Source organism: Symphalangus syndactylus, chromosome 20, assembly GCF_028878055.3.
Source record: "Symphalangus syndactylus isolate Jambi chromosome 20, NHGRI_mSymSyn1-v2.1_pri, whole genome shotgun sequence".
NCBI classification, from domain to species: Eukaryota; Metazoa; Chordata; class Mammalia; order Primates; family Hylobatidae; genus Symphalangus; species Symphalangus syndactylus.
The window spans coordinates 48,027,906-48,272,940 of NC_072442.2; the positions used below are offsets into that span (position 1 = coordinate 48,027,906).

The 245,035-nt window shown below is 46.0% G+C and overlaps 2 protein-coding genes and 1 non-coding gene across 28 annotated transcripts; all 3 read left to right on the plus strand.

Moving 5' to 3' along the window:
* Window positions 1–3,993: 3,993 nt before the first annotated feature.
* TLK2 (tousled like kinase 2) lies at window positions 3,994–160,313 on the plus strand. 24 transcript variants are annotated; one of them, XM_063629309.1, is made up of 23 exons: window positions 18,467–18,505; window positions 21,554–21,639; window positions 67,159–67,230; window positions 68,594–68,663; window positions 69,518–69,561; window positions 70,600–70,695; window positions 82,284–82,451; window positions 98,388–98,483; window positions 99,779–99,871; window positions 106,456–106,566; window positions 111,427–111,563; window positions 119,681–119,833; window positions 120,811–120,876; window positions 123,117–123,183; window positions 124,897–124,994; window positions 126,531–126,612; window positions 132,548–132,639; window positions 143,106–143,195; window positions 147,187–147,356; window positions 148,566–148,704; window positions 152,628–152,739; window positions 154,551–154,658; window positions 159,039–160,313. In XM_063629309.1, the coding sequence occupies exons 2-23, from the start codon at window positions 21,559–21,561 to the stop codon at window positions 159,210–159,212; spliced, it is 2,319 nt and encodes a 772-aa protein (XP_063485379.1). In that variant the 5' UTR covers window positions 18,467–18,505; window positions 21,554–21,558; the 3' UTR covers window positions 159,213–160,313. The 24 variants fall into 24 exon arrangements, with proteins under 24 accessions (XP_063485381.1, XP_063485377.1, XP_063485383.1 ...); XM_063629310.1 differs by having other exon boundaries at window positions 18,486–18,505; window positions 21,557–21,639; XM_055258394.2 differs by lacking the exon at window positions 18,467–18,505 and adding an exon at window positions 19,262–19,721.
* A 13,527-nt stretch (window positions 160,314–173,840) lies between these two features.
* Window positions 173,841–239,152, plus strand: MRC2 (mannose receptor C-type 2). 3 transcript variants are annotated; one of them, XM_055258384.2, is made up of 30 exons: window positions 173,841–174,275; window positions 210,147–210,548; window positions 211,688–211,861; window positions 212,048–212,212; window positions 212,350–212,463; window positions 212,983–213,126; window positions 217,193–217,381; window positions 217,542–217,696; window positions 219,621–219,728; window positions 221,339–221,454; window positions 221,933–222,081; window positions 222,819–223,036; window positions 224,063–224,205; window positions 225,351–225,453; window positions 225,721–225,859; window positions 225,969–226,004; window positions 226,360–226,520; window positions 226,622–226,689; window positions 227,374–227,474; window positions 227,778–227,920; window positions 233,848–233,962; window positions 234,060–234,223; window positions 234,414–234,522; window positions 235,084–235,322; window positions 235,457–235,625; window positions 235,719–235,868; window positions 236,216–236,335; window positions 236,523–236,702; window positions 237,665–237,691; window positions 237,784–239,152. In XM_055258384.2, the coding sequence occupies exons 1-30, from the start codon at window positions 174,158–174,160 to the stop codon at window positions 238,002–238,004; spliced, it is 4,440 nt and encodes a 1,479-aa protein (XP_055114359.2). In that variant the 5' UTR covers window positions 173,841–174,157; the 3' UTR covers window positions 238,005–239,152. The 3 variants fall into 3 exon arrangements, with proteins under 3 accessions (XP_055114359.2, XP_055114360.2, XP_063485376.1); XM_055258385.2 differs by lacking the exon at window positions 235,084–235,322 and having other exon boundaries at window positions 234,328–234,522; XM_063629306.1 differs by lacking the exon at window positions 211,688–211,861.
* On the plus strand, window positions 229,429–229,534 carry LOC129470796 (U6 spliceosomal RNA). Its single transcript, XR_008653325.1, has one exon. It is a non-coding gene; the product is annotated as a U6 spliceosomal RNA (small nuclear RNA).
* Window positions 239,153–245,035: the final 5,883 nt, after the last annotated feature.

Below are 245,035 nucleotides of genomic sequence, written 5' to 3' on the forward strand. Positions count from 1 at the left end.
TGGAGTGCGGTGGCAGAATCTTGGCTCACTGCAACCTCTGCCTCCTGGGTTCAAGTGGTTCTCCTGCCTCAGTCTCCCGAATAGCTGGGATTACAGATGCCCGCCACCATGCCTGGCTAATTTTTGTATTTTTAGTAGAGATGGGGTTTCACCATGTTGGTCAGGCTGGTCTCGAACTCCTAATCTCATGATCCACCTGCCTTGGCCTCCCAAAGTGCTGAGATTACAGGCGTGAGCCACCACGCCCAGCCTAATTTTTGTATTTTTAGTAGAGATGGGGTTTCACCATGTTGGCCAGGCTGGTCTTGAACTCCTGATCTCAAGTGATTCCACCCACCTCAGCCACCCAAAGTGCTGGAATTACAGGTGTGAGCCACCACACCCAGCCCAGAATTATTAATAATTATTTTTAACGAGGGACCCAGCATTTTCATTTTTCATTGGGTCTCGCAAAGAACCCAGCCAGTCCTGCTGCTGCCTCTTTCTTGCTCCTTCTTCCTCCTTTTTCCTCTCCTTCACAAAGAGCTGTCTGCTCTTGCCTTTTTTTTCTTCCTTCCTTCCTTCCTTCCTTCTTTCTTTTCTTTTCTTTCTTTCTTTCGACAGAGTCTGGCTCTGTTACCCAGACTGGAGGTGCAGTGGCACAGTCATAGGTCACTGCAATTTTAATTTTGAACTTCTGGTCTTAAGCAATCCTCCCCGCCTGAGCCTCCCAAGTAACTGGAATTACAGGTGTGTGCCACTACGCCTGTCTAATTTTTTTAAGAGACAAGAAACTGCAGTGTCACCATGTTGCTTAGGCTGGTCTCAAAGTCCTGGGCTCTAGCGATCCTCCCACCTCGGCCTCTCAAAGTGCTGGGATTATAGGCGTGAGCTGTGAGCCACTGTGCTCAGCTCTCTTGACTTTTTTTTTTTTTCTTAGACGGAGATCACTGCACAATCTTGGTTCACTGCAACCTCCTCCTCCTGGGTTCAAGCGATTCTCCTACCTAAGCCTCCCGAGTAGCTGGGATTACAGGCACCCACCACCACGTTTGGCTAATGTTTGCATTTTTAGTATGCCGGGGGGACATTCCCCTCCCTTCTGATCCTCCTCCCTTTCTAAGCCCCTCTCCTCGACCCCTGGGCACCTTCAAGCAGGCCTTCTAGACATGCCAATCCTATACCCTCAGGCCTTGCCCGTCTAACAGTCCTTCCCTGACCTCCCACGACCCCTCGGTCCCACGCCGTCCCAGGGTTTGTTTTTCTTTCTTGTCTCTCTCCCTCTCTCTTTCTTTTTTTCTCTTTCTCCTCTCTCTTTTCCTTCCTTCCTTCCTCTTTTCCCTTCCTTCCCCCTCTCCCTCCCTCCTTCCCTTCCTTCCTTCCTTTCTTCCTTAAGACGGAGTTTCACTTTTGTTGCCCAGGCTGGAGTGCAATGGCACAATCTCGACTCACTGCAACCGCCTCCCAGTTTCAAGATTCTCCTGCCTCAGCCTCTCAAGTAGCCGGGATCACAGGCGCCTGCCACCACGCCCGACTAATTTTTGTATTTTTAGCAGAGATGGGGTTTCACCATGTTGGTCAGGCTGGTCTTGAACTCCTGACCTCAGGTGATCCACCCGCCTCAGCCTCCGAAAGTGCTGGGATTACAGGCGTGAGCCACTGTGCCTGGCTTTGCATTTCTTATGACTCCTTAGCAGCATCCTTGTTCCTGCTCACTTCTGCCTCCTGCCTCTAGACTATGGGCTTGCCCCTTGGGTCCGGGGACCTGGTCAATTTTGCTCACAGTTGTATCCTCAGTACCTAGATTTGCCTGGCACATGAAGGTGCTCGGTAAATATTTATTGGGTGGGCAAGTGCTTAGAATGTCACCTACAAGCCATGTCCCTGAGAGTGTCAGGCACCAAAGGGAGGAAAGACAAGTTTTGCCACCCGATCCAGCAGGAAACAGCAGGGCTGGAGATGGACCTCAAAACCTGCAGAAAGGAGGGTCTCCCTAAGTGTTCCTTCCAAGCCACGCATTCCTGGGAAAGAGCAGGACAAAAGAGCCAGCCGGGGAGCAAGCCTGTCATGGGGAGGAGGTGGCATCGGGATGGTTTAGATGTGCGGGAACAATTCTAGGCCCCACAAGATGGCAAGAGTGAATGAGCTGATCCACTTTGAATCTCTAAGTGCTACCAATACAAGAATAATTCCCAAATCTATGTCATGAGCTAAGGATCTCTCCTGAACCTTGAACTAGTTTATCTAAATAACTCCTAGACATATCTCTCCCCTAGCAGGGCCCCAGGCACCTCAAACCCAATATCTCCAAAGCAACCCCTAAGAGCAGGGGCTGGGGTTGAAACCTTGGACTCACCATTTGTTCTCTTTGCCATCTTGGCCAAGTTAAAGTTCTCTCATGCTGTTTTCCTCGACTGAAAATTGAGTATAAACAATAGAATAGGGCCAGGCACAGTGGCTCACGCCTGTAATCCCAGCACTTTGGGAGGCTGAGGTGGGTAGATCACTTGAGGTCAAGGGTTCGAGACCAGCCTGGCCAACATGGTGAAACCCCGTCTCTACCAAAAATACAAAAAATTAACTGGGCATGGTGGTACACGTCTGTAATCCCGGATACTTGGGAGGCTGAGGCAGGAGAATTGCTTGAACCCAGGAGGCGGAGGTTGCAGTGAGCCGAGATTGCACGCTCTGTCTGGCAACAGAGCAAGACTCCCTCTCAAAAACAAACAAAACAAACAATAGAATAGACCAGGCGCAGTGGCTCACACCTGTAATCCCAGCACTTTTGGAGGCCGAGGCGAGCAGATCATCTGAGGTTAGGAGTTCGAGACCACCCTGGCCAACATACAGTGAAACCCCGTCTCTACTAAAAAATTACAAAAATTGGCCGGGCGCGGTGGCTCATGTCTGTAATCCCAGCACTTTGGGAGGCTAGGGCGGGTGGATCACGAGGTCAGGAGATTGGGACCATCCTGGCTAACATGGTGAAACCCCATCTCTACTAAAAATACAAAAAATTAGCCAGGCATGGTGTCAGGCGCCTGTAGTCCCAGCTACTTGGGAGGCTGAGGCAGGAGAATGGCGTGAACCCGGGAGGCGGAGCTTGCAGTGAGCCGAGATTATGCCACTGCTCTCCAGCCTAGGCGACAGAGTGAGACTCCATCTCAAAAAAAAAAAATTACAAAAATTATCTGGGTGTGGTGGTGCACGCCTGCGGTCCCAGCTACTTGGGAAGCTGAGGCAGGAGAATTGCTTGAACTCGGGGGGTAGAGGTCACAGTGAACCGAGATCACGTGCCACTGCACTCCAGCCTGGGCGACAGAGCAAGACTCCATCTCTCAAAAACAAAAACAAAAAAAAACACAAAAATTAGCTGGGTGTGGTGGTGAGCGCCTACAGTCTCAGCTATTCGGGATGCTGAAGCTGGGGAATCGCTTGAACCTGGGAGGTTGCAGTGAGCTGAGATAGAGCCACTGCACTCCAGCCTGGGCAACAAAGTGAGACTCCGTCTGAAAAAAAAAACAACAAAAAACAATAGAATACACATAATTAATACAGCAGTCCTAGTGGCCCCCATAGTGAAATTCTAATGCCTTGCAGAGAACAGAATCAAATTGTCAACCTCTGTAGGCTATTCTGTATTCACAGATTCATTTGTAGAAGATGCATTTCATTATACATTGTGTTTTTAGCAGTTACAGTGATGGCATGTTCCTTGGCAACTTTAGCCTGGAGAGATGAGATTTGTAGCAGAAAGCACTCATCTGCATTTCTTCTCTTCCATCTCAAAGAGCAGTGAAAAGGCTGTAAGGCCGTCTGGTTTCTGATGAACTTCAGCTTTACCCTCAGGCAGGTTCCGCTGCTCCATCAGGCCTATGACACTCTTAGGGGCCCTGGAAATTGTTTTAATTAATTTTAAAATCAGAAGAAAATATGCATATAATAATAATGAATATTATGAGAATGAATCTAGACCAAATGATGATCCCTTACCCCCGCCCTTGTCCAGGTGAATGGAGAAGATCACGCATGTACCCTGAGCTGAGCCAGTCAGAGCCCCTGCCCCGGACGGCAGATGGAGAGGACAGCCCGCTCCAGGCAGCAGGATCTGGACAGTGAGCGCTGGGGAGCTCTGGGAGGCCAGGAAGGCGGAGGGGAGGCAGCCACGGGAGATTCCAGGGTGACAGCATGGCAGGCCAGGGTGAAAGCAAGTATAAAAGCCCCCAGGCGGGAAAAGATCCCCATTCAAGCAGCTAAAGGCAGGCCCCGGAGGGTCCCTGGCAAGAATGGTGGAGGAGGCTGGAGATGAGATAGAGGCAGGGTTGGACCACCTGGGCCTTATAAGCCAGAGGGAGCTGAGATTTTTTTTTCACTCCAATGAGCAGCTATTAAAGGGTTTTAAGGGAGGGAGTGACCAGATCTGATTTCCATTTTAAAGAGATTAGCACTGTGGAAAGTGTACTGTGGGAGTGGGGCAAGAGCTGAGAGCCGCCTGGAGGGCCCTGGATACTTCCGGACTCTGAATGGGGGGCCAGGCTTCAGCGATGCAGGTGAGGATGGAGACAGGGGGGTCCAAGAGGACCTGTGGGTAGAGGGGCTGGAGGGGAAAGGAAAGGCTGTTATCAAGGATAAATGATGGTGATGGTCGTGCTGTTGTGCTCCTGAGCTAGGAAAGACATGAAGACTTCTGTTCAGACCCATTGAGGTACCCATGGCACACCCACATGGAAGTGTGGAGAAGGCAGTGAAACATGTCAGTCTGGAGTGGGGGAGACAGGTCAGGGCTGGATGCCCCTGGATGCTGGAAGTGTGGGTGGCATCAGTGCACAACTGGTGTTTGAAGCCACAGTCTCTGAGTTAGGGAGGAAATGGGAATGTGTTGTGACCCAGAAACTCAGAGGAAACTGCCCTTGTTGAGTCCCTGCTGAAGACAGAGAATGAAGACAAGACAGAGAAGGATCCTTTTTTTTTCTTTTTGAGACGGAGTTTCGCTCTTGTTGGCCAGGCTGGAGTGCAATGGTGCCATCTCAGCCCACTGCAACCTCCACCTCCCAGATTCAAGCGATTCTCCTACCTCAGCCTCCTGAATAGCTGGGATTACAGGCGCCCACCATGCCCAGTTAATTTTTGCATTTTTAGTAGAGATGGGGTTTCACGATGTTGGCCAGGCTGGTCGCTAACTCCTACCTCAGGTGATCCGCCCTCCCAAAATGCTGGCATTACAGGCATGAGCCACCGCGCTCAGCAAGAAAGATCCTTTTGATCTGGTAATGCAAGTGGCTCCTGACCTTGACCAGAGCCATCTGGGTGGAGGGAGGAGTCTGGAAGTCAAATTGGGATGGGAAGGAAGAGTAAAACAGCACAATCACCAGTGCCTGGCCTCATCCCTGCCTGGGCTCTGGATTAAAAAACAGCTATGAGCCGGGTATAGTCCCAGCTACTCAGAGGCCGAGGCAGGAGGATGGCTTGAGCCCAGGACGTTGAGGCTGTGGGTGAGCTACAGTTGCATCACTGCATTCCAGCCTGGGTGACAGAGCAAGACCCCATCTCTGAAATAAAAAATATTTATACTTAAAAAAAAAAGCTATATAGGACATTTTGGGGGCAAATGGGGAAACTGGAAAATGGACTCCATATTAGATAATACTTTGTTTGTTTGTTTGTTTGTTTGTTTTGAGATAAGTTCTCACTCTGGCATGCAGGATGGAGTGCAGGGAGCTCACTGCAGCCTCAACTTCCTGGGCTCAAGTGATTCTCCAGCCTCGGCCTCCTAAAGTGCTGAGATTACAAGCATGAGCCGCCATGCCTGGCCTGTATTAGATAATACAGCAGCTCTGAATTTGTTGTGTGTGATAACGGTGTGTGGTAAGAGAGAAACTCTGTAGGAGACACACATTATAGTATTTAGGGCAGAAAGAGTAGATACTTAAAACTTTCCAGTGCTCCAACAATAACAAAAAACTAAACACATACCCCATACACAGAGAAAGCACAGATGGCAAAATGCTAATTGGAAAAATCTAGGTGAAGAATATTTTAATATTTTTTCAACTCCTCTTTCAGCTAAATTATTTCCTTACAAAGTTGGGTGCAGCCGGGTGCAGTGGCTCACTCCTGTAATCCCAGCACTTTGGGAGGCCGAGGCAGGTGGATCACCTGAGGTCAAGAGTTCAAGACCAGCCTGGCTGACATGGTGAAACCCCGTCTCTACTAAAAATACAAAAAATTAGCCGGGTGTGGTGGTGCATGCCTGTAATCCCAGCTACTTGGGAGGCTGAGGCAGGAGAATCACTTGAACCCAGGAGGCGGAGGTTGCAGTGAGCTGAGATTGCGCCATTGCACGCCAGCCTGGGCAACAAGAGCAAAACTCCGTCTCAAAAAATTTAAAAAAATAAAATAAATAAATTAGCCGGACGCGGTGGGGGGCACCTGCCTGTAATCCCAGCTACTCCGGAGGCTGAGGCAGGAGAGTAGCTCAAACACAGGAGGCGGAGGTTGCAGCGAGCTAGATCTTGCCATTGCACTCCAGCCTAGATGACAGAGAACCTGTCTCCAAAAAAAACTAAGTTGGGTGCAGTGGCTCATGCCTGTCATCCCAGCACTTTGGAAGGTCGAGGCTGGCAGATCACTTGAGGTCAAGAGTTCAAGACCAGCCTGGCCAGCATGGTGAAACCCTGTCTCTAATAAAAATACAAAAAATAGCTAGGCATGCTGGCAGGTGCCTGTAATCCCAGCTACTTGGGAGGCTGAGGCAGGAGAATAGCTTGAACCCGGGAGGTGGAGGTTGCAGTGAGCCAGGATTGCATCACTGCACTCCAGCGCTGGCAACACAGCGAGAATCTGTCTCAAAAAAAAAAAAAAAAGAGGCCAGGTGTGGTGGCTCACGCCTGTAATCCCTGCACTTTGAGAGGCCAAGGCAGGCAGATCATGAGGTCAGGAGATTGAGACCATCCTAACACAGTGAAACCCTGTCTCTACTAAAAATACAAAAAATTAGCTGGGCATGGTGGCGGGTGCCTGTAGTCCAAGCTACTCGGGAGGCTGAGGCAGGAGAATGGCGTGAACCCGGGAGGCAGAGCGTGTAGTGAGCCAAGATCGCGCCACTGCACTCTAGCCTGGGCGACAGTGAGACTCCGCCTCAAAAAAAATTTTTTTTTATTTTAATTACAAAAAGGAAGGGTGACTAGCAGGGTCAAGAGAAAGTTTCATACAATTGATAAATTTTTTGAAGAATAGGAGCATGAGTGTGTGTTGAAAGCAATGCTCATGGAAGGGAGGAGGAGAAGGTGATGATGTCAGCCAGGGGTGAGAGGTGCAGGGCAGAGTCCTGGAGGAGCAGGTGGATGGCCCAGAGTGAGGGCCTGGAGGGTGGCCTTTGCCCAGTGTGGGTGGCCACACGTCAGACGGGCAGCTTGGTGGGGAGCGTTCCTGTCTCATGACTTTCCCTCTCTCCTCTACGTAGGATATGAGGCTCTCTGCTAAGAAGGGCCAGGAGAGCAATGGGGAAGTTCCCGCAGGGAAAAACTGGCAGGATTTGTGGGTTTGTGTTGATGATCTGGGTGAAGATTGTTTATTGGTTTAGGGAGGGAGGCAAGAGGAGAAATTAAGTCCCTACACCTCCGAGACTCAGTTTCTCCATCTGTAACATGAGGAGATTGAACTAGGAGATCTCAAAGGACTCTGAACTCCTGTACGCTCATGGTCCCTTTAGGAAGTCATGGGAAGCATATACTGAATAGCACGAGCCTGGGTTATGTAAGAATTAAGGATAGCCGCTGCTCTGCCTATGGAGTAGCTGTTCCTTTTTTTGGGGCGGGGGGGGCCACGGAATTTTGCTCTTGTCACCCAGGCTGGAGTGCGATAGCACGATCTCGGCTCACTGCAACCTCCGCCTCCCAGCTTCAAGCGATTCTCTGCCTCAGCCTCCCATGTAGCTGGGATTACACTCATGCGCCGCCACCATGTCTGGCTAATTTTTGTATTTTTAGTAGAGACGAGGTTTCACCATCTTGGCCAGGCTGGTCTTGAACTCCTGACCTTGTGATCCACCCGCCTCAGCCTCCCAAAGTGCTGGGATTACCGGCATGAGCCACTGCACCCGGCGGAGTAGCCATTCTTTTATCCCTTTACTTACTTAATAAACTTGATTTCAGTTAAAAAAGAAAAAAAAAGAATTAAGGATAGCTAGTAAAAACTAGACAATTGCCTAAGAGGTTTCTAATTGAGGATTAAAACCAATAAATACAACGCCAGACATGGTGGCTCACGCCTGTAATCCCAGCACTTGGGGAGGTTGAGGTGGGCAGATCACCTGAGGTCAGGAGTTAGAGACCAGCATGACCAATATGGCAAAACCCTGTATCTAATAAAAGTACAAAAATTAGCCGGGTGTGGTGGCGTGTGCCTGTAGTCCCAGCTACTAAGGAGGCCGAGGCAGGAGAATTGCTTGAACCTGGGAGGCAGAGACTGCAGTGAGCCAAGATCGTGCCACTGCACTCCAGCATCCTGAGCGACAGAGCGAGACTCTGTCTCAAAACAAAAAAACAAAACAAAAAAAGCCCAATAAATACAAAGAGGCACGTGAAAGGCAGACTCCTGGCCAGACATGGTGGCTCACGCCTATAATCCCAGCACTTTGGGAGGCTGAGGCAGGCACATCATGAGGTTAGGAGAGTGAGACCATCCTGGCTAACACGGTGAAACTCCGTCTTTACTAAAAATACAAAAAATTAGGTGGGCGTGGTGGTGGGCACCTGTAGTCTCAGCTACTCAGAGGGCTGAGGCAGGAGAATCACTTGAACCCGGGAGGTGGAGGTTGCAGTGAGCCCAGATCTCCCCACTGCATTCCAGTCTGGGCGACAGAGCGAGAATCCTTCTCAGAAAAAAAAAAAAAGAAAAAGAAAAAGAAAAAAGAGAGGCTGGGTGTGGTGGCTCACACCTGTAATCCTAGCACTTTGGGAGGCTGAGGCAGGTGGATCACCTGAGGCCAGGAGTTGGAGACCAGCCTGACCAACATGGAGAAACCCCATCTCTACTAAGAATACAAAATTAGCCGGGCGTGTTGGCTCATGCTTGTAATCCCAGCTACTCGGGAGGCTGAGGCAGGAGAATCGCTTGAACCCGGGAGGCAGAGGTTGCAGTGAGCCAAGATCGCACCACTGCACTCCAGCCTGGGCAACAAGAGCAAGACTCTGTTAAAAAAAAAAAAAAAAAAAAGAAAAGAAAAAGAAAAAGCAGACTGATTAAGGCTTCAGAGCACCCCTGGGGGAGTGAGGAGGTGGCCCAGATGCCAAGGGCTCTGAGATGCATGACAAGGTGCTGTTTGGGTGAACACGGTGCGGGGTCCTTTTCAGAGTATATACTGCTTTCTCCTTGCTCTGGCTGAAGTTCACATCACATAGCGTGAAGTGAAACAGCACATCAATGTGATGAACACGGTTAACACTGAAGAAACCTGTATGTGTGAGCAAATATAGCGTGAAAGGGTTCAGGGATATCTTTTTTTTTTTTTTTTTTTTTTGAGACTGAGCCTCACTCTGTTGCCCAGGCTGGAGTGCAGTGGCACGATCTCCACTCACTGCAACCTCTCACCTCCCAGGTTCAAGCGATTTTTCTGCCTCAGCCTCCCAAGTAGCTGGGACAATTGGCACGTGCCATGATGCCCGGCTAATTTTTGTATTTTTAGTAGAGTCGGGGTTTCTCCATATTGGCCAGGCTGGTCTCAAACTCCTGACCTCATGATCTGCCCACCTCAGCCTCCCAAAGTGCTGGGATTACAGGCATGAGCCACTGTGCCCGTCTGTCCTGTTTTTTGGTGTGTGTGCGTGCGCACGTGTGTGTTTGAGAGGGAGTCTCCCGCTGTCGTCCATGCTGGAGTGCAGCAGTGCAGTCTCAGCTTACTGCAACCTCTGCCTCCCAGGTTCAAGAAATTCTCCTGCCTCAGCCTCCTGAGTAGCTGGGATTACAGGCATGTGCCACCATGCCTGGCTAATTTTTTGTATTATTAGTAGAGACAGGGTTTCACCCTGTTGGCCAGGCTGGTCTTGAATTCCAGGCCTCAAGTGATCCACCTGCCTCAGCCTCCCAAAGTCCTGGTATTACAGGCGTGAGCCACCGTGCCTGGCCAATAGTTTATTTTTATTTTTATTTTTAAAGGGACAGGGTCTCTCTCTTTCACCCAGGCCGTAACCCTGAACTGCTAGGCTCAAACGATCCTTCTGCCTTAGCCTCCCAACTCCCAAGTAGCTAGGACTACAGGTGCACACCACCATGCCCGGCTAATTTTTAAATTTTCGGTAGAGATGGGATCTTGGTATGTTGCCCAGGCTGGTCTCAAACTTCTGGCCTCAAGTGATCCTTTTGCCTCAGCCTCCCAAAGTGCTGGGATTACAAGCGTTGCGCCACAGTGCTCGGCCGACAATAGATTTATAATATCACTGAGGGCAGGAATTGTGAGTCATCATCAGCTCCCCAGTGACTGGCAGCATGCCAGGAACGGGGGAGGGGAGAGAGGGAAGGAAGGGAGGTTTCTTGGCCTGACAGTTCAGCCAAGTGCAGGCACTGTCATGTTTATGGCCACCAGGCACCTGCCAAGCACCAGGCTCTGTGCTGCCTACTTTACACAGATGGTCTCACTTGGCCTTGATGACAACCTGTGGAGGTTGGTATTATTTACTCCAAGAGGAAACTAAAGGCAGAGTTTAAATAACTTGCCAAAAGTCACATGGCAGAATCAGGATTTGAGCTCAGATGTGTTAAACTGAAGCTTGTGCTCTTGACTGCCTGGCTGTGCAGTCTTCCAGAAGAGCACAGCATGGACTTCCGGAATTCTTGCAGCCACTCGACTCAAAAGCAGTTAGCATAGTGCTCAGCACAGGTAATGGGGCATTTGACAAATGCCAGTGACTGTTGACCGAATGACTGACTGACTGAATGAATGAGTGAAGTGACTTCCTGTCTTGTGAGGTCTTTCTCTTCAAATGGAAGATTTCCCCCATAGCCTTGGAATGCTCAATCTAATTAAGGCAAAAAGGCATCAGAGAATTGCAGGGCCTTTCCGTTATTAACTGTCAAGTCCAATCTGGAGGCTGTTTATGTGCCAAGGTCAGAGATCAGTCTTTAGCTGCTCTCCTCTCATTCATCTGGCCAAGCTCAGAACATAAAGTTTATTGATGCAAAACTGATTGGCAGGCTGGGCTAACGAGCTGGCGGGAACAGGGAGTATCAGAAAGAGTTCTAAGCCAGCGTCGGCTCAGCTCGGCTCCTTTGCTGTCCTAACTTCCCTGTGCTCTAGGTTGCAGGGTCGCACCTTTCAGAAGTGAACCCCAGAAGAGTAGCAAATGCTGCCTGGCCTTTTGGCAGTTCTTATGGAGCCCAATCAAGAGCAAGAGAAGGAGCAGTCCTTTTTCCTGGTTTTGTCTATTAATGTGGAAAGAGCGAGGCATGGAAGATTAGGTAGTATAGTCTTTTTTTTTTTTTTTTTTTTTTTTAGACAGTCTTGCTTTGTTACCCAGGCTGGAGTGCAGTGGCGTGATTTCGGCTCACTGCAAGTTCTGCCTCCCGGGTTCGTGCCATTCTCCTGCTTCAGCCTCCCAAGTAGCTGGGACTACAGGTGCCCCCCGACCATGCCCGGCTAATTTTTTGTATTTTTAGTAGAGACGGGGTTTCACCGTGTTAGCCAGGATGGTCTTGATCTCCTGACCTCGTGATCCGCCTGCCTCAGCCTCCTAAAGTGCTGGGATTACAGGCGTGAGTCACCTCGCCCAGCAGCATAGTCTTAAGACTTCACAAATCAAAGAAATTCCTGTGTAAGCCTTGTCAGGTCAGGCCTGGGGGTCGTGAAGAGGAAGGTAACTGTTATGCCTACAGTTTGCAGCCAACCCATTAGTAAGCAGCGCCTGTCTGTGGGGAGCTCCTGGCAGTGCCTCCTCCTCCATGCCCAGCAGGAAAGAGAGGCTGGGAAGGATGCATGGGCCACATGCTTGGCTCTACTTGCAGTGCCCCCAGGACAAAAGCCAGGAGGCCGGCGGGGCACGGTGGCTCACACCTGTAATCCCAGCACTTTGGGAGGCTGAGGCAGGCGGATCACGAGGTCAGGAGATCGAGAGCATCCTGGCTAACACTGTGAAACCCCGTCTCTACTAAAAATATAAAAAAATTAGCTGGGCGAGGTGGCGCACGTCTGTAATCCCAGCTCCTTGCTAGGCTGAAGCAGGAGAATCTCTTGAACCCAGGTGGCCCAGGTTGCAGTGAGCTGAGATCGCACCACTGCATTCCAGCCTAGGTGACGGAGCAAGACCTCGTCTCAAAAAAAAAAAAAAAAAAAAGCCAGGAGGTGGGCAGTCAGGAAAGGCAGGTGGACCCGGGAGCTGTGGCTTCTTCTACTCAAGACAGGGAAAGTACAACTCCCCTGGTTATTATCAGGACCAATTGATTTTGCCTGATCTGAGAGAAAACATCCTGACCACAGGTGACTTGAAATGCCCTGTAATTCAGAAAGTGGCTGTCCACAGCAGACAGCTATCTGGATTTAAGACCCCAAATTCACACACCACACCACAAATTGTCCACTTACAAGCAAAAATTAACAAACTTAGCCAAGCCCCCAACCCACTCTCATTTTATTCCCTTGGTTCCAGGTCTCCTCTGAGCAGGTCATGTCTCCTGGTGTGTTTGCGTACAGGCTGTGGGGCTGGGGGGAAGGAGTCCTTTTTCCTCTTACCCCAGGCAGGGCTGGCTCCAGGTTGCACAGAGCTCCAGAGAGAAAACTGCTCACTGCAGAGAAGGGCAGGGTCCAGCCCAAGCTCTACTCTGATGAGCTCTGAGATTGGGGGTGGTGACTTCATCTTCTATCTATGGCTTGGAACAATGATGATGACCATGACCCTCTGGTTTCAGTTCAGTCAATGAATGGGGAGCAAATTGCTATTGTCAGGCCCTAGGCTAGGGAGGTGATTCAGAAAGGCTCCCAGAGACCCACACACCAATCACTAAACTAACATGCTAAATGCTACATCTACAGTAGGGATAAAGTGTTTTAGGTACACAAAGAAGGGAGTTGAGAAAAGCTTCAGAGGTTTTCAAAGTGGTTTCTAGACCATCATCAGCCAGCCTCACCTGGAAAGTTGTTAGAAATACAAATATCAGCCCCACCCCAGACCTGCTGAATCAAAAATTCTTGGGGTGGGGCCCAGCAATCTGTGTTTGAACAAGCCCTCCAGGTGATTATGATGCAACCTAAAGTCTGAGAATCACGTAGAGGTTGGAAAACTACCTTGCAACCAGCAACCTGTTTTTGCAAATAAAGTTTTATTGGAACACAGCCATAATCCATCATTCAGATATTGTTTGTGGCTACTTCCCTTTTAACTAGCAGAGTTGGTAGTTATGACAGAGACAATATGGCCTGCAAAGCCTGATTCTGCCAAATGACTAGACTAGATTTCCCATAGTAGGGAGCATAGCCTAGATTTTTTTTTTTTTTTTTTTTGAGGCGGAGTCTCACTCTGTCGCTCAGACTGGAGTGCGGTGGCGCGATCTCGGCTCACTGCAAGCCCCATCTCCCCGGTTCACGCCATTCTTCTGCCTCAGCCTCCCCAGTAGCTGGGACTACAGGCACCTGCCACCGCGCCCGGCTAATTTTTTGTATTTTTAGTAGAGATGGGGTTTCACCGTGTTAGCCAGGATGGTCTCGATCTCCTGACCTCATGATCCGTCTGCCTCGGACTCCCAAAATGCTGGGATTACAGGCATGAGCCACTGCGCCCGGCCCTAGATTTTTTTTTTTTTTCTTTTTTTTCTTTTTTTTAGAATCTCACTGACAGGCAGGCTGGAGTACAATGGTGGGTTCTCAGCTCACTGCAACCTCCACCTTCTGGGCTCAAGCGATCTCCCAACCTCAGCCTGCTGAGTAGCTGGGACCACGAGCATATGGCAACATGCGCAACTAACTTTTGTATATTTTTTTTAATTATTATTTTTTGAGACCAAGTCTTGCTCTGTCGCCCAGGCTGGAGCGCAGTGGCGGGATCTTGGCTCACTGCAAGCTCTGCCTCCTGGGTTCATGCCATTCTCCTGCCTCAGCCTCCCCAGCAGCTGGGACTACAGACGCAAGCTGCCACGCCCGGCTAATTTTTTGTATTTTTAGTAGAGACGGGGTTTCACCGTGTTAGCCAGGATGCTCTCGATCTCCTGACCTCGTGATGCACCCGCCTCGGCCTCCCAAAGTGCTGGGATTACAGGCGTGAGCCACCATGCCCGGCCCTGTATTTTATTTTTATTTTTTATTTTTTGAGACGGAGTCTTGCTCTGTCGCCCAGGCTGGAGTGCAGTGGCGCAATCTCGGCTCACTGCAAACTCCGCCTCCCGGGTTCACGCCATTCTCCTGCCTCAGCCTCTCCGAGTAGCTGGAACTACAGGCGCCCGCCACCACGCCCGGCTAATTTTTTTGTATTTTTAGTAGAGACGGGGTTTCACCTTGGTCTCGATCTCCTGACCTCATGATCCGCCCGCCTCGGCCTACCAAAGTGCTGGGATTACAAGCGTGAGCCACTGCGCCCGGCCTGTATTTTTTTTTTAAAGACGTAATTTTTTGTTGTTGTTGTTGTTGAGAGGGCGTCTAGCTCTGTTGCCTGGGCTGGAGTGCAGTGGTGCAATCTCGGCTTACTGCAAGCTCCACCTCCTGGGTTCATGCCATTCTCCTGCCTCAGCCTCCCAAGTAGCTGGGACTACAGGCGCCAGCCACCACACCCGGCTCATTTTTTTTTATTTTTAGTAGAGACTGGGTTTCACCGTAGCCAGATGGTCTCGATCTCCTGACCTCGTGATCTGCCCACCTCGGCCTACCAAAGTGCTGTTATTACAGGTGTGAGCCACCGCGCCCGGCCTAAAAGATGGAAGTTTGCATGTTGCCCAGCCTGGTCTCGAACTCCTGGGGTCAAGTGATCTGTCGCCTCGGCCTCCCAATGTGCTGGGATTACAGGCGTGAGCCAGTACACTTGGCCTCTTTTTTTTTTTTTTTTTTTTTTTTTTTGAGACGGAGTCTCGCTCTGTCGCCCAGGCTGGAGTGCAGTGGCGCGATCTCGGCTCACTGCAAGCTCCGCCTCCCGGGTTCACGCCATTCTCCTGCCTCAGCCTCTCCGAGTAGCTGGGACTACAGGCGCCCGCCACCACGCCCAGCTAATTTTTTTGTATTTTTATTAGAGACGAGGTTTCAACAGGTCTCGATCTCCTGACCTCGTGATCCGCCCGCCTCAGCCTCCCAAAGTGCTGGGATTACAAGCGTGAGCCACCGCGCCCGGCCCGAGACAAGGTTTCAATATATTGCCCAAGCTAGACTCAAACTCCTGGCCTCAAGCAATCCTCCTGCCTCAGCCTCCTAAGAGGCTGGAACTACAGACAGGTGCACACCACTACACTTGGCTCCTGTCTATGGCAGAGGTTGCAGTGAGCCAAGATTGTGCCATTGCACTCCATCCTGAGCGACAGAGCCAAACTTTGCCTCAAACAACAACAAAATCCCCTTAGTGCTCTTTCCTATTAACCAAACGTTTTTCCGTTTTGTTAGGAATGGGAAGAAGAGAGGAAATAACTGGCTAAGTAACTACTCTATATCAAGCATGGTTACAAGGCATTTTCCAACATTATTTCAATTTTAATGAAAGCTGCTCATGAAATTAGGTTTACTGGGTCACAGTTTTCAGATGAGGAACCTGGGACAGGTGAAGGGACAGAATTGGAACCCAGTTCTGTCATACCACAGATGCCCCACCTGTTCTACACTGGCCTGTCAAAAATAACAATAATAATTATTATTATTTTAGAGACAGAGTCTTGCTCTGTCGGCCAGGCTGGATTGCAGTGGCATGACCTCAGCTCACTGCAACCTTCGACTCCCAGGTTCAAGCAATTCTCCTGCCTCAGTCTCCCGAGTAGCTGAGATTACAGGTGCCCGCCACCATGCCCAGCTAATTTAAAAAAATATTTTTAGTAGAGATGGGGTTTCACCATGTTGGCCAGACTGGATCTCAATCTCCTGACCTCGTGATCCACCCGCCTTGGCCTCCCAAAGTGCTAGGATTACAGGTGTGAGCCACCACGCCAGGCCCAATAATTATTTTACATAATAATAATTATTATTTTTTTTGAGATGGAGTCTCGCTCTGTCACCCAGGCTGGAGTGCAGTGGCATGACCTCGGCTCACTGCAACCTCCGCCTCCTGGGTTCAAGCGATTCTCCTGCCTCAGCCTCCCGAGTAGCTGGGACTACAGGCACCCGCCACCATGCCTGGCTAATTTTTTTGTGTTTTTAGTAGAGATGGGGTTTCACCGTGTTAGACAGGATCGTCTCGATCTCCTGACCTCATGATCCACCCGCCTCGGCCTCCCAAAGTGCTGTGATTACAGGCGTGAGCCACCACTCCCAGCCTTAAATAATTACTTTCATTTTGTTATTATTTTTGAGACAGGGTCTCAGTCACCCAGAATGGAGTGCAGTGGTGCCATCTTGGCTCACTGCAATCTCCGCCTCCCGGGTTCAAGCGAATTCTCCTGCCTCAACCTCCCAAGTAGCTGAAAGTACAGGTACGCACCGCTATGCCGAGCTAATTTTTGTATTTTTAGTAGACACAGGGTTTCACCATGTTGGCCAGGCTGGTCTCGAACTCCTGGCCTCAAGTGATCCACCCGCCTTGGCCTCCCAGAGTACTGGGACTACAGGCGTGAGCTACCGCACCCAGCCTAATTACTTTAAAAAATGGGATCTTAGGCCAGGCGCGGTGGCTCATGCCTGTAATCACTGCACTTTGGGAGGCCAAGGTGGGCGGATCACGAGGTCAGGAGTTCGAGACCAGTCTGGCCAACATGGCGAAACCCCGTCTCTACTAAAAATACAAAAAATAAGCTGGGTGTGGTGGTGTGCGCCTGTAATCCCAGCTAGTTGGGAGGCTGAGGCAGGAGAATCACGTGAACCCAGGAGAAAGAGGTTGCAGTGAGCTGAGATTGCGCCACTGCACTTCAGCCTGGGCAACAGTGCGAGACTCCGTCACCAAAAAAAAAAAAAAAAAAAAAATCCTCTAGCCCAAATCCCTCCATCACAGAAGCAGTTGGAGAAGCTTGAAAAGGTTAGATGATAGGCCCATGTGGCTTGTCTGTGGAAAGAGCTAGGCTGCAAGACACCTCTGACTCCGTTGAGTGCTTTCTCTTACTCTCCTTTCTCGATTTAAGACATTAAATCATTTAAGACAGTGTCATTTGGTCGGGCGTGGTGGCTCACGCTTGAAATCCCAGCGCTTTGGGAGGCTGAGGTGGGTGGATCACCTGAGGTCAGGAATTCGAGACGAACCTGGCCAACATGGCAAAACTTCGACTCTACCAAAAAAAAAAAAAAATTAGCCGGGCCTGGTAGCGCGTGCCTTTAATCCCAGCTACTCAGGAGGCTGAGGCAGGGAGAACTGCTTGAACCTGGGTGGCAGAGGTTGCAGTGAGCCAAGATCGCACCACTGCACTCCAGCCTGGGCGACAGAGCGAGACTCTGTCTCAGAAAAAAATAAATTTTTAAAGACAGTGTCATTTGATGGAGTTGCTTTCTTGATCGTTGGCTGCAATTAAAGACCTAGCCTCACTGTCTTTTGTGTTGCCTTGGATCGGCTCTTAGGTTCTACCGCCCTAACAGGCAGTGGAGGCTGGCCTCGAGTGGTAGTCCTCCATTTTGCCCTCTTTTCCTACCCTCTACCCCAACCCCTGAGCTGCTCTCCTGTCTCCTTCCACCACTGTTCTCTTTGGGAATATGCATGTCCAACTTCCCAAGCAGTCTGGGATCTGGAGTAAGATGACTCTTGGTTTAATGGAGTTTTTCCACAGTGCTTGCATGTGCCCCAAGGGTTTGGAAGGTTGGAGAACTAACAAAAAGCAAAGCGCCATCCTGTGTCGTTTCGGCAGGTCTGTGTTCTGTTAAAATATGAAAGAATTAACACGAGAAAGAAGAAATAAGGGCAGAAACTCCACTGGGGAGTACTTGTCTAACCCTGAAAAAGTTCAAGGCTGTTGTTCAAGGTCTGAATTTTTCCCTTGAGATTTGCTTGTAGTCCTTAAAGGCATCTTCAGACATCTGATCAAGGCAGCATCCGCGGAAAATTATAAGGTGGGTGGCTGCACTGGAGCCTGTCCTGGCTCAGGGGAGCCGGCGAAGAGTGATTTTTTTTCCCTTGGCGTTGGGGGATCAGAGGGGGTGCCCTCTGCTATGCAGGAAGCCCTCCTTGCCCACTAGATAGTTCTCATTCCTCAGGAGATAATCTGTGAGGGGCCGGCGTGTTTTCTCCATCTTGGCACTTACCCTCAGACCCTCCTAAGTACCCAGGAGGGCCGTGTTTTTCATCGGAGATTGAAATGGAACCTCCCCTCCGGGTGCCCGGGAAGAGTACCTCGGGGGCAGCGCCCCTCCTTCCGGAGGGCAGCATCCCGGCGGGGGGCGGGGGCTCGGCTTTGATCCCAGGGCACCTTTTGTCCCTGGAGACGCTCTGCCAGCCAGGTACGTGGAGGGAGTGCTGCCCGCCCTCCAGGAGGCCGCGCGGGGGTGGGGCGGACCGGCGGCTCCGGGGAGTGGCGGCCGGGAGACCGCGAACACGGGTGGGCGCCGTCGCCTCACTAACCGGGCGCCTCCGGGAAGTCCGGGCGGGGTCCGCCGCTCGCACATAGGATTAGCGTCCTCTAAACTCCATCCCTGGGAAAAGCCGCCACACTTCTCACCCAAACTCGCGGAGCCGAGGGTTTGGGCAGGGTTGGGCGGCAGCGGGGGCCGGCGAGGCGGATCCGGGAACGGGTGGGTCCGGGCGGCCAAGCCCCTTCAGCGCCGACCCAACCGCCCCGGCCCGGGCCAGTCCAGCGGGGCGGGGGCCGGTGACACAAAGGCGACGGCGGGTCTTCCGGACCTCCGGCCTCGGGCAGTCGCAGGGCGCCCCGGGCCCCCGGACCTCCCCTCGCGTCGCGGCCAGTCAGCCGGTGCCGCCCGGCGTCCGCCCTCAGCCGTCCGGCGAAGCGCGGCCTCCTCCGCCGGCGCGGGGTCCCCTGCTTAACCCCTGCCCGGCAGCGCGGCCGCTGATTGGAGGAGGCGGGGCGCCGGGGCAGCGGGGACCCCCCCCCACCACCTTCCTCGTCCCCTCCCCCTCCTCCCCCACTGTCGGCGCTTCCCCCACCCCCCCAGGACCCCCCCTGCCTCCCAGCCGTGCAAATCTCGCGAGGAAACACGCGGTTTCACTAGTGTGTTTACACCGATCACTACTAATCCGGACCGAACCGATCCGGATTAAGGGGCCGGAGGCGGGTCCTGGGCACCAGCGGTTCCGACCCCCCCCCGCCCTCCGCGCCGCACCCGAGTGGCCCCCAGCCGAGCGGGCCCCCACCTCCTGGCCCTGCCTGGGCCCTCCTGCGCCTCCCTTGGCCTTTGTCCGGCGCCAGGAGGCCGGTCCCGCGCCCCCCGCGGCCGCCCGGGCCCGGGCCCGCGTCAGGCGCCTGGCTCTGTACGCGAGCCTGGGGATCTGCGGCCTTCGTGCCCCCCTTCCCCCGCCCGCCCTCTCGTGGAGCCCGGCGCCGGCGGCGGCTGCCCGGGCGGGGGGTTGCGGCGCTCAGGAGAGGCCCCGGCTCCGCCCCGGGCCTGCCCAGGGGGAGAGCGGAGCGGCCCGCAGCCGGGTCGGGTCGGGGCCCCTCCCGGGAGGAGCGTGGAGCGGCGGCGGCGGCGGCGGCGGCAGGTGAGAGGCTGAGCCCCGGGTGGGGGAGGGCGCCAGGCCTGGGGCATTAACCGTCCCGGGGACCCCTTTGGCCTGAGGAGCCTGCGTCTTGGGCCCAGCTCGGGGCCGGCTCCGGACCGCAGCTCCTGGGCGCTGAGGCGGGAGGGGCTCCCTGAGGGCTGCGGGTCGCTGAGGGGCCGGGCAGAAGATGGGGGAGGCCCAGGCGGCCCCGGCCTGGGATTGGGGCCGGCGGCCGGAGGAGAGACGGGGGCCCCCTGGCAGCTGGAGGCCTCAGCAGCCTCCCGGGCGCCCCCGAGAGCCAGCCCTCCCTTCCTCCGTGACAGGTGGGCCTGGAGTTGGGGAAAGTTTGGAGCCGGCGAGGGGCGCCGGGACCAGGCCCCATCGCTCCTGCTTCCCGGCTGTGGGCTGCAGGGAGGATCCCAGTCCAAGGCCCCGCTGGAATTAGACAGAGTGGCTATTTCTTTAACATGAGTTGACGTTAAACGGAATAACCGCCGGGGCGTCATTTTCCGGGCCGGGCCTGGGGATGGAGGTTTGGGAAGTGTTGGGAGAGACCTTGGGGTTTGGGAGAGACTGCAACCTCTGCCTTTCCGACCTCGATTAGGGCAGGGCAGGACGCGAGGAAGGCCACGGGGGAAACTCATTCTCCCAGTCTCTTTTTTTTCTTCTTTTTCTTTTTATAAAGATGCATTTCAACCTTTCTGAGAATTTCCTAATTCTCTAACCTGCACTTGCATGTGTGGGTGAAACTTTGTCACCTTTTCATTCCCCTTTGCCCCAGGCTCTCAATCCAGGAAGGGAAATGAAACTGAAGGACTTGTAAGGGGGTTGTTACTGGAGATTGTAGAGTTGTTGGATTGCAGAGGAGAATGTTCGATTCATCTTTTCAGTAACTTTAAAATCACACCAACTATTCCAACTTCTTAATAATGTGTTCGAAAGGGGTTCTATGTAATGATATATGTTTCTTTTCCACTGTTAATATTAAAGAGAGGTTTTCAATGGGTCGTGTAGGAGTTGGTCTCTTGCAAAGGATGGACATATTTGCTGAAAGTAGCCTGTGCATTAATTGGTTATGGAAGTTTAAAAATGGTGTCCTCCTGCCCCTCCCTGCTTGGAAGAAGGGCTAAAAGCAGATGTCCAGAATCAAGAGAAAACTACTGCAGGGAGTGGTCAGAAAAATATTTTTTAAAGGGATTGTTATGGAGCTATATTAATTTACTGAGTGAATGGAGGTGGATGGTTTTACCATGGGCTCCCTATTAAATTTAAAATAATTAATTCCTTTTTTCATGAGCTACTGTGAGCTCTTCAGAGAAAGGAGCTGTATAATAGTGTTTTTGCAGTTATTTGTAGCTTCTGATTCATCCTATATTCTTTTGAAATTATTGTCAATGATTCATATTTTTAGTTTAAGGACTACTTCCTGAGTGGGAAATAAATATCTGAAGATACTTAGCTAGATTCGAAGGCTGATAGAAGGAAATTTCTTTTTGCAGGCTAGTTCTTCTTTTGTTCTTTCCCCTGTGCTCAACTTTTACAGAGATTATATGAAGGGTTTGAGGGGTTTATTTTTGCTGTTAAAATCAAATCAGAACTAGGGAAGAAAAAGTGGCTGTCATAGAAGAGGACTTCTGAGCTGCTTTAAAACTTTTAAATGTATTACTGTTTGATGCAGCACATAGTAGTCTACCACTTGTATGCTATATTTACTTGAGATTTACCTGCATTTGATCTTTCGGTGAAATAATTACTGTGAGTTTTGTTCTACAAAAAATTACCTCCTCACATTTTAGTGTTTATGGTTTCACAGCCTTCTTTTTCCTTTTCAGTAGAAATGATGGAAGAATTGCATAGCCTGGACCCACGACGGCAGGAATTACTGGAGGCCAGGTTTACTGGAGTAGGTGTTAGTAAGGTGAGTAAAATGATAATAATGAACACTATTCATATTCTAATTTAAACACATTTTTTAAATGATTAAGAGCAATTTGGGTAGGCCCTTCTGATAGTTTGCAGGAGAGAAGATTTGGGTCTTAATTTCAGTGAACTTTTGGATCCTGCTAGTCATTCCAGTAGTCATTTAACATAGTAGGTTTGAAAATGTTCTATATGGAAATATATGTTTCTTCCTCCTTTCTGGTATAGGAGAGGTTTCTCGTGGTTCTTGTTACAAGGAAACTAGGAGGATGTGTGTATAGATTCTATGCCATATTTTGTTAAAACTTGTCAGTCATTCAGAAAGAAAATTACAAGGCATTGCATAGCTTTGTTACATTGGACTTTGGAGGTAGTTACATGGTAGAGTATTGAAAAATTGGCCTCTGTGAAGTCTGCAGACTCTTTACTGGTTGCACCCCCAGACTGGTTTGTTGCTCTTCTCATTCTTCCTTCTTAGTTTTTATTTTTGTTGCAGGAGCATAATATTAGATTAGGCCCCCATTAACGGGCACGTATGAAGTTAAGCAATTTATAGTTTCCTATGCATGTTTATGTACCCACTGGTCCACCCCTCTGCTCTCATAGGATGATTTTACAATGTGTAAAATGTTTGATTTTAATACAGTACTCAAAGTATATTTGCGATATTTTATTTAAAAGCTTCATTGGTCCAAGATCACATTACTTGGGCTTGAGATGTGTGAATGTATGAGCTACTGAATTTTTTTTTTTTGAGACAGAGTTTTCCTCTTGTCGCCCAGGCTGGAGTGCAAGGGCGTGATCTCGTCTCACTGCAGCCTCCGCCTCCTGGGTTCAAGTGATGATTCTCCTGCCTCAGCCTCCTGAGTCGCTGGGATTACAGGCGCCCACCACCACGCCCAGCTGATTTTTGTATTTTTAGTAGAGACGGGGTTTCACCATGTTGGCTAGGCTGGTCTCGAACTCCTGACCTCAGGTGATCCACCCGCCTCGGCCTCCCAAAGTCTGGGATCACAGGCAGGAGCCACTGTGCCTGGCCGAGCTTTTGATCTTTAACCAATGTGATACAACATTTCTTTCTGTGCTTTTCAAGAAATCCTGTCTCATGGTAACCTGGATGTTGATCTCGTGCTTTAGTTAGTAGCTTCTCCAAGGAGAAGGTGTGTTGAGGTTTAGTTGGAAAAATGGGCTTCTTTGATGGGTCTCACAGTTTTGGTGAGCTGGGATAGCTTGACAGGGTTTTGTTTTGTTTTTTTTTTGAGACAGAGCCTTGCTCTGTCGCCCAGGCTGGAGTGCAGTGGCATGATCTCGGCTCACTGCAACCTCTGCCTCCTGGGTTCAAGTGATTCTCTTGCCTCAGCCTCCCTAGTAGCTGGGATTACAGGCTCCCGCCACCACACTTGGCTAATTTTTTTGTATTTTTAGTAGAGACAGGGTTTGGCCATGCTGGTCTCAAACCCCTGGCCTCAAATGATCCTCCTGCCTTCGCCTTCCAGAGTGCTAGGATTACAGGCATGAGCCACCACGCCCAACCAGCTTGATAGTTTTTGTTTATTCAACAAATATTGAGCACTTGCTGTATGCTAGGCATTGTGCAAGGTGTTAGGGCTGATGCTTGAGCACAGTACCTCCACATCTGCAGTATGGGGAGAGAGAGATGATACCATGATGAGATCTGTATTAGAGCTGTGACAAGGTGCTGTGGGAACACAGGATTTGTTACATATTCTTAATTTCTTTGGCCACTTAAGCAGTTTACTTTTGTGGCACTTAGAGTGGCTGTGCTCCTGGACGTTGTATATTGAAGTTACATTTACAAATGTAAACTCTCTGATCTAGGTGAAGTAGCTTCAAGTAGAAGTGAGCAATATGTTTGAATACTAAATTGATCTCTAAATGACCTCTGATGTGTCTTTTTAACTTGAAGATTGAGCATAATGCTGATATCCAGATCTGTCTGTTTAAATGGTCCCCCCACCCCTGCCTCCTGTAAGTCAGTAAGTTTGTATTCAAATTTTACATAGTTTAAGCTCATTGATCTTTGGATTAGGGTTGTTGTTCTGTTTTTAGGTTCGTGATGGCTGTATCCAAGTGTACTTTTGATGGAGTAGGGCATAAGTGATAAGAATGAGTGACATTCAACATGTTGCTGTCTAGACCCAACTTAAAGTCATGTAACTAAGGTATCAGAAAACTTTAATACAGTAACCTATTGTTTAATAGGAAATTCTACCTTTAACATAGAAAGTTCTCTGTACAGAAAAAGAAATTTACCTATTTCCAGTTTTTTTGTTTGTTTTTGAGAGGGTCTCACTCTCTAACCTAGGCTGGAGTGCAGTCGCACGATCTCGGCTCACCTCAACCTCCACCTCCTAGTCTCAAGTGATTCTCCTGCCTCAGCCTATAGATAGCTGGGGTTACAGGTGTGCGCCACTACCACACTGTTAATTTTTGTATTTTTAGCAGAGATGGGGTTTTACCATCTTGGCCAGGCTGGTCTTGAACTCCTGACCTCAAATGATCCACCTGCCTCTGCCTCCCAGAGTGTTGGGATTACAGGCATGAGCCACTGCACCCAGCTTTATTTCCAGTTGTTTTTATTCCATTAGTTGTTGTTTTTTTTTTTTCTTTTTTTTTGAGACAGAGTTTTGCTGTGTCGACCAGGCTGGAGTGCAGTACCATAATCTCGGCCCACTGCAATCTCTGCCTCCTGGGTTCAAGCAATTCTCCTGCCTCAGCCTCCTGAGTAGCTGGGACTACAGGCACCTGCCACCACGCCCAGCTAATTTTTGTATTTTTAGTAGATGGGGTTTCACCATATTGGCCAGGCTGATCTCGAACTCCCGACCTTGTGATGTGCCTGCCTCAGCCTCCCAAAGTGCTGGGATTATAGGCGTGAGCCACCGTGCCCGGCTTAAGTAGTCGTATGTTATTTTGATATTTCCAGTCATGGTAAGTATATTGATTACAATGAATTTGTTATTTGAGGACTAGCAGGAGAGTATTTTTCCTATAACAAAGAAACTTGAAAAAAAATTAATTCTGTAGTTTGCAGAGCTGGGAAAAGAAAATCTCCATTTTGTATGACTTCTTTTTTTTTTTTTTTTTTTTTTTTTTTGAGACAGAGTTTCACTCTTGTTGCCCAGGCTGGAGTGCAATGGCGCGATTTCAGCTCACTGCAACCTCCGCCTCCTGGGTTCAAGCAATTCTCGTGCCTCAGCCTCCCGAGTAGCTGGGATTACAGGCACGTGCCACCACGCCCGGCTAATTTTTTGTATTTTTAGTAGAGATGGAGTTTCACCACGTTGGCCAGGCTGGTCTCGAAATCCTGACCTCAGGTGATCCACCCGCCTCGGGCTCCCAAAGTGCTGGGATTATAGGTGTGAGCCATCGCGCCCAGCCTTTGTATTACTTCTTTTACCAGTAAGACGTCGTACCTCTCAGACTATTGATTTGAAATGGGGGTGTGGAGGGGATGATGATACTGGGAGAAAAGGGTGCTTTTGGAAAAACTCCTCTCCCTGGCTTTGAATTCTCATTTCGGATCATTTCCCAATGAGAATATCACCGTGTTAGGGCCAGGCACGGTGGCTCACGCCTGTAATCCCAGCACTTTGGGAGGCTAAGGCAGGCAGATCACGAGGTCAGGAGATCGAGACCATCCTGGCTAACACAGTGAAACCCCATCTGTACTAAAAAATACAAAAAATTAGCCAGGCATGGTGGCGGGTGCCTGTAGTCCCAGCTACCTGGGAGGCTGAGGCAGGAGAATGGTGTGAACCCAGGAGGCGGGGCTTGCAGTGACCTGAGATCGCACCACTGCACTCCAGCCTGGGCGACAGAGCAAGGCTCCATCTCAAAAACAAAACAAAACAAAAAAAGAATATCACTGTGTTGATGACAGCTTTGTTTTTCGAAGATCAAAAAAGATTTCAGCCTCTGCAGCTCCAAATAAGAGAGCAGAGTGACTTCCCTGTGATGGTGCCATCTAGTGGGACTGGTTCAGCCTCTTGGGCTGTCTCTTGAATTTCTCCTAACTATTCATAACATTTTTCAGTACTTTTTGATGTCCATAGAAGGAAGAAAGTCAGTGCCACTGTGGATTCTTTCCTAGTGGACAAGAGTGTTGCAAGTAGCTACAGTCTTTGAACTTTCTGGTTGTTGTAAATCTTCTGTTGTATAACTTTCAAGTTTTTTCCACCTGCAAATTAGATATACACTCCATTACTTAGACTAAAACAGAATGGCCAAATCTCCACATCTATTACTTATATTTAAGTTGCTCATTACCTATATTTAGGTTTTTAATTTTTTATTTCTAATTTTCTTGCATAGTGCAAATTTTTAATTTTCTTGCATAGTGTGTTTATAGGTACTCAGTTTCTCAAGCATATTTACTTCATAATACTGGTAAAACAAAAGTCATTTATTTTGGACTTTGGGATGCACTATTTGGTTTTTTTTTAAAGATTGACGTTTTCTGTCATGAATTGATGAGGGGAAAGTAGTGTAATGTGCACCCAAAAGTCTATAGCAGGCTCCCTAGTCTAGCTGCCCCTTTTTAGGAGGACCTGGAGCCATCGTCTTAGCAGTTTTGAGGTGGTAAGGCTAAACTGGGTTGTGAACCTACTAATTTTCTGTTTTTTTTTTTGTTTTTTGTTTTTTTTTTTTTTGAGATGGAATCTCACTGTCGCCCAGGCTGGAGTGCAGTGGCGCAATCTCTACTCACTGCAAGCTCTGCCTCCCGGGTTCACGCCTTTCTCCTGCCTCAGCCTCCCGAGTAGCTGGGACTACAGGTGCCCGCCACCATGCCTGGCTAATTTTTTGTATTTTTAGTAGAGACAGGGTTTCACCGTGTTAGCCAGAATGGTCTCGATCTCCTGACCTGGTGATCTGCCCGCCTTGGCCTCCCAAAGTGCTGGGATTACAGGCATGAGCCACTGCACCCGGCTGCTAGTTCTTTATGTCTTGTTGACCTGACATGTGAGCTGTCCTACCTCTTTTTTTTTTTGAGACGGGGTCTCTCTCTGTCACCCGGGCTGGAGTGTAGTGGCATGATCTTGGCTCACTGCAGCCTCTGCCTCCCGGGTTCAAGCGATTCTCTTGCCTCAGCCTCCCTGAGTAGCTAGGACTACAGGCGTGTGCCACTATTCTCAGCTCATTTTTAAATTTTTAGTAGAGACGGGGTTTCGCCATGTTAGTTGGCCAGGATGGTCTCTCTTTCTTGACCTCGTGATCCTCCCGCCTTGGCCTCCCAAATTGTGTGATGACAAGTGTGAGCCACCGCGCCTGGCCTGTCATACCTCTTTTTTAAGACCTCTTCCTGTAAGCACTGGATAATCTACTTCTAGTAATGTGAAACTGACTATATCTTGGATTCATATGTTTTCAATCAACCTGTTGCAGTTTATATTCTACACCCTGCTCCCTTTTGACAGTTTAAGTACAGGTAGTCTCAGCGGTTCTGGAGACCATGTAAAGTAGACAGAATTTCACCCTTGCATGCATTGTTACTTGCACCTAGTTGAATATCAATGTTAATATAGTAGCAAATACTTATAATACTGTGTGCCAGGTACTATTCCAATAGTACAACAAAAGCAATAAGAAGTGAATTTAGATATTTTATAACAGGGATAATGGTTAACAAATCTGTACGTAATCAACTCACTGGATTAATAGGCATTCTCCATTCTCTGTTTATAAGCCATGCTGACTGATGCTTATCACATTGCTCCCACTAGTTGAATTATAGCCATGTCAATGGTCATTTTACAATAACTTAGACTTGTGTTGTAATTATTCAATTTAATACACAATTGCATAAACCAATGAAATATGATTGCAGGCCGGGCGCAGTGGCTTACGCCCGTAATCCCAGCACTTTGGGAGGCCGAGGCGGGCAGATCACGAGATCAGGAGATCGAGACCGTCCTGGCCAACATGACAAAACCCATCTCTACTAAAAATACAAAAAATAAGCCGAGCGTGGTGGCATGTGCCTGTAATCCCAGCTACTCAGGAGGCTAAGGCAGGAGAATCACTTGAACCGGGGAGTTGGAGGTTGCAGTTAGCCGAGATCGTGCCACTGCACTCCAGCCTGGGCGACAGAGCGAGACTCTGTCTCAAAAAAAAAAAAGAAATATGATTGCAAAATGAAAGAATTGTTTCCAAGAGAACTAAGTTAACTGCCCTAGAAAGACTAGGTAAGTCAGCACGTGCCTGTAGTCCCAGCTGCTCAGGAGGCTGAGGCAGGAGAATTGCTTGAACCTGGGAGGCGGAGGTTGCAGTGAGCCAAGATTGCGCCACTGCACTCCAGCATGGGCAACAGAGTGAGACTCTGTCTCAAAAAAAAAAAAGTAAGTCAGCAAGGAGATATCTGTAAAAATTTATGATATTCTTTTAATCTGCAGGAATTGTTTACTTAAATCCTTGGCAAGTATCTGTTTTTGTTTTTTTGTTTTTGAGACGGAGTTTCACTCTTGTTGCCCAGGCTAGAGTGCAATGGTGTGATCTCGGCTCACCACAACCTCTGCCTCCCGGGTTCAAGTGATTCTCCTGCCTTAGCCTCCCAGGTAGCTGGGATTACAGGCATGCGCCAACACACGCAGCTAATTTTGTATTTTTATTAGAGACGGGGTTTCTACATGTTGGTCAGGCTGTTCTTGAACTTCCGACCTCAAGTGATCCACCTACCTTGGCCTCCCAAAGTGCTGGGATTACAGGCGTGAGCCACTGCGCCCGGCGGCAAGTATCTTTTAAGTTCTCACTTTTTTTGTTGTTGTTGTTGGAGACGGAGTTTCACTCTTGTCTCCCAGGCTGGAGTGCAGTGGCATGATCTCAGCTCACAGCAATCTCCACCTCCCAGGTTCAAGCGATTCTCTTGCCTCAGCCTCCTGAGTAGCTGGGAGGTGCCCGCCACCATGCCCAGCTAATTTTTGTATTTTTAATAGAGATAAGGTTTTACCATGTTGGCCAGGCTGGTCTCGAACTCCTGACCTCAGGTGATCCACCTGCCTTGGCCTCCCAAAGTGCTAGGATTACAGGCGTCAGCCACCGTGCCCGGGCCAAGGAACTCTTTTTCTATCTTTTATAAATTTTTAAGTCTGATACATCACATTATATAATCAAATTTGACTTCTGAAAAGGTATTTAACCAACTGATACCTTTCTTTTCATGTAGTTCATTGCAGCAATTAGAAGCTTTCAGTTATGAATATCTAGTGTCAGCTTTTTCACATACCAAAGTCACTTTCATTTTGTAAAAATGTTTGTATGTCTTACATTTAATTACATGCCTGACAATGCTCAATAAGTATGAATGCTGAGAAATGGCCTATACTTATACTGATGCATTTTAAGTAACTGTGGATTAATTTACTTTAGTATTTATTTGATTCCCTCCTTATTTCACATGTCGTCAAGTACCAACACGTGCCTCTTTCTCTGAAATTTCTGAAGTGTTTTTCTGCCCCCATTGCTACTGCCTTAATCCAGACTGTTTTTATTCATAACTCGAAATTCTAGTTTGGAAGTCGTGCACCCTTTCTGTTCTTTTATTGGTTACCACAGAAATGACAACACATATTTTTAACTTATCAAAGCTTAATGTTAATACCTTTGTCTTCCTCTTCGTCAGTACAAGGGCCTTGAAGATTTTTTTTTTTTTTGAGATGGGGTGTCACTCTGTCACCCAGGCTGGAGTGAAGTGGCATGATCATGGCTCACTGCAGCCTTGACCTCCTGGGCTCAGGTGCTCCTCCCGCCTCAGCCTCCTGAGTAGCTGGGGCTACAGGCACACACCACCACACTCGAATAATTTTTGTAATTTTTCTTTTTATAAATTAAAAAAAAAAGCCTCCCATCAACATCTTGCAAATTTTTGTATTTTTTGTAGAAACTTGGTTTTGCCATGTTGCCCAGACAGGTGACCTTGAAGATTTAACTCCATTTATTCCCCTCACAATTCACATGCTATTGCTGTTCTGGATTTAATTGTGTGTGTGTGTGTGTGTATGTAAAAAATTTTTTTTTTAGACATGGTCTCACTGTGTCACTCAGGCTTGAGTGCAGTGGTGCGATCTCGGCTCACTGAAACCTCTGCCTTCTGGGCTCAAGTGATTCTCCTGCCTCAACCTCCTGAGTATCTGGGACTAAAGGCACATGCCACCATGCCCGGCTAAGTTTTCTTTTTTTGTGTTTTTAGTAGAGATGGGGTTTCACCATGTTGGCCAGGCTGATCTTGAACTCCTAACCTCAGGCGATCCGCCAGCCTTGGCTTCCCAAAGTGCTGGGATTACAGGTGTGAGCTACTGTGCCCAGTCTGTATATTTTCTAGAGCACTTTTAGGTTTATAGAAAACTGAGCAGCTAATACAGAGTTCCCATATACTTCCTTACCCTACTTTCTCATTATTCACATTTTGCATTATTAGTGTCTTTGTTACAATTGATGATACGTTATTAACTAAAGTCCATTGTTCACAGTTGTCTACTGGCTTCCATTAGGCTCTTTGTTTTTATTTTTATTTTTTTGAGATGGAGTCAACTTGCCCAGGCTGGAGTGTGGTGGCGTGATCTCATCTCACTGCAACCTCCGCCTTCTAGGTTCAAGCAATTCTCCCTGTGTCAGCCTCCTGAGTAGCTGGAATTACAGGCACCCACCACCACGCCCAGCTAATTTTTGTATTTTTAGTAGAGATGGGTTTCACCATGTTGGCCAGGCTGGTCTTGAACTCCTGACCTCAAGTGATCCACCTGCCTTGGCCTCCAAAAGTGTTAGGATTACAGGCGTGGGCCATCACACTGGCCAGTTATAGAATATTCTCAGCCGTTATCTTGTCATGTATTGTTTCTGTCTTATTCTGTCTTCTCTGGCATGCTAAACATATACTAGACCTTCTCATTGTGTGTTCTCTGCCTCTTACCCTGTCTCTTGTATTGCTTGTCTTTTTGTTTTCTTATCTAAATACTTGGTAGTTTCTTGTGACCTATCTTCCACTTGATTAATTTTCTCTTTAGATTTGCTTAATCTACATAAACCTATACGTTGAAATTTTATAAGAGCTGAGTCACTCTTATCCTGAGGGTGTAGCCCATGGGTCTTCTAATGTATGGGGTGGCTTTCCCACACTCTCCTCATTGGGCAGGGCCCGGGCTTTGACTTTCTTCTCTCCCTATACTCCCAGGCCTCTTAAATTATAGCTAGATTTTTCTTTTTCTTTTTCTTTTCTTTTTTTTTTTTGAGATGGAGTCTTGCTCTGCCGCCAGGCTGGAGTGCAGTGGCATGATCTCGGCTCACTGCAACTTCCGCCTCCCGGATTCAAAGGATTCTCCTGCCTCAGCCTCCCAAGTAGCTAGGACTATAGGCACGCACCACCGCACCCAGCTAATTTTTGTATTTTTAGTATAGACAGGATTTCACCATGTTGGCCAGGCTGGTCTTGAACTCCTGACCTCAGGTGATCCACCTGCCTTGGCCTCCCAAAATGCTGGGATTACAGGTAAGAGACACCACACCTGGCCTAATTTCAAAAATTTTTCTTTAGAATTTAATCTGCAAATGACTTCAAATTGAAATCATTTTTTATTTTTAAATTTTAACTTTTAGAGACAGGACTTCATCCCCAGGCTGGCCTCGAACTCCTGGGCTCAAGTGATTCTCCCACCTCAGCCTCCTAAGTAGCTGAGACAACAAGGCATGTGCCATTGCACCCAGCAGAAGTGATTTTTTTGAGTTCTGGTCTTGTGTCTCTGGATTCTTGACTTTTTACGGAAGTAATTCTTTATTTCATTGCTTTGCAGTCAATAATATAAAACTAACACTTAGTGTGTGTGAACTCTTGTGTCACTGTAAAGTTTACCTCCTTGTGACTTTCACTTCTCATCTGCTTCCTTCTTCCTTCCTGCCTATAAGTGGTTGGCATTGGCGTTGTCATCACTCTTGGCCTTTAAAGTCATTTATTTCCTGTTCTCTGTTTACTTTTAGTTAAATTCAGATTAAATGGAAAGATTTCTTAAAATTTTATTTTTAAGAAAGGCCATGAGAGGGAAAACAAATAAGGTATATTATCAGTGGTTGCTTATTTCATACCTGGGTCTAGGGATAATTTGGCTTAGTTCTATTCTTCCTCTCTACCTTGTCTGGGTCTTAAATTGTTAGGTTCCTCCTGGTGATACGTTTCACTTGATCCTGGCCACTACTAGATGTGATGGAATTAGTTTGGAATCTGCTTCCTAGTATGTTGGCCATGGTTAGCTAAGTACTTTATTTATTTATTTATTTTTTTTTTTGAGGTGGAGTCTTGCTCTGTCCCCAGGCTCGAGTGCAGTAGCGTGATCTCGGTTCACTGCAAGCTCCGCTTCCTGGGTTCAAGCAGTTCTGCCTCAGCCTCCCTAGTAGCTGGGACTATAGGTGGGTGCCACCATGCCCTGCTAATTTTTGTATTTTTAGTAGAGATGGGGTTTCACTGTGTTGGCCAGGATGGTCTCGATCTCCTGACCTCATGATCCGCCCGTCTTGGCCTCCCAAAGCGCTGGGATTACAGGCGTGAGCCCCCACACCCGGCCCCCATATCTTAGTCTTAACATATCCTTTTTCCAAAAAGCTGCATATATTGCAAAGTATTGGAGTAGGAATAATATAGCTTTGATACTAGAATCTGCTAAGAAGTTAGCGAGCTCTAGTTAACTTAGGAGTCATTTCAATTCTCTGGGCACTTCCAATTTAAGAATTTTATGTTCGATGAACTACACAAAAAGAGGAAGCCAGATTTGAGATACAGGATAATAAATTCCAAATATTCCAGTTAAGTATTAATAGTATGAAAGAATGAGTGGTGGTATTAAAATGTAAACCTTCAGGAACAAAGGTTCTATAGGATAAAATCTGCCAAAATTCTTTCCTTCATTTTGTATATATATAGCCTTTTGGGAACATGGGTTACATACAATAAAATAACGATGTTAGAAAAATACCATAGGAGCAAGAAAAGTACCTTGTTTTGCCCATTAAGTATACTCTGAAGACAGCAGTGAGGAAAATAAAGGTAAGACATTTTTCTAAAAATAGTCTCAGAATAAGGATGGTGTCTGTTTTCTCGTCCTAACTAGATGAGGGAGATAGAGATTTATTATTAAACTTTTTTTTTGTTTTTTGAGACTCAGTCTTACTCTGTCGCCCAGGCTGGAATGCAGTGGCGCGATCTTGGCTCACTGCAATTTCCGCCTCCCAGGTTCAAGCAATTCTCCTGCCTCAGCTTCCCGAGTAGCTGGGGTTGCAGGTGCCTGCCACCTCGCCCAGCTAATTTTTGTACTTTTAGTAGAGATGGGGTTTCACCATGTTGGCCAGGCTGATCTTGAACTCCTGACCTCTCAGGTGATCCGCCCACCTAGGCCTCCCAAAATGCTGGGATTACAGGCGTGAGCCACTGCACCTGGCCCAGAACTTTTTCATCTTCCCAAATCGTAACTCCATGCCCATTAAATAATAACTCCCAGGCCAGGCACAGTGGTTCAAGCCCGTAATTTCACTATTTTGGGAGGCCGAGGTGGGCAGATCACGAAATCAGGAGTTGGAGACCAATCTGGCCAACATAGTGAAACCCCATGTCTACTAAAAATACAAAAAAATTAGCCGAGTGTGTTGGTGTGCACCTGTAATCCCAGCTACTTAGGAGGCTGATGCAAGAGAATCACTTGAACCGGGAGGCGGAGGTTGCAGTGAGCCGAGATCATGCCACTGCACTCCAGTCTAGTCGACAGAGCGAGACTCCATCTCAAAAAACAGAACAACGACAACAAAAAAACCTCCCAATAACTCCCCATTCTCCACCTTTCTCCCCAGCCCCTGGCAACTATCATTCTGTTTTTCCATCTCTGTGAATTTGACTATTCTAGGTACTAATATGAATGAAATCATAGCAGTATTTGTCCTTTTAACTGGCTTGTTTCACTTAGCATAGTATCTTCAAGGTTTATCTGTGTTGTAGTATATGTCAAAATTTCATTTTCTTCCTTTTTAAGGCTGAGTAATATTTCATTATGTGCATATACCACATCTTGTTTATTCATTCATCTGTTGATGGACCCTTGGGTTACTTTTACCATTTGGCTATTGTGCATAGTGCTATGAACAAACAAATGCTGCTGCTATGAAAATGGCTGTAGTCTTGCAGTCCCTGCTTTAAATTCTTATGGCTGCAGACCCAGAAGTTGGATCATATTAAACTGTACTCTTTTGTTGACCTCCTCTCAGGCCTTATTAATAAGGGACAGCTAGAAAATAGTGGTTCTTTTAATTCACATTCTACAAAAGCTTTAGAAGTCTTAGAAATTCTGTTAACATATGCAGATGAACTAGTAATGGTAGTCAAATTGCAACTATTGCAAATAGTATTATTGGCCCAGTAAGTAAGAAGTAAGCTACTATGTAACTTGGCAAGTTACATAGGATAGCCTTTTTTTTTTTTTTTTTTTGAGATGGAGTCTTGCTCTGTCACCCAGGCTGGAGTGCAGTGGCACAACCTCGGCTCACTGCAACCTCTGCCTCCTGGGTTCAAGCGATTCTCTGCCTCAGCCTTCCAAGTAGCTGGGATTACAGGTGCCCACCACCATTCCCGGCTAATTTTTGTATTTTTTGTAGAGATGGGGTTTCACCATGGTGAGCCACTGCGCCCAGCCATAGGATAGACTTTCATGTTAGTCAAACCGTAGGTTACTTTTAGAATATCACACATTTGCTAATTTGCTATCCAGATTTGCTGTACTAGAATTTTACTGTATTTTGTTTTGTTTTTGAGACAGGGTCTCACACTGTTGCCTAGGCTGGAGTACAGTGGTGTGATCTCAGCTCACTGTAACCTCCGTCTCCTGGGTTCAAGCGATTTTCCTATCTCAGCCTCTCAAGTAGCTGGGACTACAGGCGTGTTGCCGTCACGCCTGGCTAATTTTTGTATTTTTAGTAGATATGGGGTTTCACCATGCTGGCCAGACTGGTCTTGAACTCTTGACCTCAAGTGATCCACCTGCCTCGGCCTCCCAAAGTGCTGAGATTACAACATGAGCCACCATGCCCAGCCAGAATTTTATTTTAAAATTGAGTATTGAATTTTATTTAATTTAAGAAAATTTTTTCTACAAAGGGAATTCTATTGATGGCCCTAGTTTATTCCCTCCCAAAAGACCAACTGCAACCAGATTAAGTGAACACAACCTCAAGATTTTATTGTCTTCTTAATAAAAGATGATGCTTATTACTGGATCGCTTCAGCCCATGGAATGGAGGGAGCAGTGAGTCGAGATGGCCATTGCACTCCAGCCTAGGTGACTGAACGAGACTATCTCAAAAAAAACAAAAATGAGTATGGCCTCAAATAGTATTATAATCAGTCCTTTGAAGACTGGTAATGTTGCCTACATAAAGATAACAAGGTGCTGGTAACCATTGTAATGGATGTGAGCTGTATGACTGATAACTTTGCTTCTACAAAAGGTATATATGTGACTTTTATTACATAAACTGCTGCCAGAGTTGTTGATCACTTAGTTCCTGTTCTACCTGACTCTAGAAGACTACTAAGGATTAATTGTGGAATTAAAATGTAATCTGAAGGTACAGCTGATCTCAGGATCCTCCAGTTCAGGATGTCTTCTGTTACTACCTTCAGCAACCACATTTAATGTTCAAATTTAGCAGTAGTTACTAGCATCAAACTAACTTATCCAGTCTCCATTATATTAACAATTGACCAGCTAGAACAAAACACAAAATACTCAGTTAATTTCTTTTGAAAAGCCATTTGACCTACTTGTGTCTGGATAAGATGAAGGAAAAGAGACATAATAGCTCTATCGATTTTTTTTTTTTTTTTTGAGATAGAGTCTCGCTCTTTCGCCCAGGCTGGAGTCTAATGGCTTGATTTCAGGTCATTGCAACCTCCACCTCCCGGGTTCAAGCAATTCACATGCCTCAGCCTCCCGAGTAGCTGGGACTACAGGTGCTCGCCACCACGCCCAGCTATTTTTTGTATTTTAGTAGAGACAGGGTTTTGCCATATTGTCTGGGTTGGTCTCCAACTTCTGACTGCAAGTGATCTGCCTGCCTTGGCCTCCCAAAGTGTTGACATTACAGACGTAAGCCACCGTGCCTGGCTTACTTTTTGAATTTTTAGTAGAAACAAGGTTTCACCATGTTGGCCAGGCTGGTCTTGAACTCCTGACCTCAGGTGATCTGCCCGCCTCGGCTTCCCAAAGCACTGGAATTACAGGCATGAGCCACTGTGCCTGGCCTGTGTCAAAAGCTTAGTGTCCAAATTTTGCAGCAGTTGAGTTCAGCCAACTTTGATCACATCTATACTGTATTTAGGTTGTTAGGGGAATTTAACAAAATCAACCAGATGTACCGTATACTTTTTTTTTTTTTGCGACAAGGTCTTTGTTGCCTAGGCTGGAGTGCAGTGGCACGATCATGGCTCACTGCAGTCTCGACTTCCCAGGCTCAAGTGATCCTCCCACTTCAGCCTCCTGGTACATGGGACTACAGGGACACAGCACCACCACCCCAAGCTAATTTTTTTGTTTGTTTGAGACAGAGTCTTGCTCTGTTGTCCAGGCTGGAGTGCAGTGGCATGATCTTGACACGCTGCAACCACCACCTCCCAGGTTCAAGTGATTCTTGTGTCTCAGTCTTCTGAGTAGCTGGGGCTACAGGCGTGCGTCACTGTACCTGGCTGATTTTTGTATTTTCAGTAGAGATGGGGTTTCACCTTGTTGGCCAGGCTGATCTCGAACTCCTGACCTCAAGGGATCTGCCTGCCTTGACCTTTCAAAGTGTTGGGATTACAGGCATGAGCCACTGCGCCTGGCCAATATTTTTGATAGAGATGGGGTTTCACCATGTTGCCCACGCTGGTCTTGAACTCCTGACCTCAGGTGATCCACCCGTCTCAAGTGATTCACCTGCCTCTGCCTCCCAAAGTGCTGGGATTACAGGCGTGAGCCACCGTGCCTGGCCCAGATACATTGTATAGTCCTGAGGCATTTATAATCAGACAAACAGGGACTCAGATGCCTATGGCACATAGCTGAGGATGGATATGCTGATGGGAAGGTATTATAGCCCAGAATAAGGGAGTATAATTAACTTGTTCATTGTGTATTACTCAGAAAGCAGAATTAAGATTACTGTAGATTGGCTGGGTGTGGTGGCTCATGCCTATCATTTTAGCACTTTGGGAGACCGAGGCAGGTGAATCACTGGAGGTGAGGAGTTTAAGACCAGCCTGGCCAACATGGTGAAACCCTGTCTTTACTAAAAAATACAAAAATTAGCTGGGCATGGTGGTGGGCACTTGTAATCTCAACTACTTGGGAGGCTGAGGCAGGAGGATCACTTGAACCCGGGAGGCGGAGGTTGCTGTGAGCCAAGATTGCACCACTGCGCTCCAGCCTGGGTGACAGAGCAAGACCCTGTCTCCAAAAAAAAGGGAAAAGATTACTGTAGATAAACAACCTTATGGCCAGGCATGAGGTGGTGGTGAGCCAAGATCACATCATTGCAGTCTAGCCCGGGCAACAAGAGGGAAACTCCATTTCAAAAAACAAAAAACTCAGAACAATTTTGATACAATATTATTAGGAATAAATTAAAGAATGATTAGTACAGGATAGCTTGGTTTTGAAGCTTAGCAAAAGAGTTTAGAGTCTAGGGCAGAGGCCTTTTTTATTTTTTATTTTTATTTTTAGATAGGGTCTCACTCCGTCACCCAGGCTGGAGTGCAGTGGTGCAGTCTTGGTTCACTGCAACCTCTGACTCCCAGGCTCAAGTGATCCTCCCGCCTCAGCTTCCCAAAGTGATGGGATTACATGCGTGAGCCACCGCGCCTGGCCGAGGCATGTTTTTAAAGAATTAATCTTGATTAGTTTCCTTGAAGTCTAGGTATGCGGTAAAAAAATTTAAAAATTATATATATATATTTTGGAGACGGAGTCTTACTCTGTCACCCAGGCTGGAGTGCAATGGCGTGATCTCCGCTCACTACAACCTCTGCCTCCCAGGTTCAAGCGATTCTCCTGTCTCAGCCTCCTGAGTAGCTGGGATTATGGGCGCACGCTGCCATGCCCAGTGAATTTTTTTTTTTGTTTTTTAGTAGAGACAGGGTTTCACCATGTTGTCCAGGCTTTGGTCTCGAACTCCTGAGCTCAGTCAATCCACCTACCTGTGCCTCTCAAAGTGCTATGATTACAGGCGTGAGCCACCATGCCTGGCCCCAAAATTAAAATTTTTTACTAGTTAATATATAATACACAATTCAGAATCTTTCACAGATACACAGTGAAACATCTCTTCTACATTTCTCCCTTATCCACCTGGTTTCCTTCCTAGAGACAACTGTTATAAAGTTTCTTATATTTGAGAGATATATCTGCAAATACGTATGTATATTCAACCCTTCCATTTTTAAAAAATGCAACTATATTATATAAACTATTGTGCATTTTGCTTCTTGTGCTTAAGATATTTTAGGAATTGTTTTACATTCATACATATACAGCTTCTTTTTTTTTTTTTTTTTTTTTTTTGAGACGGAGTCTTGCTCTGTCGCCCAGGCTGGAGTGCAGTGGTGCAATCTCGGCTCACTGCAAGCTCCGCCTCCCGGGTTCACGCCATTCTCCTGCCTCAGCCTCTCTGAGTAGCTAGGACTACAGGTGCCCGCCACTATGCCTGGCTAATTTTTTTGTATTTTTAGTAGAGACGGGGTTTCACCGTGGTCTTGATCTCCTGACCTCGTGAGCCGCCTGCCTCGGCCTCCCAAAGTGCTGGGATTACAAGCGTGAGCCACCGCGCCCAGCCATATAGAGCTTCTTTGTCCTTTTTTTCCAAGGCTGCTTTGTATTTCATTGTATGGCTGAACCGTTTCCTGTTGATGAACACTTAGATGGACAGCAGTGTTTTGTTGATATAAATAGTGCTATAGTGAATAATCTTGTACATAATGTCGTTTAACACACATTCAGATACATTTACAGGATAAATCCCTAGAAGTGGAATTGCTTTTTTCAAGTATATGTGCATTTGTGATTTTAGTAGATATAGCCACATTCTTCTCCATGGAGAAGAGGAATTTGTCTCCCATAGTCAAGTATGGCAAGGGGTGGACAGGCATCAGGGTCCTTGAACTCTGTAAAATGATAGGTAAATATTTGTGTGTGTGTATATATATGGATGTATATTTTTCTTTAGAAAGAGTCCATGGTTTTATTACGTTCTTAAAAAGTTCTTTGGGGCTGGGCACGGTGGCTCACGCCTGTAATCCCAGCACTTTGGGAGGCCGAGGCAGGTGGATCACGAGGTCAGGAGATTGAGACCATCCTGGCTAACATGGTGAAACCCCGTCTCTACTAAAAGTACAAAAAAAAATTAGCTGGGCATGGTGGGGGGCGCCTGTAGTCCCAGCTACTCGGGAGGCTGAGGCAGGAGAATGGCGTGAACCCGGGAGGCAGAACTTGCACTGAGCCGAGATCGTGCCACTGCACTCCAGCCTGGGTGACAGAGCGAGACTCCATCTCAAAAAAAAAAAAAAAAAGTTCTTTGGCCAGGCACAGTGGCAAGGCCCAGCACTTTGGGTGGCTGAGGCAAGAGGACCATAGAGCCCAGGAGTTTGAGACCAGCCTGGGCAAAGTGCTGAAACCCCATCTCTACAAAAAATACAATTAGCCGGGCATGGTGGCATGTGCCTATAGTCCCATCTGCATCTGTCCGGGAGGCTGAAGTGGGAGGATCACCTGAGCCTTGGAGGTCGAGGTCAAGGCTAGAGTGAGTTGTATTTGCACTTCTACACTTCAGCCTGGGTGACAGAGTGAGACCCTGTCTCAGAAAAAAAAAAAAAAAAATCTGTGACTCAAAATAGGTTAAAGAAACCACTGACTTGTAGTTAGTTGACCCGAATTAAGCACACTGCTTTGTTTTTCTCTACACAGTATTTTTCTCTTACAGGAAGTATTTGAGCAGAAGCTATGTACGTAATTATTAGACATGTTGTGTGGAGAGTCATTGTGGAAGAGACTGGACTAAATCTAATTCCCAACCTTTTACTGTTATTCCTCCCACTCTTGAGACCATGTTTTAAAAGGCTTTTTCCCCCATTATTAGACTGAATTTATTAAGCAGTACTTTATTTCTCCAATTTTATTATTGAGAGCTTTAGATAGTGTGTGGTAAGTTTTACTACAGGGAGTTGAAATCCTTTCATCTATTAGGAGTCGATAAAAGTTGAGCTAAAGTCAAGCCAATCTGATATTTGTATTGTATTGTATTCTTTTGAGACAGAGTTTTGCTCTTGTTGCCCGGGCTGGAGTGCAGTGGCACGATCTAGGCTTACTGCAACCTCCACCTCCCAGGATCAAGTGATTCTCCTACCTCAGCTTCCTGAGTAGCTGAGGTTACAGTCCTGTGCCACCATGCCCAGCTAATATTTTGTATTTTTAGTAGATATGGGGTTTTACCATGTTGGCCAGGCTAGTCTCGAACTCCTGACCTCAGGTGATCCACCCACCTTGGCCTCCCAAAGTGCTGGGATTACAGGTGTGAGCCACCGTGCGCAGCCCAATCTGACATTTTAACTAGACTGTGTTGGTGAAAAATAATTCAGAGACCCTCATTATTACCTCTTGGACTTACTGAAGATATGAAGAACAAACCTTTTTACCTGATGATGTCCATATTTCTTTTGAATTCTGTGTGTGTAAAATAGGTTTAAATGAGGGCTTACATTAAATTCTGCAAGTACTACTGCAAGGAAAATTTCATTCACCATAACAGATTCCTTAGGGCTTTCAGGTTTTGGGATATTGGAATTAATTTGTAATATACATATTATCAAAAGTTATAATTCCTAGTTTTTAGGTCTTGGAGAGAAAACAGTAGCACCATGTAATGAATTAGAAAGTTAAAAGATTTAGTTAACTTAAACATAGTTGATAGTGTCGTATAAAGCCCTGTCTTTTTTTTTTTTTTTTTTTGAGACAAAGTCTTGCTCTGTTGCCCAGGCTGGAGCACAGTGGCACAATCTCGGGTCACTGCAACCTCTGCCTCCTGGGCTCAAGCATTCTCCTTTCTCAGCCTCCCAAGTAGCTGGGATTACAGGTGTGCGCCACCACACCCAGCTAATTTTTTGTATTTTTAGTAGAGGTGGGGTTTTGCCATTTTGGCCAGGCTGGTCTCAAACTCCTGACCTCAGGTTATCCACCCACCTTGGCCTCCCAAAGTGCTGGGATTACAGGCATGAGCACCGGGCCTAGCCAAGCCCTGTCTTTTTTACTGTATTATTATTTGGTAGCTCATTTTGAAAGAGGATTTTTCTAGAGATGATTAGAATATTTTATGTGGGGAAAAGTGAGGTAGACCTGTATGTCTTGCTTGATACTGGAGCAAAAGTTAAAAGGTCTCAGCTCTTGATCAGCTATTTCTTTGGTTTATTTTTTTGTTTGTTTGAGACACAGTCTCTCTCTGTCACCCAGGCTGGAGTGCAGTGGTGCAGTCATGGCTCTCTGCAGCCTCAACCTCCGACGCTCAAGAGACCCTCCCACCTCAGCCTCCCTGAGTATCTGGGACCGCAGGCATGTGCCACTGCCCCCAGCTAACTTTTGTATTTTTCGTAAAGACGAGGTTGGCCAGGCGCGGTGACTCATGCCTGTAATCCCAACACTTTGGGAGGCTGAGGCGGGTGGATCACCTGAGGTCAGGAGTTCAAGACCAGCCTGGCGACCACGGCAAACCCTGTCTCTACTAAAAACATAAAAATTAGCCGGGCTTGTTGGTGCGCGCTTGTAGTCCCAGCTACTCGGGAGGCTGAGACAGGAGAATCGCTTGAACCTAGGAGGTGCAATGAGCCAAGATTGAGCTGCTACATTCCAGCCTGGGCGACAGAGTAAGACTCCGTCTCACAAAAAAAAAAAAAAAAAAAAAAGGACGATGTTTTGCCACGTTGCCCAGCCTGGTCTCAAACTCCTGGGTTCAAGTGATTCGCCCGCCTCAGCCTCCTAGAGTGTTGGGATTACAGGTGTTAGGCACCGTGCCCAGCCTATTTTTTACCTACTAATAGTGCTCAGTAAGGAAAACAAAGAAAATTGTTACGTACTCTGGACCAGAACTCAAGGAACCATTTGTTGTATAGAATTGTTTGTTGGCCAGGCAAGGTGGCTCACGCCTGTAATCCTAGCACTTTGGGAGGCTGAGGTGGGCGGATTGCCTGAGCTCGGGAGTTTGAGACCAGCCTGGGCAACATGGTAAAACCCTGTCTCTACTAAAAATACAAAAAATTAGCTGGGCATGGTGGCGTGTGCCTGTAATCCCAGCTACCCGGGAGGCTGAGGCATGAGAATTGCTTGAACCTGCGAGGCAGAGGTTGCATTGAGCTGAGATCGTGCAGCTGCACTCTAGCCTGGGTGACAGAGCAAGACTCTGTCTAAAAAAAAAAAGAAAGAATTATTTGTTGTGAAAAACTTATTTTAACAAGTTCTCCGAAGTTTTATTTATTTCTAAAATAAAAGATTAGAACAAAATTCTTATTATGGGCCATTCTTACAGAACTTTTTAGAGTGCCATTTGCTATAATGGGATCCTGCTCTTACTAGCAAACCTTTTATTACAATGAATTTCCTAGATCGGGTCTTTGTTATTATTATTTTATTTTTTAAAGAGATGAGGGTCTCCCTGTGTTGCCCAAGCTGGAGTGCAGTGGTATGATCATAGATCACTGCAGCCTTAAAATCCTGGGCTCAAGTGATCCTCCCGCCTCAGCCTGCCAAGTAGGGAAGACTACAAGTGTGTACTACCACACCTGGCTAATTGTGTCTTTATATTTAAAAGAATGGAAAAAGATACTGTATAAACAGTATCACTAAGTATAAAAAAGCTAAGTATAAACACTAAGTATAAAAAAGCTAGAGTGATTTTTATTAGACAAAGGAGACCTCAGAACAAGAAAAATATTGCTAGGAGTAATGAAGCACGATTCATCACGAAAGAAGGATCAATTTTTTGAGAAGACACAGCAGTCCTAAATGTATATGCATCCAGTAACAGTGGAAGCAAAAACTTGACAATTGAAAGGAGAAATAGACAAATCCACAATTACATTTGGAAACTGCAACATTCTTCCTCAATAACTGGTAGAACAAGCAGGCAAAAAATCAGTAAGGTTATAGAAGATTTGGACAATACTCTCAATGGACTATACTTAATTGACATTTATAGAACACTCTGCCCACATTCTTTTCAAGTGCACATGGAACATTTACCAAAATAGACCATATGCTGGGCTACAAAACACATTTCAACAAATTTAAAAGGATTGAAATGTAGTGTCTACTCTGACTACAATGGAATTAAATTAGAAATGAAAAAGATATCTGGAAAATCTCCAAATATTTGAAAGTGAAATAACATACTTCAAAATAACCTTTGGGTCAAAGAATTCACAAAGGAAATTAGAAAATATTCATAACTAAATGAAAATGAAAACAATATATCAAAATTTGTGGGATACTAGAAAATATTTGTGGGCTGGGCGTGGTGGCTCACGCCTGTAATCCCAGCACTTTGGGAGGCCGAGGTGGGCGGATCACGAGGTCAACAGATCAAGATCATCCTGGCTAACACGGTGAAACCCCATCTCTACTAAATATACAAAAAATTAGCCGGGCGTGGTGGCAGATGCCTGTAGTCCCAGCTACTCGGGAGGCTGAGGCAGGAGAATGGTGTGAACCTGGAAGGCGGAGCTTGCAGTGAGCCAAGATCGTGCCACTGCACTCCAGCCTGGGTGACAGAGCAAGACTCTGTCTCAAAAAAAAAAAAAAAAAAAGAAAATATTTGTAACTAAATGAAAATGAAAACACAGTATATCAAAATTTGTGGGATACAGCTAATACAATGCTTTAGAAGGAAACTTCAGCTTTAAAAGAAAGGTCTAAAATCAGTGACGTAACATTCTGCCTTAATAGAAAGAGAAATCTAAATAGAAGAGAAATAATAAAGAGTTAAAGTAAATGAGATAGAAAACAAGGCCGGGTGAGGTGGCTCACTCCTGTAATCCCAGTACTCTGGTTGGCCAAGGTGGGCGGATTGCTTGAGTCTAGGAGTTTGAGACCAGCCTGGGCAATATAGCAAAATACTAAAATACAAAAATACTGGAAGAAAAAACAAATAAAAAAAAAAAAGAAAGAATGAGAATCTGAATAACCCCATATTTATTACAGAAATTGGATTAAAAATCTTACCACAAGGCCAGGCACAGTGACTCATGGCTCTAGTCCCAGCACTTTGGGAGGCTAAGGCAGGAGGATCACTTGAGCCCAGGAGTTTGAGACCAGCCTGGGCAATATAGCGAGACTCATCTCTACAAAAAATATAAATAAATAAAAATTAGGCAGATGTGGTGGTGCACACCTGTGGTCCCAGCTACTTGAGAGACTGAGGTGGGAGGATTGCCTGAACCCAGGAGGTTGAGGCTGGAATGCAGTGGCACAGTCACTGTCACAAACAATCACACAAAGTCTTCCTAAAAAGAAGAATCCAGACCTACATGGCTTTGTTGGTAAATTCAATCAAACATTTAAGGAAAAAATACCATTTTTTTTTTTTTTTTTTTTTTTACAAATTTCACAAGACATTTATGAGGCCAGCATTGCGTTGATACCAAACCAGACCAAGACATTAGGAAAAAAGAAAACTGTAGCTCAGTATCCCTCAATATATATGCAGAAATAATTAACAAAATATTAGAAAATTGAATCTAGCAGTGAATAAAAACATAACCAATTGGATTATCCCAGTTGCAAAGTTGATTTAGCATTAGAATTCATTGTAATTCACCATTATTAATAGAATAAAGGAGGAAATCTAAGTGGCTTTGTAATAGTTACCTAAAAAGCATTTGACAAACTTTTAACACTATTTGTGATAAAAGCTCTCAGCTAACTAGGAATAGAAGGGAACTTCTTTAATCTGATAAAAGGCATTTATGAAAAATATATAAGTAACATCATACTTATGGTAAAAGAGTGAATGCTTTCTATATAATACTCCAAACAAGTCAATGATAATTGTTTTCACAACCTCTATTAAACATGTTCCAAAGGTCCTAGCCAATGAAATAAGGCAAGTAAAAGGAATAATCTTACAGATTACAAAGTAAAAGTAAACTATTCTTTAGATGTCATGATTGTACACATAGCCCTAAGTAAGCTATTAAAAAGCTACTAGAATTTAAGTTTAGCTAGAATATAAATCAATTTGCAAGATCTAGTTATATTTCTCATACTAGCAATGAACAATTGGCAGTTGAAATAAAAGCAAAAAAAAAAAAAGCGAATCATTTATAATAGCATCAAATAATGTGCAATGTTAAAACATTCCCCAAGAACAGAAGAAATTATTTTATATTCTTGTTTCATGGTTGAAGACATTCAGGTGCAAAGGATTAAAGAACATTAATTTGTTCATAAGCATGTCTTTATAAACATCTATGTAGTAGATACTGTGCTAGGGATATAGTAGTGAATAAAAACATTGACCCGTGCCCTTATAGAATTTATAATCTAATGGAAATTGAAGGGAGAAATAAATGTAGGGCCTCAGTTTACGGCTTTGGCTTAACTTTTTTTTTTTTTGAGACGTCTTGCTCTGTCGCCCAGGCTGGAGTGCAGTGGCGCGATCTTGGCTCATGGCAAGCTCCGCCTCCCAGGTTCACGCCATTCTCCTGCCTCAGCCTCCCCAGCAGCTGGGACTACAGGCGCATGCCGCCACGCCTGGCTAATTTTTGTATTTTTAGTAGAGACGGGGTTTCACTGTGTTAGCCAGGATGGTCTCGATCTCCTGACCTTGTGATCCACCCACCTTGGCCTCCCAAAGTGCTGGGATTACAGGTGCGAGCCACCGCGCCCGGCCTGGCTTAACATTTTTTATTTAGATGAGTGGTTCAAAGCTTTTACTTTTTAGTTATGTCTTTTTTTTTTTTTTTTTTTGAGACAGGGTCTCACTCTTGTCTCTTAGGCTGGAGTGCTGTTGCACGATCTCAGCCCACTGCAACCTCTGCCTCCCGGGTTCAGGTGATTCTCATGCCTCAGCCACCTTAGTAGCTGGGATTATGGACGTGTGCCACGATGCCTGGCTAATTTTTGTGTTTTTAGGAGAGATGGGGTTTTGCCATGTTGGCCAGGCTGCTCTTAAACTCCTGGTCTCATGTGATCCACCCGCCCCAGTCTCCCAAAGTGCTGGGATTACAAGCATGAGCCACAGCACCTGGCCTAGTTATAGCTTTTTTTTTTTTTTTTTTTTTTTGAGACAGAGTTTCCCTCTTGTTGCCCAGGCTGGAGTGCAATGGCGTGATCTCAGCTTACTGCAGCCTCCCCCTCCCAGGTTCAAGCGATTCTCCTGCCTCAGCCTCCCGAGTAGCTGGGATTACAGGCATGCGCCACCACCCCAGCTAATTTTTTTTTTGTATTTTTAGTAGAGACAGGGTTTCTCCATGTTGGTCAGGCTGGTCTGGAACTCCCAACCTCAGGTGATCCGCCCACTTTGACCTCCCACAGTGCTGGGATTACAGGCGTGGGCCACCACGCTCGGCCAGTTATATCTTAAATATTGTGACTTGTTGAATAATTTGGCTCCTATGGGTGGCAAGTATTTTGTTGTAATACATGCTTGGTAGTTCATAGGGTGGTTGAAACTGGTTTGTTGGTTAAAATTTCATGTTAAGGATGGTCCATGCAAGACTCCCATATAGGGGAAAAGAAGTAACTAATAATCTTCATTGAGCACCAACTATATTTCAGGCACTGTATTACCCTCATCCCCAACATATAGTACTATTTTATTTAATCCTTGAAACATCCATAAGGTAGATGGTTTTTCCTCTTGAAATCCACAGATTTCAAGAAGAGCTAATAGAACTTCAGTGATTTGCCCAGTTTCATACAGTGGTTCAGAGATTTAGTCCCACAGCTATTTGACTTTAAACTGTCAGGACCAGCTGTTCTCTGTTGATCATACCCTTGGACCATCCTATGTGTTCCTAGTCAGGAGGAAATGCAAGTAAATGAGATTAATTTTTTAGGCAGGGCATAGTGGCTCATGCCTATAATCTCTGCACTTCGGGAGGCCGAGGTGGGTGGATTATTGAGCCCAGGAGTTTGAGACCAGCCAGGGCAACATAGTAGGACCCTACCTCTACCAAAAAATTAAAATAAAAAAAGCCGGACATGGCGGCATGAACCTGTAGTCTCAGCTACTTGGGAGGCTGAGGTGGGAGGATTGCTTGAGCCTGGGATGTTGAGGCTGCCAGTGAGCTATGATGGCACCACTGCACTGAGCCTGGGCGACAGAGCGAGACCTTATCTTTAAAAAAAATATATATAGTGCTAATTTTGAGTCTATTTTATTATTTATTTATTATTTTGAGGCTGAGTCTCACTCTGTCACCCAGGCTGGAGTATAGTGGCGTGATCTTGGCTTACTGCAACCTCCGCCTCGCAAGTTCAAGTGATTTCTCCTTCCTTAGCCACCTGAATAGCTGGGACTATAGGCGTGCGCCACCATGCCTGGCTACTTTTGGAAGTCTTAGTAGAGACAGGGTGTTGCTGTGTTGCCCAGGTCTCGAGCTCCTGACCTCAAGTGATCCACTTGACTCAGCCTCCCAGAGTGTTGGAATTACAGGTGTGAGCCACTCTGCCTGGCCGTGATTTTATATTAAAAGTATGTCACTGACAAGAAAAAATACTATCAAGATTTCTTGTGATGCACTTCACAGCTGATATGTCAAAATACCAGTTTTATTTCTTATTTTAAAATTTTGTTTTAGAGGCAGGATCTTGCTCTCTTGCCCAGACTAAAGTGCAGTGGTGCAATCATAGCTCACTGCTGCCTCAAACTCCTGGACTTTAGTGATCCTCACAACTCAGCCTTCCAAGAAGTGAAGACTACAGTCATGCACTACCATACCCAGATTTTTTTTTTTTTTTTTTTTCAGTAGAGACCGGGTCTCACCACATTGCTCAAGCTGTCTTGAAGTCCTGGCCTCAAGTGGTCCTCCCGCCTTAGCCTCCCAAAGTGTTGGGATTACAGGCATGATCCACCACATGCAGCTCAAGACACCAGTTGTTTTTTTCTTCTTTTTTTCTATTTACTTTGTTTTTATTTTTGAGACACCATTTTAAAAATGCTTTTAATACACTTTGTTTTCAAATTTTTTTGAGACATATTCTTGCTGTGTCACCCAGAATGTTGGGTGGCATGTTGACTTCTGCATCTTATTATTATACCAATTCCAGGCTGGAGTGCAATGGTGCGATCAAGGCTCACTGCAACCTCTATCTCTTGGGCTCAATTGATCTTCCTACCTCAGCCTCCTTAGTAGCTGGGACTATGGGTGCATGCCATCATGCCTGGCTAATTATTTATTTATTTTTGTAGAGATGGGGTTTTGCCATGTTGCTCAGGCTGGTCTCAAACTCCTAGGCTCAAGTGATCCTCCTGCCTCAGCCTCCCAAAGTGCTAGGATTACAGGTGTGAGCCTCCGCACCCAGCCAATACACTTTAATCCAAGTCAGCGTCTATTTAAATTGTAAGTTAGTTTAACTCTGAGCCATGAGCCTGTATCTTGGAAGTATGTACTTTAGAGTCATAAGTAACAGTTATCTAGCTGAGAGTCTATATGTGGGTTATACCAAATGTACTGCCATCATGTGATTATAGGTTAGTAGTGTAATTTTTGGAATTGGCAGGTCACAGATGAGATTGCCATGGCTTGGTGGAAAGCTCTGCCAACTGTCTTCTCCAGACAGATAGGTAGAACCTGGAACCAGTTCTAGGACGTGTGTGTATGTAGGAGGTAGTCACTGGTTATATGAACTTAAAGTTGCTGTCTTAACTTCTGGGCCTTGAAGGAAGGCCATATTAGTGACGTCTGCTTAGTTCTTTATAGTAAACTTGTTAACGCTTGTGCCACAGTCAAGAACCAGAACTGGAATGTTGACTCCTGCATCATCTTACACCAGTTCCAGTAGGAATTTTGTTATACAGTTTCTACTGGAGATGGCAGTGGGATTTTTTTTCTTTTTTTTCCTCATATGTGAAGTAATAGTCTCTTCACAACAGAAAAAGCCACAAAACTAAACTTATTGGGCACTGAATTTTCTTCAAGGTTACATAGCTCTCGGGTATTTTAAATCTAGATTATGTTGATTTTTATATTTTTGTTCTCATTTTTCTATTTCTTTGTTTTCTTTACTGTGAATGTGCTCCAGGATTTTGTACAGAGCTTCTAGTTTCTGTCTGTAGTTTAAATATTGAATTTGTTCTCGATAAAAGAGAACTTTTTAGCATAAGGAGAAAGCTAAAAACATAGATTATAGGCCCCATAATGAAATATATAGTAGTTGCATATGGCTAGTGCTTCTGTGTGTATTGGAATTGTACTGTTTTCTCTTAGGATTTGTTTTTTCTTTAATGATTAATTTTCAGTTATATAAAGAATGTTTGCATACTTTTATAATAATGAGAACTGTAATAGCTCATTTTCCACTCAGCATATGATTTTGGAGATCTACCAGGTAGATGTTGATACATACAGACCTAGTTTGGATCATTGTTCTTTAAATAATCATCCTGTAAACACATTTATTTACAGTGTTTTGTCACTTATTGAAAGTGGGGTTTTTTTTTTGGCGGGGCGCGGTGAGTCACATCTGTAATCCCAGCACTTAGGGAGGCTGAGGCAGGTGAATCGCTTGAACCCGGGAGGCGGAGGTTGTGGTGAGCCGAGATCGTGCCGTTGTACTCCAGCCTGGGTAAAAAGGGCGAAACTCTGTCTCAAAAAAAAAAAAAAAAAAAAAAAAGATAAACTTTTTTTCACTTGACCTAGAACTCTTCTGTTTATACACATCAAGTAAGAATTTAACAGATTTCACATTTGTTTCACTTCTAGGAATGTTGTAAGGTCTCTGGGAGTCAAACTATTTTGATTGCTATTTTGACTCTGGTATGGTGTGAAAAGGTGGTACTACTCATGACTAAAATAAAAAGCATAGAGACCCTTAGTTTTTTTAAATGGCGTTATCTTCTTTACTGGAGTATGGGGTAGTTTGACTTTGTTGGCAGCTATGCTTCTTCATACCTAGGCAGGCTTAACTTTTGTCTTCTGTTCTCAGTCCTTTTTAAGCAGCCAATTTGGTCTAAGGAGGAAATGAAAACTTTAGAAACTCAGTAAATGTTGACGTTTAAACTTTTACAGGAGTGAAAGATTAACCTTTGGCCTCTATTCTACAAGTTTTTCTTAGTTTATATGAGCCTCCTTCGTGGTGCTAAAGGGCTGGTAGTCAACATTTGCATCTTAACCTCAGTGTTCATGGATTTATAATTTATCCACAGAATTTTCTCTAGGCTTGTAACTAAAGTATTTTTTAAGATCCTCCTAGAAAAAAAAGTACATTTTAAGTATATTAGAAACATGTTTTACTTTATTTTTGCAAACTGTACTCTTTTAAAAACAAGAAACTTGACTCTTGTTCATCTTCTAAACTGTCCATTTGATTTTTTTACTTAGAAAATTATTATCAGCAGGAGACAGGGGAGGTAGTTTAAATGTTGTCATAGACAATAGAGCTTTTGTGGAGAGATCTTATCAAAATTAGTTTTGATTTAACAAATCAGACTAGTTAAATTTGTTTAAATTTGTGAAATTAACAAATTTAAACTAGTAAATTAAAAAAAATTTCCTGTTTTTTTTTTTTTTGAGTCTGTGGGTGGCTCTTTTAAAGGATAATTTTCCCTCCCAAGTGATACGGATATTAGTAAGCATTCTCCCAGATAGCTATTATATAGCAAATGACAAGTAACAGACTATTTTACTAAGAAAATAAGATAAAATGCCACATAGTTAAACTTAAATACTGTGGACAAAGAAGCATTTTGTACAAGAGTATGAATTTACCATTCAATTTATGGTTTTAGGAAAACTAGAAAAGAGGAGGAAAAAACAATAAATATGCAAGAAGAAATAAATACATTGCAAAACAGAAGAATGGGAAATAATCAAGAGTTGGAAAATTAGGAAACAAAAGGCAAAATGAAGGAGAGTACATCGGATATAACAAAAGGTACCAAGGACTTACAAAAAGAAAATACTGGAAGTGAATGTTGTTAGTTATATGAAAGTCTCAATGAATAAATAATTTCAAAGATACTAGGAATTAATACTGATGAAATAAGACATAAAAATCAGAATAGGGGCCGGGCGCGGCGGCTCACGCCTGTAATCACAGCACTTTGGGAGGCCGAGGGCAGGCAGATCACCTGAAGTCAGGAGTTTGAGACCAGCCTGGGCAACATGGTAAAACCCTGTCTTTACTAAAAATACAAAAATTAGCCAGGCGTGGTGGTGTGCGCTTATAATCCCAGCTACTCGGGAGGCTAAGGCACAAGAATCGCTTGAACCCGGGAGGTGGAGGTTGTAGTGAGCCGAGATCGCACCACTGCACTCCTGCCTGGGCAATAGAGTGAGACTCCATCTCAACAACAACAACAACAAAACCAGAATAGACTCCTGTAACCAAGAAAAAAATTGAGGCGATTATAAAACTACTTCCTCCTCTCTAGGTGTTGGTGATTTCTCCTAACCTTTTATTTTATTTATTTATTTGTTTTTCGAGACAGGGTCTTGCTCTATCACCCAGAGTGCAATGGTACAAACATAGCTCACTGCAGCCTCGACCTCCTGGGCTCAGGCAGTTCCCCTACCTCAGCCTCCCAAGTAGCTGGGACCACAGGCATGGGCCACCACACCTGGGTAATTTTCTAATTTTTTGTAGAGATGGGATCTTGCTATGCTGCCCAAGCTGATCTGGAACCCTTGGGGTCAAGTAATCTTCCCTCCTCAGCCTCCCAAATTGTTGAAATTATAGGTGTGAGCCACCACTCCTGGTCTCTCCTAACCTTTTAAGAAGCAGATACTTCTCATGTTGAATAATAAGACAGAAGTAAACAACTCCGACAGCAAAATTACAAACATGAAAAAGTAAAAGTATAACCTAATCTCATTTATGAATGTATAGATGTTTAAAATAAAATAAAAATACTAGTAAATGGCCACAGCAGATTATTCCTTTGTTTTGTTTCAAGTAGTTAATGTCAGACAAGTTCAGTGTTTAAAAACTCAGTAATATATCTAGAGTCAGTTGAATGTGTCCCTTCCAAAATTCAGGTGTCGCCAGTGTATTAAGAGGTGATTAGGTAAAGAGAGCTCCTCCCCTCATGAATGGGACTAGGTATCCTTTTAAAGACTTGATGGCGTAACCTAGTCTGTTTTTACACCTTGCCATGTGAGGACAGTGTCTGGGACCTCTTGCCCTTCTGCCTTCTACTTTGTGAGGATGTAGGATTCCTTCCCTCTGGAGGACACAGTGTTGAAGGCACCATCTTGGAAGCAGAGCCTGGACCCTCACCAGACACCTAACCTGCTGGTGCCTTGGTATTGTACTTCCCAGCCTCCAGAACTGTCAGAAATTAAATTTCTGTTTTTCATAAATTACCCAGTCTGCTGGGTACAGTGGCTCATGCCTGTAATCCCAGCACTTTGGGAGGTGGAAGCCAGTGTACTACTTGAGCCGTTCGAGACCAGCCTGGGCAAAGTGGTGAAACTCCATCTCTACAAAAACACAAAAATTAGCCAGACGTGGTGGCACGTGCCTGTAATCCCAGCTACTTGGGAGGCTGAGGCAGAAGGATTGCTTGAGCCCAGAGGTCAAGACTGCAGTGAGCCAGGATTGGAACACTGCACTCCAGCCTGGGTGACAGAGCGAGACCCTGTCTCAAAAAAATTACCTAGTCTCAGGCATTCTGTCATAACAGCACCTACAGACTAAGTATGGCTTAATGGTGAGGAGTACTTTTTTTGAACCAGATAGCCTTGGTTCAGATCTTGGCTTTGCTACCTAATGACTGTGTGACCTTGAATGAGTTTATTGATCTTCTCTTATGCTTTCCTCGTCTATAAGTGAGTAATAAGAGCAGCTACCTCACAAGGTAGGGCAACCATAACAGATACCACAGACTGTGTGGCTTAAACAACAGAAATTTATTTTGTTATAGTTCTGAAGGCTAGAAGTGCAATAGCAAGGTGTCAGCAGGTTTGGTTTCTTCTGAGGCCTTTCTCCTTGGCTTGCAGATGTCTGCCTCCTTCCTGTGGCCTCATATTGTAGTCCCTCTGTGTGCATACATGTCTGTGCGTGCTCACTTGCTCTCTCTCACTCTTTGTCCTGATCTCCTCTCATAAGAATACCAGTTTTATTGGATTTACGCTTCTATCTCCAAATACACTAAAGTACTGGAGATCAGGGCTTCAACATAGGAATTTTGGGAGGACATAGTTCAGCTCATAACAGGTTGTTACGAGGGTTAAATGCCCTGATGTACCTGGCCCTAGCAAATGCTACCTAAGTGTTGATTATCATTATTACTACTTTACAATAACAAGTAATACATAAAACCCCAAAAACTTTAGAAAAATCTTTTTTATTTCAGAGTAATTAGAGATTGGCAGGAAGTTGCACAAAATGTATAGGAAGGTTCTGTTCATGCACGGTGCATCTCTCCTCATGTATAATTCTAGTACATTATTAAAACCAAAAAATTCGGCATAATTTCCTTGAAGTTCCAAGATTTTGCATATATAAATAGGCCATTCCTTTTTATTGCTGTGCAGTGTTCCATGGTATGGATATAGTTGCCTCCATGACGACATTTGGTTTGTTTCCAGTTTTTGGCTATTATGAACAAAGCTACTCTGAACATTCTTATAGAGGTTTTTACACCAAGATGTTTTTCTTTCTCTGGAGTAAATGTTCAAGAGCACAATTGCTGGGTCAAATGATAAGTTTTAAGTGCATTTTTAGTTTTAAAAGAAACCGTCAAAAAAGGCTTTACCTTTTTACATTCTCACCAGCAATACATGTAAGTGATTCAGTTTCTCTACATCCTTGACAGCGTTTAGCGTTGTTGCTATTTTTTATTTTAACCATTCTTATAGGTGTGTAATGAAATCTTATTGTGGTTTAAACTTTTATTTCCCTAAAGGCTAATGTGTTGAACATCTTTTCTTGTGCTCATTAGCCATCTTTACATCACCCCTCCTTTTTTTTTTTTTTTTTTTTTTTGAGATGGAATTTCGCTCTTATTGCCCAGGCTGGAGTACAAATGGCATGGTCTCGGCTTACTGCAACTTCTGCCTCCTAGGTTCAAGCAATTCTCCTGCCTCAGCCTCCCGAGTAGCTGGGATTACAGGCATGCACCACCACGCCCGGCTAATTTTGTATTTTTTAGTAGAGACAGGGTTTCTCCATGTTGGTCAGGCTGGTCTCGACCTCCTGACCTCAGGTAATCCGCCCACCTCAGCCTCCCAAAGTGCTGGTGAGCCACCGCCCCTGGCCTACATCCTTTTTAGTAAAATGTCTGTTTATATTTTTTGCCAATTTTCTAATTGGAATTCTTTAGATAGTCTAATCTCAGGTTCTTTGGTAGATGTGTGACTTGAAAATATTTTCTTCCAGTCAGTAATTTGTTTCCTCATCCTGTTTACAGGGTCTTACTCTGTACTTTTGATGAGCTTCCATTTATCATTGTTTCCTTTTGTGGATTAGAGCTTTTGGTGTCAAGTCTGGGAACTGTTGGCTTAGTTCTAAGTTGTAGAGATTTTTCTCCCCTTTTTTCCTAACAGTTTTATGTTTTACATTTAAGTTCTTGATCTAGTTTGTTTTTTTCTTTTTAAAAAATTTATTTATTATTATTATTTGAGATGAAGTTTCGCCCTCGTTGCCCGGGCTGCAGTGCAATGGTGCGATCTCAGCTCACTGCAACCTCTGCCTCCTAGGTTCAAGTGATTCTCCTGCCTCAGCCTCCCAAGTAGCTGGGATTATAGGCACCCGCCACCATGCCCAGCTAACTTTTTGTATTTTTAGTAGAGACGGGGTTTCACAATGTTGGCCAGGCTGGTCTTGAACACCAGACCTCACCTGCATCAGCTTCCCAAAGTGCTGGGATTACAGGCGTGAGCCACCGCACCCGGCCGAGTTAATATTTTATAAAGTGTAAGCAAGGTGTAAGCAACAGTGTACAAAACAAAGGTGTTTTGTTTGTTTGTTTTGCCTATGCATCTAGTTGTTCCAGTAGCATTTATTTAAAAGTCTCTTTATGTAATTTATTAAATTGCCTTTTTTTTTTTTTAAAGAGACAGGGTTTTACTCTGTTGCCCAGGCTGGAGTGCAGTGGTGTGATCATAATTCACTGTAACCTTGCAGTCGCGCTCCTGAGCTCCCGCCTCAGCCTTCTAAGTAGCTAGGAGCTAGGACTACAGACAGTGCCACCATGGCTGGCTAACTTTTTCATTTTTTTGTACAGATGGGATCTCACTTTGTTGCCCAGACTGGTCTCAAACTCCTGGGCTCAAGTGATCCTCAAGCGATCCTCCCACCTCATGCTCTCAAAGTGTTGGGATCACAGGGGTGAACCCTATTGAATTGCTTTTATACTTTTGTAAAAAATCAGTTGGATATATTTATGTGAGTCTGTTTTTTTTTTTGTTTTGTTTTGTTTTTGGGACGGAGTCTCACTCTGTCACCCAGGCTAGAGTACAGTGGTGCGATCTTGGCTCACTGCAACCTCCGCCTCCCGGGTTCAAGCAGTTCTCTGCCTCAGCCTCCTGAGTAGCTGGGATTACAGGCGCCCGCCACCATGTCCAGCTAATTTTTTGTATTTTTAGTAGAGACAGAGTTTCACCATCTTGGCCAGGCTGGTCTTGAACTCCTGACTTTGTGATCCACCCGCCTCAGTCACCCAAAGTGTTGGGATTACAGGCATGAGCCCACTGCGCCCGGCCAAGGGTCTGTTTTTATAAGCTGTGACGATTAAATATGCTAATATAGAATGTCTTGCCTGTAAAGTGCTACATTATGTGAGCTTTTGAGGATTGTGTTTAAAAAAAGTGCTACGTGTTATTTATTATTATTACTTTACAACACAGCAAATAAAATAAAAAAAATTTTTTTTTTGAGACGGAGTCTCACTCTGTTGCCCAGGCTGGTGTGCAGTGGTGCGATCTCAGCTCATTGCAACCTCCACCTCCTGGGTTCAAGCAATCCTTCTGCCTCAGCCTCCCAAGTAGCTGGGACTACAGGTGTGTGCTACCACGCCTGGCTAATTTTTGTATTTTTAGTAGATATGGGGGTTTCACCATGTTGGCCAGCCAGGCTAGTCTCGAACTCCTGACCTCAAATGATCCACCACCTCAGCCGCCCAAAGTTCTGGGCTTACAGGTGTGAGTCACCATGCCCAGTCAATAATAATTTTAAAAAAAACATTTGGATAAACTCAGTAGTCATTCCTACTTTGTAATTTTAAAAACAATACAGTTTCAAAAACTTTTTAATTGTGGTAAAATACACATAACATAAAATTTACCATCTTAACCTTTTTTTTTTTTGAGATGGAGTTTCGCTTTTGTTGCCCAGGCTGGAGTGCAGTGGTGCGATCTTGGCTCAATGCAACTTCTGCCTCCCGGGTTCAAACCATTCTCCTGCCTCAGCCTCCTGAGTAGCTGGGATTACAAGCGCCCGCCACCACACCCGGCTAATTTTTGTGTTTTTAGTAGAGATGGGGTTTCGCCATGTTGGCCAGGCTTCTCTCAAACTCCTGGCCTCACGTAATCCACCTGCCTTGGCCTCCCAAAGTGCTGGGATTACAGGCGTGAGCCACCGCGCCCAGCCCTGAGCCACCGCGCCTGGCCCGCCATCTTAACTATTTTTAAATGTACAGTTCAGTAGTAAATACATTCATATTGTTTGCATCCAATCTCCAGAACTTTTTTTACCTAGGAAAATGAAAACTGAAATGCCCATTAAACAACTCCTCATATCCACCTTCCTCCCCAACCCCTGGCAGCTACCATTCTACTTTCTGACTCTTAATGATTTGACTATTACAGGTGCCTCATCTAAGTGGAATCACAAAGTATTTGTCTTCTTGTGACTGGCTTATTCACTTAGCATAATGCTCTCAGGGTTTATCCATGTTGTAGAATGTAGAATTTCATGTATACACCACATTTTGTTTATCCATTCATTTGTTGATGGATATTTGAGTTGCTTCCACCTTTTGGCTATTGTGAATAATACTGCTGTGAACATGGTTGCACAGCTATCTCTTTGAGGCCCTGCTTTCAACTCTTTTGGGTATATTCCCAGAAATGGAATTGTTGTATCATATGATAGTTCTGTTTTTGAGGAACTGCCATAGTTTTCCATAGTGGTTACACCATTTTACATTCCCATCAACAGTGTACAAGTATTCAGTTACTCCAGATCTTCACCAATACTTGTTATTTTGTGGGGTTGGTTGGTTTTTTGTTTTCTTGGTAGTGGTCACCTCAATGGACGTGAGGCGGTGTCTTTTTGTGAGTTTCAGTTTCCTAAAATTGGTGATTTTGAGCATCTTTTCATGTGGTCGTTGGCCATTTTTATATCTTTGGAGAAATATCTGTTCAAGTCCTTTGCCCATTTTTTCATTGGGTTGTTTATTTTGTTGTTGAGTTGTAGCAGTTATTCAGATATTTGGGTTATTAATGCCTTACCATATATATAAATTGCAAGTATTTTCTCGCATTCCATGGGTTTCCTTTTTATTCTGTTGATTGTGTCGTTTAATGCACAGAGATTTTAAATTTTGATGTCTATTTTATGTATTTTTACTGTTTTTAATCTCTGCTTTTGGTGTCACATTTGAGAAATCATTGCTAAATTCAACGCTGTAACACTTTCTCCCTGTTTTCTTCTTCTTCTTCTTTTTTTTTTTTTCTTTTTTTTGAGATGGAGTCTCTGTAGCCCAGGCTGGAGTACAGTGGTGCGATTTCAGCTCACTGCAAACTCCTCCTCCCGGGTTCAAGTGATTCTCCTGCCTCAGCCTTCCGAGTAGCTGGAATTACAGGTGCCCGCCACCACGCCCAGCTAATTTTTGTAGTTTTAGTAGAGATGGGGTTTCATCATGTTGGCCAGGCTGGTCTCAAACTCCTGAACTCAGGTGATCCGCTCACCTCAGCCTCCCCAAAGTGCTGGGATTACAGGCGTGAGTCACCGTGCCCGGCTCTCCCTGTTTTCTTCTAAGAGTTGATTATAGTTTTAGTTCTTATGTTTAGGTCTTTGATGTGTTTTGAGTTAATTTTTGCAAGCGGTAATGGTCCAACTTTCATTTCATTTGCATGTACATATCCAGTTTCTCCAGCACTATTTTTTGAGACAGTCTCTCTCTGTCGTCCAGGCTGGAGTGCACTGGCAGTAATCTCAGCTCACTGCAACCTCCACCTTGCAGGTTCAAGTGATTCTCGTGCCTCAGCCACCCGAGTAGCTGGGATTACAGGCGTGTGTCACCATGCCCAGCTAATTTTTGTATTTTTAGTAGAGGTGGGGTTCGCCATGTTGGCCAGACTGGTCTCGAACTCCTGACCTCAAGTGATCCGCCCGCCTCACCCTCCCAAAGTGCTGGGATTACAGGCGTGAGCCACCGCGCCAGCCTCCAGCACCAGGTTTTGACAAAATTGACTTTCACCATTGAATAGCCTTGGCACTTTATCAAAAATCATTTGACCATGTATCTGAGGATTTCCTTCTGGCTGTCCATTCTTTTCCATTGATATATGTCTGTCTTTAATGCCAATACCATGATGTTTTGATTACTATAGCTTTGTAATTTTTTAAAATTAATTATTATTATTATTTTTTTGAGATAGAGTCTCACTTTGTTGCCCAGGCTGGAATGCAGTGGTGCAATCTCGGCTCACTGCAACCTTCACCTCCCAGGTTCAAGCGATTGTCCTGCCTCAGTCTCCCGACTAGCTGGGACTATTGGCATGCACCACCCTGCCCGACTATGTTTGGTAATTTTAGTATAGATGGGGTTTCACCATGTTGGCCAGGCTGGTCTTGAACTCCTGACCTCAGGTGATCCGCCTGTCTCAACCTCCCAAAGTGCTGGGATTACAGGCGTGAGCCATTGTGCCCGGCATGTAGTAAGTTTTGAAATCAGGAAGTGTGGGACCTCCAACTTAGTTCTTTTTCAAGATTGTTTTGTCCGTTTGGGGTCTTAGCCCATTTGTGCTTAGTGTTTCATTATTGGGTTGCTAAACTTGTGGGAGTTATTTATATTCTACTGCTCAAGGTCATCACCGAGGTCTGATTTTTCACAGAAAAAATTTGCAACCTTGGGCATAAACGGGTTAATATAGTTTTTTTTTTTTTAATTATTAATTTTTTTGCATACAAAAACAATAAACATTTTCTAAAAATACATACAAACAAAAAGATGCGTATCAAACATATTAGGAAGGTTGCACATGGGAAGTCGGGGAATAGAAATGGGGGTGGGAGTTAAAATAAATGAGAGAGGGACTTTATATGGATCAGTGATAATAACTCAATCCTCTATTTGACAAAGAAGAGGGAGAAGGAAGAGGAAGAAAAAGAAAGTGGGATAAAGGATCAGAAAGGGAGGAAAATAGAAAAAATTAGAGTATGACTCCAGGGTAGACCTGTTTTGTTGTCATTGAGTTGGTTGGTTGGTTTGTCTGTTGTATTCTTCATGTTTCGCCAAGTTGGCCAGACTGGTCTCGAACTCCTAGCCCGAAGTGATCAACCCGCCTCGCCCCCCAGAGTGCCGGGACCACAGGCGTGAGCCACCACGTCCAGCCCCCACATTGCTTCTGGCCTCCGTGGTAGACCTCCCAGACGGAGCGGCCAGGCAGAGGAGCTCCTCACTTCTACCCAGATACGGGGCGGCCGGGCAGAGGAGCTCCTCACTTCCCAGACGGGGCGGCCAGGCAGAGACGCTCCTAACTTCTTCCCAGACGATAGGTGGCCGGGCAGAGGCGCTCCTCACTTCCCAGACGATAGGTGGTCGGGCAGAGGCGCTCCTCACTTCCCAGACGATGGGTGGCCGGGCAGAGGCGCTCCTCACTTCCCAGACGATGGGTGGCCAGGCAGAGGTGCTCCTCACCTCCCAGACGATGGGTGGCCGGGCAGAGGCGCTCCTCGCCTCCCAGACGATGGGTGGCCGGGCAGAGGCGCTCCTCACCTCCCAGACGGGGCGGCCGGGCAGAGGCGCTCCTCACTTCTTCCCGGACGGGGCGGCCGGGCAGAGGCGCTCCTCACTTCTTCCCGACGGGGCGGCCGGGCAGAGGCGCTCCTCACTTCTTCCCGGACGGGGCGGCCGGGCAGAGGCGCTCCTCACTTCTTCCCGGACGGGGCGGCCGGGCAGAGGCGCTCCTCACTTCTTCCCGGACGGGGCGGCCGGGCAGAGGCGCTCCTCACTTCTTCCCGGACAGGGCGCCCGGGCAGAGGCGCTCCTCACTTCCCAGACGATGGGTGGCCAGGCAGAGGCACTCCTCACTTCCTAGATGGGGCGGCCGGGCAGAGGCGCTCCTCACTTCCCAGACGGGGCGGCCGGGCAGAGGCGCTCCTCACTTCCCAGACGGTGGGTGGCCGGGCAGAGGCGCTCCTCACTTCCCAGACGGTGGGTGGCCGGGCAGAGGCGCTCCTCACTTCCCAGACGATGGGTGGCCGGGCAGAGGCGCTCCTCACTTCTTCCCGGATGGGGCGGCCGGGCAGAGGCGCTCCTCACTTCTTCCCGGATGGGGCGGCCGGGCAGAGGCGCTCCTCACTTCCCAGACGGGGCGGCCGGGCAGAGGCGCTCCTCACTTCTTCCCGGACGGGGCGGCCGGGCAGAGGCGCTCCTCACTTCTTCCCGGACGGGGCGGCCGGGCAGAGGCGCTCCTCACTTCTTCCCGGATGGGGCGGCCGGGCAGAGGCGCTCCTCACTTCTTCCCGGACGGGGCGGCCGGGCAGAGGCGCTCCTCACTTCCCAGACAATGGGTGGCCGGGCAGAGGCACTCCTCACTTCCCAGATGGGGCGGCCGGGCAGAGGCGCTCCTCACTTCCCAGACGGGGCGGCCGGGCAGAGGCGCTCCTCACTTCCCAGACGGTGGGTGGCCGGGCAGAGGCGCTCCTCATTTCTTCCCGGACGGGGCGGCCGGGCAGAGGCGCTCCTCACTTCCCAGACGGGGCGGCCGGGCAGAGGCGCTCCTCACTTCTTCCCGGACGGGGCGGCCGGGCAGAGGCGCTCCTCACTTCTTCCCGGACGGGGCGGCCGGGCAGAGGCGCTCCTCACTTCTTCCCGGATGGGGCGGCCGGGCAGAGGCGCTCCTCACTTCTTCCCGGACGGGGCGGCCGGGCAGAGGCGCTCCTCACTTCCCAGACAATGGGTGGCCGGGCAGAGGCACTCCTCACTTCCCAGATGGGGCGGCCGGGCAGAGGCGCTCCTCACTTCCCAGACGGGGCGGCCGGGCAGAGGCGCTCCTCACTTCCCAGACGGTGGGTGGCCGGGCAGAGGCGCTCCTCATTTCTTCCCGGACGGGGCGGCCGGGCAGAGGCGCTCCTCACTTCCCAGACGGGGCGGCCGGGCAGAGGCGCTCCTCACTTCTTCCCGGACGGGGCGCCCGGGCAGAGGCGCTCCTCACTTCTTCCCGGACGGGGCGCCCGGGCAGAGGCGCTCCTCATTTCTTCCCGGACGGGGCGGCCGGGTAGAGGCGCTCCTCACTTCCCAGACGGGGCGGCCGGGCAGAGGCGCTCCTCACTTCTTCCCGGACGGGGCGGCCGGGCAGAGGCGCTCCTCACTTCTTCCCGGACGGGGCGGCCGGGCAGAGGCGCTCCTCACTTCTTCCCGGACGGGGCGGCCGGGCAGAGGCGCTCCTCACTTCTTCCCGGACGGGGCGGCCGGGCAGAGGCGCTCCTCACTTCTTCCCGGACGGGGCGGCCGGGCAGAGGCGCTCCTCACTTCTTCCCGGACGGGGCGGCCGGGCAGAGGCGCTCCTCACTTCTTCCCGGACGGGGCGGCCGGGCAGAGGCGCTCCTCACTTCTTCCCGGACGGGGCGGCCGGGCAGAGGCGCTCCTCACTTCCCAGACGGTGGGTGGCCCGGCAGAGGCGCTCCTCACTTCCCAGACGGTGGGTGGCCGGGCAGAGGCGCTCCTCACTTCCCAGACGGTGGGTGGCCCGGCAGAGGCGCTCCTCACTTCCCAGACGGTGGGTGGCCGGGCAGAGGCGCTCCTCACTTCCCAGACGGTGGGTGGCCGGGCAGAGGCGCTCCTCACTTCCCAGACGGTGGGTGGCCGGGCAGAGGCGCTCCTCACTTCCCAGACGGTGGGTGGCCGGGCAGAGGCGCTCCTCACTTCCCAGACGGGGCGGCCGGGCAGAGGCGCTCCTCACTTCCCAGACGGTGGGTGGCCGGGCAGAGGCGCTCCTCACTTTCCAGACGGTGGGTGGCCCGGCAGAGGCGCTCCTCACTTCCCAGACGGTGGGTGGCCGGGCAGAGGCGCTCCTCACTTCCCAGACGGTGGGTGGCCGGGCAGAGGCGCTCCTCACTTCCCAGACGGTGGGTGGCCGGGCAGAGGCGCTCCTCACTTCCCAGACGGTGGGTGGCCGGGCAGAGGCACTCCTCACTTCCCAGACGGGGCGGCCGGGCAGAGACGCTCCTCACTTCCCAGACGGGGCGTCCAGGCAGAGGTGCTCCTCACTTCCCGGACAGGGCGGCCGAGTAGAGGCGCTCCCCACCTTCCAGATGGGGCGGCGGCCGGGCAGGGGCTGCAATCCCAGCACCCTGGTAGGCCAAGGCAGGCGGCTGGGGGGTAGAGGCTGCCGCGAGGCCAGACCACGCCACCGCACTCCAGCCCGGGCAACACCGAGCACTGGGTGAGCGAGAGTCCGTCTGTAGTCCCAGTACCTCGGGAGGCTGAGGCGGGCAGAGCACTCGGCGTCAGGAGCTGGCGACCAGCGTGGCCAAGATGGCGAACGCGTGCCTGCATCCAAAGGAGAAGAGGCAGGCAGTGGTCGCGTGTGCCGGCAGTCCCAGGCAGTCCGCGGCGCGGGGGTAGACTGGGCCAGAGAGGGAAAGAAAGAAAGAAAGAAAGAGAGAGAGAGAGAGAGAAAGGAGGGAGGGAGGGAGGGAAAGAGAAGGAAGGAAGGAAGGAAGGAAGGAAGGAAGGAAGGAAGGAAGGAAGGAAGGAAGGAAGGAAATAGTTTTTAATGGTAAAACTTTAGAGGTGTTACCATGAAAATGAAGAATGGAAAAATGTTTTCTATGATTATTATTTCATGTTTTATTCAGTGCAGTAAAATGTAAACAAATAAGAGGTATAAATTATAGAAAGGAAGATAAAACCTTGTTATTTACGAATGCTATGATTTTATACCTAGACAACTAAGTGGAAAGGAACAAATTGGGCCCGGCGCAGTGGCATCTGGCTATAATCCCAGCACTTTGGGAGGCTGAGGTGGGCGGATCACTTGAAGGCAGGAGTTCCAGACCAGCTTGGCCAACATGGTGAAACCCCTTCTCTACTAAAAATACAAAAAAATTAGCCAAGTGTGGTGGTGTGTGCTTGTAATCCCAGCTATGTGGGAGGCTGAGGTGGGAGAATTGCTTGAATCTGGAGGCAGGGGTTGCAGTGAGCTGATATCACACCTTTGCACTTCAGCCTGGGCTACAAAGCGAGACTCCGTCTCCAAAAAAAAAAAAAAAAAAGAAAGAAAGGAAAAGACTGAAAATGATTAAGAAGAACAATTCAGTAAAGTGACTGGCTAAATAAAAACTGTGAAAATTAATAATTTCTGTATATCAGCAGTAACATAAAAATTGGAAAAATTGCTTTTAAAATTAAGTAATAAACATGTTTTTATTTTACTCATAACTGTTTTGTTTTGAGACAAGGTCTTGGCTCTGTCACCCAGGCCGGAGTGCAATGTGCAGTGGCGCAATCTTGGCTCACTGCAACCTCTGCTTCTCGGGCTCAAGCGATCTGCCCACCTCAGCCTCCAAGTAGCTGGGACCACAGGTGCACACCACCATGCCTCACTAATTTTTTGTATTTTTGGTAGAGATGGGGTTTCACCATGTTGACCAGGCTGGTCTCTAACTCCTGAGCTCAAGGGATCCACCCACGTTGGCCTCCCATAGTGCTGGGATTGTAGGAGTGAGCCACTGCTCCTAGCCTGTTTTGAGTTAATTTTTATGTTGATGTGAAGGAAGGGTACAACTTCATTGTTTTGCCTGTGGCTATCTACTCCTGGCACCATTTGCTGAAAAGACTATTCTTTCCCTCGTTGAATTGTGTTGGCACCCTTGTCAAAAATCATTTGACCACAATTATGGATTTATTCCTGGACTCTCAATTCTATTCCATTGATCTAACCTTATGCTAGTACTGTACTGTCTTGATTACTGTGGCTTTGTTTTTAGGTGATGAAGTATGAGCCTTCCTACTTTTTCAGGATTGGTTCCTAGCAATTCCATATGCATGTTAGAATTTGCCTACCAATTTCTACAAAGAAGTCAGCTGGGGCTGGGTGAGGTGGCTCACGTCTTTAATCCCAGCACTTTGGGAGGTGGAGGCAGGTGGATCACCTGAGGTCAGGAGTTCGAGACCAGCCTGGCCAACATGGCGAAACAATAATAAATTATTATTGTTTATAATATAAAATTATTTCTTCCTCTTGATGCTACTGTGTATGGAATTATTTTCTTCATTTTCAGATTGTTCATTGCAAGTATAAAAAAATGGATTTTTGTCTATCAATCTTCTATTCTACAACCTTGCTGAACTAGTCATTAGTTATAAAAGGAAGGCTCCTTGTGGCTGTTTTATGCCCTGGGTCTCTCCTACAAACTAGCCTACGGTCTAGGCTGTATCTTCATCACATCCAGGAACCTCTTTCCACTTGCCTAGTACCACAACCCCTATTGTTTTTGGGAACACCCTTAGACTGAAACTTGTCACACTCTTGCAAGTGAAGTTAGGTCCTTTGAGATACTCTGTGTTCCTGCTTCTTCCCTTAGGCAAAGTATCTGAGCCAGGGTTCTAGTGGTAGACTAGGTGGGGACAATAGCAAACTTTTCTGTGAATGCTACCCCATCTCTAGGGGGGTATGGGGCAGGTCAGCAGCCTGGGGTCCTCTTGGCTTGTCTCTCCTGTTGTGGAACCACTGTCCCATGAGCTGGGAGAAAGGGTCATTGGATTCCCAGTATTCTCAGTGTGTCATGCCTATGAAAGAGCCCCTTTTCCACAAGTAGGGATTGAGCAGAAGAAGGGAGCCCCTGTCTCTGAGAGTACTTGCCTGAGACTTAGCCTCAGCAACAGAAGTCAGGGCAGGATGAGAAACGCTGAAGTCGCATTCTTCCCAGGAATAAAGAGAGCCCTCAGGGATGGGTGCGGTGGCTCACAACTGTAATCCTAGCACTTTGGGAGGCCGAAGTGGGCGGATCACGAGGTCAGGAGATCGAGACCATCCTGGCTAACACAGTGAAAATCCGTCTCTACTAAACAAAATACAAAAAATTAGCCGGGCGTTTTGGCAGGTGCTTGTAGTCCCAGCTACTTGGGAGGCTGAGGCAGGAGAATGGTGTGAACCCTTGTGGCGGAGCTTGCAGTGAGCAGAGATCACAAGACTGCACTCCAGCCTGGGCGACAGAGCGAGACTCTGTCTCAAAAAAAAAAAAAAAAAAAAAAAACTCTACTAAAAATACAAAAATTAGCTGGGTGTGGTGGCATGTGCCTGTAATCCCAGCTACTCGGGAGGTTGAGGCAGGAGAATCGCTTGAACCCAGGAGGCAGAGGTAGCAGTGAGCCAAGATCGCACCACTGCCCTCCAGCCTGGGCAACAGAGCGAGAGCAAAAGCAAGACCCCATCTCAAAAAAAAAAAAAAGAGCCCTCAGGCTTGGATTTTGGGGAAAGGGGACACCTGTGTTCTTGGCTGCAGCACCCAGAGCCTAGCTGACAGGGCCGGGGTGGGATCTTTGTTCAGATTGTACAGACTGTCACTTTTCTGACTGAATTTTCAGAGTTTATTGAATAAATGTTTCTTCTTTTTTTTTTTTTTCTTTTTGAGACAGAGTCTCACTGTCGCCCAGGCTGGAATGCGGTGGCATGATCTCGGCTCACTCCACCCTCTGCCTCCTGGGTTCAAGTGATTCTCATGGCTCACCCTCCCAAGTAGCTGGGATTACAGGCATGTGCCACCATGCCGAGCTAATTTTTTGTTTTTTGTTTTTTTGAGACAGACCCTTGCTCTTGTCACCCAGGCTGGAGTGCAGTGGTGCGATCTTGGCTCACTGCAACCTCTGCCTCCTGGGTTCAAGCAATTCTCCTGCCTCAGGCTCCTGAGTAGCTGGGATTACAAGTGCCCGCCACCAGGGCCTGGCCAATTTTTGTAGTTTTAGTAGAGATGGGGTTTCACCATGTTGGCCAGGCTGGTCTTGAACTGACCTCAGGTGGTCCATCTGCCTCGGCCTCCCAAAGTGCTGAGATTACAGGTGTGAGCCACTGTGCTGGCCAATTTTTATATTTTTAGTAACGACGTGGTTTCACCATGTTGGCCAGCCTGGTCTCGAACTCCTGACCTCAAGTGATCCACCCACTACGGCCTCCCAAAATTCTAGGATTATAGGTGTGAGCCACCATGCTCAGCCTGTTTCTTCATTTCCTGTTTGCCTTTAGGACTCAGAGGCTTTGAGTGCTTGTTGTTTGAGTGGAGATGAAACCCCATCTCCACTCCACTAAGGAGCAGGCAGTGGAGCTTCCTCATGCTGTTATTCTCAGTGTCAATCTCCTGTAAACTTTTTTTGAGCTAGCATTCATGCCTGCATAAGGCTTAGCTTAGAAAAACATTTCCTTCATTATGAACTTTGACTATGCTTCATAAGGAACTCTTAATAAACCCCTTAACATCTCAACTTTCAGGTACTGTTCTTTTGTGTTATAAGAGGCCAAGAGAGTTGATTTCTCATGCTTATTTTCCATAAACAATTCAATACATGTGGAAGTACTATAGGAGGGAAAATTTGCACATGAGTACAGAGTTTGTAAAAGAAATGAAAATAATGGTAGATAATTTTAACATGGAGGGTACAGCACCATAGTTGAGTTCTATTCAGGTTGGCTTGAAGTTGATGTGGTTAACTTTTGCCATCTCTGACCTGAGTTAGACATCAGAATCATCAGGCTTTGGCCTGGCATGGTGGCTCACGCCTGTAATCCCAGCACTTTGGGAGGTTGAGACAGGCGGATCACCTGAGGTCAGGAGATTGAGACCAGCCTGGCCAACATGGTGAAACCCCATCTCTACTAAAAATACAAAAATCAGCCGGGCGTGGTGGTGGGCACCTGTAATCCCATCTACTCGGGAGGCTGAGGTGGGAGAATCACTTGAACCCAGGAGGCAGAGGTTGCAGTGAGCCGAGATCACGCCATTGCATTCCAGTCGGGGTGACAAGAGTGAAACTCTGCCTAAAAAAAAAAAAAAAAAATCATCAGGCTTCTTCTTCAGTTTTGCTATCCTCAAATTAAAATTTATTTATGATTTTTCTTTTCTTTCAGGGACCACTTAATAGTGAGTCTTCCAACCAGAGCTTGTGCAGCGTCGGATCCTTGAGTGATAAAGAAGTTGAGGTAAGAAACTATGTTCATGGCAGGACTTTTCATACTTGTACTTTTGGGCCAGGTTTGGTGACTCAAGGCTGTAATCTCAGCACTTTGGGAGGCTGAGGCGGGCAGATTGCTTGAGGCTGGGAGTTGGAGACCAGCCTGGGCAACATAGTGAGAACTTGTTTCTACAAAAAAACTTAGAAGGGCGTGGTGGTGCACACCTGTGGCCCCAGCTACTTGGAGGTGGGAGGATCGTTTGCACCCGCGAGAATGAGGCTGCAGTGAGCTGTGATGGCACCATTGCACTCCATCCTGGGCGACAGAGTGAAACCCCCATCTCACAGAAAAAATAGCACTGCTTAATTAACTCCCTGGGTGCTGTTAGACTCTGTGTAAATTGCCCCCCTTTGAGTTGTGTGCTCTTTGCATACCTACAGTTATGATGTGGCCCTCACGGGTTTTTATTATAATCATGTGTGGATCTTACATATTTTAAAATTTTTGCATAGTTGCCATCAGTAAAGGATAGAAATTTGCAATATTGTTCCTGTTTAAATGGAAGATAAAATTGATTGACTGATTTTATTTTTACAACTTTTTTCGACACATGGCCTTGCTCTGTCATGCAGGCCGGAGTGCAGTGGTGCAATCATAGCTCATTGTAACCTGACACTCCTGAACTCAAGCAGTCCTCCTGTCTCAGCCTCCTGAGTAGCTAGGTGCCTCCGTGCCTGGCTAATTTTTAAAAATATTTTTAGAGGCGGGGCCTCATTATGTTGCCCAGGCTGGTCTGGAACTCAAGCCATCCTCCCACCTCTGCCTCCAAAGTGCTGGGATTACAGACATGAGCCACAGTACAGTGCCTGGCGAGGATTTTTTGTTCATTTGCTTAACTATTCACAGCCCTCATACATGAGATTTTTTTTTTTATTTGGCATATAACCTAGCTGCCTGTAGATGGGTCTAAGTGTAAGTCTGTAGCCACCTACTTTGTACTTTGCAGATCTCTCCTTTTTAGAAAAAAGATTGGATTTAAAGTAGAAGTACTGTAACAGCAGTTTTCTGAGAACTTAACTTATGGTGGACATTTGTCCTACATTTGTGCTCTATTAAATATCTTATGAAAGTTTTGTAGCACCTCTGATTTACAGATGAATAAACTCAAGCTCTGGTATTTTAAGCAGTTTGCCAAACACTGTGTGGATGGTTTGGTTCTAGACCCTAATACTCTTTGTTATACTCAATTTTAACAGGAGGACAGTGATTCAGGACTTGTCTGGGCCAGTTATATCTGTTTATATATTCAATATTTTGTGTATACTCGCTGTCTTTCCTAACGTGAAAAATTTACCAAAATGCTAATTGTGACTTATATGGTATTTAACAGACTCCCGAGAAAAAGCAGAATGACCAGCGAAATCGGAAAAGAAAAGCTGAACCATATGAAACTAGCCAAGGTAGTAATAATTTCGTATCAACAAAAGTACTCAATTCTAATGTACTTAGATAGAATTTTCCAATTCACGCTAAATAATTAGTTTATACACAAGGATTCCTGAAAGGAGGTTTGTGTATCTTAAGGGAGTATCAGACTGTTTATTACAGACTTGCCATTTGATATACACCTGACAAAACAGTGTTAGTTCTTCGGGGACTCTTTGTTTTCCCTGTTGTAAGCTAACAATCTTCTTAACCACAGGTTTTTCTTTACACCAAGCATATATTGTACAAAAAACAGGTTATGTCAGTTTTAACTCTGTCTTGTGTTAGATCAGTGATTTGTTAATGATAGCCAGCTGAAAGTGCTTCATTTACATTACTGTCCTTTCTGCCTACTGCTCTTCCATGGCAGTTATTTAGTTGAATATTGGAACCCACTGGGATAAATCTGTAAACATGATGGTTATAATGCCAAATATCTTTATATAATCAAAGAAAGAAAAAATGGCTTGGCTTTTTTTTCTCCCATTCTAAGGAATAGAAAGCCCAGTCTTGTTGCATCCTTCTTATCTTTTAAAATCTACAGATAATTCATTTTGTCTTTGGGAGCAAAATTCTCCCAAAGTGACAAGAAAAATTACTGAATCTTAAAGCTGTGAAAAATTCTTCCTTTCACTGCTTGTTCAGTCCTTTATTTTATGGAGGAAATAGTCTGTTCTTAGGCTAAGGTATTTTGGCTCATTTGTTACAAGTAAAGCTGACACTTGGGTTTATAGCAATGTATGTAGTTACTGAATGTATAGTACATTTTAGTGAATGATGGTTTATATGTGTATTGGAAAAACTGTATTTACTTTGGTTTCATTTTCAGGGAAAGGCACTCCTAGGGGACATAAAATTAGTGATTACTTTGAGGTAAGTTACATTTTTTGAAAAAACAAAAAAACAAAACAAAACAAAAAAACTCTATAGTGATTGTGTTCATTTGAGGCATTAGAAAGTAATATTTTGGTCAGGCGAGGTGGCTTATGCTTGTAATCCCAGCACTTTGGGAGGCCGAGATGGGAGGATCGCTTGAACCCAGGAGTTCGAGACCAACCTGGGCAACATGGGGAAACCCTTTCTCTACAAAAAACAGAAAAAATTAGCCAGGTGTGGTGGCACCCACTTACAGTCCTGGCTACTTGGGAGGCTGAGGTGGGAGGATCACTTGAGCCTGAGAAGTCGAGGCTGTAGTGAGCCATGATCTGCTGCACTCCAGCTTGGGTGACAGTGAGACCCTGTCTCCAAAAAAAAAAAAAAAGAAAGAAAGAAAGTAATGTTTTGCCTTTACTGTACTCTTCTTCCCTTTCTCCCCATCTTCATCAGTTAATACTGCCCCATCTCTCAATAAGAGAAAACTGCTGCTGCCTTCCTAAATTTAAATTTATTATGTGTCTTGTCTGTGATGATATAAGAATTCACAAATGAGGTGATTTTTCTCTTGGCCAGACGAGGTTTTGTGTCTTACAAAGATTGAGGTGGAATGACTTGGACTCTTCTTTTGTCCTCCTCCCTTTAGTCCAGTGGAACATGTAGTGAGTTCCCTGACCCATCGTTAGTGGTTACTAAAGACACTAACATCCACTGCACCACTGCATTTCTGCTTCGTGTATTTTGAGACAAGAAGGGAAAACATTCTTCTCTCATGTCCTTTCAGAATCATGTTATACCTTCAGCTTTCTAGCCATGTTTTCTTTATATCTTGGTATATTTCTGCTGGAGCTCCTTCTTAGAAATCTCATTAAAAATTAGCAGAATTTGACTTGTGTGGCATTTTCTCTCTAGAGTAAGATGTATTAACTTAAAGGGGCCATATAATTAAGATCTGTTTGTGTATTAATCTTTTACTCTCCTTATCTGAAGCATAGTACTGTTTTGAATTATTCATATCCGTTTTTCCCTGTTGGCCAGTTTGCTGGGGGAAGCGGGCCAGGAACCAGCCCTGGCAGAAGTGTTCCACCAGTTGCACGATCCTCACCGCAACATTCCTTATCCAATCCCTTACCGGTAAGCATTCACCTGGAGAAATTTGACACCTGTTGTAGGAGACAAGATGCCCAGAAACACTCAAGCAAAGTTTCTCTTTCATTAATTACCCACAGGGAATGAAGCATTAGGGAGAAAAGTTTATAGTTTTACCTATGAGTCCCTTACTTTGATTCAAATCTGTTATCAGTAAATTAGCTTTTTACAGAAGAGCCAATCCTATTATCTCTATATAATAAATTACCTCTAATCCTACAGTTCAGTAGTCTATCGAAGAATTGATTCCAGTCCAAACATTAGGTTTTCTCCCTTGCCAAATTTGTATGTTCCTGTAGGGTTTATTTTTATTTTAAAATTTTACCAGCTTCTGGCATAATTGAGTTATCTCCAGAGCTTACTCAGTAATGTACTAGAAAAACTAATGCTATACAGATTTGTGATAGGTATGTTTCCAGCCTGTAAGAGAGATCTGAAGGTCTTAAAAACATCATACCTAAGTTAATGGTTCTCAGTTGGTGGGAGTTTTGCCCCTCAGGGACATTTGTCAATAACTGGAGTCATTATTGGTTGTCACTGCTCGGAGGTATGGGGATGACACTATAGGCATCTACTGGGCAGAAGTCAGGGATGCTGGTAAACATTCTGTAATGTTAGAACAGCCTCCCTGCAAAAAAGAATTACCTGGTCCAAAATATCAGTGGTGCTGAGGTTGAGAATTCCTGAGTAAGCTAACGTAGGATTATGTTTATTTGCTCCAGTGTCTTTGCATTATTTGTTGATACTGTGTAAGACCTCTTACTCAAGAGTGTGCTCTATCCCCTAATGCCTTAGGTATTGCCTCTGGGATCTTGGGAGACAGGGTCTCTGGGACAGAAGTTTTTATTTTAGATCACTGATTTTTAGGAAAGTTGTTTTTCTTTGCCTTGGTAGAGTTGTGTAATAGTACTCATTTCCTAAGCGATTTAGGCTTCTGTATTGTTAAAGTATTTTAAAATGTACTTTCTCCCCCTCTACTATCTCATAAAAACCTTCATTAGGATTATTGTAATTATTAAAGCACTTATGAAAACATAAAAAACTTATGAAAACAACTAAGAAGTTTTGGCTGTTACTGTGTCATCCTTGCCATATATATATATAATTTTTTTTTTTTTTTTGAGGCAGTCTCGCTCTGCCACTCAGGCTAGAGTGCAGTGGTGCGATCATGACTCACTGCAACCTCTGCCTCCTAGGCTCAAGTGATTCTCCTAAATCAGCCTCCTGAGTAGCTCGTACTACAGGCATGTACCACTACGCCTGGCTAATTTTTGTATTTTTTTGTAGAGGCGTGGTTTCACCATATTGCACAGGCTGGTCTCAAACTCCTGAGATCATGTGGTCTGCCTGCCTCCACCTCCCAAAATGTTGAGATTGCAGGCATTAGCCATTGTGTCAGACCATCCTTGGCCATAGTTTAAAATGTTAGAAATGTTTGATGATAGATCCAATTTGGGCAGGTTGAGGTTTGTTAGTTAACTGTTGAAGAGGCCTGTGTCTCTGTTTTTCTTAAGTTTCAAACCAATTAAAGTCTAAAAGATACTAAATGAGATTGCAGATTATCTATTTGGGACAGATACGTTTTGTAGAATTTCTCAGTGTTGTCCATCATTCTTTTCTTCCTGAAATGCCTTTTTCATTTGGTTTTTAATGGTGTGACCACCCATCTCTCATGTGTCAGTTTAGGTTGAATCTTACCTGAAGACAAAAGAGATGAACTCAATGATCTGTAGACATTTTTGCCAGCTATATGAATGTGGCTGAGCCTTATCATCATGCAAATCTGAATATAGATGAGGTGTTAAAATAGGAACCAAAGCGTAATCCTCCACCTTTTCCTTGCCTGCCTCTAGGCAACTCAGCATGGTTGGAGGAAAACACACACACCAAGGTGACTGACTGATCTGGTCATGAGCACTGGCCTCATGTGTATCTCTCACTGCCTGCCAGTCCTACTGTATTTCTACTTAGTTCCGTTTCCTCCATGAATATGTCCTATTTTTGTCATCTCCTGCAAACCTCCAGCAATTCTTCTGCTAACTGATGGCCTTCCTTTTTTATGTTACTGAGAAAATAGAAACAATCAGAGGAGCATTTCCACAAGCTCCTACTGCAGATTTGCCAAGCTCCTTGCATCAGTACCCACATCCATCTGCCTTTGAGATGAATGAACTTGCTAGCCCTTCACATGGGTCTGGTCTCTCCAATAATTATGTATCCAGCTGTCTACTTGACATTTCCACTTGTACTGCTTGAACATGTCCAAAAAGGAACTCTTGCTTTCCCTTCCCTACCATAACAATAACATTGAACTGCTCTTCCTGTAATCTGCCTTGTCCTGGTAAATGACAGATTACACCATCTGGTTTTTCAGGTCACAGCCTCATGCCCCAAATGTAATCCATCAGAAAATCCTGTTTTTCCTTTAAAATGTATTAGAATATGACCACTTTTCTATTTTTCCAGTTCACTGCATTAGCTTTCAAAGTAGTCTCCTTGTTTTTGCCCTTGTTTCACCTTAATGTAATAGCCCGAGTAATTGTTAAAATGTTCAGATACATCCTGGCACTCCTCTGCTCAACACTTCCTAGACTGAAGTCTTTATGTGACCTAAAAGCTCCTGCGTGATCTGTGCTCCCTGTCGTCCACCTGATTCTGACATCTGCAGCCATTCTCCCTCTCCTTCATGCCACTGCAGCCATACTGGCCTCCTTGAGCTCTGTGAAGAACACTTTTGCTATAGGGTCTTTGTACTTGTTATTCCCTCTTCCAGGAACATTCTTTTCTCAGATATCAGCAATCTCTTCATCAGGTTGTTGCTCAAAAATGACCTCAGCCAAGCGGTCTCCATTAGCCAACTTCTCTAAAATAGCAGTCCCTCATACCTTGTCAATTTGTTCCTAACTGTACTTTATTTTAATTCTAAGTTATTGGCACCTGACACACCCATGTACATACATTTTAATATATATTTAAATTTTTTTGTTGATTCATATTTATACGTACAGAAGAGTACACATTGTAAGTCTACAGTTCACATGAATTTTCACAAACTCTACAAGCACAAGAAATATTACCAGTGCTGCAGAAGTCTCCCTGAGTTCCCTTTCAGTTACTAACCCCCTCCCTGCCGCTGTGGATAGCCACTAGCCTGGCCTCTAACAACATAGATGAATTTTTTTTTTGTATCTTGTGTAAAAGACATTCAGTGTATACTCTTGTGTCTAGCTCCTTTTGTTGCACGTTACTTTTGTGAGGTTTATCCATTTCATTGTGTATTTTGTAGGTCATTTATTTTCATTGGTGTGTTATAAGTTTAATTTTTATTTAATAATTTATGTATTTTAATTTTTAACTATATAGTTAATTGCCCATCTTCCCACTAGATTTTTTTTTTTTTTTTTTTTTTTGAGACGGAGTTTCGCTCTTGTTGCCTAGGCTGGAGTGCAGTGGTGCGATCTTGGCTCACCGCAACCTCCGCCTTCCAGTTTCAAGCGATTCTCCTGCCTCAGCCTCCCGAGTAGCTGGGACTACAGACATGCGCCACCACGCCCAGCTAATTTTTTGTATTTTTAGTAGAGATGGGGTTTCACCATGTTTGCCAGGATGGTCTCAATCTCTTGACCTCGTGATCTGCCCGCCTCGGCCTCCCAAAGTGTTGGGATTACAGGCATGAGTCACTGCGCCCGGCCTAGAATGTTAATCTCATAAGAATGGGGATTTTGCTTTGCTTTGTTTACTGCTGTCTATTGTTACATAAAGGTGTAATTTTTAAACTAATTTCCCCCACTTGACATGTAAGCAATAATGTCTTATTTCATTTTCAGTCTCTAGCATCCAAAACAGTGCTTGGGACACAATAGGTGTTCAAAATTGTGCTGACAGGGAAGAATAGATGGATAACAAATTATTTTCACCTTTTTTCCTGTAAAAGATTATTTTGTATTTGTGTTAAATATAAAAAATAAAGTATGTCAAACATGAAAGTTTTCATGCAGGAGTTGGCAAAAGATCACAGCTGGCAAGCTAGGAATGATTTTTATTTTTTTAAATTTATTTCATTTTAATTTATTTTATTTGTGGAGACAGAGTCTCACTCTATCCCCCAGGCTGGAGTGCAGTGGCGCAATCTTGGCTCACTGCAACCTCAGCCTCCCAGGTGCAAGCAATTCTCCTGCCTCAGCCTCCCAAGTAGCTGGGATTACAGGTGTGCACCACCACGCCTGGCTAATTTTTGTATTTTTAGTAGAGACAAGGTTTCGCCATGTTGGCCAGGCTGGCCTCTAACTCCTGACTTCAAGTAATCCACCCGCCTCAGCCTCCCAAAGTGCTGGAGTTACAGGCGTGAGCCACCGCGCCTGGCAAGCTCAGAATGATTTTTAAATTTTTAAAAGGTTTTAGAAACGAAGGATATATGACCGAGACTGATGTGGCCTGCAAAACCTAAAGTATTTCTATCTGGTCCTTCACAAAAAAGCTCCCAGAAAATCACTATAAAGTTAACTATGTAATTGTTACATAGGGAGGTAAACTATTTCCAGCAGCTGGAAACCTACATGCTGTTCCCTGATCACAACTCCCACTACCCTAGAAGTGATCACTTGGCTACTTTTTGTGGTAATCGTTTTCATGTAGTTTAAACTATCCATGTATGAATCCATAAACAAAATAGTTTAGTTTTGCCAGTAAGTAAACTCAGTGTTTAAATCTTAGATATTTTTATTTTTGGCTGTTCTATCAATTATTAAGAGTGGTGTGTATATTCGTATCTCTCGCTGTGATTGTGGAAGTTGTCTGTTTCTTCTTATATTTATATTAAATTTTGTTTTATATATTATGACTCTCTTCATCTCTTTAAAGCTCTTTGCTTTATTTTTTAATTTTAATTTTTATTTTTGAGACAGGTTCTCTCTCTGTTGCCCAGGTTGGAGTTCAGTGCACGATCTCGGCTCACTACAACCTCTGTCTCCTGGGTTCAAGTAGTTCTTGTGCCTCAGCCTCCCAAATACCTGGGATTACAGGCATGCATCACCATGCCTAGATAATCTTTTTGTATTTTTAGGTGGGTTTTCTCCATGTTGGCCAGGCTGGTCTGGAACTCCTGGCCTCAAGTGATCTGCCTGCCGTGGCCTCCCAAAGTATTGGGATTACAGGTGTGAGCCCCCGAGCCTGGCTGAAGCCCTTTGCTTTAAATATGGTTTATCTGATATTTAATATATCCAAACCATTGTGAGGTATAACTATTTCCATTCTTAATGTTGTCAACTTTTCATTATTATGTTTTCTATCTTTGGCAAATACCATATAATTAGATTTTTTTCTCTTAAGTCTAAAATTTTTTATTATCCTATTTGCATTCAATATAATTACCACTACATTCAGTTTAGATATATCATCGTTTAATGTGTTTTTTATTTATCCTGCCTGTTCTGTGTTCCTTTTTCTTTACTTTCTTGCTTTCGTTTAGATTGAATTTTTTTTTTTTAAGTCATTTTCTATTTTCCTCCTCTGCTAGTAGCTAGGCTGTCTTTGGTGTTTCTCTTAGAAAGTACCACATACGGCCGGGCGTGGTGGCTCACGCCTGTAATCGTAGCACTTTGGGAGACCTGGGGACCCACGTGGGAAGATTACTCAAGCTCAGGAGTTCGAGACCAGCCTAAGCAATATAGTGAGATCCCTGTCTGTACAAGGCAGGCAAGTCATGAGGTCAGGAGTTCGAGACCAGCCTGGCCAACATGGTGAAACCCTGTCTCTACTAAAAATACAAAAACTTAGCTGGGCTTGGTGGCAGGTGCCTGTAATCCCCGCCACTCAGGAGGCTGAGGCAGGAGAATCTCTTGAACCCGGGAGGCAGAGATTGCAGTGAACCGAGATCGCACCACTGCACTCCATCCTGGAGCATAGAGTGAGACCCTGTCTCAAAACCCCCAGAAAAGAAAAAATAAATTACCACATGCCAAAATTTGAAGTCAGTTGTATCTTCATCCTCTACCAAATAAAATCATGTCCCCAGAACACTGTTTACTCTGCTACTGATTTGGTGGTAGTGGTGTATGTTTTTATTTTGCCTTTTTTTGGTCTCATAAAATATTACTGTTCAGTGCTATCAGTGTTCATTTAGGTTTATCTGTATATTTACCTCTTTGTACTTCTTTCCTTTTTGCATCCTACACCTTCCACCTGGGGTCACCTTCCTTCTGCCTAAGTATTCCTTTAGTATTCTTCTAGAATATATCTGCTAGGGATTAACTCTCTAGGTTTTTGTTTACTGAAATAACTTTATTTTGCTCTTATTCCTGAAAGGTATTTTTGGCTGTGTATATTTTTAGGTTCGCTTTTTTTTTTTCTTTTAACACAATTGAGCAGTAATTCATTACCATGTTCTAACCCTCCATTGACTATTAAAAAATCAGCTGTCATTTGCCTGTTGTTTCTTTGAAGGTATCTGCTTTTTTTCCCCGGCTGCTTTAAAAGTCTTTAGCTATGGTGTTCTGTAGTTTTATGATGATGTGTCATTTCATTTCTCTTGCTTGTGATTTCTTGGACTTCTGGAATTTGTGGGTTGGTGTCTTTCATCAGTTCTGAATAATTAGCCATTGTCTCTTTGACTATTATCTCTGACTTGTTCTTTTTTTCCTTCTCTTATGAAATTCTAATTAACCATACATTATACTTTCTAATTTTATTACCATGGCTTTTGACTTCTTTTTTTGTATTTTTGTTCTTCTTGTCTTTATATACTCCATCATGGGTAATTTCTTCTTGCCTTTTAGTTCCCAGATCCTGTTTTATTGTTTCTAATTTGCTATTAGCCCTGTTGAACTGGTTACTGCCTTTTGAGGAAAAAGAATTACATTTCCTGCAGATATTTGCAAGCCTGTCTTTTATTTTTTAAAATATGGTAGACACAATTATTTTATAATCTGTTTGATAATTCTAGCATCTGAAGCTTTTATGAATCAGTTTCTGGTGTCTCTTGTTTTTTTTAGTTGTTGTTCATGGCTTTATTTCTTTTATGCTTTGTGTTTTAACTGTGTACTCCTCATTGTTCTTGAAAAATTTTTGGGGGGGTTTCTTCAAGATCTAGGATGAATGAAGATGTGTTACTCCAGGGAAAATTTTTATTTGCTCCTTCCAAGTACCTAGAGATTTTACCTCTTTTATATACCACTTTAGTGAATTTATGGCTTATATTTTGTTTAGTTTGTTTATTTTGTTTGCTTATTTCAACACTAGGAAATATTGATTTGGATTGTGTCAACATTTCTCAAGAGAACCCCCAACTCTTACACTGCCAAGGCAACTTCCTGGCAGCCATCTGAGGGTGGGGGTAATTTTTCTTCTGGTTTACCCTTTCCTTGAGAATGTAGCTAGCTCTTTGGAGGCCCAGCTTGAAGTGGGAAGGGTTTCCTATTGAACCCTCTCCCTTGGGTGGGCTTTGGTCTGTGATTATCTGCTTGATACCATGTTGCCCTGAAAATGGAAATTCAAGATCTGCAGGTGCCCTTAGGCCATATGTGGCTTTGGTGCTTCTTTTACCTGTCTTATGTTCCTAATTTCTCTTAGATTTTGCCCTGGCAGATCCCTAATACTTTATCAACTCTTCAATGCTTTTAATGTTTTTTGTTGTTGTTATTGTTCGCCCATATTTTATCCTATCTGTATAGTTTCTTCCCCCCGCTCCAGGGAGAGGTTGGTTCAAACAGGAAAGGCTATAGCCTACATAGGATATTTACAGAAATGTTTTTAAATCTTTCAATCCTTGGCAGGTATTTATTGAATATGTGGCAGAAGGTTTAATTTTACTGTTGCAGCTCATTCTCCCATGCAGTGAGAATGTTGTCATCAATGGGTATCACAGGTGTTCTGGAGCCTGGGTTTAAACTGTTACATTTGCTGGGGTAGGACTCTACTCATCGATTCAAAAACTAGTTTCTTTGTCAGGATCATTTTACTTTTATTTTTTTGACATGAAAACGTTAAAGAACTGTTCCTGATTAAGGAAAATTATTTCCTTTATTCATGCGGATTATGAAAGTTCAACAATTCAGAAATGGTGAAATAGAAAGTTCCCTCCAAAAGAACTGTTATTAGACAGTATGGTGGGCAAATATTTCTAGACTTTTTGAGTTATACATGGATGTTTATATAATAGGTTTTCTTATTTCCATTGTATTAGTTTATTTAACCAGTATCTTATAAGCATTTGTATTCTATAAATAGTGCTGTAATGAACATCCTTATACATACTTCTTAACTTATGCATTTTTCCCAGGTAAATCCCCTAATTGTGATTCCCAAGTCAGAATATAATCATTTAAAAATGTCATCACATAAATTTCTAGAAGGTTATTAGCAGTTTGAGAGTACCAATTTTTTCACACCCTGCTAATACTGAATTTTATCATTGTAACCTTTGCATAAAGAAAAATGCCTTGTTTTAACTTGTTATTATTGTTCATTAGTTATATATATTTGTTCATTAGTTATATATATTAAACACATGTTTAATGGCCTTTTGGATTTCTCTTTTAATGCTTGTTCAGGTCCTTTGCATATGTCTCTTTTGAAATACTTGTGTGTTTTGGTTTTTGTTTTACTGATAGGTAAAGCATTATTTATTAAGATTTAATAAATTATTTATATTATTAATTTGTTATATTGTAAATATTTTTGCTTGTTTGTAATCTTGTCTTTTAACTTTATGTTGACTTTTACCATTCAGATGTAAAAAAATTGAAGTAGTTAAATTTATCAGTGTTTTTCCTTTATGACTTATGGGATTTGTCTTATTCTTAGATGTTCCCATATGGTGTATTCCTATATGGGGTGTGTGTGTGTGTGTGTGTGTGTGTGTGTGTGTGTTGTGTGTGTGTATGTGTATGTGTATATATATGTAATTTTTTTTTTTGAGACAGGGTCTTGCTGTGTTGCCCAGGCTGGAGTGCAGTGGTGTGATCTTGGCTCACTGCAGCCTCTGCCTCCTGGATTCAAGTGATTCTGATGCCTCAGCTTCCCAAGTAGCTGGGACTACAGGCATGTGCCACCATGCCCAGCTAATTTTTGTATTTTTAGTAGAGACAGGGTTTTGCCACATTGGCCAGGCTGGTCTTAAACTCCTGACCTCAAGTGATTTGCCCATCGCGGCCTCCCAAAGTGCTGGGATTACAGGCATGAGCCACTGTGCCCCGCCCATGGTTTATATTTTTAATGTCATGTTTAAAAAGTCCTTTACCACTAGAAAATTCTAAAAGCATTTGTTTATTTTTTCTTCTTGTAATTTTTTATATGTGATAAAAGGTAGGAATCTACTTTTCCCTTTTTTTCTAATATCTGCACAAATGTCCTACCATCTTTTTAATAAGTTCCCGCTAATACAAAATGCACATTAATCACAACTTATATATCTATATTATATAGATCTGTTTCTGAATTCTGTATTCTGTGCCACTGGTCAATCTGTCTGCTTCTGTATCTGTATGATACTATTTTAGTTAATGTAACATTGTAGTATGTTTTGATATCTGGTCAAGTTTCCCTGATACTTTTTCTGAAAAATTATGTGGCTGATTATGATTATTTTTTTAAGTGAACCTTAGAATTTATTGTGAAATTCTACAAAAACAACTGCCCAAGAAAGCATGAGAGAGAACTTGGATGACCACTATACCACCATAAGACTATCCCTTGGAAGAGAAAAAGGCGAAACACAAAATTAAAAACATTAAACTTGGGTTTTAGAGAAATTTGATGTTTGTAGAATCTGAACCCAGGAACATGATATTACCATTTAATTTAGATCATCTTTTATATTCATCTGTGAAGCTGTATAGTTTTTCTTCATAGGTGTTCTGCATGTTTCTTAAGTTTGCTTTCAAGTATTTTACAGATTTTTGTTTGCTACTTTGAATCTGCTTTTCCTTCTTTTATATGCTCTGATTAAAATCAGTTGGGGAAGCTGTCGATTTTAGTGTATTTATTTTGTATTTGGCCATCTTACTGAACTCCTTTTAATTGTTATAGTAGTTTTTCCATTGATTTGCTTGGTTTCCTTTGTGAATGGTTATATCATCAAAAAATGACACTAAAAATCTTTAATTTCTAATATTTTTACGTCTTTTTTTCTTTTTTATATTGGCTAAAACTTTCATAATAACGTTTAATATGAGAATATGTTACTTTTGTCTTGTTTTCTAGCTTTAATGAAAGCGTCTCCAGTCTTAGCACCATTAATTATATTTTAATTTTTGAAAAACATACTTTTCATTGCATTAAAAGTGGATAATTCCAGTCTTTTTTTTTTTTTTTTTTTTTTTGAGATAGAGTTGCGCTCTGTTACCCAGGCTGGAGTGCAGTGGCGCAATCTGGGCTCACTGCAACTTCCGCCTCCTGGGTTTAAGCGATTCTTCTGCCTTAGCCTCCCGAGTATCTTGGATTACAGGTGCCCACCACCATGCCTGGCTAATTTTTGTATTTTTAGTAGAGATGGGTTTCACCACATTGGCCAGGCTGGTCTTGAACTCCTGACCTCAAGTGATCCACTTGCCTTGGCCTCCCAAAGTACTGGGATTACAGGCATGAGCCATTGTGCCTTGCCAATTCCAGTCTTTTAAGAGTTGCCTAACAGTGTGCGTATCCTTTTTGGTATCCAACAGGAAGAATCTTAATTTATCCCTCCCTAAAGTTAATGTAATGAATTACATTAGTAGATTTGCTAATGTGGAATCATTTTTAGGTTTCTGGAGTAAGTTATGCGTAATTGTGGTGTATTATCCTTTTAGTATACTGTGGAACTTGTTTTGCTTGCATTTATTTTAGATTTTTGCATCTAAATATAGTACAGTGAGAATAGAATTGAGAGTGAAATAAGCTTCACCTATAAAGTCACGGGACAGGCCATGCACGGTGGCTCATGCCTGTAATCCCAGCACTTTGGGAGGCCGAGGCGGGCAGATCACCTGAGGTCAGGAGTTCGAGACCAGCCTGGCCAACATGGTGAAACCCCGTCTCTACTAAAAATACAAAAAAATTAGCCAGGCATGGTGGCAGGCACCTATAATCCCAGCTACTTGGGAGGCTGAGACAGGAGAATCGCTTGAACCCAGGAGGCAGAGGTTGCATGCAATGAGAGCAGAGACTCCATTGCACTCCAGCCTGGGCAACAAGAATGAAACTCCATCTCAGAAAAAAAAAAAGAAAAAAGAAAAAAAAGTCGTGGGACAGTGTCTTAATTTTCATTTACCTACAGGATAGAAATAATATTTCCTGTGTAGGGTTGAGGGCATTATGAAGTTGATTTGTAGAATTCTACAAAGTAATGTGTGAATTCAGACTCTCATAAATATAGAACCATTAAAATATAATGTCAAAGAATTTGAGTAAGATAGTCACATTGTTAGGTAGGTTATAATACAATGATAATGTTGGTATGCTCTCCATAATTATTTTTAGAGAGGCCTTTTTAAAGAAACAATTCATCTTATATTTGATAACTGTTTTTAACCCGTTGCATGTTTGGGCAGTATCAGATTATCTTTCTCATGTCATTTGTGTGTTTCTTTACTGTTTTCCAGCGACGAGTAGAACAGCCCCTCTATGGTTTAGATGGCAGTGCTGCAAAGGAGGCAACGGAGGAGCAGTCTGCTCTGCCAACCCTCATGTCAGTGATGCTAGCAAAACCTCGTCTTGACACAGAGCAGCTGGCACAAAGGGGAGCTGGCCTCTGCTTCACTTTTGTTTCAGTGAGTACAAAGCCTAAGTTAATTCAGATCCTTTCCATTGCCCTAGCGCTCCTTGATGAAGTTGGATTAATTATTTTGGTAGAGAGATAAGGACATTTCTAATACTTTTTTTTTTTTAAATATGATCTCTCCTTATCATCATTCCCAAACATGTCTAATTCTACATCACTTCTAAATATATTGTGTTTTTCCCAGTCTCCCTTGGTTCAAGCTCCTGAGGGAGACTGCTTTGTCAAAGCCTGAACCCATAATGGGAAGGAAGGAAAGCATAATCTTAGACTGACAAAGAAGAAAATACAGATCAAATTCCATTAGTAACCAAGATATAATTAAAAATAGACTCTCCAAGTTCCAGCCATCATCTATGTAAGTTAATATTCAAGTCAGTACAGTTTTAGTATGTAGGCAGGCATTCTCACAGCAAGGTTACTGGTCATTTACCCCGTGTAGTATTTGGGCGATGTACACACTTGCTTTCTCACCCTTCAGAGTGTTGGTACACTTACCTTTCTCAGGAATATTTGGCTACCTGTTTGCTCCTTTCAGCTTACTTCTTTCTCTATCTTTGAAGAACAAGAATTTGAGTATTATGAAAGTTTGACCTCATTTCATAAGGCGCTATGAGTGCAATTTGAACCAAATGTTACTTTTCCTGGTTTCTGGGCCCTACCGGGTCACCTGTTTTTTGCCAAGGGTGCCAGAGTAACAGAAAGCCCTGTCACCCTATTCCTATTCCACTTTCAGGGGCATCTTTCAGAACTAAGTCACCACTCATCCAAATTTTGTCCCTCTTACTGGTTCATTTTTGTCCAGTTATAATCTAAGTTTCCTGTTTATTTGCCCTATGGTATCTATTAAGTCTTCAATCCACACTCCACCACCTGTGTTCAAAAAGATGCTGAAAATAGTGGGTGTCTTAAGAATAGGAAATAGAAATAATAAAACAGTTAACCAGACAGGAAACTATTGTGCATGATATGGAATGTTTTCTCATAGTTATGATAGCTTTACCTTAAGAAAGAGATACAATGCTCCTTGAATAACGTCATTTCGTTCAACATGGTTTCGTGATAGTGTTAATTAGACACTGTGAGCTGACGCCACTGTCTGTGTGGAGTTTGCATGTTTTCCCCATGTCTGTGTGGGTTTTCTTAGGGCACTCTGGTTTCCTCCCATATCCCAGAGATGTGTGCATTAGGTTCATTGGTGTGTCTACGGAGTCCCAGTCTGAGTGAGTGTGGGTGTGTGTGTGCAACAGAATGGCTTCCTGTCCAGGTCTGGTTTCTGCTTGCACCCTGAGCTGCCTGGGATAGGCTCTGGCTATTCACCACTCTGTACTGGAATAAACAGATAAATCATTATCTTACTTGTTTTTATTAATCTTACTTAAATGTATGTAGAGCCCACTTTTATTCCAGTGTTTAATGTTAGAAGTGTTTTGATCTTTAATCATCAAAGGAATGGGGAAACTTCTTGTGTGAAGACAGTATAGTCCTATCCCCAGGTAACAAAGGAAATATACGTACTTTAAAAATGGGAGAATTGACCTATATAATATTGTGAGAGGGACTGACAGCAGTATGGAATAGTTTCTTTGAGAATGCAGTATGCTATAGTATTGTTCTAAAGAATGTACGTGTGTCATTCACACATTTCAAGATTGTTAATGTTTATCATACACTTACGTTTGTTAAATATTTGTGTTTTTTTTTTGTTTTTTTTTTTTTTTAGACGGAGTCTGGTTCTGTCGCCCAGGCTGGAGTGCAGTGGTGTGATCTCAGCTCACTGCAAGCTCTGCCTCCCGGGTTCACGCCATTCTCCTGCCTCAGCCTCCCGAGTAGCTGGGACTACAGGCACCCACCACCATGCCCGGCTAATTTTTTGTATTTTTATTAGAGATGGGGTTTCACCATGTTAGCCAGGATGGTCTCGATCTCCTGACCTCGTGATCTGCCCACCTCGGCCTCCCAAAGTGCTGGGATTACAGGCGTGAGCCACCGCACCCAGCCTTTGTTAAATCTTTATCTTGGATCTTACTTTTCCAGGAAAAACCTTGGATAATTAGGGAGTTATTTGTCTTTTGGTCATTTTTAAGGCAATTAAATGACCTCTTTTTCACTTGAGAGGAGTTCCCTTTGTTTACTCCACAAATACGTACTGAGTGCCCACCGTGTATTGAGCACATAGTTAAATACACAAGATTTGGTCAGCAAGAACTTGTTCTCCTTTTCATCTTCTGTAAAAAGTATGGTTATGCAGGCTTGTGGTGGATGCACGTGAAGGACTCAGTCCTATCAGCTGACGCAGTCTGCTATCAGAGGAGTAGCAGATGCTGTAGCCACGTTGTTCTCATGTGGAAAGAGGTGGCAGAGACGAGTAACAAAATACTCATGTATGAAGAAGGAACATGGAAACAGTACGAAAACCAAAAGTCTAAATGCTCTGGTACAGTTTGTTTCTCTTTGCTTCTCAGCAGTACCAGCCAGCATATAAGCTTAGTAGTATAAGGAAAGAAAATAGTAAAAGGGTTAGTATTAATATACAACAAGTGTAAATCAGCAAAGGAAAGCAGATTCCTAGAAAAGTAGGCAAAGACTGTTTTTGAAAAGAAAGCAAGTGGCTAATAACATGAAATAACGCTCAATTTTGGCCATAGAGAAGTACAAAATAAAACAAGATAACATTTTTGACCTAGCAAATTGGCAAGGAATAATAAATTTGATAGTTCTGGTGTAGGTGATGGTTTAGAGATACATTCAGTTTTATTCTGTCTATAAATTGTTGAAGTCATGTGGACAACTTGGTAATGTATCTCAATGTTAAGTTTACATATCCTTGGGTCCAGAAATTCCATTCCCATGAAATTACACAAAGATATTTATTGAGGTATTGTTTATCATTGCAAAAAATCTGGAAGCAGTTTCCCTTCCAGTATTTCAGAGGATATGACCTTCGCATCAGAACTCATCTGACGTAATTCATTAGCGACTGTTGATCACTTCTTTCTTCTCTAAGCATACAGTCTTCACTCGTCTTCCATTCGATTTTTCTCACATCCTGTATCTCTGAACATTAGAGTGTTCCAGGGCTCTGTCTTCAGACTCATTTATCTACCTTCATTTTCTTCTTAACCTCCCTCTCTCTTTTTTTTTTTTTTTTTTTTTTTCAATTGAGACAGGGTCTCACTCTGTTGCCCAGGCTGGAATGCAGTGGTGCAATCTCAGCTCACTCCAACCTCCATCTCCTGGGCTCAAGCGATTTCCCCACCTCAGCCTCCCAAGTAGCTGGGAGTACAGGCGTCTGCTACCATGCCTGGATGATTTTTGTTTTTAGTAGAGACAGAGTTTTGCCATGTTGTCCAGGCTGGTCTCAAACTCCTGACCTCAAGTGATCCTCCCGCCTCGGCCTCCCCAAAGTTCTGGGATTACAGACAGGAGCCACCACACCCAGCCTTCTTAATCTCATCTAGTTCCTTTGTTATTAAAACTTAACTCCTATGTGCAGAGGACTTCCAAGTTTATGCGTCTAGCCCAGAGCTCTGCCCTGAATTTCAGGCCTGTGTCAGTTGCCTCCAGTCATTTCCTTTTTATGTCTAACAAACATATCAAATTTAACATGTTCAAAACTGAACTCTTCCTTCTGTTCCCCACCTGAAACTCATTTCTCCTACAGCCACCTTTCTCCTCCTCCTCCTCCTCCTCCTCCTCCTTCTCCTCCTCTTCCTCCTCTTCTACTTTCTTCTTTCTCCTTTCTTCTTTCTTTTTTTTTTTTTTTAAATAGAGACAGGGTATTAGTGTGTTACCTAGGCTGTTCTCGAACACCTGAACTCAAGTAATCCTCCCACTTTGGCCTCCCAAAGTGCTGGGATTTTAGGTGTGGGCCACCATGCCTGACCTCCACAGCCTTCTACATCTCAATAACTGTCAACTTTTCTCCTTCTAATTGTTACAGCTAAAATCCTTGGAGTCATTCTTGTCTTTCTCTTCTTTTTATATTACATGCCAAATCTAAATCTGTCAGTAAAGTTTATTGATTTTACCTTCAAAATATGTTCAGAACTTTTTTTTTTTTTTTTTTTGAGACAGAGCCTTGCTTTGTTACCCAGGCTGGAGTGCAGTGGTGCAATCTGGGCTCACTGCAACTTCCACCTCCCAGGTTCAAGCTGGTTCTCCTGCCTCAGCCTCCCAAGTAACTGAGATTACAGGCGCATACCACCATACCCAGCTGATTTTTGTATTTTTAGTAGAGATGGGGTTTCACCATGTTGGCCAGGCTGATCTTGAACTCCTAACCTCAGGTGATCCACCCACCTTGGCCTCCCAAAGTGCTGAGATTACAGGCATGAGCCACTGCATCCGGCCTATGTTCAGAATTTTACCACTTCTAATTCTCTTCACTACTGCCACTCCAACTTAAACCATTGTCTCCCACTGAGATAAGTGGGCCCATTGCTTTGACCTTTGTTTTCTTTTAATCTGTTCTTAACAAAGCAGAGTGATTGTGTTGAAACATAAGTCCAGTCATGCCACTCCCCTGTTGAAAAGTCCTTAAAGTGGCCCTGCATGGTTTGTTTTCCTCCACCCTGACATGTTTTACTACTATCTCCCTTTCTTATCAGATTCCATGCACACTAGCCACCTTGTTTTCTCAAATACTCTCTCTCAGTGATGCTCTCACCTCATGGCCTTTGTGTTGGCTGTTGCCTTTGCCCTAACATTCTTCACCCATATATCATCATGCCCCGCTCTCAGTTCCCTCTGGTTTCTGCTTATATTTACCCTATTAGAGAGGCCTACCCTGGCCACACTATAAAATAGTAACATCTCCCCACCCACCCCACCTGTTATTGAGCTCCTAGGCCTTGCGTTGTTTTTCTCCTTAGTCTGCACCAGCTGAAGTACTATGATGGACTTTTGTCTCACTTCCCCCCACTGGAATGTAAGCTTCATCAGGTCAAGGACTTTGCTTTGTTCACTTATGTATCCCCAATGCCCAGAACGGGACCTGCTCTAATAGGCACTCAGTGTAATTATATGTTGCATGAGTTAGTAAAAGCATTCTTTACAGAGGGACTGGTTAAATGAATTGTAATACATTTGTACAGTGGAATGCTATCCAGCTGACAAAAGAAGTGAGGTAGCTGTATATACACCAGTGAAAGATTTCTAAATATGTGTTGATAAAAATAGCAGGTGGCAGAATATTAAGAATTTGATCTTTTAAATGTTTAAAATTATTACATAATTCTATGTTTTAACATAGGAAATTTAAGGTTTTATATTTAAGAGAGAGGTCTCTCTATGTTGCCCAGGCTGGGGTACAGTGGCCATTCACAGGCGCAATCATAGCATTATAGCATACTATAGCCTTGGAACTTCTGGGTTCAAGCAATTCTCTTGCCTCAGTTTCCAGAGTAGCTGCAACTAGAGATTGCACCACTGCACTCCAGCCTGAGTGACAAAGTGAGACTCAGTCTCAAAAAAAAATTAGTATGTGGACTCACAGTCTAGTGCTCATTCTATACCACCACACTAGCTCCCAGTATGAAGACTATCTGTACAAAGACAATATATATCAGGCTAGAGAATAAGATATCTGAGCTGACCTCTCACTTTTAACTTTATGACATTGCAACATACATAAAGATCCAGGAAGAAGGGAGATGTAGAGGGATTAGAAAAAGGTCATTTCCTTCTCTATTGGTGAGAATGTCGTCAGGGAAAATCATAAGCAAATAATTTCCTAAATTATAAAAATAGAACATGCACATGACCCACAAGAAATTGAGGAGATGGAGAAGAGTAAAATTCTTCCCTTGGATTTCTCAGAGAGATAACTACTGTTAACAGTTTGTGTTTTGGATTTTCTAATGATTACCATCTTAATGTCAAATAATATGTTCCTTATTTAATCTTATTTATTTATTTATTTATTTATTGGTAGAGACAGGGTCCCACTGTGTTGCCTAGGCTGGTCTTGAACCATCCTCCTGCCTTGGCCTCTCAAAGTGGGGGGATTACAGGCTTGAGCCACTGTACCTGGCCTTATTTAATCAACTTTAAGTAAGATCTATTTACTCCTCATTATGAAAGACAAATTTAACATAACTTTCACCCAGTCTTTCTTTCTTTTTCAGTTGTTTAGTTATGTTACAGTATGAGTGTTTGATATTTAGTTTGTTATTTTAACTACAATTGAGTCTTTTCTGCTTTGTAAATTATTCCAAGACTTGAAAACAAGGAACATTTACAATATTATGATTGTTTCATTGTTGGGCATTGCAAAACCAAATGATTTTACTGGACTCACTGAAAAGAAGAGAGACATTGAATTAGTTTAGATTGAAACAGTTCTAGTCGTCAAGGTCTACTGGATCTTTTTTTCCCTTAATGGCAAGTCTGTTGTTTCCTTAAAACTTGTGTCTTTTAACATTATGCAGATGTTCTTCAAAACTTGCTTTTTTTAAAAAGTAGTTTGCTTTTTTTATGCCAAAGTGTTTTAAAATACAATTCAGAAATCTTGACCTCCTATCTCTAAATAATTAAATAGGCATTTTTAAAAAACATGTGTTAACATTTTGCTAGATAGTGAAATTAACATTATAACATATCTATTAGCATCTATAAAATAGAACTTTCCTCTCATCATCTGTGCCTGTTGCTCTACACTGACATGCAGTTCTACTAGAAAGAACAGGCTAAATGCTTAGTTCTTTCCTTTTGATTACTAATGAGGCTTTTACATTTTTTTTAACTTTTAAAGTAGGGAGTTGTTCGATAGCTGTGCCAAATGGTGACAAATAGCTTTCTCTTCTTTGATTATCATGGCTTCATGGATTTTCATGGGTGTACATCAGTAAAGAGAATCATTCTTTTTTGGTGCCAGTTGTTCACGGCTTTATCCTTTTACCAGTTGATGGACATTTAGGCTATTTCCACTTTTGGCTATTATGAATGATGTTGCTATGAACATTCATGTATAAGACTTTGTGTAGACATACGTTTTCGTTTCTTTTGGATATATGCTGGAGAGTGAAATTGCCAGGTCATATGGTAACTGTTTTTGAGGAACTGCCAGACTCTTCCACAGCAGCTGCACCATTTTACATTCCCCGCAGCAGTACATTCCAATTTCTCCATGTCCTTGCTATTGTCTCTCTTTTTCATTATAGCCATCCTAGTGGGTGTAAAGTGGCATCTCGTTGTGGTTTTGATTTGCATTCCCCAAAAAACTGGTGATGTTGAGCATTTTTTCATTTGCTAATTGGGCTTTTGTGCATCTTCTTTGGAGAGATCACTATTCAAATCCTTTACCCATTTTTTAATAGTGTTGCCTTCATTGTTAAGTTCTAAGCATTCTTTATATATTCTGAATATTAGATCTTTGTCAACTATATGATTGGCAAAGGTTTTCTATTCTGTGGGTGGTCAGTTTACTTCTTGACGGTGTCCTGCGAAGCACAGAAGTTTTTAATTTTGAGAAAAGTTCAATTTATCTGTTTTTTTCTTTTGTTGCTTATGCTTTTAGTGTTGTAGCCAAGGCTTCACCTAACCTAAAGTCAAGAAAATTTACTCTTATATTTTCTTCTATGTGTTTTATACTTTTAGCTCTTATATTTAGGTCTTTTTTCCGTCTTGTGTTAATTTTTGTGTGTGGTATGAGGAAGGAGTTCCAACTTCATTTTTTTTGCATGTGTATATCCTATTGTCCCAGCACCATTTGTTGAAAATACTGTGCTTTTACCATTGAACCGTCGGCACCATTTTAAAAAATCAACTGACTTACAGCAAGGGGTTTATTTATGGACTCTGAATCCTGCTCCATCTGTATGTTTGTTATATTAGCCCATTCTCACACTGCTACAAAGAACTACCTGAGACTGGGTAATTTATGAAGAAAAGAGATTTAATTAACTCATAGTTCTGCAGGCTTAACAGGAAGCATGACTGGGAGGCCTCAGGAAACTTACAATCATGGGAGAAGGTTAAGGAGAAGCAAGCACCTTCTTCTCAGGAAAGAGAGTGAGAGAGTGAAAGGGAAAGTGCCATGCACTTTTAAACCATCAGATCTCATGAGAACTCACTCACTATCATGAGAACAGCAAGCGGGAAATATGCCCTCGTGATCCAATCAGCTCCCACCAGACCCTTCCCCTGACATATGAGGAGTACAATTCGACATGAAATTTGGGTGGGGACACAGAGCCAAACCATATCACCTGTCTTTATGCCAGGACCACACTGTCTGAATAACTGTAGCTTTGTAATAAGTCTTGAAATTGGCAAGTGCAAGCCTTCCAACTTTTTGGGTTTCAAGATTGTATTGGCTGTTTGGGATCTGTTGCATTTCCCTGTGATTTTTAAGATCAGCCTTTCAGTTTCTATAAATAAACCAGATAGGATTTGATAGCAATTCTGTTGAATCCGTAGATCAATTTGAGAAGTATTGCCTTTTTAACAGTATTAAGTCTTTCAATCCATGAACACAAAATATCTATTTAGGACCCTTTGATTTCTTTCAACAATGTTTTGCAACTTGCAATATGTAGTCCTATATTTCTTTTGTTAAAATTATTCCGAAATATTTATTCTTTTTACGCTATTGTAAATGGAATAGTTTTCTTAGTTTTATTTTCAGATTGCTCATTGCCAGAGTATAGGAATACAATTGATTTTTGTATGTTGATCTATCATGATCGGGTCTTGCTCTTTCACCTAGGCTGGAGTGCAGTGGTGCGATCTCAGCTCACTGCAACCTCCGCCTCCCGGGTTCAAGCGATTCTCCTGCCTCAGCCTCCCGAGTAGCTGGGATTATAGGCACCTGCCACTACACCCAACTAATTTTTTGTATTTTTAGTAGAGATGGGGTTTCACCATGTTGACCAGGCTGGTCTTGAACTCCTGATCTTGTGATTCACTCACCTCAGCTTCCCAAAGTGCTGGGATTGTTTTAAAGGTTTAAGCAAGTTTTCAAACGTTAATTGTAAAGAAAATTCTGTGTGTAAACATATTAGCTAAGGTTAAAAAGGTATCATCCAGTTTTTCTGGGACATCGTTGTCTTTCTCGTTCATGATTTTTAAGGGAAATGTGAGGTCTTTAAAAATAAATATTACATTAGCCAGGCGTGGTGGTGTGCACCTATAATCCCAGTTATTTGGGAGGCTGAGGCAGGTGAATTGCCTGAACCCAGGAGACGGAGGTTGCAGTGAGCTGAGATTGTGCCACTGCACTCCAGCCTGGGTGACAGAGCAAGAGACTGTCTCAGAAAAAAAGAGAAAAAGTAGCATGTTTACTGTATGTTTTTCAGAGGTGGTCATTTTTTTGGTTAAGAAAGTTCCTCTCTTTTTTTTTTTTTTTTTTTTTTTTAAAGACGGGGTCTCATTTTGTCACCCAGGCTGTTGGAGTGCAGTGGCCTGATTGTGGCTCACTACAGCCTCAACTGCTTGGGCCCAAGCCATCCTCCCACCTCAGCCTCACCAAATAGCTGGGACTACAGGTGCGTGCCACCATGCCCGGCTGATTTTTTGTTTGTTTGTTTGTTTTGTTTGTTTTTTGAGCAAAGTCTTCCTTTGTCACTGAGGCTGGAGTGCGGTGGCATGGATCTCGGTTCAGTGCAACCTCTGCCTCCTGGATTCAAGCAATTCTCCTGCCTCAGCCTTCTGAGTAGCTGGGATTACAGGCGCACACCACTGTGCCTGGCTAATTTTTGTATCTTTAGTAGAGACGGAGTTTCACCATGTTGGCTAGGCTGGTCTTGAACTCCTGACCTCAAGTGATCTGCCCGCCTTGGCCTCCCCGAATGCTGGGATTACAGGCATGAGCCATCACACCATGCCCTGATTTCTTTTGTAGAGACAGGGTTTTGCCATGTTGGCCAGGCTGGTCTGGAACTCCTGAGCTCAAGCTGTCAGCTCTCCTTGGCCTCCCAAAGTACTATGATTATAGGCGTGAGCCACTGCACCTGGCTGAGAAAGTTCCCTATTCTGAGTTTGGTGATTGTTTTTTGTTTTTAAATAATGGAAAGGGTTTTTTATTTCAGAGAAATTTTGTTTTACTGTTTCTTTGATTATTTCATTTCCTCTGTTCTTTACTCTAGAAAGCCATTAGATAGTTTCAGGGTCTCTGTGCTATTCATGTTTCTTTTCTTTTGTGCTCCATTTAACCTTTTGTTTTGTCTTCTGGGAGATTTTCTTATTTTCTTTTTTTTTTTTTTTTTTTTTTTTTTTGAGACTGAGTCTCGCCCTGTCACCCAGGCTGGAGTGCAGTGGCACAATCTTGGCTCACTGCAACCTCTGCACCTCTGCCACCCGGGTTCAAGCAATTCTCCTGCCTCAGCCTCCCGAGTAGCTGGGACTATAGGCACATACCACCACACCCAGCTAATTTTTAAAAATATTTTTAGTAGAGACGGGGTTTCACCATGTTGGCCAGGCTGGTCTCGAACTCCTGACCTCAGGTGATCCACCCGCCTCAGCCTCCCAAAGTGCTGGGATTACAGGCGTGAGACACTGCACCCGGCCTCTTCTGGGAGATTTTCTTGACATTGTCTTTTAGGTTACTGGCTGTGTATTCAGCTGTGTCCATTTTGATATTTAACCCACCTATTAAATTTTTAAACTTTGATAATCTTATTTTGTCAATTTAATTATTCATGTTCTTTACTTTTTAAATTTTTGTAGCTACAGTATCCTTTTGATCTTCTCTGAACCTATTTTATTTTTTTCATAAGACCCTTTAATACAGTTATCTAAATGCAGAGTTTCAGTTTATGAAATGAACCAAAGCAGTTTGTCATTTCATACTATAAAATATTGAAAATCAAGGGCTAAACTGATACTTTACTTTTAGAGTTGTTTATTCAATTATCTGTTTTAACTCTATGATTAGGTATTGTTTTTTCATCTTGGATTTTTCTGTTTGTGCTGTTGGGGTTGTCTTGAAAATGTATTTAGCTTAGCTGAATGAGGGATTAGAGTGATTAATATAGGTTGTTGGCATGGATTTTTTTTTTTTCTTTTTGGTAACATAGTCTCTTTGTTTTCCAGTTTTGCATTTCTAGATTTACAGCATTTTTTTCTCTAACAGATCTGAGCATTGTCACATGAATTCCCTATATTGTGTAGTACCTTTTACCTTTTGAAAACATTGTTTTCATTTTCATGAGGATTTTCTGCTTCCCAACTGAGGAATTTCCTAACTGCCTACTTCCTCAGTTAACTTTTGCATTTTTACTTATCAATGAGCTATTTATATGTGTACTTTTACAGAAAGCTTTAATTTGGAAACATCACAATCACTTTCTAACACCTTAGTTTGCTGGAAGACAACTTAGAATCAGAAATAAGCATATTTAAACCCATATACCATATATCAAGAAATCTGCAAAGGGCCTTTTAGATCCCTCTTCTATGGGATCTGGCAACACAGAGCCATTCCTACAACTCCCAAAAGCAGATCTCTATCCAGCACAGACAGACCCGGGTAGGCTGATGATCAATAACCAGTGGAGGGGTATATTTGCTGCATAGGAATAAATGCTAACCTTAGATAGTCTGTGATTCCCCTTTGTCTTCTCTATTTCTCTGATGGTATCTCATTGTTTGTATTATATTCAGAACTTGCATTATGGGTATTTAAAGTCCTTTGGAACGTGCTTTAAGTTTTTGAGGCTTTTCTTTCCCCTTCTAGTGTATTGGAGCAGAAATGCTTATACTGCAGCATGGTGTTAAGGAAAGTGCGCACACTGTTTTTTGTTTATGGTATTCCACAGAAGTTAAGTGCACACACTTTGAACTTCCTAACTGCCTACTTCCTCAGTTAACTTTTGCATTTTACTTATCATTGGGCCATATATATGTGTGTGTGTGTGTGTGTATGTGTGTGTGTGTCTTTTTTATTTTTATTTTTATTTTTTTGAGTCGGAGTCTCACTCTGTCACCCAGGCTGGAGTGCAGTGGTGACTCAACTCACTACATCCTCTGCCTGCCAGGTTCGAGTGATTCTCCTGCCTCAGCCTCCCAAGTAGCTGGGACTACAGGCGTGCATCACCACACCTGGCTAATTTTTTATATTTTTAGTAGAGACGTGGTTTCACCATATTGGCCAGGCTGGTCTTGAACTCCTGACCTCGTGATCTGCCTTCCCTGGCCTCCCAAAGTGACAGGATTACAGGCATGAGCCACTGCACCCGGCCCTATGTGAGCTTTAATTTAGAAATATCTCACTAAATCACTTTCTAACACCGTCAGTTTACTGGAAGAAAACTTAGAATCAGATATAAGCATATTTAAACCAATATACCATATATCTAGAAATCTGTAGAAGTGTCTTTTAATCATTTGATTGTTTTCTTTTTTTTTTTTTTTTTTTTTTTTGAGACGGAGTCTTGCTCTGTCGCCCTGGCTGGAGTGCAGTGGCATGATCTCGGCTCACTGCAACCTCCGCCTCCTGGGTTAAAGCAATTCTCCTGCCTCAGCCTCCCGAGTAGCTGGGATTATAGGCACCCGCCCCTACGCCCAGATTTTTTTTTTGTATGTTTAGTAGAGACGGGGTTTCACCATGTTGGCCAGGCTGGTCTTGAACTCCTGACCTCATGATCCGCCCACCTCGGCCTCCCAAAGTGCTAGGATTACAGACGTGAGCCACTGCGCCCAGTCTAATCATTTGATTCTTATTCGTTCTTATTATAAATATAGTTCAAACAGTCATTTGTATAGAAACACATTGTAGGGCCGGGCGCGGTGGCTCACGCCTGTAATCCCAGCACTTTGGGAGGCTGAGGTGGGCGGATCATGAGGTCAGGAGATCGAGACCATCCTGGCTAACACGGTGAAAACCCCGTCTCTACTAAAAAAAAAATACAAAAAATTAGCTGGGGAGTGGTGGCGGGCGCCTGTAATCCCAGCTACTCGGGAGGCTGAGTCAGGAGAATGGCGTGAACCTGGGAGGCAGAGCTTGCAGTGAGCCGAGATCGTGCCACTGCACTCCAGCCTGAGCGACAGAGTGAGACTCCATCTCAAAAAAAAAAATAAAATAAAAGTAAAAAAATAAAAATAAAAAATAGAAACACATTGTAAAAGGAGAGGATTGTAAAAGCAATCAAATGATAACTGAAGGAAAGAATGCTTGTATCCTAGTGCATTATAATACTTGAGGTTCATAATGATGACCCTTAATTAGTAAGGAAAGATTAGATTTGCTGCATTCTAGAGTAGAGAACATTTTTAGTTATTTGGAATTATATAGACTTGGCACTCCCCCTGCGACCCCCACCGCAAGACAGAGAGTCTTGCTCTGTCACCCAGGCTGGAGTGCAGTGGCATGATCTGAGCTCATCGCAACCTCCCCGCCCCGGGCTCAAGCGATTCTCCTGCCCCAGCCTCCTGAGTAGCTGGGATTACAGGCGCCCACCACCACGCCTGGCTAATTATTTTTGTTTTGTATTTTTTTTTTTTTTTTTTTTTTTTAGTAGAGATGAGGTTTCACCATGTTGGCCAGGCTAGTCTTCAACTTCTGACCTTAGCTGATCCACCTGCCTCAGCCTCCCAAAGTGCTGGGATTATATGCCTGAGCCACCACACCCAGCCTCAAATCATAAACTTTTTTTTTTTTTTTTTTTTTTTTTTGAGATGAAGTCTCGCTTTGTTGCCCAGGCTGGAGTGAAGTGACACAATCTTGGCTCACTGCACGCTCCGACTCCCAGGTTCAAGTGATTGTTCTGCCTCAGCCTCCCGAGTAGCTGGAATTACAGGCGTGCACCACTGCGGCCGGCTAATTTTTTGTATTTCCAGTAGAGATGGGGTTTCACCATGTTGGCCAGGCTGGTCTTGAATTCCTGACCAGGTCATCCACCCGCCTCGGCCTCCCAAAGTGCTAGGATTACAGGCATGAGCCATTGTGCTCAGTCTCAAACCATAAACTTTTTAAAGGTTTATCCCTGACCCTCTAAATTAGGTTATGTGCCTTGTTAAATGCTCTTTTAGCACTTATCCTAATTGCGATTGTGTATTTATTATATAATTGTTTATTCAACAGTTTCTTTCAACAAATATTTACCAAGTGTTTAGTAAATCTTCTTTTGGATTGTAAGCTTCATTAAGGCAGAGTAAGGACTGGGTCTGTGGTTTCTCTTGGCCATGTGCACCTAGCACCTAGCACAGTGCTTAGACATAGGGAGTACTTAATAAATAGTCATTGAATGGATACATTAAAATGGCGTTAATAATGCTGCCTATCTGATAAGGCTGTTGTGAGCCTTCAATGAAATCGTGTGTAGGAAGTGCTAGTTTGTTCACAGGGTGGTGGTAACAGTCTACTGTGGTCATTGAGAGCAGTTATTGTGGACACAACCCCCAGTTCTGGTTCCCCCACCTACTAGCTCTGTGAACCCACATAGGTACTTAATATCTCTGATTTTTATTTTATTTATCTGTAAAATGGAACTAATAATTACAACCACCTTATAGGACAGAGTCTTGCTCTGTCACCCGGGCTGGAGTGCAGTGGTGTGATCTCGTCTCACTGCAACCTCCGCCTCCCAGGCTCAAGCAATTCTCCTGCCTCAGCCTCTTGAGTAGCTGGGATTACAGGTGTGCATCACCGTGCCTAGCTAATTTTTGTATTTTTAGTAAGGTGGGGTTTTGCCATGTTGGCCAGGCTGGTCTCGAGCTTCTGGCCTCAAGTGATCCACCTGATTCAGCCTCCCAAAGTGCTAGGATTACAGGTGAGCCACCTGACCCAGCCTCCTTATAGGATTTTGTAAGAATTAATGTGTGACAATGACAGTGAAGCATTTAGGTTACAGTAACTTGTTCAATAGATGGTGGTTATACCATTGTTAATATGTTAATGAGTAAGAACAATAATCAAAAGAATATGTAGAAAGTATCAGAAGAAATTCACATGTGGAAATGCTGTATTCTCTGATGAGATAGTAGTACTGTATTTTTACTATTCCATGATTCTCAGAATATTGAATTATTTTCTACTTACATCTGTGATGGGTCATACTTTGTTAGCTGCAGTTTTACCTTGTTTTAAAAAGTACTATTAGGCTGGGCGTGGTGGCTCACGCCTGTAATCCCAGCACTTTGGGAGGCCGAGGTGGGCATATCACGAGGTCAGGAGATCAAGACCATCCTGGCTAACACAGTGAAACCCCGTCTCCACTAAACATACAAAAAATTAGCCAGGCGTGGTGGCAGGTGCCTGTAGTCCCAGCTACTCGGGAGGCTGAGGCAGGAGAATGGCATGAACCTGGGAGGCGGAGCTTGCAGTGAGCCCACATTGCGCCACTGCACTCCAGCCTGGGTGACAGAGCGAGACTCCGTCTCAAAAAAAAAAAAAGTACTATTGAGAATATAATATAATTAACCTATTCAGGTTATTAACCTATTCAGGTTAATTATATTATAGAACCTAAACCATATACATTTAAAATGCCTTAGAATGCCCAGTCAGCAAGTGACGGTATTAGAAATCAACCTGGATTTTAGACCGCTGCGTGTTCATGGATAATGTTTGTGTGTTTAGGAGACTATTCTGAATAGTGGTTCACAGTCCTTTATGTGCAGCCCCTGTGCATTGGATGCTTCACTAGCCTTTTCTGACTAAAGCATATGAAAATACAAGTGAAAAAGGCAACTTATTACAGGAATAACTTTTCATTTTCTCTAATTTTCATACTTTAAAAATTTATTTGTAAGCATTTGATACTTTAAACCTGTTTACAGGAACTTGGTATAAACCACCATGTCCAGCCCTTTGTCTCATATTTGGATTGTTTTACTTCTTGGCCACGTGGCCCTGACTTCTCACTTTCATGAGAAGGGGTTTGTATTGTGGAGATTCAAATTATGGAGTTGTTTGCATTAATACAAGTGTTTGTGGAAAAAGATGCCAAACTTTCCTGTGATTGGTAATGCACCTTTATTGTAGGCTCAGCAAAACAGTCCCTCATCTACGGGATCTGGCAACACAGAGCATTCCTGCAGCTCCCAAAAACAGATCTCCATCCAGCACAGACAGACCCAGGTAGGTTGGTGATCGATAATCAATCGAGGGGCATACCTGCTGTGTAAGAATAAGGGCTAACCTGTGTAGTCTGTCATTCTTCTCTGACTTCTCTGTATTTCTCTGACCACCTCATTATTTGTGTGTATTATATTCAGAACTTGCATTATGGGTATTTAAAGTCCTTTGGAAGGTGCTTTAATTTTTTGAGGCTTTTCTTTACTCTTCCGGTGTATTGTAGCAGAAATGCTTATGCTAAAGCATGATGTTAAGGAAAGTTTCCTACAGTATTCCACAGAAGAAAAGTACCTACACTTTGAAGGCTTAAGTTCAGATTCTGGCACTGTGGCTTAAATTCATTCTGGCCTGGGCCTCAGTTTTTCTTAGTACAAATCATCTGTGAAAATGTGGTTGATTCTCATGATCTCAGACAGTATATACAAAATGTTTATTAGTAGTGTACTTGTAGTAGGCTTTCAATAAATGTTAATTCCTTAATTTATTCCTTTTCCTGCTTACTGTAGTAATTAATGTATTCCTTAAGTAGTTAATGTATTCCTTTTCCTGTTTACTTATTTATACCTGGCTAAACTTCTCTCAGATGTGAGATACCAACATGGTTTACTCCTGAAATTGTGTTCAGAAACTCTTTAATTTAGGGAGCGTTCTGAACATTTGAGGATTGTATCTGCAAAGGATGGTGGCTATAGCGTCCATTTTGTAGTTTTGAGTATACTGGGTTTTCTTGAAGCCTCTTTTGATACTATATATATTATTTTCAAGACAGGATCGTTGGCAATCTAGGAGAATTTCTTAAATCTCAAGAGGTATACAACTCCCTGGAGCACATTTGAATTTTATCTAAATCACCAGCTCTTGTACAGTTCAGTTAGATAGTTGAGCACTCAGGTAGCTTCTTCTTTTCCCTTCTGATTGCTCTCTGTTTCCACCAGATGGCGCATTTGTTCCTTAGAGAGTTGTGTCAAGTCTCCTGTGAGATCCTTTTCTATTCAAAGTTAGTTTCATTTCTGGAGTAACGTGTTTCTACATTGTTCAGTGCACAGTAGTGAGAATTCATACATTTGATTCCAGAATTAACATGTGTTTGAAGTGTAGGTGTAGTGGGACATAAGGAACCCAGCAGAGGACTTGAAGAATGAGATGAGACAAGCAGATTTCATTTCTTAAGCCATGTGATTCTAGGCCATTTGTGTGAGCAAGTGCTTTTTACCCCCTGAGAAAGGTAATGAGAAGAGTGTGATGACATATAATATGTTGAGACTAATCCTAAATTTGTTTTACCTTTGTCTCTGTAGTCGGACCTCACAATAGAAAAAATATCTGCACTAGAAAACAGTAAGAATTCTGACTTAGAGAAGAAGGAGGGAAGAATAGATGATTTATTAAGAGTAAGTATTAAAATGTGGTAAGAGATTTTATAGCAAGCACCATTTGTTATGTATATTTGGATTATGTACATATCATAGAAGTAATTACTATAGCCAAATAACAATGAAACAATAAACATTTGGGTATTTTTCTTTAATTGAGGGAATCTGAGTAGGAATCAGATTCCTGCATTCTAAACACTACCTTTAAATTGGAAATCTTATACTGTAGTATTTTAATGATTGAATTTATATTGGAGAAATAGATATGTGGAGTGTTATATTTCATCTAGAACTGTGGGAATTAGTATAAAGTGTTGTTTTCCCATTCCAGAGAAGTTATTTTAATATTGTTGAATTTTATAAGCTATTTCAAAGGACTTTTTAGCCCATTTCGCTTTTTGTACCTTTTATAACCTACTCACCCAAACTTTTTTGTGCTTACAAAATAAACCTTTAAAATGCTTCATCTGGAATTAAATAGATACCGCTAGAAAATACTTTATCAATATATTTTGAATATGCAATTTGGCATGACTGACTCATACTTTTTAAAGAGTAGAAAGGGCCGGACATGGTGGTTCACACCTGTAATCCCAGCACTTTGGGAGGCCAAGGCAGGTGGATCACTTGAGGTCAGGAGTTTGAGACCAGCCTGGCCAACATGGTGAAAAGAAACCCTGTCTCTACTAAAAAAATATAAAACAGTATCCTGGTGTAGTGGCAAGCGGCTGTAGTCCCAGCTACTTGGGAGGCTGAGACAGGAGAATCACTTGAGCCTGGGAGGCGGAGGTTGCAGTGAGCCGAGATTGCACCGCTGCATTCCAGCCTGGGCGACAGAGTGATACTTCATCTCAAAAAAAAAAATAAGAAAGTAAAAAGGACCGGGCATGGTGGTCCATACCTGCCACTTTGGGAGGCTGAGGCAGGAGGATTGCTTGAGACCAGGGGTTCGAAACCAGCATGCATGACACAGCAAGACCCCATTTCTATAAAAGAATACAAAGTTTGCCAGGCATGGTGGTGTGTCTGTGGTCCCAGCTACTGGGAGCCTGAGGTGGGAAGATGCTTGAGCCCAGGACCTCTAGGCTGCGGTGAGCCAAGTTCATGCTGCTGCACTCCAGCCTGGACAACAGAGCAAGACCCTGCCTCAAAAAAAGAAAAAAAATATTATATATGCTCTTTACAAAATACAGAAAAATATGTCACTCATAATTCCATTAATTGGGATTAAACATTTGGTACATTTTTTTTCAGTAATTTTGAGCTGTTTGAAATAGATATGTGTGTATACACACACACACACACACACACACACACACAAATGAATATATACATAAATGTTACCGATTTATGAATAACATTGGCTAGCATTTTTCTCTTCTCTAGTGATTTAGAAGGTATAGGTTTGATCCTTATTTGTGCTAATGTGGTAGTTAATCTGACTCTTTAGGGTCCTGAAACCTCTAGGGTTACTGTGACACAGCAAGGTGGGGATCGGTCGCCTTGCCTTTGTCAGTCTTTCTTATTAGGCTTTGGGTACAATTTTGTTTGAATTTATGTTTAATAATACAGATTATAAAAGTCACTGTACTCATGATGATCTGACCTCCAAAATTTTTTTACTTGTATTATATTTCTGTACTTAATAAAAACATAGGGTAAAATAGTGTATTTTGACTCCTTTTTATATAAAACATGGAATTCAGCACATAGCTAAACTAAGTCTGGCCTTTATTAGTAAAGTCTGGTGTGTTTATATTATTACTAATTTTTTTTTTTTTTTTTTTTTTTTTTGAGACGGAGTCTTGCTCTGTCACCCAGGCTGGAGTGCAGTGGCGCAATCTCGGCTCACTGCAAGCTCCGCCTCCCGGGTTCACGCCATTCTCCTGCCTCAGCCTCTCCGAGTAGCTGGGACTACAGGCGCCCGCCACCACGCCCGGCTAATTTTTTTTGTATTTTTAGTAGAGACGGGGTTTCACCGTGGTCTCGATCTCCTGACCTCGTGATCCACCCGCCTCAGCCTCCCAAAGTGCTGGGATTACAGGCGTGAGCCACCGCGCCCAGCTTAATTTTTTTTTTTTTTTGAGACAGAGTCTTGCTCTGTTGCCCAGGCTGAAGTGCAGTGGTGTGATCTCAGCTCACTGCAACCTCCACCTCCCGGGTTCAAGAAATTCTCCTGCCTCAGCCTCCTGAGTAGCTGGGATTACGGGCGCCCGCCACCATGCCCAGCTAATTTTTGTATATTTAGTAGAGACGGGGTTTCACCATGTTGGTCAGGCTGGTCTTAAACCCCTGACCTCATGATCCACCCGCTTCGGCCTCCCAAAGTGCTGGGATTACAGGCGTGAGCTACCGTACTCGGCTATTATTATTAATTTTATATATTTATCTTGAGACAGGATCTCACTCTGTCACCCAGGCTGGAGTGCGGTGGCGCAGTCTTGCAAGCTGTGCCCTCCCCAGTCCCCGCCTGATGTGATCCTCCCACCTCGGCCTCCCAAGTAGCTGGGACTATAGGCATGCGCCACTACATTTGGCTGTTTATATTATTAATTAATTAATTAATTTTTTGAGACAGTCTCACTTTGTCACCCAAGTTCAAGTGATTCTCCTGCCTCTGCCTCCCAAGTAGCTGGGATTACAGGCATGCACCACAATGCCTGGCTAATTTTTGTATTTTTAGTAGAGATGGGTTTTTGCCATATTGGCCACGCTGGTCTCGAACTCCTGACCTGCAGTGATCAGCCTGCCTTGGTCTGCCAAAGTGCTGGGATTACAGGCGTGAGTCACTGCGCTTGGCCTATATTATTATTATTAAATTATTTTTACTGCTATATATGATACTAAGTTCTTATGTAGGCAGAGGCAGCTTTATGACCAAATTTGTAGTCATTGTTAGACTTGTTTATTCAACTGATTTCAAAGCTTATCAACAGTATTTTTTTATTTATAGTTTTTGTTTTATCTGTTGATGGTGGTACATTTTTAAGTGATTATTTTTCAGCAAGGATTTGTCAGTGTTAAATTTTCTCTGCCTTGCACACCTGAGAATTCTCTTTTGCCCTCCCATGAAAAGACAACACTGTGTGCAGGATTTTTGTGTCATAACCCCTTGTTCTGTTCGTTCTGCCTCTCAAATATAACACACATTCTCTCTCTCTGTTTCTCCTTCAGTTTTTCAAGCATTTAGTATTTCAGAGAAGTTCATGACCAAAGCAGCAAACACCGTAATTTATTAAATATTACCCCAGGGTGTATCTATATGTGGGTTTATATATTTTTATTTGGAAAATGTGTGATTATGTCTAACTATGCTTTTATCCCTCTTTATATTTGTTTCTTCTTGACTCTTAGCTTGAATCTCTGATTTCTCTCCTTTATTTCTAACACGTTATGTCTCATTTTAATGTGATTGCCCCTTTCTTCTGAATCTCATTAAACACTGTCTTCCATATATTTCTGGCATTTACTGCAGCTCATGTGAATTTTGATTTTATTGTTTACATTTTTATTTTTTGAGACAGTGTCTTGCTGTCGCCCAGGCTGGGTGCAATGGCACCGTCATGGCTCACTGCAGCCTTCATCTCCCAGGCTCAAGCAGTCCTCTCACTTCAGCCTCCTGAATAGCTGGGACTACAGGCACATGCCACTGTGCTTGGCTAATTTTTTTATTTTTTGTAGGAACTGGGTCTCACTGTGTTGCCCAGGCTGGTCTTGAACTCTTGGGCTCAATCAATCCTCCTGCCTTGGCCTCCCAAAGTGCTGGGATAACAGACGTGAGCCACCATGCCAGGCCTATTATTTACATTTTAAATTTCCCTGCTTTTTTCCCTCATCTAATATACTTTCTTACCCCATTCTGTATATTCTCTAGGGTTTTTGGTTCCTATTTCCTAGATATCATGTCTTTTTGCGTTTTATGAAATATGACAAGAAGTATTCTAAAATGTTCTTTTGATTTCTGTGGGTGATCATTTTCATTGTTTTCAAGCTGATTTTCTGTATTCCTTGGGCCTATTTTTTTTGTTGTTGTTTTTATTTACTAATGTTATTTTTATTTCCTTTTCTCTGTCTTTGAATGAGGAGACCCATGTGTAGTCTCAGCACTGTGTTGTATTTTTCATTGTTCGGATGTGTATACTTGCATGGAGTTGCTCTTATTCCTGTTTTTATTCATTTGGGTGCTGGTTGAATTGCCATCGAAGATTTATAATGAAATGGTTTGTGGGTGTAAAAAGCTCCTTGCCAAATTCCAGTATCTGTCAGGGTTTTGTACAGAGAAGCTCTGCTGTACTAAGAATTGTGGGCGTGCCTTTCTCCATCATCTGACTTTAAGATTGAGATGACAGAGTATGAGAAAAACTTGAATCCTAACTTGGTACTGCTTTAGGAGTTTTAAAAAAATGTTTGCTTATGTTTTCTAAGAAGCAGTATGTTTCCTTCACTCACCACTGCCCCTTCTACTCCGTCGTCTTCAGACTGTTGCAGTCTTTATTTGTATGTAGAGCAGTACTAAAGGAGTAAATAAGTAAAAAAGGAAGACACAGAGGGCAGCTGCCTTGTTTTTAGGTTGATTAGAACTTGTGCTTCTAGAAGATCTGGAGGATCGACAGTGAGGGAAAGACTACATGTCTTGTATATTCTTTCAGACATCATTCATTGAATTTTGCCATTTTAGTGAGATGTTGGGTTTGGCTACATTGGGGGCTACTAGCCAGCTGCTTTTTTTTTTTTTTTTTTTTTTTTTTTTTTAATTTTAAAAAAAAGGACACAGTGCCTTGCTTTGTCTCCCAGGCTGGAGTGCTGTGGTGCAATCACAGCTTGCTGCAGCCTCGACCTCCCAGGCTCAAGCAATCCTCAGCCTCCCGAACAGCTGGCATCAGAGGCGCATGCCACCACACATGGCTAATTTTCGAAATTTTATAGAGACACGGTTTTGCCATGTTGCCGAGGCTGGTCTTGAACTCCTGGGCTCAAGCGATGCTCCTGCCTTGGCCTCCCAGAGTGCTCAGATTATAGGCATGAGCCACGCGCACCAGCCACCAGCTGTTCCTTTAAACATGAACTCCTCGAAGACATTAGTGTCAGAAGCCACAAAAACTTAGAATTCTTAACATTTTAAATAACTGCCAAGAGATTGATTGATTTCATACATTTGGTTATAGATTTCAAGGGAACACTCACCTTATGAGTAGACTGGGTTTTCCATAAACATTACATGATCTTTGCTTCGTAGATTCTTTAGTATGAATTTGGTAATCACACTTACCCAAATGTAGTTACACTCTGCCTTTGATAATATGGTTCTGTACAAAAACTAACAGGAAGAAATTAATGCTGATGGGGAGAGGAGAAACATTTGGAGACAGAAGCTGTTTCCCATGGGTTACTTTAAAAATGATGCTGTATTATACAAAATAAAAAATGATAAAAAATTTTAATGAAGCTACAAAGTCTCAAAAATTGAGTATTGTGTGATATCTTCTGTTTGTGGTTTTTAGTATTTTAGAAACACATAACAGATTTTTCTTTTTCATAATTTAAGTGAGTTTTTATGAGGTAACATTATTTGCTAGAAGAGCTGAGATCTCTTTTTTTTTTTTTTTTTTTTTTTTAACACAAAAGGGATAAATTCAGGACTTGCAAGTCAAATTCATCCTTGGGTTAGTGGTTCTTTCCTTCTCTGTTATTGCAGGAGGCTTTAAGTTTTTAGTCCACACTGTAGGCTTCTGACCACAGCTAAATTAGCTGTATATTTACATTCTGGCATTCTTGAACCAGGACCTTGTTTGTTTGTTCTGTCTTTTGTGGGCATGGGCGTGCCTGGCTTCTCTGGTGAGGAACATTTATGCAAATTTATCTTTCTTAAATACGACTAGAAAAAGAACAAAGCAAACATAAAATTCAGTAATTTTTTTGTATGTGCTTAATCACTCTTTGTATTTTAAACATGTGTAGTTTAATTTTTTTTTTTTTTTTTTGAGATGAAGTCTCACTCTGTCACCTAGGCTGGAGTGCAGTGGCGTGATCGTGGCTCACTGCAACCCTTGCCTTTGGGTTCAAGCGATTCTCCCGCCTCAGCCTCCCGAGTAGCTGGAATTACAGGCTCCCGCCACCACACGTGGCTAATTTTTTTATATTTAGTAGAGATGGGGTTTGACCACACAGGCCAGGCTGGTCTTGAACTCCTGACCTCAAGTCATCTGCCCCCCCTCGGCCTCCCAAAGTGCTAGGATTGCACGCATGAGCCACGATTCCCAGCCTTAACATTTTTTAAGTTATTATTTTGTGATAGCTTAGGTGTTTGTGATTACAAGAGTAGCTGTAACTGGTTATTGGCAGGAGCAAAATATGATCAGTAGAAAAACATGCCCAAGTTAGTAATTCAATTTATCATTTACAAATAGATGATATGTTATGAGAGAATAAAGGAATGAATTATTTACTTTTTCTGAGACATAGTTACTTCTTACCTGTTTGAACATTAATTTTGCTTTTGATAAAACAACATATAGAAATGATTTTTTTTTTCTCTCCCTAGAAACTGCTTTTCTGTTAATCTTCTTCCTTGGAGCTAATTATACATTTTTTTCTCATTGAAGGCCAACTGTGATTTGAGACGGCAGATTGATGAACAGCAAAAGATGCTAGAGAAATACAAGGAACGATTAAATAGATGTGTGACAATGAGCAAGAAACTCCTTATAGAAAAGGTCAGTGAATAATGTTGGTCTAAACTCTGTATCCCAAGATACTCAATGTGTGTCATTGTGTGGCTTCTTATTCCTTACTTGAGATGAAAATATTTAAAAGTAGAGCTTTTTAGGAACATGATTTGACAATTAGAATTTTTTCCTCGCATGGGCACCAGACCAAGCATCCAGAGTGTTAATTTGGGATATGCTTTGTTGCTGTGCATTGCTTTGAGTGTGATATTGAACAGAGACAGCTTGTCCTAGTTGAGTTTATTTGGGGTATTGCTCTCCTAAATTCTTAAATTCATTCCATCAATTGAAGTGAGTATCCTATTACTATTAGAATCATTAACAATAGTTGCATTTTTGTTTCAGAGATGGCATTTAGAATAACTTATGTATATAATAATGTGATAATTAATGCTTTGTGCATTAAAAAATTAAGGTTGTCATATACCTGTATATGATTACTTAATTGGCTGATGTCCTCTTTATTATATTCATTGGTTAATTATCACTTATCTCTGTTAATAGGTATTAGTGACTATTAGAAGTTCGTTTTTTTTTTTTTGAGGCTGAGTCTCATCCAGGCTGGAGTGCAGTGGCATGATCTCAGCGCACTGTAGCCTTCGCCTCCCAGATTCAAGTGATTCTCCTGCCTCAGCCTCCTGAGTAGCTGGGTTTACAGGCGTGTGCCACCATGCCCAGCCAATTTTTGTGTTTTTTTTTTAATTATACTTTAAGTTTTAGGGTACACGTGCACAACGTGCAGGTTAGTTACATATGTATACATGTGCCATGTTGGTGTGCTGCACCCATCAACTCGTCATTTAACATTAGGTATATCTCCTAATGCTATCCCTCCCCACTTCCCCCACCCCACAACAGGCCTCAGTGTGTGATGTTCCCCTTCCTGTGTCCATGTGTTCTCATTGTTCAATTCCCACCTATGAGTGAGAACATGCAGTGTTTGGTTTTTTGTCCTTGCAATAGTTTGCTGAGAATGATGGTTTCCAGATTCATCCATGTCCCTACAAAGGACATGAACTCATCATTTATTATGGCTGCATAGTATTCCATGGTATGTATGTGCCACATTTTCTTAATCCAGTCTATCATTGTTGGACATTTGGCTTGGTTCCAAGTCTTTGCTATTGTGAATAGTGCTGCAATAAACATACGTGTGCATGTGTCTTTATAGCACCATGATTTATCATCCTTTGGGTATATACCCAGTAATAGGATTGCTAGGTCAAATGGTATTTCTAGTTCAAGATCCCTGAGGAATTGTGGGGTTTCGCCATGTTGGCCAGGCTGGTCTTGAACTTCTGACCTCAAGTGATCCCCTCGTCTTGGCCTCCCAAAGTGCTGGGATTACAGGCGCTCACCACTGCGCCCGGCCTATTTCTTAGAAGTTTTAAGAAGGCAATACTTCCTAATGACAATATTACAAGAACAAACTAGAGGTTTGAGATATACTGGGGATTTATTTTCCTGAAATCTTTGGAATGTTGTTAAAAAGACAGGGAGCACTGTCTTTTAGTAAAAGTGAAATGGATTATTTTATTGAGGCCAAAGATACTGGGGGAAATTTTGTTTCATTCTTTGACTCATTAATCAACTTTATAGAAAAGAAACCACTTTTTAAAATTTTTTCTGAGAGTGAGAAAAAATAAAATATATGTTAATCCAGATAATTTCTTTGAAGTTTTAGAATACTTCCTGAAATCAGCATAGATTCAGCCAGTTGTACTAAACTCTAAATAGCATACTACAAAAAGTAAACATAATGCTGTCTCTGAGTTCTCACAGGAAAACAACTTTCTATTTGCTAGGAGTAGTACATAATAAAATTTAAATTTGTTTCCAAAAGAACTGAAATTGTAGTATCTACTTACTGACTTTCTAAATAGGGAATATTTATTGAGTATCTGCTACACCGTGATGCAATATAAAGAAGCATAAATGGGCTGGGTGTGGTGGCTCACGCCTGTAATCCCAGCACTTTGGGAGGCCAACCAGGGTGGATCACTTGAGGTCAAGAGTTCGAGATCAGCCTGACCAACATGGTGAAACCCCGTCTCTACTAAAAATACAAAAATTGGCTGAGTGTGGGGGTGTGCGCCTCTAATCTTAGCTACTCTGGAGGCTGAGGCACGAGAATCACTTGAACCCGGGAGGCGGAGATTGCAGTGAGCCTGAGATCATGCCATTTCACTCCAGCCTAGGTAGTAGAATGAGACTGTCTCAAAACAAAAAACAAGCAAAAAAACACACAAATGAAAATGCAATCGTAGAGTGCAATATTATCTTTCATAGAATTTGAATACTTTAAAAATTTTCAAACTCTTATAACTTAATCATAAAAAGACAACTCATTAAAAATGAGCAAGAGACTTGAACAGATAGTTTACAAAAAAAGAGTGTATAAAAATACGCAAATGGCAAGCATGAAAAGATGGTCAATGTCATTATCTATCAGGAAAACTCAAGGTAAAACCAGCGTGAGATAGTACTACATACCCAGTAGAATGACTAGAAATAAAAAAAACCTGACAGATCCAAGGGTTGGTGAAGATGAGGGGCCGCCTGATTTCTTACACCAATAGAAATGTAAAATATTACAGCCACTTCAGAAGATTTTTGGACAGTTTTTCTATTTGAGATAAGTATGTACTAAATCCTGTGATCCAGCAATTCCTCTCCTGGCATTTACCCAAGACAAACGAAAGCAAATGTTGGCTGGGCATGGTGACTCACACCTGTAATCCCAGCACTTTGGGAGGCTCAGGGAGGAGGGTCACTTGAACCCAGGAGTTTGAGACTAGCCTGGGCAGTACAGCGAGACCATCTTTATTTTTAAAAACAGAAGAAAGCTAATGTCCATAAAAGTACTTGTATGAGAACATTCATGGGAATTTTATTCATAGCCAAAAAGTGGAAACATCCTAGGTGTCTGTTAACAAGTGAATGTATATACAAATTATATTGTCATACAGTGGAATACTACTCAGTAATAAAAAAGAATGAATTTCTCATACTAGAACAGCTTGCATGAATCTAAGAAACAAAAGACACAGTTCCTGCCATCAGAGGGGTAACAGTCTGCATGAGGGTGGGCGATTAAGATACATTCACATATATAAGGAAACCTATTCAGAGAAGCAGTGCACATATTAAGAATTCACTAACCACACCTGTAGTCCTAGCTACTCAGGAGGCTGAGGTGGGAGGATCACTGGAGCCAGGAGTTGGAGGCTGTAGTAAGCTGTGATTGCACTGCTGCACTCCAGCCTGGGCAACAGAGTGAGACCCTGTCTCTTAAAATAAAAAAAAAAGAAAAGAAAAGAAATTCACTAAAATAAATCAAGGGCAGGGGACTAATTGGAGAAAGCTATAAAAAAGAGGAAAAATGTGTTCTGGGCATGGAAAACTGCAGCTATAAATTGCCTGTTGGTTGAAATAGGACATCTCAAGGACGTTTATCCCATGGTATTATCTCTCATAGTACTTTATTCTTTTCCTTTGAATTCTTTACTGCAGTTTGTACTTAGAATTACTAATTAATATATTTAGTGGTTATAACTCCCCCTCTCTCTAGGCTGTGAACACCAGTTTTTTTCTATGTTCTATACTTAACATTCTTACAGTTCATGACGTATAATTGGTTTTAAATAAACCTGTGTTCAGTGAATGATGTTCTCAAGAATCAGGAGTGTATAAGGTGTTCTGGAGTAAGAATTCTGCAGGGAGGCAGATAATAATCTAGCGCATTGAGGAGTTTTTCTTGTCTGGATCCAAAGTTTGGTAGCAAAGACCCATGGAAGGTTTGGAACATCAAACTGGAAGTGTGCAAAGTCGTGTTCTGAGAAGATGAATTGGCAGCAGTTCTCTAGAAAATATTAGATAGAGAAGAAACAGAAAATAGGGAAACAGCTTAAGAGCTAGGCATTGATGTGGCCCAAATGTGAGATGCTGAACTCTAAGATTAAAAACACAGGCATGCTGGGCGCAGTAGCTTAGGCCTGTAATCTCAGCACTTTGGGAGGCGGAGGTGGGCTGATCACTTGAGGCCAGGAATTCAAGACCAGCGTGGCCAACATGGCGAAACCAGTCTCTACTAAAAAATACAAAAATTAGCCGGGTGTGGTGGCTCACCCCTGTAATCTCAGCACTTTGGGAGGCCGAGGTGGGCAAATCACGAGGTAAGGAGTTCAAGACCAGCCTGGTCAACACAGTGAAACCCTGTCTCTACTAAAAATACAAAAATTAGCTGGGCATGGTGGCATGTGCCTGTAGTCCCAGCTGCTTGGGAGGCTGAGGCAGGAGAATCGCTTGAACCCGGGAGGTGGAGGTTACAGTGAGCCGAGATCATACCACTGCACTCCAGCTTGGGCAACAGAGTGAGACTTCGTCTCAAAAAAAAAAAAAAAAAAAATTATCCGGGCGTGGTGGCGCGCACCTGTAGTCCCAGCTACTCAGGAGACCGAGGCAGGAGAATCGCTTGAACCCGGGAAGCAGAGGTTGCAGTGAGCCGAGATCATGACTCTGCACTCCAGTCTGGGCAATAGAGCAACACTGCCTTAAAAAAACAAACAAACAAACAAAAAACCAAACAAACAAAAAAACCCCACACACACGTAGGCAGATTGGGAAAGCTTTACCTATGAAGAACCTGTGATTGTTTCATTATTCTATCTTGTCTACTTTGTTTGAATAGGAATAGTTAGTCGTCCAAGGAGTCATTACTGACTTCTGAGAAGGTGTATGGTTTTCAACAGTATGTTTCCTGATAATGTTAAATGTTTTAGTTTCTAAGAAGTGTCTTTATCCATGCTAATTGGTATTGAATTCCTTTTTTTGTCTGTTTCCCCTAAGTCAAAACAAGAGAAGATGGCATGTAGAGATAAGAGCATGCAAGACCGCTTGAGACTGGGCCACTTTACTACTGTCCGACACGGAGCCTCATTTACTGAACAGTGGACAGATGGTTATGCTTTTCAGAATCTTATCAAGTAAGTGAATTGTTATGATTAAATGGAGAATTGAAAAGTTCGTTTGGATTTTTTAGGTTTTCTGTAATTGTAGTCATTAATAATCCTAGTATTGGTAGTCATCTTTTCAGTTAGTTTTTTAGTCACCACATGTGGAAAGAAATGTATCGAATGAGGTGAAGTCCTGAAAAAAAGACACAAGTAAAATCAGGAATACAAAATGAGTTCCAGAAAATAAATAAAGAATGAGTTCAGGCCGGGCGCGTTGGCTCACGCCTGTAATCCCAGCACTTTGGGAGGCCGAAGCGGGTGGATCATGAGGTTAGGAGTTCAAGACCAGGCTGGCCAACATGGTGAGACCCTGTCTCTACTAGAAATACAAAAATTAGCCAGGCGTGGTGGCAGGCGCCTGTAATCCCAGCTACTTGGGAGGCTGAGGCAGAGAACTGATTGAACCCAGGAGGTGGAGGTTGCAGTGAGCCGAGATCATACCACTGCACTCCAGCCTGGGTGACAGAGCAAGACTCCGTCTCAAAAAAAAAAAAAAAATGAACGAATTCTGCATTAAAACTTAAAAGAATCAGAATTGCTGAAGCTAAGGAAGAAAAACCTAGGGTTTGACTTTCTATCTTTCTAATTATATAATGAATTTTCATTAAGAGTCTGTCAAGCATTTATTCTGGATCCACAGAAAAATGAAATGTGAAAGGACCTGAGAAAGAATTCCTGAGATAAGTTTAGGTATAAAGCAGAATAAAACCATTGAAGAACTTTATAGGACATGTTCCTGGGATTATTTAAGGAGACAGTGTCCAGTCATCAGAGTCAATTCGTGGAAGGCAGTAGTAGTGACCAGCACCACTGTGTGTGCCTGTCTGCAGCTTGGAATCTTGAACATTCATTGTCTTTGTCATAACGTTTGATTTGAAACATTCAGGTATTTATTCCAACGAGGGAATTAACATTTAAAATCCTCAAATTCTAACTGTGTGACTAGCTACCGTTAGCTTAGATCTTTAAATGTATATAGATACCTTCAGATTGCAGTACGTTTTGGTGTATCTTCTTTTTTTTTTTTAATCTCTAGGTCATGATGAGTTGGAAGGTTCTATAGACTGCCTTTCCTTCCTGTTGTTTTTTTGCTGAAATAGCTTGTTGAGTATGAAATGGAAAGCATGTGACTACTTTTGAGTAATAATGAAACAAATAAGAAACTTATGCCTCAAAGAAAATACAAATATTGATGCTATTTATAATATTTGTTAAAACTAACCTCTGAATTAGACGTTAGTAGTCCTTGTTTTATGTGTGAAACATTAACCTCTAACTTAGATTAAGCGTGTTTTTGCTTCATGATTATTCCTCATGTATGTTGTATATTTTGGTGTGTGAAGAGGCTTTCAAGTCAAAGAATACCTTGGAAGGAAAGCACAGATTTTTCTTAGGCCGGCACCAGACATTCAGAGCAGCATTCATTCTGTGCTCTTAAGCATAGGTGGTTGGTGATAGCAGAGGTATCAGGGCAGTGTAAACAGCAGTTACATGGAGGTATGATACCTGTTTATAACATCCTGGCCAAGACATGCAAGTTGCCCTGGAAGTGACGTACCATCCAGTTTCCAGATTTGTTAAAATGGAATCAGAAGAAGATAAAACTTAAGATCCACATAGTGGCCAAAGCCACCTAATGCTTACACTGACTTCTAGTAGTGGTAGTCACTCTGAGCAGCCCTGTCAATGGCCACTATTTAGATAGCAGTCTTTTTAGACTTTGATTCAGGAAAGATGGTGAGTTTGTATAGAGATGTTATTAGTTTTAAGGAGTGCTTATGGCCGGGCACAGTGGCGCTTGCCTGTGATCCCAGCACTTTGGGAGGCCAAAGCAGGTGGATCAGTTGAGCCCAGGAGTTCGAGACCAGCCTGGGCAACATGATGAAACCCTGTCTCTACAAAATGTGCAAAAATTAGCTGGGTGTGGTGGCACACACCTGTGGTCCCAGCTACTTGGGAGGCTGAGGTGGGAGGATGACTTGAGCCCGGGAGGCAGAGGTGAGTGATGCAGTGAGCCAAGAATTGTACCACTGTCCTCCAGCCTGGGCGACAGAGCCAGACCCTGTCTCATAACAAAACAAAACAAAAAGAATTGGTTAAACTTACTGCTTATAGTAGCAATATTTTATCTCTTACTCTAAAAGCAGCTTGATGCGCACGAGAGTCTGGAAATCTGTATGGTAGAGTACAAAATGATGACTTTGCTATAGAGCCATCAGATCAGAAGAAGTGAGACTATGTAAATGAAATCCCTAAGTAGGACTCTTCACTGTAGGTGGATAGCACTGTTTTACTGTTTTAAGTCATATAAATGGCAAGAAATCTATGTCTTCTCTTGGGAAGCTGTTTCTGGCTGATGTCTATTAATTATAGGTATTTTAGTTCCTGAAATTTTGCTTTAATAAATTAATTTCCTTCAGTATAGAAATTGAAATTCTCTAGTTGTAAAAGGCTATATCTAATAACCTCAGAGATCACAATTCTGCACATGAGAAACTCCAAGACATGTGAAGTAATTTTGTGGGTGAAGTAGCTGAACACTAACAACATTACTAGGTTTTATGGGAAGAGACAAACCTGAAGGCATTTAAAAAATGAATCAGATAATCAAATATAGCCTCAATAGGACCCTTAACACCGTTTTTGTTGTTGTTGTTGTTATTTTTGTTCACTGGTTCTTTTTTTGAGTGATCTTTAATTTCCTAAAACAGAAGATTCATTGTCTAATAGGAAAATTATATCAGATTTGTAGTATTTTTTGGCCAGTTTAGTAATTTTTGCTTTCCACACTATGTTTGAATCTTTTGAAAAAGTAGCTTATTTTAATAGTTCTGAGAAAGTAATGTTAAATACTAAATGTTAATGTTATTCAGTATACCACTTTTTGTTTAAAGAAGTCTCAAACAGTCCATGGCAAGGCAATAAAAATTCTTTACTAAGACTTTGTTTATGTTGAAGTAAACAAAATTAAAGTAATGGGATTTGGCCAGATGTGGTGGCTCACACCTGTAATCCCGGCACTTTGGGAGGCTGAGATGGGCGGATCACTTGAGGCCAGGAGTTTGAGACCAGCCTGGCCAAAATGATGAAACACTGTCTTTACTAAAAATACAAAAATTAGTTGGGCATGGTGACACACACCTGTAATCCCAGCTACTTGGGAGGCTGAGGCAGGAGAATTGCTTGAACATGGGAGGCAGAGGTTGCAGTGAGCCAAGATTGTGCCACTGCACTCCAGGCTGGGTGACAGAGAGAGACCCTGTCTCAAAAAAAAAAAAAAAAAAAAAAAAAAAAAAAGAAAAGTAATGGGATTTGACCTGTGTACAAAATTGTGATCATTTAAGATGCATATAACTAGAGGAAGAAATTAAAGTTTACAGCATTGTAATGCTAGTCCACGTATTTATTCTGAAGCGTAACAAGTTCCAGTATCCATTTCATTTATTTTATTTTGAGACAGAGCCTCACTCTATTGCCCAGGCTGCAGTGCAGTGGCACGATCTCGGCTCACTGCAACCTCTGCCTCCCGAGTTCAAGTGATGCTCCTGCCTCAGCCTCCTCAGTAGCTGGGATTACAGGTGCCCACCACTATGCCTGGTGAATTTTTGTATTTTTAGTAGAGACGGGATTTTGCCATGTTGGCCAGGCTGGTCTTGAACTGCTGACCTCAAGTGATCCACCCACCTCGTCCTCCCAACCAGTATCCATTTTAAAGCCATTTACATCAAACCATCTGATTCTCAGTCATATGATCCATAACAAATTCACTGATTTTGTTGATTTTATAAACATTAGATCTTCTTTAGGTATCGTATACCATTTCACAGCTCCCAGTTTATACAGAATATATTCAATCCTGGGAATCTTTAAAAATCTCATCTGGGCTGGTTGTGGTGGCTCATGCCTGTAATCCCAGCAGTTTGGGAGGTCGAGGTGGGTGCATATCCTGAGGTCAGGAGTTCGAGACCAGTCTGGCCAACATGGTAAAACCCCTTCTCTACTAAAAGTACAAAAATTAGCCGGGCATGGTGGCGTGCACCTATAGTCCCAGCTACCCGGGAGGCTGAGACGGGAGAATTGCTTGAACCTGGGAGGTGGAAGTTGCAGTGAGCTGAGATCACGCCACTGCACTCCAGCCTGGGTGACAGAGCGAGACTTCGTATCCAAAAAAAAAAAAAAAAAAAAAAAACCCATCTGGGATATTGACATGTTGTTTGAAGTTTTGAAATTTCAGACCTCTCAGAGATGAAATAGATAACAGATTATTTAAAATAATTTTGTTAAAATAATGACTGGAAATACACGCTGCTTTTTTTTTTTTTTTGAGATGGAGTCTTGCTCTGTTGCCCAGGCTGGAGTGCAGTGGCGCGATCTCGGCTCACTGCAACCTCTGCCTCTTGAGTTCAAGCAATTCTCCTGCCTCAACCTCCTGAGTAGCTGGGACTACAGGCACACACCACCACTCTCTCCCGGCTAATTTTTGTACTTTTAGTAGAGATGAGGTTTCACCATATTGGCCAGGCTGGTCTCAAACTAAGTGATCCGCCCACCTCGGCCTCCCAAAGTGCCAGGATTACAGGTGTGAGCCACCGCGCCCGGCCACATTTTTAAAAATACCTTTACAACTAGTTACTTCTTGTATGGTTGAAGTGTAAAATGTAGTTTTGCTGCTGAAGGTGCCTGCATTCAGTTCCTGGGATGCTGTAACAAATACCATAAACTGGGTGGTTTAAAGTAACAAAAATGTATTCTCTCACACTGTAGGAGTCTGAAAGTCTGAAATCAAGGTGGGGCAGGACCATACTTCCTCAAACCTCTAGGGAATATCTTTCTTTGCCTCTTCAGCAGTGTGGCAGCCCCAGATGTTGGGCTTGTGGCAGCATAACTCCATTCTCTGTCTCCTCTTCACATGGTGCTCTCCCCGTGCGTCTCTGTGTCTCCTCTTCTCATAAGGATACCAGTCATATTGGATTAAGGTCCTATCGTGTCCAGTATGACCTCATCTTCACTAGTAATATCTTTATTCACCCTATTTCCAAACAAGGTCATATCCTGAGGTACTAACGACTTTAACATATCTTTTGGGGGACACAACCCATAATGGTGCAGAAGATTGATTGTCTTGTTTCTCTTTTGCAGGCAATGGCTTGGTAAATAGGGTTATTTAGATTTGAGTGAGATGGATTTATTGGGTCCTCAATACTTCTGTAAAATATAGAAGAAATAGCCTCTTGCTATGGGTGATGAAGGGCGAGCACTCTCTAAAATTGATGCTATACAAGAAATATTTAAGGATCAACTCTGTGAAAGGCACTGTTAATGCATGCTGGGGGTTATACGGATTGCTAAGACGATTCCTGTTCTATGAGAAGTCACAGTTTGACATAATCCAGCCTTTGTACTTCCAAAATAAATCTAAATGAAGTACCACTGATAGACTCTCTTTATTCTATTCTTCTTCAATGTAAATAGCTAAACAGTTTCAAGAACATCAAGAATTGATATGGGAATCCTTAAAATACGTAACGTTGATCTTTAGTGCATCAGCTTTCATGTTCAAACTCTCGTTCTCAGAATGTGCAGTTTAGGATTTCCCTAAAGGTGTTTTGGAATCTGTGTCCCTTGTGTTATGGTTTATATATGTGATGGCTGTGGGGATCATTTCTTGTTGAATCTGAAGAGATTAAACATATGAATTGTCCTTGAAAATAATAGATTATTTTTATGTTTGATAAAGGTGATTGCTAAAATCTCAGTTTTGCAAAACACTGTTAATCTTCAAAGACAAAATGTTGTGGCACTCCACTAAGCTACTGTAGTTTATAGTTTAAACTGTATATTGTATGTTTATCTGTAGGGAGTTCAGAGTATCTTACATTCATGGCCCCTGAAAAGGGTAGAAATGAGCTAAAGATGTTTACTAGTTTTTTAATTGGGAAATTCATGTTCAGTTAAGGTAAATGTTTTCTCCAGAAGAAAGATTGTGATTTTACTTAAGGATTCTGTGTCTCAACCCAGATTTCTTTCAAGCCATGAATTATATATGTATTTGTCCCTTGTGGGGAATTGGTCCCAGGACCTTCCTCAGATACCAAAATCCATGGATGCTCAAGTCCTTGATAGAAAATCTGTAGTATTTGCATATAGCCTATGCATATCCTCCCATATACTTTAAATCACCTCTGGATTACCTATAATACCTAATAAATGTAAATGCTATGTAAATAATTGTCATACTGTATTGTTTATGGAATAATAAGGAAAAAAGTTTGTACATATTCAGTATAGATGCAACCATCTTTTTTTTTTTCCATGTATTTTCAATCTGCAGTTGGTTGAATCCATGGATATGGAGAGTCAACCTTATATATGTTCTGCGAGTAGGGATGAGGAGGGAGGTCTAGCTAATGATAATCAAAAAGAATTTTCAGGCAAACAGAAAACTCTTGAATTATCATTTTCATTTTGCTGTTCGATTGATGTCTAATCAGTGACCTGGCTCATCTTGAAGCCAAGGGCATAGTATTATCAAGTGACTGGCTGTTTCTTTGTAAGACTCTGATTAGGTTAATTTTGCATGCAGCATTGCCCTTCTAGATATGTTCGAATAAACTGTATTGTGGGTATCTACCTTAGAGTAATCTTGGTTTTCTGCTTGTCGTTCTTCCACGAAAGATACTGTACTGAATCTGGAAAAGATCTGACAGCAATGTTCAGGGAAGAGGGTAGAGCAACTTCCATTTGAGTGTAGGTTTTAAAAAATTAGATTTTGCCAGGCGTGGTGGCTCATGCCTGTAATCCCAGCACTTTGGGAGGCTGAGGCGGGTGGATCACTTGAAGTCAAGAGTTTGAGACCAGCCTAGCCACCATGATGAAACCCCGTCTCTACTAAAACAATACAAAAATTAACTGGGCATGGTGGTGCACACCTGTAATCCCAGCTATTAGGGAGGCTGAGGCACAAGAATCACTTGAACCTGGGAGATGGAGCTTGCAGTGAGCTGAGATCGTGCCACTGCATTCCAGCCTGGGCAATAGAGTAAGGCTCTGTCTCAAAAAAAAAAAAAAAGATTTATTATTCCACAAAAATGAAGATTCCGCAAAAGAGAACGAGCGGAGAAGCACAGTAGAGGGAGAAGGAGAAGGGAGCTATCATTTGATTGTCAATTATAATGGATGACTTAAAGACTAGCCTGTTAGATGGTTAATCTCCAATTTTGTATGTTTTTATATACCAATTCTGTAAACCTTAATATCTGTTAGATGGTAGGATACATGAGAGAAAGTGTTTGCTTTTTTTACAATGGAGTTTTTATTGGTCCCTAATTTGTAAACTAGTTAATCACAGAAAAATGTGACATGTTATTAGGAAATACTCTAATGGTAATGGTGTTAGATTAACTGCAGTTGTAAAATATGTTTTATACTAATTCATTTTATGTACTATTCCCTAAGGAGTTCTTACTAGTTGGAAGACTTCATTGTGCTTTCTCCGAATGTATTTTTGTTTTAAAAACTTAATCTAGGTGTCACTGTATCAGTGGGCGGTGTTGATGTGTAGAGTAGTAATGGCTCCCTTAGACTAGAATAAAGGATAGGTCTAAAAAGAAAATCTTGTTTACTTTCTTTAGCATCCTACAAACTTGGTATCTTTTTACATAAAACTGAGAAGCTTTCATCCAAATAAAAATAAAAAAGAACTTGGAACATTTTACAACTTTTAAAATATGATTTTTACTTTTAGTGGGTTCAGATCAGAGAATTGTTTCCTTAACTGTTAAAAAGGAATCAGAAAATTGTTCCTTTTGAGTCAGAAAATAAGGTCACAATAGAAATTTGATACATTCCTTCCTGTCCACTCTGAAAATAGTAATAACTAGTGTCTTAAAGCACAGACTCATTCCCAGAAAATATCTATCACCAATTATTTGGCCCTTCCAATCTGAAGTTAAAATCAAATCTCTACTTGACTTAAAGGGGCTTATTTTTTCTGAAATTGGATACACAAGTGACAAATTGTGTATGTTCCACAGCTGTGGTAAAACTTTTGACTTTCTTTCTTTGTACAATGTCTTTTATATCTCTAGGCAACAGGAAAGGATAAATTCACAGAGGGAAGAGATAGAAAGACAACGGAAAATGTTAGCAAAGCGGAAACCTCCTGCCATGGGTCAGGCCCCTCCTGCAACCAATGAGCAGAAACAGCGGAAAAGCAAGACCAATGGAGCTGAAAATGAAACGTATGTTCTTTATTGACGTGAACGCTGAGACACCACACCCTGCCCCCAAATACAAATGTTGATTGCCACCGGCAATGGTTTTAAATTCTTGAGGTCACTCAGGTTTAAACCTTCTTTTCAGTTACATTAATGGATTTGCTCAACTCATATAAATGCCATATAAAATTAGTTGATTTTGTTAAACCTGTTCTTTCTTTAGGGCATTTTGAATGAGAGGGAAAAGTAATGTCACTTGACATCATGACTTTTGGTCAGTCCTGGTTAACAAATAAGACGTCATTGTACTGAAATGATATTATTGCTTACATGTGGCTCCAGGTTGTGGTACACTAGTATCATCTTATGGGAGTTACCTGGCTGTTACTTCAGACTGAAGAATGCTCTTTACTGGTCAAAAGAGCACTTAGTTAATAGTCACAAACTTAGGATAAGCCCCCTGGAAAGCTGTTATGTTAGAAAAGGACATTGTCCCAATAAGCCACAACTTGATCTCATCAGAATTGTTTCCTGTTCTGGGAATCAAAGGAAAACACCAGTATCTTAAACTGCAGTACAGTCATCTTTTTCTCTGCCACTCAACAATATTTACATAGCTACCATGTATCGGAGGAGTAGAAAATTCTAAGCACAAATGCCTGCCTTCTCCATTCTTTTCTTCCTTTCTGTTTAACTGAAAGTAAGTTTCATGTCCAAAGATAGCTGCAGACAAAAGATATGTAACTTATCAACTAATACGTCGTTTGCTTTATGTTTTCATATTAGTTCACAAAAACAACACATAATCCACTTCAGGTATAATAATACTTGTATTACATTATTGTTAAAAATCGGTGGCATCCTAGAAATGCATCTTCTTTCATTCTAGTGAGAAGGATGGCTTAACACCAATCCTCACCCCATACATATCTGATGTTTTGGGAAGTCTTTTCCTTGATATTCGTTTAGTAAGTCTATGTTAAATGCTTATTTTATGCTAGGCCTTCTTCTGGGAATACAGAGCTAAAGGATACAGCCCCAGCCTTAGGAGCCCACAGTTTACTTAGGTGAGATGAACAGACGAATAAACTAATAATTACATTAAGTATAGCGATAAAAATGTGCTTAATGAACTTGGAAAACATCTTCATTCATATAACTCCAAATTTTTTGTTTGTTTGTTTGTTTGTTTGTTTTTTTGAGATGAAGTCTCACTCTGTTGCCCAGGCCGGAGTGCAGTGCTGCTATCTTGGCTCACTGAAACCTGTCTTCCGGGTTCAAGTGTTTCTCCTGCCTCAGCCTCCTGAGTAGCTGGGACTACAGGCATGCACCACCATGCCCAGCTAGTTTTTGTATTTTTAATAGAGATGGAGTTTCTCCATGTTGGCCAGGCTGGTCTTGAACTCCTGACCTCAAATGATCCACCCTCCTCGGCCTCCCAAAGTGCTGGGATTACAGGTGTGAGCTACTGCACCCAGCCCAAATGTTATAAAACCAGAGTCTTTTTTTCCCTTGATTTTAAAGACTAGTCAAGTGCAATAATGAGAATGAGAAGAGGGGAAGAGTATTGAGTCTTAAATATAAAGTATTTTCCTTTCAGCAAGTCCAAGTAGGGGCTCAAATTTGAAAGATTGTCCAGGCTAATTAATCTGACCAATGTTTTCTTTCATGACTCCTGTGTTTATTTTGTGAAGGGACTTTCCCTCTAGTATTATTTGAAAATTATTTAATGCTAATGCACAAAACCATTGGCTTAGGAGTGATAAAGAAGGCATAGGTTGTTTCTTTGCCACAGAACAATAATTAGAATGCAATCTAGGCTAGTAATGTGTAAGCAGTTGCCATCTGGAGTCCTGTGTAAAATCCAATCTGGAAGGCCTTCAGTCCAGTTTTTAATTAGAGTATCTGTGACTTGGCTCTTATTTGACCAGAAGCCAGAAGTAGGCCTCTGGGGTCTTGGAGTGAGCCATATTATCCTTTCTTGGCCGCAAACCTGTTTCAGACAGAGAATTCTTAGCCATCATTTTTTATTTTTCTGTTTTTTGCTGGTGTGGAATGGAGTAATAGATATAGGTATTTCTGCATCTGTAAAGAGATAGCCCTAGTGGGTGAGTTTCTTCTTTCTATTTTTTCTTGAGTTAGACCTCTAAGGCTCTGTTCTGGTTGATAGGATAGATATTTCCCCTTTCTTCTGCTATTTAGAATATATCTAAACAGTGATATCTAAAAATATTAAATATCTGTATATGCTTCTAGAATGCGAAGAAGGTAGAGATGGAAGAAATAATAATTCTCACTTGTTTATCTTCTTTTCTTTTCTTTCGAGACAGAGCCTTGCTCTGTTGCTTGGGCTAGAGTGTAGTGACATATTATAGCTCACTATAGCCTCAACCTCCTGGGCTCAAGCAATCCTTCCATCTCAGCCTCCTGAGTAGCTGGGACTACAGGCATGTGCCACCATGCCCAGCTTCTTTCTTCTTTTTTTCATAGAGACAGAGTGTTGCTTTGTTGCCCAGGCTGGTCTCAAACTCCTGGCTCCAAGTACTTCCCGCTCAGCTTCCCAGAGTACTGGGATTACAGTGAGCCACGAAGCCTGGCCACTTGTTCATTCTTGAGATACAAGGATGCTGTTGGAGTAGTTGGAACGTGAAACACATGACAACCCATCAAGTCAGCCCTTTGAGAGTTGATTTAAATAGCATTTTCAATATTCTTTATACGTTGTCATTTAATAGTCATGCTTTCTTAGATAGGTATTATCACTTGCTGCATTTCAGGAAACTGAGTTAAAGAGGTTAAAGTTGCTTGCCCAAAGTCACATGGCCAGTAACTTAGTAGTGCTTTGAACCCTAGTCCTCAGACTCCAAATCCTAGACTCTAATTTGCTGCTATGTCTTTCTCTTTGTCATTACAGTATCAAGGTTTAAGTGTTAACAAGAATAATCAAATCCATTGGCTTATTGTTTTGCCCTCTAAAAAATTTTTAGAGAATTTTTGGCTGTCTCTGAGTTATCTTAGTAATATATGGCACAAAACTCATTTCAAAAATAATATAAAAATATGGCTCACTTTTTTTTTTTTTATGTTTCACAAATTAGACTTTTGGCTTTGAAGTTCTTCCCTCACATCACATCTGGTAAATTACAGAAGTTTTCTCTTGTCAGAGGACTACAAGATAACCCATCTTTCAGTCATTTTAACTGAGACTGAAACTGAATATGTCGTATAGTATATTTGAGCATTTCTCTTTAAATAGGCAAACTATGATTTCTAGTAGTTTACTGAAACTTTTACCACTGTTTTTCAGGTTAACGTTAGCAGAATACCATGAACAAGAAGAAATCTTCAAACTCAGATTAGGTCATCTTAAAAAGGTAAGTATAATGAGAAAATCTCCCTGGAGAAATGTGATACCTAGTTTAAATTTGGGGTTGAAGCTATTTGGTCATTTGGGCGATTGTAATAGTAGCTGCACATAGCAGCAGAAAGCTTCAGTGACTGCTTTCACTGTCATGTCTTGTAGCCTAATGGTAGAACTCATATTTTTCCATTTTCTTTCTTCTTTTTTTTTTTTTGAGACAGAGTCTCACTCTGTCTCCCAGGCTGGAGTGCAGTGGTGGCACGATCTTGGCTCACTGCAACCTCCGCCTCCTGGGCTCAAGCGATTCTCGTGTCTCAGCCTTCTGACTAGCTGGGATTACGGGCACATGCCACCAGACCCAGCTAATTTTTGCATTTTTAATAGAGATGGGGGTCTCGCCATGTTGGCTAGGCTGGTCTCGAACTCCTGACCTCAAGTAATCCACCTCCCTCAGCCTCCCAAACTGCTGGGATTACAGGTTACAGGTGTGAGCCACCATGCCTGGCCTATCTTTGCATTTTCAAGTCACTTCCAGCAACCCAATGAGAGTGTTTTTCCCCCTAGTGATCTATCAGCAGATAATTCTGTACACATCATGAGGCTTCCCAAGTGGTTATCCTTGGAGTAAAATTTTAAATATATAACAAGAGCAGATGGTTTTGAAATTGATGTGAAGACTCTTGTCATATTTTAAATCACATAGCAGCTCTTATTCCTTGCCTAAACTAGCTAAAAAGAGAAAGTCTTATGTGAACCTTATTCAAACACAAAGGCACATAACATAGAATTTGTTATTGATGATGTTCACTGAGATATCTTAGATGTGGATTGCTCAGCTCTTAAAATTCAGAAGCCCATACATTGGTCGATGCTGTTTATGGGTGATAATGGTCAGTAAAGATTTACTGAACTGCTTTTGGTATGTGTGCTTTTGTTTTTTATTTCACATATTAGTTTTCATGCTGTTTTCCCACTGGGTTCTTAGAGCTTGTTAAATAAGTAGAACTTGCTGGGGATGGTGGCTCACACCTGTAATGCCAGCACTTTGGGAGGCTGAGGTGGGTGGATCACCTGAGGTCAGGAATTCAAGACCAGCCAGCCCAGCATGGTGAAACCCCGACTCTACTAAAAATACAAAAAATTAGCTGGGCATGGTGGCATGTGCCTGTAATCCCAGCTACTCAGGAGGCTGAGGCAGGAGAATCACTTGGACCTGGCAGGCGGAGATTGCAGTGAGCCGAGATTGTGCCATTGCACTCCAGCCTGAGTGACAACAGCGAAACTCCTCTCAAAAAATAAAAAATAAAAATAAGTAGAACTTAAGGCACCAAGTGTAATCCATACTTAAAGATGAGAACCAGATAGATAACCTGATTTTTGTAAAAAATGTCTCCATGTCTAAATGTATATGCACAAAACATTCCTGAAAACATACGTAAGAAACTTAATAGTGGTTACATCTCAGGAGTGGGCATGGAGAGGAGGGAGGAGGACGGTAGAGAACTTTTGCTTTTCTCGCTGAACTCCTCTGTATGGTTTGAATTTTATTTTTTCTGTGGGCTCATTTTTATGACTAAAATTCTTATCGCTTAAAAAGAAATCTTTCAATGCAAAGCACCTTCCTTTAGCCTTTCATAAGATAAATATCTGCTATTGTTTTTGAAATAAGATCCCGAAAAGGTAACGTTCCCCCTATTTTGTGCTATTTCTTTCCTTTTCACTTTAGGAGGAAGCAGAGATCCAGGCAGAGCTGGAGAGGCTAGAAAGAGTTAGAAATCTACATATCAGGGAACTAAAAAGGATACATAATGAAGATAATTCACAGTAAGCTACTTGGGGGCATATTGGGTTGGAGATTGCTAAGCATTTTATGATATGAATTGAATGGTCCAGAATAATGTGTTTGCTTACTATAAGTTACATAAATGATTCCATAGTGTATTTAGCTCTTTTGTAGCATCTAATACAATTTTGTGAACAAAATTATGATTTGCCTTGGTTTAAATATACAATTGTATTAAATTTATATATTAAGTATATATGTGTATACATACAGCATTTTTACATGAGTAAAAATTACTAAAACAATATGGCTTTGTAATTGTAAATGGTTGAGATATGTTGCATATTCAGATTTCCCTACAGAGCCTTAAGAAAGAGAAGATGGGTCACAGTGTGGTGTTCTGGAAAGAGTATTGGGTTGAGATGACACTTGGTTTCTGAATGACCTTTAAGGGCCATTCAGGTGTTGAGATTTTAAGTAAGACTCTTAAGTTCAGTACATTAATTGTAGATGAATTGAAACTGGGAAAAGTAGGTTGAAAGTAGAAAGGGGTTTTTATAAGTAATCTGTTTTTTCCTCATATTTTTTGGACCCTGAAACATTTTTTCATAAAGCCATAGCTTGTCTATTTTTGTTTGGCTTATATGAGCTTTGGACCTGTCTTTCTATTAAAGTGGCAGACAACAGCAGGTACCACTTCCTGAGAGCTCTCTGTGTATCAGGCTTGGTCCTAAGTGCCCTTAGTGCTCTCATTTAATCCGCAGGATAACTCAGTCATCTTTAATACGTCAATCAGAAAACAAGCTTAGAGAAATTAAATTAACTTGCCCAGGGACCCATAAATAATGTGACCAAAGAGTTCAAGTTGGATCTTTTTCATCTAAACCACCATGCAGTAATGTCTCTCCAGATAGGCATCTTACTTTCTTAAAATCCATGTAAAGTAATTTCAGATTTAATAGTGAGATTGTTTAAGATCAAGAACTAGGTAAAAATATTTTTAAATTTGTTTTTGCCAGAACTTGTCATTTCTTTATCATATAATTAAGAAACTACCCAAGGTAGAGTCTAATATGGGGAACACAGTTATATCTGTCTTAAACAGAGAATAATGAGTGCACATAGAACATGTGACTCACTTTAAAATCAAATCTGTTTTTAAGGAAATAGCAAGTGTCTTGGAATTTTACTGTATGTAGTTTTGAAATGGTGGGAACATGTGGCCCTTGAATAGTTTGGAGGAGCCAAATAGCACAATCTAAAAATCTCTAATCTACCCTCCCTCATTGTATAGCAGGGCAGAAGAAAGGAGGAGGAGCAAGAAAGGTCTAGTGTAGCTACACTGAGACCAGCATCCAAGTCCTGTGGCTCTATAGCTAGTGCTGTTCATTGTAATTATGCTGCCTCTTTGCACTGTGTAACTTTATACTCAGTATTTGCCATGTTGATGTTGATTGTCAAACTACCAACAGCAGCTATAATTACATGTATAATGTGTCAGATATTCTGGGAATTTTGCAAGCGTGGAAGACTGTAGTCCATGATCTCAGGGTGTTACATGTTCCCTGTTTCCGCAGATTTAAAGATCATCCAACGCTAAATGACAGATATTTGTTGTTACATCTTTTGGGTAGAGGAGGTTTCAGTGAAGTTTACAAGGTAAGTATAAGGAACTGGATACAAAGACTGGGGGTTAAATTATCAGCTCTTACCAACTTGGAGAACATTAAGAATACTGATAATTGTAGGTTGATATCCATTGGTTGAAATTCAAAAACTTTAAAAACCTGTATCTTTGGTAAAACAGCTTTCAATAAACCTAAGTGACCAAGCAGAATACAGTATTGCCATTTTCAAATTTGAAAAATAAATATAGATTTAAAAAGCAAGAAGGAAATATACTGGGTCGTGGAATTATGATTATTTTTATTCTGGTTCTGTACTTTCTGCCTCATACATATTTGTTAGAAAAAAGTATGTGCTATCTTTCTTTCTTTTACAGAATAGATGTGTCAAACCTATTTCCAATAAGAATAGGTTTTTTTTCATTGGAAAACCTGCTTTTTGTTTTAGAAGTGTTCTAATATCATTTATTAGCACTGGTGGTCTGAAAGAGTGTCCTGGCTTAGAGTGCTTCAGTTGGGCTAGCGTAGTACAGGCTGCTGAGCTTCCAGGTTGATTTTTACCAAATGAGGGATTCAGTATGTTTTAAATATAGCTACAGATCCATAACATGTGGATTTAATTTTTCTACATGTTTCTGGCACCTGTCTATAAAGTACAGAATTGTTTATTAAGTAGTCTTTGTTGTATAGCTGTCCCTTTCAGAGGTACAGCTTTCACTGTTAGGATTTATGTTATGCCCATATGAATTTATATATGAGAAATCTTTTTAGTAAAATAGTTTTCATTGCAAATAAAAATGGTAAAACTACTTCTACTGTTTTCTTATTTTAATTTTTTTTAAATTGTGGTTTTATTTATTTATTTTAGAGATAGAGTCTTGCTCTATTGCCCAGGCTGGAGTGAGGTAGCATGATCATAGTTCATTGCAGCCTCAAACTAATGGGCACAAGCAAGCCTCCTGCCTCAACCTCTTGAGTAGCTGGGACTACAGGCCCAGTGCACTAATTTTTAAATTTTTTGTAGAGATGGGGTCTTGCTACATTGCCCAAGCAGGTCTCAAACTTATGGGCTCTAGCAATCCTCCTGCCTTGGCCTCCCAGGGTGCTGAGATTACAGGTGTGAGCCACTGCACCCAGCTGTGATTTTATTAAGTATATGTTTCAGTGGCATTAAGTACTTTCACAGTGTTGTGCAACTGACATCACTACATCACTGTTCATCTCCAGAACTATACTACGATTAGTGCACTACTATACTGGTTTTGATATTCTAGTATCTTTTTTTTTTTTTTTTGGAGACATTGTCTCACTCTGACACCCAGGCTAGAGTGCAGCAGTGCAGTCTTGGCTCATTGCAACCTCCCACTCCAGAGCTCAAGTGTACTCCCATCTCAGCCTCCCAAATTTCTGGGATTACAGGTGTGTACCACCATACCTGGCTAATTTTTGTATTTTTTTTATAGTGACAGGGTTTCATCATGTTGCCCAGGCTGGTCTCGAACTCTTGGGCTCAAGTGATCACACCTCGGCCTCCCAAAGTATTGGGGTTACAGGCATGAGCCACTGCACCTGGCTTCTAGTATCTTATTCGTATTTTTTAATCTGTGTTTATGAGTAGGATTGGCCTGTAGTCACCTTTGGTATGCAAGCAGCTTTGTCAAAATTTGATGTCATAATTATCCTGGCTCCTTAGATAGAGTTGTGAAGTCTCTTTTTTTCCATGCTCTGGAACCCTTTTCATCACTTGGGAATTGTTGGCTCTTTGAAAATTTGTTAGAGTTGACTCATAAAAATTTCTTGGGCAGGACAGACTCTGTGGCTCATGTCTATAATCCCAGCACTCTGGGAGCCGAGGCGGGAGGATCACTTGAGCCCAGGAGTTTGAAACCAGCCTGGGCAACATAGCAAGACCATGCCTCTACAAAGAAAGAAAAGAAAAATCGCCTGGGAGATGTTGAGTTAATGGAAAACATTTGGCTGTGTTTTCAGTTTCTTCTACAACTATTGATATGTTCAGATTTTCTCTCCCTTCTTAAGTCAGTTTTGGTAATTTAATTTTTCTAGGAAATCTATTTCATTTAGTTTTTTTTTCTTTTTTAATAGAGACAAGGTTTCACTGTGCTACCTAAGCTGGTCTTAAACTCCTAGCCTAAAGTGATCTTCACCCCTCAGTCTTCCAAAGTGCTGGGATTACAGCCACCATGCTTGGCCTAGATTTTTAAAAAATGTTTTCCACATCTTAGTTACTTCTCTGTTCTTGTAAAATTTTTATTTTTGTGTTTCTTGATTGATAGGCTACAGATTAGTCAGTGTTGTTACTAATTTTTTTCCTAAGAATCAACTTTTTTGTTGATCAAATCTGCTATTTGGTTAGTTTTCTATTTCATTAATGTCTGCTTTCATTCCTTCTTTCTGCTTTCTTCATTTTTATTTATGTTCATTCTTAAGTCAATGCTTAGTTTATTTTCTTTGTAATTTTTTATTGTAAAAAGATAGATATAAAATTTACCATCTTAACCATTTTTAAGTGTGTAGTTCAGTAAAGTACATTCACACTTTTGTGAAATAGATCTCAAACTTTTCTTCATCTTCCAAAACTGAAACTCTGTAACCATTAACCAACTTCTCTTTCCCCCTCCTCCTTGTCCTTGGAACCATTTTACATTCTGTTACTCTGAATTTGACTATGTTTAGATTTCTTGCAGAAGTGGAATCATACTACGTCTTTTTATAATCAGCTTATTTTACTTAGCATAATGTCCTCAAGGTTCATCTATGCTATAGCATGTGACAGGATTGCCTTCCTTTTTAAGGTCACTTAATATTTTATTGTATGTACCACATCTTGTTTATCCTCCTCTGTCGATGGACACTTGGGTTGCTTCCATCTCTCGCCTACTGTGTATAGTGTTGTTGTTTTTGTTTTGTTTGTTTGTTTGTTTTTTTGAGACAGAGTCTTGCTCTGTCGCCCAGGCTGGAGTGCAGTGGTGCAATCTCGGCTCACTGCAACCTCCGTCTCCCCAGTTCAAGTGATTCTCCTGCCTCAGCCTTCTCCAGTAGCTGGGATTACAGGTGTGCACCACCACGCCAGCTAATTTTTTTGTATTTTTAGTAGAGACAGGATTTCACTGTGTCGGCCAGGCTAGTCTCAAACTCCTGACCTCAAATGATCCACCCACCTCTGCCTCCCAAAGTGCTGGGATTATAGGCACGAGCCACCGCACCCAGCCTATAGTGCTGTTTTGAATTTGGGTGTCAAATTATCTCTGTGAGACTCTGCTTTCAATTCTTTTGGATATATACCTAGAAGTGTATGTAATTTTAAATCATCAAAATTGGTTCTTGGTGCCTCCCAGTTACTTTTAGTAATTTCATCATCCTATTTTTTCCTAATATATTTCTTCAAACATTTTATTTCTTTTTCTCTTGAGACGGAGTCTCACTCTGTCATCCAGGCTGTAGTGTAATGGTGTGATCTCAGCTCACTGCTGCAACCTCTGCCTCCCAGGTTCAAGTGATTCTCCTGGCTCAGCCTCCCGAGTAGCTGGGATTACAGGTGCCTGCCCCCACACCTGGATAATTTTTGTATTTTTTTTTTAGTAGAGACGGGGTTTTACTATGTTGGCCAGGCTGGTCTCAAATTCCTGACCTCGTGATCTGCCCGCCTCGGCCTCCCAAAGTGCTGGGATTACAGGTGTGAGCCACCAGGCTCAGCCCCACACACTTTATTTCTGAAATCTAAATACTTGTTACAGTGATGTGTGCATTTAATGTAGTTTTTCTTTTGCTGTTCTCCACTCTCCAAAATCCTTTCTTAAGTCGGTGGTAGGTCACAGTGTCTTGGATTTAGAAGTACAGTGTAGTAGTTAGAGAAAATTATGCTTGAAATAGCGTTGGTGCTCTTACAAATTGGGTGGTATTTAATTTTTTTTTCTTTTTTCTTTTCTTTTTTTTTTTTTTGAGACAGAATCTTGCTCTGTCGCCCAGGCTGGAGAGTACAGTGGTGCGATCTCGGCTCACTTCAACCTCCGCCTCCTGGGTTCACGCCATTCTCCTGCCTCAGCCTCCCGAGTAGCTGGGACTACAGGTGCCCGCAACCATGCCCGGCTAATTTTTTGTATATTTTTTAGTAGAGACAGGATTTCACCGTGTTAGGATGGTCTTGATCTCCCGACCTCATGATCTACCCGCCTTGGCCTCCCAAAGTGCTGGGATTACAGGCGCAACACCGTGCCTGGCCTATTTAATGTTTTTAAAAATTATTTGAAATGGTTTTCTACTGTGAAGCCATAACGGTATTCATGATTGTGGATGGACTGAAGATTCTTTAAGAAAAGAAGTTCAAAAGTTTCCATTTTTGGCCGGGCATGGCCTCTACTGCCTCTAACCCAATACTTTGAGAGGCCAAGGTGGGAAGATTACTTGAGGCCAGGAGTTCAAAAACAGCCTGGCAAACACATTGAGGCCCTGTCTAGATAAAAAAATAAAAAATAAAAATAAAAAATGTTGCAGTTTTTGTGAAATAAGATATTACGTCTGAAGTGAGTGGTTTTTATACTTTAAACATACTGGTTTTAATTTGGTATAAATGATGGAAGTTTCTCTATTTTATAAGCAGCTTTCTCTACATGCAGTGCTTACCTAGAGAAACTTAGGTTTAGATGCATCTGTAAAGTAGTGATCACCCTATTTATGGACTGTTTTCTGTACTTGTTGCCTTCATCTATTTGTATATTTGTGGAAATTAGCAGATGAGTGATAACAGTGTTGAAACTGAAGTAGTAAGCGTTTAATCTAAACTTTACAAACTAAGAAAAACTATTCTAAAGGAGCTATGCAATAAATTCTTTTGTTTGGAGGGAAATCTTCAATTGAGCTGAAAGATTACTTTATCAAATTATGATTTACACCCAGCTTCCTCAAAAATCCATGTTACCTTTTTTATTGTGCTATAGGAAGCACTACCTAGCTGATGCAGGACTTGCTGGCAGTGGTGGCCATTGGGGAAAGCCGGTTCCTGCCTCTGTACGGTGCTGGAGAAGTGACTTGGTGTGACTAACTTCAGCCATTTTTGGGATTAGAAACTGCTTTTCGGCCAGGCGCAGTGGCTCACGCCTGTAATCCCAGCATTTTGGGAGGCTGAGGCAGGTGGATCACCTTAGGTCAGGAGACCAGCCTGACCAACATAGTGAAAACCCATCTCTACTAAAAATACAAAAATTAGCCAGGCGTGATGGTGCGTGCCTGTAATCCCAGCTACTCAAGAAGCTGAGGCAGGAGAATCACTTGAACCCGAGAGACAGAGGTTGCAGTGAGCCGAGATCGCACCGTTGCACTCCAGCCTGGGCGACAGAGCGAGACTCCGTCTCAAAAACAACAGCAACAACAAAACCACTTTTCATTTACCCAGCATATAGAGATGGGACTAAAGGCAGGGCTGTTTTTTGTTCTTGTTTCTCTTTTTATTTTAATAAACAATATGCCAAATTACAGGGTTATTTTGTAAACAATCATACCAAAGAAGTATATTGTGAGGGGTTATTTTCTCCAGGAGGCAGGCAGTGTGTGTCCCTGGAATTTCAAAAGTGGCAGGATGTTTGAAGCTTGTAAAGTCCTAGTGTCAACTGAAGGACAAGAGACAACCTAAGGGAGACGGGTCCCAGACGGGAATAGATGGTGTCCAGAAAGAGAATGGTTGGGAAATGATTCTGAAGGCAGGGGCTATCTTTCTGTTTGTGGTGTTGGCGTGGTTTTATGTTCTAAACCCCTTGGTGCCAGTGTGTCTGGAGACTTCTAAATTATCTAATCACAAGTTTTGAGAAGATGGTTGCAACACTGATATAAGTATGTGATGTATGTAATAATGTATTTTGGACTTTGATTATGTTATGTGTTAAATTAAAGCTTCACATCAGTTACCTGTAATTTTTCTTAACATTTACCCAGTATATAATTTATTCTCTTTATAGGCATTTGATTTAACAGAGCAAAGATATGTAGCTGTGAAAATTCACCAGTTAAATAAAAACTGGAGAGATGAGAAAAAGGAGAATTACCACAAGTAAGTGATACTTCAGTGTCTGACTTTTTAAAATTAAATAATACCTGTAGTTTGAGCATTATGCTACAAGCTTTACACGCATTGTTGTTGGTTTTGTTTTATGTAATCTTCATAACTGCCCTAAGAGAATAAATACATTCTCAGTGTTACGACGAGGAAACTGATGTTTACAGAATTGGAGTAACAGGAAGTGGCTGAGCTGGTATTTAAATCCAGACTTTCCTTAATCCAAAGCCCTAGGTACTCTTAATCTTCCCTTCCTTTGTGGCTAAAATAGCTGTAGTAAATAAAGCCTTAGAAATCATTGTTGCTGGCCGGGCACGGTGGCTCACGTCTGTAATCCCAGCACTTTGGGAGGCTGAGGCAGGCAGATCACGAAGTCAGGAGATTGAGACCATCCTGGCTAACACGGTGAAACCCCGTCTTTACTAAAAATACAAAAAATTAGTCGGGCGTGGTGGCGGGCACCTGATAGTCCCAGCTACTCAGGAGGCTGCGGTAGGAGAATGGCGTGAACCCGGGAGACAGAGCTTGCAGTGAGCCGAGATCACGTCACTGCACTCCAGCCTGGGTGACGGTACGAGTGCGAGACTCCATCTCAAAAAAAAAAAAAAAAAAAAAGAAATTGTTGCTTGTCTCTAGAAACTAGACCCTAGGGAGCTGCTGGTGGGCTGTTTCTGCTACTTCAGTCATTTCCTTCTGGAAGAGACTGGGGGCACCTGGTGTGTCTTGGTGGCACCTGTTTGATTTGTTCAGCCTCTCTGTGCTATGTACTCCTCCCTGTCACAGTTTGCCCATCTCAAAGTTCTTGGTCTTCAGGGTCCCACTTTCTGTGCTTGCTTCTCTATAGAATAGTACTAGTGGCAGCCTTCATCTGTACTTGGGGTGTGGGGTAGAGAGGGCGGGCTTCTTTAAAATGAATTATTATTATCTGTACAGCTGTGAATTGCTTTGTTCCACTAATGTCAGGTTTTGCCTATATGCCCCCAAGCTTCTGAACATTGGAGTTCATGGCTCATTTGCTTTAGAGGCTATGCAGACTTAATTTGCTATTAGGTTCCCCACTGGGCTTAGTTTTGTTTCCTTGTTGTTGGTACAAGTATTGAATCAGACAAGTCCTGCCCTTGAAAGGAGGGGACAGGCTTTTTTGACAAAACAAACATCTCCTTTCTATAAAGGCAGTCTTGTTTTGTTGTTGTTGTTGTTTTATAAATAATAATTTGGAAGGGGAAAAACAGTGGTCTTTGAAGTAGCCCTTTAGTTGGCTTCTAGCCTGGTCCAAGGCAACCCTTGCTCTATACCTCTTGTTCATCAGGGACCCAGAAGTTCTTCCTGTTCCAAACAGATGGGCAGTGGTGCTCAACACTGGAGAAGGGAAGGTTCCTGCTACATTAAGAGCAACAGGGCTTAGCAGAGGGAGAAGGGATGACCTGTGGCACCCTGTGTGTGTTTCTTAGGTGACAGGCAGCTGCAGTCCAGATGCTCCTGAGAAGCAGTTACATTATTATAAGAACATTCTAGTCACTTGACATGTAGGGATGAGTGGCACACAGTAGTGAGTGCCAGGAGCACTTCAGAGAAGGAAAGCACATGTTGTTCTAACCAGTTATAAATGAGCAATGCCCCTACTGTATTGAGACCCTAAGAATGCCTAAGGGTGTTGGACCAGTACATGCTTCTCTTTAAAAATACCCTGTAGGGACCAACCTTGGTTAATCTCGAGAACATAGTTCCTGTGCTGAGACGTATATGTATTTTGCTTAGTCTCAGTATCCAGGTTTCTGGCTGACCTTGCAGAGAGCTCTAGTGTTGGATACCACAGCAACTGCAGGTGGGCGTTCTGCTCATCTAGCCTTTTGAAACAATGAGGAGTGGAAGCCAGGCCTTGTCCGTCCTTCAAACAGTTGGCAAGCACTCTGAGGCCTGGTGGGTATGGATTGGGTGTTTTCTCACATATGTCTCTACCAGACAGAATCAGAGAGCACGTGAAGGGGATGGTCCTATTTGTCTAAGTTCTTTCCATTCAAGTTCCAGGCTGGCGTTGGTGCCTTTCTCCTCTGTTTCCTCATCAGATGGGGGATCATGGTGCCTGAGCTCATCTGAGGAGGGGGCATTTCCCATTTGGCAGACACCTTGGGGAGAGGGTGTGTGAGTTCTTGTGACCTCCATTCTTGCTTGGGCAGCTGGGGGGAGTTCCTTTTTTTTGTTTTGTTTTGTTTTGTATTCCAATCAGGAAGCATCACTGAGGAGACAATTCTTAAGTACCTCCACCTTTCTTTTGAAAGAATTGGCTTTCTAAGTGATATGAAATCATACTCATGCATTTCAGGCTGTAGAAAATGGTGAATTGACAAAATGTCATTAACTGCTTTGAACTGAAAGGAGACTTCCATCAAGCACATAACGGACATTGATGAGTGCTTTAAAAATCCAGTATTAAACTAAAAAGTAGTACACTTCAGTGTTGTGACATTATAAAATATGAAAATGCTATAACCCTGCTAGTAAGGTCTGTTAATTGCTTTTCCATTCATGGGGATGACTTCCCAGTCCCATCTGGAATCAAGACATTTATTCTGGTAAAAAAAGAACGCAGATTTCAAAAGAAAATAAAAGGTGTTTGTTTTGTTGTATTTTGAATTTTGTTCTGTCACTGCATTTCTCTCCTCCTCCTACCATAAGCAAACAAAAAGTAAACTGATTGTATTTTACTTTTATATTATAAAAACACAAATTTTATTAAAAAATTTATTTTAAAAATTCAGTATTACGACTGCTTTAACTCCCTCAAATAACATATTAAAAATTCTACAGTAGGAAAAATTTCACGTAAAATTATTTGCAGAAGTAATTTGTATTGGAGTTAGTATACTTTTGTATGATACTCTATTCTAATTTTTTAAAGGTAAAAGTAAGCATTTTGAAAAATCTAAATATATATTAACTTAAAAGAGAGTAAAAGACATTTTGGTGGAGGAGTTTCTTCCAGTTTCTCATTAAAGTCTCTGTATTTGTAGTGCATGGATCTCTTGGATTATAAGTTGAAAGTTGAACATGGCTCAGTCATTGCCTTGCTGATGAAGTAAGAGATGCGGTTTTAGAGCTGGGCACAGGTTCAGCGACACTCCGCAAATTCCCTTAATTGGCGAGGACTTTGAATGACATTTTGATTCTTAAATTTTTGCCGCCTTTTGTTTCCTCTGTTTTCTGTACCTCAACAAGAGAAATTGATTTCTTCTGTAAAATGCGTAAAATCAAGAAGTTAAAACAAAAGGTCGAGCGCTATACATTTATAGCATGCTAGAATGAAAAATAACTTAGAACAGTGATCTGGTTTAGTCCCTAGATTTTTAAACTTTTTTTTGTTTTTTGTTTGTTTTTTGTTTTTTTGAGACAGAGTCTCACTGTGTCGCCCAGACTGGAGTGCAGTGGCGCGATCTCCACTCACTGCAAGCTCCACCTCCTGGGTTCACGCCATTCTCCTGCCTCAGCCTCCTGAGTAGCTGGGACTACATGCACCTGCCACCAAGCCTGGCTAACCTTTTTGTATTTTTAGTAGAGACAGGGTTTCACCGTGTTAGCCAGGATGGTCTTGATCTCCTGACCTCGTGATCCACCCGCCTCAGCCTCCCAAAGTGCTGGGATTACAGCCAGGGGCCACCGTGCCCGGCCTTTAACCATTTTGTTTGTTTGTTTGTTTGTTTGTTTGTTTTTTTAAATGCCAGGAGAAGGCATTGTTATCATAGGGGGTAAAGCTTCATGCATGTTATTGTCCCTGAAGAGCTTCCAGTGGGACAAGATGGAGATGGAAGAAAGCGATATTGATGGTCCTGACCCTGTGCAAGCCTAGGCTATAGGCTAATGAGTGTGTGCCTTAGTTCTTAACAAAAAATGTTTAAAAATAAAAAAGAAATTTTAATAGAAAAAAGCTTATAGAATAAGGATACAAGAAAAGAAAATATTTTCATACAACCGTACATGACTTTTTTAAGCTAAGTGTTATGAGAGTCAAAAAGTTTAAAAAAAAAAAAAAAAAAACAAAACAGCAGCACCAGCTGGGCACGGTGGCTCACGCCTGTAATCCCAGCACTTTGGGAGGCAGAGGTGGGTGGATTGCCTGAGGTCAGGAGTTCAAGACCAGCCTGACCAACATGGTGAAACCCCGTCTCTACTAAAAATACAAAAAAAGTTAGCTAGGCATGGTGGCAGGCACCTGTAATCCCAGCTACTCAGGAAGCCGAGGAAGGAGAATTGCTTGAACCCAGGAGGCAGAGGTTGTGGTGAGCCAAGGTCACGCCACTGTATGTACTTCGGCCTGGGCGACAGAGTGAGACTCCATCTCAAAAACAAAAACAGCAGCACTCTTATTTTATCAAATGCAATATTACAAGGAATCTTAATGTATTTAAAAATGCAAGTGTGCTGGCAGAAAGGGGACTGATGATTCTGTGACTCCGCAGTTGCAGAAGCTCCGTGTAGGAGATTATTTGGACATAGTGATTACCCCTCTTAATCAGGTGCCACCTCCTTCAGGGCACATAAGATGATATTAAATTCTTTTTGAGATAGGGTCTCACTGTGTTGCCCAGGCTGGTCTTTAACTCCTGGGCTCAAGCAATCTTCCCACTTCAGCCCGCCAAAGTGCTGGGATTACAGGCATGAGCCACCACACCCAACAAGATCGTATTAAATTCTCTTTACTATTTCTTGAATGTATTTTTCAGTCAGTTTTGTAAAATAAAAATGTGTATACTTTTTCCTCTCCTGCTTATTGCCCTTAAGCCTTTAAATTCTAAACAAATTGTAATGCATCCTGTTTAGGAGCTAGATTTGGTGATGTGCTATTGTATGATTACTAATAGAAAATCTGGGCAGGGTGTAGTGGTCCACACCTGTGATCCCAGCACTTTGGGAGGCCAAGGCGGGCGGATCACGAGGTCAGGAGTTTGAGACCAGCCTGGCCAATATGGTGAAACCCAGTCTCTACTAAAAATACAAAATTAGCTGGGCATGGTGGCACGCGCCTGTAATCCCACCTACTTGGGAGGCTGAGGCAGAAGAATCACTTGAACCCAGAAGGCAGAGGTTGCAGTGAGCCAAGATGGCACCACTGCACCCCAGCCTGGGCGACAGAGCAAGACTGTCTTAAAAAAAGAAAAGAAAAAGAAAATCTGTATGTTTCTAGCCCTTCTGTAAAATATGAAGAAAAGTGCTCTTAGTACTCTGTGTAAAACTGTACTGTTAAATATATGTGATTAAAAAAAAAAGAAAAAAAAAACAAGTGTGGAGCTACTTTGGAATTGAGGGTTGGGGAGGCCAAAGCTACATTTGCTGAGTGTCTGCAGCAAGCTCACTTCAAAACACCAGTCCAGTGATGCCGAAACTGAAGCTCAGAGAGGTGGAGCCACAGAGCCACAGCAAGGAGCCAGGCCTCTGTGTTCCCAGGGTAATGTGTGTTCTAACACCACTCTGCCTCAGTGCTGGCAAGTCGTTTTTTGGAAAAACGTAAAGATGATGAAATGAAGCATCAGGGGAGGCAAAATGGCCAAAAGTGGCAGCTTGAAAACTAAGCCCAAATAGTTTCCATTGGGGAAAAATATATGTAATTACTTTTAGATTCCTATTTCTCCCCTTCCCCACTTCCCCTAATTTTTTCCTCAGCTTTTCTTTAGTTGAGTGCTTTCCTTGTATTTTTGGTATACTGGAGTTTACCAGTTTCTGAAAACATCACTGTTGTTTAGTTTTATTTTACTGTACTATGGAAAGTGTCTCTTTTCCAACTAGCCTTATAATAAAATGTCCTAAGCCAAATAGTGCTGAATTACTTAAAATATCAGTTACTGTCTTTGTAAATAAGAACTACATTCTTTCTTTTTTTTTTTTTTCTGAGACAGAGTTTCGCTCTTGTTGCCCAGGCTGGAGTGCAATGGCGCAATCTCAGCTCACCACAACCTCCGCCTCTTGGGTTCAAGCGATTCTCCTGCCTCAGCCTCCTGAGTAGCTGGGATTACAGGCATGCGCCACCATCCCGGCTAATTTTATATATTTTTTTTAGTAGAGACAGGGTTTCTCCATGTTGGTCAGGCTGGTCTTGAACTCCTGACCTCAGGTGATCTGCCCACCTCGGCCTCCCAAAGTGCTGGGATTACAGGCATGAGCCACTGTGCCCGGCCAGAACTACATTCTTAAAATAGTATTGGTAATTATATTGTGTAAGCATATTCTGTTGTTCTTCTAAAATTCAGAATATGAATATGTCAGAGTATACAGTACACTTTTGTTCCTTATGAAATGATTTTAAACTAGAAAAGTACCTTAAAAATGCTAATCATATTAGTCATGTTGCTTAACAATGGGGCTACGTTTTGAGAAATGTATCGTTAGGTGGTTTTGTTGTTGTGCAAACATCACAGAGTATACTTAATGTAAGCTTAGATGGTATAGCCTACTACATACCTAGGCTGTATGGTATAGCCTGTTGTTCCTAGGCTACATACCTGTGTAGCATGTTAATGTACTGAATACTGTAGGCCAGTGGTTTCCAACCTTTTTGGCACCAGCGACCAGTTTTGTGGAAGACAGTTTTTCCATGGACCAGGGACAGGGGGAGATGGTTTCAGGATGATTCAAGCGCATTACATTTATTGTGTACTTTATTTCTATTAGTATTACATTGTAGTATATACTGAATTAATTACACAGCTTACCATAATGTAGAATCAGTGGGAGCCCTGAGCTTGCTTTCCTGCAGTTAAACGGTCCCATCTGGTGGTCATGGGAGACAGTGACAGATCATCAGTCATTAGGTTCTCATAAGGAGCACACAACTTAGATCCCTGGCGTGCACAGTTCACAGTAGGGTTTGCACTCCTATGAGAATCTATGCCACTGCTGATCTGACAGGATGTGGAGCTCAGGCGGTCATGCGAGCTATGGGGAGCAGCTGTAAACACAGATGAAGCTTCGCTCACTCACCCACTGCTCACCTCCTGCTGTCTGGCCCAGTTCCTAACAAGGCACGGACCTGTACTGGGTTGGGGACCCATGCTATAGGCAATTGTGTTACTAATTGTGTATCTAAGCATATCTAAGCATAGAAAAGGTACAGTAAATATACAGTATAAAAATGATACAACTGTACCATTAATAGAATTTGCAAAACTGGAAGTTGCTCTGGGTGAGTCAGAGTCTAGGATACTGTTGTACACTACTGTAGACTTTATAAACATTGTACACAGAGGCTACACTACATTTATTAAAAAATTTTTCTTCAAGTATAAATTAACCTTCACTTACTATAACCTTTTTGCTGTAGAAACTGCCTTTTTTTAAACTTTTTGACTCTCATAACACTTAGCTTAAAAAAATCACATTGTATGGTTGTATGAAAATATTTTCTTTCCTTGTATCCTTATTCTATAAGCTTTTTTCTATTAAAATGTTTTAAAATTTTAAAACATTTTTTGTTAAGAACTAAGGCACACACTCATTAGCCTAGGCTTGCACAGGGTCAGGACCATCAATATCGCTTTCTTCCATCTCCATCTTGTCCCACTGGAAGCTCTTCAGGGACAATAACATGCATGAAGCTTTATCCCCTATGATAACAATGCCTTCTCCTGGGATACCCCCTGAAGGACCCACCTGAGGCCATTTTATAGTTAATTTTTTTAATAAGTAGAAGTGGTATACTCTAAAATTTTTTTTTATTTTTTTGAGATGGATTCTTGCTCTGTCGCCCAGGCTGGAGTGCAGTGGTGTTAGCTCACTTCAACCTCTGCCTCCTGGGTTCAAGCTTCTCTCCTGCCCCAGCCTCCCAAGTAGCTGGGATTACAGGTGCACACCACCGTTCCCTGCTGCTTTTTGTAAATTTAGTAGAGATGCAGTTTCTCCGTAGTGGCCAGGCTGGCCTCAAACTCCTGACCTCAAGTGATCCACCTGCCTCGGCCTCCCAAAGTGCTGGGATTACAGCCGTTAGCCACCGCCCCTGGTCTCTAAAATTTAAATAATTAAAAAGTACAGTGCAGGCCAGGTGCCGTGGCTCATGCCTGTAATCCTAGCACTTTGGGAGGCCAAGGCGGGCAGATCACTTGAAGTCAGGAGTTCAAGGTCAACCTGGCCAACATGGCGAAACCCCCTCTCTACTAAAAATACAAAAATTAGCTGGGCGTGCTGGTATGTGCCTGTAATCCTAGCTAGTTGGGAGGCTGAGGCAGGAGAATGGCTTGAACCTGGAAGGCAAAGGCCACAGTGAGCTGTGATCGTGCCACTGCACTCCAGCCTTGGCAACAAAGCAAGACTCCATCTCAAAAACAAACAAAAAAAGTGCGGTACAGTAAGCCCTCACTTAATAGCAGTGATAGGTTCTTGGAAACTGCAACTTTAAGGGAAACAAGGTGTAACAAAACCAATTTTACCATAGGCTAATTGACATAAACAAGAGTTAAGTTCCTGTGGCATATTCCTGGTCACAAAAACATTACCCAGCTTCTAAATAAAGACTAAAACACTTCTAATACTAAACGTTGAAATATATATGAGCTTTATATACATTTAAGAAAGATTAATAGAAACAAGGTAACATTTACCTACTCATTCCCCACTCAGGGTTGAGGGTGGCCAGAGCCTATATCAGCAGCTCAGGGGCAAGGTGGGAGCCACCCTAGACAGGATGCTGTCCCATTGCAGGGCGGGTGCATACACACACACACACACACACACACACAGACTGGGACCATGTGGGTATGCCAGTGAACCCAACACATGTGCCTTTGGGATGTGGGAGGAAAGCAGAACAACCTGAGAAAACCCACCCAGATAGGGGAAGGACACACAGACTCCACATGGACAGTGGTGCCGACCAGGAATTGATTTTTTTTTTTTTTTTTTGAGACGGAATCTAACTTTATCACCCAGGCTAGAGTGCCATGGCGCAGTCTCGCCTCACTGCAACCTCTGCCTCCCAGGTTCAAGTGATTCTCCTTCTTCAGCCTCTTGAGTAGTGGGGATTACAGGTGGCCACCACCACGGCCTGCTATTTTTTTTATTTTTAGTAGAGATGGGGGTTTCACCATGTTGGGTCAGGCTGGTCTCGAACTCCTGACCTCAGGTGATCCACCCGCCTTGGCCTCCCAAAGTCCTGGGATTACAGGTGTGAGCCACCATGCCTAGCCTTTTTTTTTTTTTTTAATCAGCATTATAACAAAATGTTAATTTAAGGGCCTGCTGTATAGTAAATACATAAACCAATAATGTATTCATTTATTATCATTATCAAGTGTTATATACTGTAGATAATTGTATGTGCTAGAATTTAATATGGCTGGCAGCACAGTAGGTTTGTTTACACCAGCATCACCACAAGCACGAGTAATGCATTGTGTGGTGACATCATGACTGCTGGGTCACCAGGTGATAGGAATTTTTCAGCTCTGTTGTACTTTTTTTTTTTTTTCCTTCCTCAGTTCATGGGAAGCTCTGTTATACTCTATGGGACCCCTGTCGTATATGTGGCTTAGCATTATTGACCGAAGGGTTGTTATGCAGTGGATGACTGTATCAAATTTGCCATTCTAAGAAAACTGGGGTTCCATAATTTCACACTTCGTAGTTGATTAGAATAAAGTAAAGCTAATAGCACTTAAATTATTTTTGTAAGAAGGATTTAAAAACAAAAAATACGAAGTACTGCTAATTGATTTATGTAACAGATAATCTTTTAACCTAAGGGGTTTACATGCTAAAAATGACCCCTTTGATGTTACCCCAGCATATATACATTTACAGATACGATGTATCAGCTTTAGAGGAGGGTGGAAAATAACCGTCCTTGTTATTTTAAAATCTATGATACTTGAGTATAAGTGGAAAAGAGGTGTGATTATCGTAGAATGAACTTGAAAGGGATGAAAAGGGTTGACATCCATTCACTTAACAAATATTTGAGCACCTATTATTTTATTTTGTTTTATTTTTGGAGATGGAGTCTCGCTTTGTCGCCAGGCCGGAGTGCAGTAGCGCGACCTCAGCTCACTGCAACCTCCAACTCCTGGGTTCAAGTGACTCTCCTGCTTCAGCCTCCCAAGTAGCTGGGACCACAGGCACGCACCACTATGCCCAGCTAAGTTTTGTATTTTTAGTAGAGACGGGGTTTCACCATATTGGCCAGGATGGTCTCCATCTCTAGACCTCGTGATCTACCTGCCTCGGCCTCCCAAAGTGCTGGGATTATAGGCGTGAGCCACTGCGCCCAGCCAGAGCACCTAATATTTTCTCAATGGCTTGGTAGATTCCAGTGGAGAAAATAGGATGAGCAAAGAGAAAAGTCAGATGAGGGACCAGATGGACCTGAATGGAATTAACATGTGGAGACAATAGAGAAATGATTGAATATTTAGGAAGATCTTTGAAGAGTTCTAAAAGGCAGGCCAACATACCTTCTTGTTAATTTTCCCTTTTGTTTACAGGCATGCATGTAGGGAATACCGGATTCATAAAGAACTGGATCATCCCAGAATAGTTAAGCTGTATGATTACTTTTCACTGGATACTGACTCGTAAGTGCTGTGCCGTTTTACCTTAACAGTTAATTATTTTCTTGCAATGTCGATTGTTCATGGAATAGAGCTGAACTCTGGGTCCAGGACATACCCTCTGAGGGAACCAAATATATTAATTTGTGGACAAATGATCAAACATAAATTCAGATTTGGATCAGCAAGAAACCTCTAGGCCAAAGGACATGTGCACTTGCATGCCAGTAAATGTTTAACAGCCAGCTTGGTATGAAGAGAGACAGGGCTGATTTATAGTGTTTGCCAGTTTCTATGGTGTAGATATTCCTCCTGTGTCCAATTTTGATGTACCACCTGTTTTTGTTTTTTTTTTAAACATCTTAATTATAATTCACATACTGTATGATTCACACATGTAAAATATACAGTTTAGTGGTTTGTAGCATATTCATAGATACATGCAACCACCAGAGCCAATTTTAGAATTTTTTCACCACCTCAAAAGAAACCCCATCATACGTTTTACTACTATTCATCTATTCCACCATTCCATCCCTCTGCCCTAGCCCTAATCTGTCTGTTTTATCTCTATAGATTTCCTATTCTGGACCCTCATATGCATGGAATCATATAGTATGTGGACTTTTATTACTGGCTTCTTTCACTTAGCATGGTGTTATCAAGTTTCATCCTTGTAGCATGTGTCAGTACTTCATTCCTTTTTATGGCAAAATAATATTCCATCGTGTGGATATACCACATTTTGCTTATAATGGTTTGATAACCAGCTCACAAAATTCTTGAAAATTTAAGTCAGCTCTTGGAAACTGGCATGAGTTGGTGCCAGCATGCCACTGACGTGCACTAGTGAGTGTAGACTGTTCAAGAGAGTTTCTGCTCACCCCAGAGACTCTTATGAACATTGACAGACCTTTTTAAAAAGTACTGGCCATGTGATTTTATCCTAGACTGAGATAAGAAATGTGGCACTAATGAAGACAAGGCTCAGTGCTACATGTTGAAATACAGGCTCATAGGCTTATAGGATGTTAGAATAGGAAGGGATCTCAGAGTCCAGCCTTTTCATTTTATAGATGGATTTTGAGGACCAGAGAAGTTAAATAACTTGTCTGAGATAGTTAATAATTGTGGGCATTGCTATATTTTGTTACTTGGTATAGGTAAGCTCCTGTGCCTCTGGGTTTATCCAGCAGTTTAGCTGGTTATATCTCAGCATTTGGAAATGTTTCTCTGTAGAAGTCTGAACTGAATCAGAATATACCCTAGATCTAGACTTCAGGTTCCCTCAGCCTCCCAGGATAACTCTAGGAGTTTTGGTCTGTTCTAGCCAACAGTCTCAGAGATGGCTGTGCAGACAGCTGCCTCACATTTAGAAATAACCCCAAAGAGGACTATAATTCCCTTTGGAAACATGACCTGGGCCATTCTCTCAGGGATTTCTTCTTCTCATTTGGGTAGCCCTGGCACTGAGCTTAGCCATGTGTGTTTCACATGGAGTGGAATTTTTTAAAAAAGATCTAGTTAGAGGGCAGGATTGGGAAACAAGGGGCAGGGCATGGCATTACTGTTTTGCTTTGAGTAAATTGCTTGACTACTAGGTAGACCACCCCTGTCTGAACTATTAAGTTCAAGAACTATTTCAAAGATAAATATTAGGCTCAAATTATTTGCTGTTTTGAATTGTATACACACTTTTAACTAATGTGAGAAATTGAGTTGGTTCTATACTATTCTTGAGTTGATTACTTTGTTCTTCCTATTGTATGTATGATGAATTTTCACCAAAAATAAGTCCGACCATGATTTTTAGAACATCTTCTCAGAATTGTTTGGGTATTAAAAGTGAGGCTTTATTTTCTTTTCTTTCTTTTTTTTTTTGGTTGTTTTCCTTTTTTTTGAGATGGAGTCTCACTCTGTTGCCCAGGCTGGAGTGCAGTGGTGTGATCTTGGCTCACTGCAACCTCCACCTCCCAGGTTCAAGCGATTCTCCTACCTCAGCCTCCCACGTAGCTAGGATTACAGATGCACACCACCATGCCTGGCTAATTTTTGTATTTTTAGTAGAGACAGCGTTTCACCGTGCTGGGCAGGCTGGTCTTGAACTCCTGACTTTGTGATCCGCCCGCCTGGGCCTCCCAAAGTCCTGGGATTACAGGCATGAACCACTGCGCCCGGCTGAAAGTGAGGCTTTATTTTCAACTTGCATTTGGGTCAAAGAATCATTCCATTGAGCATGAGTCTATATTTCAGATTTCAGAATCTCAGATCAGAGGAATCTATAAATTTCAGACATTTCTTTTATTAATTTTATTTTATTTGAGATGGAACCTTGCTCTGTTGCCCAGGCAGTAGTGCAGTGGCATGATCTTGGCTCACTGCAACCTCCACCTCATGGGTTCAAGCAATTCTCCTGCCTCAGCCTCCCAAGTAGCTGGGATTACAGGCATGCACCACCATACCTGGCCAATTTTTTGTATTTTTAGTAGAGACAGAGTTTCACTATGTTGGCCAGGCTGGTCTCAAACTCCTGGCCTCAAGTGATCCACCCATCTCTGCCTCCCAAATTGCTGGGATTACAGCAGACATTTGTTTTCAAATAGCGTGCTAGCATGCCCTGCTGTGTTTCGTAAGATACATAAGATATTGTTCAGTTTGTGGAGTCCACAGGACCATGTGTGTCCATATTCAATTGCAGTGCTTCATGAAGGCCTCAAATTGCTCAGTGGCCCATAGCGCTAGTCCTGAGCCTGTTTGCTCTCAGTTCTGTTCCTCGCTCTTTTACTGCTCTGTATCTTCGGGGGGGGGTTAGCCCTTGTAGGCTGTGTTTATCAGGCGCATGTGTCCATTGGTGTCCTGCTGGTTTCAGCCAATGGGAAGGCAGAAATGGGAGGGGTCTCCACCTCCTCTCCCTCCCCGCAATTCTACTTTCTCCTGATGACCCTGGGTTCTGGTTTCACCATCTCCTCCCTTCTGGCCTGCTTGCCTGAGGGTGCTAATGGCTTCCTCCTGTAGATGATCTCTAGGGTGCCTCACTGACCAGTTTGTCTTCTCAGCTCTTCCATCATCTGTGTGATCAGTTCCCTGAATTAAAGTCTCGTTGTTTTAAATGTTCAGGTGGTTTTTTTTTTCCAGGCTAAACCCTGACTGATACACCCACATTGTCACAACTTAGAATACTTCAAAACGTATTCATCCCTCAAGGATATTCAAACAGTTCAGGACACCTTACTTCAGAGTATAATGCCTTGGAAGTTAGACACATGACCGGTGATGCCACCAATGGCATATGGTTTTATGTTTGGGTCTGTATGACATATTGACATAAGGGAAGGAAAGAGAACCCACATACATTTGTTAGGACCATAGATACTATACTTTACAAGCTCTTTTACACCTTGTGTTTAAGAGAAATTGTAGTGCAGTATTGTGCCAAACTGTCAGAAGACATAGTATGCAGTCAGTTTTTGGGACGTGGGCAAACTCTAGATTTTTCCTCATCGCCAGCACTCAGGGTTATATAAAATGTTTGCAGTGCGAATTGTGTACCTAGCCGAAATTGCACCACTGCACTCTAGCTAGGCAGCAGAGTGAGACGGAGTCTCAAAAAAAAAAAAAAAAGAGAATTGTGTACTTGATCACATTCTGGTTGTTTAGACATGGATGTGTGGCATGGGTGTGTAAAGGAGCCCCTTCCAAGAAGATACCTAGCTTAAATACATTATAGTTCTTATCAGTATTGTTATAGTCTAGACTCAAGAAGAGATCTGCCATGGGTGAACTTGAGCACAACAGATTCCAACATTGAGGGTGTGGAGACTCTTCAAGAGAATAAGCAGTTTCTTACTAGAAACCCCTCAGCTAATACTGAATAAACAATTGAAGAGTATTTTAAGGAACAAAGAAGAAAGGAGTGAGAAGCTGATGACCTGAAGTTTTCACGTGGGACTGATTTAGGTAGTCTTAATCTGCTTGCTCTTATTCCATGGTTAAATGTTGGTTTATTTGTTTTTAGGTTTTGTACAGTATTAGAATACTGTGAGGGAAATGATCTGGACTTCTACCTGAAACAGCACAAATTAATGTCGGAGAAAGAGGCCCGGTCCATTATCATGCAGATTGTGAATGCTTTAAAGTACTTAAATGAAATAAAACCTCCCATCATACACTATGACCTCAAACCAGGTATGTCTAACTTTTAGAAGACAGTATTAGTGGGTTTTCTTTGGTCTTATAAGTGACTTTTAATTTGATAAAGTTAGAGAATTTCACTGCAGCCAAGAAAGGCTAATAACATCTGACTTTTGATTGCCTGGGTAGGTGTGGGAAAAAAGAGTCCTAGCCAAGCAGCACTGGGTTTAGGAGGGTGTGTTGCATTAAATACTCTGGAGAAACAATACCTTTATCTTTGGAGCAGTTCATGATGTCTCGTTAAGAAAGAATGTTCCAGCAAGTTCAGTTTTGTTTTTTTCCCATGACTCATACTACATAACAGTCCCTCTGCTTCAGGTCTCTTTGATAAGAGCCCCCAAATTAATAACTTATTTTTACTTCTATGCATCCCATTTCAATAAATTTCAAGCAGAATTTTTCATCTTTTTGTATGGTTATTATCTAGCTTTGATGGTCATCGGCAAAGAGTACAGGGCAGCTAGAGTCCTTACCTCTATTTTTTATTGTTATCTTCAGCTGTGTTTTAGAAATCTGCATAGTTCTATAGAGAACTCTAACAGCTTAGCTCGGGCATTAGGAAGATGGTCCACATTTACCTTCTGGTGTTGCAAAATTGTAAACTTTGCTTTACTCTTCTGGTAGGTGCATATTGCGTCTCATTGACTATTCTCTAATGTTCTAATACAGTTCAGATGACTAAAACATTAATTATGATGAAGAAATTTTTTAAACGATGACTATTTTGTGAATGAATTTTCCATAACTGAATTCAACACTTTTCTGCAATGGGAGCTGTAGGCGGTGCTGTGGTGCTAGCTTTGGTTTCCTTACATGTTTTCTTTGATTCCTCCTCCACACCCCAAGTGCTGTTCTAAACAAGGTAGTTTAGAGATCCTCACTGAAAGTTCAGATGAAAGTTTCCCATCAGTTTTGACCAAGTGAACAAGGATATTTTACTTTGGCCAGTTATTTTTATTTCCAGAGCTCATCATAGTGATGGTTTTGGCACATTAAGCAGGTGATTCTTGGAAAATAGAAGTTTCAGCAGATGCTGAGGACTCTCCCTGAGTATCCAGAGTCCAGATTGCTTGATTCCCAGGATTTGGATGTTTGCTTTTGCAAGAGTTTGAGTTCAGTTGTCCCCTTCTTATCTGCTATTACTTTGGGTTTTTCTCTTAATCAGTAAGTCTCTGCTTATTCATGAAGGTTTTTATTTTTTAGGTAATATTCTTTTAGTAAATGGTACAGCGTGTGGAGAGATAAAAATTACAGATTTTGGTCTTTCGAAGATCATGGATGATGATAGCTACAATTCAGTGGATGGCATGGAGCTAACATCACAAGGTGCTGGTACTTATTGGTAGGTATCCAGGAGCTCTGCCAGGTTGGCTATAGAGATGTGGCTCTGCTATGCTGAAGTGTTGATAATGAATTAATTGCTGTGTGCTATCTGCTAGGCAAAAATGCCATAAACCAAAGCAGACTTTCTCCCCAAATCATTACTATCTTTTCAGCAGTTTGACTCTTGGTATTTACATTAATTTGTCTCAATTTTTCTTTCCTTTCTTGGAAACCCTTAAGAAGGAGAGCTTATATGTGTCCAGGTATTTGAAATGTATGTTTTTTGTACAGAGTTGGCCTTGCAAGTCAGTAGAGAACAAGGTTGCTCATGTGGTGTATATAAAGAATGGCCCCAAAATCTTTCCGTCCAAATACAGGTCTCTCTTCATGGATTAAGGGGATAAGGGATTTGTCTCAAGAGTTGCCTGAGGATGTTGGACTGTAGGGAGTTACGAAGATCAGGATGAAACATAACTATAGCGTGTATGAAATCTATCCAGGAAAAAATGACCACAATTTACCAGAAGTTTATCCATGTCTGTTAGCCATGATCTAAAAGTTTTTGAGGCACATTTCTTCACATCTCTTGTCACCTGTCTTCCCCTAGCCACCCCCACCCAAGCTACCTCTGCCTGCCAGTTTTATGCTTCTATTTCTGCCTACTATTACATTTGGCCATTAGAACCATAAAAGATACCTGAAACTCAGGCCTTTAACTCTATGGTTGTAAAAGTGTGTTAATAAAGCTTCCTCTTCCATTTTGAGGTGGTCACACAAGCCACATATTGGTGTATATAAAGAATGGCCCCCAATTTTTTTTTAGTCCAAATGCAAGTCTCTCTTCATGGCTTAATGGGATGAGGGATTTGCTTCAAGAGTTGCAAGAGAAGGCTCTGTAGCACCAACGGAGGGGCAACACATGTTATTTGTACCCTAGGGAAGGTGGTCAAATCACTTTATCTTTGGAACTGGAGGGTCCTAGGCCTTAGCAGAGAGTACTGACTGTCTGGAATCAAAGGTAGAAGAGGAAGCAGAGGGACATGGCTTTCACAACACACAGCATCAACCCTGTGCTCATCGTGAAGCCTGCCAATAACACCATGGACACAATGCCCCGGTTTCTGCTGCTCCTTACTGCTTGTGGAAATGGTACCTATAGTAACAAGTCAGTCCCTAAATTAAAACTTTGAAATTATAGATTTAAAATAGAAGCTACATTTACAGTGTTTATTCACTATGGTGGTTATTGTGGGCTAGTGTTCCTGTCACTAAGTGATACAAAAATATCTGCTGCTGAAAATTCTGGAAACAGGTCTATACCTCTGCTATATAAATTCACTGGAATTTGGATTTGAGCTTTGTGTTTGATCATTTTTTTTTTAAGGCACAGTTTTTTCGCATTTAAAATAGTTACTGCTGTAGTTGCTTACCTACAAAAATTCAGTGATTAGAATTTAAATAAAAATTATGTGATGCTAGGGATTTTGCTTCAAAGTAGTCTGTTGGGAGAAATGGTAGAGATTGGCCACATGTTGATAATTCTTGAAGCTGGATGGTGCTTACTTAGGGGGTCATTTTACTGTTCGATTATAGTTGAGATTTTTAATAATCTAAGACAGGGCTTCTGAGAAGATTAAGTGTTACAGGTTTCTATGAAGGTTTGAAGAGTCTCCAAATTGGTAGAAATATTCTCGTAATCACTATCCTCAGTATGTCAGATAAAAATAATCCTGAAGGGTATAACAAATTATAAGTAACAATTTGCAGTATTTACTGGTTACAGAATTCTTCTATGTTGAATACTTCTTTTATTTATTTATTTATTTATTTATTTATTTATTTATTTGAGATGGAGTTTCGCTCTTGTTGCCCGGGCTGGAGTGCAATGGTGTGATCTCAACTCACTGCAGCCTCCGCCTCCCGAGTTCAAGCGATTCTCCTGCCTCAGCCTCCCAAGTAACTGGGTTTACCGGCACCCGCCACCACGTCCAGCTAATTTTTTTGTATTTTTAGTTGAGACGGTGTTTCACCATGTTGGCCAGGCTGGTCTTGAACTCCTGACGTCAGGTGATCCACCCGCCTCAACCTCCCAAAGTGCTGGGAATATAGGCGTGAGCCACCACGCCTGGCTGAATACTTACTTTAAAGAAGTGACCCATAGACTATGCCGTGAGAATAATTGTTTTTTTGTATGGGGATTTTGATTGTGATGGAATATGCAACTATATATATATATTTTTTTTTGCACAGTTTAGTATCATAGAGCTGTCTTTTACTCTCCTCTCAAAATCCTTGATAGTAAGTTAGAATGCTTATTATTTTCAGTATTATTTGGATGAAGAATTAATTTCATTCACTTACAGGTGGAGAAACTGAAACCTAGAAAGGGATTTGCCAGACATGTACAATCAAGTGACAGGGCTTTTTATATTGTAAAAATCTTGCTAGCCGGGTGTGGTGGCTCATGCCTGTAATCCCAGCACTTTGGGAGGCCAAGGCGGGCGGATCATGAGGTCAAGAGATCGAGACCATCCTGGCCAACATGGTGAAACCCCATGTATACTAAAAATAATTAGCTGGGCGTGGTGGTGCACGCCTGTAATCCCAGCTATTCGGAGGTTGCAGTGAGCTGAGGTTGCACCACTGAACTCCAGCCTGGCAATGGAGCAAGACTCTGTCTCAAAAAAAAAAAAAAAAAAAAAAAAAATTTTGCTAACTTATTTTTCTGCATTCGGATGAGTTCAACAACTCCTATTCTTCCCTGCCACTGCCATAAAAAAGTTATAAATACATTTAAATGGTCATTTTAGAATTAAGGTTATACTTATTCAAGATCATATTTAAGTTATGTATATTAAAAAATCAAGAACTGGCCGGGTGCAGTGGCTTACGCCTGTAATCCCAGCACTTTGGGAGGCTGAGGCGGGCGGATCACGAGGTCAGGAGTTCAAGACTAGCCTGACCAACATGGAGAAACCCCATCTCTACTAAAAATACAAAATTAGCCGGGTGTGTTGGCACATGCCTGTAATCCCAGCTACTTGGGAGGCTGAGGCAGGAGAATCGCTTGAACCTGGGAGGCAGAGGTTGCAGTGAGCTGAGATCGCGAGTGAAGTGGGACTAGTGAGAATATTTACCACTCTCAGGAAATTGAGAACTGTATTTTGATGTCCTATAGGGACATTACTGCCTCTCTAAGTTAGAGTGTCTTTTCTTACTTTGAGATGGGGGTCTCACTCTGTTGCTGGAGTGCAGTGGCATGATCTTGTCTCATTGCAGTCAACTCCCCTAGGCTCAGGTGATCCTCCCACCTCAGCTTCCCAAGTAGCTGGAGCTACAGGGGTATGCTACCAGGCCCAGCTAATTTTTGTATTTTTAGTAGAGATAGGGTTTCGCCATGTTGCCCAGGCTGGTCTCGAATTCTTGAGTTCAAGCAATCTGCCGGCCTTGTCCTCCCAAAGTGCTGGGATTACCAAACCCCGCCTAGTGTGTCTTTTCATTGACTCTTCATATAGGTCTAAGTTGACTGTTAAAATTCACATATTTTGGCCAGGTGTGGTGGGTCACATCTATAATCTCAGCACTTTAGGAGGTCGAGGTGGGGGGATCACTTGAGTCCAGGAGTTTGAGACCAGCCTGGGCAACACAGTGAGACCCCACTGCTACAAATTTTTTTAAAAAACTACCCGGGCATGGTGGTGCCTGCCTTTAATCCCAGCTACTTGGGAGGCTGAGGTGGGGGAACCACCTGAGCTCGGGAGGTTGAGGCTGTAGTGAGCCATGATCATGCCACTGTACTCAGCCTGGGTGACAGAGCAAGACCCTGTCTCAAAAAAAAAAGATATTTCTGTTGTCAACAAGATATTTTATTTTGTCTTTTTGTACATGTCTTAAACTTATATGATCATTATTCTAATAATTTATATTTCTTCTTTGTCCCAGGTATTTACCACCAGAGTGTTTTGTGGTTGGGAAAGAACCACCAAAGATCTCAAATAAAGTTGATGTGTGGTCGGTGGGTGTGATCTTCTATCAGTGTCTTTATGGAAGGAAGGTAAGTTAGAAGGTTGATGGAGAAGCTTGATCTCTTTCTTGGGTAGCACACACACACAGTGCCTTGGTATGGATTAGTCTCTTGGAGTTAATTATTGGGTTATACAAAATAGAATCCTGAAAGGAGTGGTTTAAAGAAAATACAGACTTAATAATACAAGCCTTATTCGTAAGCAGAAATCCTCAACCCTAGGGCACCTAATGAGTTCTGCTGGGCTGTTAAAAACATGCACTTTTGCTGTTCTCAATTAGATCTGGAACATGTATTTATTCTGATAGTATGTATAGGGATTTACAAAAATCGTTTATTTATTAAAGTATACAATCTTCCCAAGAACCTGGGGGCCCCAAGAACCAAAACTCAAAATATCCCCAGAATCTTTATTGCCAGCCATCTCATTAGTTGAACCTATTATTAATGAAAGCGTGCTTTATATTTCTATACTGGGGAGATGGTGTCAGGACGTATTCATTGTTACCTCTGATCAAGGTGACATATTTCAACAAGTAGTAAACTACACCTAATGAATTGTCATATTTGTTTTTCCTTGTGAACATGCCTTATAAATGTATATATTAGGATCCATTTGTGTGTTTATGTTCCTGTTGCTGTTTTTGTGTGTTTGTATGTTTCAGTGTTTCCCAGTAGGCTCTGGGTATAAGCCAGATGGGAGTTCTGTGTCTCCTTTGAATTCTTAATATTTTGATTACATTCCCCAGACCAGGCTCTTAATTCAGATTATACCTTCCTCTTTAGCTTTTCCTTGGTCTTTCTTTTTTTTTTTTTTTTCTATCTCACCTCTCTAAAACAGGGAAACTATTCAGAGGTAGTAGGGTTAATTATTATTTACATTCCCTGACAATGTTGAATTGCTGCCAATAACAGTAGTAGAAATTATCTAGAAATAACTGTTTGAGAGAGATCTCAGTAGAACCAGTGTAAAGAGACTTGAGTTGAACTTGTTTTTAAGAGTTTTTTAGAAAATGGCAGCTCGGTGGCCGGGCATGGTGGCTCACTCCTGTAATCCCAGCACTTTGGGAGGCTGAGGTGGGTGGATCACGAGGTCAGGAGATCGAGACCATCCTGACTAACATGGTGAAACCCCGTCGCTACTAAAATTACCAAAAAAAAAAAAAAAAAAAAAAATTAGCCGGGCGTGGTGGCGGGTGCCTGTAGTCCCAGCTACTCGGGAGGCTGAGGCAGGAGAATGGCATGAACCTGGGAAGCGGAGCTTTCACTGAGCTGAGATCGTGCCACTGTACTCCAGTCTGGGCAACAGAGCGAGACTCCGTCTCAAAAAAAAAAAAAAGACAAAGAAAATGGCAGCTTGGCATAGATGAAGCCATTAAGTAACCCCAACTCTTTCTTTTTCCCACTCTGTCCTTACCCCTCTTGGTTTTGACTTCCTTTCCTTCTCTTTTTCTGTTTCTTGAGTTGGCCTGAGGCACAGGTGTGTATTTCTTAGGGCCGCATGTATCCCTCAGAGCAGGTGAGGTTGCTGGGTCCTGCTCTAGATCTCCCTTTTCTCTGGTGTGAGCAAAGCTTAGCAGAGCGTTAGGATATAGGAGATGCTGCTTCTGGTCCCTACTCTGCTTTGACATGGTAGTTGAACTGTGAGCAAGTTACATACGCTCTGAGCTCTTACCCCCTTTATCTATAAAGTGAGAGAACTAGAGGGGATTGTCTCCAGAGTTCCTTGCAGCAATTCAAATTAGAAGATGTCTTATCCTTTTCCTTCCCTGTGGTATTGAATTGTTTTCTCTTTAATTTTCATCAGAGGCCCACCTTATTTGTTTGTTTTTATGTGACAGCCTTTTGGCCATAACCAGTCTCAGCAAGACATCCTACAAGAGAATACGATTCTTAAAGCTACTGAAGTACAGTTCCCGCCAAAGCCAGTAGTAACACCTGAAGCAAAGGTAAGTTTTGTTTGACCATTGGCCAACAGAGACGACTGCTTTGGTTTCTATATTATTTTTTTGGGTAATAGTGGATGGATTCTTCAGTGTGAAATTCAGCAGTTAATAAAAATATTAGGATAAGCATGAATTAATGTTCCTAAGAACACTTGACAGAAGAACATTGCTTATACCCTGACCACCCCATCCCCAGTTCCGGTAGAAGGAATGTTGATAGGTGGGTGTTTTAATCTGGAAAGGCTCCCTAGAGTCAGAAAGGGAGGGAGAGCAGACTCCAGTTGAGAGAGAACAGGTGTGTGGATGTCACGAAAGATACCCAACTTCATCTGTATTCAGGGATTATGATTAATTTGGGGAGCTAATGCCCATGTAGGAGAAATTATATAAGAGTACTAAGGCATTTGTATTAGTCTGTTCTCATGCTGCTAATAAAGATATACCCAAGACTGGGTAATTTATAAAGGAAACAGGTTTAATTGACTCAGCTCAGCATGGCTGGGGAGACCTTAGAAAACTTACAATCATGGCGGAAGGGGAAGCAAACACGTCCTTCTTTACATGGCAGCAGAAAGGAGAAGTGCCGAGCAAAGAGAGAAAAGCCCTTTATAAAACCAGCAGATCTCATAAGAACTCACTATCATGAGAACAGCATGGGGGTAACCACCCCCATGATTCAGTTACCTCCCACCAGGTCCCTCCCATGACATGGGATTATGGGAACTACAAGATGAGATTTGAGTGGGGACACAGCCAAACCATATCAACATTATAAGGTTAAATGTCAAGTGAATGGTAAGCAGTAAATTCTGTTGCAGTTGGTGAGGGAGTAAAAAACTCAGTGGGGCAAAGGAAACGTGGAATGGGAAGTGGTGAAAAGGAAGCTGTAAATAATCACTCATCCTTGCCACATCTGTAAACCAAGATTCTAGTAGCCAGCCTACTTTTTCCTTGCTATTTTATTTATCTCTATTTATTAACCAGTTCTACTTAGATGAATGGTAGCCAGTCCCATTGGGTGCTGTGGTCATTTAGCATTTTTAAGGTCAAAGTGAGCAGTTATAAGTCTTTTGTTGTTGTTGGTTTGAGACAGAGTCTCACTCTGTCACCCTGTCTGGAGTGCAGTGGCACTATCACGGCTCACCACAGCCTCGACCTCCCCAGGCTCAGGTGATCCTCCCACCTCTGCCTCCCAAGAAGCTGGGACTACAGGTGTGCACCACCACTCTTGGCTATTTTTTTGTATTTTTTGTAGACAAGAGGTTTCGCCATGTTGCCCAGGCTGATCCCGAACTCCTAGGCTCAAGCCATCCACCTGCCTCGGCCTCCAAAGTGCTAGAATTACAGGTGTGAGCCACTGTGCCCAGCCAGTTACCAGTCTAATCTCTTTTTTCGGTGTTTGATCTCTGCTGTTTCCTCACAGTGTACCTATGTGACATAGGTTAGGAAAGAGCCTCTTTTCCAAGTGGTTTAGCTGCCATGTCACAGGGTAAGAATGAACATCTTTAGCCGTTGTTTATAATTCCTGACTGATGGCTCCCTGTCCCTGTTGTTCAACAGTTTAAGTACTGCATAACCAAGAAATCAAATCTGCAAGGGAGAAGTCCCATAACACATCCCTAAGGCAAATGCTGATTTCCTGACTGTCCTGGGAGAGCTGGAGAGAGGCTCAGCTTTGAAGCCTGGTTAACCTAATTTTGGTGTCAGCTCTGCACTCAGTAGTAGCTGTGTAACTTTAGGCAAGTTAAACCTTTTAAGCTGCTTTTCCTTATCCATAAAAACAGAGAAAAAAAACATCTTCCTTAAAAGGTGTTTGTAGCTAGGTGCAGCGCTGTGCACCTGTAATGTGCTATGATCATACCTATGAATAGCCACTGCACTCCAGCCTCGGCAACACAGTGAGACCCTGTCTGGAAAAAAAAAAAAAAAAAAAAAAAGAAGGGTGGTTGTGAGGTTTAAGAGGACTGGTAGCACCTAACCCTTGGCAGATTCTCTAGCTAGCTGCTCTCACTACCCATGCCACAGCTGCCACCCAGAGTCGACACTGAGGGACTTGAATACGTTGTCTGGTAAATGTTTAATTCTCCTAATCTGTCAGGTTTTTCAAGACTATTTCTTTATATAACTTTTGTCAAATTTTCGTGTTTATTCAATAAATAGGTGAACAAATGTCTCCAAAACTTTAGAGTCTGTTAGATGAACTTGTTATGAAGAATACAGAAGTATCTCCAAATGTTTCCATGCATTATTTCCTGTGTCCCTGTTTCTCCAAATCCTACCCTGTTCTCTTCCTGTCCTCCCACAACAAATATTTATTAAATGCCTATGAAACACTAAGACAGAATTCCAGGTAGTGGAGATGGAACCGAATATGTAGCAGTGAACTCTGCAGACCAGTTCCCTACCCTTAAGGAGTTTATATTCCACTTATGAGGAAAACAATAAAACAAAAAGTGGATACATTTCAGATGGTGACACATGTTATGAAGAAATAAATCATAGTAGGGGGTTGAGGAGGTGGAAACCTGTTTTGATGGCATGGTTAGGGAAGGCTTCAAAGATGAAGTGACAGTTTGAGCAGTATCTTAAATGGTATGAAGGTGGGAGCCATGATTTGCAGGAGCCGTAGATCTGCGGGGGAAACCCTTTTAGCAGAGAGAAGCTCAGATGTGAGAATGAGCTTTTTGCAGGTCCACAGAGCAAATGGGAAGGTGGTAACAGAGGCAGGAGGGTGAGGGTAAGTGTGAGGGAAGGCAGTTGCAGGTTTTAATCAGGGCAACTGTGTGAGTTGATTGCTGTTTTAAGAGCTGACACTGGCAGCTACAGAGAAAATTCAAGGTAAATGAAGTTTACTTGGCTGAGTGCCGTGGCTCACACCTGTAATCCTATGGGAAGATGAGGTGGCAGGATTGCTTGAGGCCACAAGTTTGAGACCAGCTTGGGAAACATTGTGAGACCCATTTCTACAAAATATTTTAAAAGTATCTGGATAGAGTGGGGCATGCCTTTGGTCCTAGCTACTTGGGAGGCTGAGGTAGAGGATCACTTGAGCCCAGGAGTTTGAGGCTACAGTGAGCTATGATCATGCCCATGCACTCCAGCCTGGGTGACGGAACGAGATCTTGTCGCTAAAACAAGTTTTAAAAAACAGTTTGACCAGTATTTAAGCCAAGATAACCTGTTTAACTCCAATTCCTTGTCTTTCACCTAGAAAGGCTCATTTTTAAAGGCCAAGGATCATTATGTTCATTTCTATGAATTGTTTTTATCTTTCAAATGCTTTAACCAAGCCAGTACCTGTAAGTCTTTAATTTTGAAAAACCAGGATTGGCATTGTATTATTAATTTGTTTATCAAACATGGGGGAAAACCAAAAAATCAGTAGCTTGATTCATGTTGTAGATTTTGTTTCAAATCAACTTTGCTTTTTAGAGCAGTTTTAGGCTCATAGCAAAACTGAAAGTATAGAGTTCCCTTATACCTCCTGCTGTACCCACGCACAGCCTCTGCACCGACATCCCTGCCAGAGCAGTCCATTTGAGAGAGCCGATGAGCCTATCTGTGCCGACACATCACATCCTTGTCACCCTCATGTAAAATACCGAGTTTCTGTAATGATGTTTTAGATTTTTAGAAATTAATTTAGTTAAAATAGTTATATTGAAAGTGATTAAACAGAACTAGCTAAAAAAATAGGAAGAAAGCAAGCAGGAAAAGACAGATAATCTATATAAGGGCCTTTATGCTAAGACTTACAGAAACTAAAACTGCATAGCGTCCATATTGGTAGTGAACTGGAATTCCGTGTGCAACCCCACTCACTGCATTTTTGGGTCTACAGTGTTATTGCAGATGCAGGTCCTTTTCAGGTTTCCCCTTACGACATAGGGAAATAATTTTATAACCTGTGACACATCATAGTGTTAGTGGTTGTGTGTCTCCTGACACTTCATATGGTGATAGAATTTTCGCTTCCTCAGGAAGTTCACATGAGGCCATGGTTTGTAGATGGAGGACCATGAAGTTAGATCGTTCCCATCCAAACCAGTAAAGACAAAGAGAGATTTTTTTTTTTTTTCTGTTGGTCTTAGTGCTTTGGGGGCAGGAGTATTTAGAGGTTGTGCTTCCTTTTTCCTCCCTTCAGTAATGGCTCGGCCCTTTCTGTCTGAGAAGGGGTCGGTGGCAGCAGAGAGGTACTGCTGTTGGTGCTTCTCCTTCCCTTGTCTTCTTTGGGTCTGCCTGGCGATTTCTGGGGAAGGCCTTAAGCCCCTTCTCTTTAGGAGATACTTGCTCTGGGCCCTGGCAGCCGATAGAGAGCCTTAGGGTTCCCTCTGGGGGTGCCAAGACTGTCTGCCTCTGTCTTCAACAAACTCTCCTTTGCAGGCGTTTATTCGACGATGCTTGGCCTACCGAAAGGAGGACCGCATTGATGTCCAGCAGCTGGCCTGTGATCCCTACTTGTTGCCTCACATCCGAAAGTCAGTCTCTACGAGTAGCCCTGCTGGAGCTGCTATTGCATCAACCTCTGGGGCATCCAATAACAGTTCTTCTAATTGAGACCAACTCCAAGGCCACAAACTGTTCAACACACACAAAGTGGACAAATGGCATTCAGCAGCGGGTTTGGAACATAGCGAATCCGAATGGATCTGATGAAACCTGTACCAGGTGCTTTTATTTTCTTGCTTTTTTCCCATCCATAGAGCATGACAGCATCGATTCTCATTGAGGAGAAACCTTGGGCAGCTCTGGCCAGGCCTCGTAGGAAAAGGCCCCGCCCGAGGTTCCAGCGTCAACGGCCACTGTGTGTGGCTGCTCTGAGTGAGGAAAAAATTAAAAAGAAAAACTGGTTCCATGTACTGTGAACTTGAAAACATGCAGACTCAGGGGGGTCCCTGATGCAGTGCTTCAGATGAAGAATGTGGACTTGAAAATACAGACTGGGCTAGTCCAGTGTCTATATTTAAACTTGTTCTTTTCTTTTAATAAAGTTTAGGTAACATCTCCTGAAAAGCTTGTAGCACAAAGGCTCAGCTGGGGATGGTGTTTGACTTCGGAGGAAAACAGTTGCTATTGCCCGTTAAAGGCACTAGAGTTAGTGTTTTATCCCTAAATAATTTCAATTTTTAAAAACATGCAGCTTCCCTCTCCCCTTTTTTATTTTTGAAAGAATACATTTGGTCATAAAGTGAAACCTGTATTAGCAAGTACGTGGCAATGTTCATTCCAGTCAGATGCAGCTTTCTCCTCCATCTGGTCTCCTGTTTGCAATTGCTTCCCTCATCTCAGTAGGGAAAAAATTGAGTGGGAGTACTGAGATGTGTGGGTTTTTGCCATTGGACAAAGAATGAGGTTAGAAGACTGCAGCTTGGAGCCTCTCTAGGTTTTCAACTATTTCTTCACAATTTGAACACTTGACGGTTGTCCCTTTTAATTTATTTGAAGTGCTATTTTTTTAAATAAAGGTTCATCTGTCCATGCAGTCCTCTTGGATTCTCTGAATGTAGTAACTATGAAGCTATGCCAAAGGTAGGCAGAAAATGGGCTTGGGAGCCAGACACTCCAGGGATCAGTAGTTCCTACCCATAGTCTTTGTGTGCTTGCTAAATGGTGTACATTTCTTGTTAACCACGTTATTAAAACTTGATTAGCACATAAGCTTTCTTCTGTTAGATCTTTTGGCAGCAAACAACCTTCCCCCTAAGCCTCTGAATTTTGTGGGTGTGTGGTGGTGTGTGTCTGTGTGTGCATGTACACACACACTTTGTCTAGCTCACTTTAAAAGATTATCAAATGGAATTTTAAAAATAATCTGAAAAGAAATAGATATTTCAGGCCGGGCCTGGTGGCTTACACCTGTAATCCCAGCACTTTGGGAGGCTGAGGCGGGCAGATCACGAGGTCAGGAGTTCGAGACCAGTCTGGTCAACATGGTGAAACCCCATCTCTACCAAAAATACAAAAATTAGCCTGGCGTGGTGGCGTGCGCCTCTAGTCCCAGCTACCCGGGAGGCTGAGGCAGGAGAATTTCTGGAACCCAGGAGGTGGAGGTTGCAGTGAGCCGAGATGGCACCACTGTACTCCAGCCTGAGTGACAGAATGAGACTGTGTCTCAGAAAAAAAAAAAAAAAAAAAGGAGAAATAGGTGTTTAAAATACGAACATTCTTTTGGCACCAATTTTCTTTTTTAATTTGGTTGTTTCTGAGATGTACGATCAACTGAAGATGGAGCTGAAATGGGAGACGGGTGGCCCCACCGTGCCCTTGAAACAGCAGAGCACTCCTCAGTAGAGAGGGAGGGAGCCAGCGCCTGAACATGTGGTCGCCAGCTTGGAATGTTACTGACATATGTGGCGAGGGCTTAGCCAGAAATATTTAAAGATGTAGTATTCCGGCCTGTGAGTTGTCTGGGCAGGGAGGGGGAGTCAGAAAGGGTAGAGAGCTCTCACATAACTCATGACTCTAGTGTTCCTTTCACATGTGAACAGTGTCACTGATGACACATTTTCTAGATCCTTCGTTTGTTTTGTGGACCTGCCTCAGTCTCCTCAGTATCAGGTGATCTTAAGGGAAGATGGAGTGTTTCAAATTGGAGAGAAGTTCATGGGTAGGTATCATCCTGTGGAATTCTGAATGCAAGGACGTCAACCCCAGAGGCCTTGGTACCCCCAGCTTTCTAAAACTACTTTATTACAATTTATATGTCTATACACATGCACATATAAACGTGTGCATTTATGTATGTGTGTATAGTACCTTTTTTTAAAAAAAAATTTCCTTCAAGCTGCTAAGCAAAGGGTCTAACAGGTTGAGCACAGTGCTGAGAGGATGGTGTCTGCATAATGAAGACATGGATGAAGCGGAGACCGTGTTCAAACTCACTGAAAACAATGAATTCTATTCCTTTTTTTCTTCCTCTCCAATGATCTTGCAGTTGATTTGTTTTTTAATTTTTTAACATTTTTTTTAACGTTGAAAAAATGCTGCATCTTTCTTTAAGCCTTCCCAGTAACTTCCTGCCTCCTTTTTCCCCGTAGCTTTTAAGTGAAGCTACAGGATTTTATCTGTCAATCTGCCCTTTCTACCCTTATCCTATTGAAAGGATGCCCTCTTCCCTTGCTTTTGGTCTAGGGCCTGTTTGGAGCTAACTAGGCTTGGCTGAGTCTGGGCAAGACCTTCTTCCAAGGCATGGACAAGCCCCAGAGAACATGCAGAACGTTGACCTTTCCATTGACTGTCTTTCAAGCAGCCAGTGAAATCACTAAGTGGGGTTCTTCCATGACATATTTTGTTAATATGGGTTTCACTTTTTCCAAGAATAGTCCCTTGTTGCCACAATGTTGATTTACTTTACACAATGACAGTATGTATTAATTTGTAATTAAACCCATCCAGATTGTTTTAGCCTTTTCCCAATGGGGTGGGGGAGGGAAGGATATTAAAATAAGTTTTAAGAAGTAAATTTCCCAGCCTCTTGATTTGACTCTAGTTCTCTAGCTTCACACAGGGACCTGACCACCTAGGGTGTAGATTGGGAGAATCCTGGCAACAGGCTGAGTCTCGGGGCATTGCAGGCGTGGGAATGTGTTGATTCATGCAACACCTTTGGTACCTTCAAGTGTGCCAGGAATGATGCTTGTTGGTGGGAATACAGCAGTGAATAGGACAGGGAAGGCCTGGCAATCCAGGAGTCAGCAATCTGGGAGTAAGGGCCCAGGAGGGAAGGAACTGGACTCGTGCAGTGTGAGATGGGCAGGTTTAGATGGAGACTCACCAGGAAGAGCTGTATGTCCCCACTTCTGTGGCAGACCTGGACATGTCAGCTATCTAAAACAGGGTTCTATTTCCTTCCCTCCCTTCATCATTCTCATTGCCCAAGCTATCTGCCTCATTTCTTAAGGGAGAATCACAGAAAGGTTAAGAGCCTAGACTTTAAAATTAGGTCTGGGTTTAGACCCCACGTCTGCAAGCTTCAGGGATATCTCCTTGCACTGTGGGAGTAAGGAGTAGAGATAAGATATGTAAAGTGCCTGGCTTGCTCATAAGTGGGGAATCAAAAAATGTGGTTTAAAAAAAGATCACAAGATCTAGTAGTGGAACCCCAATTCACTAGTGTGAGCTTCAGAGCCTTCTACTCACCACATGCAGACCTTTGAAGAGACTGCCCCTTTGGCTTGAGGTTCAGTATCAACCTCTGTCTTACAAGGTCAGCAATCTCCTCTTCCCCTGGCTCCAAAACCTGCTTTTGGCTGAACCTGGGAGAAGCATCTCTATGGATGAAGGTGTCCAGCAGCGTCGGCATCACCCGGGAGCTTATAGAAATGCATACTCTCAGGTCCCACCCATTCCCACTGTGTCCAAAACGAAGGGGAGGCGCCTAACAGGCTGTTTCATCCTCCAGGTGTTGCTGATGCAGGCTCCAGTTTGAGAACACCGCTGTAGGCTACCTGACTCCCAGGCGGGATGAACACTGAAGGGTACCAGTCCTGCCAACCTGCCTGCCAGCCAGCTACTGCAATAAGGGCGGGGTCATTGGAGAGGGTGGCTATCAGGCCTCTTCCGAACTCACCCACTTGGAAGACAGGACTATTATTTTCTACATTGGGAAAAAACTCCAACGCTGTTGGCTGTCCGACAGCATATGATGTCATACATATGTTGCCTTTATGGGGAGCACCTGGAGGGCCCCTACAACATATCCCTTGCACAAATACCTAACAATACACTGAAGGAACATTCACTCCTTCGGGCGAAGCTTCTCACCCTTGGCCTTCTCTTAAAATATAAAACAACTATTTACAACATTTTCCTTTCACCTGAGGGGTCCAGGGCTGCAGGAGGAGCTGGCCAAGACCTGGGTCTGCTTATGAATCCACCCTGGCCCACTGGATGAGGGAGGGGTGAGGAGGGCCAGGGCTGGACTGCAGCTGTTTGGAAAGCTAGGAGAGAAGAGATCGCAGGAAGAGGAGGAGGGTTAAAGGGGCAGGGAGTGGCTAGGGACTCAGGTTGCTGTTGAGTTCTGTGGTTGGGTAGGGGGAACCTGCCAGAGGCTGGGAAAACAGGCAGGCCTGGGAGCAGGTCTGGGACCTGGTGGGGGCAGGGAATACAAGAGGGCTATTGTGCTGGGGGAGCCCAGCAGGGGTGTGAGACAGGCTGGAGTCAGCAAAGGGCTGTGTGTGTACACGTGTGAGGCGCTGGGCAGGAGACCCCGTGGTGAGGGGGTCATAGAGCAGCTGGCTAACTGACTTGACTCCTGGGTGTGGAGGGAAGTGCCCAGCTAGAGAGCTGTCCTATCCTCAGCCTTGCAAGCAGCCTGCAGCTGTGGTGGCCTCCCCATGTGCCATCCAAGCCTTTTCACCCAGAAAGCTGCGTGGAGAGGGAGCAGAGGTCAATAGCAGGGAGAAGGGGCTCTAGCACTTGTGCTTTGCAAACAAGTTTCTCGGCTGTGTTGCTTCACAACCTAGGCATATGCAAGGTAGGGGCAACTTGATGGTTTTTTTTCTTCTTTTCCTTTTGTTGTTGTTGTTGAGGCAGGCTCTTGTTATGTTGCCCAGGCTGGTGTTGAACTCCTGGACTCAAGTGATCCTTCCACCTCAGCCTTCTTAATTGCTGGGATTATAGGCATTGTGGCACTACGCCCAGCCACTCTGATTTTACATGTGGAAACTTAGGCCTAGAGAGGTTTGGTACGAGCAGTGGGTGGAACAGGAGTGACTGGGGAGGAAGGGCCTACAGGCTTGAACATTGGGTGAGGTGGATTCTATGAGCGCCATCTTTTGGGCAGAGGCTGTTGTGGGTAAGGGCTGCACTTCAGCTCCCCTCCCCCAGACTCCCTTCACTTTGTCCCTCCCCTGCCTCATGGCTTATGGCCCTCAGAAGAAATCTACTTGGAGACCCAGCCAGTGTGGGCAGCAGACTGGCTCTGCAGTCCTGGGCTGGAAGTGAACTTAGATGGGAAAATGGAGGCGTGGCTTCGCAGAATGTCAGTGCTGCCTGTTCCCTAAGCCCTCTCTGCTCCTTTCACGCTCATAGATTAGGAAGCCATAAGCCCGTCCTGCCCCTAGAGACTGCATCTTCCTCCTCCTGAGTGTCCTAATTGGGTAAGTGAGAATGGGACCCTCTGCCTTGGCTTCCTTAAGGTTGCTGTAAGGCATAAAGGGGTTGTGGGATAAAATAGAGAGTGAGGCTGGTGGCCACTTCCATGTCACAGTGGCCCCAGGAGAGATGTCCAGAGGACATAGATGTCCCCCTAGTGGGGGCCTTGGCTTGTCATAGTGTGAGACGTGAGCCCTTCTGCCTGGCTCACATGCCCTAAGAGCAGGGCTTGCCTCTGGGCAGCACATCCAGGAAGGCCTTGCTCCTTTGCATCTGCAACCCTCTCAACCCTCCCCACAACCTTCACACCAGTACCCCTCCTCCGGCATTCTCTGCCACATCAGCTGGACAAAGTGCCCAGCTTTGGCATCGTAGAACAAGGTAGTACAGCCCTGAGTGAGGACTGCGCTCACACCACAACTCCACAACTTGCTGTGTGACCTTGAGCCAGGCACTCCCACTCTTGAGCTACAACTGCCGCATCTATGAACTTCATGCATCCGCTCGGACACACCTGTTGGGCCCTTCTGTTAATGCACTGGGCCAGGATTTGTGGGTGATAAAAAGGCCCCTCATCTTGGCTCCTGCCTTAAGGAAGCTTACAGCTGAGAAGCTGAGTGGGAGCTGGGAGGTGGGGAGTTGTGTAAGAGGGAGATGAGACCCTGGGGATGGAGAGAGGGCACTGAGCTGGGCCTTGAGAGAGGAGCAGAGTTCACTAGGATGAGGAGGGGAACATAGCAGCAAAGGGTCCTTATAAGCTTCACAAACAATGTGTTTTGCTGCAGGGCCCCTGTGATCTCACACATCCCAGCCTCTTCCGGTGCAGTTCCATCGCTTTGGCTGCCTGAGCATCTTGGAGAACTCAGCTTAGGCGTCACCTCTGGCCTTCCTCTGGGCTCTCACAGCGCCTTGTGCATCTCTCCCTTGCTCCAAACGCCATATCGTGTTGTTGCAGCATGAGCTGCCCCTCGGGAAGCCTGGGGCCACGTAGTTCAGCCGGTGCCTCTGAAGGGGAAGTAGAGCCAGACAGGTGGGGTGAGGGAACTTAGGCGTGAGACCCAAGAGGAGCTCCGGGCAGTGTGTCAGGTGAGCAGACCAGAGCTGGGCCAGGATACCTGGTGAGCTTGGGGGGCTGGGGCCAGGCCCTCAGCAGCAGTGTTTTTCAAATTTGTTTGATAACATCTTAACATCTCAACCCAGAACATAGCCCCCGGCATAGGGCTTAACTCATGTGCAATGCACTGTGACATTTAGTGTTCTACTGCACTTTGAAAATGCTGGTCACCACCCACTAAACAGCTGGAAAACATTGCAGTGCCTCCCAGGTGCCCCTGTCTCCTACTTGCTGCCCCACTGAGGGAGGTGGGGCCAGACTCCTGGGACAGGGTGGAGGTGGTGGGCCAGCTGGATGAAGCCTCCTGGCTCCTGTTCTGGTCCGGGGTCTATTCCGCCAGAGGCCTGGGCTGGAAGGGATGGATCGGGGAGGCTCTGCATCTGCAAAGCCTGGCCTTCCGCTGGGCCAGGATCAGTGAGAGCCACAGAAGGCTGTTGGCAGGGACTGGGCCTTGCTTAGAAGGCTCAAGTACTGAGACCAGAGGAAACCTCACCCTGCCTGTCCTTCCTGAGTTGGGGAGACAGAGAGAAAGGTCGCGGAACATCTCGGGTGACATCGTGAAGATGCAGAGCTGCCAGCCCAACCACAGCTGTGGCTCAGAGGAGGCCTGGACTCCTGGCTTGGCCTCATCCTCAGTGCCGGGACAGGCTCAGAGGCATTGCGGTTCCAGGTCAGGGGAGGCCCTTGTAGTCAGGGTGATACTGTTACCGAATTGAACTGGGGTCTGCTTGCCCATCGCAGTAAAATCAGTCACTGATGCTGATTTGCAGCGGGAAAAAGCGTATTTATTATTTGGTGCCTAGCAAGGAGAACAGGCAGCTAGTGCTTAAGATCCGAACTCCCTAAGGCCGGGCGCGGTGGCTCATGCCTGGAATCCCAGCACTTTGGGAGGCTGAGGCAGGTGGATCACCTGAGGTCAGGAGTTCAAGACCAGCCTGGCCAACGTGGTGAAACCCCATCTCTACTAAAAATACAAAAATTAGCTGGGCATGGTGGCACACGCCTGTGATCCCAGCTACTTGGGAGGCTGAGGCAGGAGAATTGCCTGAACCTGGGAAGTGGAGGTTGCAGTGAGCCAAGATTGCGCCATTGCACTCCAGCCTGGGCGACAGAGCAAGACTCTGTCTCAAAAATAATAATAATAATAATAATAAAGACCAGAACTCCCTGGTGGCTTAGAAGCAAGAGTTTTTAAAGATGGGGTTATATTTCAGGACAGCGGAAGCTGCAGGCAAAATTTTAAACCAAGAAATACTCGGAGGGTATACACTGGTCTGGCTCATGGCAAAGAACAGTGGTCAGAGTTCAGTCCCCAGCTCCCCCTTATCTAAGGTCTGTATAGTAATAGAGGCATTTTCCATCTGGTGGAGGTTTCTGGAAACATCACCAGAAGATATGTTATGATGTTATCTTTTAGTTTCTATAGGGAATCAAAACACCTTGTGAGTGACTTGCTTGTGAGACAGTTGTTACTTAGCTTCACATTTATCAGATTGCTATTTTATTTTTGTAGAGACCGGGTCTCACTATGTTGCTCAGGCTGGTCTCCAACTCCTGGCCTCAAGTAATCACCCCACCTTGGCCTTCCAAAGTGTTGGGATTACAGGTGTGAGCCACTGTGTCCGGCTTCATTGACTTTTTAAGGCTAGCTAAGTGCCTTGGATGTCATTTAAAAGGGACTCAAGACTTTTATTTCCATGCTTAGGAGGCCCAGCAGAGCCCTAAGTGGCATCCTGCTCCATCTCAGTGACTCCCTTTCCTCCCCGCCTCCCCAGCTGGGGAGGGCAGTAGAAAGTTCTGGGGACTCCGTCTCACTCATGCACAACTGGTTCTTCAGCTCAGCTCTGTGGTGCCCTCTTTTCCTTACTGCGGTGCCTCAGGGCAACCTCTGTCCCTCTCTGAGCTCCTCTTAGCCAGCTTGCTCCTAACCCGCTCAAGCCTCCCCAGTGGAGACAGGAGCCAGCGAGGATCTGAGAGGCATTTGCTTTGTGACCCCTGCCGCAGCCGGGGTTCGCAGTCCTGAGCCCTCCTGCTTTGAGCTTACTCCAGGGCCCCGCTGGCAGCTCACAATGTTTTCGTGGTGGCTCCTCCAAGTGAGAGTCGATGTCCAGATTCCTAGGCTCATGGAGAGGAAATCTGTACTTCCTGCTTCCTGGAAGACACTGTGAGGTAACTATCTCTTAGCCCTTGGTAGAGAAAAGGCTGGGATTTGAGGTCCCTTTAAAGGATCCCTCTTCTTTTTTAGACAGGGTTTCGCTCTTGTTCCCCAGGCTGGAGTGCAATGGCACCATCTCGGCTCACTGCAACCTCCACCTCCTGGGTTCAAGTGATTCTCCTGCCTCAGCCTCCTGAGTAACTGAGATTACAGGCATCCGCCACCACATCTGGCTAATTTTTTGTATTTTTAGTAGAGATGGGATTTCACCATGTCGGCCAGGCTGGTCTCAAACTCCTGACTTCAGGTGATCCACCCGCTTCAGCCTCCCAAAGTGCTGGGATTACAGGTGTGAGCCACTGCGCCTGGCCTAAGGATTCCTCTTCTAATACAGGCCTTGGGTTGGAAGTGAGTGGATATAAACTCAGAGGCTTTCCTGGGATTGGGGAGCCCTTCTAGGTGTTCTCCACAGAAGGGAGAAGGGAAAGAACCTAGAGAAAGTGGGCAGAATTTTTGTCAGGTTGTAACTGTGGCTGGATGAATGGTGAGGAGGGCTGGGGCTATAATGAGGTGGACTAGTCAAGAGAAGACAGACCAGCCATAAAGTTGCCCAGTCATGTGGGTGTGGGAAAAAATAGTTCCTTTAAGTTACCCTTGGAAGAGGTTGAACCAGATCTTGAACTGTGGGTCTTTCTGAATCCTGAGCCTGCCTTCTTCCTTCCTTCTTTAGCCCAGTCCCCTCTAGGATCCTTGGTGGTGTAGACGAGGGTGTAGCCAGATGGACTTGGAGTGGATTGCCTGAGTGGAGCCCCAGTGATTTGAGATGCAGGAGCCAGGGAGAAGAGTGGGTGAGACCCACTTGGGCCAGCCCCACATTTGGCCAGTCCTCTTTCCTGGCTTGGAGAAGGTGCAGGGTGGGGCAGGTCATACAGAACTCTTTGGGGTCACTGCCTCTTTTCTAGTTGCCTCAGGCAAGGACTGGCCAAGTCTTTTTTTTTTTTTTTGAGACGGAGTCTTGCTCTGTCACTCAGGCTAGAATACAGTGGCGCAATCTCAGCTCACTGCAACCTCTGCCTCCCAGGTTCAAGTGATTCTTCTGCCTCAGTCTCCTGAGTAGTTGGGACTACAGGCGCCCGCCACCACACCCGGCTAATTTTTGTATTTTTAGGAGAGAAGGGGTTTCACCATATTGGCCAGGCTGGTCTCAAACTCCTGACCTCGTGATCCGCCCGTCTTCGCCTCCCAAAGTGCTGGGATGACAGGCGTGAGCCACCGCACCCGGCCCAAGTCTTTCTTTATAGCCTCCTACCCTACCTAGCCATCCAGTTGCATTTTCCCTCCCTGTCTTCAGTTCTCCTTTCCTAAGCTTCTGCTGTAGACCTGGCCTGCTGGGGTGCTCTGCTCCCCTGGGCACCCTCTGGCTGGAGAGGCTGCTGAGCCACAGAACCAGAGAAGAGGAGAGTAATGCCAGAGGATCCCTAAGCACAGTGAGTAATGACACCAAAACTTACACCTCACAGGGCACCTGAGACTCAGGGAAGGGAAGTGACTTGCTCGAGGACATGTGGCTAGTGAATGGCAGAGCTGGAACTCCCACTCACCTCCACTCCCCAGGCCTGGACTCACCCCAGTGCCCCATGCTGAGCTGTTTATGGACACACATTTATTAGCCAAAGTGAGCATGCTTCTAATTAGATTACTTTACACTTTAGGGTACCATTTTTGTACACAAATATGGAGATGTTCAGAAAATGCAGAGATGTTGTATTGTTTTCCCAGGCAAAGTAAAACTCAATGTTACAATCTGATAAAACTGATCTGTGCAGATTTCATGGGCAGGGTAGGGTGGGAGGGTAGGGGAGAGACAGGCAGGGTGAAGGGTAAGGACCCTGATGTCCAAATGGCAAAGGAAGATGGGAAACAGAGGAGACCACATTCCCTGAACATCCCCATTCATCCAGGGGCCATGCCATTGCTTTCCACTTAACATTTAACTCCCAAGGTAGGAAACATCTCAAGTTGCCCCATTTACAAGTAAAAATTATTGTGAGCTCAGAGTTAAAGCATTAATAACTTGCTGCAGGTCACAAAGCTGGGAAATGGGGAAGCCAGGATTTGAACTCAGGTTTCTTTGGCTCCAAAGTCTATACTCCTTCCACTAAACTGTTTGACTGATTGGTTGATTAAAGACAGGATCTTGCTCTGTCGCTCAGGCTGGAGTCCAGTGGTGATTATAACTCACTCCAGCCTCAAATCCCTGGGTTCAAGTACTTCCCCTGTCTTAGCCTCCCAGGTAGCTAGGACTACAGGTGCACACCACCATGACCACGCCCAGCTAATTTAAAAAATTTTTGTAGAAATGTGGTCTTGCTGTGTTGCCCAGGCTGATTGTTAACTCCTGGCCTCAAGTGATCCTCCCACCTTGGCCTCCCAAAGAGCTGGGATTACAAGACCTAAACCACCACACCTGGCGTAAACTGGTTTTGATGAAATTAGCAGACCCACAGGGGGTCTGCTAATGGGTAATGCTAATACAGGATTAGACCATTATCTCATTGCTATAAAGAAATACCTGAGACCAGGCCTGGCACTGTGGCTCACACCTGTAATCCCAGCACTTTAGGAGGGTGAAGTGGGTGGATCACCTGAGGTCAAGAGTTCGAGACCAGTCTGGCTAACATGGTGAAACCCCTCTCTACTAAAAATAAAAAAATTAGCCGGGCGTGGTGGCACACGCCTGTAATCCCAGCTACTTGGGAGGCTGAGGCAGGAGAATCGCTTGAACTTAGGAGGTGGAGGTTGCAGTTAGCCGAGATTGCACCACTGCACTCCAGACTGGGCAATGGAGTGAGACTTCGTCTCAAAAAAAGAGAAATATCTAAGACTGGGTAATTATAAAGAAAAGAGGTTTAATTTGCTCATGGTTCCACAGGTTGTACAGGAAGCATGATGCTGGCATCTGCTCAGCTTCTAGGGAGGCCTCAGGAAACTTAAAACCATGGCGGAAGGGATGCAGCAGTTCACATGGCTGGAGCAGGAGCGAGAGACAGAGAGTGGAGAGGTGCTGCACGCTTTTAAATGACCAGTTCTCGTGAGAACTCACTCACTGTCATGAGAACAGCATCAAGAGGATGGTGCTAAACCATTCATGAGAAATCCACCCCCATGATCCAATCACCTCCCACCAGGGCCCACCTCCAACAATGGGGATTACAATTTGACATGAGATTTGGGCGGGGACACAGATCCAAACTGTATCACCCCCAGTACCTGTTGCTGGCTGACAGTTGGTCAGTGTCTAGGGGAGAGCCATTCTCAGCTTCAGTTCCACAATAGTGAATACCATCTTGGCAAAAATCCCCTGGACAAGTCAGAGACCTCACTAAGTCTCCAGCATCTAGCCTGATGCCTGACACATACTGGCCCACAATAAACAGCTGTTCAACTGTGGGCACAGGAATGGTGAGGAGGCTGTGGGCACAGAGGACGCTGGCCTTTCTTAGGAAGCAGATGAAGGTCTGGGTGTTGATGAGGGATTCCTCGAGAGCCCCATGCTGCTCACAACACCCAACACTCCTACAGACTGTGGCCATGTTCTGTTGACAACTGATCCTGCACAGGATCTTTATGCAGTAGGGAACTGGCCTGGATTCTCCACAGGGAGAATCTCCCAGATGTGTCCCTGCTTTCTGCCCCAAAGTCAAGATCAAAAGCAGTTGGTGGCTGCAGACATCAGCAGAAGTCAGTGGAACACAGTGTGGAACCATGTCGTGCTGGAGGAGGAAGTCTCACCCTTGACAGAGACTAGAACCGGGCCTTAGAGGCTTGAACCAACCTCTGTCCCTGCGAGAGCAGCACACTTTCGTGCTCCTCAGCCCTTGAGTCTTCTTTGCCTGGAATATGGCAAAACGTCTATTTTCCCCACTAAATGAGGCTCCTCTAGGGCTTTTGCCCATCTCTGTTTCTCTAGCAGCTAGCACAGGGCTAGCAGTCGGTGCTTGCTGAACCAGTGGGTGAAGAGATGAGAGCACACCTCCTGTGTGCTGGGCATGGCGGGACCTGGTGCCGGCAAGTGGTGGACTCTCTGGCCCCATGCTCCGCACTGGTGTTGTCAAGGAGTGGGCTTCTGGCCTGCCACTGATAGTAGGAGGGTGGGGAAGACCGGCAGCAAACGCCGAAACTTACTCAAGCTGCTGGAGAAGGGGGAATCCAACCCTGTTTCAGGGGAAGGAGTATCCTGTGTTCTGAGAGCGAGAGAGCAGCTTAGCCGGCAAATCCTCAAATCCTTCGGAGATTACAGGATTGTGCAAGAGGGAAGGCCAAGAGGGGGACCTCTGAGGCAGCTCCAGCATGGCCTGTTGTGTGCAGAGGACTGAGATCCCAGAACATGCCACACCAAGAAGACATGCTCCATGTCCCAAGGGGCAGTGGAGCCACAGCCACCAGAAGGGACCTGGCCCTGTCAGACCTGCTGAAGCTAGCCGTGGGGTGCAGGGGATTTGTTGGTCTGGCTGCTAACCAAAGGGTGGCCAGTGGGACCCTTTCCAGGGGCCTCTAGGGGATTTCAGAGGGGGCTTGCTTCGAGGCTGTTACCACTGGACTGTTCACCAAGAGCCTCAGCCTGGCAGTGATGGGAAGAGACGAGTGAGCATCTCTGACCCCACACCCCCATTGCAGAGTTGGAGAAACATTTACCCAAAACAGGAGGAATGAAAAGGAAAAAAATTGAATTTATTTCCAAAAAACATACCAAGGTGGACAAGACAGGAAACAATAAAATTTATATTACAGTTTTATTATTATTTTAAAAATGTATATTAACAAAATGAGATGGGATCTGCCTATGTTGCCCAGGCTGGTCTTGAACTCCTAGGCTCAATCTCCTCGGCCTCCCAAAGTGGGATTACAGGCGTGAGCCACTGCACCCGGCCCATAGTACAGTTTCATAGTGTTTTTGATTACTCGTGGTAGGAGAAATGTGTCTTCTTTGCACTTGGGGTCTCAACGTCTCAGTCCTGCCCTATGTCCCAAGACCCCAAGAGGCTTTCCCAAGGTCAGGCAGGGAATCCGCAGAGAGGCAGGGCTGGACTCCAGCATCCTGACTCCCCAGTTCGTGCTCTGTGCTGCAGAGACCAGTTGCGTAACAATGAGTAACTGTGGATTGTCTAACCTTTTATGAAATTTCCAGTTGGTCTTTTGCTACCGGCCAGCAGTCCAGTTGGTGGGAGAGATGATGCCGGTCTTCTGGGACGTCCAGTGGGCAGATTTTCCCCAGGTTTCTGGATGCAGCCCCAACTAGCAAAAGTGCTACACTCCTGCACCGGGGACACTGACACAGGGGTCACGAAAATGCTAAAACAAGACCTGCAAGAATTGTTGCGCTCTGCACACACGTAACAAGGGCTCTGCCTCCCCCTCCCCCAATCTTCGCCCTGGTGGTCAGGCTCTGGGCTCCGCCCCTTCCCCACCAGACCGGGGGAGGGGTCCTCCTCCGCATGGAGGTAGGGGATGCTGGGCTGCTGGAGACGTCCGCAAAAAGAGGCTGGATGGCGGGGCGGATGCTGGCGGCCCGGTCTGGCCACCTGGGTCAGCCGCACGCCCCCGCCCCGGGCTGGCCCGACCTCGTAGCCCAGGTTCCACCACGCCGTGAAGTTTGCGGAAAGTTTTGCAGTTGCTTCCCCGCCCGCGCCAGCCGGGGAGTTGTGACGCAGCGTCTGGGGCTCCTGGCCGGGACCGAAGAGAGGGAAGGCGAGGCGGGGAGAGGCTGGGAAACAGAGCAGCAAGAGAAAGGGCGCACACTGGGGTCCTCCTGGACCCGGCGTATCCTCCTCTCCGCCACCCCTTTCTCTCCCTCCCGACGCTCTCGCCCCAGCCCCGCGCCTCCTCCCCTTCCCCTCCCACGCTGCCCACTTCCCTTCCCCTCGAACCCTCCTTCCCGGTTCTGCGCCCCTCCCTCCGCCCTCCCTCCGCCCGGGCTGCCTCCTCCCTCCTCCTCCCCGGGAGGCATCACTTCGCCCCGACCCGGAGGAGGACGCGAGCCCCTTGCGGGCGGTCATCACAGCCCAGCCTCGGGGCTGCCACTGCGCGTTGCGCCCGTGCGCCCTAGGTCCCCGCGTCCATTGAGCGCCGCGCTCGGGGATGGGGCCCGGCCGGCCGGCCCCCGCGCCCTGGCCTCGTCACCTGCTGCGCTGCGTCCTGCTCCTCGGGGGCCTGCACCTCGGCCGTCCCGGCGCCCCTGGGGACGCCGCCCTCCCGGGTAAGGCGCTGCCAACTTGGCCAACTTCAGGGCCCGGGCGGGGGGAGCGCCAGGGCGCGGGCCGCTCTCGACTTTTCCCTCCTTTTCCCCCCACTTTTCTCCAGAAGCGTGTGTGCGTGTGCGTGTTCGTGTGTGTGTGACTGGGTTTTTAAAACTCGTCTCCGCTTTTCTGAAAGCGGGGGAGGAGAGGGGAGGAGGAGCGCGCCTAGAGGTGGGGGAGGACCTGAGTGGAACCAGATGTGGCGGGCGGCGGGGGAGGGGAGCCCGGGGGACTCCAGCAGCCTCGGAGGAAGCGGGTGGGCTCCTGAGGACCCCCGCGCACGGCGCTCCCGGACCACCTGGCGCCGGCCCGTCCTCGGCAGGGGACCTGCAGGGCGCGCCCGGGGAGCCAGGGCTCCCTGTCCGGGAGTTCCCGGGCCCGGTCTCCTCGCTCTGCCCCAGGACTGATGCGTTAGGACGGCTTTCCAACTATCCGCGAGGGTTCGTTTCCCTCACCTTCCCCCCGCCCCCTGCATCTCGTGGGCGTCGATATTTTCTTTTCCACACTTAGTCTTCAAGGAGGCTTGTGGCGCGCGGCATCCGCCCCGCGTGAGCTCAGCAGCCCTGTGAGGAGGCTCCTGCCACCGGGACGCAGCGACAGGCTGGGCGCTGCCGTGCTGTGATGTTGCGTAGCGTGGGCAGCTCTGGGCACACTCGTGGCCCTCCAGAGGGGACAGATCTTGAGCGGCAAAAGAGCTGCTAAAGATTTTAAAACCCAACCAACAGAAAACAAAACAAAAATCAGAAAACCCCAAAACTGTGCCATTTTCTTCCTGCTCCTTATTCAGGGATAACAGTGAAGTGTGGGGACAGACAGATCCCTCGCCAAGAATCTGAGAGTTGAAAGGAAAGATCCACTTCCTGGGGGAGTGGGGGTGGGGGTGTCTGGAGTGAACGCGGGAATCGCCGGGCCCAGCTTGGTCCTGCTGGCTGTTTAATTGGGGGATGGGGACAGTCCGTGCAGTGTCTGCAGTTTTGTGCAAGGACCAGACAGCCCCCTGGAGAGTCTGGGGCCTCCAGCCTGGCCCGTGCTTGCTGGGTTGGCCTGGCGTGACGTAGGCACAAGACACGTATCTGCCAGATGGGAAAGGTGGGGGCCACGGTGACCCACATTCACACCAACCAGAGCCCCCCGGGGCAATTCTGGGCCCACCTGGCATTGAATGTGCGACAGACACAAACCAGGCCGGGTAACCCCCTAACCCGCTGCAGGGCGGGCGGCCTCACAGGCAATTCCCCTACCTCCTCGCACTCCTGCCTTCCTCTGCTCCTCTGCGCAGGGCCTCAGGAGGAAGGCGGTGGGGAGGGGTGGGGAGGATGGCCATTCCCAGAGCTCCAGAGCACACTTGAAAGCCAGGCCCTGGGAGAGAGTTGTGGCCAGAGTGCTGACTCGGCCTTTCCCCCTGGAGCTTTTCATAGAGGGGGTTGGAAGTGCCTGGTGAGAGGCCCGGTCAGGGAGGACAAGGACGCCTGGAGTGTCCCTTCTCCTCCTGGTCTCTGTGCCTGGCCGTCCCTGGGGCTGTGTCCAGGGATGAGTAGCCTCAGAAGGTCCCCTTCCCGATGGCACTGCATTGACCACACCCTGAGGAGACTTGGATCTGGGTGGCAGGCAGTGTGAGGTCTTCCAGCAGCAGCTGAGCAGGAGGAGGATGGAGCTGCTGCAGGTTCCTTCCCTCGGAACTGTGCCCTCTGCCCAGAGTGCGCTTGCCCCTGCCCTGCCCTGCCAAATTCCACTGGGCCCTCCCCTGAGAAGCCTGTTCAGAGCCTCTGGGCCGAATTCCTTGCCCGAAGAGCTGGCAGCCCCTAGTACCTGGTGAATTACGTTGTCGTTGGGAGGAATTCACCAGCACCAGGGACCAAATAGCCCCAGGAAATGCGTGTGGGAGGTAGGGTGTGGCAGGTCAGTGCTGCTGGGGGCGAGGCTTATGCCAGGCAGGGCAGGGGCTGCGTGTGGGCAGTTTCCTGACCACCATGGGGGGAGCCCTGTGTGCCCAGAGCACGGGGCGGGGGCAGCGAGGCGGCAGTGCCTTCTTGGTGCGTGATGGTGGAATCCATCTTTTCTCCACCTTGGTGGAGTGGCCCACGGAGCCTGTCACTGGAAGGAGTCCTCTTTGTTGGTTGCCATATTACTGCATTTCTGGAGCATGCAGTTTGCTCAGCCTTGAGCCAAGTTCTTGGGGAGGAGGGAAGGTAGAGAAGGGTGTAAGATGCATCCTCTGGAAAAAGAAAATCTTGTGGGAGAATGAAATGTGGAACAGTGAACTGCGTAGGGGGCAGGATGCCATTGGTGGGATGCCTGCCTGCCCAGAGCCACGCTAAACGCTTCGTGTGCAAGTTCCCATTTCATTCTGATAACAACCCAAGGAGATGGTTATTGTTGGACCATTTTTGCAGTTGAGGAAATGAAGGCTAAGAGGGGTCTGATCATTTACATTGGTCACACACTTAGTAAGTGAAAGGCTGGAGTGTGGATGCTTCCCGTCTGGAGATTGGAGGCAGGAGAGACCGTGTGGGCCAAAGGGTGGCCAAGGCTGTCTGGAGAGAGGCAGGAAGGGGCCACCGGGCTGGGCGCTTCTGGGGATGATGTGGAAACTTGCTGGCTGGGTCGGGGAGAAGGTTGAGTGAAAGAGGTACCTGGGAGGCCAGAATGGGGAAGGGACCTGCACGCTGACTGTGGGGAACCCCAGGGGACCCTTGGAGGTTTCCGAGCAGAGGAATGAGGGGCTAGTTGCTGGGAAAGGGGCTTCTGGGAGCTCCAGGGATCAAGTCTCAAGGTCATGGGGTGAGGAGACCTCAGGAAGTCTTCCTGTGGGGAAGGTCGGTGCTGCCTAAAGGACAGGGAGGGAGGCATCGGGTACTTGGGGCTCTGAACAGAGTCAGCCAGACCAGCTCCCTACACTTGCGGCCCAGCTTCTGCTGAGTCGTGGGGTTCAGAAACTTCTTACTGTTCTCCCACGCAAAACTCAGTTTTCCTTGCTGCAACCCTCTGGCTGTCTGTGAGCCATCAGGGCCCAGGAGGTGCCCAGCTGAGCTGTGGCTAGTGCCGGGATCCTGGCTCTCTTCTGGGTTCACCTGGGCAACATGAGGGTACATGGAGGGGAGGAAGAACCCCGGGTTTTGGCCTCCATTTTTCACACCAGAGAAATCCTGGCTTTCTGATGCACGTAGGGCACCGTGACTTGGCTCAATGAGATGATTTCAGAAGTGCCATGCAGTTCTCAGGCAGATATTCATTTGAGTTCCTCATCAGTTTAAGCATCGAGGGGGAGTCCTGTTGCACCGTCCATACCCCCGGAGGGACGGAGCAATGGCATCCACGGCTGCGCCGTGCATGTGTTGGGCGCCGTGCTGGGTCCTGTGCTGGCAGTAGCTCTTCGGCACCTCCCATCTCTGAGCAGGTGTCACCCTTGCACACATCTGGTGTAAAAATGTTAAAGATGTTAAGGGAGTCACTCAAGGCTGTGCCACCACACCACTAGAAGGTGGTACCAGTGAGATTCGAACCCAGGAGTGGGTAGGGAGCCTGAACACTCCAGTACCACACAGCGTTTCCATCGCATGAAGCACTGTCAGTGTGTGTGTGTTAGGAAAGCCTGGGAAATTCTGCGTTATGCGTTCTCCCCCCCCCATAACTCCAAGTCCTCTAGGACACCTCTCAATGTGTCCCAGCGGGAGGACTCCTGAGGAGGAGGGTGGAGCGAGCAGCCCTCTGTCACATGTAAGCGGTCTGGGCGCTTGGGTCACCCACTTCCTTGTGGGTCCAAGAGGCCTGGACTGAGCTGCCTGCGGTGTCCTCAGGATCTCTGAGGGACCCCCTCCAAGAAGGCATTGATAAGTGAGTGACTCAAGGTGCCCCAGCCTGGCACTCCAGCTTCCCTGAGGTCAAGGATTCACATGTTTGTTCATTCATTCATTCAGTGGATGTCTACTGAGCCCCTGCAGAGCTGAAGCAGAGATGGCCATGGCCTGTTCTTTATTTGAGACCTCCCCACCATGTCTCCAGTGGGGGTCCCTGGACTTGGAAGGCCTGAGCACTGCTGATAGGAAGCGTGTCTTCCTGTTTAGGCCTACATGAGATGGGAGGGGGCCGCTTTCCCACGCCTGGGTCCTGTGAATCTGGGTGGGGTGGGCCAGTGGGGTGGTGACGTGCTCCTGGAGCACACCCTGGGCCCTGCAGATCTGTCACTCCTCAGCTAGGGGTTGTACCAGTAAACAGCAGCTGGATGAGGGCTGTCCAGTGGCACCTGTGACACCGGGGGACTGCCAGGGTCCACCAGCTGCAGCCCTTTAGGAAACAGATTGGGTTGACCCCCTCAACTGCACACTGTGGGCCCTCGTGGAATTCCACCAGTTGGTTCCCTTCTTGCACTTCCCCCTGGCCCCTCATCTCTCCCCTCCCCCCCCCCCCAACACCAGCCTCTTGGCTCTTTACTCTCACAGTGCAGACCCTTCCACCTGCGCTCTGCTCCCCTCAGCCTCCCCCCCTCCGGATTTCTCTTTCATTGACTGTGCATTCTGCCCTCCACAGCTCTGGTTTTTGTTGGTAGAAGAAGGACAAACTTCTTCCTAGTTTCCCCGGGCCCCCATGCCTCTGGTCTCTTGTCCTGCCCTAGCCTTCTCCACCTCCAGGCCTCTGCCCACGCGCGATCCCTTTGCCTGGCGTGCCTCCCCTCCCCTCTTCTTTCCCACTTTCCAGTGACCCTTCCTTTGAGACTCAAGGATCCTGGGGAGGACACTGAGGGAGCCTAGTCCCTGCCTCTTGGGCTGACCTGGGGTGACGAGAGACAAGCACACGGACATAGCCCACGGTGACAAATCCCAGATTGGATGGGTGGCCTCTCTGTTTATCTCCCTCCCAGGGATCACCTCAGGAGGGCACATGTAGGGAACACTATAGCCAGCCTTCCTCAGCCTTCCCCAGCCTTCCCTGAAGGCAGCCGCATGCGAGGCTGAGCAGTGGCCCCTCCCTCCTGTAGATGAGGCAGGAGTGTGGGCATGGCTGGCAGTGTTTCCCCCCCTCAGTTCTCTGGAAATGTAAATAGGGACAGACTCGGTGGGACCAGGATTGATGCCACTCACCAGCTATGTGACCTCAGGCAGAGGCTCAAGTGTCTTCATTTATAAGATGGGAAAAATCAATACCTCTTGTAGAGGTATTATAAGAATTACATACAAATGAGATCATGAACGTATGAGATATGTGCCTGGGACACTACTGGGCACAGAATAATTTCTTAGCAAACAATACTAAATTATTGCTATTTTTATTATTAAGAAGAGAAAGGCTGGGTGAGGTGGCTCACGCCTGTAATCCCAGCACTTTGGGAGGCCGAGGCGGGTGGATCATGAAGTCAGGAGATCGAGATCATCCTGGCTAACATGGTGAAACCCCATCTCTACTAAAAATACAAAAAATTAGCCGGGTGTGATGTGGGGGCGCCTATAGTCCCAGCTACTCAGGAGGCTGAGGCAGGAGAATTGCTTGAACCCAGGAGGCGGAGGTTGCAGTGAGCCAAGATCACGCCACTGCACTGCAGCCTGGGCAGAACAGGACTCTGTCTCAAAAAAAAAAAAAGAGAGAAAACATGACTATCAAGGTTCCCAAATATGATAAAACCCAGTCTTCAATATACAAAATCCTGCTAGACATGGTGGCCCATGCCTGTAATCCCAGCACTTTGGGAGGCCGAGGAGGGAAGATTGCTTGAGCCCAGGAGTTCAAGTCCAGCTTGGGCAACATGACGAAACCCAGTCACTACAGAAAAAAAAAAAAAAAAAAAAAAAATTAGCCGGGTGTCCTGGTTCATGCCTGTAGTCCCAGCTACTGGGGAGGCTGAGATGGGAGGATCACTTGAGCACAGGAGGTTGAGGCTGTAGTGAGCCGCAACTGCATCATTGCATTCCAGCCTGGGTGACAGAGTGAGACCCTGTCTCAAAAAAAAAAAAAAAAAAAAAAAAAAAAAATCCTAACTACAACTCACCAGAAAGGGGGTCCAATCCAGACCCCAGGAGAGGGAACTTACGCAAGAAAGAATTTGAGGCGAATCCATAGGGAAAAGTGAAAGCAGGCTTAACAGGAAAGTAAAGGAATAAAGAATGACTATTCCATAGGCAGAGGAGTAGCGTGGATGGCTCAGCTGCTTATCCAGTTCCTTCTTGATGATATGCTAAACAAAGGGTGGATTATTCGTGAGTTTTCCGGGAAAGGGGTGGGCAATTCCCGGAACTGAGGGAGTCCTCCCTTTTTTAGACCCTATAAGGTAACTTCTTGACGTTGCCGTGACATTTGTAAACTGTCATGGCGCTGATAGGAATATCTTTTAGCATGCCAATGCATTATAATTAGTGTATAAAAAATGGGCAGTGGGAATGACCACAAGTCACTTTTTTTTTTTTGAGATGGAGTCTCACTCTGTTGCCCAGGCTGGAGTGCAATGGTGTGGTCTTGGCTCACTGCAACCTCCGCCTCCCAGGTTCAAGCAGTTCTCCTGCCTCAGCCTCCCAAGTAGCTGGGACTATAGGCACGTGCCACCACACCTGGCTAATGTTTGTACTTTTAGTAGAGATGGGATTTTACCATGTTGACCAGGCTGGTCTTGAACTCCTGACCTCATGATCTGCCTGCCTCAGCCTCCCAAAGTGCTGGGATTACAGGCATGAGCCACCACGCCTGGCCCAGAGATCACTTCTGTCATCTCTTAGTTTTGGTGGGATTTGGGTGGCTTCTATACTGCGTGCTGTTTTTTCAGCAAGGTCTTTGTGACCTGTGGCTTGTGCCAACCTCCTGTGTCATTGTGTGGCTTAGAATGCCTAACCTCTTGGGAATGCAGCCCAAGAGTTCCCAGCCTCGTTTTACCCAGCCCCTATTAAAGACAGAGTTGCTCTGGTTTGAACACCTCTGACACAATTTTTTTTTTTTTTTTAAGATGGAGTCTCCCTCTGTCACCCAGGCTGCAGTGCAGTGGCACGATCTTGGCTCACTACAACTTCCACTTCCAGAGTTCAGGAGATTCTCTGGCCTCAGCTTCCCGAGTAGCTGGGACTACAGGCACGTGCCACCACGCCCAGCTAATTTTTGTATTTTTAGTGGAGACGGGGTTTTACCATGTTGGCCAGACTGGTCTTGAACTCCTGACCTCAGGTGATCCACCCGCCTTGACCTCCCAAAGTGCTGGGATTACAGAAGTGCACCACTGTGTCCAGCCCCATTTTTTTTTTTTAATTGAAGCAGGTCTAAACCTGTTACTTCATTATTATTTTTCTCTCTCTTTTTTTTTTTTTCAGAAATAGCCTCAATCAGAGGCATTACTTCTTCGTGACACTTTGCTAACTCCAGTAAGTGCCAAAAAGTAATCATAGTTTTTCTGAAAGTAAATTGAAATACCAAAGAAAAAAAATCCCACCCTCAATGGTCCTACCCGCTAAAGCCCCTCAATTTATCACCATCTGCTTTATCACCTTCCTCTTCATCCTTACACTTCCCTATTTAACCTTCACTTAGGGAAGGATAAGGAGCTTCCTGGGACTCTGGAATAAAACCAAGACAGACTAGGGAACACTGGGATGGTTGAGCATACCTCTCCCCTTTTTGCCTCTAGTTGCCTTCAGCCTTCTGTCTAAGGGACTGCCTCCCAAGGGTCATACTAATGAGGCTCCCTAATTACTAAATTAAGTGACCTTTCTTAGGCCTCACCTTGCAGCTTGCATGCTGTTCATTAGCCTCAATTGTAAGAATGAGCCAGGCATGGTGGCTCATGCCTATTATCGCAGTGCTTTTGGAGGCCAAGGGAGGAGAGACTGCTTGAGGCCAGGAGTTTGAGACCAGCTGGGGCAACATAACAAGACCCCATGTCTACAGATTTTTTTTTTTTTTTAATTAGCTGGGCACAGTGGTGCGTGCCTGTAGTCTGTTACTCAGGAGGCTGAGGCAGGAGGATTACTTGAGCCCAGGAATTGGAGGCTGCAATGAGCTATGATTGCACCACTGCACAACCTGGGCAACAGAGTGAGACCCTGTTTCAAAAAAAAAAAAGAAAGTAAAAATGCATGCTCAGTGGAAAACACTCAAACCATACACAAGTAAGTGCAAAAAAATGTGAAGTCCACTCCCCTACACTGATCACACACTAGCAGAAGCCACAGTCTACCACTAGTAGATTCTATGGGTAATCTTCCCAACCAAGATTCCCCAGTGAAGATTAGTAGTAGTTCATTGGGTAATCTTCTGATTTTTTAATGCATATGCATACACATAAATACTCCTTTTACCCAAATAGGCCCATATTTTAAACTCTTCTGCAAAATAATTTTTATTTTATGTATTCTTAGAGATCTTGCCACAAGCGTCTACAGAGCTGCCTCATTCTTATTAACAGTGCTCAATATTTCATTGTTACGATGTACTTGGTTGAAACAAAACAAAATTGCTTCCCTACGATGGACTGTTTTCTGGGGTTTGTTGTTATTTTGTTTGTTTGTTTTGTTAGACAGAGTCTTGCTCTGTCGTCCAGGCTGGAGTGCAGTGGCGTGATCTCAGCTCACTGCAAACTCCACCTCCCGGGTTCACGCCATTCTCCCACCTCAGCCTCCCGGGTAGCTGGGATTTCAGGCGCTCACCACCACGCCTGGCTAATTTTGTTTTTGAATTTTTAGTAGAGATGGGGTTTCACCATGTTAGCCAGGATGGTCTCAACCTCCTGACCTCATGATCTGCCCGCCTCGGCCTCCCAAGTGCTGCGATTACAGGTGTGAGCCACAGCACCCGGCCTGTTGTTGTTTTTTAATTAAAGAGTCTCACTATGTTGCCCAGGCCTGTCCTTGAACTTCTGGGCTCATGCGATTCTTCTGTCTTGACCTCCCAAAGTTCTGGGATTACAGGCACAAACCACTGCACCTGGACCAATGGACACTTTTGAAAACTCTCTTCCCCTGGCCTTTGTGGTATAATTTACATCCACAGTTTCCTACCTTAGGGTCTTCCCCTCCACCCTCAGTCCAGAGCTGGCATTGCTGCCAGGTTAGCACTGCTAAGGGGCAGCTTGAATCAATGTAAACTTTCTGAATTTAGAATTCCCGCCAGACGTGGTGACTCATGCCTGTAATCCCAGCACTTTGGGAGGCCAAGGCAGGTGGATCACCTGAAGTCAGGAGTTCAAGATCAGCCTGGCCAGGTAAAACCCCCGTCTCTACTAAAAATACAAAAATACAAAATGGTGAAACCCTGCCTCTACTAAAAATACAAAAATACAAAATGGTGAAACCCTGTCTCTACTAAAAATACAAAAATCAGCCAGGTGTGGTGGTGCATGCCTGTAATCCCAGCACTTTGGGAGGCTGAGGCAGGTGGATCACTTGAGGTCAGGGGTTCGAGACTAATCTGGCCAACATGGTGAAACCCCGTCTCTCCTGAAAATACAAAAATTAGCTGGGCGTGGTGGCATATGCCTGTAATCCCAGCAGCTCGGGAGGCTGAGGCAGGAGAATCACTTGAACTCTGGAGGTGGAGGTTGCAGTGAGCTGAGATCACGCCATTGCACTCCAGCCTGGGTAAAAGAGCAAGACTCTGTCTCAAAAAAAAAGAAAAGAAAAGAAAAAGAATTCCTGGCCTTCCATGGTCAGGTTCTCAGCATTTGTGCAGGTCAAGCTGAGCTCCTTACCGTTCCCATAGCTCCCAGTACTGCCCAACCCGGACTCTGCTCAGGCTTTTTCCCTGCCAGGAGCACCAGCTTCCCAGGGGGCTGTCTTTGAGTCCCAGCTCACACCTGTGACCTTCTGATTGCCCTCAGCTGGAAGAAGCCTGTCTCTCCACGGCTGCTCTAGCATTTTACTGCCGTCATCCCTCACACACCTCCAGAGCAGGGCCGTTTTGTCGCTGCACAGGTTCCAGCACAGTACCTTGGCCTCAGTGGCATTTGTTTTTGTTTGTTTGTTTGTTTGAAACAGGGTCTTGCTCTGTCGCTCAGGCTGGAGTACAGTGGCACTCACGGGAGCCTCGACCTCCTGGGCTCAAGCGATTCTTCTGCCTTAGCTTCCCAAGTAGCTGGGACGACAGGCAGCACCACCACTCTATTTTGTTGCTCCTATTTTTAGTAGTTGGGGGGGGGGGTCTTCCTATGTTGCCCAGGCTGGTCTCGAACTCCTGGGCTCAAGGCCTCCTCCTGTCCCAGCCTCCCAAGGTGTTGGGATTACACATGTGAGCGACTGTGAGGCTGGCATTTGGTATTATTTAGTAAATGTTTGTTGAAAATGAAAAAAGAAAGACAAGTGTTCCAAAGAATTTTTTTTTTAATAGAAAGGCAATGAGAGTTACCCTTCTAGAATTTTACATGATGCCACGGTCATGAAAAACATATGGTTTTGAATTAAAATAAACAGAAAAAAGTCCAATGTACTAGAAAAAATTCCAGAAGTGGATTTAAACTTATAAGAACTTAATGTGAGACACACCAGAAAAAAACACACTAATAGGAAAAGGAATTTTTACTTTTAAATGTTATGAGGACGGCCGGGCGCGGTGGCTCATGCCTATAATCCCAGCACTTTGGGAGGCCAAGGTGGGCAGCAAGGTCAGGAGTTCAAGACCAGCCTGGACAACATGGTGAAACCCTGTCTCTACTAAAAATACAAAAATTAGCTGGGTGTGGCGGCATGTGCCTGTAATCCCAGCTACTTAGGAGGCTGAGGTAGGAATATCACTTGAACGTGGGAGGCAGAGGTTGCAGTGAGCCGAGGTGGTGCCATTGCACTCCAGCCTGGGTGACAAGAGGGAAACCCTGTCTCAAAAAAGAAAAAAAGAAAAGAAAAAAACAATTAGCCAGGCGTGGTGGTGGGCGCCTGTAATCCCACTACTTGGGAGATTGAGGCTAGTCTTGAACTCCTAACCCTGGAGGCCGAGGTTGCAGTGAGCTGAGATGGTGCCACTGCACTCCAGCCTGGGTGACAAAGCGAGACTCTGTCTCAAAAGCAAAATAGAACAAAATAAATGTTATGAGGACACCTGGATTACAATTAGAAATTTTAATTTCAGTTTATAGTTGATCACACTTGAGGAAATTCAGATAGCAGGCTGTCACATAGAAAGTGCAAGGATTGGGCCAGGCACAGTGGCTCATGCCCGTAATCCCGGCACTTTGGGAGGCCGAGGTGGGCGGATCACCTGAGGTCAGGAGTTCTGAGAACATCCTGGCCAACATGGTGAAACCCCACCCCTACTAAAAATACAAAAAGTAGCTGGGCATGGTGGCACACTCCTGTAATCCCAGCTACTCGGGTCGGGGAGGGGGCTGAGGCAGGAGAATCACTTGAACCCAGGAGGCAGAGGTTGTGGTGAGCCGAGATTGTGCCACTACACTCCAGCCTGGGCAACAGAGTGAGACTTTGTCTCAAATAAATAAATAAATAAACAAAGTGCAAGGATCACTGGAAATGAAGGAAATTAGCTTTCTTTAACTACTTGAACTAGCAAAAACAGAAAAGCTAGTATTGGCGGAGCTGTGAAGAAGCCAATATATGTGACTGGGGGACTGTAAATTGGTTCTGTTTTTCAGGATTCAGTCTTTCAGACAATATGTAAGAAACTGGATATGTAGGACTTCCTATCCTTTGATGTCATAATTTTACTTTTGGTAATTTATAAGATATTAATCTCAAAGATAAAAAAATTGTTCTTAGAAGTGTTTTTAAGAGACTGGGTCTCACGCTGTCGCCCGGGCTGGAGTGCAGTGGCACAATTATAGTTCACTACAGCCTCAAACTCCTGGGCTTAAGCAATGCTCCCCGCTAAGCCTCCTGAGTTGTTGGGACTACAGGCGTGAGCCACAGCCTTTAGTAGCAAAACAAATTGGAAACCACATGATGGATGATTTATGTAATTTTAAGTGACAAATATCTAGCTAATGATTCTTTTTTTTTTTTTTTTGAGACAGTTTTCTCTTGTTGCCCAGGGTGGAGTGCAATGGTGCAATCTTAGCTCACTGCAACCTCTGCCTCCTGGGTTCAAGCAATTCTCCTGCCTCAGCCTCCCGAGTAGCTGGGATTACAGGCATCTGCCACCACGCCCAGCTACTTTTTTTTTTTTTTTTTTTGTATTTTTAGTAGAGACGGGGTTTCTTCAAGTTGGTCAGGCTGGTCTCGAACTCCCGACCTCAGGTGGTCTGCCTGCCTCGGCCCCCTAAAGTGCTGGGATTACAGGTGTGAGCCACTATGCCTGGCCAGCTAATGATTCTTATAAGGAAAGTTCTGAGGACCGTGAGACAATCTTACAACACAATATGCACATACTGGAAACAAGATGCATACCTGACATTCATCTGTCCGTTCATTCATTCAGTTAACTGGTGTCTTTGTTCATTCATTCAGTTAACTGGTGTCTTTTGTTTTTGTTTTCTTTCCTGAACATTGAAAACATGCCAGGCATGGTATTTGATGCTGCCAACACCGTGGTGAGCAGGCTAGGCATGATTCCTGCTTTCCTGAGGCTTGCATTTTGAAAGCAGTCCCTTCCCAATGTAGAATGCCATAAATAATCTCAAACGTACACTGATTTCATTTGCAGGTGCACTTTTTTTTTTTTTTGAAACACTGTCTCGCTCTGTTGCACAAGCTGGAGTGCAATGGTGGGATTCACTGTAGCCTTGACCTCCTGGGCTAAAGTGATCTTCCCCCCTCAGCCTCCCCAGTAGCTGAGAATACAAGCACACCACCACCACTGGCTAATATTTAATTTGTTTTTGTTTTTTTTTTGAGATGGAGTCTCGCTCTGTTGCCCAGGCTGGAGTGCAGTGGCGCGATTTCAGCTCACTGAAAGCTCTGCCTCCCAGGTTCACGCCATTCTCCTGCCTCAGCCTCCCGAGTAGCTGGGACTACAGGCGCCCGCCACCATGCCCAGCTAATTTTTTTTTTTTTTTTTTTTTTTTTTAGTAGAGACAGGGTTTCACCGTGTTAGCCAAGATGGTCTTGATCTCCTGACCTCGTGATCCACCAGCCTCAGCCTCCCAAAGTGCTGGGATTACAGGCGTGAGCCACTGCACCTGGCCTAATTTTTTTTTTTTTTTAAATAGAAACAAGGTCTTGCTATGTTGCCCAGGCTGGTCTCAAATTCCTGGCCTCAAGTGATCCACCTCAGCCTCTCAAAGTGCTGGAGTTACAGGCATAAGTGCCTGGCCTGTAGGTGCAATTTTTAAGTTCATTAAGAGAAAGATGGGCTGGGTGCGATGGCTCATGCCTGTAATCCCAGCACTTTGGGAGGCCGAGGTGGGTGGATCCGGAAGGTGGAGGTTGCAGTGAGCTGAGATGGCGCCATTGCACTCTAGCCTGGGCAACAGAGTGAGACTCCGTCTCAAAAAAAAAAAAAAAAAAAAAGAAAAAAGAAAAGAAAGATGGAGGCAATCAACTGCTCTAAAACCTCAGATCTAGGGACAGGAACCTGTCTGACGTAGGGAGAATGACTCCCAGACAAACTAGCCTGGCTGAATAGGAAGGACTCAACAGGAAGCAGCTTTGCAGTCATCTTGGTCCCCAAGAGAAGGGGATTCTGGTATTACCCCATAAAAACTTAACCTCATTCCTGAAGGATCGAAGTGTGTAAGGGCATTGATGGTTTAAAAAGAGCTTGGAAGCCTGTTTATATTAGCGAAGACAAAAATGTCCTTGGAAAGAGATATGGAGAAATTATAGAGTAGACACAATGAAATGTAACAGAGGTGAACGAATGGACCCCAGCTATCTGCAACAACGTGGGTGAATATTAGAGACATAATGTTGAATGGGGGAAAGGATCCCAGAGGACTGCATGTGGTACAATACTCTTTCTCAAACCACGGGAAAAACTGAAAAAATAATACAGCGAGCGCCCATATGCTCTTCACCTAGAAGCACCAGTTGTTAACATTTTGCCACATTTGCTTACCTCACTCTGTGTGTGCGTGTGTGTGTGTGTGTGTGGTGGGTCTGTTTGGTGAAACTTTGAAAGTTAGTTGTAGACATGACATTTCACACCTAAATACTTCAACGTGTAACAACTAAAAACAAAGACATGCTACTATGTAACCATAATATCTAATTACACCCAAGAAATAGAGCAGATACAATTTTTTTTCTCATCTGCAGTCCATGTTAGGATTTCTCCATTTGTCCCAATAATGTCCTTTATAGCTGTTTTAAAATTCAGGATTCAATTAGGTGTCATGTCTCTTTAATCTCCTTTAATCTAGAATAGTTGCTTGGCCTTGTTGTCTTTTATCGGCGTTGCATTTTTGAGGATCCCAGGCCAGTTGTTTTGTAAAACGTCTCACAGTCTAAATTTGTCTGATTGTTTACTCGTTCCTGGATTCATATGAAATGTTTTTGGAAAGGGAACTCATGGGTGATGTTGTGTCCTTCCATTCTGTCACACCAATGTCAATTTGTTCCCTTACACTAACTTTGACCATTTGTTTCAGCTGGTGTCTCCCAGATCTCTCCACTAAAAAGGTCCCTTTTCCCTTTTTCTGAGATGGAAGTCTCACTCTGTCACCCAGGCTGGAGTACAGCAGCACGATCTCGGCTCACTGCAACCTCCACCTCCCAGGTTCAAGCAATTATTCTGCCTCATCCTCCCAAGTAGCTGGGATTGCAGGTGCCTGACACCATGCCTGGCTAATTTTTGTAGTTTTAGTAGAGGTGGAGTTTCACCATGTTGGCCAGGCTGGTTGTGAACCCCTGAGCTCAAGTGATCTACCTGCCTCGGCCTCCCAAAGTGCTGAGATTACATGCGTGAACCACCGTGCCTGGCCTCCCCTTTGTATTTAGTAGATAACCTAAGGAATTTTAACCATAGTCTTAAAAAAGCAAAGTTGTTCATAGTAGCATTATTCATAAGAGCCAAAAACTAAAAACTAGTGCCAAACTGAAAACCACCCAAATGCCCATCAACGATAGAATGGATGAATTGTGGCAGCTTCACAAAATTGAATATTAGACAGTGATGAGAATGAACAAGCTCTAGTTGCATGCCAGAGCATGGATGGAGTTCACAAACTGAGCTAGACGCTACTTCATACCATATGACCCAATGTATAGAAAACACCAAAATAGCCAGGTGCGGTTGCTCTTGCCTGTAATCCCAGCACTTTGGGAGGCCAAGGCAGGTGGATCACCTGAGGTCAGGAGTTCGAGACCAGCCTGGCCAGCATGATGAAACCCCATCTCTACTAAAAATACAAAAATTAGCTGGGCATGGTGGCAGGTGCCTGTAATCTCAGCTACTCAGGAAGCTGAGGCAAGAGAATCACTTAAACCCGGGAGGTGGAGGTTGCAGTGAGCTGAGATCACACCATTGCACTCCAGCCTGGGTGACAAAGAGTGAAACTCCGTCTAAAAACAAAAAAGAAAATACCAAAATAAAAGGCACAACTCATCTGTGCTGTTTGCAGTCAGGAGAGTGGTTACCTTTAGTGTGGGAGATAGGTATTCAGCGACCAGGGAGGGTTTTAAATAAAATTTAAAAAGAACAACAAACAGGGAAGGGATCTGCAACAAACATGGCAACTAGCTCATATAAAACCAGGAGAAAAACGCAGGAACCTGCAATAGTTTTAAGGCAACTAAGATCAAAATAGATGAGACTATAAAAGATATGAACGGAGTTCACCAAGAGGAAATGCCAGTGTCTAATAAGCCAATGGAAAATGTTTAAAATCACTAGCAAAAAATTTCGCCTCTGGCAACAGTGCCAGGAAAGATTGATATAATATGTTCAATATAACATTATAATTAGGAAATTCTATTTGTAAATTAAAGTAATAGCTAGGAAACGATGAAATGAAATGTGATATTATTATACCATGGAATAATATACAGCCATTAAGATGATTTTTTTGAATATTTTTAAGGACAGAGAAAAATCCCTTTGCTGAAATATTAAGTGAACAAAGATCCAAAAATGTTTGCGTGTGGAAATGTGCATGTATATTTATGTATATATACGTGTATTACGTGTGTGTATATATATGAATAGAAATATTTTGGGTGTATAGATAAAATTGGTAGAAAAATCACAGCAAAATTAGAAGAGATTCTCTTACGTACTATGCTATATACTACATAATATATTATTTAACAGGGGCGATTGTAGATGAAATTTTTCTGTTTTAAACATGTCTGGAGGCTGGGTGTGGTGACTCCTGTCTGTAATCCCAGCACTTTGGGAGGCTGAGGTAAGTGGATCACTTGAGGTCAGGAGTTTGAGACCAGCCTGGCCAAAGTGGTGAAACCCTGTCTCTACTAAAAATACAAAAATTAGCCAGATGTGGTGATGGGCACCTGTAATCCCAGCTACTTAAGAGACTGAAGCAGGAGAATTGCTTGAACCCAGAAGATGGAGGTTGCAGTGGGCAGAGATCATGCCACTGCACTCCACCCTGGGCAACAGAGAAATACTCCATCTGGAAAAATAACAAAACATGTCTGAAGGCAGGATGCCGTGGCTCACGCCTGTAATCCCAGCACTTTGGGAGGCCAGGAGTTGAAGACCACCTTGGGCAACATAGCAAGACCCCATCTTTACAAAAAATAAAAATCAAAAATAAACATGTTGATATCTTGGGCCACAGAGTGGCAGCCAGCATCTTTCGCCTGTGATCGATCACGTGACCCCAGCAGCACTCGCGTCCTGTTCTCAGTACCGTCCTGTAATTGGTCAGAGGATGAGCATGTGACTCCTCACAGCCAGTCAGAGCCTCCTTGGGTGGTGGTGGTTTTCAGCACAGCCCGCAGATTCTCATTTGGGACTTAGGTGAGGACTCCTCCCCGCTTGTGGGCGAGGGCGAGGGTCAGCCTCGGAGTTTCTGCGGGAGAGACTCTCAAGGGTCACCAGCTGGAGCTGGTTCTGTGTCTGCAGGGAACCACCTGGTGCTCTCTCCATTAATGGCCCCCTACCGCGAGTTTTCTCCTCTTTCTCTTTGTGACTTAGCCCAGTGTTCACAGAAGGGGCAGGGGTGGAGGGCTCAAACGCTGTCATACACATTTGCTTTTCGAAAAACAACAGGACACAAAATTTTATAAACATGAAATGACAGTACCTGGTACGTGACTCGAATGCAACTCAGAAGGGTGCCAGTAAGTTAGGGAATTGGCCTTTGGAAGGCTTCCTTCTTTTTAAGAACTGTAATGTTTCCATATAATGTTGTTTGTGCAACAAGTGAGAAATGGGAGACCCCATTATCATTTACTAATAGTAAATTTACATAAAGTAAGTAAATTTACATTTACATAAAGTAAGCCAGGGTCAGCATCAGATTATTCCGTATGGCCCATATTTTAAACCTTCACATTCCTCCATTTCACAGATGAAGAAATTGAGCCTGAGAGGCTAAGAGACAGGATCACAGGAGCAAGGAATGCGATCCAGCTCTGGTTCCTTTGCATGGTCCTCTAGAAACATTATATACATTCCTCTCAAAAAAATATATATATATGTTATGTATATACACACATATACATATTGTGTGTGTATAATATATACACATTATATATATATGCGTGTGCGTGTATATATATATTTATATATTTTTTTAAGATGGGATCTTGCTCTGTTGCCCAGGCTGGAGTGCAGTAGCATGATCTTGGCTCACTGCAGCCTCAATCTTCTGGGCTCAAGCAATCCTCCCATCTCAGACTCCTGAGTAAGCAGGACCACAGGTGTGCACCACCGACCGCAGCTAATTTTTTTTTTTTTCTGTATTTTATGTAGAGATGGGGTTTCATCATGTTGCCCAGGCTGGTCTCAAACTCCTGAGCTCAAGCAATCCACCTGCCTCAGCTTCCCAGAGTGCTGGGATTACAGGCGTGAGCCACCGCACCCGGCTTTCCCTGTATAAAACTTTATAGAGATGTTTTCATGTTGTTTAATAATGTTCTTCTTTCATTCAGCGATATGTCATCAATGTATTTCTGCCCAACACTTCTATTGGCTACGTAGGGTTCTGTTGTGTGAGTGGACAATAACTTACCCCTATTGGACATTTAGGTCATTTCTCTGTCCCTCTCTCTCTTTTTTTAAGACACAGGGTCTCATTATGTTGCCTAGGCTGGTCTTGAACTCCTGGGCTCAAGCAGTCCTCCTGCCTCAGCCCCAAAGTGCTGGGTTTATAGATGTGATGCCACCATGATGGGCAGGTCATTTCTCATTGTCACTGATAGAAGTGTCACTGTGTGCATCGTAGCACACTGGACTCCTTGCTCAGACCTGAAGTCTGATGTGGATCCCAGTCACGGTGAAAAGGTGGCTTGACCTACGTCAACTTGATGCCTCTGAATGCACCCACTTCTTTGTTGTCAGCAGTGTCTGCTCCTTGGCACCAGGATTGGGTGGGTGGTCTCATCCATCTGGAGCCTCTCCCAGGAGGATCTTGTTTGGTTTACTCCTTTGCTCACCCTCTCCAAATGTGCTGGGTTTAGTGTCGAATTCTGCATATATGAGTTCAAGTCCCGCAGGGTTAAGTTTGAAACAAAGGACAGATGCACACATATATTCTCTATCTCTTTTTAATTACCAAATACATTAATTGTAGAAAATACAAAGAGAAGAAAATAAAAATCAACAGCTATCTCATAAGTCAGTCATAACCACTATTAACACCTGGGTATGTACAGTTGTTCTGGAACCCTGGTGTACCCCAGAATTGCTTGGGACTGTTGTTTACAATCTAGATTTCCGTCACTCCAAGATTCTAATTCAGTAGACCTGCTCTAGGGACTGCACACCGGCATTGTAAGTAAGCTCTCCAGGCGATTTGGACACCCAACTTTAAGAACAAGAATGCAAAAGCATCTTTCTAGACATTACTTGATTTAAAAGAAAATAAAAATGAAGTTATACTACATGTTCATTTTTGCTTTTCTCTTTTTTTTTTTTTGAGACAGAGTCTTGCTCTATCGCCCGTGCTGGAGTGTAGTGGCATGATCTTGGCTCACTGCAACCTCCGCCTCCTGGGTTCAAGTGATTCTCCTGCCTCAGCCTCCTGAGTAGCTGGGATTACAGGTGCATGCCACCATGCCTGGCTAATTTTTTATAATTTTAGTTGAGAAGGGGTTTCACTATGTTGGTCAGGCTGGTCTCGAACTCCTGACCTCAGGTGATCCACCCACCTCGGCCTCCCGAAGTGCTGAGATTACAAGCGTGAACCACCGCGCCCCCCATTTTTGCTTTAAAAAAAAAAATCAGCAATAGAATGTGAACTTCTGTGTCTAAATACCCTTTATACATTTCTGTTGAGGTCAGGAGTTTGAGACCATTTAGATGAATATATTTCCATTTACTTAGTCAACACTATATTGTTGGACATTAGTCGCTCCCCCATCATTGCTATTGTAAATAATGCTGTGTAGCTAAATCTTTGTATACATTCTTAATTCTTTCCTTAAGTTAAAATCCTAGGAAATGAATTCTGGGGTCAAAGTGTTCATTCTTTTGAAGGTTTTTGATAGATGCTGCCAATTTTTCCAGCAAAAAGTTTGCCCCTCTGGGGCTGCTACTCCCATGAGCTCCCTTTGTGAGGAGCCATGAGGTGAGCTCTTCCCATCCATGATCTCAGCCATCCCTGCCAACTACCCAGTGGGCAGCACAAGGCACCTGCTCAGTGGTACCTGCTAAGTGCTCAGTAATTGGTCTACACAGTGGACAGGAGGAGTGTTTTCTCCACTGACCAGAGGAGGACACTGAGAGTGGAGGGGTCAAGTGACTCGCTCAGGAACTGGGACTCAAACCCAGCTTTGAATCTAGAGCCTGAGTTCTCTTCACCACCCCATTAATTTTTAATTGATATTAGAGAAGGAAGAACAGGCCTGGCATAGTGGCTCACGCCTGCTATCCCAGCACTTTGAGAGGCCCAGGCAGGCAGATCACTCGAGGTCAGGAGTTCGAGGCCAGCCTGGACAACACGGCGAAACCCTATCTCTACTAAAAATACAAAAATAAGCTGGGTGTGATGGCACATGCCTGTAATCCCAGCTACTCAGGAGGCTGAGACAGGAGAATCACTCGAACCCGGGAGGCGGAGGTTGCGTGACCGAGCGAGGGTCCCGGCGAGGGTCCCAGGCCAACTCCTCCTGTCCCAGTGTCTGCCAGGCCAAGGGGTGTGGGCGCTGCCCCACCTCTTTCCACACTTTCCCTTCCAGCTGCGTTGTGAGTGACCTCATTTTCCCTTACAGCTGCCCTTGGAGTTTATTTCTGCAGAACCGGAATGTGGCTGAAAGAGTGCACACCCGATCTGCCCTGCCCTGGCCCTTCCAGAGAGCCCCCTACTTTTCCCTGACACACCCTCCTCTTCTCCTTGCATCTCCCTCCTGGAAGACCTGAGGAGGGGTCCAGAGTTCAAAGACAGAAACGAATGGTGGTTGCAAGGGACTGGGCACCCATGGGAATTGAGGTCGGGGGAGGACTTTGCATCTGGACCGTGGGTTTATTTTTCTTTTAATTCTTCTGAAGAACAGCTTACACACTGGAGTCCTTGGCCGTATTTCCTCTTATCGTTTCTTCTTATCCAGATTGCAGTGTCTGCTAAGCCTGGTTCCCAGACTCTCCACTGTGAAACACAAACAGACTCTTCAGCTCGCTGCCCAAAACTGGGCAGAGGCTCTTCTTAAATATCAAAAGCAGTAATGGCCTTCCATTACTCCATGCTCCCCAGGTACCGAGGGACAGGAAGCCTTCTCTCCCTTTGTCCTCCCAGAAACCCAGGAGACAGATCTTATTCGTGTCCTTCCCAAATCGAGGCTTGCGGAAGTGAGGCAGCCAGTCCCAGGGCCCAAGGGTCCAAGCAGAGGTGCGAACCTGGGTAGGTCCACATTCTAGAGCTGCCCTCCCAAGCCCTCCACCATGGTGCCTCCTGGAGGTGGGGGCAAGGTCTGGCTGATCTGTCATCGCGGAAGCTGGCAAGTGTTTAATCTTTGGCTAGAATTTTAAAGGGAGATCTTGAAGATTCCCAAGCAAGAACGATTCTAAATTCACTTGACTTTAAAGAGTGCCATTTGGCGCAGTGTCTCGTGTCTGTAATCCCAGCACTTTGGGAGGCTGAGGCGGATGGATCACCTGAGGTCAGGAGTTCAAGACCAACCTGGCCAACATGGCAAAACCCCGTCTCTACTAAAAACACAAAAATTAGCCAGGCATGGTGGTGGGCACCTGTAATCCCAGCTACCTGGGTGGCTGAGGCAGGAGAATCCCTTGAACCTGGGAGGTGGAGGCTACAGTGAGCTGAGATTTCATCACTGCACTCCAGCCTGGGTGACAGAGAGAGACTGTGTCTCAAAAAGAGTGCCGTGCCTTGCTTTTAGAACCAAACAAGTGATCCTTGAATGTTGCCACATCAGAAGGGCAGGGAATTGCCAATGTGTGGAGGGCAGGGAATTGCCAATGTGTGGAGGGCAGGGAATTGCCAATGTGTGGAGGGCAGGGAATTGCCAATGTGTGGAGCAACAGCTCATTAGGAAACGTGCCTTGATTCCTCAGTCATATTGTGCTGTGTTTCAAATGTGTCTCATGTCTACTATGCAGCGTGTCACAGTGTCGTTTGACATCAATCATGTCTGCAGGGCAGCAGACCCCACCCCACCGATACATACATTTTTTGTTTTGTTTTATTTTGAAATAGATGCAGCCCTCTTGTCATTCTTTTTTATTTATTTATTTATTTTTATTTTTTTGAGACAAGAGTGTCGCTCTGTCGCTGAGGTTGGAGTGGCACTATCTCGGCTCACTGCAACCTCTGCCTCTGGGGTTCAAGTGATTCTCCTGCCTCAGCCTCCTGAGTAGCTGGGACTACAGGCACCCACCACCACACCCAGCTAAGTTTTGTATTTTTAGTAGAGACGGTGTCTCACCATGTTGGCCAGGCTGGCCTCAAACTCTTGGCCTCAAGTGATCTGCCTGCCTCAGCCTCCAAAAATGCTGGGACCACAGGCATGAGCCACCATGCTTGGCCGTCATTCTTAATAGACACCAGGATACTGAAAAATGCTTTGCCACTCAGAAAAACAAGGGTACAAGCATGATACTATATGGCCACTCTCATTCCACTTCAGCGTGTGTGTATGGTGGGGGCACAAAAGGGATGGGTGGAGACTGTGGCAAACTGGTGAGCCCACGCCCCTCCCAGGTGGGCAGCTGCACCAGCTCTCGTGGCTGGCGCCCTGCAGGCATGCTGCCTCGACTGGAAATCCACAATTTCATGTGTAATCTCTCTCATACACCCTGAAGCCAAACACAGCTTGCCTGTGGGCCGTCATCTAAAATACGGAGGCTAGCTGGAGTCCGCTCTGGAATAAGTCTGCCTGGCCATCCTTCCCAGCTCTTCCTCTTCCTAACTGTGTTATCAAGTGTTAATCTCTCAGTTATTTAATGCCTCAGTTTCCTCATCTGTCAAGTGCAGATCAGAATTTTACCTACATCTGAGGGTTGTTATAAGGATTAATGAAAAGCCTTGGAACCCACTGTCTGGTGCCTGGACGCGCATGGTTAATGCCTGACATTCTTTGTGTCTCTTTTTACGAGCGCAGGGTGACCACAGGTCCCAGTTTGCCGGGGGCAGGCCTGGTTCGTGCTTGTGGTGCTGGTGTAATGATCACTAACTTGCCATTTCATTGTCGATGTTGACGTAAATGATATGGTTTGCCTAGAGAAGCAAATAGTGGCACAGTGCTGTTTAGGACTCTGATGAGGTTTAGACCTAATAGAAAGGCCATGGTCCGGGTTCCTTGAACATCCCTGGACAAGTCACTTAACCTTTCTGTGTTCAGTTTTCCCATTCTAAAGGATTGGCAAGATGAATTCTAAGATCCCTCCGTTCACAGTCATTCTGTCATTTGACAAACATCTTTTCTTTTTTCTTTCTTTTTTTTTTTTTTGAGATGCAGTCTCGCTCTGTCGCCAGGCTAGAGTGCAGTAGCGCGATCTCGGCTCACTGCAACCTCTGCCTTCTGGGTTCAAGCAATTCTCCTGCCTCAGCCTCCCAAGTAGCTGGGACTATAGGCGACTGCCACCACACCCAGCTAATTTTTGTACTTTTAGTAGAGACAGGGTTTCACCATGTTGGCCAGAATGGTCTCTATCTCTTGACCTCGTGATCCACCCACCTCGGCCTCCCAAAGTGCTGGAATTAAAGGCGTGAGCCACCGCGCCCTGCCTGACTGTTAATATTTTAAACCTTAGTTTCTCATGAACTAATCATTCTGGTTGAATACATTTCTCTAGGCCGGGCGCGGTGGCTCACGCTTGTAATCCCAGCACTTTGGGAGGCCGAGGCGGGCGGATCACAAGGTCAGGAGATCGAGACCACGGTGAAACCCCGTCTCTACTAAAAATACAAAAAATTAGCCGGGCGTGGTGGCGGGCGCCTGTAGTCCCAGCTACTCGGAGAGGCTGAGGCAGGAGAATGGCGTGAACCCGGGAGGCGGAGCTTGCAGTGAGCCGAGATCGTGCTGCTGCACTCCAGCCTGGGTGACAGAGTGAGACTCCGTCTCAAAAAAAAAAAAAAAAAAAAAAAAAAAAGAATACATTTCTCTACACATTTCTTTTGTGTGTGGGGGGGGGTATCTAAGTTTTTTTTTTTTTTAAGTCAGAAAACATAAATTTTCGCTATGGAAAATTGTAAATTACAGAAAGGCCCAAAGATTTTCTTCATTTCTGTTTACTCGTCAATGAACCGGAGGGGCACCTGTAATATTTCCGCTTTCGGTTACTCCCCCCACACACAGCTTGTAGACACTTTGTCAAAACTACATTTTAAAAAAGTGCTTTCCCCCAAATTCGTGTGGATGTCTCCTAATAAAGTCACTCACTCACTCACTGGTTCGTCCTCAACCAGGCGTGGAGTCCTAACCTGTCCATGATTTTAAGAAGGGACAGGCGCACGACACCCCCGGACGGAGAGATGAACAGGTGTGGCTCGGCAGAGGCCTTCCGGACCTGCGTTATGGAGTGGTGGCCGCTGTCGGCGATGGGGTCCCCGCGAGGGCACGAGCGATCGCTTGGCCACGGCGAGGCTCTGCCTCCGCCCCCGCGCTCCGAGTCCCATTCCCGAATTCTGCCCTCAGCGGCCTGGTCAATGAGGTTGGCTCCTGCTGGCCCAGAAAGCCACTTCCTGCCGCGACTGGAGCCAGCCGTCGTTGTGAAAGTTCCCCCCACGGGGAAGGAAGTGGCTCTTGGGCTGTTTATTTTGGCTGCGGGCTCGCAGACGGCGCCGGGGGCAGCGGCCACGCAGACCGGGCATTTGTCTAGCTGGGCGGGAGGCGGCGGAGCGGGAAGCGCCACAGATTGAGGGGCGCACGGCGGTGGAGGGAGGGGCGCCCAGTGGAGAGGGGGGCACACGGTGACGGAGGAAGTGGCGCCCCTTGTGGGGGTGCACGGTGGCAGGGGAAGGGGTGCTCCGTGGAGGGAGGGGCACACGGTGGCGGGGGGAGGGGCGTGCCGCCGATTGAGGGCGAACGGTGGCTTGGGGAGGGGCGCTCCGTGGAGTTGAGGGTGCACGATGGCGGGGGCAGGGGTGCCCCTCGGGGAGCAGAAGCAGAGAAGACTCGGAACTCCAAGGGCAGGTGGATCTGGGAGCCCCAGATCCTGGGCACTGGGTTGGGGGAGAAAGGGGTCAAGGTGTGCCTGCCCCCGGGATGCTCCCACTCTGGGGATCCAGGCCTGGTGACCGCCGGTGAGGAAGAGCCAGTGAGAGGAAAGGCCCGGGCGCTGCCCGGAGCAGAAGTTGGAGGCGAGAGCGATTGCGCTTGTTGTAGCGCGGCTGCTCTCCAGTTCCTCCGGCGAGGGGGGCCTGGGGGAGGACGGGCCGAAAATACTGTGATGCTTTGGTCTGAAGACAAAAGCCAGCAGGGGATGAGATCAAACACCATGACACTGCTAAGGGGAAAGCCAGCGCGGGTGAGGATTTGCCTTCCCAGAGAATCCCAGGAGCTAGCTTCCACCCAGCCTGCATTACCCCCACCCCCGCCCCTACCCCCGGGGCGGGGTCTGGGGGATCAGCAAAACCGCGGGAAAGGTGACAGTCGCCTTCCCCACCACCCACTGCATTTAGTAGGTGGAGGGACAGTCCCACCTCTCCACCCATTCCCTGCCAGAGTGTGATTTAATGTCTTCCTAGAACACAGGATATCACAGTCTGCAACACAGAGATTTGAAATGGGGAGAAAAGCATCTCTGGAAATGACTGGTGTGGGAAGCCCGCTACCGCTCTACAAAGGGTGGCCTGTGACAGCAACAGCGCAACCGCTGGGACTGTGTGTGTAGGTTTTAGGCACAAGCGCTTTAAGCTGTGGGAGGAAAGCAGTTTGGCCTGGCTGGGATGGAGGGGCTGTTGGGGAGGAGGGAGGAGAGTGTGAAAAGTGGAAGGTGGCCGGTAGAGGGAAACCCGCCATAGTTCAGGATGTCCGTGGGGATGTTGCACAGTTGGGCAGGGTATTGGGCTTCGATGTCATGTGATCCCCCCTCCTCCATGGAAGCGATGCCCCCCTCGTCCAGCCCAGGATCTAATGTGCATGCATGTACGGGGACACAGTCTCTAGCCAGGGGTGGTGCAGGGTGGGGTGCTGGGTCCCCAGGGTTGGCCCCTTAGCAGGGTGGGGCTGGCAGCTTCTGCTGACTCAGGGACATTTCCAGGCCTGGCCTCGAGGTTAAGCAGCTCATTGAAAACAGCTGCTCCTCTTGGCTGGCGGCCCTTTCAGGCGGCCTCTGGCTCTCCCTGGGATGACCTCTCGCCTCTGCGTGGCCTGGGGAGGGGCAGTGAAGGGAGAGAGGCTTAGAGGCTGGAGGCCACACTGCCATGCCTTCAGGGATGGAACTGAGTCCCCTCCAGGGCTGGCCAGCTGCCCCCCAGCCCCCAGCTTTCCAGGAGCTAAGCCAGGTGGTCGCTGGGCCCTGCGTTCCTGCCTGTAGCCTTTGCTCCTGTGGTTCGGCAGCTTGGACCGCCTTCCTTGTCCTTGGAATGCCTTCCTTGTCCTTGTCTCTGCTTGTGCCTTTCAGGGTTTTATGTGACATGCCTCTCATTCAACACATATTTGTTGAGAGTCCGCTGCATGCCAGGCACCATGCTAGAATTAACTTCTCATCTGCCTCCTTCATCTATGATGTCTTGTGGAGAGCAGCCGTCTTATCTGAGGTCAGACCTCTGGCTGCCTCTGTGGATGGGCTGAGTCCGGGAAAACTGCAGAAACAGCTGAGGGTTTTGCTCCAGAGACACAAACTGTTGTCAAGCCTTTGCACTCAGCCTCGCGACTTCACCAAAGCATTGTGTGCCTTGAAGCAGACAGGACGGGAGAGGAGGCCTCAGTGACCTTCAACAAGGAGGGAGGAGATGGGTTACTCAATGTAGGGCAAATTGCTTTAAAACCCAGTTGCCCGTCAGCACAGACATGTTTCCCAGGTGATGACCTGGATGTCTGAGAAGCAAGAAGTGTGGACTACGTCAGAAATATTTCTATCAAACTAGACACGGTGGCTCACACCTAGAAACCCTGCACTTTGGAAGGCCAAGGTAGGAGGATCAGGAGGTTGGGGCCAGGAGTTCAAGATCAGCCTGGGCAACAAAGCAAGACCCCGTCTCTACAAAAAGTAAAAACAATTAGCTGGGGCCGGGCGCGGTGGCTCACGCCTGTAATCCCAGCACTCTGGGAGGCCGAGGCGGGCGGATCACAAGGTCAGGAGATCGAGACCATCCTGGCTAACATGGTGAAACCTCGTCTCTACTATGAATACAAAAAAATTAGCCGAGCATGGTGGCGGGTGCCTGTAGTCCCAGCTACTGGGGAGGCTGAGGCAGGAGAATGGCATGAATCCAGGGGGCGGAGCTTGCAGTGAGCGGCGATCATGCCACTGCACTCCAGCCTGGGCGACAGAGCGGACTCCGTCTCAAAAACAAACAAACACTTTGGGAGGCCGAGGTGGGCGGATCACGAGGTCAGCAGATCGAGACCATCCTGGCTAACACGGTGAAACCCCGTTTCTACTAAAAATACAAAAAATTAGCCGGGCGTGGTGGCGGGAACCTGTAGTCCCAGCTACTCGGGAGGCAGAGGCAGGAGAATGGCGTGAACCTGGGAGGCGGAGCTTGCAGTGAGCCGAGATTGTGCCACTGCACTCCAGCCTGGGCAACATAGTGAGACTCCATCTCAAAACAAACAAAAAACAATTAGCTGGGCATGGTGGGGTGCATGCCTATAGTCCCAGCTACTCTGGGGGCTTAGGCAGGAGGATCACTTGAGCCCAGGAATTCAAGGCTGCAGTGAGCTATGATCATGCCACTGCACTCCAGCCTGGACAACAGAGCGAAACTCTGTCTCTTTAAAAATAAAAAGAAAAGAAAAGAAAGAAAGAAATATTTCTATCGCACTTCATTTATCTGGAAAGTTAATTTCTATCTATCACCTTCACTCCCAACCGTGCAGGCTTAAACTTTTCCATGGATTGCTTTATGAGTTCAGCCTCTCCAGCTTCGTTATAAATGCATGAGGGCAGAGGCTGTATCTTCTTTTGATTCCTAGGCTGGAATGCAGTGGCGTGATTATAGCTCACTACTGCCTCACACTCCTGGGCTCAGTTAGTCCTCCTGCCTCAGTCTCCTGAGTAGCTGGGACCACAGGCACATGCCACCACACCTGGCTAATTTTTTTTTTTTTTTTTTTTTTGAGACGGAGCATCACTCTGTTGCCAGATTGGAGTACAGTGGCGCAATCTCAGCTCACTGCAACCTCTGCCTCCTGGGTTCAAGCGATTCTCCTGCCTCAGCCTCCCGAGTAGTTAGGACTACAGGTGCGTGCCACCACGCCCCACTTATTTTTGTACTTTTAGTAGAGATGGAGTTTCACCATGTTGGCCAGGCTGGTCTCAAACTTCTGACCTCATGATTCACCTGCCTCGGCCTCCCAAAGTGCTGGGATTACAGGTGTGAGCCACTGCGCCCAGCCTACACCTGGCTAATTTTTAAATTTTTTTGTAGAGACGGGATCTCACCATGTTGCCTAGGCTTGTCTTGAACTCCTGGGCTCAAACAATCTTCCCACCTTAGCCTTCCAAAGTGCAGGGATTACAGGTGTGAGCCACTGTGCCCAGCATCTGGTTCATTTTTAATTTCCCTTACAGTGCTTCATAAATGATTATCATCCGTATGGGATAAGAAAGCCCCCAAGGGAGCAGCCAGAAGGATGATTAGGAGAATGGGCTGAGGGTCCAGCCTCCAGGCACCTCCTCTGACATGGCCTTGATGCTGCAGCCGACCCAAGAGGCTGGTCTGACAGGTCAGAGGAGGTCCTAGAGCAGTAGCCTCCCAGGAAATAAGGAGAATGGGACAGAAACCCAATGCAGACAAGCTCATTAAAAAAGGGAATGCAGGAGTCCAGCTGGCTGCAGACGATCCTGAGTGTTTCACAGAATGGAGGAAAGAGCCTCAGAGATTCAGGGACAGGACATCCAGCATCTCTAGGACTCACTTCCTCTCTTTCCATCTCTTTGTCCTGTTTAACTCTGCTTCTCTTTATATATTATCCCCTCATCATAGGAAGCATGGCCATTGGCAGCCCCAGCCTAGCAATCTTAACAAAAAGAGAAAGCTTTTTGTGTTCCAGGGGAGTTCTCTGATCAGCCCTGTTTGAGTTATATGCCCCATTACTGTGGCCAAAGGGATAGACACTGTCATCAGCTCAAGAGTGAGCCTTCTGCCCACCCACACATCCACATAGCCAGAGGTACACGATACAAGGAGAACAAGAAGGGGATGGGAAGTTTCCTGGGCAGATAAAGGCAGCTCAGTGAGGTCACAGATTGTTATCGTTGCCATGTCTTCATTGTAGAGCCCAGTGCCCTGCCACACCATATGTTGATAAGGGCTGGGATCATGTCTATATTGTTCACAATACCCTCAGTGCCTAATGCCCTGCTGGCATCTATGAAATTCTCAATACATCATTGTTGGATGAAAGAATGAATAAATGAATGAATCACACCCAGCCAGTGCTCCCTGCCTAGCTTCATTCATTTCTTCATTTACTCAGTAAGAACATATTGAGCCACAGCTTGATGTGTAGCACTGTGCTAGGCATGGGTTGATTGCCTACAAAATGCAAGAAGTGGTCTTTGTCCTTGGGGAGGAGAATCCCAAGATCCTTGTGAGGGGCCCTGCACCTTCTGTGGGGGGCAATTTTGCTCCCTGCACTGACACCTGATGCTCCCATGCATATGGATGAGGCTGGGGGGTGGGTGAGGCTGGAGGGGCCCTCTCCGGATGGGGGTGGGGGGCATCAGGCCTGTGCACTCTGAGCTCCCTCTGCCCGCTTTGTATGTGCTTGATGAAGCACGGGTACAAAGAACACAGAGCCAGCTCTCAGGACGCCTTTTCTCTTTCCCCGGCAGTTTCAGCCCAGCCTGAGCGTGCACTCCCCCTCCACTAAGCCTTGGAGAAAGAGCCTCTTTTCAGTGAGGGCCCAGGCCCACCGGCCACTTCGGGTGGAAAATGCTCTCAAGAACCCTCTGACCCCTGCTTGGCAGAGTCCCCCTGGATCCACCTACAAGAATCCCCCCTCAGCCTCTCCTTTGCTTTGCAGAGCTCCTGCACGCCTCTCCTCTGCTTTCTGATTCCTCAGCCTTTTCTCATTTGCTGCCAAATGAGAAAATGCAAGAGGTTGCCTTTGTCCTCTTTTGCTGCCAAATGAGAAAATGTGACCTGTGTTCTTCAGCGCCTCCTCCACATTGCACTCTTCAGATCTCTGCCCAGCAGAGTCTCTCGGCCCTTGGGAGGCACAGAGCTCCTTGCAACGCCCCCAGACACCTGGGATTTTAAAGGCGTGTTTGCTCTTATGCCCGGCATTTCTCCTCTAACTGGATTACAAATCCTGCGAGGGGAAGGACAGTGCTGCGAGTTTCCTTGTGGTCCCAGCATTGCCTGAACATGCCATGCAGCTAGCAGAAAGTTGGGTGGATTTGAACCCACAGCCTAGGATGTCAGAGGGAGGAGAGGCCTCGAAGCTGTGCCTCATGTGACAAAGGAGGAAACTGAGGCCTGAAAGCTACTTCTGTTGGACATTCTAATCCTGTCCCCTTCCTGGGCTTCAGTTTCCTCTGTCAAGTGAGGGGAGGTTGGCCTGACCCTGGGAGTAGCCCCTCCCAACTAACCTGGACCTCTTTCTGACCCTTCATTCACCATCTGCTACAACTGCTGCAGCCCACCTGGCATTGATTTAGCACACTTGTGGATTTTCTGGCTGGGGAGGAGAGGAAGATAATGTCCTCTTGGGCAGTTGTGGGCTCCTGTGAAGTTTTGGGCTTTGTTTTCCAGTCCTATCTCTGAGAAACATCTACAAAACATTTTTTTCCTTTTCCGGCCCCAGGCCCCTTTGGCTACCTCCTGCCATGGGCCATTTTCTATTACTACTGCCTGGAGTAGAGTTTCTGAGAACCAGATACCTACTCCTTAAAGGAAGCTTGGGCAGGCATGGATCAGGTCCTGGAGCTGGTTTCTGATTTCTGGTGGGTGGCTGAAAGGTGACCTAGTCTGTTTGGGCTGTTATAACACAATACCATAAACAGATGGCTTGTAAACAATAGAAATGTATTTCTCATGGCTTTGGAGGCTGAGAAGTGTAAGATCAAGGTCCCTGCCCATTCAATGTCTGGTGAGGGCCACTTCCTCGTGGACAGCTATCTTCTCACTGTACCCTCACATGGTGGAATAGGCGAGGGTCTCTCTGGGGTGTCTTTTATTAGGACACTCATCCTATTCATGAAGGCTCTTCCCTAATGACCTAAGCACCTCCCAAAGTCCTCACATCCTAATGCCATCACCCTGGGGGGTTAAGATTTCAACACAGGCCGGGTGTGATGGCTCACTCTTGTAATCCCAGTACTCTGGGAGGCCAAGGTGGGAGGCTCACCTGAGGTCAGGAGTTTGAGACCAGCCTGGCCAACATGGTGAAACTGCGTCTGTACTAAAAATACAAAAATTAGCTGAGCATGGTGACGCAGGCCTGTAGTTCCAGCTACTTGGGAGGCTGCTGAGGCAGAAGAATCACTTGAATCCGGGAGGTAGAGGTTGCAGCAGTGAGCAGAGTTCGCGCCACTGCACTCCAGCTGGGGCAACAGAGCGAGACTCTGTATCAAAAAAAAAAAAAAAAAAAAAAGATTTCAGCACATGAATTTTTGGAGGTTGACACATTCAGTTCATGGCAGGAGGGAAGGAGCAGGTTCAAGGCAGGGGACCCAGAGATTAGCTGTGGCAGTTGTCCTAGGGGTACTTTAGGAAGCTCACTTTGTCCTGCCCAGAGAGGAACCCCATCCAAGTGCTGTTAGAGGACAGAGGGACGGGGTCCCTGCCCCAACCTACACTCCCGTGGTGGTGTTTTGAGCATCCGTGACAGGAGCTGTGGGCACTATGTTTTAGGAAAATTAATCTGGCTGTTAGAACAAGGAGCAGAAAGATAGGCTGGTTGTTTGTGATTATTATCTAGGCATGAAATTCGTTCATTCATGCATGTGTTCATTTGTTCCTTCAGTATTTAAGCATTACTGTGTGTCAGGCAGAACTGTACGTGCTGGGGATACAGTGGTGGAGAAGACAGAAAACAAGAGCCTGTCAGATAGCGAGTTCTGGTTCTGGAAGTGGCAGAGTAGCTTGTGTCAGTCTAACTTGCCGGCCAAGAATGCTTATAGACTAAGGGAAAAATATAAAATATGGTGATTATGGTGACTTGAAGGCACTGGATAGCAATTAAAACCAGACAGAGGTAGAGAGGAAAAAATCCTTGAAAGTAAAAAGTAAACCTGGCACATTTAACCAGCTTTTCCCTGAGCACACTACCTGGTTTGAGGAGCTCACACAGAAAGTGGCAGTTTTACTGGCTAGAGCTTGGGGCCACTAGAAAGGCTAACACTGAGAGGGAAAATCCTGGAAAGGAAGGAGCCATAGAAATTCCTTCTACAGATTCTCCTTAAATCCTTGGTGAATCCTAAACTGTGCATTTGCAGGGTAGGGCTCTAAGCTGCCCAGCAAGAAACAGCAGCTGGGAGGCAGAGGTTTCAGTTGCTACCTGGTGCTGAGGAAACAGAGTTTAAAATTTAAGTTCCACCAAGTTTGAGGGGCTTAGTAATCACCTAAGGTTTTCTTTCAAAATCCCAGAAGGGCCTCACCTTATGATTAAATCCAAGGGTACGAGCCACATCTGAAGACTAAAGGCAAAACTCAAACAACCCCACCCTAGCAAAGCTTAAAACCAAACCTCCACAGGAGCAAGGTAATCCACTGGTAATTTAACTGCCTGCCATAACAAAATCCAGCATTCTTTAGAGGAAGATTTTTTTAAAATCCAGATTCCCTTTAACATATCATCCCTGACATTCAGTATACAACAAAAAAGTCCAGACTCCTTATGAGGAGTCCACAATGTCCAGCATATAATAAAAATTAGCAGATAGTAGGCAGCAAGAGATGACCCATAATCAAAAGAAAAAACAGTCAATAGATGCAGATGCACAGACAACCCAGATGATGAAAAAAATCAGATAATAAATGCCATGAAGAGCATTATAATCAAGTGATATGATAGAGAGTAACTGTGGTCACTTTAAGATTGGGAGGCCAGGAGGCTCTCTCTAAAGATGTTACCCTTTTTTGTTGTTTGAAATGTGAAATGCCAGGTAGAGGAAATAATGCATAGGCCCAGTGGCAGGAAACAGCCAGGCTTGTTCAAGGAAGAACAAGGAGGTCAAAGGGACTTGAGCAAGGTGGAGTAACAAGATTTGAGATCAGGCCATTAGACAGGACCAGATCATGTTAAATTGTGGCTCATAGTAAGAGGCTGAATCTTATTTGAAGAATGATGAATCATCTTTGAAGTAATTCAAGCAGGAGGAAGATTACCTGCCTTCTGTTGTTGTTGTTTTTTCCCTTTTACTATGAGTGAAGCTGTCATTTCAAATATTTAAGAGGCAATTGCATTTTCTTCTTTTGCTTTCTATGCATATCTCTTCTTCATTTTCTACTGCATTGTTGATACTTTCCTTAAATTTCATGTATCTATTTTTTTGGTAGAAGATCTTCTTTCTTTTCTTTTCTCCCTTTCTCTCTTTCTTTCTTTCTTCTTTCTTTCTTTCTTTCTTTCTTTCTTTCTTTCTTCCTTCCTTCCTTCCTTCCTTCCTTCCTTCCTTCCTTCCTTCCTTCCTTCCTTCCTTCTTTCTTTTCTTTCTTTCCTAGTAAAGTCAGAAAGGAGGAAAGAACAAACAGTTTGGTCTGTAACTGACTATGAACAATCAATTGAGATAACTCACCACCTTTGGACCAGCCAGAAGCTCTTTTAATATTGTGGACTTAACTGTTTGCCTCTAATAAGGTACATATATTTTTATCATTTATTTGAATTTTGACCTTGCTGATGGCATTAAATGTTGCCATGAAAAAAATCTTTTTTTGAGAAAAAAGTTCTTATGCCATTGAATTCATCACTGTTGTCTATGACCTTCAACACTCCAATAATATTTTTAAATTTTTTCTAGTACTGATTTATATCTTTAAAAGATTATTCTAGGCCAGGTGCGGTGGCTCATGCCTGTAATCCTAGCACTTTGGTAGTCTGAGGAGGGCAGATTCCCTGAGCTCCGGAGTTCGAGACCAGCCTGGGCAACGTGGAGAAACACTGTCTCTACTAAAAATACAGAAAAATTAGCCAGGCATGGTGGCATGTGCCTGTAGTCCCAGCTACTCGGGAGGCTGAGACAGGAGAATTGCTTGAACCTGGCAGGGAGAGGTTGCAGTGAGCCGAGATTGCACCACTGCACTCTAGCCTGGGCGACAGAGCAGGACTCTCTGTCTCAAAAAAAAAAAAAAAAAAAAAAAAAAAGAGAGAGAGATTATTCTGACTGTCTTTGGAGAATGGACTATAGAAGGATGATGAGATCAGCATGGGAGAAGAGAGAGAACTTGAGATTTGGACCCAGGAGAGGAGGGCCACATTTCAGCTCCTTCCCTTAACAATCTTATCACTCTTGTCATCAAATTGCTTCACCACCCTCAGCCAATTTCTTCACCAATAACATAGCATAATGCTGATTTATAGTCTTCTTACTGTGCCAGATCCTGTTCCAAATGCTTTACATGTATTATCTCATTTCATCGTTACCAGATACTTAAGATGAGGAAACGGCATAGAGAGGTGAAGCACTTTGCCCAAGTCCCATATTCAGTGGCAGAGCTAGAATCGAAACAGTAGCTGCCAGGCGCAGTGGCTCATGCCTGTAATCCCAGCACTTTGGGAGACCGAGGTGGGCAGATCACCTGAGGTTGGGAGTTTGAGACCACCCTGACCAACATGGAGAAATCTCGTCTGTTCTAAAAATACAAAAAATTAGCCAGGTTTGGTGGTGCATGCCTGTAATCCCAGCTACTCAGGAGGCTGAGGCAGAATTGCTTGAACCCAGGAGGCAGAGGTTGCAGTAAGCTGAGATCGTGCCATTGCACTCCAGCCTGGGCAACAAGAGCAATAATCCATCTCCAAAAAAAAACAGAAAAAAGAAAAAAAGAAAAGAAACACTAGCAGTCGGATTCATCATTTCAAGACGTGAAAAGTATCCTGGGGAGCTAGTGGCTAGTGGATGCAAAAGTTCTTTGGAGATTGGATGTACTCCATATGTGTATTGTGTACATAAGTGGCAGTCAGGGAACAAGAGGAAGGTGATGGATGTCACAGAGATCTGGGTTTGCTTACTGGGTGTGTGACACTGGGAGTAGGTCACTTCATGTCCCTAAGACTCTGTCTGTCTTTTCTTACCTTCCTTCCCTCCCTCCCTCCCTCGCTCCCTCCTTCCTACCATCCATCCCTCCCTCCCTCCTTCCTCCCTACTTTCTTCTTTTCTTTCTCTTTCCTCCTTCCTACCCTCCCTTGCTCCTTCCTTTCTTTTTCTTCACTGAAACAACTCACATATAGAATTTACCCATTTAAAACATATATTTAATTGGGATTTAGTTTATTCACAGAGTTGTGCAACTATCGTGACAATCTAATTTTAGAACATTTTCATCATATCCCCAAAAGAAGCACCGTGCCCTTTAGCAGCCACTCCCCTTTCTCATCACCCACAGGCAACCATTAATTTGCTTTCTGTCTCTATGCATTGAAGCTTCATTTCTTACTCTGTAAAGTGGGTGTTCTGTGGTGGGGGGTGCAGGTTGGATTTCCCCAATGACTTCTACAGAGGGTGCCTGCTCAGTGAGGAGATAGGTGGAAAGAGGAAAGGTTGAGGAAGCCAAAGAATTAAATTGCTGCATAAAAATTAAGGCGTGAAATAGTTCAGGGGTGGGATGAGTGGTTTGGGAAGATCCTAGAAGAAGGAAAGGATGGAACCAGTGCAGGGGGCAGGGAGAAGGGTGAGACACAATGCCTCCGGATCAAAGAAGAATTTTGGCAGAAAAACCACGCCATGTAATAGAGATTGAGATTGAGGTTGCAACGTAGTATGTGGTGTAAATGCCTCGACCGCTCCTCATAAAATCTTCAGAAAAGTATACAGGTGATGTGCCGGGTGGAGTTGGGTTTGCTTTTGAGGGTGGTACAGAGGAGGGCTGAGTCCTCCCTCCTGGTGAGCAGGGGCTAGAACAGAGGTGGTCCTGCAGGCCTCTGCCTCATCTGGGCACAAGGGCTTAGCACTGCCACTCATTTCCACCTCAGAGGGTTGGTAGTGAGGACCGAGTGATTTAACCTATGAGTGAAGGCTCACCGTCCTGCGCTGGGCACATGGTAGGTGCCTGTCAGCCACACCGGTCATCAAGGGCCAACCAGGAGAGCCCCTGTGATGCGTTCGTGTCCTGCCTTCCCTTCCAGAACCCAACGTCTTCCTCATCTTCAGCTATGGACTGCAGGGCTGCCTGGAGGCCCAAGGTGGGCAGGTCAGAGTCACCCCGGCTTGCAATACCAGTCTCCCTGCCCAGCGCTGGAAGTGGGTCTCCCGAAACCGGCTCTTCAACCTGGGTACCATGCAGTGCCTGGGCACAGGCTGGCCAGGCACCAATACCACGGCCTCCCTGGGCATGTACGAGTGTGACCGGGAGGCACTGAATCTTCGCTGGCATTGTCGTACACTGGGTGACCAGCTGTCCTTGCTCCTGGGGGCCCGCACCAGCAACATATCCAAGCCTGGCACCCTTGAGCGTGGTGACCAGACCCGCAGTGGCCAGTGGCGCATCTACGGCAGCGAGGAGGACCTATGTGCTCTGCCCTACCATGGTGAGGGGCTGCTTGCAGGCGGGAGGGTGGGGTCCCTGATGTCCAGGGGCCTGGAGCCATGAGGGACAGATTCCCGGTGACAAGGCCTTTGGCCTCTGTGGACCCTTGGCAGTCACATGTTTAATTATAATAGGAAGCATTTTTTAATAATGAAGAAAATTAACTTCAGGCCAGGTGCGGTGGCTCACACCTGTAATCCCAGCACTTTGGGAGGCCAAGGTGGGTGGATCACTTGAGGTCAGGAGTTCGAGACCAGCCTGGCCAACATGGAAAAACCCCATCTCTACTAAAAATACAAAAATTAGCCAGGTGTGGTGGAGCATGCCCATCATAGTCCCAGCTACTTGGGAGGCTGAGGAAGGAGAATCACTTGAACCCAGGAGGCAGACGTTGCCGTGAGCTGAGGTTGCGCCACTGCACTGCAGCCTGGGTGACAGAGCAAGACTCTGTCTCAAGAAAAAAAAAAAAAAAAAAGAAAAGAAAAGAAAAGAAAAAAGAAAAATTAACCTCAAAGCATTTAATTTACTTTGTAAAAATTGCAAAATACATGCTTGTAAAGTCTTCAAATAGTATACAACATAAAATTAAATGAAAATTCCCTTCCCCCAGGCCCACTCTCCAGGTGAAACCCCATTGTAGCCCCCCATGTTGTCTTAATGCCTATCTTGAATGTGGTGAATGGGGACCAGAGTCACCATGTGAGGGGCTGGCCTCTTGTGGTGGACAGCCCCGTCCTGGGGGGGCCTTTCCTGGGAGACCCCCTGAGTTCCGAGATAGAACTTTGTGGGGACACAGAGCCCATGGGCTGGGTAGCCGAGCAGAGATTCCATTGGGCTCAGCCCTCTGTGGATGACTTGGATGCCCCCTCGCCCAGCTGGAGTTTGGACGGGATTAGGGGTACCAGGGATCCCCTTCCCAGCCCTATGAGGCGTGCAGCAAGACCTCTCTCTGGTTCCTGGGCTGACTCAACAGCAGAAGGAGCCTTAAAGCCACTATGGGGTGCCATTGCCTCTCCCACCTGCTGACCCCTGCGAACACCCAGCACTCTGGGTTTTAGGGGATTTCTCCTGAGGGTCGAGGGGCGCGGCAGCCTCTGGTGTCCAGATGCCAAGGGCCTGGCCCCTGTCCACCCCCTGCAGAGGTCTACACCATCCAGGGGAACTCCCACGGCAAGCCGTGCACCATCCCCTTCAAATATGACAACCAGTGGTTCCACGGCTGCACCAGCACGGGCCGCGAGGACGGTCACCTGTGGTGTGCCACCACCCAGGACTACGGCAAAGACGAGCGCTGGGGCTTCTGCCCCATCAAGAGTGAGAGCGGTTGGAGCCGTGGGGGTGGGGGCAGTGTTCCTGGAGGGAGGCTGGTGCTGAGCGGCCCCAGGCCCAGGGTGAGATACTGCCCCCTCCCCTACCTAGTGCAGCCTTTTGGTGGGGGAGGGTCTGCACTCCCGAGAGACCCAGGAGGGGGACTGAAGGAGAGGTCTGTCCTGGTGGCAGGTAACGACTGCGAGACCTTCTGGGACAAGGACCAGCTGACTGACAGCTGCTACCAGTTTAACTTCCAGTCCACGCTGTCGTGGAGGGAGGCCTGGGCCAGCTGCGAGCAGCAGGGCGCGGATCTGCTGAGCATCACGGAGATCCACGAGCAGACCTACATCAACGGTGAGCCGGGGTCTGACGCCTGCTCGTGCCTCTGGAGGGCCCTGGTCCTTTCTGCTTATGGGTTGGGGAGAGGGCGATGGGGAGGGCGGGAGGCTGGGGCTGGGGGTCCCCTGTTCAGTGTCCCTCCTTGCTGTCAGGCCTCCTTACTGGGTACAGCTCCACCCTGTGGATCGGCTTGAATGACTTGGACACGAGCGGAGGCTGGCAGTGGTCGGACAACTCGCCCCTCAAGTACCTCAACTGGGAGAGTGGTGAGGCACAAGTTTGGGGGCGCAGGGCAGCCAAGGGGCCCCGCGGGCTCTTGGCCTCCCATGGACTCCTCTCCTCATGTCCTCCTGCAGAGGGGCAGTGTGGGTAGGGGAAGCACAGACCTCCACCCCCTCCCCAGACTGCACCCCCCCCAGCCCATGGAGGGCGGCACTGCCCCAGGCCGCAGGTCTTGGTGCGTATGGACTGGGTGCCAGCCTCCACTCACCTCTTCAGCCACCCCTGTGGGCAGCAGGCACCAGCGCACCCAACAGCCTGGCCGGGGAGGCCGGGGCGGGGCTGGTACTGGTTGCTGGGTAGAAGGTTCAAGGCGATGTGCACCCATGTTAGAAAGCGCGGAGGACCCTGTGGTCTGGGGTGGAGCTGGAGCTGAGCACCAGGCTTCCCGAACTGGCTCAGGCTTCCGAGGGAGCAGAGGGAGGTAGGAGGTTCTGAGCAGGGCCCCGGGAGCTACGGTGTGAGCTTCTCTCTCCGGGGGTGCTGGCGCCCTGCCCTCCCCACAGACCAGCCGGACAACCCCAGTGAGGAGAACTGTGGAGTGATCCGCACTGAGTCCTCGGGCGGCTGGCAGAACCGAGACTGCAGCATCGCGCTGCCCTATGTGTGCAAGAAGAAGCCCAACGCCACTGCTGAGCCCATCCCTCCAGGTGAGCCAGGCACTGTGCCGCAGGGTGGGGAGGGGCTCCCAGGGCCAGGGACACAGCCACAGAGCCGTGGCAGGCCCAGCCTTTCCTCCGGTTACCACCACAGCACAAGGGGACTCTCTGATCCTCTGACTCTTATTTCATTGTTCAGTTAAAGTCTGAGCAAATTGGAATATGTCATTAATTCATTTGGGGAGCATGTGCTGAGATCTGTGTTAAATGCTGGCAATACCCACTGTTCCCTCGTAGAGACCACAGTCTGCTGGAGGTGACAGACATCTCAATGCACAATTAGACTATCCCAGATCATAAGTGATTATAGAAATATGGATCAGTGTTAGAGAAGCATAGAGAAGAAACTGATTGAGCTTCTGAGAGTTAAGGAGGGGTTTATGGAAATAACATTTGATTTGGGCCTTTCAAATTGAGTGTAAGTTTAAAAGATATAAAGAGGTGTGGGGGAAGGGCATTCCTGGCAGAGGGAACAGCATATGCAAAGGTGTGGAGGCCTAGAAATACACTGCAGCTTTAAAGGGTGGTGAGTGATGGCCGGGCACCGTGGCTCACACCTATAATCCTAGCACTTTGGGAGGCCAAGGCAGGAGGATTGCCTGAGCTCAGTAGTTCGAGACCAGCCTGGGCAACATAGCGAGACCTTGTCTCTGCAAAATATATTTTTAAAATTAGCTGAATGTGGTGATGCACGCCTGTCTACTAGGGAGGTTGAGGTGGGAGGATTCCCTGAGCCTGCAAGGTTGAGGCTGCAGTGAGCCTTGCTTGTACCACTGCACTCCAACCTGGGCAACAGAGCGAGACAAGACCCTGCCTCAAAAAAATAAAAAATAAAAAATAAATAAAAGAAAGAAAAAGAAAAAATGGATGGTGCCTGTTGCAGTTAGGGTATAGATTCTAACCACTTCAAGTATGGTCCTCCAACCAGCAGCACAGCATCCCCAGAGGGCTTGTTAGAAATGCACAGTCAGGCCCGCCCCAGAGTAATTGAATCAGAACCTGCATTTAACAAGATCCTCAGATGATTCATGTGCAGGTACAGTTTGGGAAGCCCTGGCTTAAACGGCATGGTGAAGAAAAGGCAGGTTGCAGCCAGTCTCTGCAGGGTCTTGGCTGCTGGGCCAAGTTTGGGTGGGGCCGGGTAGGCTGTGGGGAACCTTTGTAGGTGTTTAAGCCAGGGAGTGTCTGGTTCTCGTTTGTGATCATAGAGACAGCTTTAGGGGCCTCCTGGAGGAGTTGGGGCAATGGACAGGGCCTGCTTTAGGGATTCTGCCCCTTACTGCTGTGTGGCCCTGGGCAAGCAGCTTAGTCTCTGGGGTGCAGAGTCCTCATTGCAAATGGAGAATAAAGCCACCCCCCTTGCAAGGTTGTTGTGAGGAAGGCTGGAGATCTGGCCTGGCACAAAGGAGTTTTTCTGTAGTTGGCTGTGGATGTTTACTATGGTGTAGATTGGAGGGCATGTGCAGTTGCCTGGGAAGCTGTGGGGCGGTGAGGAGACTTTTACAAAGAAAACATGGCAACACACACACACACACACACACACACACACACACACTAACCACAGACAGTAAAGAGCTTACAGAGCAAAACTTCTGCTCCTGACCATGGAAGTCTTGCCAATGATCGACTCAGGACTGGTTTTTTGTTTGTTTGTTTTTTGTTTTTCTGAGACAGGGTCTCAGTCTGTCACCCAGGCTGGAGTGTAGTGGTGCGATCTCAGCTCACCGCAACCTCCGCCTCTTAGGCTCAAGAGATTCTCATGCCTCAGCCTCCTGAGTAGCTGGGATTACAGGCGGGCATCACTACTTCCCAGCTAACTTTTGTATTTTTAGTAGAGATGGGGTTTCACCATGTTGGCCAGGCTGGTCTTGAACTTCTGACCTCAGGTGATCTGCCCACCTCGGCCTCCCAAAGTGCTGGGATTACAGGTGTGAACCACTGCACCCCGCCTTTTTATTTTTATTTATTTATTTTTTGAAACAGAGTCTCGCTCTGTCGCCCAGGCTAGAGTGCATTGGCACAATCACTGCTCACTGCAACCTCCGCCTCCCGGGTTCAAGCGATTCTCATGCCCCAGCCTCCCGAGTAGCTGGGATTATATGCATGAGTGTGCCACCACGCCAGGCTAATTTTTTTGTATTTTTAGAGATGGGGTTTCACCATGTTGCCCAGGCTGGTCTCGAACTCCTGTCTTCAAGTGATTCACCCGCCTCGGCCTCCCAAAGTGCTGGAATTACAGGCGTGAGCCACGGCTCCGGCCTGATTCAGGACTGTTGACCACTGCTTTATCTCCCATTCCCTAAGGGGCCAGGAGCAGAAGCTTGAAACGTCAGCAGCCCGATCTAGGGCACCCCCACCTCTAGCTGGAGGGAGCCTTGGGCCGTAGTCTAGTCCTCCCAGAAGCAGCTTTCTGAAGGAAGGGGCCCGCTGGGAGGCCCGGGCATGGGCATGCCTAGCCTATCTGTGGCCCCTCACCAAGTCCTCTGTCCTCTGGGTCTTCCCGGACCTGCAGACAGATCTAAGGCCTCGGATTTCCGCCCCTCTGCCCAGCCCATATCTCTCTGCACGAGGCATATTCTAGGCGGGTTCTGCTTTCCCGGTCTCATCACTTAAGTCCTGTCATTTCGAAGGCAGGCGCCGTCGTGTTCCCAAAGCATCCACATTTCCCAAGCTCCCTTCCAGTCCTTGAGGCCCCTCGGGTCTCAGCAGCCACTAAAATCCGCTTGTCTGGGGCGGCAGCCTCAGGTCTTAGCTCATTGGCTAACAAGAGATGATTGACAGGTCCTGAGCCAGAGAGCGAGCCCAATCGGGCTCTCAGCCCGCCCAGCTTTGCCGGGTCTCCAGGAGCAGGTGTGGCTGGACCACGGGAATCCCAGTCTGAGGCCGTGTTCTAGTGGGCGCGCGCTTTCCTGCCCGGTTAGGCAGAATTCTGCCCGAGCCTGACACTGTGGGTGGTTTGGTGAAGTCCTGTTTTCTCCTGCCAAGACCAAGTAAGGGCTTGTTTGCCTCAGCTGCCCTCGGACCCCAACCCCTAGAAGGTGAACCTGAAAGGCACGGAAGTCGGGGCAAGGGAGGGCCTGGGACGGGTGGATTTCTCAGCCCTGGGGTTCAGGGTTAGGAGTTAGGAGGCGGGAAGGAGTCCCAGCTGGGGGATGGGGCCGATCTGTAGTGACTTTGAGCACCTCCTAATGTTCTCGGCTGCCCACCCACCAAGACCTCAGATTCCTGGTGGGCCTGCCTGGGCCCCATTAGTGGCTCAAGGTCCCGTTTCCCAATTTTCTCCCTCCTGGGCTGCCCGGACCTGCACAGAGTGGGTGCTCAATATATGTTATTTGAAAGAATAACAGTGGTTCCATTTACTAGGCAGGGCGGCCATAAGCCAAGCTTGAATCTCATAGCAGGGAACCCCATTTACAGAGGGAAAAACTGAGGCTCATGGGGCTGGTTTGTCCTGACTTTCTACCCATCGTTTATTGACTGATTCATTGATGCGTTGATTGAGATAAGGTCTTGCTGTGTCGCCCAGGCTGGAGTGCAGTGGTGCAATCATGGCTCACTGCAGCCTTGACCTCCCCGGGTCAAGTGATCCTCTCACCTCAGCCTCCTGAGTAGCGGGACCACAGGTGCACATCACCATGCCTGGCTAATTTTTTTATTTTTTATAGCGATGGGGTCTCCCCTTTGTTGCCCAGTCTGTTCTTGAACTACTGGGCTCAAACAATCCTCCAGCCTTAGCCTTCCAAAGTGCTGGGATTACAGGCCTGAGCCACCACGCCTGGCCCACCCATCATATTCTGAGAGCCACAGCCAGAGGAACTGTTCTGTCCTGGGTGGAATCTGCCACCACGACTTGGGTCTCTGCCCCGGGGCTCCAGCAACCCTGTAAAGTTTTATTTTTTTAGCATTTCCAAGACCTGTGGTGAGAACTGGGATTGATCTGGGAGAGTTTGGAGAGGAGGTGACTTGGAGGCCTCGCCTGTGTTGACGTCAACCCAGTGGGTTGGTGCCCAGACTGGGCGGCTCAGTCCCTGAGCAGCAGCCTCATGGGTCTCTGCAGACAGGTGGGCCAATGTGAAGGTGGAGTGCGAGCCGAGCTGGCAGCCCTTCCAGGGCCACTGCTACCGCCTGCAGGCTGAAAAGCGCAGCTGGCAGGAGTCCAAGAAGGCATGTCTACGGGGCGGTGGCGACCTGGTCAGCATCCACAGCATGGCAGAGCTGGAATTCATCACCAAGCAGATCAAGCAAGGTGAGGAGCTGCCCGCCCACACGTCTGGGTGGAGGGCAGGGCCTCCCACTGCCCCACCCATCCTGCCCAGGAGCCTCAGAGAATGTTCCTTCCTCCCTACTGGTGGCTGAGGCTGACCTCTCAATGTCTTCTCTCCCCTCCTCTCCTGCCGCACCCCCAGAGGTGGAGGAGCTGTGGATCGGCCTCAACGATTTGAAACTGCAGATGAATTTTGAGTGGTCTGACGGGAGCCTTGTGAGCTTCACCCACTGGCACCCCTTTGAGCCCAACAACTTCCGGGACAGTCTGGAGGACTGTGTCACCATCTGGGGCCCGGTGAGATCTCCCTCTCCCTATCACAGGGCCACAAAATACACCCCCAACCTCCAGGTGCGACCCCAGCTGAAGGACATCCTAGTTACTATCAGTACCTGTCTGGAAACTCTTACCTCTCAGCAGTCCCCCTCCTCCCCACCAATGCCTTCCCTTCCACGAGAGACTGCCGGGGCTTGAATCCCACCTCCACCTCCAACTAGCCAAGTCACCTTGGGCAAGTTACTAGAGGGTCATAGGGGAGATCAGAGGAGTTAATTCTCGTGAAACCTTAGGCACAGTGCCTGGCGCATTCTTGGTCTCCTCCCAGCTGCCCTTCCCTGCCAGAAGGTGGCATCAGAACCCACATTATGTGCAGATACTTTGCAAGCAGGGCTGCACTCTGCCAGCCCTTGCCCCCGGTGATCTACCCAGTCCAGGGTCCTGTCATCTCAAGAGATTGTTGAGTTATGACAATTTGCCATGGTTTGGGCTTAGATGTGGTATAAGTGAAGGAATTGATGCAGGGCTTCAAGCAGAGATGAAAGACCCTTTAAAAAGGGACAAAGCCAGCTGAGTGTGGTGGCTGATAATCCCAGCACGTTGGGAGGCTGAGGCAGGCGGATCACTTGAGGTCAGGAGTTCGAGACCAGCCTGGCCAACATAGTGAAAACCCGTCTCTACTAAAAATACAAAAATTAGCCAGGCATGGTGGCAGATGCCTGTAATCCCAACTACTCGAGAGGCTGAGGCAAGAGAATCTCTTGAACCTGGAAGGCGGAGGCTGCAGTGAGCTGAGATTGAACCACTGCACTCCAGCCTGGGTGACAGAGCAAGACCCTGTCTCAAAATAAAATAAAATAAAATAAAATAAAATAAAATAAAATAAAATAAAAATAAAATAAAAAGGAGAAAGCCATAGGGACACAGATCACCCTTCCTAGGGACAGACAGGATGTTCTCCTGTCACATACTGCAAACAATGCTGGGGACTGTAGTGGCAGTCATTTGCCTTAGGGGATGCTATTTAAGAATTTTAAAACAATTATGTATTGAATATGTACCATGTGCCAGGCATTTTTCTGGGTGCTAGGATACACAAACACGCCTGCCCTCAGGATGGAGCTTAGAGGCAGACATACTGCTGGCTGGGGGCCTGTAGATACTGGGGAGGGTGAAGACAGAAGCAGGGGCCGAGGATTAAATTCCTCCTCAGCTTCATCAGCTGAGATTCTGGTCTGGGCACACTGGCCTCTGCTCACTCTGGCCCTGCAGGCACTAGCTAGACGCCTTGGGAATCCCAGCTGTCTATCCTGCCATCAGTTACTCTAACAATCTTAGCCAGTTTGTTTTTGATATTTATAAAACGAGTTATCAATAATTAAAAGGACACCTTTCCTTTTTTTTTTTTTGAGACGGAGTTTCACTCTGTTGCCCAGGCTGGAGTGCAATGGCACGATCTTGGCTCACTGGAACCTCTGCCTCCCAGGTTCAAGCGATTCTCCTGCCTGAGCCTCCCAAATAGCTGGGATTACAGGCATGCGCCACCACGACCGGCTAATTTTTTGTATTTTCAGTAGAGATGGGGTTTCACCATGTTGGCCAGGCTGGTCTTGAACTCCTAACCTCAAGTGATCCGCCCACCTCGGCCTCCCAAAATGCTGGGATTATAGGCGTGAGCCACCGCGCCGGGCCAGGACGCCTTTCCCATTTAGACAATGCTTGTTAAGTTTCAAGGCGTTTGCACATGAACTGCTTGTGCTCTCATCCACCCTGTGAGGCTTATGGGTTCATCCCGCCTTCCCCATTGCACAGCTGGGACACAGAGATGTCAGAATCGCACAGCAAGTCAGAGACAGGGCCAGCTCTAGGAACCAGATTCCAAGAAGGATATGGGAGATTTATGGGGAGGTGGGGGTTGAGATTCTTCCTCACCCTGTGTCCCTAGGAAGGCCGCTGGAATGACAGTCCCTGTAACCAGTCCTTGCCATCCATCTGCAAGAAGGCAGGCCAGCTGAGCCAGGGGGCGGCCGAGGAGGACCATGGCTGCCGGAAGGTGAGGGTGTTTCTGGAGCTGCCCTGAGTGGGGCCACCAGTCAGAGGGGCTACCAGGGGAGGGATGGATGGATGAACTCCTGCTGCCTCGCATGGCATCGCCCTCGCGTTGGCACCCCCTTCCCTGAGCTCTCCAAACTGCTCCTATCTTGAAGGAGTGATACTGGATGGGATGGGACGGGTGGGCGCTGTTGGGAGGAAGCAGAGCTCCCTGCCCCCAGCCCAGTCCTGAGACCCTCCCCATGGGGGAAGCCACTTCCTCGAGACAGCAGAGCACAGGGAGGTGGGGGCTGGTCTACGCCCACCTCCAGCCTAGTCATGTCAAGCAGTGGCTGCCGAAGTGAAGTGTGGCCCCTATGCACCCCCAGTCCTGCCTTCCCCTTCCTCTGCCGTCTGACACAGGGCGTGTGCTGGTCTGTCTCCCCTGGAGGAGTGAGGCCACTCAGGGTGGGGCTGCACCTTCCCCCTCCTTGTGTTCCCAGCCCCAGTGGGCTTCTAGAGGATGTTCAGGGAGGTTGGCGGGGGGGGGGGGGGTCAAGGAATGAAAGCTGTATAAGTGAGTGGGGGGTGAGTGACTGAGGGTGTGAGGGAGTGACAGACCCTCTCCCTCCTCCAGGGAGTGGAGCAGGGGTGCAAATGCTGTGATGGGTGCGGGGAACTTGCTTCTAAAAGACACTGCTTGGCCCTTGGCCCCTCCCAGCAGCTCCTTGCAGCCAGGCTGGCTCCTCACTCTGTTTTCCTTTGGATTAAGCCCCTACCACACCCACCTGGACCCCAAAGCCTCCCCCAGAAAATGAGCAGGAAACACTAACAGGCATGGCCCCATGGGGGAGGAAGCAGAGGGGAGAGCAGAGCCCGGCTGCAGAGTCTGTGGGCTGGCAAGGACAGTGCCTGGCCCAGGGGCTGTGTCATGGCTGCGAAGATGTGAAGGGAGGAGTAGAGAGGAATTACCAACTTCTCTGGCACCAAGGCCAGCCTGGAATTTGTGTGGGGAGTGTTGAAGGTCCATGGTTAACAGCCCAGGATCACCAGGGGTCTTAGCACACCCCCTGCCAGCAGATGAGGCCCCACCACACATACCACGTCTGCTTCTCTTTTGCCTTGGCTCCTGCCAGCCTCGCCTGCCAGGGTCTCGTCTCTGAGCCCCTCCTGCCATCCCCGGGCCAGGAGCATCCTGTGCCGACTCCAGCTTTGCCAGGCCCCCGAGGACTGCCCATCCCCTCTCCGTCCTGGCAGCTCTCCCCAGCTTTTAGCTGTGGTTTCCCAGCCAACAGTAATTTCCCCACTGTGTCTCTTGGTTTAAATGCCCAAGAGAGGAGCCTGAAGGGCCATTCATCTTCCCGAGCCAGGTCACTGGCCGGTCGCTGGCGGCCTGCCGGTCAGCCACGCTGGGGCTGGGCCTCCACCCCAGCTTCCACAGCTGTGGGTGATGGCAGAGGGGGAGTGTGGAGAAACGAGGTGCAGAACACAGCCCAGGACTCAAACCAGTCCCCTCCGTCCTGAGTGCGTTCAGTGAGGTCCCTGATGGCATCTCCCACCGCAGGATTTATGGGTGAGGGTGGAGAGTCATCTTCACTACAGACACCCCTCTTCTGTCCACTCTTGAGCCAGGGTTGGACGTGGCACAGCCCATCCTGCTACTGGCTGGGAGAGGACCAAGTGACCTACAGTGAGGCCCGGCGCCTGTGCACCGACCATAGCTCTCAGCTGGTCACCATCACCAACAGGTACAGCAGGGGCGGGTGCCCTGACTAGCCCTTGCCCCTGTCTGGGCCTAATGTGGCCCCTCCAGCAAACAGGGTAGCATCCCACCATCATGCCCAGAGGGACCTGGAGTCCTTTGAACCTCAGTGGGCTCCAGGGCATTTTAAAATCTTGTCAGAAGAATGACTACCACTTGTTAAGTGACCCCAGTGTAGGGCAGGGCCCGGGCAGGCACAGGTGTGGGCTGGATACTTGAGGAAGAGAGGCCTTGGTTGTGTCTGATTTTCTCTACCTTCTTCTTAGCAAGGCAAGGGGTGCAGAGAGTAGAAGGGGCAGCTGGGGGTTCCATAAATCAGCTGCAGGGCTCCCAGGGGTCCCTGCTTTCTTGAGCAAGTTATTGGTCGGGGGCAGCACCCGAGATCCCACGGTAGGGCGTCTGGCCTGTGGCTGGGGGATTGGGAAGGGGGGAGATCCCTGCCCTGACCAGCCCGTCTCCTGAAGGTTCGAGCAGGCCTTCGTCAGCAGCCTCATCTACAACTGGGAGGGCGAGTACTTCTGGACGGCCCTGCAGGACCTCAACAGCACCGGCTCCTTCCGCTGGCTCAGTGGGGATGAAGTCATGTACACCCACTGGAACCGGGACCAGCCCGGTGAGCCCCTTCTTTGACTTGCCTTGGTGAAGCGAGGAGGGAGGCTGGGGTGGACTGGCTTTGCCAGCACCGAGCCCCAGGGCTTCCTCATAAACAGATCACTGGTGCACTGTGGTGTAGCGGCTATGAGCACAAGCTCTGAAACCAAACTGCCTGGCTCTGATCCTCACTCTGCCATCTATTAGCTGTGCATCCTCTGAGCCTCAGTTTTCTCATCTGTCCAATGGGGATAATGATCCTTTCCTCATAGGGATGACATGAGTCTTAAATATGTGTAAAGTGCTAATGTGTGTAAAGAGTTAATGTGTGTAAAGTGTCTAGATTACTTCTCTATCTGGGCTCACAAAAAAGGAACAAATAATCTCTTCTCTATCTGGACTTATTTAAAAAATGTGTTTAGAATACTGAGCGCAATACAAGTGCTTGTTATTACTATTATTACCATTTCACATTCACTATCTTTCTAACCCTTTCAATAACCTGATGAGGTAGACGATGAAGCAGGCTCGGTGAGGTTAAGCAGCTTGCCTGAGCCCTCACAGTGGGTGAACGCAGAGCCAGGGCTCTGCCTCCGTTCCCTTCCTCCCTCCTGGCTCCAACCCCAGAGAGCATGTCTCTGCAGAGGTGGCCAAGCTGGTTCCCAGTGTGAGGGCTGTGCTGGTGCCCTGCCGGGATGTGAGGGAGGATCGGACTATGAATCCGTCTCAGAGCCTGGGTCTCCCTTCCCTCTCCTTCAGGGTACAGCCGTGGGGGCTGCGTGGCCCTGGCCACTGGCAGCGCCATGGGGCTGTGGGAGGTGAAGAACTGTACCTCGTTCCGGGCCCGCTACATCTGCCGGCAGAGCCTGGGCACTCCAGTGACACCCGAGCTTCCTGGGCCAGATCCCACGCCCAGCCTCACTGGCTCCTGTCCCCAGGGCTGGGCCTCGGACCCCAAACTCCGGTATTGCTATAAGGTAGGGCAGCCTGTTGCCCAGGTGGGGGGCAGGGGGAGGACAGGAGCAAAGAGACAGTTTGCATGGAGGTTCCAGTGGGACCAGCCACAATCCAGAGACACACCAGACTGCAGACGGGTGATTTCTGGTGAGACTTGTCCATGGAATCTGGAGGCCTGGTGCTCAATAATCATTTGAGGAATTGAGGGAACCACAGATCATTGATTTCAGAGGTTCCCAAATGTTGGGGTCAGCCTAGCTGTTCTTCAGAATTGCTTGGGGAACCTGATAAAAATAAAATCTTGGCTGGGCGTGGTGGCTCACGCCTGTAATCCCAGCACTTTGAGAGGCCGAGGCGGGCAGATCACGAGGTCAGGAGATGGAGACCATCCTGGCTAATACGGTGAAACCCCGTCTCTACTAAAAATACAAAAAATTAGCTGGGCATGATGGCGGGTGCCTGTAGTCCCAGCTGCTCGGGAGGCTAAGGCAGGAGAATGGCGTGAACCCGGGAGGCGGAGCTTGCTCTGAGCTGAGATCACACCACTGCACTCCAGCCTGGGCGACAGAGTGAGACTCCGTCTCAAAAATAAATAAATAAATAAATAAAAATAAAAAAAAAATCTAGGCTGTCATGATGGAGATTTAGATTCATTAGGTCTGGATTGGGCCTGGTAATCTGTATTTTTAACCACTCTAGGTTTGGGAGCCACTGGCAGAATCCAAAGTCTTTTGTTATGCACAGAAACTGAAGTCTAGGGAGAAGAAGGGACTTAGCCACGTTAAGTTGTGGCTCTGCTGGGATTAGAGCCCGGGTCTCCCTGCTGGTCAGGGGATGGGGCTCAGGGGCACTCTCCAGGAGGTGACTATGCCATCTCCCCTCCCCGGACCTCATCTGCAGATGAACAGGATTGTCCTTAGCTAGCCTGAGCCCCCTGTCCAGTGAGGCTCCAGCCCCCTCCTCTGCCATGGTGGGAAAGGCAGTAGGTGCCCCCTGAGGGGTGGGCCAGTGGGGACAGCTTAGACAGCTGGACTCTGCCCCTGCAGGTGTTCAGCTCAGAGCGGCTACAGGACAAGAAGAGCTGGGTCCAGGCCCAGGGGGCCTGCCAGGAGCTGGGGGCCCAGCTGCTGAGCCTGGCCAGCTACGAGGAGGAGCACTTTGTGGCCAACATGCTCAACAAGATCTTCGGGTACTGAGCCGGGCTGAGGCGTGGTAGGAGGGCACCTGCGCACGTGTAGGAGCAGGCATGGCCGACAGACCTTGGTTTTGTTGGGCGAGGGGGGGATGGCAGAATGTGGGTGACCCCAGGGAGGCCTGCACCTGCTGCTGGTGCCAGGACCATCTTGTCCTCACTCAAGTAGCCATGGTGCCCTGGCGTCTTGGGAGAACATGCTGGTGTGATCCATGCACTCATAGGAGACTGTGTATTGCTCACCATCATCCCCCCAACAATGCTCCAACAGACCCACAAACTTATATATGTACCCCCCACCCCATTGCAAAATCTCCCACACGCTAGTCCTGGCAAGTGTTTCCCCTTACCTTACACCATCCCACAATGACCCATGCTCCTCAATCAACAGTTTTTCCTGATAGGAGGAGAAAGGCCACAGCTGTGAGGATTTGCCCATAGGCATCCCTCGAGACACCACCTCTGTCCTGGGCTCGGAGCATCAGCACCTGGAATCCCCTAGCACTGGGAAAATCCAGATGGATCCGGGCTTCCTGATAGCTTAATTGAAGGGATCGCTCCTCTCAGCAAACATTGAGATTACATTATTTGCCTCATAATTACAATAGCTCATGGTCATCACTTCTCACCACATACCAGGCACTGTGCTAAACATATAATCCTCACTGAAGCCTCCCAACAACCCTGTGGAGTAGATGTTAACCCCTGACCCTTGTGGGTTGATTGAGAGGTTATTTGCCCAAGTTCATGGGTGAACGGATACTTGAATCCAGGTTTATTTAACTCCAGAGCCGTAGATCCCTGCCACCTGCTCATCTGAACTTCCTAAACTCCGTAAAGTAAAAGCCTGCAGAATCTTGCTGGGCCGGGCACCCCCACCCAAAAGGAACCCAAACGAAGGGGAGGGGCCACTGCCCCTTGAGTGGATGGCTTGGTCCAGCTGTCCCCAGCTCTGTCTTGGGGGAGAACTTTACCGAAGTGACCTCAACGCTGTATCGATGGGTCAATGTGAAGCCCAGATGGAGAGGCACCAGGCCCTGGGGGCTACCCCGGTCACAGCTGCAAGGGACAGGGGGCACGTTTGGGTCCCTGCCCCTCTCACTTCCCATCTCTTCCGTCCCCACTCCTGGGTTGTGCTGAAGTGAATCAGAACCCGAGATCCACGAGCAGCACTGGTTCTGGATTGGCCTGAACCGTCGGGATCCCAGAGGGGGTCAGAGTTGGCGCTGGAGCGACGGCCTAGGGGTGAGGGGGCCTGGGGTACTTGGGACAGTGAGGCAGGGAGCTTGGTGGGCGGGGCCTGTTTGGGGCGGGGCCTGGAGGTGGGCGGGTTTTCTTGGGGGCCGGGCCCCTGGTTGGAGCCGGCTTCAGGAAAGCAGGTCCCAGAGGGGTCACTCGGCCCCGGGTGAGAATTCCCAGCTCAGGCCATGCCTCTTGTTCACCTGTTCTGGGCATGGGGGCGGCCTGCACCTTGCGCCTCACATTTCTCTTCCCTCCACCCGCCTCCTCCAGTTCTCTTACCACAATTTCGACCGGAGCCGGCACGACGACGACGACATCCGGGGCTGTGCGGTGCTGGACCTGGCCTCCCTGCAGTGGGTGGCCATGCAGTGCGACACACAGCTGGACTGGATCTGCAAGATCCCCAGAGGTTGGTTGGAGTGGCGCTGGGGGACGCGGGATGGAGCGAAGGGTGGCGGGGCCGGGAATTCCAGGGAGGGTCTCCTTTCCTCACAACGTCTTTGTCCTTGTTCCCCTAGGTACGGACTTGCGGGAGCCCGACGACAGCCCTCAAGGTGAGGACCCCTCCCCCAGCCCATCCCGCTACCCATCGCGTGGGAGGGGGCGTCAACTCTGGGGTAACGCCCGAGAGGCCTGAATGAAACGGGGGTGGGGGGATGAGGAGTTCCGGTCGAGAGAAGGGGGACGGGGTTGGCTCGGATGGAGACAGCCGCAGCCCTGTTTGCTTCCGTCTGGGAGGCGAGGCAAGCCTGGAGCCTGGGGCCTGGCACGGTGCCTGCCTGGGTCTGGTGTGCCCGCAGGCTTGCCTGCTGCCGCCTGGCTCTGCCCCGGCCCTGCCGCGCCCGCCTCCGGGGCCTGGCGTGCAACCTCGGCCTGGCCGCCGCTCCCACGCCCGCGCTGCTCCTGCAGGCCGACGGGAATGGCTGCGCTTCCAGGAGGCCGAGTACAAGTTCTTTGAGCACCACTCCACGTGGGCGCAGGCGCAGCGCATCTGCACATGGTTCCAGGCCGAGCTGACCTCCGTGCACAGCCAGGCGGAGCTAGACTTCCTGGGCCACAACCTGCAGAAGGTGGGCATTGGATGGAGCAGGGGGCTGCAGGCTGGGGGAGGGCAGGCCTGGGATGAGGGCAGGGGGCTGCCTACCCACACCTGCCCGCCTGGCTTCTCCAGTTCTCCCGGGCCCAGGAGCAGCACTGGTGGATCGGCCTGCACACCTCTGAGAGCGATGGGCGCTTCAGGTAGGAACCCAGGCAGGCAGCAGATGTGGAAGGGGGCTGGCTGTCCACACACAGAGCACAGAGACAGACTTGCATTTGAATCCAGCCCTGCCCCTTGCTGGCTGTGTGGCCTTGAGCAAGCGATTTAACTTTTCTGGGCCTTAGTTTTCTCATCTGAAAATGGGAATATGAGGCCTGCCTGGTAAGATTTTTGTGAAGGTTAGAAATAACATATGTGAAGTTCTTACGCAGCATCCAGCACATTAGTTACTACATAATGGCAGCTCCGGTTATGTCTGGTGTCATTCATCATGACTAAGTCCCTCTCGGGAAGTGGGCAGAACGTATGATGATCCGGGGGCCTCTTTGTATTTGGTGCCTACTTACCATGCACTGGGGGGCTTGGGGCAGGAAGGACCAGGAGCACCTGGGAATCAGAATTTGAGCTTGTCTTTGCCGTTGGCCTTCCTGCCCTGGAGTCCTCATGCTTCTTTTCTGGAGCAGCAAGTGTCCAGGGACAGCTGGGGCCTTATCTAAAGGCACCAGGTCCTTGGGTCTGTGACTGCCCTGAACTCAGTAGCCCCACTCCTCAGCCTACAGCCACTAAACCCCAGAACCTGGGCCCTTCTCTGCCCCCATTTCTGTATCCAGTGGAGGCCCACCCAGGGCTGGTGCTGGAGTTACCTCTGCTCCATGCCATTGCAGATGGACAGATGGTTCCATTATAAACTTCATCTCCTGGGCACCAGGCAAACCTCGGCCTGTCGGCAAGGACAAGAAGTGCGTGTACATGACAGCCAGCCGAGGTGAGGGCAAGGTGGGGGCAGAGCGCGCAGTCAGCTGTGCCAGAGGGTTGATGTTGGGCAAGCCTGGGCGGAAGTCATCAGTCTCTTCTCCTTCTCTTTGTTCCCACAACCCAATAAAGGCTAAACTCAGTGATGGGTGGGCCTGTCCTGTCTCCATGGTCCAGAAGACTTGAGTTCGGAGCTGGACACAGGCCCTGAGCCTCTGCCCAGCCTCCTCTCAGGGCATGAGGCTGAGTGTGCTGCCAGCTATGCCCTGCCCTGCTCTGCCCTGGGGGTGACTGCCCTCCCCTCCCCTTTCCGCAGAGGACTGGGGGGACCAGAGGTGCCTGACAGCCTTGCCCTACATCTGCAAGCGCAGCAACATCACCAAAGAAACGCAGCCCCCAGACCTGCCAACTACAGCCCTAGGGGGCTGCCCCTCTGGCTGGATCCAGTTCCTCAACAAGGTAGGAGGTGGCAAGGGGGCACCCAAGGGAGTCACGGGAGAGGATGTGAACAGGGTAGGGCTGAGCCTCAGGAGTCCTGGCCTTTTGGCAGCACCAAACTCATGGCCTCTTGCCTGTACCCACCAACTTCTCTTTCACCCGGCCCCAGTACCAGGGCCAGACTCCTTGGAAAATGACTCAGTGTAGTGGCACCTTCCAATCCTCCGGGAAGCAAAGTTGTCCAAATAATTTGGAGAGTTATCTAGATCAGTGATTGCCAAAGATTTTTTTTTTTTTTTTTTTTTTGAGAAGGAGTTTCACTCTTATCACCCAGGCTGGAGTGCAGTGGCATGATCTCAGCTCACTGCAACCTCTGCCTCCCGGGTTCAACCAATTCTCCTGCCTCAGCCTCCCGAGTAGCTGGGATTACAGGCACCTGCCACCACGCCTGGCTAATTTTTGTATTTTTAGTAGAGATGGGGTTTCACCATGTTGGCCAGGCTAGTCTCGAACCTCTGAACTCAGATGATCACTGCCTTGGCCTCCCAAAGTGCTGGGATTACAGATGTGAACCACCGCGCCCGGCCTGATTGCCAAAGACTTTAATAATGAACTCCTATTAGTAAAACAAAATATTGAGCTTACATAACCAAACTATGTGTGTGTACATTTAACTTATATATGTATAATATGTGTGTGTAAATCAAACCTACTTCCATACTAAATGACTAATATTATATATAGTAAAATATGTATAAGAACAAAAGAGTATAAAACATTAGCTAAAGATTTTTAAATACTTTTAAGTTTAAAACATTTTTTTGGCTGGGCGTGGTGGGTCACACCTGTAATCCCAGCACTTTGGGAGGCTGAGGTGGGTGAATCACCTGAGATCAGGTGTTCGAGACCAGCCTGACCAACATGGAGAAACCCCATCTCTACTAAAAATACAAAATTCGCTGAATGTGGTGGCACATGCCTGTAATCCCAGCTACTTGGGAGGATGAGGCAGGAGAATTGCTTGAACCCCAGAGGCGGAAGTTGCGGTGAGTCAAGATCATGCCATTGCACTCCAGCCTGGGCAACAAAAGCAAAACTCCGTCTCAAAAAAAACAAACAAAAACAGCAAAAAAAAACCAACTTTTTTTTTTTTTCTTACTAGTGGTATGAAAACATTTTTTTGTGCTCACTCAAAAGTGATTAATTGGCTGGGAGAGGTAGCTCACACCTGTAATCCCAGCACTTTGGGAGGCTGAGGCAGGAGGATGACTTGAGCCCAGGAGTTCGAGACCAGTCTGGGCAACATGCAGAGACCACGTCTCTACAAAAAATAGAAAAATTAACCAGGTGTGATGGTGCACACCTGTAGTCCCAGCTACCCAGGGGGTGGGAAGTGGGAGGATCCCCTGAACCCAGGAGCTAGAGGCTTCAATGAGCCGTGGTCATGCCACTGTATACCAGCCTAGGCAATGGAGTGAGACCCTTTCTCAAAAAAAAAAAAAGATCAATTATAATAATTATTGTTTAATATGCTCACTTTGGCAGCACATGTGTGAAAAGTGAAACAATACAGAGAAGATTAGCATGGCCCTGCACAAGGATGCTATGCAAATTCCTGAAAGGTTCCATATGTTGTGTAGTTCATGAAAGTTGAAGGTTGTTCAACGAAAAAATTTTTGTTTAAATAATTTTAATAAGACCAATGTGATTGCATATACTTCATGTTTTTAAAAAATCTTAGTCCGACACTTTATGACCCATGACTCACAGGTCTAACGTGTTGGAAATCCAAGTTATTTCAAAACATGCATTTCATGGTGGCTACAGATTAAAGATGCCTCACAAAGACAAATAGATTGAAGTGAAAAAAGTTCATCCATCATTGGCTGGGCTTTCTAAATAATTCTCCCCATTTTTAGTCCTTCTACCAATTAAACATTTTTGTTTAAAAATTGGCTAGTAGGCTGGGAGGCTGAGCCCTGGGAGGATCACTTGAAGCCAGGAGTTCGAGACCAACCTGGGCAATGTAGCAAGACCCCATCTAGAAAATTCTTTTTCCAAGTGTTTCGAGTGTGCAGGTAGGAAAGCTTGGGGCACTAAAATTAATCACTATGGATGTATTTCTAAACATGTTTTCAAAACACCCCCTCCATAGTGTGAGTTTCTTCCCCACAGTCGTTATTTTTCCATGCACAGGCTGATGTATTAGACCTGATTAGTCCTTCATTGTTTTTACCTAGCGACTGACAAAGAGTTCATAGCAGGAAGAGAAGGTTGTCATTTTCCTTGTAATGTGCCAGGGTCATTGGTATTAATCTCAAGCCATGGCTTCTTTGCAGGACATTTTAAGAACACTTAGCCCTATTGTGAAGATTAGATTAGTTAACACTGAATAATATAATCCACAAATCCTTGTCATACACAGGAAGGCAGCCAGCCTCTTAGTGTCATGGATCTCCTGCCCTCCTCAGAATATTCAAAAGAACATTACACAGCCAGGCACGGTGGCTCATGCCTGTAATCCCAGCACTTTGGGAGGCCGAGGCGGGTGGATCACCTGAGGTCAGGAGTTCGAGACCAATCAGGGAAACATGGTGAAACCTTGTCTCTACTAAAAATACAAAAAATTATCTGGGCATGGTGGTGGACGCCTGTAATCTCACCTACTCAGGAGGCTGAGGCAGCAGAATCGCTTGAACCTGGGAGGCAGAGGTTGCAGTGAGCTGAGATCGCGCCACTGCACTCCAGCCTGGGCGAGAGATTGAGACTCTGTCTCAAAACGAAACAAAACAAAAACCACAAAAAACAAATTACACCTCTTCTACCTTAAAAAATTAAGGCATGTATATTATTAAAACTTTGGAAAATACAGAAGAGAAACCAAAACTCACCCAACACTCTCCAGAGATCACAGCTATCAATATTTGTTATTCTCCTTCCTGCCTTTTTCCATGGAATTGAGCTCATACTAAATAATATAATTTCCTACCGAACTCTTCTTTCTCTGTATCATATTTTGAGTATCTCTCATGTTATAAAGTTTTTCCAAAAACTTGTTCTTTTTCCACCCACTTTTTAAACAGAATATATTTTATATATGTAATAGGTCCCATTCTTAATCATCATTGTCAAGATACCAGTTACTCTCCTGCCCTGTGGAAAGTTCTGTTTGTTTTTGTTTTTGAGATAGAGTCTTGCTCTGTCCAAAAACTGCTGGAGTATGGTGGTACCATCATGGCTTACTTACTGCAGCCTCGACTTCCTGGGCTCAAGTGATCCTCCTGCCTCAGCCTCCTGAGTAGCTGGCACTACAGGCTCATGCCACCATGCCCAGCTAATTTTTCTATTTTTTTTGTAGAGATGGGGTTTTGCCATGTTGTCCAGGCTGGTTTTGAACTTCTGGGCTCAAGCGATCCTCCTGCCTTGGCCTTCCAAAGGGCAGGGATTACGGGTGTAAGCCACTGTGCCTGGCCTGTGGAAAGCTCTGGAAGTATGCTAGGGTGTTCACTCCTTCACTGCCTGCCCTCACACATCTTGCTTTACTAGTTCCGTGCCCTTCTTCGTGTCCCTATAGCATTTGGATGTAGGTAAAGCATTTATGGCAGCTGTCCCCAACCTTTTTGGCACCAGGGACTGGTTTCTTGGAAGACAATTTTTCCACGTACTGGGGGAGGGGAGGGATGGTTTTGGGATGAAACTGTTCCACCTCAGATCATCAGGCATTAGATTCTCATAAGGAGCACGTAACCTAGATCCCTCGCATGTGCAGTTCATGGTAGGGTTCGCACTCCTATGAGAATCTTGGCTGGGTGCGGTGGCTCACGCCTATAATCCCAGCACTTTGGGAGGCCTAGGTGGGCAGATTACCTGAGGTCAGGAGTTTGAAACCAGCCTGGCCAACATGGTGAAACCCTGTCTCTACTAAAAATACAAAAATTAGCCAGGTGTGGTGGTGGGCGCCTGTAATCCCAGCTACTTGGGAGGCTGAGGCAGGAGAATAGCTTGAACCTGGGAGGTGGAAGTTGCAGTGAGCCGAGATTGCACCATTGCACTTCAGCCTGGGCAACAAAGCAAGACTCCATCTCAACAGCAACAACAAAAAAGAATCTAATGCCCCTGCTGATCCGACAGGAGGTGGAGCTCAGGCTGTAATGCCCCCTCGCCCTGCTGCTCACCTCCTAAGAGGCCAGGGACCCCTGGTTTGTGGGACAGCCTCTTCCACTAGCTTTAAGCTCCTGGAGGGCAGGGCCACTAGCACCTGCCATACCCCTTAATACACTTGCACGTGGCAGGGATGCCCTGAGTGTCGGCTGGACTGAGCTGAATACCCTCTCCCTTTAGCTGTCACTTCTTGCTAGTGCTGGTGCGACCTTGCTGCTTCCAAGTTTATGGGGAATTCTACTCGTTATTTAAGTTGGGCCTCAGCATGGCTCTGAAACTACTTCTGTGAAACCAAATCCTTGAACTTTGTGACAGACCTCCAAAAATCTGCATTATTTCTGGGCTGACAATTTTTTACCCCAAATCTGCCATCTGCATCAGTAAGGATGGTGCTGGAGCTAATTATTAATAGTCACAGCTCTCACTGGTTAAGTGCCTACTGTGTCATGTACTGTTATCTTTAATCCTTAAAATGATCCCCAAAGACAGGCTTTGTATCACCACTTTACAGAGGGGTAAGTTGAGGCCATAAGGTTGTCAGAGCTGGAATCTGACATCTCCCCCTTACCTGAATCCCACCCCTGACTTTATGACTTCAAAGCTTCCCTACACCCTTTCTTTTCTTTTTCTTTTCTTTTCTTTCTTTCTTTTTTTTTTTTTTTTTTTTTTTTGAGACAGAGTTTCGCTCTTGTTGCCCAGGCTGGAGTGCAATGGCGTGATCTCAGCTCACTGCAACCTCCACCTCCTGGGTACAAGTGATTCTCCTGCCTCAGCCTCCCAAGTAGCTGGGATTACAGGCATGTGCCAACACACCCGGCTAATTTTGTATTTTTAGTAGAGACGGGGTTTCTCCATGTTGGTCAGGCTGGTCTCGAACTCCCGACCTCAGGTGATCCACCTGCCTTGGCCTCCCAAAGTGCTGGGATTACAGGTGTGAGCCACCGTGCCTGGCCAACACCCTTTATTTTCCATCACACTGCCTCTGAGCAGAAAATCATCAGATATTCATTTTCCTAAGAAAGAGTCTTCACTTGATGAGAGATTTCCTACCCAGGGCTTTTGTTTGTTTGTTTGTTTTGAAACCTTATGGAGCTAATGAAAGTGGGAAAAGAGAAATGTAAAATTACAGAGTTAGAAGCTGCTGCTAATAGATCATTCAACAATAGAGATAAAAGTGTCCTAGGGCTGGGCGTGGTGAAACCCCATCTCTACTAAAAATACAAAAAATTAGCCGGGCGTGGTGGTGGGCCCCTGCAGTCCCAGCTACTCAGGAGGCTGAGGCAGGAGAATGGTGTGAACCCAGGAGGCGGAGCTTGCAGTGAGGGGAGATGGTGCCGCTGCACTCCAGCCTGGGAGACAGAGCGAGACTCCATCTCAAAAAGAAAAAAAAAGGTGTCCTAAAGATGATCATGTAAGTTCAAAGGGCAAGATAACGGATGTCAGATAACACTTGGAAGGGTGTTTAGCAGAAAACAAGATAGGTCCTTGTCCCCATCTTCCTAGTGCTTGGCCTAGGCACTGTTGTCATAGCCTGTGATGGCCCAAAGAAATCCTCCCATTTAAAGATCCCCTGGAGTGTGGGCAGGTGTGTGTGAATCTGCAGTTCCAAGCTGGGAGGTGCTGGAGGCTGCCCCAAGGAGACCCAGCTGTCCTGGTTCTCAGATACTGTTCTCTCCCGGCCCTCAAAGGCCCCCCAGGACCTGCTGCTGAGGGGCGCGCAGCGGCCTTTCCGGGTGTGTGGATGGGGAGGTGGGGCTGGCCATTACATCCCCACCTCTGCCCCACAGTGTTTTCAGGTCCAGGGCCAGGACCCCCAGAGCCGGGTGAAGTGGTCAGAGGCACAGTTCTCCTGTGAACAGCAAGAGGCCCAGCTGGTCACCATCACAAACCCCTTAGAGCAAGGTAGGGCCAGCCTATGGGGAGCCCCCAGTATCCTCTGACACTGTCCCCCCAAATAGCTCTAGCAGAGTCACTCATAAATGTCTTCTGGGGACCGTAGCATTCATCACAGCCAGCCTGCCCAATGTGACCTTTGACCTTTGGATTGGCCTCCACGCCTCGCAGAGGGACTTCCAGTGGGTGGAGCAGGAGCCTCTGATGTATGCCAACTGGGCACCTGGGGAGCCCTCTGGCCCTAGCCCTGCTCCCAGCGGCAACAAACCGGTGAGGATGCCCTCCCTGTTCCCCTCCGCACCCCACTGCCCTAAGCCTGTGGGGCTGCCTTTGTCCCAGTGTCTCCCTATGCCCCGGGGTCTCCTTTCTTCCAGCCTCTTTGCTCACATTGCAGCCTTTTGGGGACAGTAGCACAGGGAGGCAGCTGCTGGGGCTCCCCTGAGCAGCTCCCTCCCCCCAGACCAGCTGTGCGGTGGTCCTGCACAGCCCCTCAGCCCACTTCACTGGCCGCTGGGACGATCGGAGCTGCACGGAGGAGACCCATGGCTTCATCTGCCAGAAGGGCACGGGTATGTGTCACCAGTCACCTGGGAAACCCCAGCGGGGCCCTGGCACTGGGCTGGATGCTGGGACCATGCCAGGAGGAAGGAATCATGGTCCCTGGCAGAGCGGGACTCTGCTTGGGAAGCAGATGGGCAGAAAGGCAAGGTGCCAATAAGATGGAAAAGCAGTAGCACCCACGGGTCTCAGGACGAAGATTTGGGGGTATGGAGGGCTCGTTGGGTCGGGGGGAGAGCTAGACGCTGGGCTGCATGGAGTGCTGGCACATGTGGCGTCAAGGACCCTGAGGTTCCAGGTCCAAGACACCTTTAGCTCCATGCGTAGGTGGCCTCTGCCCTGGGTTCCTTGGGTAGGAGGAGGTCAAGGCCCTCGCCCCCCTGTCCATTTGTTAGCAAACACCTATTATTAATAATATCAGGGCTGACACCTACCAAGCCTTGGTCTGGGCCAAGTGCCGAGCCTGGTGGAGACCTTGTCTTTGCCTGGTGTCGGGCCTTTTCCTGGCCTTGTGCCTGGGAATGGGGTGAGGGAAGCAGAGCCCAGCCTGAACCCTGACCCCTTCCCTGTAGACCCCTCCCTGAGCCCGTCCCCAGCAGCGCTGCCCCCCGCCCCGGGCACTGAGCTCTCCTACCTCAACGGCACCTTCCGGCTGCTTCAGAAGCCACTGCGCTGGCACGATGCCCTCCTGCTGTGTGAGAGCCGCAATGCCAGCCTGGCCTACGTACCTGACCCCTACACCCAGGCCTTCCTTACGCAGGCTGCCCGAGGGCTGCGCACGCCGCTCTGGATCGGGCTGGCTGGCGAGGAGGTGGGCTCCCGATGCTGTTGCCCTGGGCCCCAGCCTTGCCCGGGTTCCCCTCCATGCCCCTTCCTGCCCCCCACCTTATCCGCACCCTATCCTGACTATTCCCTTCCTCCTACCCCATGGCCCTCCATGCCCAGGGCTCTCGGCGGTACTCCTGGGTCTCAGAGGAGCCACTGAACTACGTGGGCTGGCAGGATGGGGAGCCCCAGCAGCCGGGGGGCTGTACCTACGTGGATGTGGATGGGGCCTGGCGCACCACCAGCTGTGACACCAAGCTGCAGGGGGCTGTGTGCGGGGTTAGCAGTGGTGAGTGCCCACCTGCCAGGACGGGGGTGTGGGCAAGGCGTTGGTGGCCCCGGGGAGGGTGCTGGGCCACTTCTTAATCCTGTACCCCCACAGGGCCCCCTCCTCCCCGAAGAATAAGCTACCATGGCAGCTGTCCCCAGGGGCTGGCAGACTCCGCGTGGATCCCCTTCCGGGAGCACTGCTATTCTTTCCACATGGAGCTGCTGCTGGGCCACAAGGAGGCACGACAGCGCTGCCAGAGAGGTGGGTGACCAGGCCAGAGCCCACACATGGTGGGCAGGTGGCACCTCCTCTCGTGGGCACTCAGATCCATGAGTACATCCCCACACTGATCTCTACCCATAGGCAGCACTTACACAAGATGCCCTCATGCTGTCACATGCAGAGGCCATACATGACGCTATATGTGCATATGCTGCCCCCCATACACTTGCACACGTGCACACACACACACACACACACACACATGAATCCACAGACTCCACACCATCCTCCACTCAGGCTGCAGAGAAGAGGGCTGGGGCAGCTCTGGGGGGCTCTGCCCCCGCCAGAGACCCATCCGCCCTGACGTGGGCCTTCTTTGCATCCAGCGGGCGGGGCAGTCCTGTCTATTCTGGATGAGATGGAGAATGTGTTTGTCTGGGAGCACCTGCAGAGCTATGAGGGCCAGAGTCGGGGCGCCTGGCTGGGCATGAACTTCAATCCCAAAGGTGGGTGCCCTGTGTATGGGGTGGGGAGATCAGGCCTCAGGCTGTAAGGGGCTGCCCTCCACTCTGCCCTGAGCCTTGCCCTGGGGCTTGTCAGGGGACGGGGAGTCGGTTCTAGAACACGCCTGCTCTCCTCCACCTACTCCTGCCCCACCTTGTCCCTGCTCCCTCAGAGTCTTCTTTCCCGCAGGAGGCACCCTGGTCTGGCAGGACAACACAGCTGTGAACTACTCCAACTGGGGGCCCCCGGGCTTGGGCCCCAGCATGCTGAGCCACAACAGCTGCTACTGGATTCAGAGCAACAGCGGGCTATGGCGCCCTGGCGCTTGCAGCAACATCACCATGGGTGTCGTCTGCAAGCTTCCTCGTGGTGAGCGCCAGGCAGGCCCACGCTCAGCCTCCTTCCACCCTGTGCTGCTGGTCCTGGGCTGGGGCTGGGGGCTGCTACACAACTGCAGGGGGCACAGCCGATGGGAAGGCCTGAACAGACCAGACTGCGGGCAGCTGGGACCCCCAGGATAAATTAGTCTGTGGGATGGACTGGACGTGAAACTTATCATCTAAACTAGACCACAAGGCTTGGGGGTCAGCAACCCCCTGTCACTTTGTAGTGGTCAAGGGCATGGACAAAGTTCAAGTCCTGGTCATGTCACTTACCAATGGTGTGACCTTGGGCAGAGTCTGTGGCCTCAGTTTCCTCATATGTAAAATGGTAATAGTAGTCCCAGACTGATGTGGTGGCTCATGCCTGTAATCCCAGCACTTTGGGAGGCTGAGGTGGGTGGATCACTTGAGGTCAGGGTTTCAAGACCAGCCTGGCCAACATGGTGAAACCCTGTCTCTACCAAAAAGTACAAAAATTAGCCGGGCGTGGTAGCACATGCCTATAGTCCCAGCTACTGGGGAGGCTGAGGCATGTGAATTGCTTGAACCCTGGAGGTGAAGGCTGCAGTGAGCCGAGATCACACCACTGCACTCCAGCCTGGGCAACAGAGCAAGACCCTGTCTCCAAAAAAAAAAAAAAGTCCCGACCTCCTAGAGTGCTAGTGAAGATGAGGGGAGTTAGGGAAGGGGCTGACACCCAGGCCTCCCACGAGGGCTGGGCTGAGACCCAGCTGAGTGCAGCATGGCGTTTTCCCTTTCTGGGGGAACCTGAAGTCTTGTCACTTGGGCCTGTGCCCCCACAGTAACCAGAGATAGGATGGGAGGGGGAGCTAGAGCCTCTTTCTCCCCAGACCTCCCGGCCCAGGCCTGTGTGCTTTGTATGTTTACTTAAATGATTGTTATGATGATCACCGCTATTATTAACTGGCCCCCTCCTCTTGCCCACAGCTGAGCAGAGCAGCTTCTCCCCATCAGGTGAGTGAAAGGCAGTGCCCCCAGATGGGCAGGCAGGAAGCGCTGCTGGGCCTGACGCCCACTTGGCCTTTCACGCGCACTTGCCTTGGCAGCACTTCCAGAGAGCCCGGCGGCGCTGGTGGTGGTGCTGATGGCGGTGCTGCTGCTCCTGGCCTTGCTCACTGCGGCCGTCATCCTTTACCGGAGGCGCCAGAGCATCGAGCGCGGGGCCTTTGAGGGTGCCCGCTACAGCCGCAGCAGCTCCAGCCCCACCGAGGCCACTGAGAAGAACATTCTGGTGTCAGACATGGAAATGAATGAGCAGCAAGAATAGAGCCAGGCGCGTGGGCAGGGCCAGGGCGGGAGGAGCTGGGGAGCTGGGGCCTTGGGTCGGTCTGGCCCCCCACCAGCTGCCTGTCCAGTTGGCCTATGGAAGGGTGCCCTTGGGAGTCGCTGTTGGGAGCTGGAGCTGGGCAGGGCCTGGGCTGGTGGGGTGCCACCCTCCCACAAGGGCTGGGCTGAGACCCAGCTGAGTGCAGCGTGGCGTTTCCCTTTCTGGGGGGGCCTGAGGTCTTGTCACCTGGGCCTGTGCCCCCACAGTAACCAGAGGTAGGATGGGAGGGGGAACGAGAGCCTCTTTCTCCCCAAAGCCCCCGGCCCAGGCCTGTTGATCCGCGCCCCAGGACCCCCTTCTTTGCAGAGCCTGAGGAGCCTCCCGTGTCCCCTTGGGCAGATCTGTTGCATCTCTCTTCCCACCTGGCAGCCTCAGCTCTGTGCCCCTCACCCTGCTCCCTCTCGCCTCTTCTCCCCCACCCCTTCCTTCTGAGCCGGGCCCTGGGGATTGGGGAGCCCTCTTGTTCCTGGTGAGGGTCAGCTGAAGGGGCTGAGCATCTATCACTCCTGTGCCTGCTGGGGTGGCTGTGGGGCCTGGCAGGAGGGGCCTAGGTGGGTTGGGCCTGGGAACCAGGGCACGGGTGTGGTGTCTGCTGGGCTGGAGACAAGACTGGGGAGAGACACCCCAACCTCCCAGGGTGGGAGCTGGGCTGGGCTGGGGTGTCATCTCCTGCCGGGTGGGGGAGGGCTCTGTCCCTGGAAGAGTCCCCTGTGGGGACCGAAATAAGTTCCCTAACATCTCCAGCTCCTGGCTCTGGTTTGGAGCAAGGGGAGGGGTTGCCAGAGTCCTGGGGGCCCCAGAGGAGCAGGAGTCTGGGAGGGCCTGGAGGTCCCACCCTCTAGTGGATCCAGGAGGAGCAGCACCCGAGCCCTGGAGTGGCCCAGTACCCTTCCAAGAGGCCACAGTCCCAGCCAGGATGAAGTATGCGGCCCATCCTGGTGTGACAGCGTGGGACAATGTGAACATGGACTGGAAGACATGGCCCTTTCTCTGTAGTTGATTTTTTAAATGTGCCATTATTGTTTTTAAAAAAAAAGGAAAAAAGAAAAGCAAACAAATAAAACACCTTTAAGAGGCTTGAAAGAGAAGGTTCTGCCTTGTCCTGTGGTGAGCCTGCTTCTTCACGTCTGTCCCTTTGGAGATAACTGTCATTTTGGAGCTTACACCACAGGTGTTTTCTGCAGCTGGCCATTTTGCGTCTGTCTCTGGGCCTCTAGGGGACACTCTCACCCCAGATCTTCTTCAGGAGCTCACCCCTCTGCGCCTGCGCCCCCCTCTCTCTGTTCCTGGGGGCTTGAATGTGGGTGAGAACTCAGGAGCCAGGCCATCTGCTGCTGAGCAGCCAGCTGTGCAAGCTTGGGCAACTTAGCACACCTCTCAACATGTGCACAGTGGGGAGAACCGGACCCACCTCCTGGGGTTGTTTTAAGGATATGTGAGGATCAAGGGAGCTCATCTGTGCAGAGCACTTAGAACAGTGCCTCTGGGCTCTGTAAGCATTAGGCGTTACTGCCGTTTCTGGGCTGCGGCTCCAGGGGAGCACTCGATGTGTCCAGGCCGGCCCTGGGTGGGGGCTCCATGTCACCGTCCTTCCAAGGCAGCCATCATACCTGCCCTCTAACAGCCTGAAAGTTCACATGTGTCCTTAGGGGGCCTGGGCTCTGAAACCACAGAAGGTAGAATGGACGGCAGGACCTTTACTCATCTGCTTGTTCATTCAGCCGGTATTTGAGCTGCAGATGCCAACAAACGAAGGTTAACCAATGCCAGTCGGGCGAGCCAGGGGGAAGCTGCTAATGTGGCCTGTGTGGCTGGGGAGGGTCTCACTAGAGGGAGTGAGATTGACTGCAGCCTGAATGAGGTGGGGGAGTGAGCAATGCAAATATCTGGGCCAGGGCTAGGGGGGCGTCCCTGGTGCTTTAGGGAACCAGCAGGGAGGCGAGGTGGGCTGGGGCTGAGATGAGTCAGAGGCAGGGCCAATAGATTGTCCAAGGCCTTGAAGGCAGTGGTAGAATGTAGCATTATTTTCAGGATAGTGGGAAGTCAGTGGGAATGGCTAATCGGGCTGACCTTTTAACAAGATCATTCTGGCTAGGAGATGAGAAATAGACAATGGATGGGAAACGGGGGAGTGAAAGCAGGAAGGCTGGTGCGGAAGCTCTTGTAATAAATTCAGGCACAACAAGATGGTGGTTTGTTGGGATCAGGACTGCAGCAGTGGTCAGATTCTCTGTGTGTGTGTGTTTTGCCCTGTTCATGATATTTAAAATAAGTTTCCACTTTTATGAATAGACAATGCAGTCACGCAGTTCAAACCTAAATGATATCCCAAGATAGATGTTAGGCAAGTCCTGCCCCTGCCCGTCCCCCTCCAGCCTATACCCTCCTGCCCTGTCAGTTTCCTGTCTTTCCAGTGTTTCTTTGTGAAAGCAAATTAACGCCAGACTGGACTGAAGGGATGGCGGATGCCCTTGCTGGGGATGGGATCTGCCTGGGGAATGGCAGTGGGAGTCAGGAAGCACTCCAAGCTTCCCGCCTGGACTGCAGGGTGAATGGGGTGCCGTTTCCTGAGACGGGAGCCCTAGGGAGAGCCCACGAGCTGCTGGCCTGAGTCCAGGACTGCGGTGGAACCCAGGGGACCCCCTCCAGCAATCCTCTCTGTGCTGCCCCAGCAACGGCAGGACCAGTGGAAGGCGCCTAATCACTCAGGGGAGGGAGCCCCAGTCCCGTGGGAGGTTCACCCTGGAGTGAGTTGCTCTCTAGCCCTGCAGCCCAAACACCTCCCTTTGTGAGTTAAGTGCCCTGCCACTGGCCACAGTGAGAGGTGAAACCAGCTGGACTTCCTGGGTCGAGTGGGGACTTGGAGAACTTTTCTGTCTTACAAGAGGTTTGTAAAATGCACCAATCAGTGCTCTGTAAAAACACACCAATCGGTGCTCAGTAGCTAGCTAGAGGTTTGTAAAATGCACCAATAGTGCTCTGTAAAAATGCACCAGTCAGCACTCTGTAGCTGGCTAGAGATTTGTAAAATGGACCAATCAGCAGGACATGGGGTGGGACAAATAAGGGAATAAAAACTGTGTCCCGCCCCCACCCCACCCCCAGCAGCAACCCGCTCGGGTCCTCTTCCACACTGTGGAAGCTTTGTTCTTTCACTCTTCACAATAAATCTTGCTGCTGTTCCTCACTCTTTGGGTCCGTGCCACCTTTAAGAGCTGTAACACTAGGCCGGGCGTGGTGGCTCATGCCTGTAATCCCAGCACTTTGGGAGGCTGAGACGGGCAGATCATGAGGTGAAACCTGTCTCTACTAAAAATACAAAAAATTAGCCAGGCATGGTGGCAGGCACCTGTAGTTCCAGCTACTCGGGAGGCTGAGGCAGGAGAATGGCGTGAACCCAGGAGGCAGAGCTTACAGTGAGCCAAGATCGCGCCACTGCACCTGGGCGACAGAGCGAGACTCCGTCTCAAAAAAAAAAAAAAAAAAGAAAGAAAGAAAAAAGAGCTGTAACACTCACCATGAAGGTCCGCGGCTTCATTCTTGAGGTCAGAGAGACCACGAACCCACTGGAAGGAACCAACTCCTGACACAATACCACAAGAAACATTGGGGGAAAGGCCCGCCCCCCCAGACCCTAGTGACTCTAACCTTGGGAGAGAAGAAAGGCCGAGGGGTGAAGTCAGGGTCACTAGCTTGAGGGGTGGGAGGGAACAGCAGAGGGACTGAGGATCCAAGTGGCCAGAGCTGCCCTCGTCAGTGGCTGGTGCCTGCTGTCCTCACGTCTCTCTGCCTTGCTCAGGTGACAAGTCTCCCCAGGGCCCTGCACCCACCTGGAAGCATTTCAGACAGCATCACGGGTGCCTGGAGGCTACCCCTAGACCTGGTTCTAAGCCTGCCCAGAGATGACTAAGGGACGCTCCTGTACCTCTCTGAAGGGGCAGGAGGCAGGCTCTGGGCGCCGGCCACTCGCCCTCTGGCTCAGGATGGCCCTGGTGGCAGTCTCCTTCCTTTCTGCTCATTTCATTTCAATACATCAAGCACCTCCTCTACATACCAGGCTCTTTGCTGGGTGGCAGATGCCCCCAGGCCTATCCTGGCAGGCCTGGGCAATGAGCACTGTATGCCAGGCGCTAGGCCCAGCCTTCACTTGCAGGGTTAACCCGCCCCGCTCTGGCCACCTGGATCCGTGAATGAATGGGAGAATGCGGCCGCTCTCCAGAGAATAGCATTCTCTCAACCTCTTCTTGTCGTGCCAGAGATGGCCTCCTCGAAGTTCTGCTGGCGGAGCTGGCCTGGCCCAGTGGGCAGCCCTGTGAGGCCGCAGGGGCGAGGAGCCGCCAGCCACACCACATGGCTCTCCTGGAACGGAGCCGCCTGAGCCCGGCCAAGCCGCCTCGAGCACCAGGGCTTGAGTCCATTGCAGGCACAAGGCAAAGAATTGCGTCTTGAGGGAGGGCCCAGAGGAAGGCAGGCGGGAGGGAGGGAGGGACGGCGGGGAAAGGACAGCAGGGAAATGAAGGGGGCTGTGAAAGACCAGCACCAGATGAAAGTACCGAGATGTTCAGGACAGGCCTGATTTTCTTTATCTTAGGGGCTGGGACTGCCAAGAGGCCCCGGGAAAAGACTGCAGGCTTCACTCCCACCAGAACCAGCACCATTTGAGGGGCAGATTTCAATCCTTAGACAAGCAGGCGGGATGCCAGCACTAGAGAAAAGGGAGGAGGAGGAGGAGCGGTGGGCAGGCCTTTCCTGCTGGAGGTGGACATGCTGGGGGCGCTGAGGTTCCAGGCCACACAGTGAGGAGTGCAAAACCTTAACTGTCTCCTTGCATCGGCCTCTGAGGTCCTATGGAGTGTCCAGGTTTCGCAGTTGGGGGAGGGGCATCTGGTCCCTGGTCATTCATGTCCCCGCTGGCTTATGCAGGGGTGTCCTGCCCTTCTGCATCTCTCTCAGGGACTTGGGGATCCTTGGATGGTGGCTTTCCTTATACTGGGGCTGCAGTGGGCTCAGGACACTGCCTCTGACCCACTATTCCTCCATGACAATGATAATAACAAAATATGTATTATTTACTATGTACACGCCCTGTTCTAACTGCTTAACACGTATTAACTCACTATCTTCCCAATACAACATAAGGTAGGTGCTACTGTCCCCCTTTTACAGATGAGAAATCTAAGGCACAAAGGTGAAGAACTTGCCATGCCACCTCTCCTCCCTGCACTGGAAAACGTGTTGTGGGGTGGGCAACAGGGCTGCAGAGAGCCCCTCGAGATCTTGCAGTCAGGCCTGGGGACTAAAGAACTTTGTCCCAACCTCTCATCTCTGGAGAGTTTTAGGGCTATTTTGAGACTTGAGGGCTAAGAATGACTGCTTTCCTTCTGAGCCTCCATGGCCTCCCTTCCCAAAGCAGTGGCGGAGGGACACCTGGGTCTCCTGGGCTGTGGGGTACAATGCATAGAAATAAAGTGGGGCCCGGTTGATGTGTTAGACATTTATACCATTGGGGATGCTTTATTTTATATTTTAGTATTAATTATTTTTATTTTTATTTTTTCTGAGATGGAGTCTTGCTCTGTCACCCAGGCTGGAGTGCAGTGGTGTGATCTCAGCTCACTGCCTCCCGGGCTTCAGTGATTCTCCTGCATCAGCCTCCTGAGTAGCTGAGATTACAGGCACCCTCCACCAGGCTTGGCTAATTATTTTTTTATTTTTAGTAGAGACCAGGTTTGACCATGTTGGCCAGGATGGTCGTGAACTCCTGACCTCAAGTGATCTGCCCACCTCGGCCTCCCAAAGTGCTAGGATTATAGGCGTGAGCCACCGCACCTGGCCTCCTCACTGCCTTTTAATAAATGAGGCTGTCCTCTTGGAATCTCAAGCCATGAAAAGCCCCATATGGCAGGCAGACTCCTGCCAGGAAATCAAATTGATAGTGTGGGTAGTCACCAGCTCCTCAACGTCTACCCCACCCTAGACCTCATGGGAAGCATTCCTCACTGGGTAAATCCCTGAAACACTTTTCTGTAGAGAGAGTACAGTTTTGGCCGGGCACTGTGGCTCACGCCTATAATCCCAGCACTTTAGGAGGCCAAGGTGGGCGGATCATGAGGTCAGGAGATCGAGACCATCCTGGCCAACATGGTGAAACCCCGTCTCTACTGAAAACACAAAAATTAGCTGGGTATGGTGGCGAATGCCTGTAATCCCAGCTACTCGGGAGGCTGAGGCACGAGAATCGCTTGAACCCAGGAGACAAAGGTTGCAGTGAGCTGAGACCATGCCACTGCACTCCAGCCTGGTGACAGAGTGAGACTGCATCTCAAAAAAAAAAAAAAAAAAAAAAGAGTACAGTTTTCAAAAACCTAACGATATTCTGATGTAAACCTGTGATGGTCTCCTCAGCTGCCTCAAACACTGTCACATCCTACTGTGTGGATGTGAGGTGTCAGGATGTTTACACGGCCACCTCAAATTCCATTCCGCTCTCTACAAAACTTATTTTTAGACGTGCACTGTCCCTTCTTATACATTCCTCAGTACTGGATCCTGGACAAATCTTTAGTCAACCTTAAAGTTCAGTTCAAAAGGCTCATTTTCTCACAGAGCTTGAGGCCATGTTTGTGAGTGGAGGAACTTGAGGTTTTAGGAATTTTATTTAGATCATGGAGATATTTTCAACTCGAATGGCTCTTAACTTTGATCTTGGGTCTAGGCTGCCTGGTTGAACCTACTACTGGTTTTCTTTTTTTTGAGATGGAGTTTCGCTGTGCTGCCCAAGCTGGAGTGCAATGGCACAATCTCGGCTCACTGCAACCTCCACCACCTGGGTTCAAGCAATTCTCCTGCCCCAGCCTCCCAAGTAGCTGGGTTTACAGGCATGTGCCACCATGCCTGGATAATTCTTTTTGTATTTAGTAGCACTGGGCTTTTGCCATGCTGGTCAGGCTGGTCTCGAACTCCCCACCCCA

Bases quoted from the DNA above. Each gene is read 5' to 3' on its own strand.
- TLK2 (XM_055258386.2), top strand. From the start codon at position 19,909: ATGGGGGAGGCCCAGGCGGCCCCGGCCTGGGATTGGGGCCGGCGGCCG. The intron at 123,184-124,896 runs GTAAGTATAATG...TTTTCACTTTAG, and splicing joins GATTAGGTCATCTTAAAAAG to GAGGAAGCAGAGATCCAGGC. The intron at 147,357-148,565 runs GTATGTCTAACT...TTTATTTTTTAG, and splicing joins ACACTATGACCTCAAACCAG to GTAATATTCTTTTAGTAAAT.
- MRC2 (XM_055258384.2), top strand. From the start codon at position 174,158: ATGGGGCCCGGCCGGCCGGCCCCCGCGCCCTGGCCTCGTCACCTGCTG. The intron at 219,729-221,338 runs GTGAGGGTGTTT...CTCTTGAGCCAG, and splicing joins AGGACCATGGCTGCCGGAAG to GGTTGGACGTGGCACAGCCC. The intron at 235,626-235,718 runs GTGAGTGCCCAC...GTACCCCCACAG, and splicing joins TGTGTGCGGGGTTAGCAGTG to GGCCCCCTCCTCCCCGAAGA.